The sequence below is a fragment of a genome, unplaced genomic scaffold, assembly GCF_019419815.1.
Source record: "Pyrus x bretschneideri cultivar Hongxiangsu unplaced genomic scaffold, Pyrus_bretschneideri_v1 Contig2, whole genome shotgun sequence".
Taxonomy (NCBI): domain Eukaryota; kingdom Viridiplantae; phylum Streptophyta; class Magnoliopsida; order Rosales; family Rosaceae; genus Pyrus; species Pyrus x bretschneideri.
Window position 1 is genome coordinate 9,170,576 of NW_025999501.1, and position 280,524 is coordinate 9,451,099.

A 280,524-nucleotide genomic window follows, 5' to 3' on the forward strand; every position below is an offset into this window, starting at 1 on the left:
TGAAATTTTCTTTTTCTTTGATGTGGGATTGATATTCTCAACACACATCTTCATGTGTGGAGAATTTTCAAGCCTAGTATATGGACAACACAAATCGGGTGACGTGGATCACGTGTGGCTCAATGGCTTCACAAATGGGAAAACTTAGTTATGATTTTATAAGAAAGTTGAGGGTCTACCGTAAAACCAACTGACATTATGAAGATTATCCCAACTGCTTATAAGCACATGCATAATTACTCATTTATCCGATGTAAGATTGATTCTCAACAATTTCATTAATGCATTTGCTCTAGTTCTTGTATTCGGTTCTCTCCTCCCGTGTCGGATGTATATGTATTAAAATGTTAGGTAATTTATAAATATCGAAGAACTACGAAGTATCTTCTTATTCGGCCATCTAGCTAATGCTTGCGGTTTAATACCTCTATCACCAACCACGAAGATCACATTCACATTCTGACATCAACCACAAAGAATGCATGTATTAACTTTACTTCAAAAGGCATAACCGGTATTAATATACGCATCTACCAAACTTGAACATGTGTTAGCTATAACTGCAAATAGCACATTACTTTCCTACAATGCATAGGGCCTTATCACTCATTATATAAGAGTCCTTGTCAATTTAACATCAATCTCTAACATTTGAATGGACACTGTTTGGACGGAGATTCACCAACAAGAAGAGCATCAACCTACATAACGTTTGAATGGACACTGCTTTTAGTAGTGTTTTGTTTGAATTAATACATGACACATTTACACTAAGAGATAATGGATTTGAACTAACTCACACAATGAGTTAGTCATGTTTATTTGGTACGTATCAAACTCTTATCCACAAGAGTAGAACGCCTAAAACTTTTTGTTTACAAGTGAAGAAGAATTCATTAAACTGTATAAGATATACTAAGTGGCGGTGGAGATTCAAACTTTAGATTGCTTAGTAACTCGTTACAAAGAAGTACATAACCATTAGGGTCACGCCTGATGTTGGAGGTGAGGATTAGACCAAGTTCCATGATAAACTAGTCATAATTAAGTATCGAACTTATCATTCACGTAAATCAAACATAAAATCTTCCACTTAAAAATAGAAAGAAAACACCTATAAATTGTAGTGTGAATAACGTTATATGGTTCCGTCATCCAAATTTGGACCTCGGCCCTCATAACACATATGTTGGGCTCAAATATAAGTAGGCCACAAAACTCAAATAGGCCATAAGATAAGCATGACCTTAAACACAAAGGGATCAACGACCGCAAACAACATGTTACCAAATGAACGTTGACCGTAATCCGCATGAAATCTCGTACGCCATGCTTAAATTGCGGACGTCTTTATATAACATTGTGTTGTTTTAGCGTCTTAGATTTGAAATGGATTCTATGTGTGTGAGTCAGTGACTCGTTTGAGACCGAACACGGTTGAATAATTGTTATATGAAGAAATGAAAGACAGAATAAAGGAAGACGATGACTCTCAATCTTTGCTAGAGAGTGGAAGAATTAACCAAAGGAAAGATAAAGGAGTTATTGGGGAGGGTGCTTTTGGTCGTCCTCCTCCTACAGCTTTTAACCTAGCTTTCCATCAACAAATCCCAGAGAGAAATGCAGCTGCAAACCATGGAATCTCTACACCTGAAAAGAAGGTATTCCTTTTCACTTTGGAAAATTTTCTTTTATTTTGTTTAAAATGTATGGTCTTTTTTGGTGTTGCTATTGACCTTCAACATTGAATCTCATTTAATTTTCGGCAATCTCAATGTACAATCAATTTAAACAGAAGAATTTGTTAGGCTGGATCATTACACAGAAATATCAGTATTTGAATGGTCTAAATTCATGTAATTTAGTATTTATTCAATTTACCAATTGCAAATTCTTGCATCTTTCTTTATTCTCTCGAAAATAATTCCTTACTAAGAATCTTTTTTGTTGGATCGTATTATACTTATAAAAAATTCTATGGACAAAGGATTGGAACAAATTATATAGCATTCGAGGAAACATGAACAAAGGATTGGAACAAATTATATAGCATTCGAAGAGCTCATCTGGCTACTGTCGGCACATAGGTTAACCAAGTTGGTTTTGTACTCCGAGCATTTTTTTCTTTTGGTTTGAAGAAATCTCAAATCATATCTGTGATGTTTTATTTGAAGATCATACTTCTTAATTATCAATAAATCACGATAGTTTTTGTTTCCAAAAAAACTTCTTTGGTGAATTGATGTGGTTTGCCTTAAGCTTGGCTATGTCAATTAGATTGATCCGACTGATGTTTTATAAACTTATAAATACTAAGACTAGAAAAATTAAATTCGACAAGTTCAACATATGGCTAGCACCAAATCTTTTATGTACAGCCTCAAATAGGCAGATTTTTTTCTGCGTTGTTGTTTTTCATGGTTAAAAATTACAATTTTGTTTAGGAGAGGGAGTTTGAACAATGAGTATTATATTTATGTAGGCCAGAGAGCAAAGGTGTCGGTGCATTGTTTGAATCTTCCTATATAATGCCTACTTACCTGAAATTAGTCTTGCACACCCATACATTTGGAACCGCAACAAAGACAAGTTTATGAAAATTTATGACATCAAATTAATTTTTACACACTAATTTTTTTTTTATACATAACTGTTATTTTTTACTTTGAACTGAATAAATAAAAGAAAAATCAAGAGACATAAATAAGTAAAAATGTACAGAAAGAGAAAAAGAAATTGTGAAATCACTTTCCTTTGTGAAAATATATTTTGTACCAACTGTGACCTTTCTTATAATTTTTGGAAACTGTTATTAACACTCTAAAAATCTCATTCTACACTTCTTACTAGTGTATTTTTCTTTTTAATTATATAAAGTTTGATGTGAAAAATAAGATTTTTTAAATGTCAATAACAATTGCCTAATTTTTTTCTTTACAAGTAAGAATGGGAAGGGAAGACTCGAACTATGAATTTCAAGTGCACGATAATATCTTAATCAACAGAATTACAAATTTCGTGACAATTTTTCATATTTAAAAAATAAAGTAAAGTAAGCATTTAAAAAGCAAAGAAAAAGTAGCTAGCTTCAGTAATTATATAAGTACTCACACAGACAAACACACTGAAACACAGATTGAGTGAGATACATAGTGAGAGAAAGAGGCAGACTCTTCAGTAGTGAAGTGTGAAGTGTGAAGTGATTAAAAAATTTAGATTTGTGCATTTTGTACAGGAGGAAGGTATGTCTTGCACTCAGTCACTGGGTCTCACTCTCACGTTCTTCGGCACCGTCCTTCTGATTATTCTCTCAGCCTCCGTCGATGGCCAGCGCAATCCGAGGCCCATCATCTTCAACTTTGGGGACTCCAACTCGGACACCGGTGGACTTGTCGCTGGACTTGGCTTCTCCATCAACCCCCCCTACGGCCGTACTTTCTTCCGCAGATCAACCGGCCGCCTCTCCGACGGCCGCCTCGTCCTCGACCTCCTCTGTAAGTATACCCCCACCCCCAACTTCCAAATTCATACATTTTAAGTAGCGTTTTAGCGACATAAACATAGTTCATTAGGATGATAAGAGTAGGAATGAGTCTCGATAACTTCATCTGATCCTGTTTTGAGTCTCCGTCCCAATCACCGGATTTGATTGATCCGAATTTCACTTCGGATCCATTGTTGTTGTGACGTCTCTATCTACTAATCGACTGAGACATCATGCTATTAATACACGGTCATGTGTAAAAGAGTGACGTGGTGCGCTGTGCGCCACTGTGACAGTGGACCGTTTTGTGTATGTTGTCAAATCTGTGTCGGCGGTTTCGAGGGTATATTTTCGATGTTACCGTTGAGCGACTAAACCACGTCGTGAGTTACGTAAGGTAAACTAGGGTGGAATGTGGGTTAAACCAATTCAAACCCGTCTATGTCCAACTCGACTTTTAACCTGAACATGTGAGTTTGTTTATAGTTATAATCCGTCCGAACTTAACCTAATTTTGACTCGTTCATTAATTGGGTTTAGTTGGGTTGATCATTTGTCCGTCCATCTCCAACCCAACCCAACCCAACCCGACTAACCAAACTCAATCTAACCAAATTGTAGCCCATATCAATTAATGCTCATATTACACCAAGTGAGCCAAGTCCAAAAAACCAATGCCCTTTTTAAAAAAAATTAATAAATTACCCTTTATAATTACTTAAGCTTTTAGGAAATAAGAGGATTTGATTAATCATCTTATATTCGTAGTCTCTAAATTCCAAAACTTTATAGTAGATTGATTTATGAAATTAAAGTTAGCTAGCTTTGATGTTATTTGGCTTAATTTTTTTAGGAATTCTTAGAAACTAAGTTGTTATAAGATTAACTTGAAAAAGTTGGACAATCCGAACACAACCCAAACAAACCCTAACCCAATTAAACCCGATCCCAAATGAACCTGAATGCAACCCAACTAGAACCCGAATCTGAATTGTAAAAGTTAGGTTAGGATTGGGTTGACATTCTAACCCGTCCAACCGACCAGAGTTTCATCCCTAATGTAAACAACGTTGGCTGGTGGGGTCCACCCCTCAATTTCCGAACAGGGACTTGATTGTAATTTCAAGTCCCTAAACAAAATGATGAGGTGGGATCACCTTATTTGTACACGTGCGTTGAACTTGAGACTTGCCCTTTACTTGTCTAGACTAGTTTTATTTCTTCGGCACATGCACATGCAAATTATTAATACAATAATTCAGAATGTATGTAGTCAATTAGGCTTAGCAAATCACGCACAAACATTATGATTATAGCTGTTTGAGCTATTAATTAGTACTCGCAAAGGCCCACACTCATAAGTGAGAAATTTAATTTTTATTTTTCTCAAATATTGTTTTTTAATTTTTTGATGGGAGGAGTTATTTGTTTTTAACGGGATTGTCAAGCATATGAAAAAAAATAATAATAAAAATGACTTGAAAACTTTGAGTTTTAATCAAAATGATAAAAATGTATTGTAAGTAAATAGTACCATTAGTGATTTTTTAGAGTAAAAATGTCATTTTCATTAAAAATGAACAGTACCGAAAGTGTTACATTCGAAACTAGACGTGATCTCCCATATCCTAGGGTATGGGTTCCTATCTTCTTTTATCTTTTATTTTTATCACAAATATGTGACATGTAGATGTGCAGTTTAATTAACCAAGTCCTACGGAGTCTATGTATTTAGGATAGTGCTGTTCACACATCTTTTTTTTTACTTCTCATACACCTTTGTTAATTTTCGACCATTGATAATCTTCAATTCATTCGATACAACGGTAAAAAATTGAAAGGGGTGTATGAGAAATAAAAATGAGTGTGAATAACACTATCTTATATTTATCAATCGTCTTGCTTGTGGTTATGACAAAGTGTCAGTGACTTGAATTATAAAATTGCTATGGATATTAAGATGATGTTCTTTTCTTGTGCAGGCCAAAGCTTGAATGGAAATCTGTTGAGTCCATACCTAGACTCTCTGGCAGGGTCGAGGTTCACAAATGGAGCCAACTTTGCAGTTGTCGGGTCCTCTACCCTTCCGAAACGTGTCCCGTTTTCGTTGAATATTCAGGTCATGCAGTTCATCCATTTCAAGGCTACTGCAGGTATGCATGTATAATGTAACCATCAGTATTTGGAATTTCAATTTCCGTTGAAGCCTTGATTGGATATTGAGCTTGCGGAAGTGTGTAAGTCTACGTTGTTTTTCTTCCAAGCACTAAATGCATAAACCAGTTAGCTGATTGTGCTGCTTAATTTGTTTTTAGGTTCAAAACATTTGATAAGTGATGAAGGTTTCCGGAAAGCACTTTACATGATCGATATTGGACAAAATGATCTTGCTGATTCGTTTGGTAAAAACCTTTCGTACGCTGAAGTGACGAAGAGAATCCCATCAGTTATTGCAGCAATCAAGAGCGCCGTTCAGGTGAGTCTGGTGCCGTATATACAACGATCATACAAAGGCAGGCTGTTAAGAGAATTACAGAAATGGTCATCAAAAGTACTTTGTTAGCAGTTTGTGTCATTTCAGGGATCATATGGAGACTGAAATATTTATCACATGAATTGTAGGCTTTATATGATCACGGTGGGAGGAACTTTTGGATACACAATACCGGGCCATTGGGTTGTCTCCCTCAAAAGCTTTCGCTAGTCCAGAAGAAGGATTTGGATCTATATGGATGTCTTTCAAGTTACAACGCGGCTGCGAGGTTGTTCAACGAAGGATTGCGCCATCTATGCAATGGGATGAGACCTCAATTAAAGGGTGTTACTATAGTTTATGTAGATGTATACGCCATCAAGTATGATCTCATTGCCAACTCCGCGAAATACGGTAAGCCTACTTATATATGCTAATGCAAGTAGATAGCGAGTTTGTTTAATCTAGTTTAAGTACAGTACAATTTAGCTTGAGAAATATTTTACCATGCAGGTTTCTCTAGCCCGCTAATGGCATGCTGCGGCAATGGAGGCCCTCCGTACAACTACAACATCGGTTTGACATGTGGTCATCCTGGTTCTAATGTTTGCGATGAAGGATCCCGATACGTGAGCTGGGATGGAATTCATTTCACCGAAGCTGCAAACACAATAGTAGCCTCGAAAATACTTTCCACAAAATATTCCACGCCAAGCATTCCATTTGATTTCTTTTGTCGCGGTTAGTCAGTTGTAGAAAACTAGTAGTAGTGTAATTGCCTGCGCAAGTCTTGAACTTCTTAGTGGGTTTGTTTCCACTTCTCTTTGTACTTTATTTTCTAAGACTCAAGGGAGTGAAAAGAGTGTTGATGCAAGCGTGCCGGGCTGAAACTACAACGGCTTCACAGATGACCGATACGAAGTTGCCAAATTGACCCAAGATTACAGACTACTTAATGACTTCTAGCTATACTAACAAACCAATAGACCACATGATGCCACAGGTCACTGAATCAAACACATCACATAAGTGACTCGTCACTTAATGCTCCCCCTCAATCATATGCTTGGTACCAAGTATGCTCCATCAAAATTTGATGAATAAGACTGAAACTTCCCATGTGAATTTCAAAGCTTGCCTTCATCTATGCTTCGAGTATATCAACCGCATATACACTTCATTCTCTTAAAATTCTGCCTTTCCACTAGTCTCCCCAGCATCATACAATCGCCCACTCTCAAGTGACGGTGGTGAGAAGAGCAAAAGCATGTTGGAGAGGTTTGAGGAGTGGATGGCAAAACATGCACAAGAGAACGAGAAGCGCTTCAAGATATTCAAGGGAGTTTACTTCGTTCACATGATTTAAATCTAATATGACATGGATTTTGAATTATTTTTCACTCATACACGTTAGGAATAAGAAGGAAAGCAATTAATCCCAACATGTTGAATTCACCCAACCCAATCCGCCTAAGAATGATTTGAGTTGGTCGATCTGCCCATTTCCTTGACTGACAATGGGCTTAAACAATGTCAACTAGAACCTATGATCGGTTGGCCAATGGGTTGAAGTCTAATCCGACCATCCCACCCCTAGTAAAAACACTAACAATTCTTAATTTTCTTGGCGTAGACAAGAATCATATATGAAGGCAAGTAACGCAAGGTGAAGAAAAAAATCCGAAAAAAATTCCAATGTTGTTTTTGTTCAAGAGAAAAAGATTAACAGAAGTTCTAAGTTGCTATAGTCCTCTGCCCAGGGAATCCCATGTTTTGTCCGGAGATAGTAAGCTCCAACCGGACCTCGACCCCCCAACTCGTACAGCTCCGGTGCTATATTTTTCTTGTCTATCTCATTCAAAACTGGAGTTAGAACGTTCCACGCAGCGGCAAGCTCGTTTCTTCTCAGAAAGAGGTGGTTCTCTCCATCAATGGCATCAAGAAGGAGATGCTCATATGAATCAGGCACTTCGACATTATACCTGCCATGACCAACAATAAGCACATGAATTTAAATGATACCAAGTTACCAACTATAATTGTAGTAAAGCATGATTAGAGTAGAATGGAGTAGTTTAGAATATCGCCTTGTCAAACCAAGGTTGAAACTATCTTGACCTCACTCTATCTTCCTCAAAATTCACAGATATGAATGTATGTAGAAATTCACTATAGGTAAATATAATTTGTTGTATGATGTTTACTAATTTTTTCTATTATTATACATTTGTTTGGTATAAACATGGGAAACATTCAACAGACAAACAAGTACTCGTAAAAAATTTGTATTTTTTCCTTTTTTTCTTTAACCATCAATTGTTTTATCCGATAGATCATTGTTAAACCAAACACAATATAAATTATATGGTCATTAGTCTAATCAGTGGCGAATGCATTGAGGGGCAGGGGGAGTCAGCTGACCCTTCGAACTTCGATGAATGTCCATGAATACCTTAGGTGCTAACCTTCTGAAGTTCAGTAAATATTCATGGATACTTTGGGGATTGCACTTTTGAAGATTAGAATTGACTTCATACATGTCTTCCAATTGTTTGATAAAATGTCTGAAAGAAGAGTAAATGAAATGGTGATCTTAGTCAATAACAAAGCATCATATTAATGGGATGTAATGATATCAAACATTGTTAGTATGTTCAAGATAAATGTGTTTATTTGTTAAGCATTCTTATGGAAGCAGTTTTGGAACATGTTAGTTACCTTCGCAAATGAGGCATTAACAGGTATGCAGTATGCCTTTCCAAATGACTTTAGGCCTACCAAGACTCGATGAAATGGCAATATGCATGTTATTTCTGGTAAAAAAAATTTTGTGCGCTGCGCGCGCTATTCTTACTAACCTTCCTAATATTATTTTCTGGATCCAGAGTCCAATATTACACTAAACATCCGACTAATTTAGTCAGTACTATCCAATAATTATTTATCTTATCAGACTAAAATAGTCAGTACAGAGCCTCACTGACTCTATCGAACGTTTGATATTTTTTCACGGGCTGAACCCGGAAATGATTGGCCCGGGTGAGAAAATGGACGAATGTGATGGGAGGGAGACTGTTAGATTTGGTCTGTACTACATTGTTGTCTACTTGTCTCCGGTACGTCATGTTCGCGTACTTCTGATTTGTCGTCTAGTTAAAACCAGGGGCTTTGTCGGTTTGTCCTTATCCAAAAAAATGGAAGGAAAATGAGGTATGAAATTCTGTCCTGTTGTTTGTAGGTCCCTTCAATAATTCCCATGGCCCATTAGCACCCAATTTTCTCTTGGATACTTCTTATTTCCAAAAATAATTTTCGCACTCTTCTCTTCTTCGTGTATTTTTTTTTATCTATTTACTTTATTTAGGATTGAAATTAAAAGGAAGACTAAAAAAAAGAATTATGAATAAAAGTAAATAAAAATGTGTAGAAAGATAGAAAAAATTTTGTGGAAAACATTTCTTTTACTTTCTAAATTGTTGCTGGCTAAGGAGGATAACTTATTTGGTGGTATTTTAAGTTAATTATGCACTTTCATTTGAAAATGGTAAATGTATGATAGTGCATAATTAGCTTGAAATACCGATATCAAAAAAATTTCCAAAGTAGGTGATTCTCGCATGAAGTAAGAGATAAGTAAGAAATTGAAAATCGAATTACCACCAATTATTCATCTTGATTGCTCAATAGTAAAACATTGGACAAACACGTCATACATTTATTTTAGTATACAAATTATCACATGAAACAAGCTCATAGAATACACTCTCACAACCATATTTTCATGTATTGATGACATTACAAGTTAGTATTTTTTACCTGAAACTGGTGTGATCCGTTATTGTGAAGTAGATGCATAATGAGTTTCAATCATTTTCATGAGCTACAAAGAAACATAATACGTAATGGATGAGAATCATGAGATACATTTTCCCCGAAACAAAAGTTCATAATGCAATAATTGTGATATTAATTGGTGTTAGGAAAGAAGAAATCTTTGAGTTTAGCAATTAATTTTTCTATGAAAATTATCACCATCGCAACAATAAACGATAAATCTTTGGATAAAGAAAGAGAAGTAGAACAAAAAAAGAAAAGAAAAAGAAAGTTTCTTACCTAAATGTAACAGTTGCCAAAACCAATCTAGAATTTATGCAAATAATGATAACCCCAATGGCCTTTACCACCAAATATTCTATAATCTCGCATGAAGTAAAATATAAGTAAGAATTTGATAATCGAATTACCACTAATTATTCATCTTGATTGCTCAATAGTAAAACATTGGACAAACACATCATACATTTATTTTAATATATAAATTATCGCATGAAACAAGCTCATAGAATGCACTCTTACAGCCATATTTTCACGTATTGATGACATGACAAGTTAATACTTTTGTACCCAAAATTAATGTGATCCATTATTATGAATTAGATGCTTAATGAGTTTCAATTATTTTCATGAGCTACAAAGAAACATAGTACATAATGGATGAGAATCATGAGATGCATTTTCCCCAAAACAAAAGTTCATAATGCAATAATTGCGATACTAATTGGTGTTAGGAAAGAAGAAATCTTTGAGTTTAGCAATTAATTTTTCTATGAAAATCATCACCATCGCAACAATAAACGACAAATCTTTGTAAAAAGAAAGAGAAGTAGAACAAAAAAAAAAAGAAAAGAAAAAGAAAGTTTCTTACCTAAATGTAACAGTTGGCAAAACCAATCAAGAATTTATGCAAATAATCATAACCCCAATGTCCTTCACTACCAAATATTTTAACCTCCGTTAACCATAATAATTCATCTATAGTTCATGTAGAGTGATGCTATTCACATATGTTTTTTCATTTCTCACACGTTTATTTTAATTTTTAATTGTTGGATCTAATAAAATGAAGAAAATCTAAGAATAAAAATTAACAAAAATTTACGTAGCGTTAAAAATGAGTATCTAGATAGCATCACTGTTCACATATTTAAACCTTGTTTCTTGTTTTTATATAAATGATCCTCCTCACATAATCTCTCCACCCTCTCTGTCTCTATCTCTCCTCCCCCCTCTCTCCTTTAATCAATCTATTTTGAATCTTAGAGGGGTTGGAAATAAATCATCTGTGAGGAGATAAGACAGGTGGGTGAGAGGCTTGTGAAGATTACAGGCAAAAAGAAAAGATCTCAAGTTTTATTTATTTATGTTGTATAATTTTCAGAATATATAATCCTGCATGCTTTTTATTTCAAGGTAGATTTATGGGTTCTTCGATACACATCATCATCCGTTTGATTCCAATTGGGTTTTCCGTGTACAGTTTTGGGTTCTGATTGCTTTCATGATTTCACATTATCTTGTTTTTTAAGTTTGTTGATTGCCTTTGATATGTGATCTTCATCTGCTGTTTAGATACCGGGTTCTCTTGTTTTTCTTGGATTAAAAAATTGTATTGCTTGTCAGCTGGTTTAGTTTCTGGCCATGTTGATTTCCCAATTTTGCATTTCCTGCACCTTTTCGAATCGAAACTTGTTTTGTTTTTAAAATTTTGGATGCAATCTCATCAACTATTGCTGCTGCAACTGATAGACTATTGATCATTGATTGAAATTTAACTGCTTTTGCAGTATCCAGCCGTATAATTGTTTAATTATTACATGATGTTGTTAAATAGTATGATACGAAGCAAAATTCCGAGGAAGAGGGTTGATATAATCCATCTGTTAACAATCAGCTTTCAGATTTTGGAGTGACCAATGAGTTTTATAGATAAAACCGTTACGGGGTGTGAATTGTTTCAATGATACAACATGAAATCCATGTGTTTGTTTAGGAAAGCATGTTGATTGCAGACCTATACTTTTTAAATGTGCTTGTGTTTATACCTCTGCACTTTGTTTGCTCATTTTCGGTTTTTCGATGCAGGAACCTAGATATACTTCTGATTTGATGCTATAACACATACAACGATTACATATTAAAACTGACAAATGGGGTCTGAAGGGCCTTCGCCAGTAACTATTCATGTGACCGGTTTTAAGAAATTCCACGGGGTTTCGGAGAATCCGACTGAGACAATTGTCAGTAATCTCACAGAGTATGTGAAGAAGAAGGGTTCACCAAAAGGTCTGGTTCTTGGAAGTTGCAGCATTCTTGAGACTGCAGGACAAGGAGCACTTGCTGACCTGTGCCAGACATTGCGATCTGCTATTGCCGAGCAGGATACTTCAAATTCCAGCAGAACTATTTGGGTCAGTTACTCTCATCTGGTCCATCGTTTCTTAATTTTGTGTTCAAGAGAAAATGCATGTGTGCAATATATTAATGATTTTTCTAGAACTATAAAATTAACAAAGTTTCCCATAACATCAGTCCGAGAGAATTTCATCGGTTTGATTTTAGTACTTGCATATATGTATTCATCTGGCCCTATACCCTTTCTTAACTTGAACTATTTTTGTGTAGATACACTTTGGTGTTAATAGTGGTGCAACAAAGTTTGTTCTCGAGCGACAAGCCTTCAATGAAGCTACTTTCCGTTACCCTGATGAAATGGGATGGAAGCCTCAGGTTAGATAGACTTCAAATGTTTGTTCTCTAGTTAATTGGGATTTTATTTGAGAGGTCTTCTACATTGTTCAGATTTTTAAACTTTAATCATCTGTTTTGCAGAAAGTTCCGATTATTCCTTCAGATGGTGGAATTGCACATGTGCGAGAGGTAGAATGAGTGGCCATGACTCTTTGTTTAGATGTTTCTTTAAAATTTCTAGTAATTTCTCCTGGACTTTCATATATCGTTTTAGTTTACGATGATTACTTCAAGAATACCTGCTTGGAGAACTGAAGTTGTCTTTAAAAATAGGTCGAATTTATACCTTAAAGCATTTTCTTCCTCGTTGGAAGCCCATAGATTGCAGTATATACAATCATGAGCAATCTTTTTGTGCTGGGATTCTTGTTCCATATAAAACTTGTTTTATGCAGAGGAAATCATAGAATGTATGTTTGTCTCTTTTCTTTTTCCGGATTAGTGTGATGGCATGGAGCCACCCTTTCGGAATAGAGGGATTCCTGTGCATGGTGAATAACGGAAACCGCGAAGTGATGACTACCTGAATGGTAGTACAACTTCAATAGTATTATAGTATAATGATCGGTTGATGCAATGGTTAATTTGCAGGTCTTATTTGGTATTCGTGTATGGCTGATAAACGCATGACTTGAATGACTCATTATTTTCATCAGTCCTGAAGGTATTTCTGTACTTATTCTGTGCAGACTTCTCTTCCCCTCGAGGACGTAACAAAGGCCTTGGCAGAGAAGGGTTATGAGGTGGTGATCTCAGATGATGCAGGCCGGTTTGTGTGCAATTACGTCTACTACCATTCCCTTCGGTTTGCAGAGCAAAACGGGACCAAATCACTTTTTGTTCATGTGCCTCGCTTCTCGACCATAGACGAGGAGACCCAAATGAAGTTTGCTGCTTCCTTGCTAGATGTACTTGCTTCATCATACTAGTACACTCTATAATCCTCCAACCACACCTGAATGCCGAAGAGCTGTAAGCGAGCTAAACGGAATGCTCGAATAATCAGAAAGTGTAATCAGAGGGAAACTGTATTGAAAGAACACTCTTAATTATGATGTATTTTCATGAGTCTTTTCCAGAAAGTTTCCGGTGACTTGCCGGAAATTTTCGAATCCAGTTTGTGAATGACAACCCAGTCTGCTCATAGAGCTTACTACTACTTTTATGAACTCCCATCTCTTGCAGTGTGATATAATTGATGAAAGGTAAAATAAGTGAAGGAACCGAAAACAAATGATGAAGGGCCGGTTTAATAATCATATCAGTTTTCAGTTTTCTTTTTACTGAAACGTAATGGTTATCACACAGCACTAAATTATTGACGGGAATGGAAACAAATTGAAGCACCAAGGCAAAGACTTTTCCATGTAGCAATAATTTAACACCCTCATTGGGAGCTAATTTTTTAGAACAAGGGGCGTTCTATCCACACACCTTTTTTTACTTCATACACACCCTCTTAATTTGGGACCATTGGATCGACTAAATTAAATTAACAAGTGGTGTGTGAGAAGTAAAAAAGGTCAGCACACCCCTAGAACAATTACCATTTACGAGATTTGAATCAGAACTTTCTATAGAAAGTAGAGACTGAGTGTCTTTAGGCCAAAGATCGTATGATGGTCATGTGCTAAATACAACTAGTTAAACAGATGTAGCTGTCACTTATTTTATACTGGGTTTATCGCATCATCCCAATCTACCTCTCAATATAAAGGTGGGAAATGATTTTAGCAAATGGGAGAAAAGCCGTGTGCAGATGGAAAAAAGTGGTGTGTGCAAATCACTTTTTTTTAGTCATTTCTAACTACTTTATGCATTTAGGATACAAAATTTTCAGCATCCCTCCCAAAAAAGTTTGGAGCTCAGCTAGTCAAAAACATTACCCTTGTGTCCGAGGTCTTATGTTCAATGGTGTTTTATTGTGACTAACTGTTTCAAAAGGAAATTTGTAGGCAACATCTTGGAGATGCTCTTGGAATTGGGCTAAACAATGGACTTTTCGTTAGTTGTCCTTTAATTCAAAACCAAAGCAGAAAACTGGTGGAACTATAAGGTTCTGCACTGTTCGATAAGCACTCCAGCAAATCAGGTTCGACACGAATACTCCTTGGGCAGGATATCTTATATCTGAACTGCGGAGGTTTGGTTAGGGCAGTTCTTGGTGAGACAATAGTACTCATCTAACAAAACCCGGTTTCGAACGGTGTCCATGTGAATGCTGTGGAATGTTATTCTTAACACTAACCCCGACCAGTCTTGCCAAATTTTGATCCGAACCCCGTTGTCAGAGTGCTTGATGATCAAGTCCCTGTCTTGCCTCGATTCTAGATACGTCCAAGATCGACACGTGATTCTAAGATGTAGATGTACAAAGAACACATAAAAGATACATAAATAAATACTAGAATAAATACCTCAAAATAAAGCATGCTAGTGGGGTCTCTCCCACATATATACACAGGCGTAACAACAAAATACACATAACCCTCACTAGGGTACCATGCTCGTAGGCTCCCAAAATAAACATTCCGAAATAATACAAGGATATAAGGGTAACATATATAGTCAGTTCAAGCTCCCTATCCTTTGTACTGCTACCCCACCTGCTCATGTACTCAGTCCTGTCACTTGCACGATCGCACTTACAAGTATAATGGTGCATCAGCCAAAGCAAAAACTCAAATAAGTTGCAAAGTTCGTGTAAATAACCATAATCTATGAGATAATAATAAAAACAAGTGCATCGACCTCAGTTTAGAAGCATCAGTTCATAATTCAACCTTCTAAGTTTCGAGTGTAACCACTACCTTAACTTTCTTCAAAAGCAAAGGATTACTAACAAAAAAAAGAATTCTCCATTCGAAACGGGGCAAAGTTTAAAATGGGTATTAGTTTGATCTTCTATGTTATATTGGATCTCATATGTTCTCTAATCCACATTTGCGAAAGTCAAAAATAAAAGAAGAAATGAGTACGAGATCAACTACTCCTCTTAATCAATCTAATCACTCGTTTTCATGTTTGTATTCCGGGATGCAACATGAGAGCCAAATTTTTTTGGGGTCGGTGTTAGTAAACACGAGAAGTCGGGATTCAAACAATTTCGATACCATGTTGGTAAACACAAGTGAAGTCAAGAACAATCGGAATAATTCCAAATAAAACAATACCATTCAACCCTATGGCTGAAAATAATCAGGCATTTTGTCATACTCTTAATTTTGTAAGTGAAAGTTACATAGTTATTTCAATTTTTAGCAAATGTTCATGCTCTTACAATACACACTGATGGTTCTCACAAGCAGCATCAGAGAGAACTCAAAGTCTCAAATGATTGATGCCGTCTAAATTTCGTTATTTTGGGATGCACGATTACTGTAATATGAATAACCACCATCCCGACTTCTCTACGCTATAATCTTATGAAACAATCATGCATTTTAACAGGTCAGACACGATACAGAACTTGAGAAAAAGTGCATGTCCGTCCCAGCATAAACAGACACGAATCAAACGAAACAAGCATTTCTTGAAAAATGAACTTTATAGTACAGTAGAGGATGGAACACATTGTCTTCAGTAATGATATGAGCAGCATTTTTCAGTCAGTACTATAAAACACAAGGTACAAGTCTACAAGCCTTGATGACAATCGATATCTCATCATGAAACTTAACTACTAGTATGTTAAATGGTTCAAACGAAGTTTATTAGGAACTAGGAAGTTATCCCTACCTAAAAAGATAAACTTATCCCCAGTCTACGAAAGGAAGACGCGGATGTCCACCCTCTGGAGGAGGCATTAGGGATGGAGGTAGATTGCTCCATGACGTTCCCGTATGATCTCTCACAACCACATCTGTGAAGCAGAATGAGGAAACGTAAGCACTAGGACTAAAGCATTAACTTCGGAAGCAGGAACTATCTCACATCTGAAGTCGAGTTTATGCAAAACAAAAACGAAGACTCCAACGGTCAACTAGCAACATACAATTTGAAGTTACCTGGCAAAGAGCTGCCTCCAACCGACTGATTCTCTTGAAAACTCGAAGACTGATTATTATCAATCAAAACTGTATCCTGCTGATTGTTCTTGGGATGAAGGTATTTACAAGAATCACCATATGGGCAAGATCCCTAAATTCCATACCAAGGAAAACATATAAATCCACGAACCGAATAATTTTAATTTTTCTGACAACGCGACATTCTAAACTAGTCTAATCTGCGGGAGATTGATTTGAACTTAAGTTCAACGGGGCGGGCACACTATCCTGTCAACTGGTCTAACCAACATATGTTGTTCTAAACAAATAAAAACACAAACTCCGCCTCCAACCCATTACTCCATAACAAGCAAAATTACTTGAGCTAATCAAGGAAAAGTAAAAATCTGCCTCCAACCCATTATTCAATAAGCAATGAAATCAATTGGGCAATCAATGAAAACGCGATTAAATTGACAGAGAGAAATCAACTACCGTATTGACAAAGCGGTTGCAGACCCCTTTTGTCGGGTAAGCATGGTTGGGATCTGCAATCAATGGAAACCAGAGTCGTGATTACACAAAGAAATGGATAGTGGGCGTGTTTGGTAGCTGAGAAAACAAGGGAAAATGAAAGAAAATCTGAAAAATCAAAAGAGAAGGGTTGAATTTTTATGTACCTTTGAAGGAGGCGTACCATTGAGCTCTGGCTCGAAGGTGTTGGCCGCTTTGAAGATGGCGTCTTCTCGAAGGTGGGGTGTCCTGGAATTCCTTCTCGCAGTAATCGCAAAAATACTTCCCCATCGGCATTCCAAGCTTGAAGTTTCTAACTCTCCCTGTATTTTTTCCTATCCAATTCGAGGTTTCCAAATTCCAAGTATTTATAGGTTTGTGGGACTTTTGGTGGCAAATAAATAAAAATTGAAGTTCCTCCGGCTAGTTTTACCCCACAAATAGAAAATAAAACACTGAAACAATATGCAAAATTAGGGACCTAGCTTCTCTGCTTTCCCAGTTCTTATACATTTTTATTTCTTCTTATTTATACGATCACGGTTAAGTCATTATTGTTTTTTGTCTTATTATCTCTATAAAAAAAATTAATATAAAATATTAATGTGATTTAACCATGATCGTACAAAATAAAAAAAGATAAAAATGTATGGAAATAGACAAGCTGAGAAAAAAAAAGAGGTCAAAAAAAAAGGAAGAATTCAGTGAACTTGGTGATTGTACGCGGTTGTGATTTAGGTCAATAGATCAGAGATTCAGAGCAATTTGTTTGTCCTCTTATGCCGACGTTCGTCATACCCACCCTCTTGCGCCAAAGTATATTATATTTGGTTTAAACTAAATTATCGAATTGTCAAAAAGAAAACTTTGTAGTGATTTGCACACAGCGAGTGTTGTAAATGAGATAATTTTGTCTTTTACTTCAATGGTAATATTGGCAGTCAAGTACGCCATCTTAACGTAACACCTATGAAAAATGATTTCCATATAACCTTGTTTTGTTTATGCATAACCTCTCACTTATATTATTTGATTCTCATTTGATTTATTCAGTCTGCAAAAACCCGGAACAATCACGAGCGGGCCGGACATAGAAAGTGTTTGCAAAATTCACTTGCCAACACATCCATCAGTTTGATGAAATCAGGACCACCACCAGTACAACTGGGAAGGTTTAGTTTCGAGACATGCGAATGGAAAATGCTTTAGCTTTCAGAATCTGATGCAACTTTGGAACAAGACAGATTCTTCACACATGAAAAAACCAGACAATTCGAAATCAAACATTTCCGCTTCTAATCTACGGCAAATTTGCTACTTCCTACTACAATGACAGGGAACTTTGCCCTTCAATCAACTCACCTCACAAACAGCCCTCCATTACATCGGAAATACGAAATCACAGAACATCGGTACATTGGTCTGTCTACTACAAATACAGATGCAGATAAACATTTAGATAAAAGCTGGCGCTCGTCTTCTATGCGATGCTACAATCTTCGGGGGTTACAGGGAAGTGGTACTCATAAATACCCTTTGAGGTTCGGACATGTCAAGATTCGATAGAACACATCTAATTTTACAAAATATGGTCATACAATGAGGTACATTGAATAAAAGGGACACAAATGGCAGCCCAGGGAGAAGAGAACACATAGCTTAATATGGGACCACGCTTGCGGTTACTCACATTTCACAAACTAATCGGATGCCAGGAACGGGACTTGCTTTCTCGCGTGCTCTGGAACCAATTTCATCAAAGTTTCCGCAGGCACCCCCTTTAATTCTAATTGATGGTACAAGCAACATCAAAGAGTAAGAAGTTTGAAAAAAGGCTTGGAGAACGAAAAAATTTGGAAGAAAAAAAGCAAATTGTCTGAGAACAATATCATACCATGTGATTTAAAGTTGAATAAAGGCGGAAGGAAACGTCCATTCGGCAGGCGGGTGTTCGGGTCACGAAGATCATCAAAGAAGGAGTGGACCAAGGCATCCAGCTGTATATGGAAACACGATTGAAATTTTTTTTATGCCAAAACCACGATTGAAAAATTAACAAGAATAAAGATTGATGGGATTTTAAAAGGGAATTTGACTGAATTTTCTTTTGGTAGCACATATATTTATTGAGTTATTTCGGAAAAAAAAAATAACTATTTGGACATGAAAATAAAATTAAACACTTGGTACTCACAGCTGTGCACCGCAAGTTAGGAGAGTATTGCAGCAGTCTTGAAACCAGATCAACAGCTTCTGGAGGCATACGCTTGTGGAATATCTAAGGAAATAACAAATATAAATATGCTATCTGGTGAATGAAATACAGAAACATACATAATATCTTCCATCATAATACCTTGTGCCACGGGTGAGCTTTAATTTGCGGGAATTTGAACTCTGTATAGTTAGGATTCATGCATTTGATTTCCTCCCTTGTTGGAGTGCCCAAAACCTACCAAGAGAAAAAGCAAGAAATAAATCACTACCACAATAAAAGAGTTAAGTTCAAGAATCTATGTAAGCACCAAGTAAAAACAGTAATGCATGTCCAATGCTCTAATATAAGCAATCATTTTATACCCATTCATTGAAATCTATGATTATTAGATTAAATAAGATTTAACTACTGCTGAAGCGATAATAAGGATGAATTACCTTGATAATCTCCACAAGCTGGTCAACTCCACTTTCACCAGGAAAGAGAGGCTGATGCAATAGAAAACTCCGTTGTATTAGAATTGCACTAAACATATATTTCACAAAATATAATAGTAAAAGTATGTACCTGTCCGAGCAATAGCTCAGCAAGAACACACCCAACAGACCAAACATCAATGGCCGAAGTATACTCAGTTGCTCCAAATATAAGTTCCGGTGCTCTATAATATCTAGAGCAGATATAAGATATATTTGGCTCTCCTTTTACCTGCTCGACAATAACACAGCATAAGGATATATTTCAATCCAACAGAAGCAAATGCTACGATGAGTATAAATGGAAGAGAAAGGACAGCAAAACTATAAAACATACCAATACTTTAGCACTTCCAAAGTCGCACAACTTTACTTGGTGGGTATGTGGGTTCACCTACACAAAATAAGAACCAAAGTTTAAACCTTTTCCGTTTATTTACTCCATAAACACCGCCACCCATAACAATAGGGTTAACCAGATATTAATAGGCATATAGGTAGGTATACGAGAATCGAATTACATACCAGAAGATTCTGAGGCTTGATGTCCCGATGACACACTCCAATGCAGCGGTGAATGTAGGATAGCGCCCTAAAGATCTGCCAAATATGGATGAAACGAGGCAAATCTCAGCAAAATATAAATAAACCCCCCAGGGTAGGGAACAAACAAAATGCTTTAATGCACAACTCTGAGATTCAATTAGCCTAAGCCTTGGGCTCATGGAGTAAGGTCTTAGTCAAACAGCTCAATTCTTAAATATGGCATAACATACTCCTCCATTTACGTAAAATAATCCACTTCCTAAGAAAGAAAGAAAAAAATTTCCCTTTCCAATATTAAACCTATGCACATGCAACTTACAGAAAAGTAAAAATGGCACACATTCATTGACATCTTACCTGGTATGTGTAGAGTTTAACATATATCAGAGGCATACGTTGGTTCAGCTTGTTGTAGTGTTTAATCACACGATGAACCGTTTCAGGGACATACTCAAGCACCAAGTTAAGATAAAGTTCATCCTTTTCAGTCGTTGAAAAGAAGCAATGCTTCAAAGAAACAACATTTGGGTGGTCAAGAAGACGCATGGTCTGTAGCTCACGATTCTTGTACCTCTTGTCTTGCAGAACCTTCTTTATAGCCACAGTTTCACCAGTCTCTAAGCACTTTGCCTGCACAAATAAGAACTCAGAATTCAAGAACTTGAAACTTGCTATCGATTTGAAGGGCCATAAATTTTCAATAGTGAATTGTAAGGCAAAAGACTAGAGTCTTACTTGGAACACAACTCCAAATGATCCGTGCCCGACAACACGCTCAGCCATGTAACTAATTGTCTATTATGACAAAATATACAACATTCTGTTAGAGGAAATTTGCACTGAAGTAATAAACGAAAAAAAATATCAGTTCCACATAAACTGGAGACTAATGTGCAAATGAGAAATATTATACCTGCTTTGGCTGGCCATTTCTACCACCAATAGTTGTCACAATTATATGACCCGTCTCTGTTCCGTTACCATCAACGACTGCGACTGTGGATTCCATTTCCTACACCAGTGAAGCAGACCATGAGTATTCAATAGCAACTGTACAATAATCCTAAAAATAAAAACAAAAAAGTGCGAGGAGAAAATACTCTGATAAGAAAACACTTAAACCAAAGGCTTACGTACTTTGTCATCCCGAATTTTCATGTCATTCATCTCCTCCGGTAACTTATCCACACCAACCGCATGACCACTGGCACAGGGTTCTCTCACACCTGACGTAGGCGCCACACCTACTGAAGCCATTCCCTATTCTCTTATTGTTTGGCTTTGATAAAACCAACCATCAACCTACTGCAATCAATCAATCAAGCAACGATAATTAAACTTTTGACTACGAAAATGCAACATGGACAATCTGAATAGCATTTTCTTCACCCATCATCCACAATCCACGCTAAGATCTATTTAAAGTTTTATGATTCATAAAGCACAGGGAATTTGTAGCCAATCAACCGAGCTTAAACTGACAATCAAACTCAATACTTACCAGCATATACATACATACATACATACATATATATATATATATATATGAAAAAAGAATAAACAACTTGTAAACCAAAGCCCAGAAATTTTATGAATTACACAACAAAAAAGAACAATAAATGAACCCCACAAATTAGATGAAGCAAGTAAAGGCACCTCTTTGACCTTCTACATATACCCACAACCAAATCAACATTTACACAGAGATCCAACAATTAAAACCCAAAATTCACACAAGAAAGATCAAACAACTACCTGAATATTCAATCATAACAATTATTCCTCACCCACCAACCCTCCATCACCACCGAAAACACCAAAAATTTGAATTTTTTTTTTTTAATGGGCCAATCCCAGATGCCAAAACTAGCCGATCTAAACATCCAAAACGACAAAAACAAAACCCACCAAATATATCACCGAAAAGAAAAGAAAAAATGGTAACCTACAAAACCCACCAAATATATCACAGAAAAGAAAAAAAAAATCAGAAAAAAAAAATGAGAAGAGAGTCAGAGGAAGAAAATTGTACCGACGACGCAGAAATTGGCGAAGATCAAGGGAGGATCATCTGGAAAACGGAGGGCGTGAGGTTGAATCAGAGGCGTAGATCCATGATGAGAGAGAGAGAGGATCTAGGTTTGTTTCTTCTTTTGGATTTGAGTGTTTGTTTGTTTTGTTTATTTTTGCTCTTTTTTTGTGTGGTGGTGGTGGTGGCTGTGATGCGCTGGGAACACAGGACAGTTAAAGTAGTAGAACCCTTTTATATTATTGGCTCCTACTTCTTCTTCTCCTTCTTTTTATTTATTTATTTATTTATTAATAATTCTATAAATTTATAAAAAAGTTTATTTTAAGAGCATATTTAAAAGAGATACTAAAATATACACATGAGTTATAACAGTTAAAAAAAAAAAAAATTCACATTAATATTCCCCAACTGAAGTGCCAAATCCTATGTGGCGATGATATGGATTAACAGTAAAAGAGGTTACTGTCAAATTTGACTGCGGCTTCAAATGTTTTTTTATTAATTATTAAATGTATTTTATTAATTTTTAATTAGTTTAAGCTTTTATTATAATCAATGTTGAGTTAACCGATGCAACTACTGTACTTTTTTTTTTCTTTTCAATCAAGGAAAACGAACAGATTACTGATTAAATTTTAAATGTCTTTTATTAAATTTTAATTAGTTTAATAATTTATTTTATAAAATAATAATTTAATTTGACATATCAATTGAAGAATAAAATTTTAAAATATATCAAAATACTACATAAGCTATCAAAATTTAAATTTTATGTTTAAAATTTAACATATTTTTATGGATGATCTAAAATTCCAAACGAAAAACAAGTTTATTTTAAAAAATAAATAAATAATGAAAACTCTCATGACAAATGAGAAGCCAGTGGCCTTTTCTTTTGACCATTCAAACTTGCTTTTTAATTGTGTTTTTTTTTTTTTCCTTATCTCCATATGCGGAGTTTCAGAACGGAAGGGAAGGGAACCACCAAATTGTGAAAGATATTGATATTTGGTAACTTTTTCCATAAGTACACCCACACTTTCACATGTTAGTTTCCCCAAAAATAATGTTAGAATGGTGATTTCCGCTCGTTTATTTTTATTCTCACACATTTTTTGTTAATTTTTATGATTTAATATACTTCAATTCATTCGATATGAAGAGAATGTGTGAATAATAAAAAAAAATGTGTAAGTATAGGAATGGGCAACGGTTATGGCGGATGGATAACCGCGGTTACTTACCCATAACCGTTTATGTTCATACCCGTATAATCGTTTACCCGTTGGGTAATTGAATAAACAGTTATACCCATACCCATAACCGTTTATAAATGGTTAACTATATCCATCACCGTGTACCCATTTAACCATAACCGTTTACCCATTTAACCATAACTATTTATGTTTACCCATTTTTGAACCCATTTATTATTTTTTTACTCATTTACCATTTTTTCATCCGTTTACTTTTTTTTTTTTTTAACAACTTGAAAATTATAAAATTCGGAGATTTTGAAGGCTCGATAAACGACTAAACATCACAGTCGCACACTGCATTTTGTTTCACAACATATACAACATTAACGAAGACCCATTTTTTAGACAATTTAGCTCATCAACCATAGAAAACATAACACTAAATCCTATAAAATACAAAGTTAGAGGGCTGCCCAGCATAAATTGAACATCTAAAAATCGTATCAAGACCCTTTTTTCTCAATTGACAAAAAAAAAAAAAAAAGAGTATGATTATTCTTTGACACGTAATAAGTTATATAGAAATTCAAGCTTCATCAATTGCTAAAGCACAAAAATTAATGAAACTCAATTCATGAAACGTGAAATAATGAGCAATTAAAATCCAGAATCGAATAAGAGTTAAAAAGAAAAATTAAATTTGATGCCCTGTTTGGTTTATGAGAAAATGCAAGAAAATATGAAAACTGAAATCAAAGAGAAATCGAGAGAGAGGAGGGTGACGTACAGAGACACTTTTCATGGTAAGAATCTTGAGAGAGAGAGAGAGATGAGTAGCGTATATGAGAGAAAGGGCAAGGACGAAGGAGAGATGAGCGGTGACATGGCATTTCAGACTCTGACGGAGAGATTGAAAATTTAAGGTTTTTATTTTTATTTTTTAAAATTTTACTTATATTAAATTAAATGGGTAAATGAATGTCCGTTATAACCACGGATAATATCCATAATTGATGGATACCCGTTATAATCGTGGTAATATTCATAACCGTCCATTTAAATTTTACGGATAAACGGTTATACCTATAACCGTTTGTTCATCTAAACAGTTACCCATAACCATAACCGTGAACTTTAAATAGGTGGGTAACCGCAATTACCCAAACCCATGGGTATTTTGCCCATCCTTATGTAAGTAGCACCGCCTCTTTTTATCTACATTGACAATGGAAATTTTGGACCTGATCACACCATAGTTTGCTATAATAATTATCATAATAGTCATGTAAGTAAGTTGAACATGATATCTCACATTGAAGCGTGTTGAGTCATAAAATTACGCTCGAACGTTTTACCCTTAAGTGATGCTCACATTGGTCTCAAACGTGCAATTTGAACTTTTTTGACAGTACTCATAGTCTCATCTTCTAAATTACTTATAGAGAAACAAACACGACAATATATGGGTTTGCTATTTTAGAACAACGTTATAATAATTTGGTCTAATGATACTCCAAAATACAACCTAAGTTAAAGTTTGATATGAATTGTCTGAAGATCCGCCTATGTTGTTATATGTAAACTTTCTTTTGTTAAAAAAAAAAAAAAAAAAAAAAAAAAAAAAAAACTGTTAATGGCATTCTAAAAAATCTCATTTTGCACTTCTCACATGTATATTTCCAAAAAAAAATGTCAAGGTATAATTGGAATTTAACCCTTTGTATCTTTATTGTGGACCTTGGCTGAAGTACGACATAATAGGTCCAAGTCCCGGATAATGGAAAATGATCTTCTTCGGATTCCTTCCTTCTGATCCTAAGGATCCACCATTCTAAACCCTTAAATTTTGATCTAACGACTATAAATAGAGGCTCACTTTAAAAGTTATACTAATTTTAACCGTTAGATCAAATTTTAATGATCCGGATTGATGAATCTTTAGGATTAGGAAGAAGGGATCCGCAGAGGATCCCTTTCCCCAGATAATATTCCAATTGCTTAATCAGATGATTAGATTAAAACGTTTGATAAAATAAATGTTTAGGAGGGTATTTCTGTCTTTTTGAGGTTAGGCGCCCAGACTAATAGTCCAACATGCGAATATACTTTGCCGGTAAAAGAGAAGGCCGATCAAAGCCCATCATCCTCCTGTGAATTGACTCTTAACAACTTCTTACTTTACCACCTTCAGACCAGCCACGTGTCCAAAACAAAAACACACTTTGATGCCTCTTAGTCAAATTTAATTACGATAATATCAACTCCTTTTCCTGACCCCTTCAATAGTATACTTCAATAACACTTTCTAGAGAGCTGACATGAACAAAGTCAAGTTGACTAAATCGATATTCAAATTTCCGAGTTCAAATCTTCTGCACCCATTTTCTATGTAACCAAACATCTATCATTGATTGATATAACTTAAATTTATGAAAAAAAACACAAAGTTAACACGTGTCTACCAATGATAGAGACCACACACAAAATGAACGCATAAGATTTGAAAAATTGACTAGAACAATATGCTTGTCCCATCTGCACTCGAGTTCAAATCTCCATCTACGTAATTTTGATAAGATTAGAATACAACTCGAAACCAAGGAAAACCGAAAACTCTAGAGACCATCTCTCCATCCTATCCTGGTACGTAGCTTTGCAGGAAGCATTTGTATAGATTACCAAAGGAAGTGAAAAATAGTAAGTCTTAACATTTTCAGTCCGATAAATGTTCCGAAAACATGTACAATGAAGCTTCGGACTTTCAACATCGTTCTTCCAGCGCTGAAAGAGTCGGCGGTGGATGGTTTTTCTCCAATCAGTTTCGAAAACAGGGTTCTCCCAACTGCTACTTTTGCAGGCAACAGCTTTCAAGTCTACGATCAATACAACTACGAGCAGAGAATTTGAAGTCAAACCTTCATTTCCATTAAGCACCACTCTGAGCTGAGAATTCGGGTGCTCGGCCTAGGGGTAATATATGATCCTTCATAAGCTCGTAGTGTTCTGCAGTTATCTGGGAACCATCCAGCACCTATTTGGCCAAAACCAAAACCAAAACCACATGTACAGATTAACGTTTTTGTTTTAAAAAGCTCATACAGTATATACAGTTCGAGAACCAATATTAGTATGTTAATTACTACACAGTCTAAGCATACCTAGATTTAGTTGATAAGAAAAGTGAAACACATTTCTGTCTGAATCTTTTTCTTTACTTCCATTTTTGTTCTCATGTACGTAAAATAAATAAGTTAATAAGCTATAAAGATACACATATTGGGCCTTGCCTTGTCAAACAGTGTCCTTCTATCTGGCATGTGAGGACCGAGTGCAGGAATCCTGCAAACAGAGAGACCTTCAAGGAGAAGAAGAACAACCACTTTCCATTGTTTCATTCTGAAAGCTGGTAGCGCGTCAACAAAAGTCATCGTCTCCAACATGCAGCTCTGTACAGAAACACCTCAGTGACATGTCACATTCACAAACTTAACAATGTTAATGTAATATTTAGCTGCACTGCAGGGTTTCTTATACTGATTAAAGCGCGCAGATAAAGATCATGCCAAACATAACAAAACACATACAAAGTGTCACGGCTCACAATACTCAAGTAGCATAGGAATTCGAAACCTAATACAAGTAAATAAAGATAAATGTAAAATCGACACATGGAAAGTAGCTCCTATGAACTACAAAGGTGAAGATATCTTTTCCTAGTCCTGGTTTATCACATATCATGGTTGAGTTGTAAACTCCACTGAAATCACTTGGATAATGGAAATGCCTGCTGGAAGACCAAAACCCATGGATGTAACGTATCCTCAAAAAATGAATCCTTTACGTGGTTAATGATACATAAACACAAAAGCAAGTGCTTCAACTAAAAGTAGAACAGTGAGCAGAGTTGCATGTATTCCCAAAAAACTTGTGTTCAATATGAAATGTATATAAAGCAGTAAACTTAGGTTTAAATGTCTGACAATGGCACCATGCGGAAACTGCAAAGTCCTAAAGCAGCCAAAAGGCTTGAAGTCTTGTTTTTGTTATGGGCTATAACATATACTTAACCATCACATACAAAGTTTTCAAATCTGGTTATGAGGATGTAACTAGAATTATAAACAAACAGTTAAGCATGAAAAATTATTTGACTATAGGGTACACTAATGCAGGTTCATTCATCAGATTTTCATCAGAATTCAAACAAAACACGCAAAAGATTCAAAATCAATACCATTTCTTGCTCCAAACTAGATATTGGTGTTGCAAGCCTAAGTTGGGAAACAACTCCTGGTAGAGTCCGAGCAAGAGATTCAGCCAGAGTTTTCTTGATTTCAGAAGAGTGGCCACCAGCCAAAACAATCTTACGGGAATACTCTTTCCCATTAATAGAGAGAAATTCTTCATGAAAGCTTTCATCCCTCCCATATATATATGCTAGTGTAGATGATGTTATCCATGTAAAGAGTGAATTCCACATTGTTAAAAAAGGTGATAACTGAAACACATGAAAGGTATCATTAGCACAAAACTTCCAAAGAGAAATAATATGCAATGACCTTAAATTTACAATCTTACAGTTAAGTTGAAACCCTCTGGTGGATCATCAAACCAAGTATTCTCAGAGTCAAACAAATCAAAATTTGGAATTCCAGGATTTCTTCGCGGCAGAGGAGCTTGTTCTGGTTCAAGCATGTCAACATCCTCAGTAGGCTCTTCTTCATCCGCACCATCTGGACGTGGCAATAAAATAATTCCAGCACTCGAAACTGACATTTGAAAAGGACACATGGAAAGAAACGCCATCAAATATCAAACAACCAAGTTCCACCAACATGTAATATGCTACCTACTATATACATTTAAACCAAACAATGACATACCAGCATCATTGACATCAGATTCTCCAGATGCAACAGCTTCTGCTACCTGCCTCAATGCCATGGCACAGAATTCTGCGGATTCCAAACGTTCATTATTTAGCAATTCCAAATTCCGTAATACACCAGAACCCTCTTTTGCACCTTGCACTTCTCTAACCTCGCAAACATTTTTACTCTTAGTGCTATCAATCTTCTCATCAGACCAGGTAACAGAGCAACCGACTTCATTTTCCGCTGAAGGTTTAAGCAAAGGTTTGTGCATACTGCCCAATGTATCATAACCATTCATTCTATGTTCCACCTTCTCGTCAGCCCAAGTAACAGAGCGATTAAGTTTTTTTGCCCCTGAAGGTTTAAGAGAGGATCTTAGCTTTGGCACATTTGATTTCTCCTCATCACCAGGGAATTCCTCTCTTGCTTCTTTAGTACTTCTAATCAAAATAGTTTGAGAAGTCTCTGAAGTTGAAGGCGCCTCTCGAATGCCAAGATCATCTTCCTTGGAAATCTTACTTTTTCCCCCTCTTGATTGTTTGGATTTCTTTTCAGAATCATTCTTAATATGAGCAACTTTTTCTTCTGATTCCTTAAACTTAGTTTCACAACCATTCTCCCCAGAACTTGGTGGAATTTTGGACACACTGTATTCATCACTAGCGATTATACAACTCATGAAATCCATCTCATTAAAGATCATATCTTTCCCGCCACTCGTTTTCGCTTCTTTACCCTTGGACCCTACAATATACAATCCTCACTTAAGAGAACACTAACAGAACACAGTAACAACCAACAAAAAACAAAACAAAACAATCCTAGAAACCTGAGCAGGCATCAGATAGACTCCTCGACTTAAATATAATACAGTTGCGGCAATAACAGATTCATAAACAAAAAACAAAAAAGCAGATACCTTTTTTGTTCTTTTTCGAACCCAATGGCTTGGATATCCGCTGATTGTGTGGAACATAGCCCTCAATAGCATTAGAGGGACCAACCACGCCCACATCCCCTAACTGCACTTCACTCTTTTCTTCAATCTTCAACTTAGAAATCCCCAAATCCCCAATCTCCGCTTCGCTCTTTTCTTCGATCTTCAACTTCGAAATTCCCAAATCCCCAGTCTCCCCCAATCCCACTTCCCCTTTGTCCCAACCCACATCCCCAAAAGCCCTCAAGACCTTCTCAACCTTGCCATAATCCAAGACATCGCACCTCTCCTCGCTCAAACTCTGGGCAAAAGCCTTGCTTTCGATAAGACAGCTCGAGGAGCAGTACATGTAGGTCTCATGAAGGTCGTAGACCTTGTGCTCCTTGAGTGAAATGCGATAGTGGCCCTTGCGGGGGCGGGAGGATTCCGGAGGCAAGGCATGGGGGCATAGAGGGTAACCGCAGTGGTCGGCTATGGTGCGCTCCGTGACGACGTCGCCGTAATCGGAGCGGGAGATTATTGAGCCGGCCAAGTAGAGTTGGTCAAGGGTTTTGACGCCGTCGAGGAGAGCGAGTTGGAGCTTGTACACTGTTTCTTTCACTGACATGGGCTGCTGCTGCTGCGGCGGCGGTTGGCTCTTCTCCATCTTTTTGCTGAGAAAAGGGGGTTTCCGATCGCAATTAGGAATTTGGAATTTGAAGCTCTCTAACACCGACTCTGTCTAGTTCGGTTGATCGGTTGATTCTGTTAAGTCCGCGAGTATATTGTGGGTCAAATCCAAAGAGGCAACCCGAGCACTTATTGTGGGTCAAATCCAGAGACAAATATGATCCAGTTTATTTGACCAGAGCAATTTGTACGACGTGGATATACGGTCACATTGACATCTCGGGTCAATAATTCAAAAATATACAAAGAGGAACTAATACATGTTTTTGTATTATTGGTATATAACGTCAATATGACAGTGTAATTGGAATATAACTTGACTGTTGAAAGAATCAGCAGCCAAATCTCGTTCGTGTAATTGTATTATACAAATCATTCTCCAACTTGGTGTAACTTATTATACAAGTTATTCTCCAACTTGACGCGTATTTTTTAAAATTGATTGTTTGGCTAAGCTGCACACAAATAATTACCCTTGTATGTACGCATTTGAACGGGCTCTCCATAAGCAAAGAAATCTGATATGAATTTCTTCGCTATAACAACTAGACCATAATACCAATACATAATTTTTAAGTTGGAGTAAAAATTAACAAAAAAAAAATAAGCAAAGAGATCTGAGTACTATATTATTCTCAAACAAGAGTACATGCAAAACTATAAAATTGTAGTATAGCATTTTTTTTTTTGAAAACCTCGGCGATACAAGGGGATTTCATGTGACACTAATCAAATATAGCCTAGTTACAAGCAATCAAGGAGGTAATCACATCCTAATAGAATCATTATACACGGTTCCATTGTTCCATGGCTTCCGAAAACAACCACGGGTTGGGGATTAAATTCTCCATCAGTTAAATCCAAAAGGCCATTGAGGCCTAGGTAGTATAAATTCTTCTCCCTTTAGCCTTGATAATCTTGAAGTGCATCTCCTTCTCTTGTGCATCCTTGTAAACTCGTCCCTGGTTTGTCGTCCACTCCTTGAAGATCTCCGACGTGCTTCTCCGCTCACCGAGAGATGATTCCGAGGACGACCACAATACCAAAAGTAGCACAATAAGGCCAGGAAGATCGATTGATCTCATACACATATATATTTATAGAGTGAATTTGAGTATAAGTTGAAGTTTAGGATTCCTTGACGCACAAGGATGCAAAGCCCAAAAAGGCAAGTAATGAAACCCTAATCTTCTAGCTAGGGTAGGAAATAGGAAACAGAGAATCCAGATAGAATCTGGAATGGTTTTATTTCCTTCGTCCTTCAATTTTCTTATACAGTAAATTCAATGGAAAACATTTATTTGGCTCTCAATTGAAGAATGAAAATATACTAATACCCGAAATGTGACATAACGCACGCTTCGATTTAAAGTGTTTGATATAAACAGATTCTTATGCAAAACATAACAATTTCCCTTCTTTTTCCTGTTTACTTTCTTCTTAGTACTTGTTTCTGCAGAAGACAACGTGAGCATTGGAAGTCTTCTCGCTTTTTCTCAACTTGTTGAGAGATGCCTTTGCAAAGCGGGGTGGATGAACTATGACCATTTTCTTCAAGTTGCGAGCATGCTCAAGGATAAACCTTGTAAACTCAACTGGGTTAGAACCATAGGAAAATTGGGAAAGCTCTACAGTTACCTCTTTAAGCTGAGAAACAAAAGGAAGGTTTTGTGACTTCCAGTACTTCGTATTAAAACCTGAACACTGAAAAGGAGACAAGGCAGCAAGTAGATCAATTGCAAGGTTCCTAAAACATACCAAGAAATTCATAATAATTGTCAAACAGAATCTATTACTTACATCATTTTTACGGTATGAAAAGCATGACGGAGAAGACGCCAGGTACAAAATACTCAAATTAGGCATTACCCTAAGAAGAGAAACCAATGGCAACACTAGTTTATCACTAAAGCTCCCAATGTTGATACGGAAATCAGAAACATCATCTAATGGTGGTACTGACACATGACCTTCCTTGAACAAAGCCTGCAGTTAATTGCAAAAATAAAAATTAAACAACAAAAAGAAATAAAATGTTGTATTATTACCAAAATCAAGTAAAAAACCATCACTCTCAATTCTGTTGCAGATAACAATTAGCCTGAAGCGTAATTATTTTACCATGATGGTATTTTGATCTAGCGTTAGAGCTTTAACCCGTTGTATGCTGCAAAGTAAGTCAAATGCCTTCCCCTCCGCTTCATATGCTTGAGGGGCAAAAGAAACCTCAGCCCTTTCTAATATCCCCAGCTGGTCGTTGACGACCATGTTCCCAGGCCATTCCAAATACTTAAGATTTGAAGCAAAGATACTTAATGACCAGCACCACTTTGAACTCCACTCTATGTGTATATCTTCAAGTTTCTCACCACTGATTTTGAGTTGATGAAGTCTATCCTCACTAGTCACAATACTAAAAGATTTCAAAGATGTGCTTTCAATGGTGATATCTCTTTCCCCACAAACACGATCGAGATTTAATTCTTTAATGCACTTGCAGGATGATGAGATCCAATTGAAGAAATCCTGACCTAAAGTTACATATTTCAAATTCAAGCATTCGAGATTAGACAAACAAGCTAAGGATGGCGCCTTGATAGTTCCATGAAGTATGCGCACCAACAAAGTCCTCAAAGATCCACAAAGAAAGATGCAAGATGGAAATTCAAATGGCGTCTTCAAGTCAGGTAGAATCATATGAAGATCAAGCAGTTCCACCTTGCACCTTACAACATTCTTGATCCATGGGATGATTCGACATTCCTTGGCAGCACAAACGCAAGGGGTTTCACAACGGTGATCACGAACCCGCATACCAATACGCAAGTGATGTATGTTGCTATCCCCACGTAGGGTGAAGAACCTATCAACAGAATCTGAAAACCTTGACCACTCATCACACGTGGATACATCAAATTGCCACAAGCTAAAATTCAATCCCGGGGTTGACAGATAGAGCTCCCTGCAGCGTTTCGATAAACTGCCAAAGCGAGTGAGGTCTCTAAATGTGACTAAGGAAAGGATGTTGTGAGCAACTCCTTCTGGAAGATTACTAAGCCTGTCAGCCGTACACTCCATATAAACTCCTAGACCCTCACAAGTCACAACCTGCAGCAGCCGCCCGCTTACTCATTCTGCGCCCTAGTTGCAAGATAACCCATCAAAACATAATTGAAGAGTTACGAGACAGAATTGAAACTGCAACTCAAAACCTGTTACGGCAAGCTCAGCTCCAATCGGAAATCGCTCAAGTCATAACCAATCATCATATGTTTTCATTAGCTATAATAACCACAAGTAACTCGGAGAATCATATGTTTTCACATATATCTATACATATATATAGAGAAACGAGAGAAGGGAGGAACCCTAATTTTGCAAGTTTGGGAATGTCGTGTCAGATTTCAAGGTCTGTGAATAAACTCTTGAGAGAGATTTACTTACCTCTGGAAGCTGGAAAAACTGTTAGAATCGGGCGAATGCAAAGCTTACTTCAGAGCATCTCCAATGGAAATTGTCAAATCCCTAGACTCGCTCGCGCCCTTTTCCTCTTCTATCTTTCGGGCTCCTAATTTTATAATTAAATTAGAATCTTTAATTTACGAAATGAATACTGCTAATCTTTAATCTTTAATATTAGAAATTAGAAGGAGATTTTGTTGTTTGAAAACTTCACAAAAGAAAAAGAAAGAGAAGATAAAAACCCACAACCCCTTTCTTCTCCCTCTATGTCTCTACACACACAACTACTCCCACGTTTTCTTCAACACAACCGCTCTACTTACTTCAAAAAATAGTTTTTTTAATCAAGGACAATTTCATTAAAACAGCCATATATAAACGAATCTTTAATATTAGAAAGCCAAAAAGAGAGTTTGGTGTCTCAAAACTTCATCAAAAATAATTGGATTATAAGGCCCCTCAAACAAAAAAAATCCACAACTAGTTGAAAATAATGGAAACAAAATAGCAGGGATACTTTTGTCAAAAATAAAAAAGAAAAATATGTTAAACAAAAAGAGAATTAAAAAGAAAATAATGGAAACAAAATAGCAGGAATACTTTTCTCAAGATAAAAACCCACGACCCCTTCTTCTCCCTCTTTGTCTCTCTACAGTTTACACACATAACCGCTCCCACGTTTTCCTTAATACAACCGCTCCACTTACTTCAGTTTTTTTTTTCTTTTCCTCTTCTTCCTTCTATTCAGTGCTCTTGGGGATTGGGGTATTCCGATCACCAAATAAATGGTTTCGGTGGCCGGACCTTTTGCAGAAAAACCCATGAATTCTCTTTAATTTATGCTATATACCAAGCTTCATGGATTCTGAGGAGACCTCTGCAAAGGGAATTGGATTATCTCCCCTCTTTTTTTCCTCCCCTTCCCTCCCCTCATATTTGAACGGTCACGATTAAGCTACGTTAACATCTTATATTAATTTTTTATAGAAAGAGGAAAAACAAAATAGAGAATGTGAGAAAGAAGGGGATGGAAAAAGGAGGGGAGAGAATCCTAATCCTTTGCGAAGGGTAGCGTGGCCAATTTAATACTACGGTAGTCTCTAGGTCTCTTTTTCCCTATCCTTGCCTTCTTTTCACTATCGCTTTTGCTACTTTATTTATAAGAATGTGTGCTTGAACTAACTTTTTATTGTATTATTTGTCTAATTAGATGTTGTGAAATCCCGTCCCAAATTATTGTACTTTTTGTCAAATATTTTTGTGTTTCGTCCTTTACATTATTAATTTACGAACCGTGGGACCCACATGGGATTTTTGTCCCTTTATCCCCCTCCTTACTCAGATCCCCCTTTCCCTTCTTGGGATTTTCTTATCCCTCTTTATTATTTTATAACCTTCTTTCTCTCCCTCACTTCTCACTTCCTCTCTTTTCCTCCACCCTCCCCGTGCACTCTTTCTGTCAACCTTCCCTCTATCGTCTGAGTTTTACTCACACAAGCAACAACAACAACCCCAGACCTCATCACTGGACGTAGAGGTCTTAAGAACACCACACCCCATGCCGTGGAACCCCATAGTGATGGTGTCACTGTTCATCCCCGACGTTTTTTGTAATTTTCTGACGTTGGTAAGCTTATAGAAACTCTTGGGATATGTTTTAGGGTTAGATCAAAGCTTGTTTTAAGTTGTGTTTATGTGTGAATCGCATAAAATAGCTCGGAGTAATGGAGAAGTAATAGGTGTTTGAAGTGGTGCCCAGAAACTGGCCAATTCATTGGCCTGAAAATGGGTCAACCTAACCCATATCCTTTGAACCCAGCCCAAAACCTTGCAGCCCAACCCAAATCTTTGGGCCAAGCCTTTAGGCCCAGACCAATTTTCAAACCCATCCACCCCATAAACCTTTTGGACCCAGGCCCTTGGGCCGTACGAACTTAGGCCTCCAGCCTAGTAGCCTTAAGCCCAAAACCTTTTAAGCCCCGGCCCAGCCTATTGAAACAGTCTGACCCAAACCCTAAGCCCGTTAACCAGGTGCCCAACCGAGATTTGTTTGACCCGACCAGGTTGGAATATTCTCTGAAATATTCTTGTGTTAACTTTTGTTGACTTTTTCAAAATTTACTCGGGACCCTTTTTAGCGTAATTCGATGGCCTGAATCTGTTTTTGATGTCCGTTTTCGTAAATTCAATCATTTTACTCGGGACCCTTTATGTGCTTATGTGCGATTATTAGTGGCGATTTCGTCCTTCCTATTTCGCACAGCTCTACAACAACGGAGTATCTATGAGTGGACACTTTCTAAAATGCATATTTTACTATTAGAAATGCATACATGAAACGCATGATTTAATGGTTACGTTTTATGAAACGTTTATGAGTAAATTGGATTTACGCTTTATGATTATTATGCTTTACTGAGAATATTTTGGAATACCATACTTTATCGATTTTCATGTTCTTTGTAGTATATATGATGGATGACTATATACTATGAAGATGTTTTGACATATGATGTTTAAGCTATTGAACTTCAATGAGATATATATATATATATATTATGTTGGAAATATTATGTTCAATGATTTTTGTGCTTTTCTATTGGTTACTGTTCTGCCTACAGGTGATGATACTTATATTGGCTTCGGCTGGGTGTTGGTAGATGGCTTCGGCCAGGAGATACTTATATATAGTTGCGAAGATATTTATATATAGTTGCGAAGGGGCGTTGGTAGATGGCTACAACAGGAAGATATTTATATTGGCTTCGGCTAGGCGTTGGTAGATGGGTTCTGCTGGAAGATATTTACATAAGACACCACTATTTAGCACACTATATGATATATGTTTTATAAAAGGTTTGATGGCATGCTAGGGTTTTCGGAAAGCCTATTACATATTATATTATTGAGTTTTCATAAAACTTTGGGGGTTAGTATGTTGATGAACAACTGTTTTAGTATTATATATATATATATATCAACTTGGTCCACTCATGTTTGTTTTGCGCCCCCTCAGGACATAGGAACGAGGCATACAATCCGAGCTACGAGGCATTCCCCTACCAATGATACCGCGTCATCCCCTCTACTTTGACTCAACTTGTAATAGCACCTTCCGCTTGTATTTTGAATTAGATATATGCTCTGAACATGTCATGTGTAACAACCCGTCCCGGGATTTACGAAAGAAAATGGGTATTTTTGTATTTTTTTCACAAAATTTGGGGGATACCTTCCTTTTTAAAATTGTTTTTGAGCCTTAATTGGTGAGCCCAATGGGCCCACCCCCTGTTTTGTCCCCCCTGCCGTGTCCCTCCTTTCTTCTTTCTTCTTTTTCTTTTTTCTTCTTTTCCTTCTTTTCTTTTGTTGTCTGCACCTTTTTCCTTTCTTTTCGAAAACTCTCATTCCTCTTCTTCTTCTTCTTCTACCCGTGACAACCACACACACACACAGACCCACAGCTACACCTACTCGAGGAAATCATCACCATCATCGCCATTGAACTGCTTCTCTCTCTCTCTTTCTCTCTCCCCTGCTCGCGGTGCCGGAGTACGCCGAGCACCTCCGGCGAGTTTTGGTTGTTTTTCCGGTTGGGTAAGCATGGTTTCTCCCTTTTTAGTCTTGTTAGATGTTGGTTAGATGTGGTTTTTGAACTTGGGTTCTTGATTTCCAAGGTTTTGGAGGGTTTTTGGCACGGGTGAGTGCACACCCAAAATTTCCGGCGAGTTGGGTGAGGTTCGAAGGTATTTCCGGCCACCATAAGCCGTTTCACGGCGAACCCAAGGTATAAAGCTACTCCTTTCGGCTAGTGCTTCATTTTGGTACCTAGATCGGGGTCTAGGTTGTAGTTTTGGCGTCGGCCGGAGCTATGGAAGCTCCGGTGTTCTTCTCCGGGCACCCAGGCCTTCGGGCCATTCTTTTTCCCCACGGGCCTTAGGCCATTTCGGGTTTTAGCCCAAAAGCCCAACCCTTTCAGTTTTTATTTTTAGTTTATTTCTTTTAAAAACCCAAAAGGCCTTAGGGCCTTGGTTGCAGCCCAAAACCCATTTCCCTTTTTCTTATTTAAGGCCTTCGGGCCTGTTAGCCCAAAACCCAAAACCCAAAACCCATTTTCTGTTTTTACCCAACCCAACCCACCTAAAAATCTAACCCAAACCCAATTACCCTAGCCCAAAACCATAACCCAAAACCCATGACCCTGACCCGTGACCGTTGACCCGTGACATGTTGACCGTTGACCCGGTCAACGGTCAGCGTTGACTTTGACCGGTCAACGGTCAACGTTGACTTTGACCTCGGGGGTTGACTTTTTGGGTTTTCGTGCGGGACCCCTCCTAGGCTAATTTCGACGTCCTGAACCCGTTTCCGATGTCCGTTTTCCCAAATTCAACCGTTTGAGTAGAGTTTGACTAAATGTACCGTTTATGTGCTTAGGGGCGATTATCTGCGGCGTTTCCTTCTTCGCTAGATGGCGTGGCTTTTTGACGGCAAAGTACTGTGAGTGGACCCCTTCTAAAAATGCATGTTTGATAGTAGAAATGCATACATGGAAAAGCATGATTTGATGATTATGTTTTATGAAACGTTTTACGAGATAACATGCTTACTGAGGCTAGTTTGAATTATTACTATTTTTCCTATAACCCATGTTCTTATAGAATATCTGATGGATGACGATATGATATTTAGAACATGTTTAGAACACCTCTTTATAGTATAGATGATGGATGACTTTATACTATGAAGTTGATTTTCAATATATGTATGTTCACTGATTTTGTACTTACATAGTGGTCCTTTCCGCTACGGGACGTAGGGATAGATCCGGTCCGTCCCGGGCGACGGTTTGGTGTTGGCATAGGGCCTGGAGTGTGTTTTCCTCTGACTGTCTGCTCAGAGACGGGGAGCCGGCAAGGGGCCTGAAGTGTATTTTCCTTTGACTGTGTGCTCAGAGACGGGGAGCCGGCATAGGGCCTGAAGTGTTATATCGGACATTCACTAGTGTTTATTATTTATGCGAATTATGATTTGAGACATTGCACGACATGCTAGGTTTCGGAAAACCTATGTTTATCATTATATATAAGTGTTTTCAGAAAACCTGGGGGTTAGTATGTTGATAACTGTTTTATTATATTATATATATCAACTTGGTCCACTCATGTTTGTTTTGCGCCCCCTTCAGGACTTAGAATCGAGGCATACAATCCCGACGTCCAGGCACTTCCGCATCGGCATCTTCGAGTCCTCTTGGTGTAGGACCCACTCCTTGGTTTCATTCAATTTTATATTATTTTCTTTTAGTGTTCTAGATTAGTGGTGTGCTCTGAACACGGTCCTTATTTGCATATTCATTATTCTTTTATATTTATAAACCTTATTTATCCCTTGTTTTCAGCATTTGCACTCAATAAATGGCTTTCGTCACCCTCGGGTGTCGGCCAGCACGTGCCTATCCTGGTATTCGGGGAATATCGGGGTCGGGGCGTGTCATCATGCATTATCACTATCATTTTATTGACAGCTGAATACTATTATATTATGTAGTTCGAGTGAAATTTATATGCATGTTTTCTCATGTTCTCGGTATATGCATTCATTAAATGGCTTGCGTAACCCTTGGGTGTTGGTCAGCATGTGCCCATCCCATTGTCCTTCGGACATCGAGATCGGGGCGTGTCAGATGTAGGTTTGCTCTGTCTTCCACTCCGCGGAGCTTTGTCGAAACAGTCATCCTGACAAGTTATACCACTCCACCTAAGAGAATTATCAACAGCAAAGTTCAAGCACACACTTATAAGAGAATTACCAACAAGCCCTGAATTGGCTTCAATCTTCTTATGGCCTGTGATGTCATTTTGTTTTATTTTAAGCAGACTGCTGTTGTTGGTGCAATGCAACTAATCAGGTATGACTCTTAATTATTTTGGGTTGTCATACTTTGATTTATCGAGTTTTTCTTTCATTTGGATTAGTCAATTTATTGCTATATTTTAGTTCGGTTTGTTCTTCATAAAGTTTGGAAATATATTCATACTATTGGATGGTCTAGAAGAAACAAAGGAACAATAGCTTTTTGAAGTGTCCGGAACTTTTGAATACATGTTTTACGTTTATATGCTGCAAAGATCTTGATTGTGGATCACTCAGTCTGCTTCAGAAGACTCCATGTACCAATCACAATAACTCATGTGCAAAGTATTCAAATTAGGCATATTCCCCTAAAAAGAGAGACCAATGCCAACACTAATTTATCAGAAAGGCTTCCAATTTTGATAACCAAATAGAAAACACCATCTAACGTTGGTATTGACGTGGAAATTCCTCGAACAAAGCCTGCGGTTTACAAGGAAAAAATACATAAAATGCCAGGAACGATCATATGAATATATATAAAACTGCAAACTATCTAGGTTTTGTTTCTATGCATAAAAATAGAAAGATAAAAACAATTACAAGATGAGTAGTCACTTTTACCATTATTGTATGTTCGGCAAGAGCAAGAGCTTTAACACTGTATACTGTGAAGTATGCGCGATATCTTGCCAGAATAACCAAATCCATATGTTGCAGGTCTCAGAATAATCTCAGCCATTTCTAAATGCGATAAACTCCCCAGCTGGTTGTTGATTGTTTCCTCACTCCAGGAAAAATGTTTAAGATTTGGAGCAAAGATATTTAATGACGTGCAATAGTTTGAACTTTGAACTAACAGCCCAGCCTATGAAGATATCTTCAAGTTTCCTACCACAGATTTTGAGTTGACGAAGTCTATTACCAGAAGTAAAAAAACTAAAAGATCTCAAAGATGTGCTTTCAATGGTGATATCGCCTACCCCACAAACATGATAAAGTTTCAATTCTTTGATGCACTTGCAGGACGATGAGATCCACTTTAAGAACCCATCGTCTATAGCTACACGTTCCGGTTTCACGAACTCTAGATTAGACAAACAAGCTAAGGAGGGTGTTTTGATAGTTGCATTAATCATGCGCACCGACAAAGTCCTCAAAGATTCACAAGAAAAGATGCAAGATGGACATTCGAATGGAGTGTTCCGATTAGCTCGAGTGATATTAAGATCAAGTAGTTCAACATTGCACCTTACAGCATTTTCAATCCACGGGATGAATCGAAATTCCTTGCCATCACAAATGCATAGGGGTTCAGAACGGTGATCAGGAACCTGCGATCTAATACGTAATTGATGCATGTTGTTATCCCCACGAAGGTTCATGAATCTATCCACAGAATCTGAAAAACTTGACCACTTATCGCACGTAGATACATCAACTTTAATCCATTTTAACTTCAATTTTGGAGTTGACAAATAGAGTTCCGTGCAGCGTTTGGATAAGCTCCCAAAGCGAGCGAGGTCTCTAAATGTGAGCAACGAAAGGATGTTATGAGCAATTCCTTCTGGAAACCCTACACTCTGGACTAACTCCTTGAACTTCTTCACGACTTGCAGTGGCCATTAAGCTATCCCACTTCCTCATCAAAACAGAACAATCCATCAAAACATAATTCAGTAATTTCGAGAGAGAAATCGATACTCGGAACAAGAAACATGTAATGGTGAGCTTCGTTCCAATAGGAAATTGTTTAAGGCATCAGAATCTAGGACTTTCTTACTAAAAACAAAAACAAAACAAAAAATCATCAGCAGCAACTCTAAAAATGTGTATTTCTTTACCTACAGATTTTTGCATCAAGCTACTACAAAGACTCCTAGTAAATTGAACACATACAATTGAAACACGGCAGAGATTGGAGAACCCTAATTTTGTTGATTTGGGAATGGGCAACCAGATTCAAAATTCAGTGTCACTTAATAAATTACAGAGAGTGAGGGATATTTGCCTGACAAAGCTGAAAGGAAATTGGTAGAATCAACCCTTTTATTATTTTTTTGCTGAGAGTGAGGGATCTTCCCTCTGGAAAATCAATACTACAAAAAAGTTGAGCTTGGGCTTCTCTATTTTCTGCTGTAATTTGTATCTCTTCGTTGTTGCCTTCCTATTCTGTTTGCCATTTTTTATCTTCCGTTACAAAGTGCTAGATAAAAGTCGCACGCATAAGGTTGGTGGTGGATAGGAGTAGCTCAATCCGTGTTGCTCTTGTTCTTCAACTGGTACTGCCTATACTTGATAAGTCACACATAGTGTGTCTAAATATATAATAATTTAAAAAATAAACAAAATTGAAAAAGATTAAAAAAAGAAGGAAGTGGGAGAGAGAAAGTGACGGAGTACAACTATGATTAGATGTGGGTGACCGGAAGGAAAAAAACATCTAAAGTTTAGTTTACTGGCATTCGGTCAACCTAGGAATCATAAGTAGAAATTCAACATTCTATCCATTAAGATTTCACCAATGATCTCTGATAAGAGTGGATCACCATTCATGGCTCATATAACAGAATTGACATGCTCAATTGATATAGACTAAACACACAAAATTAGTTCCACAAAAATATATACATGGACATAAAGTGCACACTGCAACTGAGAGTTTTGACACATAAACACCTTCTTCTGCAGAATAAAATAGCTTCTCTTCTTTTTCATGTCCTTTCTTTTCCCAACTACTTTATGCGAAAGACAACTTCAGCATTGGAAATCTCCTTGCTTTTCATCAACTTGTCGAGAGAGGACTTCGCGAACTGGGGTGAATGAATAATGACCATTTTCTTCAAATTTGGAGCATGCTCGAGGATGAACCTTCAAAAGTTAACGGGGTTAGACCCATAGGATTTTCGGGAAAGCTCTACAGTTACCTCATTAAGAAGAGGAATGAAAGGAAGGTTTTGTGACTTCCAGTACTTCATATTATAACCTGAACACTGACAACGAAACAAGAGAAGAAAACAAAGTTGATCAAGTACAAACTTCAAACACATATATATCAAGAGGCCAATAATTTCCAAGCACAACCATTTACTTCAATTTTTCGGTGGAAATCGCAATGCCAAGGAGAATTCATGTACAAGGTGCTCAAATTCGGCATTCTCCTAAGAAGAGACCAATGCCAACACCAAGTCATCAAACAAGCCTCCGATATTGATACACAAATAGGAAGCATCATCAAATGGTGGTACTGAAATGGAACCGTCCTTGAACAAAGCCTGCATTTTTCAAAGTAAAGTAAATAGATAGTAAAATCTGTAATAAAATGTACAAGTAAGAACATATGCAGTTACTAGTAAAATCAAGTAATGCATAAATTAGTCATCACTCAAATCTAATACATTTTTTTTTTTTTGGAAAAACAAAAGAAAAAGTAAAAACAGTTAGGCGAAGAGTGGTTTCTTTACCATGATGGTCTCATAGTGTAGAGTAAGAGCTTTAACCCTGTGTATACTCCGAAGTACGTCAAATACCTTGCCAGAGTCATCGCCCTCATCTACTCCAGGCCACATCCAAATATCAGCCTTTTCTAAATGCAAAAATCTCCCCAGCTGGTTACTGATCGGATATCCAATCATTTCCAAATTTTTCAGATTTGAAGCAAAGGTTTTTAATGACCTGCCGTGGAATGTAGATACATACATGTGTATATCTTCAAGTTTCTCACCAGAAATTTGAAAATGGCGAAGATTAGAATTGCCAGTATCAATATTAAATGATTTCCGGGGTGCACTTTCAATGGTGATATCCATTTCCCCATGAACATTTTGAAGATGTAATACTTTAATGCACTGGCATGACTATGAAATCCATTTGTAGAACCCCTGATCCAAAGTTACATGTGCCAACTTCAAGCATTGCAGATTAGACGAACAAGCTAATGGCGGTGTTTTGGTAGTTAAATAACCCTTGCTCACCGACAGAGTCCTCAAAGATCGACAGAGAAAGATGGAAGTTGGAAATTTAAAAGTCCCCTCGAAATATACTTTACCGATATCAATATAAAGCTCTTCAACTTTGCACCTTAAAGCGTTACTGAGCCACGGGAGGATTCGAATTCTCACATCATCACAAACGCAAGGGTTTGCACAAAAGAGAGGACGATGTGACCAATGAATACGAAAGTGAATTATTTTGTTATAGCCTCGAAGGCTCAAGAATCTGTCCACAGAATTGAAAAACCTTGACCACTCATTGCGCGTTGATGTATGTTCGGCAATATAAAGTTCAGCCTCGGAGTTGACAGATAGAGTGCTCTGCAGGTTTTAGATAAACTGCCGAAACGAGCGAGGTCTTTAAATGTAAGCAAGGAAAGGATTTTATGAGCAACTCCCTCCGGAAGATTACTAATCCTGTCAACCGTACACTCTGTACGAACTTTTTGACATTTAGAACTTCCAGTGGCACGCCGCTTCCTCATTGTGTGTCCTGGTTTGCAGGATAAGCAATTGAAAGAGAAATAGAGGATTATGGCACAGAAATAGAAACTAGATGAGTTCAAAAAACATGTTAGGGGTCAGATCAGCTCCCATCGTAAATTGTTCAAAGCATCCAAACTAGAGACAAGTAGAACGGAGCTAGCATTGTTGTTGCCCGGCGGATGTTGTTGGGCAAACTTTAGGCGACGAAAAGGTATTTGGCCCGATTTCCTCTAGAAAGGGTGTTTTTTGGCAGTGTGCTGTAATAGTACTATTAACATACATTAACAACAATGCATGTACTAGCAATAACACTAGCTACTAGCTAGTAATTAAAAAAAGGGGTTTTTTGAAATAGGTCCAAAGTAGCTAAAAATTGGACTTATTTTAAAAGTCAAAAGTCAATAAAAATTTGACCTATTTCAAAAGGTAGTCCATAAAATTGGACCTATTTCAAATTTTCCCTTAAAAAAATAGAGCAAACTTTTATTTAAATAATTGATATCATCTCATAACAAAAAAATAAATAAATAAATAAAAAACTAATTAATTGATAATGAATGAAACAAATGCAATTAAAAGTTCAAGTGAAAAACAAAAATATAAAATTTCAAACCTAAATCCGCACCAATTGAAGATTCAATAGAAATCAACGAAACAATAGCTAAATGAATGTGGATGAATAAGTGTCAATGTCAAAATCAACGAGCCAAAAAACAAATAGATCTGTCACGTCCCGATCCACAAAGTAAGATTTGTTTGCTTTGAGCCAAGCTAGCACGGATATATTTTTAGGCCTTCAAACTCAAAATCTGTCTTACTATAGAGATGCATTTTTGTACATACAAGACATTTCACCTTTTCCTACCCTGAAGGTGCGAGATCTAGAGCATCTCGTAGTCTACTAGTGTCTTCGCACTTGCCCACACAGAGTCACTACAAGATTTGCCTCGGATCTGATTAGAAAATGTAGGAGAGGAGAAATAGAAGAAAAGGCGTGAAAACTAAGAGAAAATGAAGAGAACACAAGCACTCAGAAAGGAAGGAGAGAGCGGAAGAGGGAGAGATGGATAGGTCAAAACAATACAGGTGAGAGAGAGGACATGTCACAACACTACAGGCGAGAGAGAGGACAAGTGAAAACACTACAAGCGAGAGAGAGAGGACACATCAAAACACTACAAGCGAGAAAGATGACACGTGAAAACACAATAGGCAAGAAAGATGACACGTGAAAATACAATAGGCGAGGGAGGAGACACGTGAAAATGTTACAGTTTCAAGATATCTATCTTTTATTTATATATTTAAAGTGGTGATTTTAACATCTCCGTTTTCTCTTTCTACATTCCATTTTTTCAATTCCTATATATAACATAAAACTTAAAAAAAAACATAAATAGAGGAGTGCATGTAGAGAAAAGTGGAGTGCAAAAATCAGTATCCTAATTAAGCCTCAAATAGAAAACAGTTTCTGCACAATCTTATTTTATTTTAGACAGTCCAACCATTTCTACAGGATTAGATTATAATCAGCCCAAACAAAAGAGAAAGAAGCCACATTCTCTCTCTCTCTCTCTCTCTCTCTCTCTCACAACCTACGAATCAATAAGGAGAAATTTGTTTTTCTTCGTATCATCTGCCTTTCTTTCTTACATCTTTCATATATATCTTCTTCCATGGCTGACTAGTGAATGCTATCTAACCAGAAGGTGGCGGATTTTAAGAAGACAGTGGAAATCTTAAGCAGGAGGTGGATGAGCTAGGGGTGTTGTGGGGGAGTCTATGGCTGTAAGTGGCAGTCCATGGCGGTTTTAGATTGCTCTGTAAGCATTCTATATAGCTGAGTAATCGAAAATTACGAAGCAGGTGGTGGAAATTAAGTCTAATTTTAGATTCCAATCATGACATTTCCCTACAAATAGATGAAGTTTGAGTAGGAATTTCATAGCAAAGTTCATTCGGGTTACTTTAGAAATAGAGAGAAAAACAGCGAGAGCTCTGAAGAGAAGGAAAGAGGGTTGAGTTTGAGAGGAAGGCTTAAGGGTAAGAATTTCAATTTTGGGTGTCTTGATTCATTCTTTTCAATTCGATTTATCATGTTTGCTTCTCTATTTTGATCTGCAAACAAACCTTTTCAGTATCTATTTGATTTTCTTAAGATCCTATTTGCTGCTCCGGAAAATCAAAAGAATTTAAGTTGCCAAGTGTTCATAATTTTGTTGGTGCAGATTTCCGAACTTCAGTTTCGTAGTCCCTTCTTTCATCCATATTTTCTTTCATTACAAGTTTGTTTTCCAAATCTTTTTTAGTAGGATTGAAGAGGGATTCATAAGTTTTTAATCAAGTATTTGTTAAAGTCCTACATCGGTGGTGGGAAAGGAAACAAAGGGGATTAAATATGTTTATCCCACTCTAATTAATATCGAGATTTTTTATGATAAAACTTCACACCTGACAGATTGGGCAAGTGGTTAAGTTGGGAACAGCATCGGTCCCGTTAGAGTGGGGAGGGCCTGGCGATCCAAAAATCCAACATAGTATCAAAGCCCACGGTTGCGGGCCTGTGCAAGCCGACGAGTTTGTGTGCAAGCCAATGAGTTTGTCACCACCGGGAAGGAAATAAGTTTGAGCTTTTAATATAGAGACGACCACTGAGTTCCAATTAAAAACAAATGGGCCCAACGTGACCTCTGAGTTTTAATTACCCGCGGTTGCGGGCATGTGCAAGCCAACGAGCTTGTGTGCAAGCCAACGAGCTTGTGTGCAAGCCAATGAGCTTGTCACCACCGGGAAGGAAACAAGTTTGAGCTCTTAATATAGAGACGACTGTTGAGTTCCAACTAAAAACAAGTGGGCCCAACGTGAGCCGACCTCTGAGTTTCAATTACCGATGTAAGGATGTAGAAAAATTGAAGACAGTGTAAGTATTGTCCGCGATCCAAAAATCCAATAGTATTTATGCGAGATTTTCATCTGGATTTGACGGGTCAAAATCATGTTCAAAAAGGTGCTTTTAACCCGTGTAAAACCCTGGCGCAGTTTTTCTACACGTACTTGCTGTTATGGAATGAAATTATTTTGTGCAGTTTGCAACCGAGAGATGGAAAGTTATATTTTTGAATTGATTATGTTACGAAGGTTAGTACATGAATATAGGAGAAAATAAGTCAACCAATTACAATATACACACCTATAAACTGAAATTTTAGTGAATTAGTAAAAGTATCACCACGACTGTAAGCTTTATACAAAAACACTTGAAACAGAAAGGGAAAATGCTACGAAAACCATATTATTAGTCCGTGAGCTCACTATTAGTGTGCGAAATTCCTTTTCTGAACTTCTCCATTCATAAGTCAGAATTCTCGGACTTCAAAGAAAACTTTGGCATTCGAACTCTTGGCGCTGGTTGTTAACTTATTGAGAGACGACTTTGCACACTGGGGTGAATGAACAATAACCATTCTCTTCAGGTTCTCAGCATCCTCGAGGATAAACGTTAAAAAGTTGATCAAGTTAGACCCGCGGGAGTCCTTGCAGATCTCTACGGTCACCTCTTCAAGCTGAGAAATGAAAGGAAGGTTTCGGGATTCCCAGTATGCCGTACCGAATTTTGAACACTGAAAAGCAATAAGCATATCAATTGCAAATTTCCAAAAGATACGATGAGAGTAATAATTTGCCAAGATCAAGATTCAGGACTTAAAGATAACAATCAGATTCCAAAACTAATGAACTGAAAAATGTACTTCGAGAGGGGGAAAACGCAAACTTTTACTTACAGCAGCCTTCAACAGGTAATATTCTACTTGGTCGGTCTTGATGTACAAAGTACTCAAGTTACGCATACCCCTGAAAAGCAAGACCACTCTAGGTACTAACTCATTGCTAAAGTTGCCAAGATCAAGTTGCAAATGTGAAACATCGTCGAAGGGCGCAGGCAAGAGACCTCCTTCAAACAGATTCTGCAATAATTTTGAGGAACAAGTAAAAAAAAATTATGTGCAGTGTGTGACCAAAATAAAGCAGAATAGACATTAATTGGACAAAGCTAAACGATATGTTGTTCTCAATTTACCTCGATCATCTCTGCGTGTAGTACAAGAGCTTTAACCCTGCGTATATTACAAAGAAACTCATATACTGTGTCAATGTCCTCTTCTTCGAAAAACAGATTAATCCTCGCCTTTTCCAGACACAATAATCCCCCCAGCTGGGGCTTGAGTTCATACATATGCCCAATCCACTCCAAATATTTAAGATTGGGAGCAGTTACATTTAATGATCTGCATCGTCTAGTACTCCACCATATACGTATATCTTCAAGGTTCTTCCCAGAGATTGTAAGATTATGAAGTCCGTGAGCGTCTTCAATAGTAAATGATTTCAAAGACGAGCTTTCAATGGTGATATCTCTAAGTTTCCCTCCGTGATATGACATGCGTAGCTCCTTAATGCATTTGCAGGACGATGAGATCCATTTGAAAAACCCCTCATCTATATTCGCATGACGTAAATCCATATTCAGGTATTCCAAACAAGAGAAAGATGGTATGGGCACTTTGATGATTGCTGAGTACCACATGCTCACCGAAAGTGACCTCAAAGAGCTAGACACAAAGATGGAAGATGGAAGTACAAAGGGTGTCACATCATCGATATCGATCTCAAGATGAAGAACTTCAACTTTGCACCTTAATGCGCACTCGATCCACGATATCATTCTAGCTTTCTCATTATGATCACAAAAGCAAGGTGTTTCACTATGGCGAGAGAGACTCGACCAACATATACGAAATTTGTCTATCTTATTATCCTCGCGAAGATCGAAGAACCTATGCAAAGAATCCAACAACCTTAACCGTTTATCACAAGATCCGGTATTGGTATGCGAAAACTTATCGAAACCTAATGACGGAGTTGACAGAGAAAGTTCTCTACATCTTTTGGACACACAGCTGAAACGAGCAAGGTCGGTTATAGTAACAAAGGAAAGAATGTGATGAGCAACTCCCTCGGTAAGACTACTGAATCTGTCCACCTTCCTTTTACGAGCCATTAAGCTGTCTTCGCTTTTCAGAACTCCAATAAAATTGATAAATACTAGACAGAAACTAGGAACTGCAACTTAAAACATGCTAATATTGGTCATCTCCACAACTGAAATTGTTCCAAAAAATGAAAAACCGTAAATTTAATATGCATTTCTTCCAAAAAACTAAAAGCTAAAACCGAAAACAAAAACAAGTAGAATTCAACCATGGATGATGATAAAGATTAAAGACTTAACATACCATCATCAACTCTACTACTTAACTAAGATTTTTCGTATTCGAAAATTAAAAATTAAATTATTATTGGAGAGAACTCAGAGAAGTATTACCTCCGAAAGAAATTGTGGAACAGGCGGACGCAGAACTGATTTCAGCTTCCTTCCTCGACCGCCCTTTAGCAGTTTCAGTTTCTGGAAATCCATAACAGAGGTTTTCTTTCGCGCTCGAATTGTTTAAGCATGAAGAGCGGTAGCGGTGGTGTGCTAGAGTCAATCAACAGCTCATTTGCTTTTCCACTTGTTTGGTTCCAGATATGACGCGTGGCTTTTATGCAAAAGAAAAACGCATTTCAAGCTTAAACTATTTTTCAGTAACATGGAAGAAGAAAAAGAATACACTAAGAAACAACTAATTTAGCCGTAACAACTCCAGAGCAGTTATCCGAAAGAGTTTGAACTAAACAGGGGAGGCTCCACAAGCTTTTGAAACTCCATCTCACTATTTAAACCCAATTTGGCTAACCCGTCAGTTGCAAAATTACGCTCTCTATAAACATGTTGCGCATTACAACTCCAATTCTCTATGATCAAACTTCTGCACTCCGAGATAAGATCATAGAGCGGATGATTAATAAGGCTAGAAGAACCATGGATGAGAGAGACCACCACAGCAGAATACTAGAAACACAAAACATTACAATTGTGACATCCCACATCGTCCAGGTGAGTGATCCTTATATGTTTATTCTCATCCCTACCTAGCACAAGGCCTTTTGGGAGCTCACTGGCTTCGGGTTGCATGGGAACTCCGGAGTTAAGCGAGTAGTGTGCGAGAGCATTCCCAGGATGGGTGACCCATCGGGAAGTTCTCGTGTGAGTTTCCAGAAACAAAACTGTGAGGGCGTGGTTGGGGCCCAAAGCTGACAATATCGTGCTACGGTGGTGGAGCGGGCGCGAGAAGTGGTCCCCCCCAGGCTGGGATGTGACAATTTGGTATCAGAGCCTAACCCTGGCCGCGTGTGTGCCGACGAGGACGTCGGGCCCCTAAGGGGGGTGGATTGTGACATCCCACATCGTCCAAGGGAGTGATCCTTATATGTTTATTCTCATCCCTACTTAGCACGAGGCCTTTTGGGAGCTCACTGGCTTCGGGTTCCATGGGAACTCCGAAATTAAGCGAGTAGTGCGCGAAAGCATTCCCAGGATGGGTGACCCATCGGGAAGTTCTCGTGTGAGTTTCCAGAAACAAAACCGTGAGGGCGTGGTCGGGGCCCAAAGAGAACAATATTGTGCTATGGTGGTGGAGCGGGCCCGGGAAGTGGTCCCCCCAGGCCGGGATGTGACAACAATCAAGTACAAAATACATACAGTAGTAATACAGTTTAGAAACACAACACATTACAATCAAGTACAAAATACATACAGTAGTAATACAATTTTTCAGTATACTAGAAACACAATGTGTATAATAAATGTCACAATATAAGTGGTTGAATTTTTTTTTTTTTTAAAGTATGCAACAACCAGTAGACCTAAAAAAATAAAAACAATAAATGTACTAGTATGTTTAGTACAAGTGCTCTCATTTGAAAATAAGAAGCTTTTAAGAAAGAGTAAACTTTTTTTTTTTTGTCAAATAAGAAAGAGTAAACTTGATACAAGCAATTTTGTACGTAATTATTAGGTATAGTTTAATTTTACTTGATTATTGGGTTAGGTCCGTTGACTCATTGTTTACATCATCTTATTTTTATTATTGGGAATATCTTACACACTCTTTTCAATTCCGAACGTTAAGAATGACATTTTTGTAGTATTAACAACATATAACTCACAATATATATATATATATATATGTTAATATTTGTGTTTTTTTATTTGTTTTTATATATAAACGCTTTTGGTACCATACAATTCTTATTAAATTGCTTAATCTAAAGGCAAATCTTTAGTTTTTAGGATAATACAATACTTGCATCACCTACGAGAAATGCACATTTCACCCCTTGTGAATAAGGAAAGGTACGTTCATCGTTCAAATTTCATAACAATGTTCATTTTCTTAAACCTTTAGTTAAAGATTATTTCTACAATAACCACTGAATCGGAGATCTTCAATTTCGATCAGCTTAAGAAGATTCATGGTGTATTTAATCCAAGTGAGATGTACACCGGTTCGGTGAATGACGAACCTCAATGCCCAGAAAATAGTGTAGGCTAGGGAACCAAGATCTTTAATTCCAAATTCGCTACCAGGTACTTCAAATCAATAAAGGATGCCATCAGGAGAGGAGAGTGAGTACAATATCATCAACATTTAACTAAGAAAACAGTACAGGTTGCAACGAAATATAAAGGAGAAAGAATTAAGTCTCATGGTTCAGCAACAGATTCAATTGTTTCTATCTTCTTCCCTTCATCCATTGGTGTTGTGTTTGACGTTTCGGTTTTGGTGGTGATCTGATGCTCACTTTCTTCGTTAAATCTATCCACGCTGTGCAGAAAGATTCCTATAAACCATATTAGAGCTGCTGGAAAGAAAATAGACGTTAGAATAAGAGCGGTCGCCCTCCAGTTGTTAATGGCATCCTGGAGAACTCCGACAAGAGGCGCGGAAGGTACATCCCCGAAAAGGTGAATTGCAACTGTAGAAATCGCCATAGATAGTGGCCTCATGCTAGGTTTAACACAATGGAGACAAACGTAGTTTACAGGACCCTGAGTTGCAAAGACGAGTAGTTGGCCGATTGCAAAAAGAGCCAGGAAAGCATACAAATTCTTCATCCAGAAGGCACCTAAGCAAAAGGCACCCCCAATTAACGTTACCGATGAAAGAAGCTTGAAAGCATTAGAGATAGTGCCAGTCATATAATCCAGAAGAAAGCCTCCTCCTAGTGTGCCCAATATCCCGCACGCAATTGTGACACCTCCAAATATCATATCTGCATTACTCATATGATATATGTTATAACCAGCCTTAGGCCCCCAATATGAGTATGCACCTATGACAAAGTTATATGCTATGTAACCTAGAACATTCACAACATAAACCTTATCCCCCAAAAGCACCTTCATATCTTTCATAAACCTTGAAATTGGATTCACCTTTGAATTGGAAGGCTTTTGTATGGTAGAATCTCCGACGTCTTCCTTCATCGAAATACCTGAACCTTGAACTTCTTCAACTGCAGTTTCCACGGCTATCGGTGCTTTTTTTGATTCAGGATGAGAAAAACCTTTCATCTGCAAAGGCTTCATAACAAAAACTAGAATAGCAAATGGAAGCATAAGGATTGCCTCCCCAACAAATGCATAGCGCCACTTGGTGTGACTTCCAACCACCCCACCATAAACATAGCCAAGTGCATATCCACTTGATATGCACATGTAGAATATAGAAAGCCATGCAGTTTTCTGAGTAGCTGGGGCATTGTCGTCGATGAATGGAGCTGCAAGACTAATAAACGAAGCCTCGCCAACACCGACTAGCATGCGGAAAACAGCAATTGACCAGAAGCCGAATGAACAACCGCAGCCAAGTGTAGCAAAGGTCCAAACTGATAATCCAACTCCAATGAGCCTAAATGGATTTACACTCTTTGCTAATGATGCAAATATAGGAGAAGCAATAAGAAGTCCAGCCATAAAAGCTGATGACAGAACCCCATCTTGAAAGTTGTTCAAGTTAAATTCCCCTTGTATCCCGGTACCAGGCGTGCATACACCACTTTCTGTGCAAGTTTTGCGGCTCCCATTGACACCATTGCTTGCTATTGTTCCTCGGTCCACATAGTTTAACAAGTTAATCAAGCAAAAGATAACGAGTAGCCTCTTGGGCGTGAACCATGAAGGAGCTGCCGGAGCCGCCAGAGCTGCGGTTGAAGCAATAATCATGGATGTCTCCGTCGGGGACGGGGGCTTGGCTTCTTCAGAAGCCTTCGCTTCCTTTTGAGCCATAGAAGTAGAGTCAGAATGTACTTTTACTATTGAACTGAACGTGGTAATCCCTTTATATATACATCACTAGCTTTGGACTACAGGGAGGGATTAGGATTCCTAAATTAGGTCAAATTACAATTCTTGTGGAATAAGGAATTCTAACTAGGGTTTACTTCTCTCAAATGATGTCTTCTTGTTAACCGGAAGATATTAAGATCAACCACTTCAACCATTTCTTAGTGGCCAACCAAGAATATGCCTTTGCTTACTGAAAGAATGCTACTGGATTCACATAAGAATTCTCATCGAACCGGGTTAACCAATAATTAATATGCCCTTGATTCATTGTGCCAACAAATTATTCCAAACCTAATTCGTGAAAATTATTATTATTATTTTCATTTCAAACTTTAAACTAAAATAGAAAGTTGTAGTTGAAAATCAGAGTGACGAAGAGAAACCAATAAACCGAAGAACAAATCTAGCACAAATTAATAATAAAAAATGCTACTCTTACAATTTAGTTGTATCATAATTTGTACCATCTTTCTAATAAAAATGAAACTCACATGAGTTGGCGGGTCCTATCTTTATTAGAGAAACAGTACAAATGATAGTACAACTAGGTCGTAAGTGTAGCATTACTCATTAATAGTATACTAACTGAAAGAAATTGTCACGACAACTACATAACCCAAAAGACTACATTGTTAATGACAACGGCAACTTGTACAGCAAAGGTGATAGAAAAAACTCCTAATAACAATCTACAACGAATACATAATCCAAGAGACTACATTGTAAACCACTTATTTTTCAAAATAAATTACAAGATACATTTATAGCGACGTAAACTTAAGAAAACCTAATGTGTAAATACCAAAACTACCCTAATACAAATCAAATCAAATCTCTAATTAATTTCTTGAATAAACTAATAAATTTCAACAGTTGCTGCTCGTCCACTTCAATTTATATTTTATTTTGCACTATTTCACTGTTTGCCTTCCTCACTAGTAAGAAAGTGGAGATTAAGATATGTTGAGAACAAGAATACAAAGGTAGTCAGTGAAAAAAATTTGATGTTTCTTCGTAAAATCATTGATATTATAAGGTAGTCCAACTTCTCATAAGTTTATGCAAAATGTCTTCTCCCATCAATGTAAGATTCATTCTCACCTCACGCGTAGCAAATTTTCAAGTCTAACACGTGAACAACACAAATGAAGTATTATGCAACTATTTCTCAACAAAATTTAACATCTGACCAAGGAAAATTGAAAATACAACAAAATCCAACAAATCTTGGTGGTTACTCATCACACCACTTATGTCCTCTCACTAAACAATCAGATCGAAGGGGGAAAAATATGGAATTATAACAAAGCAGGGAAATTGCTAACAAAGATATCACATACAAAAAATTTACGCGTGTTTCTTCCTAACACGAAGACGACGACGACGACTCGAGATTATATGGCTACAGTACATCTCCTTTGATTATTCCGTCCTATGATGATGAAGTACCGAATCGTCCAAAAATCTGTGCATGGAAACCACCCATTCTTCAACTCGGACATCCACGACTCTAGAGCAAGAGACGCTCCCTTGGCTGAATTCAAAATAATGCTCCATCACTATTTTTTCCAGGTAAATAATGCTCAACCAGTCTACAGATGAGGCATCTAATCGGCTTAGTAAACATCCTGCCAGATTGAAAGTAAAAGAGCGGTGAGCGGTGAAAATCTTAGAGCACAAGCATTTCGAATCTGGCTATTTCAGTGTGAAGCAACATCTAATAAATGCCATAATTTCACAGCAGTCATTACCTCTACATTACGGATTTTGCTGGACTTGCCGGTGTACTTGTATTATCCAATCAACATAACCATTGCTTCCACCCATCTGCTCCTCGACAAGATTGGCGAGTATAAGATGGCCTTCTCGGGGCTGCTCACCTTGTCTTACAAGATGACACAACTGGTAATATGACGGATCACTTTCTCTAAGTTTCTTTAGTATCCTCATTAGCTTCTTTGACATTTCATTATCGTGCTCACGAAGGGTAACCTGATCAGCCAAAACAATAAGAATACAGTAAACGAGAGTACTAAACAATGCCAGTTCAACAAGTTACAAGATAAAAAAAAATCAGAAAAAGAGGGGAAGAAGCAAAGAATTCTTGGGCCAACGTTAGAAACTTCAAGAAAGGTTTGGACTACAAAGATCTCTCCAACAATATCTAAACCAAAGGCTGATCACAGAATAAGAATCCAATACAGTTCTTACGTAAAACCATAGGGCTAGTACTGGGTCATCCAAATGATAAAAGAAAAGAATGTGATATGCTAAAGTCATATAAACTACGGAAGGAAAAGAGGGGCATTCTCAAGGCTGTTTGGGAAACATTTTAGTCAGCGGTGCATAAGCCAGCCATATTGACAATTATATGTTTCTTATAACAGTCTTCTCTAATAGGGAGCTCGGGTGCATTTGAATTCCAGCATAATGCAGCAGGGACGGAGATTAAGAAATTAAACTTCAGATATCTTATATAAAACATGCATTGAAATCACAAAACAAAGAATACACAGAAAGTAATGATGAATGTTTAGACATGATACTTCTTTTGTTCTACTTTGTCTTTATGGGGCTTTATCATACCTTTGATAACTCTGCTGCAAAGTCAGGCCCAAGTAGATTCTTAGCTATATCAGGTGGAAGAACTCTACCAAACCATAGAACATAGCGAAACCCATCATCAAATATATAAAGGCCTCTGAAATCTAAGCTCTCACCAAGTAATGGTAACCTATTCTCTATGATTTTGACGTCATCAGCTTCAGAAGATGCCTACAAATACAAGAAGCAGAAACAAATTTAACGATTGTGAAATGACATCACTCAAGTTTTAACTTTTAAGTGAATGGAATTATATTACCTTCAAAAGATACTCATCGAGCCGTATTAAACTAGGATATAGGAGCTTCAACAATTTTTTAACTGGTAAGGTCATCATTGTGTGCCCTGCCGCACAACGTTCATCAAGTGACACGTCTGCATACCCCCCACGAAGAGGTGCTGATTTACAAAGTGCCAATCCATACAAAGGCAAGAACTTCAGAGACTCTGAGTATATCATCTTCCCTCCTAAGCGGTGTTGTACAGCATAGAGATTTCGAAATTCTTTGAGGGCTTTGACAATTCTTAGCTGCAAAGAGTTCCGAGCATCTTCCAACTTATGGGACAAAGTTTTCTCAATTGCTGCAATTTGATTCAGAAAAATAAGAACCACTGATATTCAAAACATACCACATTACTAACATAGAGTTTCAGTTACCCATACTAACACAGAGTTTCAGTTACCCACCTAGCCTGGAAAGCAAGGTGACAATGGCACCAGTATCAGCCTGCCGATACATCTCAGACAGATCTGTAACCACCGGTACTGCTGCTGTATGTACTCTAATACGCCTCTCTCCGCAGGATGCAGTGTATCTTTAAACGTTAAGGACACTTCACCATCAATAACCTTACAAATATCATTACGAAATTTCCCCCAGCACAACTTAAACTAGAGAGTATGTGTGAATAATCAAAGTATAAAGAATGAAACAACTTTATTATGCAACTGAAAAGAAAACTTAGGAAAAAGAATATCAGAAGGAAATGATTTGTGAATAATCAAAAGAAAAACAAGCACCACAATACCATACGGGATGTCTATCTGTAGATAAAACTTAAAATCGAACATTAAGCGGAAGGATACAGCAAGGCAACTTGGAAATATACTGTCTGAATAGTCAGTAGCGTCTCTTCAAGAGATAACTGCATCGCAAATGCTTTATCACAATCTACAGCAGGAAGTGCTAATAAGTCTGTGGACCTTAGCATAAAGTTCCCATGATAAGACGTAAAGCGCACTCCTAGAAGTACAAACAAAAAAACATTAGCATGTTTCCGAGCACAGGCAAAATAACATATTTATGTGAGCACAATGGGGTTGTTCTGGAGAATCATCAATGGCAGACCTTTTCCACATCTTATGCGCATCACTGCTTCCCAGGCAGTTTCCCTAGTAAGATCTCTTGCTAATTCATGTTTCAACTTATATCCGTGAATGGTAGATTGAAAATTTGGGTAATAATACACCTGACCCCCAGTATATTTTGCCAGAGTACCTACATTTGGAAGACCATAGCAGTTATACACTATACAACTTTTAGCTGTACAATAAATATAGTTCACGGGAGAGTATACAACACAATAACCATCACACCCTGATATGGGTCTATTAATAGCTGCTGGAAACAAGAACTACAAACAAGATAGTAAAAGTTTCAAATATGTCAATTCAGATTCTTTCTTCAAAAATGTTCACTACAGGGAAGAAACACTACAATATTCTAGGAGAACAGTTAATGCAATAAATTGGAGAAAACCATTGCTAAAGCATATTTCCCCACAAGGGCAACAACTACAAAATTGGTGGATAATATAAGAGTTCTCAACATATTAATGTAGAGAAGTATCATCAGAAGATCCTACTATCTGTCAACATCATCTTGATCTTTGGTTCTACGAAAGTGAAACAGAATATGATTAAACTATAAACATGTACCTAATGAAGCTATATCCGTGTACTTGTCACTGAAGGCATATACATCCACCCCTATCTGGAACTTGGTAAATTCTGCAGCCATCTGCTTGTAGAAAGGATCCTCTGGTAGTCTTAGTGGATGCTCTTTATCAGAGCCATAGACACGAAGATCATCTCCACGCAATTTCAAGCGACCAACACCAAGAGATGGCAGTGTATTTTGAAAAATTAACAATTTTCCCCCAAGGTTGCTCTGCAAAAGCACACGTGTGGACATAAGTTAATGCAAAGTAAATGAACGACCAGACTCTTGGAACTGCATAATGAACTACTTAATAGCCAATTACTCAAGGAATAAAAAACTTAACACACTGCTTTTATAATTGGTGATAAATTTGATCCAAATGTAAGATTCAAATTGCTATGTGTGAAAAAAGCTCACACACCATAAGCATAAGCGAGGCCTTAAGAGCTGGACCAAAAGCAGACTCCACATTCACGTTGTCTTGAAACATAGACGGCAAGCTATCTAGGAAGCTCTCCACTACGCTTCTTGATTCAGAGAGATTAACAAGAAGATCATCTGGCAATGGAATAAATACATCATCTAGATCTGAGACCACCATCATTTGAGGCTGAGTCAAAGAAGACTGCACATAAAACTCACAGGATCTCAGCACAAATGTTGGTAGTCGGAAAAAAAGAAAGAAAAGAAAATAACAAATTATGTTAACACTTAACAATGATAACAGAAAACACATACTTTCATGTTATAAAAATGTATTGTGCTGTCAAAAGTTGCAAACCCAATTTGTGTTCTGGGGAAGCCAGGAAGCTCATCCAAGCATGACCGGATAGTTTGGGCCACAACCTGCAAAGAGGTCATCAATAAATTTCAATAATTCCAACAGAGAGGCAAACGGACCTTTGGTAGTAGGTAATCAAAGATGTAATAAAAACAACTCAAATGAAAAGACATCCCAACCATCCATGAGACTAACACTATTAAAAGTCCTTGCATGAACTATTTCATAAACAAGAGAAGTTCATCTCAGAAGAACCCATTCTATCAGTGCCATGTATGAGAAAATTCCCAAAGTTAGGCATCTGAGCCAGCCTACTTTATCTTTTTCACAAAATAAAACCAGACACAGCATACCAGATATGATATTGTTTATTAATAAATCGTCTTTCATCCTAATCTGAATCCAAGAGCCTCTGACACTATACTCTCCAGGGCACCCAAGAACAATATACACTAGCACTACTGGGTGATCAATAAACCATGCAAATACTCCCAAGGGTCTGTAGTTGTATATTAGCAATAAATCATAAACCAACAGGTTTCAGAATACAAGGTTGAGTTTCTGTAAAAGCATTAGAAAAAGTATTTACCTCAATCATACCACTTCTGACAGCAGACATCGAAACGTCAATGAGGAAAAAATACAGTGGCGGCATAGGAGGCCGGACCATATATTCAGTTGGAGCAACAAATTCCACACTACCCTGTGTAAGCTCAGGTCGTTGATCCAAATCAATTCTTCTGCCAATGGCATCCAAATGAGCAAAGTAATCCCCAGGGACTGAACAAGAAAGTAAATACATTTTATCACTCAGTGCTTGACCAGAAATATTAAATAAGGTATATTTTCCCAGAATTAAACAACATCCCACTGCTCTGGTTAATTTTAGTAACCTAAAACAAGTACTATCTAGCAAGAAAACTTGATTGCATTCAGGTAAAACCAGGATTAACAATAAAGCAAAGCTGCTGTATATTCATCATGATATTAGAAACTTCGGTGCACTAGGGGAAATTACTGAGAGTTAGAAAATACAAAAAAAGTACTCTAGCATGACAGGTTGCAATTGTAGAAAATATCTGCGTTATGAAATAAAAAATGAAATAATAACTACATTTTTTTTTTTTTTTTTTTTGGAGAACATAATAACTACATTTTGGACTATAAGGCAAGCAGCAATATTCCATACATATATTGCAGAATATATTACAGAAATCCTATTTGGGGAAGTATAACTAACAAACATGAATAAAATATAAGGCAAACTCAGCTGCTTAATGCTGCCCAACATGAAGAAGCATGAAGTTGAACATAGGGAAATTTTGAGTCAACATTCTGTATCCTTCCATAAATTGGTTTATAATAACAAGTTAAATTTATTCTCTTAGGGGAAAAGAGAAGAGCTGGTCCATTTACCATCATTAAGTAAAGCACAAATGTTGCAACGCCACTTTCTTCCAGCATCTGTAAATGTCACATAGGGGTTCACATACGTCCGACATCTTCTACAGCGAATAATGCCGGCCGAACCAAAATTAACAATTGGAACTTCCTCCTAGATAGAGAACACAGAACAAGATAATTACAGCGAATCCAACTTCAATCAATTTTGATCATTTTGAATGTTTGAGTATAGATGCACTAACCCCATCAGGTGGTTCAGCAAGTGGACAAACAACTGCTCCCAAAGGTAAATGCCACCTTGAAGACAAAGACTGAGAACTTGGTATTGCAACAGTTGTAAGCCGTAGAAATCTAGGATTGCAATTCATGGGGTACATCTGAGCAAGTGATGTTGGCTCCACGTCACCAGCCAAAGGCCTTGGCAAAGCTTTAGGGTCGAGTCCAGGTTCAATTGATCCGGGAACAGATCCAATAGATAGTGCGCTGAAGTCGTCTGTCAAGGCTTGGACGGCACCAACGGGAGGTCCAGAACCATGATGTTGCATGTGGTCCCTTGACATACCCAATGGAGCTGCACCTTGCGTAGGTGGAGCATAACCTCCTTGGTGAGCTGCAAAAGGAGAGGACACTGCTGGTGGAGCAGCTGCATAGCTTCCTTGATGAGTAAGAAATGGAGACTGAGCAGGTGGGGCTAGTGAATCTGCACTAGACTGCTTACGGGGAAATCCAGGAAGAGATGTCTGAGCATTTGGTAGGGAAGCTGGGAATGATGAATCTGATGGAGACTGAAAAGCATTCACACTTGGTGGTGCAGAATTAATGCTTTGAGGTGGAGGTCCCATTGGCACAGAAGGTATCTGCTGTTGTGGTCGTTGAAATGGTGCTTGACCAGGAGGAAGTTGAAACGGCATTTGGCCTACAGGTGGACCACGTGCAGTTGGTGCTTGCGCTGCTGGTGGATATTGTGGTGTTGGGAAACGGGAGTAAGGTCCAACACTCGGCGGGACACTTGAAGTTGGTGGAGGAGGCACAGATGGATCATGAAACCTACTTGGCAGTGTAGGCCTAAAAGGAGAGGCTTGTGGTCCAACTGCAGACCCAGATGATGAGAACGGCACATTAGTCTGTGGAGGAACTGATGGAGTAGGTCTGAAGTTAGAGGCATCTGGTCCAACCACAGGCCCAGACGATGAAAAAGGTGTCTGTTGCGTGACAGGTGGAGGAGGTCTAAAACCATATGCCTCCTGTCCACCCATGGGACCTGAAGATGAAAAAGGCATCATGTTTTGAGGAGGAGCCGCAAAAGGTGCAGTGGCAGGTCTTGCAGTAAAATTCGGACGACTAGGGTTTTCAGTCCCCATAACTTTGGTTACAAACACCTGCTAATTCAGTAGAAACAATGCTCTCATGACCTAGACCTGCTCCTACAGCCAAGAGAAGAGGTTTGAGTTATCATCCAAGAAGGACCAATATGTCACTACATCACAGCTTAGACACTCACAGTATTACAGTATGGAATCATACAAACACAAAGACACACATTTAAATTACTTTTTTTTTTCTGCATCAAACATAACAAAGAAACCGATGGAATAAGCAAATAATGTACTCGAAAATAGATCAAACCCTCTATGTCAACACTAAGCTCATCTAGTCTCACAAAATTAATAGAGCAGCCCGAGCAAGAATGTCAGATTAAATCCTTAATCTAGCATTTTTAATATTTGACTACACCCAAGCACCACTAGCAATTCATTTAAAATTCCAGTAGCAATCCTAAGCTAGACCAGTTAACAAGGTCAAAACTCATAAACCACCCAATCCTAACTCTTAACTCCTAAGGTTTACCTCTCACATGATCGAATCGTATACGGTGCACAATGGAACACGATATACCATTACTAATTAATTTATAACCAATTAAGGAACAAACATGGCTCAACAAGATGTGATTAATTAAGCATAATTTAGCACTAAAATAATAACTTCATGATTGCTGATACTAAAAACCATAATCCCACAACCCAAAAACTAATTACAACAAAGAGAGTGCATAATTTAGCATGCATACAGAAACAGAGTAGCAGATCTTAATCGGAAAAAATCGAAAGAAAAGCACTACCCAAATCGCAAATTTGCAACATCTACATGGATCAAGAAAACCCAGACGAAAATTAGAGCCAAATTCGTGAGCCCGATGGACATCGAATGCAAAACCCAATGAAAAAACAGACCCGACTGAGATTGGGAGTTGAATTTTGGAAAATTTTTTAGACCAAAAGCGGGGAAAAGTGAATTATATTGGACGAACCGAGATGAAGGACTAGTTGTTGGGTTGATTTAATCGCAGAGCGGCAAATCGAGATTCAGAGAGAGAGAGAGAGAGGAGGAAGCTTACCTTTGCTTCCGCCGGAGGAGAGAGAGTCTAGAGAGAGATTGAAATATGAGCAAGATGAGAGAGAGACTATTACCGGGCTAATCATTTTTCATCGACTTCTACGATGTCGTTTTGTTCTTGTATGATTAGGCCCAATAAATGTTCGGATTTAGAACCCAAAACTCGTTGGGTCGGGTCAGTCTATGATTCTATTTTCATTTTTCAATATTTTCAATTCTAAAGTCGTTCGTTTTAAACAAAAAGATCTTAAATGAAAATTTAAAAAGATAAAAATAAATAAAAGTACTAAGGTTTTAATGAAATTCATGAAAAAAATCATTGCAACGGCAGCTGTCAAATACATTTAATAATTCTAATAGATTTGATCCAATGTATCATAAATTTTTTAATTATTCCAAATATTTGATTTGTTGTCTTAATAAATGGGCCACACAAAGAGATTAATTTTTTTTTCATAGAATTACACCATATTTAACATATCGGATGAATAAAAAAAATTTACAAAATGTAAAACTGCGACATAAACAATCAAATATCATTTTAATATTTTAAATTTAACATTTACTTTAGAAATGCTATAATTCAGCTAGGAAAGAGATCGTTTCCGGATCTCTTCCACCAAGACTTCTGGATCAAGTGATCTAGATCCTTAAAATTTGATTCAACGGCTAAAAACAAAGGTTCCTTTTAAAAGTGATAATAATTTTAGCCGTTTGATCAAATTTCAAAGGTCCATATCACTTGATCTGGGAGCCTTGGTAGAACTAAAGTTCGGAAATCATTACTCCAATTACCTCAATAAAAAAATATTAACTTGCTTAGGTGGAAATTATTTTGTCCAGCTCAACTTCTGCAAGACCAAAAATATGAACAGAAAGTGAAAATCAGGTCACCATTCATTAAACCATCGTCATCCCTCTCCCTCTCTCTCTCTCTCTCTGTTTCCATCTCTCAATTATTATTAGTTCTTCTATTGATCCTTTCTAAACCTCTCATTTCGATCCAAATCCATCCTCCATTTCCCCCCAAAACCAGCTTCACTTTTCTGTTTTGGCACCAGTTATAGAGACCCAATTGGCAAACGAGTCCTCCATTGAATCATCCACCCGAAGCTGGTAAAGTTCAAGTTTTCAATCAATTCATGTAACTGGGTCTTGCTTTTTTCCTTCAAATTTTGAGGATTTGATATCCAAGCAGCTGGCTTTAGCTTCCGTCAATCCGATGATTATGTTTAGATTCTGCATCGAAAATTACAAAAAATTGAAATTCTATCAGTAAATGGATGTTGTTTGTTTCTTCAGATTCTGAAACTTTGAGAAGAAAATTTAGCAACTTGGAAATAATTTTGTTAATTACGTATTGGAAATGGTTTTTAGCAGGTCAGGCATTACGAATCAAGCTGGGAGCTTCATTTGGGAGATTGAGAAATTAGCTGGGAACAAGTTTTCGAAATCTTTTCGATCCATCGCTAAGTAAGTACTTAAACAAGTTTTCGATTTCAATGGTTTTGTTGTTAATTTTTTTATGGTTAGAAGTTAACTTGTATTGATATTGTTGACTGCTCCAGATGGGATCCTCTGTTTTTTTTTTTTTTTTTTTTGGTGTGTGATACTCTGTTTCATTCAAACTTTAGGTATGAAAGTGGGACGAAAGATTGAAATTTCACTGTTCTTGAAGGTCGTAGTGAGAATTATCCAAAAGATTAATTTTTTTGAGTTTTAGTGGAAAAGGACGGTTAACAATATACAATTTCGTAGTGCTCTTTGAGCTTAAATCTCAATGTAGGTAATAAATTTTGATGCCAAGTTCTCTAGAGTGAGTGATATTTGGATTTTACATGTGCTGGTGTTAGTATGTTCTACTGGTATACTATATGAAGGAAAGCTAAATCAAGAAAAGTTTTCAGGTCAACTTTTCACTATGTGGATAGCAGGAAGCGAACTGATAAACATTTGTTATTTCTCACAGTTTCTGCTGATCAGCACACTCAGCAGGAGCAGGCTGAATTTCCAAGGTTGTACAATCTATATCTGAAGTGTCGTCAATGGCTGAGCAACGTAAGGGTAATGTCAAACCTGCAAATGGGAAGCCATCAGCAACCGCCACAGCAACCGGCAGTGCATATTCCATTGATCTCAATAACTTCAGCAAGCGGTTAAAGATGATGTATTTGCATTGGAGGGAACATCGTAGTGATCTATGGGGTGAATCTGATGCACTTGCAATAGCAACTCCTCCAACTTCTGAGGATCTGCGGTATCTGAAATCCTCCGCAATGAATATCTGGTTGCTCGGTTATGAGTTCCCAGAAACTATCATGGTTTTCTCAAAGAAGCAGATCCATGTTTTGTGTAGCCAGAAAAAGGCTTCTCTCCTTGATGTTGTGATAAAGCCTGCAAAAGAGGCTGTTGGTGTTGAAGTTGTGATGCATGTAAAACTCAAAGGCCAGGATGGAACTGGACTGATGGATAGCATATTTAGAGCTATAAATGCCCACTCGAGCTCCGATGCTCCTGTTGTTGGACACATAGCAAGAGAGGCTCCTGAAGGGAAGCTTTTGGAGACTTGGAGTGAGAAGTTGAAGAATGCTAATTTTGAGTTGAGTGATGTGACCAATGGGTTCTCTGACTTGTTTGCCGTCAAAGACCTGGTTGAGCTTACATATGTGAAGAAAGCGGCGTACTTGACTTCATCGGTGATGAAGACATTTGTGGTACCTAAGCTTGAGAAGGTCATTGATGAGGAAAAGAAAATTTCCCATTCTTCATTGATGGATGAAACGGAAAAGGTCATATTGGAGCCTGCAAGAATTAAGGTGAAGCTGACAGCAGCAAATGTTGATATTTGCTATCCTCCAATTTTTCAGAGTGGAGGAGAATTTGATCTGAAGCCAAGTGCTTCAAGCAATGATGAGAACCTTTGTTATGACTCTACTAGTGTGATTATATGTGCTGTTGGATCAAGGTATAAAAGCTACTGCTCAAATATTGCTCGAACCTATCTGATTGATGCAAATTCTATGCAGAGCAAGGCATATGAGGTTCTGCTTAAAGCTCAAGAAACTGCAATCGGTAATTTAAAATCTGGGAAGAAGTTAAGTGCTGCATACCAAGCTGCACTCTCAGTAGTTGAAAAGGAGGCTCCAGAGCTGACTGGAAACTTGACCAAAACAGCTGGAACTGGAATTGGCCTTGAATTTCGTGAGTCGGGGCTTAATCTTAATGCTAAGAATGATCGAGTTTTGAGACCAGGCATGGTTTTCAACGTTTCTCTGGGTTTCCAGAACGTGCAGGCAAAGACAAAAGACCCTAAGACCCAGATATTTTCACTGTTAATAGCAGATACAGTTATTGTTGGTAAAGAGACCCCAGAAGTATTGACTAATTCAAGCAAAGCTGTTAAGGATGTGGCATACTCATTCAATGATGACGATGATGAAGAAGAAGAGCGTGCAAAACCTAGATCCAGTAGTAAAGGTGCCAGGAGTGCCATGAGTAAGGCCACACTTAGATCAGACAACCATGAAATGTCTAAAGAAGAGCTACGAAGGCAGCACCAAGCCGAACTTGCCCGCCAAAAGAATGAAGAAACTGCTAGAAGGCTTGCTGGTGGGGGTTCTACAGCTAACGATAATCGTGGTGCTGGGAAGACGGTTGGTGATCTGATTGCATATAAGAATGTCAATGATCTGCCTGCTCCAAAAGAGTTGATGATTCAGGTTGACCAGAGGAATGAAGCTATCCTCTTGCCGGTTTATGGAAACATGATTCCTTTCCACATAGCCACTGTGAAGAGTGTTTCCAGCCAGCAGGACACTAACCGGAATTGCTACATCCGTATAATCTTTAATGTACCTGGTACCCCATTTAGCCCTCATGATGCAAACACCCTGAAGTTTCAAGGGTCAATTTATTTAAAGGAAGTTTCATTCCGTTCCAAGGACCCAAGGCATATAAGTGAAGTAGTACAGCAAATTAAAACTCTTCGCAGACAGGTTGCCTCAAGGGAGTCTGAAAGAGCTGAAAGGGCAACTTTAGTCACACAGGAGAAGCTGCAAATTTCAGGAGCCAAATTCAAGCCAAAAAGATTGCCAGACCTATGGATTCGTCCTGTTTTTGGGGGTCGTGGAAGAAAGCTCACTGGATCACTGGAAGCCCACGCAAATGGGTTCCGGTATTCTACTTCAAGGTCTGAAGAACGTGTCGATGTTATGTTTAGCAATATCAAACATGCATTTTTCCAGCCAGCTGAGAAGGAAATGATTACCCTGCTGCACTTTCATCTGCACGATCATATTATGGTAGGAAACAAAAAGACCAAGGACGTGCAATTTTATGCGGAGGTGATGGATGTAGTGCAGACACTGGGAGGTGGAAGGAGGTCAAACTTTGATCCTGATGAGATCGAGGAAGAGCAACGTGAAAGGGAAAGAAAGAACAAAATTAATATGGAGTTCCAGAACTTTGTGAACCGAGTAAATGATTCGTGGGGGCAACCTCCATTCAAATCACTTGATCTTGAGTTTGATCAGCCCCTTAGGGAGCTTGGCTTCCATGGAGTACCTCATAAAGCCTCAGCTTACATTGTCCCAACTTCAAGCTGTCTGGTTGAGCTGATAGAGACACCTTTTGTGGTAATTACTCTGAGCGAGATTGAAATAGTAAACCTTGAGAGAGTTGGTTTAGGGCAAAAGAACTTTGATTTGACTGTTGTTTTCAAGGACTTCAAGCGAGATGTCTTCCGAATTGATTCCATTCCCTCGACATCACTAGATGGCATTAAGGAGTGGTTAGACACAACTGATCTCAAGTATTATGAGAGTAGGTTGAATCTCAACTGGCGTCCTATTCTCAAAACCATTACTGACGACCCTGAGAAGTTCATAGAGGATGGTGGATGGGAATTTTTGAACATGGACATTAGTGATTCGGATTCTGACAATTCTCAGGAGTCTGACCGTGGGTATGTGCCTTCAGATGTGCAGTCGGATTCAGGTTCAGACGAGGAGGATGATGACAGCGAGTCATTAGTGGAGTCGGAAGATGATGAGGAAGAAGAATCCGGAGAAGACTCAGAAGAGGCCGAAGGAAAGACATGGGAAGAGTTGGAGAGAGAAGCAAGCCACGCAGACAGGGAAAAAGGGAATGCGTCTGACAGTGAAGAGGAGAGGGCCAGAAGGAAGGTCAAGGCTTTTGGAAAGGCTCGAGTACCCGACAAGAGGAACCTTGGTGGCAGCCTTCCCAAGAGGCCAAAATTTAGGTGACATTGTTTTTGTCTTCAGTTTTTTAAGTTTTGCAGCAGCTTAAGCAGCAGCATTAGATTGGATTGTGTGTTTTATTTTTAAGATGTTAAGAACAAGTGAAGAGTTACCAAAAGGGGAAGCGGAAGGTAAAGGGAAAGAATGCATCCGACACAACACCAAAATGAATATCCCTTGACGGATGCATGCAAGGCTTGGTTTAGTTGTATCAGGGTAAGGAATGAATATGCATTTGAACTTGTACTTGAACGAATGGACGGATGAATTTGGATTTGGGTATATGAATTGATGGTTGGATTTTGGTATGAATCGTTAACCATTGCATTTCAAGAACCAGCATTTTACTTGAGTGCTTACTAAGCGACTCTTAAGCTGCTTCTGCATCTCCACAGTTCATGTAACTATTGATCATCGCCCCTTCGTTCCAACGAATAACATCGTTCGATTCTCCTCTGCTTCCTGCAGAACCTCAGAAACTGCATACATTTGAATGCACGTGGATAAGGAATGGTGGACGTCGGAACCACACAAAAATGAGTATCCCTTGAATGTATGCAAAACGATATTCTAATCTCCAAGGAGGGGGACTCGAACTCGGGAAAAACAAACCAGCGTACCGCATTTAACCAACTAGCCTAACTCGCATCAACATGTATGCAAGAACAATACGTTGTTGCGAAAAGTTCATTCGCTTTTTTGGAAGACAAAGTACAGAACGACGATAAAGCTCTCACTTCCAGCAAGGATACTGATAATACTACCAATTTACAACTCTGCATCTGCAACATAAGTCTGTAGTTCAAAAAGACAACGAAACTACTTAAAACCGAAGTAAAATTATAAGTTCCAAGCTACTACCGTCAGAGAACCACTTAAAACATAACGTGTGACTGACATGAAACAATCGCACGATCTATCTCATCTTAGTCCGCTTCGATATGCTACTAGGAGGTGGGGCTCGAGACTTCCCAAAAGCTTTCGTCTTCCTTCTCTTCCTGTCCTCCTCACTGTCATATTCGTTCCCTTTCTCCCTATCTGCATTGCTTGCTTCCCTCTCTAGCTCATCCCACGATAACCCATCCTCATCTGACTCTGCTTCTCCGTCGTCATCCTCAGACTCCACAACCGACTCACTATCAGAATCCTCATCGTCTGATTCTTCCGATTCAGCAGATTCTATATCCGATGGTTCATAACCCTGGTCTGACTCCTCCGACTGTTCAGACTCTGAATCAGACGCTTCCAAATTCAAAAATTCCCAACCTCCATCATCAATGAAGCTCTGCGGGTCATCAGTGATTGTCTTCAGTATCTGTTTCCAGTTCAGATTCAGCCTGCTCTCATAATACTTGAGGTCAGTTGTGTCGAGCCATTCCTTGATACCATCAAGCGCTGTTGAAGGGATTGAATCAATCCGGAGAACGTCCCTTTTGAAGTCCTTGAATACAATTGTCATGTCAAAATTCTTCTGCCCAAGGCCAACTCTTTCCAGATTCACAATCTCAATCTCACTTAGACTGACAACAAGGAAAGGAGTTTCTATCAGTTCAACCAAGCAGGCTGAAGTAGGGACAATAAATGCCGAGGATTTATGAGGCACACCATGGAAACCAAGCTCTCTCAGAGGTTGATCAAACTCAAGGTCCCTAAACTGTGACTGCCCCCAAAGCTCATTAACCCGATTCACAAAGCTCTGAAAATTCATATTGACTTTGTTTTTCCTATCCCTCTCCCGCTGCTCTTCTTCAATCTCATCTGGATCATAGGCAGACCTCCTGCTTCCTCCCAATGTCTGAACTGTGTCCATCACCTCAACATAGAATTGCACGTTTTTCGTTTTCTTGTTGCCCACCATGATGTCATTGTGCAGATGAAAGTGCAGGAGCGTGATCATTTCATTCTCTGCTGGCTGGAAAAAGGCATGCTTAATATTTGCAAACATGACATCCAGGCGCTCCTCTTGCCTGGTGGTAGAATAACGAAACCCATTTGCATGAGCTTCAAGAGTACCAGGAATCTTTCTTCCACGGCCACCAAAAACAGGTCTAATCCAAAGGTCAGACAATCTTATTGGCTTAAATCTGTTACCCGCTATTTGGAGTTTCTCCTGAGTAACCAGTGTCGCCTTCTCAGCTATCAAGGACTCCCTGGATACAACTTGCCTTCGCAGCCCTTTAATCGCCTGTACCACTTCACTTATGTGCCTTGGATCCTTGGAGCGAAATGAAACTTCTTTTAAATATATAGACCCAAGGTTTTTCAGTGAGTTGGCATCATGAGGACTGAAAGGAGTCCCAGGGACATTAAACATGATTCTGATATAACAGTTCCGATTGGTGTCCTGTTGACTGGAAACTGTCCTTATGGTGGCAACATGAAAAGGGATCATACTGCCATAAATAGGCAACAGAACAGCTTCATTCTTCTGGTCAATCTGAATCATCAGTTGATTTAGACCTTTTGGAGGAACAACATCGTTTACATTCTTGTAGGCAACTAAATCCGTTAAAGCCTTTGCTGCAGAACGATTGTCACCCGACCCAGATCCACCACCAGCAAGTCTGCGGGCAGTTTCTTCATTTTTCTGACGGGCAAGTTCTGCCTGATGTTGCCTGCGGAGTTCCTCCTTCGAAATCTCATGATTGTCTGACCTCAGTGTTGTCTTAGACAATAAGGCCTCCTTTCCATTAGCCTCACCTTTTGGTTTTTTTGGCTCTTCAGCTTCCTCTTCATCTCCATCATTAAAGGAGTACGCCACATCCTGAAGATTCTTAGAGCTTCTACTTGTCACCACCTCTGGCTTGTCATTGCCGATAACCACAGTGTCCGCAAGCAACAAAGCATAGTTCTGGTTTTTGGGATTACTGCGACCACTCTGTAAGTTCTGAAACCCAAGCGACACATTAAAGACCATGCCTGCTTTCACCAACCGCTCATTCTTTGCATTTATATTCAACCCAGATTCACGGAACTCAAGGCCAATACCAGTCCCAGCCGATTTTGTCAAATTTGATACAAATTCAGGAGCCTCCTTCTCCACCACAGCAAGGGCAGCTTGATAAGCATCACTGACCTTTTTCCCAGGCTTCAACTCACTAATGGCTGCATTATGGGCCTTGAAGAGAACTTCATATGCCTTACTCTGACTGGAAGTAGCATCAATCAAAAAGGACCTGGCAATATTTGAGCAGTAACTCTTGTAGCGGGACCCAACTGCACATATGATCGCACTAGCAGAATCATAATAAAGCAACTCATCATTGCTAGCAGCACTGGGTCTGAGATCAAACTGTCCTCCACTCTGAAATATTGGGGGGTAACATATATCAACATTATCAGCCCGGAGCTTCACTTTAGCTTTAGAGGGTTCCATTATAGCCTTCTCTGCCTCATCCATCAAAGAAGAATGGGTGACTTTCTTCTCCTCATCAATAACAGTCTCAAGTTTTTTTACAACTACTTCGGTCATGACACTAGCAGACAAGACAGCAGCTCTCTTGATATTCAAAATCTCTTCATTGTCCTTAACAGCAAACAGGTCAGACAACCCATTTGTTACATCGCCCAACTGAAAATTTGCATCCTCAAGTTTCTTGGACCATGATTCCAAGAGGTTTCCCTCAGGGGCCTCCCTTGCAATATGTCCAACAACAGCTGTGTCATGGCCATCAGCCTTCGACTGAGCACGAATGGCACGGAAAATTGCCTCCATCAGACCACTTCCATCATCACTCCTTGTCTTCTCATGCATCACAACATCAACACCCACAGCTTCCTTGGCAGACTTTTTTACAACTTCCAGCAAAGACACCTTCTTCGCACTGCACAGGAAATGAATCTGCTTCTTCATGAAAACCATAATGGTCTCCGGAAACTCATAACCCACCAACCAAATATTCAATGCTGAAGATTTAAGGTACCGCAGATCTTCTGATGCTTTTGGTGTCGCTATTGCAACAACATCAGAAGAGCCCCACAAATCAGATCGATGTTCATTCCAATGAGAATAAAGTAACTTCAACCTCTCACTGAATACTTTCAAATCAATATTATAGGCACTTCCTGCTCCGGCGGCAGTCTTCCCATTAGCGGGCTGGCTATTTCCATGTCGACGATCAGCCATTACAAACAGTTTCTACAATTGACAAACATCAACTAATCACTTTCGGCCAATTAAATATACTTTTTAAATCAAGAACAAAATTTACACTTTCTCAATATTAAAAAATAATTTCTTTTTTGAACAATCAAAACCCTAAAAATCAAAATGGTCAATTAGGGTTTCGCACAAGTTCGTATTATTAGGATTTCGAGACGCCATCTTCACTCATAGAAAGCTAAATTATATCTGGAAAAACCCAGAAAATCATCATCTCCCAACCCCCTCACTTTCCAATCACAAGTCCCCAGCTCGATAACCAAATTAGGGTTCCTATTCCCTCCCCCAAACATACAAAAATCTTCAAAAATTACTAAATTAATCGACCAACAGCGATACAGAAACCGAAACCGTACCTTTCCGAACCTTCAGGGACGGGCTTCTGCAAACTTCTGCGGCTCCGCAATGTCGAATAGGGTTTCGGTTTGGGGCTCTAGGGCCTGGCGGCCACAAGTGCCCGATACATCAACCAAAACACAAATTTATATGGAGAGAGAGAGAGAGAGCGAGAGCGGGAGAGAGAAAACCTAGGGTTTCGAAGCGAGGGATGAGAGAGAAAGAGGGAGAATTCGAAGGGAGAACGAGAGAGAAATGGAAAAATGAAAAATCGCAGAGATGGTTTTCTTCGAATCGGAGAGAGCTCTGGAGTGGAGCGGTTGGTTTAAAGGAGCTGATTTTTCTTTGAGACGAAAAAGGACTGAGGATTGTGACGTATTACTTCCCCGTTTGGGTGGTTTCTGTGGTCATTGTGATTTTTTACGAGGGTATTTTCGGGGATTGAGTCTTGTTCTGTCAGGGTGAGGGATTTTGCATACGACGGCGTCGTTTGGTTGAGAGGGAAAAAGAAGCTGGTGTTGGGCTTGGGCGCTGCGGCGTCGTTTTGAGTTAGTCGTGGCGGGAATGAGCCCGGGCTTTGTTGAAAATAAGGCGGGAAAATCATATGATTTGGTGGGATAATGTTGTTGGATGAGTGGTGAAAGCATCTGATTCTGTGATTTTTGACATTTTAATTTTGTTTTTTACATGCAATTTTATTCATAATTGTAGTAACTACTATCTAATAACCAATTGTGGTGATTGACCAAAAAAAATAAAAATAAAAAAAAAATATTACTATATCATTCTTTTGTTCATAACAAATTAATTCGATTCATATTTCATATTGTTAATGAACCAAATTTGACACTTGCATGTCTCGTTCAAGGTTTTTTGCATTTTTAAGTTTGAAATTCATGGAGCATTTAAAATCTCAATTTAAACATCCAAAATCTATTATTTTCTCCAACTAGGTAAAGAGGAGACACTGCCTCTTGAATTGAGATTCTCTTTGCATCTTTGTGTCTGGAGCCGGCATGGTCAAAGATCTAGCCACTCATTTTAAACTTACGGATACTATTAACCCATCTCATTGGCTCATCTCAGTTAAGGGTCCATATTTTTTTCTTTTTCCCTTGAACAGTCTAGATTTGACTCCAAACTTCGAAATCCAGAGTGAAACTCGATTCCTTCCTCTTAAAACACTATAAATCTCAAAAAGTTACACAAGTGCCACATACATGATGACGCAACTGGAGCAACAAAAAAAAAATGAAGAAAACTAAAGGAGTGAAATTGTCAAAATTGACACCACAAAAACGAGTGTGGAAAATTGCTCAAACTACATGATCCAAAAAAATCAATCACCAAACAGGGTTATTTGATTTATTTCCCCAGTCTCTTACATTTCAACCAATCAGTTCATATTTTATTCATGTGAACGTTACAAACCTATTTCTTGAGTGTGAAGAAATTCTTTTTACCACCGACATTTATGATGGCAAGTTAAACTTACTATCGAAAGCGAGGTATCACCTTACAGGATCCAACTTCTCTGAAGAAAGTTCCCTCCTCTTCTCATCTATGACAGCTGAAAGCTCCATCATTTGGCAACCAACCCCCTTCAAAAATTATCAGATGAGAGAGAGACCCACTTCGTTGTTTGGAAACAAAGTCTGTAACTTTGAGCTTGAATTTTGTGGTGATAGGTCGTCATTTGCATCACAAAATGGTAAAGAGAAAGGCACAAGTTTTTCCCTATATTTTCTCTTTTATTTATGCTCATCTTTTCGATATATATTGTCGAAGAAACATTGTCTGGTGATCGTTAATTTTTCAGTTTTTATACATGCTTCTTTAGTACAATGAGGACCTCAATGATTCCAAGAGATTTCCCTCAAGCACATCCCTTGCGATATGACCAACAACAGCAGTGTCATGGCCATCAGCTTTTGATGGCACGAAAAACTGCCTCCATCGGAGCACTGCCATCATCACTCGTTCCCTTCACATCCATCCCAACATCTACAGCCACAAGGCCACAGCCTCCTTCGCAGGTTTCTTTAAAACTTCTAGCAAAGACGCGTTCTGGCTGCACAAGAAATGAATCTGCTTCATGAAAACCATGATGGTCTCCGGGAACTCATAACCCACCAGCCAAATATTCAATGCTGGAGATTTAAGGTACTGCAGATCTTCTGATGAATTCGGTGTGTTGCTACTGCAAGAAAATCAGACGAACCCCACAAATCATATCGGTGTTTTTTCCCAAGGCTATATCCATTCGATGTTCAGCCGCTGAAAGCAGTTCTAGCATAGAGTCCATGCATGCATCCACAAACCTAAGACAAACACCCAACTAAATTCAAATCAATTTTTCAATAAAAACCCCTCAAATCCTAATTGTGTTATAGTGTTTATGTTTAGTTTTGTATTTTGATTTTACGAATTGGAAGCAAACGAAATCTGCAAGAGCTTAATTCAAATGCGAGCAAGAAGAGGAAGGAAAGAAGTAATGAGACGTTGCTCCAATTCCATTAGATTCGATTACATCTGTTGGAGTTTTGAGCTCCTTTAGTCCCACGTTAGGGAACTCAAGGGAACTTGAGGTCCTTATATTAAGTTAGTCATCTTTATTAGTGATTAGGTGTTGTACCATTTGGAATGAGGTTTGAGGTCTTGGCCATTAATTGTGTGGATTAGGCTTATGATTATACCATAATATTAATATTAATTAATCAAGATAAGGGCCATGGGGCCTAAGAATTAATTTCGAATTAAGTTTTTAATTAAAATTAATTAAAAATGTTTTGATTAGTAGGTGTAGCTTCAGATACATCCAAAAGATATTTGAAGAGGTATGAAAGAGCCTGTATAACTGGAGTCTCAGTTCCATTGTACATCATCTTTTTCTTTTTCCCATCTCTCCCATACAAAACCTTTCAGAGAGTAAACACACAAAACAATTCGCTAAAATTCTATAATCCAGTGCAGGTTGTAGAATTAGGTAGTTGTATCCTGGTCGAGCAGACGTTGTAAAACCACAATCACAAGAGTAGGACGGAAATACTGTTCGAAGGACATAACTTTTGCGCTAGCCTCTACCTTTGATTCATTCAAGTTAGTATCATTTTAATTCTGTATTTATTGTGTAATTTTATTCTGTATTGAAAGTATTTTTAAGGAATAAAGTATAAGTATTTCAAGTTCTATATTTCTGTTATTTTTGTTTCTAAATTGTTCTCCAACGACATCAACACAAGAAATGTGTGAGAGATATAGTGTAGAATTATTAGAGAGACGGGCCAAATGTGTTTCAACAATATCGATATTGTCTCCAACTTGGTAACTACCACCTGCACAATCTGTCAGGTGTGAGGTTTTATCATAAAATGTCTCGATATTAGTTGAATGAGGTTAAAATATTAAAACTCTTCTTTTCTTACAAATACGATCGATGTGAAATAATTTAACATATAGCCATTGCAACTCACACCCCGCACAACTTGGTGATGTGCACAACATACATACCACTTAAGTTACAAATATGCTATGACAGCTGGCACAAATTCAACCATTTAACATGTTCTAATCCTAGCCGTTTGTTACAACTAAGAACACTAAGATTTTTTTTATAGAGTTTTAACGAAACATTTTTGGTACTGTTCACTTTTAATAAAAAACCACATTTTTACTTTTCTCTAGTACTATTCACTACACCTTTATTTGTTTTTTTCATTAAAACCAAAATTTTTTTGAACTTTTCGTTATTGTTATTATTTTTTTTAACGATTCAAGAAAAAAGTTGTAGTCCTTCGTACTTTTTGGTCAATAAAGAAAAGTTGTAATCTATGAACAGAGAAACACTATACGAAAACGTACCTTTCTTGAACCTTCAGAAATGGCCTTCAGTAATCGATTAAGGTTTTGATTATGGACAATCGGGGGCCGATCAAAAAGAACTGGGGGATTAAGACATATGACTTTCACTTGTAGGGTGCTTCCTGTGGTCATTAAGATTTTTCATTGGGGTATTTTTGGGATTGTAATACGCCTGTGGTTTGGGTGAGTGGGGAAAGAGGTTTGGCTTTGTTGAAAGTATGGCGGGAAATCATAAATTGACGGGTTTGGGTCAGGTTGATCACAAATTGTATTTTTAACGAGTCATCCAAACTAAACGGTTAAGATAATAGATAATTTAAACCCGACCCCTTATATTAGCAAATTAACCATTACTCATTAACAAAGAATAAATTTTATCATTTCAATCCATCTTAGGTTCTTAGCCTTGTGGATAAACGTTTTTGGATTAGCCTTGTACAACACTGGAGAATAAAGAGCTAAAACGTTTAATCTCTTGCATTTGTTAACCCGAATCGAACCATATAAGTAAGTGATCATTAACAGGTCCAACTTTTACTAGCACGAATTGGTATGCCTCCACCCAAATACTAATTTTAGCGAATGTGTTGAGTAAGATTAACGAATTGGATACAAATTGTCATCTCTAATCACTTATGCTCATTAAAAAAAATTATTTACTTAATCTAAAGACTAAAAAATAATGACACCATGAGCATGAGAAGACAATAACAAAAACAAGGGATGTATGTCTTTGTCAATACTTGCTTGGTAGTTTGCCAACTTCATTTTGAATAAGTTTTTTGCCGTTGTTAAAAAACTTGGGCTACTTCATCACTAGTGAACTAAAATAGATGGCCTGCAATACTATGACTTTGTCAAACTACAGATATATTTTGTTGTTTTGTCATTTCAATAAGATATCAATTATTTGAAGCAGTTGCCAAATACTAAATCAACTTAAACTTATTATATGCATGTAACTCTAACCAAAGCTTGTTTCCTTTTGCAAATCTTTGTCATACAATGGCAAATTCAAGAATCTTCAATCGGGGATGCAACACGAATGTCACAGTTTCCTTAAAATATTTTGTCAAAGATCTTGCATGCATTGTAATCATCCTCGACGTGAATATCAAATAAACATTATACAGTTTTTTATGACTCATTAGAAGGGTGGAGACAATTGCATACCCTAACTCCTATATGGATCTGCTAGCCACAAAATTGTATTAGTTTATATCTAAAGATTTAAAATATTTGATAACTTAACAAAACAACCAACTTAAAATTCATGAACCATTAGAAAACTTATTTTCTTTTTTTTGCTTTATTAAGTTGTCAAATATTTTAAGCATTTAGACCTAAACTAACATAATCATGTGGCTAATATGCATTTAATCCTCACAGGTCCTCAAATGAGGACCTTGAGAGAGTAGGACTCAAATAAATTTTGCACACCTTCTTTCTCGTTTCTATGCACACTCTTATTTAATTGTTCATTAGATCTCCTTTGCTTTGTTAGATCAAAAGCCAAAATAAACATGGAGTGAATAGCACCCTACCAGATCGGCCATCAAGCTAATCATTTGGCATTATTTTGTGACTTTTTGTAAGTGGTGGTATGGAAGTTTCCCAAACCATCCTCTTCATTGCCAGTTGATATCTTTCAAGAATAAGATAATTAATTAGTGAAAACTTAAAACCATGAAAGTTTGCTAATGGAAATGTTCAAACTAAGACAGCTTCAAATTAGTGTGCTTAGCAGCTAGCTAAAACACGTTTTACCAAATCTACACTTTACCATTTCTCTTAACCTATAAAATGCAATTAACTTCACCTATTTCTTCCATCTCAAATCAACTTAATTTCTAATCTTCTCTATACTTGCTCAAGTCTTTAGCTGTTGAAATGGCTGCTGCCCTAATGTTAAGATTGTGTTTGATATTCTTTTTGGCCATGTCAATGATGGTTTTCGTGTCATCAGCAGCTCCGACAGTTGGGTTTTATCGATCAAGTTGCCCTTCTGCAGAGGCAATTGTGAGAAAAGCCGTGACGAAAGCTGTGGCAAGGAATCCTGGCATAGCTGCTGGCCTCATCAGAATGCATTTCCATGATTGTTTTGTTAGGGTATGCTTACATTTTGAATTTTAATCTACATACAGATTTGTTATTAGCACTAGAAATAACAATTATACATTAGGAAAGTACGGAATGATTATTTTGGAGTGCCGATAACAGCTTTCTAATTATGTTAAAACTAACATTTAAGCACAAATAACATTCGTATGTTGCTTATTTCAGGGTTGTGATGCTTCTGTCCTACTTGATTCAACTCCCGAAAACCCATCCGAAAAAGAGCATCCAGCAAACTTTCCAAGCCTGAGAGGGTTTGAAGTGATTGATGAGGCAAAGGTAGAACTCGAAGCAAAATGTCCAAATACCGTGTCATGTGCTGACATCCTTGCATTTGCAGCACGTGACGGCGCACTTCAAGTTGGTGGAATAAACTATGCAGTGCCATCAGGTCGGCGTGATGGGAGAATCTCCCTCCGAGATGAGCCTAACGACCACCTCCCCCCACCTTCCTTCGGCGCCAACCAACTCGAGGAGAATTTCGCTCGAAAAGGCCTTAGCTTGGACGAAATGGTCACATTGTCCGGGGCACATTCTATTGGTGTGACACGCTGTTCTACCATCTTGGATCGCTTGTATTCCTTCAATGCAACTCACCCTACAGATCCTTCAATGGATCCCATATTTGCTAGAAACTTGAAGAAGAAGTGCCCTAGATCGTCTGATGATCTAAAAACTGTGCCGCTTGATGTTCTTACACCAAATGAGCTTGACAATAAGTACTACACTGATTTGAAGAACCACCAGGGCATGCTTGCATCGGATCAAACGCTTCTCACTAGCCAGTCGACGGCCGGGTTTGTAAGGAACAATGCCAGGTTTGGTGCTGCATGGGCTAATAAGTTTGGAGCAGCCATGGTGAAAATGGGATCTATTGATGTCCTCACGGGAAGACAGGGTGAAATCAGGAAGAACTGCAGGGTTGTCAATTAGAATATCTGGGAATTTTATTGGCTCTAAATTTAATTGTAATTAAATCATTCTAACCATTACAGAATGATGCTCCACTTTCATATACTCATTCATTCCTTACATCACTCATCATCACCATCCAAATATATAAGCCATTGTGATTATGACATATGGCAATTACAAGGCATGTGAGCCATTGAAAATGAAAACTAATCTATGTCCTACACTTGGCATATGAGCTCAAGCTATCTCAACAGAAAACAGTTTCACAAAATGACAAAATAAAAAATCCAAGGTAAATCATTTACTAACAAGAAATTAGTAAGCAATTTACTTTTCAACAACCAAGTATAAATTTGAATGGCACGAGAGGATGCTGAGAACTCATCTACGAGAACAGAAACTTATAAGAAAACATGAAGTTGAATATTAATTCTCATGTGGGAACTACACGAAACTGAATTTAAAAAACTTTATTAGATATGTGAGGGTTGACATATTCCAAACTTAAGGGAAAGCATCTGTTTCCTTTCATTGGAACACTTGCAATCAAATCTTCCATCTGTCTATCTCCATATATATATCAACCATGTAATCACCAAACACAAGCCAATATCCATGCTTTACCATCTGCCCTACACTCAACAAATTCTCATCCAATCCAGGTACAATCATAACCTCTTTAATATATCTAGTCACACCCTTCATTTCTATAACCAAGGTACCTTTGCCTATTGACTGCATTAAATCTCCAGTAACCATTTTAACTCTACACTTCACATTTTTATCAACATCAATAAACAAAGATTCATGAGAGGTCGTATGATTACTACATGCATTGTCTACATACCATATGTTCATATTTCTTCCAATAGTAGCAAAACGACAGGCATAAAACATGGTTGTAGGTTTTGGTACCTGATTGGCAAAATTTACAAGCTTTCCAGCCTTGTTTGGTTTATCACAGTCCTTGATGAAGTGACCAAATCGATTGCAACCATGGCATTTTGGCTTCCCTTTAAACCAACAATCACCATAGTGTAGCTTATCACAATGCTTGCATTTTCCCTTAGCCTGATCAGGTTTTCCTCCTTGGTCATACTTGCCACCTTGATTAACAAGGTTCTAAGGTATAGGGTCCCATTTCTTTCCCTTTGATTTCCAGTTCTTCTTTGGTTTAGAGTTACCAAAAGAGGAATTTGACTGAGTTCCCCTTGGATTCACACTCATACTACTGAAAGCTCTCTTAATGGTACTCTCAGCATGCCTATCAAGGCGCTGTGCAAATCCTCTCAATGCAGCAATAACCTCTTGCACCTCAATACTTTCAATGTCCTTAGTTTGTTCAATCACATAGCAAACAGGATCAAATTCTTTGGTCAAGCTTATGAGCAATTTCTGAACCAATTAAACACTCTTTGGGTAAATCTTCTCCATACATTTTCATTTGATTCACCAGCTCGAGAAGACGAGTGAGATACACAGACAAGGTTTCATCATTTTTCATCCTTGTGTACTTGAAATCTTGGCATAGACCCTGTAGTTTGATAGATCTCACTTGTTTATCACCATGAAATTCATGGTGTAAAATATTCCAAGCGCCCTTTGAGGTCTCCTCATTTTAGATTATGGGAAAAATATCCTCTGAAACAGCTCATTGGATGATACCCAACGCCTTAGCATCCTTCATCAACTTATCAATCAAAGAAGCTTTCTCTGAATTTGATGAGCCTTCATCTTTAACCTTTTTACCCTTCGATTCTGGAATTTCAAGACCTTTTCGACTAAATCCTAGATTCCATGCGATTTGAAAATGGTTCTCATCCGAATCTTCCAAAATTCATAGTTGTCACCATTAAATATTGGAACCCGGAGATCACCACCGCTTGATTCAACCATTTGAGACCTAAATCGATGAACTGAGCTGGAAATTTCACGTTGGATTTCCAAACACAGCCCTAACAGATCTGATGCCCCGATTCCAGATCGAACCTAGGCTTGCAATACCATGTTGAGATTTGAGTAATTTTTCATTGATCTGATCACTTGGATTTCGAAGGGAGCAAGAAGAATAAAAAAAGAAGAAGCTAGAGAAAGAGTCAGAGAAAATATTTCACAGCTACAACATTCTAACCGTTATAGAATGATGCTCCACTTTTATATATTCATTCATTCCTTGCATCACTCATCAGCACCATCCAAATACATAAGCCATTGTGATTATGACACATGGCAATTACAAGGCATGTGAGTCATTGAAAATGAAAACTGATCTAAGTTCTGCACTTGGCATATGAGTTTAAGCTATCTCAACAGAAAACAATTTCACAAAATGACAAAATAAAAAATCTAAGGTAAATCATTTGCTAACAAGAAATTAGTAAGCAGTTTACTTTTCAACAACCAAGTATAAATTTGAATGGCACGAGAGGATGCTGAGAACTCATCTATGAGAACAGAAACTTATAAGAAAACATGAAGTTGAATATTAATTCTCATGTGGGAACTACACGAAACTGAATTTAAAAAACTTTATTAGATTGTCGTGAACCGCTCATAGAGTCCGAAACTTGTTCTTGCTCTGGTTGCTAAGGGATGCATCAATTGATTAAGTTTGATGGTATAAGGCTGTAGAAGAAGATGGAATCTGAAACCAATCCGGATGTGATAGTTGGAATTAAAACTTGGAAGTTCAATGTCTTTTAGAATGATTTTTCCAAGCTTGTTACTTGGATGGCTTTGTTAACTCCCTTATTATACTAATTAAGACTCCTAAATATATTTCTTGTAGATCACCGCAGCTAAGAGCGGTACGAGTAAGGGAAAGGGATGGAAAGCATAGAATTCCAGCATTACACCGAAAAGAATCTCTTTTATTAATGGATGTATATGCAAACTTGTTATATTTGTATTAGGGTAAGGAATGAATGTGTATCTGAATTTGAACTTGGATAAATGTAGTTCGATTTTAATCTGAAATGAATGGACGGATGGATGGATAATTTTTATCCGTGAATACATATGGATTGATATATAGATATAGAATGTCTTCGATATAACAATTGCTAGGCATTAATTCAGAAAAAATGAAGAAGAAGAAAATTGATCACATGATTAACAGGATGATCATGTGTAAAATTTTCATCACAATGTGTAAAATTTGCCATCAGAATGTTTAAAATTGCATGATCAAAAGATTAAGAGTGAATGTTTGATTAAATTTCTGTAACAAGCCATTAAACCAGTTAAAAAGTTTCTGGTCAGAGTCTTTGTTATATATCAAGGAATTTAGCAGGGGTGCAGTGTGGTAGATGTGAATTAAATCAGAACAGTAGTTAAAACTGGAAAGGTAATAAAGTGCAAGGAAAATGTCATGTCCGGCGATTTAAGGCTCTTACCCATCTCAACTGGACCACCATAAATTCCACACCAATACCATAGATCCACTGTAATTACAGTTTGTACTGGAGGGATGGGTGGTGGCCTTGGCATCTCCGTCGCTTGCAAATTATTACTGTTCCAAAATCAACTACTCCATTTACCAAAAGTTAATATGCTGGTTAATTAGTGTCATTTAGCATGGTTAAAAACCACCCTCCGGCCACTTAGTGTTACGGTCTAGTGATATTCCTCTTCACTTGTAAGTGAGAGGTCTTAAGTTCGATACTCACCAAAAGCGAATTTGAACCATATTATTACGCAGATAATTTGGATAATACATACAATTAAAGAAAGAAACTCACTACTCTAGTTGACTGGACTAACCTCAAATCTATACATATCAGTTGAGTTTTTTCTTTGTGATTAACTAATTAAGGGGGAAATTTGCCGCATACGCAAGTGGTTATAAACTTTAACAAAATAAAATAAAAAGAATTGAGGATACTAACTTTCTTTTGTTCAAATTGAGGATACTAATAAAGGGACAAAAATAGAACTTTTTGCTAGGAGCAAAGGGCACTAAACAGTCAGTAAAACACGTTTTAGTATCTTTTTAGTGTCAATTTATTGTCTGTGTTTAGTGTCTCTCTGTATTGTAAGTATACCTATTTCTAATCGAGATTTTTAAAAAGTCTTATCCACGACCACGAGTACTAGCTAGCTAGTTCTAATTTTGATTAAAAGCTTATTACCCGTTATATATATTGGTGTATGTTTCCCTTAATTAATCCCCATAACAGTAACAACTGCATTTAGCAAGGAAACCATGCATCCCTCTATAAATGGCAAGATAAAAGTGTTATTATGATCTTCATCAAATGGAAATCTTTTTCGCTATAAGCAGACTGATGTTACTTCACTTCCCAGTGTGAGTGACGTGTGAGGCTGAAAGAGAGCTTATAAACCCTAGCTTGTTCTTTACTATTCTTGAGAATCCTCTTTTTAAGATCATGGAGAGAGTGAGTAAGCTGGCGCTGCTCCTGACCGCCATCCTGGTGGTGGCTGCAATGCCGGTTGAGGGAGGCAGGATGCTCAAGAGCAACGAAAAGGGGGAGGTTGTTGCTCAGCCTCAGAACATTTACGGCGGTGTAGGCGGTATTTACCCAGGCTCACCAGGCTTTACTGGGATAGGGTTTGGGCCGTCAGGCTTCTGCTCTCTCCCTGGAGGCTGTGTACCTACAGGCGGTACAGGTTTTGGCTCAGTCCCACTCCTGCCGACCAATAACCCTGGTGTTCCTCTTGGCGGCGGTGGTATTCCTTAAGGTGCAGGTGGTGGCTCAGCTCCAGTTGTTCCATGAACTCTCAGAGACGACCAATTTGCTCCAGTGGGGTCCAGTTGGGTTTGGTTTAATGGTCTGGTTTTAAGTCCTTAATTAGAAATAATTTGTGTCTGGTTAGTTTTAATTTGTAGCAATATCGATCTCTCTCGTTGGTGTGTCTGCAGTCTGTTTAGGGTTTCCAGTGTTTGGTGGAGAAGCAAATAGCTGAGTCTATTTTGCTTGCTCTTAAAAGATTTAGCCACGGTTCTAACTTGGCTGTCACGCGTTGTACTACTTCTTCGAGTATGCTATTAAATAATGTTCTTCGTTTTATTTTTAAGCATATTCACTTACGCAAACCTTGCTACGATTTGTTTTTCCTTGATGGTAAATTTCCCCTAAACTAAACATGAGAAACTCCCACTGTCTATATAGGCTCAATTCAATGAAACAAATTTTATCCTCGTGTTAATATGTTGCTCGAGGGTTTTAGCTCAGAGTGTTCAAATTATACCAGTCAAACCAACTGTGGATGCCTTGATCGAGGTTTGAACGACCCATCAGACTGGATGAAGTAAATAATAAAACCCTAATTTTGATGTGTCACTTTCCATACATATAATCAAATTATAGAAGTTGAGCTGGTTTTTAAGGAGCAAGTTTCATCTAGCTAGAGTCCTTCCTTCTACTTGATAAAGGAGAGGATTAATTGCCGTTTCATATTTGCATACCAGTTTCCTTGGCAAAGTGCCACCTTGTAATTCTGTATTGAGATTTTTCCTTAGTTTATATGAAACACGTACACCACAACCGTAGCATTCCGGTTCAATAGTACAACGTCATGTGTAAAGTTTTTTTTTTTTTTTCTTTTTCTTTCACGTGAAGCTGTATTAATTATTGATTTGAAACTACATATAGTGGCGTACCCATTTGATGTAAGTCTCTCTACTTTTGACATTGTTCAAAACTTGAAACTTGAAACATGAAACCACAATGTTGCTATCGATCTTCTCTATTGGATCTTTTCGTTCTAACTCATTGGCATTCTTTCTCATCTTGTTGTGTTGTACGATGACAAAACCGTTTAATTTTTAGTTTACTATTTAAAGATCATCTCTGCAAAAAAATAAAAATAAAATAAAAAAATAATAGTTTGAATAGCGTTGTCAAAATTTCAATATTTAAAAGAACAACATGGTTTATCTATTTATTGGATATCCATTACAATTAGATGACTAAACTATTTCGAATTTAGTTAACTTTTTGAAATTTGACATTATAGAGTGACCTAAAAAATAGACGATTTGTAACATCATGCAAAATTACATAATAAAAGGGAAAATTGAAAAACTAGAATGATAAAGTTTATAAAAGAAGGTTGCTAGCATTCTTTTAAGTAGACATAGACCTGGTTTGGTACTGAGATGATTCTGAAAAAAGCTGGTATCAAAAAAAACTGGGAGCTGCTTTTGTGTTTGGTAAACATTCAGCTACAACTTTTTTTCACAGTTTTGGGTGAAAAAAAGCCAAAAACAAGAAGCTGCAAAACCCAGCTTTGAAAAATCGGCTTTTTTTCACATCTGTTTTACATAAAAGTTTACCAAACACTATAATACTGTTTTTTTTTTTCAAAAGCACTTTTACAAAAAAGTTTACCAAACACTCTGCTGCTTTATTTCACAGCTGCTTATTCTCATAGCACAACAGAATCAACTTTTTTTCAAAGCACAACAATACCAAACCAACCCATAATCATATAAAAAGAATCGGCATTTGGTCATCAACCACCAACTGGGACTATAAATGAAGCATAAAGTTTATGGTTGTAAACAAGTTTGGAGTTTGTAGTTATTAGTCTCATTCAGTGGGACTTCTTCAAGATTTCATAGCAACATAAGTATGCTCAAGTCTCAATCACCCAACAGCCTTATAATTTTGTTACCCAAAAGAAGCAAACCTAGTACTACTGTAGGATTGTGGCATTGTGCTATCAAAGCAAGGTGCATGAAAATCTCAAACCCTTGACTAATAGGTAGGTTACCTTATCTATCCATGCACCTTAACCAAGTCTCAATCAACCTTTGTCTTTAACAATTTAGATTTAAGAAACATAAAACCCCGTTGATGTGGGTTAGGTCGATTAGTTAATTAGAACTGAGTGTTCACCTACGTAGACTCGAGTTTGAATTTTTTTTCTATACAAATTAGAGTAGTTTAGTCTATCGCATTGTCATAAAAACCACATTAAGAAACCGTCTAATTTCTAGTAAGTAGTAAGTACAAAAGTGTTTTTATTATAAACATGTATATGAAGTTGGAATGATTGGGGCTAAGGCCTCATTTGGAACTCATTTGTAGTAAGCACAAAAATGAAAAGGAGAAATTAGAATCCCCTGCATTTTTTCAATACATTTTAGATCAAACATTGGTTCCTTTCTAAGATTAGATCACACATTCATATCTAACAACGAGTTTTGTTACATTCTATTTAATTTACTAAAATAAATATTTTAATAAAAAAAATCTTAAATCATCATAATAAGAGGCATAAAAATAGGAGGAAAAAAAGGGAATGCTAACGTGAATAGACTTCTAATGAAATAAAATTAAGCACCAAAATTGTAGGGAAATTGTTTAATCAAATTTGTAAAAAGAATAGATACTTAGTTTATGACATTTAAAAACGAGGCATATATATCAAAACGTCGCAAATGAAAAAGACGTTACTTTATTCCGACTCTCCTATACGACGTCCCTTTTGGGTGGTCTTCGTCTCTTCGGCATTTGTTCCATCGACCTCTGGAATCATATGGATCTGTTTGTTTGCTGAGAAAATCGAAGGAAGATAGCCAAGAAAGTACTCACTGCGGGAGCTGGTCATAAGCAAGGGAAAAAGACTCCAAAGTTTCTCAGAAACCGCCTTGGTAGCGATGCAACAAAACTCTCTGAACTTGGTGATTGTCCTGACCTGATTTAAGAAAAAAAGGATGGAAACAAGGATCCACCAGAAGGATTGTTGGTACGTGGAGTTTGGCAAAATGGAGGTGGTCGTAAGCTCGTGAAGATGATCGTAGAAGTGAATCAAGTGATTGTCTAGTCCAAGCAAGAACCCATCCGTTTGTAATTGCACGGGTTGCCACCAGATGAACTCTCTTTTTTTGTATGAATGTGTTTCTGTGTCATATGCGGTCTGTATGTTTTCTGTAGTACTAGAAAAAAACTTGTAGCCGTTAAGGGAGTTATGACGAGTGATTATGGTTTAGAAGTAGCCTCGAAGGACCGTTTGACAACCATTTTGTTTAACAACAGAAACTAAAAAACGAAATGGTTATTGAATGGCCCGTTATATTACTTTGAATATCTGAATACTGTAACATTTATATGAAGTTTGCTCGTCGTTTATGTAGCTGTGCATATAAGGGCTGCTTATAGTTCAAAGTCGACAATTATAATTCATATGGATCATTACACCCATTCCAAATTAAGTTTGGTTTCGATTAATTTTAACGAAAATTCTAGTATGCGTTGATGTATTGCACACACTGTCAAAGAAACACTCGATCTGTGTAGTTTAATCATGTCATAAGGCCATCTTTAACCGAAGGGTCCAGAAGGTCAGAGGGTCGAAAATAACCCGAAAACCGTCTCCAACCAAGGGCTAGGCCAAAGGGCTCGTGTCATCTGAGAGGGCCCCATGGAATCTGAAAGGGCCAAAGGGCTAGCCAGAAAAACATTAATCATATTGGTTATAACCGACAGGAATGCTTAAAAAGAAATTTGAATCCAACGGCTAGCTGGTGCGATTTACCGTTGGATTCATTTTTTTTTTTTTTTAATTCTCAAAAATTCTAATTTTTTTTCCTATAAATACCTAAACCATTCATTCACCATTCCTCACAAAATTTTCACCATTCCTACACCCTTTCAATTCTCATATTTTCTTTCCTCTTTCAAAAATCTATCCTTCAATTTTTTCAATAATTTTCAAATGTCCTCGTCTGCAATGAAAGGTAGGGCTTGGGCCCAAAAAGAAGATGAAGTTCTTTGCAAGGCTTATAAATGGGTGTCGGAAGATAGTGTGAGGGGGAATTGTCAAACAAATGACGATGTTTGGACTCGTGTATCAAAAAAATACTTAGAGTTCTATGAAGGCACCATTCCAGTGAATATTCGAAACCATGAGAGTTGTTCTTTAAGATGGAAGAAACATCTTCAGCCAAGTTTGAACAAATGGCATCAAACATTGTTAGCAGCCGCAAGTACACGTGAAAGCAGCATTAATTACTACAACAAAGTAAGTGTTTTCACAATTTATTTTAAATATTTAATTATATTACATTTAATTTCATAAATTAATTTCCTTTAATTTTTTTCTAGGTATGCCAAGCGGAGGAATTGTATATGGATAGCAGCTCGAAACCCTTTCAGTTTCACAGTTGTTGGGAAATTTGTAAAGGATGGGTGTTATTTGAAGATCCACCACATAGAGCTCATATGCCGGTGTTCGGAACTGCATCCTCAACTACAGATATGGATGAAAATGGATCTCCAACCATTCAACAAACAAGGGTAGAAAATCCGTCTTCGGGTGAAGGTTCCATACCTAGGGCTATTGGACAAAACAAGGCTCGAAGGTTGAAGGAAAAGGGCAAGGCAAATGATGATTATGCCTCTCAACATGAAGTGGCGGCCTCATTGCGATTAATGGCGGAGCAAAATGCCCTTGAGGTGGAAGAAAGGAAAAGTAGGCATGAAGAATGGGCCAAACAAATACAAGAAGAGATGGATGATAAGAATATGGAAAGGAACACTTCGAATTACACTCCAATGAGTAAAGCCTATTTTGATAGAAAAAAAAAGAAATTATGACCCAGCGGCCGTTGTTTACTTCTGACTATACTCCTACAATGGCGGATGATAAAGATGATGTTGATTATGGATATTAAATTTAAGTTGTTGTAGTTTTTAAATTCAAGTTAATGTTGTTTTTAAATTTTATTTGTAATTTTTAAATTTAATTCGTCGTTTTTAAATTTAAGTTGTTGTTGGATTTGAATTTAAGTTGTTGTAGTTTTTAAATTTAAATAATAAATTATATTTGGCCCTTTGGCCCTTGGTTAGAGACGGTTTTTTGTGACAGGGCTAAAACGAGCCCTTTGGCCCTCAGTTGGAGACGGAGGCAAATATGGCCTTATACTGTTCATTAAAATATTAATATCTTGGAGGGCCAGATGGCTAAAACGAGCCCTCTGGCCAGCCCTTGGTTGGAGGTGGCCTAATACATTTGTCGAAATCAACTATTGGATCTTATTAAAATAATAATGTATTTAATGTTCAATGCATCAATGTCTAGAATACATTGTCAAAATCAACTAATGGTTCTTATTAAAGTTGTAATGTATCTAACTTTCAATGCTTGATCTTATTAAAATGATAATGTATTTAGTTTTCAACGCATCAATGTCTTGAATACATTGTTTAAATCAACCAATGGATCTTATTAAAATGATAATTGATCAAATTTCCAATGCTCGTAATGTATCTGATCATCGAAGGTGACGAGTTTTCAAGTACGTGACCTTCTAGTTACCTAAAGACTCAGGCATATGAGGGGCTAAGCTACGTTAGTGTGTCTGACTGCTTAAATCCTAGTCTAGATTCTTTTTTCGTAAATTAGAGTAGTTTAAAAAAAAATCTTGTACCAAAAAAAAAAACAAAACAAATATGTCAGTAAAAACTTGGAACAACTGTCTACTATATACAGGCGTGCGGGGATAGCTCAGTTGGGAGAGCGTCAGACTGAAGATCTGAAGGTCAGGTGTTCGATCCACCTTCACCGCAAACCATTTTTTATTTTTAATCCTTTTTACGCCTTTCTTTGGCGATGCGTGGGGCCTAATACGACAATATCCTGTGTCGTTTCCTTCAAAGCTGAGAAACTGGAGAAGGTGAGTGCCATGAAACATGACAAAAATAAAATCACTATTTAACTTTATTTTCTTTTTCTTTTCTTTTTTGAAAAACCAGAAAGCCATTTTCTTTTGTTAAAGCAAATTCCACATCAGCTTTGTGACATCACGCGTGCTAATAATTTTGGTGATTTAAGAAAATTAGCTTAATTATATGTTAATCAGCTGAGATTAGACCAACCATAATCCAACAACCGACTTGACAAATCATCAAACGGAATGGTGGGTTAGGTGAGAAGAGATCTTATCCAGATCTCTTTCACCAAGATCATCAGATTAAGTGATCCGAATCTTTAAAATTTTATCAAACAACCAAAAATTATTATAGCTTTTACGGGGTCAAAACAGGTGGACCGTTGGATGAAATTTCAAAGATCTGGATTACTTGATCCGGTGACCTTGGTGGAAGAGATCCGAAGATGATCTCTTCTTAGGTTAGGGGAACACCATTTGCATGATGTGTGTTCAACGTGGACTTCAATACTTTTACCAATAATGAAAATAAAGCTCAATCATCATAAATTTTATACTTATGCCCTTTGTGTGATTAGATGTTTTTTTCTTAATTTTTTAATATTAAAAAGAGCGAAAAAGATTCAAAGTTATTATAATAATTTCAAAAATTTAGAGTTTCAGATTTGGAATGTACTGATAAAAATCCAACATTAAATTTACTAGAATATTAGATCACATGCCTATGTTTAGTTGATTCGAGTTCAAATGCAAAATCTAATTACCCACCTAAAAGGGTAAAAGCAAAGCAACTTTTTAAATTTGATTAGTCAATTGCTTAGCATGACAAATTATTAGGATGTGGGAGTTTCAGTTGTGCAACAAGGGCGAATCCACTAAGGGACTAGATGCGTTCGAGGGGGAAAAGCTCTTTAGAGACTCTATGATAGTCATGTAGAAAATTCAGTCGTGATCACCAAGTGTTTGATGAATATGATGGGAAAAACATCCACATGTGTCGAAGTTTCAACAAGTTTCAACATCATGGCTCCTCAGATGGTGACAAACACATTATTTCTATTGATTCCACGATATTCCCATTATTTTTGTTAATTCTTTTTTAAAACTTCACATTTAAGTTTCCTAAATTATGATTATTGAATATTTCCTAAATTATGATTATTGAATAGACGATGACGTAACGTAACATTACTTCCAACATGGAAAATGCCTCTTATAATGGACAAGTGTAAACAATAACATATGATCAATCATGCAACATGCAAGGGAGTGTGAACTACTTTATATACTTTTTCAAAGATCAACATGATTATTTTATTTTTATCAAAAAGCATAAATCAATTCATCTCAAATTTCACATCCGGGAGTTGGTGAACCCCCAAATAACCCACCCCCATGCACTTACTCTTTGGATTCTTTTCTTCAAATTCACCAAATTAGGAAATTAGTACTATTGAAATTTAATCTAACGGCTATAAACAGAGACTCACTTTAAAAGTTATAATAACTTCAGCCGTTGGATCAAATTTCAATAGTATAGATCTCCTAATTTGATGGATTAGGAGGAAGAGAACAGGAGAGGATCCCTTTTCCACTTACAAAACACTATTAATTCCAAAAAGTTAAAAAATAATAATTAATCAAAATACCAAAAGTAATAATTTAGAAAAAGAAAAGAAACTGGTGATGAGTTTCTATAAGAGTAATGTTAGGAGGATAAAATTTGTAAACTAAGCACGTTTATCAACACTTAATAATAATCCAATTATTAATTTCTATGTTATTTAGTTTGCACATTTACTTTCCATAGTATTACCCTTTCTATAAAAGCTTTTTATTCAAAATGGTTTCTAAGATTAACATAATTCTTCATTTGGTCGTTGAGATATAAAATCAATAGAAGTGATCCCTCATATTGTCTATCGCCAATCATTTGGTCATGCTGGAAGAAATCTCAGTTAAATTGAGAGTAGTTTTGTCAAATCAACCCTCCCTTTGAACTAGTGGTTTTCTTAATTTAATAAATATTTTTCACAAAATGATTGACGTAGGATATTGATTTTAAATCTCTGAGATCAAATAAGAAATTATGTTAATCTCATAAACTATTTTGAATAAAAAAGGGCTCTAAAAATTAGGTGTAAACAAAAAAGATACTGCAAATACATACTTACACGAACAAAGGATCAAAACCAAATCGGACGGACTGTCGCTTTACTTCACCGACTCCCTCCAATCCCAGCCCTCAATCTACCCTCATCCAACGGCCGTAATCTTCAGCCTCCCACGTCATCACAAAAAACAAATCTTGACCGTCAATTCCCAGAGACTCCAAAAAATATGAACAAAAAAAAGCGGTGAAAATTGAAAAACAAGTGGAATGTAACCTGACTCTGTGTTTAAGCAACCACCACCAGACCCCTCCTCTGTCTATAAATAAAGCCCGGAAGTCTCGGATTCGGTGTGGCAAAGATTCGAGCTTTCAGGCTGCGAGACACTGGGAACAACCTGAACCTCAAGACCCAGGACTCAGATTTCCGCTTTTAGCAAGTAAGCACTTTTGAGAAGCTCAACATTTCATGCAAATGCTTTTTCTTTTCTTGTTTTTGAGTTGTATTTTCTGTTAGGTGCTGTAATCCGTTCCAATCTCGCCCTCTGCAGTTTAAATTAATTTAAAGTAGAATATCGTTTGTATTTATAAGTTTAGCAGTTGGGTTTTGTCTTTTTTAGATTTAGGTTACTGGGTTTTATTTTATGAAAACAATGCTTGACTACTCCAAGATAAGTATGAATTCCTATTTAAAATTCTTAATATTTTAATTACAGAATTTTATGCTTATGATCATATACAAGATCATATCTGAAAAAAATAAATTAAAATTAGGTCGTTTAATTAATCTATTGTAGCAAATACATAGACGGTTTGTAATGCTTTTACCAATATCATTCATTTGCTTTTAAACAATTTGATGATTAAACGATCTTAGTTTTAATTAATTTCTTGCAGAGACGATCTTTATATGGTGATTTATAATATGAACGGTTTTGATTATAAACACGAAGTTCTATAAATAGACAACGAACAATTTTGAGAAATTTTGAGTAGGAGTTCCTACTCATCTTTAATTAGCCATGATTGTTCTTCTTATAATTGCTTTTGTTGGGTGCGTTCAATTTGTGTTTGTAATGATGTCTATGTTTTTAGCTTCTTTAGGCTCATTTGGTGTCTAGGTATTGTTGGATTGGACAACGAACTAGATTTTGTGTATATAAGCACGAAATGGACGTCAACTTCCAAATCTTGTACAAGTTGAAGGTGGAAGATGAATTGGTTATGAAAACAACTTATCCCTTCCGCCTTTGTAGAATTGGGAGGAATAAGTTTTCTTCGTGAATAAATCCATCTTTAAGTCGGACTTGATTTGGAAGTTGACGTCCATTCTCTAGATCCGAGTTCGGATTTTCGATCATTTCTATAAGATGTGGTTAACGGAACATTCTCCGGATGATAGAGTTCAGCTACTGCTGAATTATATGGTGAGGTACTTATTAACTCTGATTCTGTTTTTTGTTGCAGCTTGTAAGAATGGAAGACACCTTCCTGTTTACTTCGGAGTCCGTGAACGAGGGACACCCCGATAAACTCTGTGATCAGATTTCGGATGCAGTGCTCGACGCCTGCCTCGAACAAGACCCCGACAGCAAAGTTGCCTGCGAGACTTGCACCAAGACGAACATGGTCATGGTCTTCGGAGAGATTACAACCAAAGCCAAAGTGGACTACGAGAAGATTGTGCGAGATACCTGCCGTACAATTGGATTTGTTTCAGATGATGTTGGTCTTGATGCTGACAACTGCAAGGTCTTGGTTAACATCGAGCAACAGAGCCCTGATATCGCCCAGGGCGTTCACGGCCACTTGACCAAGCGGCCTGAGGAGATTGGTGCGGGTGACCAGGGTCACATGTTTGGTTATGCCACTGATGAGACCCCTGAGCTTATGCCTCTGAGCCATGTTCTTGCCACCAAGCTTGGTGCCCGTCTCACTGAAGTTCGCAAGAATGGAACCTTGCCGTGGCTGAGACCTGATGGCAAGACGCAAGTCACTGTTGAATACTACAATGACCATGGCGCTATGGTTCCAATCCGTGTCCACACGGTTCTCATTTCAACTCAGCATGACGAAACTGTTACCAACGACGAGATTGCTGCTGACCTCAAAGAGCATGTTATCAAGCCTGTTGTTCCTGAGAAGTACCTAGACGAGAAGACTATTTTCCATCTCAACCCATCAGGTCGATTTGTCATTGGTGGACCGCACGGTGATGCTGGCCTCACTGGCCGCAAAATCATCATTGACACCTACGGTGGTTGGGGAGCTCATGGTGGTGGTGCCTTCTCTGGCAAGGACCCTACCAAGGTAGACAGGAGTGGTGCCTACATTGTTAGGCAGGCTGCTAAGAGCATTGTCGCCAATGGTCTTGCTCGCAGGTGCATAGTGCAGGTCTCGTATGCCATTGGTGTTCCCGAGCCACTATCAGTGTTCGTTGACAGTTATGGCACCGGAAAGATTCCTGACAAGGAGATTCTTAAACTAGTAAAGGAGAACTTTGATTTCAGGCCCGGGATGATTGCGATTAACCTCGATCTCAAGCGGGGCAGGTACTTGAAAACGGCTGCTTACGGACACTTCGGTAGGGATGACCCTGACTTCTCGTGGGAAGTGATGAAGCCATTGAAGTGGGAAAAGCCCCAAGAGTAGAACAAGTGCTTTTCCTCTCTGCTTGCAGTTGATCAATAATCTGCTTCTTCCGAGCAGCCGGTTTTCGAAATCAAGAGTCTTGCTTTTGCTTTTTCTTTTAATTGTCTTTCCCTTATCTTTTTTTCCACTTGAAATATTTCAATTTGGCATGTTTGGATCACATTATACAAGATGTATTGAATTCTGAGTCTTGGTGTATGAAAACATGTAGAAAAAAAGCTGGTTTCTTATTAGCTGCAAGGCAACTTCAATGTGGTGTTGCATTTGTTTGGTAAAAAAAAATCTAAATTATGATACATTATTATTAAGCTAATGAATTAACGGATTTGAATCTTATGCGGATTTTTCATATTCTATTAATTATATCATATTCGAATTTTTGTTACTTCTTGTGGCATTGCTTACGATATTTTTCCTCGGCTTTTTAGCCAAAATGGTTCTTGAGATTTGCATAACATATCACGTTGGTCCTTGAAATCAATAGAAATGGTCCTTGAGATTGTCTACCATCCATTATTTTGGTCATTCTGTTAAGTGTTCCAAAGCTCTTGGCCGAAAGTTTGGGCAATTTTCAAAGCTTCATAACTTAATCGTTTCTTAACCAAATTCGACCCATAATATATTAAAGTGAAGATAGGAAAGTGTAGAACAAGATTATACCATTTGGAAGCCCAATGATTGCCGGAGATAGCCGAAAAATAGCCTGAAACGTGACTGGTTTGCGGGAAAACTGGAAAACTCGCTAACAACTGGGTAAAATTTAAACGTTTATAACTTCTTCTACTCAATGAAATCGAGTGATTAAAAAACGAAAATAATTCTTCTCAATGAGACGAAGAGCATGGTACCTTTTTCGATGGATAAATTGTCGTGGTTTGGCCAGAAAACAGCTTGAAAGTGGCTGTCTTGGTCTCGAGTTAGCCACTTACACTATTTTTTCCTCTTTGTTTGTTCTCTTCCTCGGTGAGGTTTGGTTTTATGTTCTCCTCGTATGTATTTATCTATTATAAAAGAACATAGGTGTTCCTTTGGTCATCTGATGACAAAGAAATATATGATCACTTACCATTGAATTTGACATCAAGGGTGGAGAACACATGGATGTACTTTAATTGTTTTAGTTTTGTTATAGCATCTATAACGGCCTCCAGTTTAGATGGACAGCCCGGCAAATAGACAATCTCAACTCTTGATATCAAATCTAACGGTAGGTGACCCTGTATTGTTCCTTACTCACAAGGCGACCAAGAAAACGAGACGGCGGCAATTTCATCCACCAAATTTGAAGAGCAAATCACTCTGTACATAAACCCCCTACTGTTTTGGGTTTTTCACAAACACCACCACTTACATGCACAAACAATATATTTCTCCATCTACAAAAAAATAACAAAAACAAAGGAAAAAAAAAGGAGGGGAAAAAAATGAATAGATCATCCCTCTTCCCCATCAACCCCTTCTACCACATATGTCCTAATAGCATCAGCTCAGAGTCTCAGACAGACAAACCCAACAATTAAGAGTAGAAAAAAAAAAAATTTAAGAATTAACCTCACTTTCTATATTTCCGAGATCCTTAAACGAATCACTGGGTTATTACGTTCGTTGGTAGCCTTTGCTCTCTGATCTTGAACCCGGATAATCACTGCGATCAGTATCTGAATTTTCGCGCTGGGAATCAATGTCCGCGCTATCTCCTTCAGTTCTTCGGTGCCTTCGATCCTGAACATTGAGAAGAAAACTTATTTTCAGAAGACATGTGATATCATCTCTTTGTATAAAAGTTAACAAAGCCTGGATCTTATGAGGATGAAAACAAAATGGTTAAGACCATGGGAGAACGAAATGTAACATGCGGAGAGAGATTTTGACAGAATATTGAGTGATTAAAACGCGCGAAAAGGTTATGTCTTTTGCATGGGAAAAACATTTTGGTCCTTTGAATCGAAATTCAACTCGGAAGACAGCTTAAAATCCAACAGAAATTGTGTTCTAGAGATAGAATGAAAATCTAACCTCTCTTGGTATAGGATATTCCTCGGACTCAAGCATACGGACAACTTGGCTCATCTTGGGTCTTTTTTCAGAATCTGGATCAACGCACCTCAAAGCAGTCAAGAGGGCTCGTTTCAGGGCTCTTGTTGATGGTCTCACCTCAATGTTTGGGTCTACCACTTCTTCGGATCTTCTGCTTCCAACCATCATTTTTAGCCAATCAACCAGATTCACCTGTGAGCATTAAGACTACATGTCAAACAAAACTCCACAAACAGCAAAATGAAATAGTGATCAAACGATTGACATTGCAACATTAAAGTTCTATTGCCATTTCTGTCTGTTGAGTATCGAAGTCAAATGTAAACCCCTACCAGATCACTCCTCGGGTAAGCTCAGCAGTTTGTCAGAAAAGTACACAAAAGTTTAGGCTTTTACAAATCCAGAACCAGGCCAAGTATATTTAATAGGAAAACACAGAACCAAAGCGATTCAGAAGGGTCAATTTTAGGGAGGACCTATGTTGGGCTAGACAATCTGGACACTCCTAAGCATATTTAGACTGTAAACTGTCTGATAGTAACTGTTGTCATTCACTACATAATATGTATTTTCAAAAGACATTCACTACTTAGTACAAAAAATAAATCCAACTTGCATCAAACACTTATGATTCTATGTTGACAAAAATGTGGTATCTTAGGATGGTTAGAGTGCATACCTCATGAGCAGGGCGACCATAGTCCACAGGGTCCCTTCCAGTAATTGCCTCTAAGAGCAAAACCCCAAAGCTATATACATCGCTCTTTTCATTCAAAAGTCCGGTATTAGCATATTCAGGGGCCACATACCTGAAATTTTTTGGAAGCAGGGACAAGCATTACACTAGAAATAATTAATTATCAGCATCAGTTATCAACTTATTCTGCACATCTAAAACCAAAAGACACAAGATTGCTTAAGGGCCAAAACAAGTCGTGCTCAAGAAAGAATACTAACCCGAAAGTTCCCATAACACGCGTTGTCACATGACTAGTTCCTGCACCCAGCAGCTTGGCCAGCCCAAAATCAGATACCTTGGAATTGAAGTCTTCATCAATCAATATATTGCTTGATTTAATGTCTCGGTGTATAACTTTCGGTTCAATGGCCTCATGTAAATAGGCAAGACTGCAACAAGTATATCTCATTAAGTGAAACTAGAAAACCTGGAAAAAAGAAAGTACTTGTGTAGGTTATTGGACTTACGCTTTTGCGGTCCCAAGGAGAACCTTTATGCGGGCTTCCCAAGTGAGATATCCATGGTGACGCATTGCTCCGTGAAGCCACTGCTCCAAGTTTCCATTGTTGACGTACTCATAGACCAAAATCCTGAAATTTTGAAATGCAAGTGAGAACAGTGATTATATACTCAACACACTTCTCAGATACCAAGGCCACAAAAAACCAATTAAAAGAAAATGGTACCTATGAGTTCCTTCGACGCAGTATCCCAGGAGGCGAACTAAATTCTTGTGGCGCACATGGCCAATTGCTTCAACTTCCACCCTGAATTCTTTCTCTGCTTGGCCTCTAAAGACATTATAACAGTTTAGGTTACAAGTTCATGAAACCAAGAATGGTGAATGGACAAACCACAATGGATTCAAGGTACATTCGTTTTTAAACTCACAGGTTGTTTAGGATCTTTTTAACTGCCACTGGAGTCCCATTGATGAGATGTCCCCTGTAAACAACTCCATATCCACCTTCACCAAGGACATTGTCCTTTGCAAACCGGTTTGTTGCAAGCTCAAGGTCCCTTAATGTAAACCAGTGTCCCCAACCCAAATGCGAGAATTCAGGCAGGCCAACTAGAGGAGACGGGGTGGTTATTGGATAAGATGATGAAGGCTTATGTCCTGTAACGGTGCTGGAACTCCCCTCTTCTCCAGATTGGGACAGGACACCGTCGTTTTCTAAATGATTAAATGAACCTGACTGGCTGCTATTCTCTCCATTCTTCGATTTTCCCATATCCAGATGGACCATGATCTTATCTGATCCTTTGTCACTAGATTTGTCATGAATGGTGAGAAGAATTCCATCACGAGGAGCAAACTCCCTAGCAGATACTTGCTCAACCCGAACTTCCTTAATCTCTTTTGAGACAGTTGGGATTTGACTAAGGGGAATCTTGTCCCTAGCTTTCCTCGATTTCTTACGCCAAGTAAGACACATTGATAGCACAGTGAGGATGACTATGATAAACAGTGCAACAGCAATTCCAATTACTTCCCAGACTTTCAGATTAAAAATGGGAGTTTTCTTGGATAATTCTGATTGGAGATCAGAAGCCATTCTATCAGCTACCAACAAGCCTACACGTACACAGAAGAATCACACATCAAAATTTATTCAGATTCATCATTCATATCACTGTAAAAAAAAAAAAAAATCAAAATCTGTTCTTTCAATCCATTGCAGCATCTAGAGATTGATAAAATACAAAGCTAGTATATTTTTTCACCAATTCCACAAATATATACACACACACATATATAAACGCAATCAAGGAGTCAACCTTGACATGCTACCAGCTTAAATTTCACTACAATCATTTTACCACCAACATAAACAACAGTTCACAAGTAATTGGAATTGTAAACTCACTCCTTACCTCTCTGAGAAAGAGCTCAAAAGAGCAATCTTGAAAAGCCAGATCTTTGAAACCCCTTCAGCATTCTTTATCCTAAAACAAGGCACAATTCCAGATCTATAAACCAGAAAACCCAGAAACACACACCAAGAAAACCTCTCAAGGAACCTAAAAGATCCCACTTTTCAATAAAATTAATTAAAAAAATCAAATATATAACAGTAAAACTCAAATCCCTTTGTGGGTTTTCACTGTGGGCCAAAAGTGTGTCTGAATCTAAGCTGGGAAAGAGCTTTCAGGCACCAAAACTAATCCATCTCAAAAACCCACACCCAAAAGCAACCAGAAAACTCCTGCCTGTGCAAAATTGTAAAGGGTCATGGAAAAACAAAAAGATCTTTGTGAGTGGGTGGGGATATAAGAAGAAAGGGTGGAGTTATCAGCGGTAGGTGGTGAGTTTAGAGTTTTTAAGACTCACTCACTCACTACTCAGAGTTGCCTTCCAAAAACATAATACAAACAGTAAAAGGGATGCATGGAATTCTGCGATGTTAAAAGGTGCTGCGATTTTCCTGATTTGTTTTTGAAACATGACTGATTGGATTTTACCAGTATTTTACTTTATAATTATTTTTCTCTTTTTATCATTATTATGTATTTATTTTTTATAATTTATTGTTGTATCTGTGTAGTTGATTATAAATTTATGATTGTCGAATCTCAACCGTTTACTTGGTCAAGTCAAACATGTCACCTGAGTTCAAAGGTTACAAACTTGGATATGGAACTGTTAGAATTCTTACATGCAAGTCTGGGCAATTACTGAATTTTGGTAAAGTGAACTTTTCAAGATTTTTTTGTCACCTCATGTCTTTAGCATAATATTTTATAATGTTAGCATGAGAATTAACGTTAAATTATTAGGTGACAAAGAGTTATAAGGAGTCGCAGTTCCCCTAACGTTTCTCATTTTGAAATCTTATATAAGGCCGTCTGTCAACAGTTGTCTTCATCCTTATCACATAAAAAGTCTTCATGAGCTAATTAACAAAACCTGGATCAGATATAAAGTGTGGATCATCAGTCCAACTACTTGTTTTGTTTCTAATTTGCCATGGATTGTGATTTTCCTAGGAAAATCACTTATTGTCTATCTTTTTATGTCTGTCTTTCTTCTCACGTGATGCGTCATAGGAGGAGATTGACTAACGTTAAAGATATACAACACATTCCATGTATGTGTTTAATTCAAAATAAGATACTGATGGCTTGGTTCTATTTAGTGACGATTTATATAGGCCAAACCAAACCAAAAAAAAATCCAGTTGATTTGATTTTTTGGCCCATTTGACGTTTTAATGTTCAAAACTAAACCAAATTGTGTACCAATAAATGTGCATTTTAGACGGTTCAACTGGTTTGATGTCCACCCTTAATAACCGCGATGTAATTGATGATTTAATTTAGTCAAAATTTTGAGAAGTTCTTTCCAAGAGATTAAGAAAAAGAAAAGGTGTTCATGGATTTTGAATATAAATCTTGATGATGATTGTTAAAACTGGTTCAATGTGCCAGATCAGGGGTTGGAGCACTAATGCAACCCTAAGAACCAACATCATGTGGGTTTTAGTAAAGTCTTGGTCTTCTATAATTATATCCAACAAAACAAAAGAGAGCAAAGTCTTTTATTTGTTTAAAGCTACTATACGTCATAAATTTTGTAAATCATGTTGCCTTAAAAAAATTATCTAAACAAACTTCCAGTTGCTCAGTTGAGAATGACCGAGATAACGATGTTAGCGATGCGAACGACGACAGTGCAATTGAATATTTAATATTTTGGTAACAATGTTTATAATAGACTAACTTTTTTATTAATATGACTTCGATCTTTACTACTAATGTCAAATTAACGTTGTTAAGATGTCGTTGATATTTGGTTGATATATCTTTGTCCATCCATGTCAATCAACCATATTGCGCATGGAAGAAAAACTTGGGTTGTCTCACCACCTAATCTTTTTATGCATAAGCTATATTTTCTTCCTTTTCGTTGAAGTCATTTTTTTTTGGGTAAAAATTGTAATCACTTTTTCAATGAGTATATATGTCGATCATAGTTGTGTCTCTCTCAAAGAAAAAGAAAAAAAACCTTGTACTAAACATTCACTTTTTGTTTGTTTGTTTGTTTGTGCCAACCAACATTCATTTGTTTAAAGAGTGGTTGAAGAAAATGAAGTATTTATTTTTCACTTACTCTAATCGAATTTAGATTACAAGAAACTATTCATAATCTGATTTTCAGATGAAATAAAAAGGAAAATACCACATGTCATCATATAATTGGAGGAACTATAGAAAAAAAAAATTCCTCCAATTGTGTAATGACACGTGGTGTTTTACCTTACAAGCACATTGAAAAATCTTTCCATGAAAGAGTTGGAAGGCTGTGTATTAATAGAGTGTAGGTCACATGGAAATGAATACCTATTAATACAAGGATAAAGACTGAGGGGGAAATTAGATACAACTCCAACAACCTCAAATAATAAAGAAATTGGATTAAATGCAATTATCCACAAGCAACTAAAACATTTCAGAATATATTACACATATCCAGAAATCCTAGCCATCAAAATAAAAGCAATTCAAATTAAAAATGGCAGACCCAAATTAAGTGTCATCAAATCAAATTCTACCTGCAATCGGAGAAATTTGCAGAGACACAAAAGGCAGACCCGAAAACTGCAGAAAAACAAAAGGCGTTGGTTTTGGTGGGTTTTGGCGGTTAGAACTAAGAAACGCACTGCCAAAAAGAAACATAATCCAGGGAAAACTTGTCGGCTAAGAGTTATTAATTTGTACTAAAAACATATATTGAATTTGTTCACCTCATCTTTCTATATCAACTAACTTCTTTCATATCTTACTTCTTCGAAGAGATCCATCACTCTTGCTGAAGTACATTTACATGCATGGACCCCAAATTAATTTCAACATTGATCTATCAATTTTACAGAAAATTGCTTTCTCTAATTTAGTTTTGTGATATAGAAGCAATATTCTACACTAAAGTTATCTAAAACTGTGAAAATGAGAGTTCGAACTTGAGTGCAGAGAGAAACATTGCTTTAATCAACTTGACTACGTCCAAGTCTACTGTTTCCTTAATTTATTTTAACTGCAATTAAGTAGTCGAGCCCTTCGCATAGCTACCAAAGTTATGACCATGTCCAATCATATAAGCATAGAAGTAGAATATTGGTGCTTTTATTTCGGCATTAGGGTTTCCAACAAATTATATGAAGTTTTATTTCATCGATGCTACCGTAACTTTTCGTTGTCGACACTCTCGACCCTGGTTGAACAATTGTTTGTTCCTAACTTGGCAAAACAAGCCACCTGAAACAATATATTTGGATTATGGCAGTTGTACGTATATGTTCATTTGTTAGGTGGATGCATGGTTACGTCTAAAACGTGCATGCATTGAAATCTTTGTACGTAGATACAGCATTTGCCCTAGCTAATATAACGGTGGATATAAATTTGGATTTATATATTTGGTTTCTTCTCGTGTGGGCATGAACTACATGACATTTACCTAATTAATTAGTTAAAGCTAACCATATATGTGCCAACCTTCCTTTATTTAATAGGTTTTCATCTCTGATCCCTTGATTGACATGCCAAAGTTCTTATGAGCACAATGATCATCATGATTCATCACTATAATTAATAACCACAACATTAAATTTCCATGCATTATGTGGAACGGACTCGAAGCAGTGGCTTTAGTCCTTTGGGTGTGTTATATCCTACCACATTCAAGGAAATTTTTATTTTTAGGTACCCTAGTTGGCCTTATCGAGACATTTTTTTAGTGTGTCAAATTCCTATTTTCACCAATGTGGAATTATTCTCAATAAATACTATGTCGTTGATTAATGAGATATATCATATATGTGAATGTAATTGCTTTCATGCAGTAATGTAAGAAGCGACGTCTCTCTAAATATTTTGCCCTAGACCACACGCAACTTGTGACTCGTATGCTGAAAAAACTTCAATTACAACTTGTTTATCAGTTAATTATGATGATCCGCATGATTAATGTGTAAGTGATTTATTTGTTTTTGTCACATCCCGGTTCAGGGCGGATCACTTTCCGGGCCCGCTCTACTACCGTAGCACGATATTGTCCGCTTTGGGCTTACCATTCCCTCACGGTTTTATTTTTGGGAACTCACGAGCAACTTACCAGTGGGTCACCCATCATGGGATTGCTCTAGCCCCCTTCTCGCTTAACTTCGGAGTTCCTACGGAACCCGAAACTAGTGAGCTCCCAAAAGGCATCGTGCTAGGTAGGGATGGGAATATACATTTAAGGATCACTCCCCTGGGCGATGTGGGATGTCACAATCCACCCCCCTTAGGGGCCTGACGTTCTCGTCGGCACACACGCGACCAGGGTTAGACTCTGATACCAAATTGTCACATCCCGGCCCGGGGGGGACCACTTCCCGGGTCCGCTCCACCACCGTAGCACGATATTGTCCGCTTTGGGCTTACCATTCCCTCACGGTTTTATTTTTGGGAACTCACGAGCAACTTCTCAGTGGGTCACCCATCATGGGATTGCTCTAGCCCTCTTCTCGCTTAACTTCGGAGTTCCTACGGAACCCGAAGCCAGTGAGCTCCCAAAAGGCCTCGTGCTAGGTAGGGATGGAAATATACATTTAAGGATCACTCCCCTAGGCGATGTGGGATGTCACAGTTTTTGTCTGACCTGATAGATTGTGAAATTGCTCAGTACTATTCTATTCTACGTGTGTATATGCATGCATTAATCTCATTGTATATCCAATTTAAATTTTGATTATAAATTGTCTTTTTTCTTATTGTATAATTAAATCAAGTACAAGATGAAAGTAGTACTAAAACTAAAAGTTATAAATAAACCCACATCCAATTATTAAACATTTATTATTGTGTAATCTTTGTTCAAAGTTCTATTATGGCTAAAACCTTAAGGGGGCGTTTGTTGCACCGGACTATCTCGGACTGGATTAGCTTCAAGGACTAAGCTGGACTGGCTTAGACTAGACTAAACTGGACTAACTTAGTGAAGCGTTTGGTGCAGTATTGGACTAAGAAGCTGGATAATAACAAATTCTAATATTATATTATTTAATATATAAATTATTAATATTTTATTATGATCTTATCTTTTTCTTCATCTTTTCCTACCATTTCCGTCCTACTCTTTTCCTCTTCTCTCATTGTCCCAACCTCTCCCTCTTTTTTTCCTCTTAGACCTCTCAATTCATGTCTCTTTCTCATTTCTGGTCAAACTCCTTATTGATTCCAGTCTCTATTTCTCTGTCCTCCCTCTCTCTCTAGCTATACGTTGTTCGAATGGAACCTCACGGCTCCAATTTTCTCGACGAGTTGCAGGTTTCTCGATGTGTTTTCCGGCCAACCCTAGTTAAATTGGATGAAGTTAGCATCGCCAAAAAATTCATCACCATCCCTGGACCGAGATCTTAGCTTTGAATGCTCGAATCTGTCATGGATTTGAAGAAGCCCAAACAGGCCGAGACTTCCAGGCCATTTTCCGACCACATTTTGGCCTCGATTCAGGTAAAATCGTAATCTTGTCACTCCCAGCTTCAATTTGGTATATTTTATATGAAAGTTGGTTGTGAAATGGATCTGAAAGAGAGTCAGAAAGTTAATGATTGATCTAGGTGACCGGAGATGACGAGGAGTCTGTCGGGAGTGGTCTTGAGCATGATGAGGATGAGAAAGAGAGGATAGTCTTAGCTAATCCCATGGTTATTGGGGGGTCTCGCTAAGACCTCTTAGTGAAGGGTTTTGTCCATGCTAGTCCCCTTTAGTCTCATTAATGTTAGTCCCAGCATGGAACAAACACAGTATTGGACTAATAGCTAGTCCAGTCCAGTCCAGTCCAACTTAGTGAGGGCAAACAAACGCCCTAAGTGTTGTCAAAGAGAATAACAAGCTCTGTTTTACGTGTAAATGGTGATTTTAATTAAAGTTTTGAATCTTCCAAATAAGATATCAATCAATTTATGATATTTTTTTTATTCGATTTCATAGTACACCTTCGACAAGAGTATATAAGGTACATCATTTTCTCAAAGATACCCATAGCTTCCTCGACCAGACCATGATCATAGCATTATATACGACTGCATCATCAGATCCAGGTGACTGACTGAAGGCCATCCTTGAACTTTCAATATCCCCACATTTTGCATATGCATCGCACTTAAAATTGCGAAAATTTTGGTTTTGTGAAGATAATTTAGGTATTAAATTTGGGTGTAAAGATAAATTTTACATGAATGTGAGTTTAAAGAGATATTTATAGTTTGATTAAAATTAATGTAGATTTAGAGAGTAAATTGAGCGTAAATGTCACGTGAGTTCAAATAAATGAATCAGGAAATGTAATCAAGGCACGACTTTTGGTCCACCTAAAGGCCCTTTTGTAAATTCTAAAGTTATAATTCTGTGGACAGAGATAGTAAGGATTAAGCAATCCGAATCACTCAAATTGAATTGGACCTTTCCTACTAACTCATTCTGTTGGCCAATCTCGTGCAAACAAAGGACTTCGATCTCTCTTTCATACAAACCAAGAGGCCAAATTTTTTGATCTTTAGACTCCAAATAGTAAAGTCCGAAGAGGATTCAAAATCATAATTTTGTAACCATGCATGCATGTTAACATATTTGACTAAATCATTTATTGTCCGGACAGATCCAAATTCATACTTTTGTAACCATGCATGACTAAATCACTCTACATATCATATGAATTGTTGCATATGCGTCATAGATTGCACAAAAGTATACAGCTTTTCAACCATTTGGTTGGTCCATTGAGTAAGGTGTTGATGAAAATATATAAAATAATCATAAATTCAGGGTTTTTTTTTGTTTGATATACTAACAAATTTGGAATTTACTTTATCTTCAAATTATCCAATGAGGGAGAAATCTTGCGGTATGGTACAGTTACAGTTTCAGAATGTGAGTAGCCCGTTAACTGGTTGTATGTATTGTGTCGATTTACCGACTGGTCACATCCCGTATACCCACAAAATTTCTTACATTGTAGAAAGCCCCTTGTATATTTACGTAGGAGCCTAGGAGGTGAACTTTTCTTTTGTTTGTCGCAAAATAAAAGAAAGAGACATGGCATCCAATATATTAACTTATTAAGGTGCATTAAGATACTGCAAAACGAGCTATTGATGACAATTAATCCTGAGCAACTGAGAAATTATGAGAATTAATATAATATGGGTGGCTAATCAACATAATCCATAAACGTTGAAAAAGAAATCCTAACAAAAAGTGACTTGAAAGATATCGATTGGTACCCTGAAATTACAGGTTCAGCTAATCATAACACTCATCTCAATTAGTATTTTTAAATCAAATAATTAGATACATCTTGTGCCCTACCCACACCATTTTATAATAAAGATAACTTGCAAATTAATAAGTTTGGTATTATTCAATATAATATATAATTGTGTAGGGTTTTGTGATTGACTTAGCATGGGTGGTTAGCTGGTAGCCTGTTACCACATGCTGAAATTCTTGGAACTTTGACATATATCTAGAGCTGGAAAAAATTTCTGATAAACTCAAACCCGAACCGAAAATTACCGAACCCGAAATCGAACTATACTGAAAATGGAAAAATCGAAATTGAAAATAACTGAAAGTTTTGGTGTCATATCTGGTTTCTATTAAGGATTTGTTAGGTAATCCCCAACCTTACCGAAATAGTTTTAAATATAACTTTATATTTAATTAAACTAGTATTAACTGTTGAATTTGGTTGCAATTGAATCTCCGTTTAAACTCAACTCTTCTCTCGACCTTACCTTAGTATCTCACTCCCTCTCTCTCGACCTCCCCTCACTTTCTTCTCCGGCTGTCAAAATGCCAGCCACACCACACCACAACAGACCACAGTGACCACTGACCACACCACACCACACCACACCACTCTCCGCCCTCAATCGCATCGCAATTGCTAAAATCTCGAACCCAATCACCACCACCACTCTGTTGGTTGTCTCTCTCCCTCTCGTTATAAACGACGGCCAGCCACCACCACTTCGTCTCTCTATCTCTCTCTCTCTTCTTCATAGTAAGTACTAGTTACAAACTGTGAATAAGGATTTTGATTTCCAATAGGGAGGAGGATTCTCTCCCCTCCTAATCTCTCTTCCCTTCCCTCCCCTTCTATTTGAATGGTCACGGTTAAGCCTCGTCAACATCTTATATTGATTTTTTTTTTTTTTACAGAGACAATAAGACAAAAAGCAATGTTTGAGAGGAGGGGAGGGAAGGGGATGAGAAAAGAAGAGGAGATAATCCTACTCCTTCTAATAGGGGATGAATTTTAGAATTTAGAGTTTTAACTTGGGATAAATTACTAGGGCATGGGATGAATTTCAGGATTAGAATTTGTACATGGGAATTAGGGTTTTATTTTCAAACTCGCTGTGATGAATTTCAGAATTTAGGGTTTTAATTTAGGGAATGAGTTGAATTTCCGGGTTTAAGAATTTGATGGTTGTTGTTGTTTCTTGTTTACAACTATTGGCTGTTGCTAAAATTTGAATCCTCTCTCAGTTTGAAGCAATTTGAATCCTCCTGCAATTTCTTTTTTTTTACTTTGTTTCCTTCTACTTTTTTGATATGCATTTACCGAACCCTAAATACCAAAATTATTTAGGTTTAATTTACCGAATTTCTGAAAACCGAAAATTACGGTTTAGTATCGGTATAGATTTTCAATTTCCAAACTTGTTCGATTTGGTTTTTGGTTCGGTTATCAAGCCAAAATCAGGACTATATATATCATATATGGTCTAATTTGATACCACTTTTAATGAAATAAAGGCATTAGTAGTTTTGAAAAAAAAAAAATTATATTGTTGAACAACATTATATGTATTTTGAATTGAAAATCAAACAAAGAGGAAAAAACTAAAGGATTAGGCGAGTCAAACTACTCAATACTCATAAGGCTTGGTTGTCGATATACACTTAGCCTTACTCTCTTAACCTCAAAATGGTCAGAAAGAATTAAGACCCCAAAATTTGGTCATCAATTACAAAGTAAACTACTTTCTTTCTGCTTATAGTGAGTTGAAATGACTCCCCGATGCTATATTAAAATAATTACAAGCACATACAATGAATCGAGCCAAATTGAATAAGTATTGGTGAATTAAGTGAATCAAATTACACATCAAGGGGTTAATAGTGATTCATAATACAACATTATCCAAAATCCACATATATATATTGGTTAGGTGGCTATGTTGTGTCTAATTGTCCCTTCCAAGTGATTCGAAATCGAATTGTAAATCTTAATTAATAACAAGTGAACTTAACAAGTGAACAAAAATAAAGATTTGACGCTGATAGTGGGACAGACCGAGTGTAAATGTGTGTAAGTAAAGTTCTTGATTGATTGCTTCATGTGACACCCAAATGATTGAAATTTGAAGGGCTCTAAATTATCTCTCGTTTTTTTAATGAAATATCTGGTTCATTTTTTAGAATCTCGGCTATACGAAAAAAGTTTATTAATATAAAACAAGAAGAAATTACACCTAATCAAGGTGGTGATTAAATATCGATATTAATTATGTACCAAACAATTTTGAGTTTTATTTTGAACCCAGATCTTCTTCGGATTCTCAAAAATTGAGCCTAAGGATCAAATGATCCGGACCGTTGAAATTTGATCCAACAGCTACAATTATTATAACTTTTAGAGAGATCCCCTATTTGTAGCCGTTGAATCAAATTTGAACAATCTGGATCATTTGATCCTTAGGCTTAATTTTTGAGAATCTAGAGAGAATCTGGGTTCTTTTATTTTACTACCATCTATATTTGCAAGATTCCAAGGGAGCAGCAACTGCTAGGAAAACACCCTTGACCTTTTTGACTATTTCATGCCCTCTTGATTGTTTTTACTCTACTCCTTAAAATTTCAACCTCCCTGAGTTATATGATCATGTATATTATATTAAGCACCATACAGTCGAAACTATAAGAAAGTAACCAAACAAGAGTGAAAATGGGTAAAAATCAAAATCAACAAATAAGCGAATGAGTTGTGATGGCTGATGGGAGACAATGTGCTCTAAAACAGGAGGTACATCCTCTTTTATCTGTAACATTTAAGTGACACGTGATAACTGTTGTTGATATAAAAAGATACATTCTAGTGGCACTAGAAATTAATTTATGAAATTCATGAATGATACTAAACGACAAATGCTGTGACGAAAGCACATAAGATGCCCCTTGAGGTAAATGCACAAAATTTAAGAAACAAAAAACAAAACTAAGAAATAAGTGAACAAGTAGTGTGGGAGAAATATGGTGGAGAAGATATATCTTTTTGGAAGAATGTACCCCAATACCAGAGATATATCCTCTTATATTTGCAACACTTATTATGTGACACGTAATGAGTGTTGTAGACACAAAGAGATATATTCCGATGACACGATAGATTATCTCATGAATTGTTAAACAATGTTAAACAACAAATGCCAAGAGAGTAGCTAACATTAACGGGTGATTAGTTTACATGATTAGCAATTTTTTTCCTAACAAAGAAAGTGATTAATTGCTACTACCAAAAGAATATACTCACACACAAGGAAAAGTGATACATGGTTTGTTGGGCTGCTCCAAATCAAAGCCCATTTAAGAGCTAAAAGACAACACCAAATTAAAATATTTATGTTGGGCCTTTTGGAAAATGGATCTCCTTTATGGGTCAACGATAATGACAACAAAACGCGCCGTTTAAACCATCTCTCTCCCATGTCTGTCTCCGTTAAACGCAACATTTCAGCTCTCTCTGTTCCCGCCCGAAATACGTAGCGTTCAAATCTCTCTCTCTCTCTCTCTCTCTCTCTCATGGACTTAGTTACAGGTACTCAAAGAAAACCCTAATTTCCTCCATTTCTCAACTCAATCTCAATTAGTGAAGCAACACATTTCAGGTGATACAGTCACCAGTCGACGGCTACAAGGCGAAGCGATTTACCGGAGAAGAAAGCTCCCAGAACCCACTCAAGATTTAGAACCCCCGTATGTACAAAACCAATCCCTTTTGGTTTTTAGAAATCGAAAAAGTTTCTAAATTTGTGCTCTCAATGCGTTTGTGATAATGTCTGATCATAGAAAGCAACGGTGTTCGACTCGCTATGTTGGAGGAAGGGTGAGTGTGGCGGGCGGCCTTTGATGCTGCTGCTGAAGCTCTCGTCAGGAATACCAGTTGGACTCGCTCCCTTTCAACAAGGTTCGGTTCGAGTCCCCCACCTTGAGCTCTTCGATTCTCCGGTTCGATTCTTCCAGGATTGCTACTGGACTTGTTGTATGTATATGTATTGTCTTTGAATTTTGAGCTCTTGGGTTTGTGTGTATTGTGAATTTATGATTATCTTGTTGACTTTCGGCCTGATTCGAATGTTTCTGTTATTCGAGACTCTTGAGCCATTTTTCACAGAATGTTGATACTAGTTATCTGGTATTGTGGACACAAGAACTATTTGACAGAAAGTGATCAACGGATGTTAATTGGCCACATCACCCAAAGTTTGGTGGGTTGACTTCATCCACTTGTTTTGTGGCTTCTATCACACACTTTCTACTGTTACTCTGGTATATGAGTTTTCGTGCAAGAGGGTAATCTCTCTTCTTTGGTTCGTTGCACAGCAGCTGCACTTTTGGGTTGGTTCTGCTTTTTGGTCCCTTTTGTTTGATGGTAGCTTGTCCTCGTACCTCCTCGGGGTAGCTATTTCCTATATGTGAAACAACTATACTAATTAATTAAGACATAGACTAAAAAGCTAGGAAAATCCCTTATAGTTTGCTCAAACGAAGGGTTTAAATATACGAAAACATTCTACACGACGTCACGGATCCATGCACGTCAACCATGTGCCGCTCGGAGGTCGGACGCGCCTTCACGCGCTGCCAGGTCGTGGCCACACGAGCGCCGACGCGTAGGCTACGCGCTTGCACGCTATAGTAGAATCCTCAGAGAATATTCCGTCAGATTTGACATAATATTCCGTTATATCTAATGGCGTCAGAATATTCCGTTAGCCTAATAGAATATTCCTCCTTCTTCTCCGGTAGAGTTCTGCCGCTGTCGCGTTTGCCGGATTTTGGAAAAGAGAAGGAAGAGAGAGTCTCGGCGTGAAGGAGAAACGAAGAAGAGAGAGAGGGGTTTTCTGATTGGACAAAAGAGAGAGATGGAAGCTGTCTGATTGGGTGAGAGAAATGAGGAGATTGATTGGTTGGTGAGGAGAGCAGGTCACGGGACAAATTTAAAGAGAGAAGTGATAAGATTTGGTGCACTTTAAAATTACACAATCCGGCTCACCTTATCAAAAACAGTAATTCTAACACTAAATAATTAACACACACGTGTACAATTCTACCCGTTGTTAACGCACTTTAACTAAGAGTAACTTTTTCGTTACAAATTCGATTCGGGCCTAACTCGCGCTCACACATTCGTAATAATGAGTACTATTTAATTACGATAATAGGAAAAATAAATTAAAAGCCGAATAACTACGTCCATGTCAGGTTCCACTTTGCTAATAAGGGCATAATCGTCGTTTTAGACACTCAGGAAGAAAATTACATAAAAAATTAAGAACGGGTCGTCACAGATAATCTTTTCCTTATTTTCTCATGATAGCCTAGTAGGAAAAAAGAAGATAAACGTCTTTTTATTTTTATTGTTCTTTAAATGTTATATTATTTTTTTCTTAAAAGAAACATTATATTATCTTTATTTCTCTTTTTTGAGACTACCTATCCCACTCATATATTACTCAAAACTCTCGTAAACATATTATTAGGCACTTACTTAAGAATCTAGATGTCTGACTCTATTTGTTTGATTGTTGATTAATTTGATTGCTTGGTTAAACTTGTTTTTGATGCGAGTTAAATGCACTTTTGGATGATAATGAATATTATTTTACAAAGTATTATATATATTAATAAATTTAGGGCCTCACGTCTCAAGGCTTCTGCCTTGATGAGGCTATTCATGAAATACCTCGTCCACGCCCTTGCTTACTAAAACTTTGTGTTGCTGGTACTGCAATGCCTCAATTGTATTTACTCTATCAGTGCATTTTAACGTTGATTTGTTTATGTTGTTTTTAATATTCCGAATGTCTAGGGAAAGTACAAATTCGAAGAAGCGAAGGTATACTTTCAAGAGGTTGATGCCTTTGATTTGTTGGTGGAAAGCCCCTCTCCCAAACCTACTACATGGGTTGCCGGCAACCCGGCGGATGCTGCTGCATTACCCAAATTGTGCTCACCATTAGATAAATGGTTATTCAAGAAGTTCAATTTCACTTTTGTCCCTTCTAGCACATTGTCTAAGATACTACAAACTTCAGCCATTCGACCTTTGTCTTTGGAACCCGTTGGTGGTAGGAATTTCACATCTTCCAGTTTGAAAACCCCGCAAAACTATTCTAAATTTAGTTCTCGCTTGCCCCATACAGAATGCATATTGGACTTCAGTTCGGCTGGATTAATTTTGTGTTCGTGAGCATGGAACCATAGAATCAATGGCCGATGCGCGCAATGATGGTTGTGAAGATATAAAAGCTTCTGTAAAGAAACTCTCTCTGGCATCATCTTCATCCGATAGTAAACAGTTGGATCCATTTGGTGCACTATTAAGATTATGTGTGTTGATTATTGGCTCAAACAATAAACAATTGATAAATATCTGGTTTCTGCTACTTTTGCAGTGGCATGGGTTGGCATGGGTTGGCATACAGCATGTGGGAGAGTAACAAAAGCAGATGTTCTTTTGTGGTGGCATGCGTTGCCATCTGCTGCATGTGGTAGACAAACAAAAGCAGATGCTCAATGCGTTGGCATCTGAAGACCTTTGGCCTTTGGTTCTCTTGAGAAGTCATCTTATTCGGTTCTATAAGAAGAAGCTGGAGCAGCCCAGATAGAGACACAGAAGAGAAACAGCAAGAAACCATTCGGTAGAGAGAAAGAAAAAATCCTCTCAAATTGTTTTGCTTTGTATTCGATATTTTCTCTTCCTATTGTAAGTGTGTGAGCTTGGGTTATTCGGGTCTTTGGGAAATTGAGTGAAACACCATTGTATGTTCTCATTGATTATAGTAGAATACTCCGTCGTCTCCAAACTGGATGTAGGCATTGCCGAACCAGTATAAATCTTGGTGTTCTTGTTGATATTGTTTCATTTATCTGTTATCAGTTTCTAGGGTTTATTATTTTTCACTCACACTTGTTGAAGCTTCCGCACAACAAGTGGTATCAAAGCCCAGTTTTTCGACTAGGGCTTTGTTTTTTTTCGTGGGAGTGAAGAAAAAAAAAGGGGAAAATTTCTTGGCGCTGCATTCCCGTGAATAGTGCCGAAGAAGATGGCTGGAGATGAAGGTGAACCTGTGAAGAAGAAGGAGTCGGCACCTACATCCAACAGACACCAAATTGCTACTACAAGGTTAGAGGTTGATAAATTCAATGGCTCTAATAATTTTGGTATGTGGCAATGTGAAGTTATGGATGTCTTGTATCAACAAGAGTTGGATATGGTTTTGGAAGAGAAACCAGAAGATATTGAGGACAAGCAGTGGACGCGAATTAATCTTCATGCTTGTGCTGCTATTCGATCATTTCTTGACAAGGAGTTGAAATACCCGTATATGAAGGAAACTTCTGCCAAGGAGTTATGGACAAAATTGGAGGAAAAGTATATGACCAAGAGCGCAGAAAATCGGCTCTTCCTGAAGAAAGGACTCTTCCGTTTTTAGTATAGTCCAGGTATTTCTATGCATGAACACCTCAATGATTATAATAAAATACTTGCTGATTTAGCAAACCTTGATGTGAAAATTCCTGACGAGGACAATGCATTATGTTTGTTAAATTCATTGCCTGATGATTATGATCATTTGACAACTACTTTGTTGTATGGAAAAACCGAGGTGAAACTTGATGAGGTGTCTGCGGCATTGGTGAATCATGAGTGTCGAAAGAAGGAACTAAAGACTCACAATTCATAAACCGAGGCACTTGTTGCAAGGGGTCGAACAGTGGAAAGAAAATATGTGAAACGGGGAAAATCTCGTTCAAAGTCACGGGGGAAGTTTCCTGCTAAAGATGAATGTGCCTTTTGCCGCCAAAATGGTCATTGGAAGAAAGACTGCCCCAAATTGAAGAATAAAGAGAAGGAGAAAGCGGGTCCTAAAGCAAATATTGTAAACCAAGGAGATAATGATCTCGAGTTTGCTTTGGCTAGTTCATCTACTAATGGTCACTCCAAGGAGTGAATTTTGGATTCAGGTTGCACTTATCATATATGTCCAATTCGAGAATGGTTTTCTAGCTTCGAGGAGCTGGATGATGGAGTTGTTTTGATGGGTAATGATAATGCCTGCAAAACACAAGGGATAGGCAAAATCTGTTTGAAGATGCATGATGGAACAGTCAGAGAATTAAGTGATGTTCGGTATATACCGGATATGAAGAAAAACCTTATCTCTCTGGGAGCTTTGGAATCCAAGGGTCTTAAGATCACCATGAAGAGTGGAGTTCTTAAAGCTGTGTACGGGGCACTGGTGGTGATGAAAGGTATAAGACGAAATAACTTGTATTTCTTGCAGGGAAGTACAATTATTGGTGGAGCAGCCATAACCGAAGCTATTGACGATAGCACAGACACCACAAGGTTATGGCATATGCGTCTAGGGCATGCTGGTGAAAAAGCGTTGCAAGGATTGGTGAAGCAAGGCTTGTTGAAAGGTGCAAAGGCATGCAAATTGGAATTCTGTGAGCATTGTGTGTTTGGTAAACAAACTAGGGTAAAATTTGGCACTGCTATTCACCACACTAAAAACATTCTTGATTATGTTCACACTGATGTTTGGGGACCTTCCAAGAATGCATCTTGGGGAGGTAGCCATTATTTTGTCTCCTTTGTTGATGACTTCTCTAGAAGAATATGGGTGTACACCGTGAAGCGTAAAGATGAAGTCTTGAAAATATTCCTGAAGTGGAAAAAGATGATTGAAACTCAAAGCAATCGAAAGATCAAGACTCTCAGATCAGACAATGGGGGTGAATATAAGTCTGATCATTTCTTAAAAGTCTGTCAAGATGAGGGTTTCGTGAGGCACTTTACGGTTAAGGAGACACCACAACAAAATGAAGTGGCGGAGCGCATGAACCGTACGTTGCTTGAGAAAGTCTGGTGCATGTTATCTAATGCTGGTTTAAGCAAGGCATTTTGGGCTGAGGCAATCACTTATGCAAGCCATATCATTAATCGATTGCCAGCTGCTGCAAACGAGGGCAAAACGCCCATGGAGGTATGGTTTAATAAACCTTGTACTGATTACAAGTTCTTACACATATTTGGTTGTCCTGCTTACTATCATGTCAGAGAAAGCAAGTTGGATCCAAGAGCAAAGAAAGCTCTATTTATGGGCTTTAGCACTTGCGTGAAGGGATATCGACTCTGGTGTCCAGATATGAAGAAATTTGTTGTAAGCAGAGATATGACTTTTGATGAGGCTGGTATGGTTAATCGGAACAAGCATGAAGGTGAAACTAAAGCAACCAAGATCATGAGCAACACAAAGCAGGTGGAGTTACTGAAGACTCCAGTTGTCCCAGTAAGGTCCGATGTTACAAACCCTAGCCCTACAGTTAATTCTGATGATGAAGACGTGGATGATGAAGTAGAGGCACCTACACAAGAGCCTCTATAGCAACAAGACTATATTGCAACCAGAAGATCGAGAAGGGAAATTTGAAAGCCTGCTCGATTTACTAATATTGTGGTGTATGCACTTCCCGTTATTGAAGATGACATTCCATCCGCATACAAAGAAGTTGTCATAAGTCCAGAGTGCGAGGAGTGGAAGAAATCTATGGATGAGGAGATGAAATCTCTTCATAAAAATGAGACTTGGAAACTGGTGCAGTTACCGAAGGGGAAGAAAGAAATTGGTTGTAAATGGGTGTATGCCAAGAAGATGGAATCTTTGGGAAAAGATAATGTAAGATTTAAAGCCAGATTGGTGGCTAAAGGTTACTCTCAGAAAGAAGGCATTGACTACAATGAGGTATTTTCTCCTGTAGTAAAACATTCTTCTATTCGTATTCTGTTGGCTTTGGTTATGCAGTTTGACCTTGAGTTAGCCCAACTTGATGTCAAGACTGCGTTCTTACATGGTGATTTGGAGGAAGAGATTTACATGTCCCAGCCAGAAGGTTTTAAAGTTGCTGGAAAGGAAAATTGGGTTTGCAAATTAAGAAAAACATTGTACGGCTTGAAGCAGTCTCCAAGGCAATGGTACAAGCGATTTGATCGGTTTATGATTGGGCAAAAGTACACAAGAAGTCACTATGACCATTGTGTATACTTTCGCAAACTACAAGATGGAACCTTCATTTATCTACTTTTATATGTTGATGATATGCTTATAGCATGTAAGAGCAAAGTGGAGATTGAAAGGTTGAAGACTCAACTGAGCAATGAATTTGAAATGAAGGACTTGGGAGAAGCTCGGAAGATACTAGGTATGGAAATTGAAAGAGATAGAGCAAAGGGCAAGATTAGTTTGTGTCAAAAGCAATACTTGAAGAAGGTACTACATCGTTTCAGGATGAATGAAAATTCAAAACCGGTTAGTATACCTCTTGCCCTTCATTTCAAACTTAGTGCTTCTATGTCTCCTAAAACTGTTGAGGAGAGACAGTACATGGCTCAAATTCCTTATGCAAATGCTGTTGGTAGTTTGATGTATGCTATGGTGTGTACTAGGCCTGATATTTCATAAGCTGTTAGTATTGTCAGTAGATATATGCATAATCCAGGAAAAAGGCATTGGCAAGTTGTGAAATGGATTCTACGGTATATTCTAGGTACTGTGGATGTTGGTTTATTATTCCAGCAGGATAAAATTACTGGTAAATGTGTTGTTGGATATGTGGATTCTAATTACGCAAGTGATTTAGACAAGCGTAGGTCTACTACTGGTTTTGTATTCACTATTGCTGGAGGTCCGGTAAGTTAGAGGTCGAGTCTGCAATCTACAGTTGCATTGTCGACTACTGAGGCGGAGTACATGGCTGTAACAGAAGCTATAAAGGAAGCCATCTGGCTTCAAGGGTTGCTTGATGACTTGGGGGTTCAACAAGACCATGTGGATGTCCATTGCGACAGTCAGAGTGCTATTCATTTAGCAAAGAATCAAGTTCATCATGCACGTACAAAACACATTGACGTGAGGTTCCATTTTGTTCGTGAGATCATAGACGAGGGAGATATTCTTCTTCAGAAGATTGGGACCGCTAACAATCCTGCGGATATGTTAACAAAGCCAATTTCGTTGCTCAAGTTTAAGCACTGCTTAGACTTGGTTGGCATTTGTAAAATTTGTTGATTGCCCCATGGGGGAGTGGGAGACGACTAATTTGGAGTTCTACTTAGAGGGTATGAGCCAAGGTGGAGATTGTTGATTATTGGCTCAAACAATAAACAATTGATAAATATCTGGTTTCTGCTACTTTTGCAGTGGCATGGGTTGGCATGGGTTGGCATACAGCATGTGGGAGAGTAACAAAAACAGATGTTCTTTTGTGGTGGCATGCGTTGCCATCTGCTGCATGTGGTAGACAAACAAAAGCAGATGCTCAATGCATTGGCATCTGAAGACCTTTGGCCTTTGGTTCTCTTGAGAAGTCATCTTATTCGGTTCTATAAGAAGAAGCTGGAGCAGCCCAGATAGAGACACAGAAGAGAAACAGCAAGAAACCATTCGGTAGAGAGAAAGAAAAAATCCTCTCAAATTGTTTTGCTTTGTATTCGATATTTTCTCTTCCTATTGTAAGTGTGTGAGTTTGGGTTATTCGGGTCTTTGGGGAATTGAGTGAAACACCATTGTATGTTCTCATTGATTATAGTAGAATACTCCGTCGTCTCCAAACTGGATGTAGGCATTGCCGAACCAGTATAAATCTTGGTGTTCTTGTTGGTATTGTTTCATTTATCTGTTGTCAGTTTCTAGTGTTTATTATTTTTCACTCACACTTGTTGAAGCTTCCGCACAACAATGTGGCCAGTCAGCTCCCTTATAATTTGGGGATGTGTTCTCTACGTACTGGTAAGTTCCTTATTTGGAATGTGTATGCATTTACAATTTGATTTTTTGTTAATAATGTTTAGTTTGATCCTGCTTTCATAAGCTGACAAAAGATGATCATTTCTTGAAACAGTGACCTAGAAAAGATTAACAAAATTGGTGAAGGAACATTTAGAGAAGCTTTCATGGCTGGTAGGGGAGGTGCAAAAGGTACTTAGTTCAATAATATGGTTTCTAGTGAAGGGATCTGTCGCTTTGTTGAATGATACCGTAATGTGGTTACCGTGCTCCGAGATCTAAAGAAATGCTAGAAGAGGTTATCCTTTCCTGCACTCTTAACTGCATAAGAGGACATCATAGTGATGCTCCAAATGCTTGCACTACATTTATCGAAACAATAGAGTACGTATTTACTCTAAATTCTTCTTTTTACAACTGCTTAAGACTATTAAATTTGTATTATGCAGTAAGCTCTATAGACTTTCTTTTGAAACGACTAACATTTGAACACATTGAACAATGCGATTTGGTTTGAAAAATGAAATTATTATTAGTTTACTTGAATGATCTTTCAGTTGCAAGGTTTTTATTTTGTTGCCTTTCTGTCATCTGATTCTGAAACTCCCACAGGGCGAGAGTGTGCCAAGGTTCTTACGATGCTGCCTTGATCAAAGAATGGGAGTACTGGGATGAAAAGTGTGGTTCGGAAAACGATCACCCCAAGGCATTTCCAGATAACCAGGTTTTTCCTTCTCTACTTTGATTCGTCGGAGTAATTTTTCATAAGATTTGGTGATCTTCTAGAGTAAAAATATGAGGTTAATGTTACTTTCGTAGGTTTATATTGCAACTCACAATTTGGCATCCAGTGCTATGTCGTGTTTGTTTTAGAAAATGGTGGCGAACATCTTGAAAGCTTTGTACTTCTGAACATTGATGAAGCACGGAGTTGATTGGTCCAGGTAAATTATATATTAAAACAGGATTCTAGAGGTGATTCCTGAAGCTTTGATTTGTTATTAAATGATTGCATAATCGTTCCAGGTTACAGCTTCCCTTGCCGTGGCTGAAGCTGCATATGAGTTGAGCACCGTGATCTTCACTGGTATGGTTATTTTTGTGTCTATGCTCTGTCATAGTGACACTGGAATTGCTGACTTGGGAATATGCATTTGTGCAGGGGAAACATCCTTTTAAGTCGAAATGATTCTGTTACAATGCAGTTCACTCTTGAGGGAAAACAGATGTTTATTCAATCATTTGGATTGGTGGTATCAATAATCGATTCCAGTCTTTCAAGTGTTGGAGTATGTGGCCAAGTGGACAAGTGTCCAAAAGACCTTTCGGCTAAACAAACCTAAAAAAAGAAGGTGGACAACACCTTTCCTTGTTTTGGGGAGGAAAAAAGGGAAAAAGTTTTTTGTTCTCTTCAACACCCGTGGGTGTTGGTTCAATAGAAAAAGAGTTGCCTTTGAAGCAAAAAGAAAAGTGAGAGCTTATTTCGGTTTGAAGAAAACAAGAGAGAAGAAAGAGCTCCTTTTTGCAGAGAGCAAGGGAGAGTTGCAGAGAGCCTAAAACAGAAGAAGAAGTTGTTGCTTCATTTGATTGGTAATCATCAACCAAAGTAATTGTTGTTGTAATAGCTTTGAGCTATATGTATAGAGAAGAAATTATTCTTTATATTTCTTTCTCTATTTGTTTCTTTGGTGTGTGAGAGCTATTGGGTGTATTGGGCTTTTGGGTTGTGAGATTGTCAACACTTTGTAAACTCCCATTTGGTTGATAGTGGATTATTGGGTGAGCTCTTACTGCTCCGAGGACGTACTCCAGTTACACTGACTGTTGAGGAACCTCGTTAAAATCTTGGTGTCTTTTATATTTTGTTCTTGCATTTTCATTTGATAAATTTCTTGTGGGTTAGCTTGAGTTGGTTCCATTTAGTTTGGTGTTATCCTAGCACAACAATTGGTATCAAAGCACTGGTTGCTCTTGGGTACTGTCTAATTGCCAAAAATGTTAGACGGGCAAGATGAGAATCCTTTTGGAAGCAGCTCCGGATTTGCAAGAACTACGGTGCAAAATGCAAAGTTCGAAGTTGAAAAGTTTGATGGCACAAACAACTTTGGGATGTGGCAATGTGAGGTCAAAGATGTGTTGGCTCAACAAGATCTACTTGCCGCTTTGGGAGAGAAGCCGGAAGCTATGTCGAAGCCGGAATGGGAGAAATTAAATTTGTGGGCTTGCTCTTCAATTCGGTTGTGCCTTGCAAAAACTCAGAAGTATTTTGTGATGCGGGAGACATTGGCCAGTGTGTTGTGGCAAAAATTGGAAGACAAGTATATGACGAAGAGTGCAGAGAACCGGCTACACTTGAAGAAAAAGCTCTACCGCTTCCAATACAAAGAAGGTACAAAAATGATTGGACACCTTGATGCTTTTAATAAGTTGATTGCCGACTTGTTAAATTTAGATGAGGATATTAAGGATGAAGATAAGGCCTTAATATTGTTGAATTCCTTGCCGGACTCTTATGAGCATTTTGTTACCACTATTATGCATGGTAAAGAAACTGTGAAATTTGAAGATGTGTCAAATGCCTTGATGAATTATGAAATGAGGCATAGAGATAAAAATCATGATAGCACCTCGGAAGCTTTATTTGTTAGAGGTAGATCATCAGAGAGAAGATCATCTTCTAGTAGGAAAAAATCACAGTCTCGACCTAGAAGAAACTCTAAAGGTAGAAAACCTTTGGAAAGGGATTTATGTGCCTTTTGTCGTAATAAGGGCCATTGGAAGAAAGATTGTCCTAAATTGAAGACCAAAGGTAAAGAAAGTTCTGAAGCTAATGTTGCTGAAGTTGGAACAGATTTTTCTGATTTTGCTTTAACCATTTCCTCATCATTTGATTGTGCTACTAAGTGGGTGTTGGATACGGGTTGTACTCATCATATGACTCCTCACAAGGATTGGTTTTCAAGCTTGAAAGAGTTTGATGACGGTGTTGTGTTCATGGGAGATGACAATCCTTGCACAACAAAAGGGATTGGTACAGTTCGTTTGAAGTTGCATGATGACATGGTTAAAGAGTTGACAGGTGTTCGGTATGTACCGAATTTGAAGAAAAATCTTATTTCTTTGGAAACTTTGGAAGCCAAGGGCTTCAGGTTTCATTCAGATGGGCAGACATTGAAGGTGACTTATGGTGCACTTGTTGTGATGAAAGCTCCTCGATGTGGCCATTTGTATTTATTGCAAGGAAGCACTGTGACAGGTGAAGCATCTGTAGTCTCAGAAAATATGGGCACATCCGATTCTGATACTACTAGATTGTGGCATATGAGATTAGGCTATGCCGGTGAGAAAGTTCTACAAGGGCTTGTGAAACAAGGTCTTCTAGAAGGTGCCACGACTTGTAAGCTTGATTTCTGTGAGCATTGTGTCTTGGGGAAGCAAACTAGAGTGAAGTTTGGTACTGCTGTACATCAGACGAAGGGCATTCTTGATTATGTGCATTCGGATGTTTGGGGTCTTACAAAGACTCCCTCTTTGAGTGGTAGACATTGGTTCGTGACCTTTGTTGATGATTATTCAAGAAGGTCTTGGGTCTACACTATGAAGCACAAGAGTGAGGTGTTGAGCATTTTCTTGGGTTGGAAGAAAATGGTTGAGAACCAGACTGGGAGAAAGATTAAGATTTTGAGATCGGATAATGGTGGTGAATACACATCTGACCCTTTCTTTAAAGTTTGCAAAGAGGAAGGGATTGTGAGACATTTTAGTGTCCGGGGAACTCCACAACAAAATGGAGTTGCAGAAAGATTGAATCGAACCTTGCTTAAGAAGGTTAGATGCATGTTGTCTCAGTCGGGTTTGAGCAAGTCGTTTTGGGCAGAGGCAGTTACTTATGCATGTCACATCATCAACCGATTACCCTCAGCTGCTGTTCAGGGTAAGACGCCAATGGAGGTATGGACTGGAAAACCTTCTACTGATTATGACTATATTCGTATTTTTGGTTCACCTGCTTATTTTCATGTAACTGAAAATAAACTTAATCCTAGAGCCAAAAAGGCTATCTTTCTTGGTTTTAGTAGTGGTGTCAAAGGTTACAGGTTATGGTGCCCGGAGATGAAGAAACTTGTAATCAGCAGAGATATGACATTTGATGAAGAAAATATGTTCAGAGACTCTGAAAAGAATGTGAAAGATGTCCAACAGGTGGAGCTTGAGAAAGTTGCCTCTAGTACTTCAAATCCTATTTCCGCTGACGTCGAAGCCACTACAAGTGAAGAAGTGGGAGACTATGAGGATGTTGAAGAAGTTGAACTTGAAGATTCTATTCAAGTTGAAGAGCAAGTTTCACCTCAAGAGTCTATTGCCAAGAACAGAGGAAAAAGACAAATTACCAAGCCAGCTCGGTATAGTGACTATGTTGCTTTTGCTCTTCTTATTATCACTGATGAGATTCCATCCAATTTTGAGGAAGCCATTGAGAGTGAGGAAAAGGAGAAGTGGTGCAATGTCATGGGTGATGAGATGAATTCTCTCTTGAAGAACAAGACTTGAGAGTTAGCTAAATTGCCTAAGGGTAAGAAAGCTATTGGTTGTAAATGGGTGTATACCAAGAAGGAAAATGCTGATGAGAAAAGCAATGTAAGATTCAAAGCAAGATTAGTTGCTAAAGGGTATGCACAAAAGGAAGGCATTGACTACAATGAAATTTTTTCTCCAGTTGTGAAGCACTCCTCAATTTGCATTATGTTAGCTCTTGTTGCACAATATGATCTTGAGCTTGTGCAACTCGATGTAAAGACGGCTTTCCTACATGGTGATTTGAATGAAGAGATCTATATGTGTCAACCGGATGGGTATAAAGTGAAAGGGAAAGAGAATTTGTTTTGCAAGTTGAAGAAATCACTTTATGGCTTGAAGCAATCTTCAAGACAATGGTATTTGAGGTTTGATAAATTTATGAGAGGCCAAAATTATTCTAGAAGTCAATATGATCATTGTGTGTACTTCAAGAAGTTGCAAGATGGGTCTTTCATTTATTTGTTGATATATGTTGATGATATGTTGATTGCCTCAAAGAATGTTGAAGAGATTGAGAAATTGAAGAATCAAATGAAGAATGAGTTCGAGATGAAGGATCTTGGTGAAGCAAAGAAGATCCTTGGCATGGAGATCACTAGAGACAGAGAGAAGGGTTTGGTTTGTTTGAATCAAAGACAATACCTTGAGAAGTTGATTCGGAAGTTTGGAGTTCATGATTCAACTAAATCGGTTAGTACCCCTTTGGCTCCTTATTTTAAATTGAGTTATCTACAATGTCCTAAAGCTGATAAGGAGAAGCTGCAAATGAAAAATATACCATATGCAAATTTGGTTGGTAGTTTGATGTATGCAATGGTATGCTCTAGACCAGATATTGCTCATGCAGTTGGCATGGTGAGTCGATATATGCATAATTCTGGTAAAGAGCACTGGCAAGCAGCTAAGTGGATATTGAGGTATCTCCATGGTACTCAAGATGTTGGTTTATGCTTTGAGAGGGATGACTCTGGTATTAGTCATTTTGCTGTTGGTTATGTTGATTCAGATTATGCAGGTGATCTGGATGGAAGGAAGTCTACTACAGGCTATGTGTTTACTATGGCTAAAGGGCCAGTTTGTTGGAGGTCCATTTTGCAGTCATCTGTTGCCTTGTCTACTACAGAGGCTGAATATATGGCAGTTGCTGAAGCTATAAAGGAGGCCATTTGGATACATGGACTGATTAGAGATTTGGGGGTTGATCAGAAGCAGGTGGAGGTGCATTGTGATAGTCAGAGTGCCATTTATTTGGCTAAGTATCAGGTTCATCATGCGAGGACCAAACACATAGATGTGCGTTATCACTTTGTTCGTGAAGTAGTTGGTGAAGGGGAGATCATTCTCCAGAAGATTCCAACTAAAGACAACCCCGCTGATATGTTGACTAAGGTTGTTGGTGTAGCCAAGTTTATTCATTGCTTGAACTTGGCTCACATTTTGCCTATATAAAGAAGGCGTTGAGCAGTAGGAGTTTTTTGAAGCATTTTTGCTTATCATGGCGTCTTTCGGAACTTGGCCAAGGTGAAGATTGTTGGAGTATGTGGCCAAGTGGACAAGTGTCCAAAAGACCTTTCGGCTAAACAAACCTAAAAAAAGAAGGTGGACAACACCTTTCCTTGTTTTGGGGAGGAAAAAAGGGAAAAGGTTTTTTGTTCTCTTCAACACCCGTGGGTGTTGGTTCAATAGAAAAAGAGTTGCCTTTGAAGCAAAAAGAAAAGTGAGAGCTTATTTCGGTTTGAAGAAAACAAGAGAGAAGAAAGAGCTCATTTTTGCAGAGAGCAAGGGAGAGTTGCAGAGAGCCTAAAACAGAAGAAGAAGTTGTTGCTTCATTTGATTGGTAATCATCAACCAAAGTAATTGTTGTTGTAATAGCTTTGAGCTATATGTATAGAGAAGAAATTATTCTTTATATTTCTTTCTCTATTTGTTTCTTTGGTGTGTGTGAGCTATTGGGTGTATTGGGCTTTTGAGTTGTGAGATTGTCAACACTTTGTAAACTCCCATTTGGTTGATAGTGGATTATTGGGTGAGCTCCTACTGCTCCGAGGACGTACTCCAGTTACACTGACTGTTGAGGAACCTCGTTAAAATCTTGGTGTCTTTTATATTTTGTTCTTGCATTTTCATTTGATAAATTTCCTATGGGTTAGCTTGAGTTGGTTCCATTTAGTTTGGTGCTATCCTAGCACAACATCAAGAACCAGTACCGGTAAATTATTTGATTGAACTTTGTAATGTGTTCGATATGGTAGAGGATACATTTACGGTTGATGTAGCATGCTTAACAAACATCAAATATGCGTAGGGGATGACGTACTCTTTGTAGACCTATCTTCGTATCCTGAACTCTTTAAGGGTCAAAAGGGAGATATACGAGTAAGGAATTGAATCTAGAGTTGTGTCAGCAAATGTATGTTTTCTTGTACAAAATAATAGATCGTTAATCATTTGCAGTCAGAAACATACCGGAAGATGAAGAAGGTAACAGAGGACTGCTGGGAGATATCGAATATAATATCATGTGGAGCATCTGAGAGAACATGGTGAAAATTGAAAAGCGAAGTGGAATACTTTGATACCCGCTTGAATATCTTCTTGTGAAGATTGAACTTTGATCGTCCATTTTTTTCTGTAATTTTGACAGACCGATTGCTGTGGTAAGAAAACTTGTTTGCTTAAGCTTTTTATTAGTGCTGAATCATTATTAATTGTTTTTTTTTTTTTGACAGTTTCCCCAGAACAAATGTACTATGGTTGACATACCTGGTGGATATACTACTGCTAAAGAAATCATTTGTAAGTTTTTCTCAATCACTTTAAGGAAACTTCTTACTGCTGTAGTTAACGTTTGCGATAATGACAACTCCAATGGGGTAAAATTGCTAACAGTGATCGATTTTAGTTCGAATCCTTATCAAAACAATGCATCCTGAAAAGAAATGACTTTGGTTATGATTCATCCTGTTATAGGAACGTAGTTCAAAGGACGAGAGGGATTTGCGCTCGTTGAAGAAGCGTCTTGGCAAGTATCAGTCAGCCAGAGAAGCACTTGTTTGTTGATCCCTCTTTCAGTCACTTGTTTGTTGATCCTCCTGGCATTTAAGTTACAACTAGGAATGACAAGATGCTATAGTGTAGGTTAGAAACTGAATATTTATGCTTCTAGTGAGTAGAAATGTTGTAAATATGTAGTGAAGCTGTAGGGTTCAGATAACATCAACGCAATAGTTTTTGCAGGTGTGGGCGTAGCCACATTGATTAGAGAGGATGTGCTCCGTTTTGCACCCGAGTTCGAACCCCTAACTACGTATTTTAGATCGAATTAAATGTAGAATATCTTCCTTTCAAATTGCAATAGTTTTTTTAGCATACTTTATGAGCAACCAGACAAATCCACAAAGAAAATATTCTGTCTAAACTCCTTTTCTCCCTGAAATTAATAAAGGGGTGATTGTATGACTCCCTCCCTCTCTCTGCTTTCCGCTGATGACCTAGTCAGAGAAGCTGCTTTTTGATTCATTACTTTTGAAAATTTAAGTACTGCTAAGAAAAGCACTACAGATTATTCCACATGGGAGCTTGCCCCCACTCACATTGCAATTCTATCCCGCGGAAAGGTGGTGGCTCTAATGGTATTTGTTGAATTCAAAACCCTAATTAGTAGCAGCAGATAATCATATCATAAAGCTTGTGGCTACTTTTTTACACTGTTCCTATTTCGTTTGTGATCTTTGGTTAGGTGAAAGGTCACAAATGATGTGTAAAAGTCACAAATCACTCGTGTAATTTGCCATAATTTCTCACGTTAGGCATTTTTCATCGATTTTATTGATGTGTGTTACTTTTGTAACTAATTTTAGAACGCAAATATTCGAAGTTCCGTCATTTTGTACAGCTTGACGTCCATGTGCGTGCCGCATAGGGGCAGATCCGCATTAGGGCTAGTGAAGGCTATTGCCTTTGCCCGCCCTTTTTGCTACTTTTGTTATTCCTAAGCTTTTATGAACGCAATATAACTGCTACGAGTGCAAGATGTTTAATAAAAGTCTACTAAAATGGTTATCGGTAGGGGATCAGGATCCTCTCCTAAGTAAATGATGAGGATCCTCCTGATTAGGCTCATCGTGCTGTTCAAATTTTATCTAACGGTTACAATTATTATAACTTTTAGAGTAGCTCTCTGTTTGTAGCCGTTGAATAAAATTTGAACGAGTCTGGTCAAGAGAATCCTCACCATTTGCTTAGGAGAGGATTCTGATCCATCGGTAGGGGAAGAAGGGGAAAAGCAGTGTGTGGTTGGACTACATCTTGCCCTTGATAGGAAAATTTCTTGAATCCGCCACGTGGAAGGTAAATATACATAATGACAAGGCCATTTGTGATTTTTACCTAGTGAATCTATGCAAGGCAGTGGAATCTTGTGTCGATATCATGGATTTGAGAATATGATACCCTGCATCTTTTTTGGTAACTTTCACTCATCCTTAACAGGCTGTTACAGGCACAAAATTGTGGTTCTGTTGCATCAAAGTGTACACTTTTTTTGACGTCCTAATGTGGAATGCTTAGTTCGCAGTTAAGAAGAATTCTACCGTCTAGTCGGTGATTTATCATTTGATTCTTACACGATGCAAGAGATAGAGAGGCTTAAAAACACCAACTCCACTCGAGATTTTGCTCCACGTCATGCTCACTAACCAAATACAAGATCACATGCAAGAAAGCCAGAAACAATTATCCAAGAAGAAAAGGCCGACACCTAGACGTGGGATTCTAGGCCTAATCTCCGGAATACTTTCCTCTCCAATAGCTTTTCTTCACCCTTTACTGATATTTATCCATTAATTTTTTATTTGGTTTTTTAGCAAAAATAGTCTACAAGATTGACATAACTCTTTATTTTGATCTCTGATAAGGTTTTTGAGTTTGTCCATCGCAAATCATTTTGGTCATTTCATAAAAATTTGTCAATATCCTCGTTAGGGATTGGTTTGACAAAAATACCCTGAAAAAGGGTGGTCACATGCAGTGGCGGATCCAGGATTTTAACATAGGGTGGTCCCAATCAGTGTTCTAAAAATCAACCTAGGCAGCACCTAGGCCCTAGGCGGTGAAGACCCGCCCTAATTTTGGGTCGTTTCGAAAAATTGGTCTGGAGCTAGGGGCGCCTAGGCGGGCTAGGCGGAAGGCTAGGCAGCACTTAGGAGTTCCTAGGTGGTTTTTTGGAATATTTTTTGAATGTGAATGGAAAATCATGATCTTTAGCTCTAAAAGGCTCCATCAATATATATGCTCTTCGGACCTCATCTCGAATATTTCGAGGATAATCCCTTTTATTTGTCTACCAAAATAAAAAATGAGGACAACTACATAATGTATAATTCTTGTCGTGAATGCAAAACTATCAAAACTCTTGAGATTTACATAGATAAACACTATGTTGATCACTTGAGTGACAAGTTCTCACAACATGAACTAATAAATAAACCAGGCTTCCCAAGAAAAACTTGCATAACCCTAATTAGGGTTTTGGCATCAAAACGAAGAATGGAAGACGTTTGCAAACCAAGAGGCTAATCCGTAATGCCAAGAAAGATACAAGCCCAATAGGCAGTAGTAAACAAGAAGGACAACGATGAGGAGGGTAAGTTAAAAGTTTTTTTTTTTTTGTTTTTTTCAAAAGTTAAAAGTTTATTAAATTGTTTTGTACTTTGGAATGATACAAAAGCCCATCACGTGGAGTCTAGAGGATGTCCAATCACAATGAAATGCAGGACAATGCTTTTAAATTTTTTTTTATTGGCTTGGCTCAAAACGGTGCGTTTTGGCCAAGTCATTTCAAGTCATTTTAAAACCCATAAAGTCATCTTCTTTCTCCTCCTGCAACAGAACGAGCAGTGCATCGACAACCATGGCAGCTGTTTTCCACCACCACAGCCCAGACTTGGGTGGTCCTTGGAGGTTTCAATAGTCCTTTTTGTGAGCTTCTGGGTGGTCCCCCTTAGTAGATCCGTCCCTGATCACATGGTTGCTCACATAATAATTTAACGAGGATATTGATAAATTTTTTAAGAAATGATCACAAACTTAGGGACTGTTTGTATCAATTTTCATTATCAAAGATTAAAATAAAGAGTTATGCTTTGAGAGATGATCTTAACTAATATTCGATAGTTTTTTATTTAAAAAAACTAATAAAAGGTACTTGAAAATTTTAAGTTTTAATGATAAGGATAAAATAAAGGATAAAATAAATAGTACCATTATTAATTTTTTAATGTAAAAATATAATTTTTCATTAAGATGAACAGTACCGTAAATTTTTCCTTAAAACTTCCTTTTTATTTTTGGGTTTCACTTATCTAAGCAAAATTGACTTTTGTGCATCTCTACCTTTAACATGGTCCAACCAAAACAAATCTGAAATCTTTTACAATCCTTTAGTACAGGCTAGCTGTTGGATGCTGATCTAGTACTAGCATTTTTTAATTCATCAAATCACATCGTTGGAATTTTGGGATAGCTTTCAAATAACAATAGTAAAGATAGTTATGTTCTCAAATAACACTACTAATGTAGTGAATCCACAATATCAAAAGTATTAGCAACATACTGATACTGGTTTTTTATGCGGTTCAATATTCTAATAGATAGGATGTTGAGTTTTCATTCATGTTCTTTAAAGTTCGAAATTTACCTTCTTTTAATTACTGCAATAGTTTTTCGCTCTCATCTTCCCTTAATAATAATAAATAAAAACATTGATATTGTTTTTAGGTCATATAAAGACAATTTCGAGTCATTTGTTGTTGATATAACGGGACAATATTGACACAAAAGGGAATGACGATTTTCACACACCTATTCTCTCTTATTGCAACCATGTTATTCAATTCAAAGCTATATATATAAACGTCACTTAGTAATAGAGTCTAGTCTAGTAATATTCATTTTCACTTGCAAGTGAGAGGTTTTAAGTTCGAATTTCAGAAATACCACTTAGTACTACAGTAATAGTGCTATTTCGAGAGCATTTCCATTAAAGTTTCTTATTATTGCGAACAACATTAATCATCATGGTGATCTTAATTAATCTTAATCTTAATTTCATCCCCCTAGATAAAAAGAAAGATTGAATTCCTAGTGGGAATGTTATGTCATAATCTATAGGTATAGTATTCTATGCTTAGGATGTGTGTGTGTATTTTACATTAATGACATGGAGGAAATTTTCATTCTAACGGAAACACGAGTGGTATACTACGTGTTTTTATGTAAGTAGTGAGAAATTTTATTTTTTATGTTATTAATTTTTTAACATACATATCCTACTATTTGTATAGCAACACGCGGTGTACCACCTCTTATGCTGGTCACACTGAAAAATTTCTCCATGGCATGTGCGTAGTGCATATGTTTTTGCTACTTGTTAATGGAGGTGGATTGTCTACCCTCTCATTTCCATACTCTCTCCATGCCATTTTGTTTGTGTGATCACAGTTAAGTCACGTCAATATTTTATATTAATTTTTTATAGAAATAATAAAACAAAAAGTAATAAGAATATAGAAATAATAAAACAAAAATAATAGGAATATAAAATATTAACGTGGTTTAATCGTGACCACACATCTTAGAAGAGCATGTGAAAAGTATGAAAATGAAAGGGCAGAAATCCACCTCCCTTGTTAATACCGACTTTATATCCAGATCTCCTCACGTCCCATATCTTCTCTTTGGGAAAAGAAAAAGAAGCACAAAGCATCACCATTTGATTCTTTCTACTGTTTTTGTAGACAATGTTTTCCAACCCCACCATATCATTCTCCTCATCTCACAGCAATTGGTCACAAAGCAAACTTATTTTCTTTACCGTTACAACTCACTCCTCACCCTTTCTTTTTCCCCACTTTCTTATTTTTGCCACTTTCTCTCCTCACTCCCTTATCTTCAAACACTTTCCTCTCTCCAAGTAGTTTAAATTCACTACAATTTTACGTGCAATGTTTTTAAAAGCAACCGCATCTTCTCTAACTTATTAGCGCATATGTTTTCTCGCTCGTTAGCGTTTTCAGTAAAGACGTTTATGAATCACGTTAAAAATCTGATTTGCTCTTTCGCTTGATTCCCATAAACACCTTGCAAAACCATGGCAATTGCAGCTTCTAAGTGCTTCTTCCTTTTCTTCCTGTCTCTCCTCTCTTGTTGTTCATCAGGTAAGTAATACATTTTTACTTTTTGACTCGTTGTTTCGATATATCATTTCTTCGGACGGAAGAAGATTGTGCACAGACTTACTCGAAATATCACTTATCAGATTCCGTTTCGACGAACTTCATAGTAACATATTTGAATTTTGGAATTGCATTTCATCTTCTGATTAGTTCTTGAGTAGTTAAAACTGGGTTTCAACCCGTTACAGCTAAAACTATCAGTTACAAGTAGTTTGAAGTTTGTCATTTTTTTTCCCCTCACAAAATACAGGAACTCTGGTGGGGTTTTCATATCATGCAAGTGGAAACACTACAACTTCATCACCAGGCAGAACAATATCATTCCTGAAGCAGAACAAGATCAAGCCGTCTCAGATTCGAGTCTTTGTCGAAGATCCTAGGGTTTTAAGCACTCTGTCCAAAACCGGCGTAGCTGTTGATCTCTACTTGAATGAGAGGCAGGTTGAAAATCTGATGAGCTCCAAATCTTCCTCAAAACCATGGCTGAAAACCCACATAATGCCCTTCTTCTCAAAAGCAGACATCAAAAGCATCATAGCAATTGGTGGCAGTGATCATACAAGAAAATCTAGGCTACCTAGGGTTTTATCCAACCTCAAAGCCCTACACAAGGTCCTCACTAGTCTTCCTTTCGACCGAAGAATTAAGGTCTCGGTAGCATTTTCTCTGCCATTTCTTGAGAATTTGAGAAGAGGAAATGGAAAAGACCTGCACAGGATCTGTAGTTTTTTTAATGAAGAGAGATCTTCTGTCATTGTAGAAGCCAATATCGGCGGAGAATTGAACATGGGAGATAGGTTTGTTCAGTCAATGATCGAAAAAGCCAGCCTTGCTCATTCTGTTCTTCCTTGTAAAGCCGTCCCCATGGTTTTGACAATCAAGAGTCCAGCAGCTCCCAGCGCAACTGAAGTGGCTGAGTTCACAGATAAGGTTTCAAAAGCTTTAGAAAGCGAGACTCGGATTACAAGTAGGCTAGTAGGGTTATACGCAGAAGTGGATTCCATGGAAGATTTTGCACAAAAAGAGCTCAAGAGGGAAGAGGAACAGATCCTTCCTTCTTCTAGAAGAGAAATCCTAAGCGATCCCCACCCGAAAACAACGTCACATGATGCATATGGCTCACCAACAATCTTCCCTACAAATCCAACAACACCAGCAGTACCTACAACTTCTCCATACACCTCTTCCCCAACCATTGTCACTGTCCCGGCTACAAACCCGGTAACAGTAACTCCGGTTAACCCCGCTGCGCCTGTGGAAGTTCCCTCCACCACACCCATCATTCTTCCACCTTCAAACCCTGTGAGTTCATCAGTGCCAGTTACCAATCCAGCCACAACTCCACCAATAACTAACCCTGCGACAACTTACCCGCCGCCAACTGGAGGTGTTCCCTCCACAACAACACCTGTCACGAATCCGGTCACACCTCCTGCAACAACTAACGCTCCTGCAGTTCCAGGGCAGAATTGGTGTGTGGCAAAGAGTGGAGCACCACAAGCAGCACTTCAGGCAGCTTTGGATTATGCATGTGGAATGGGAGGCGCAGATTGCTCACAGATCCAGCAGAGTGGGAGCTGCTACAATCCAATTTCTCTGCAAAATCATGCCTCCTTTGCCTTCAACAGCTACTATCAGAAGAATCCTGTGTCAACTAGCTGTGACTTTGGAGGGGCTGCCACAATAGTTAGTGCTAATCCAAGTAAGAAAGTATTTCATTCATTAGTACTTTTGTTTCTTCCATGTGATTTTATATATGCTAGACATACACTTAGGCTCGTTAGGAAGTGCTTATGTAGGAAGCACTTTTAATATTTTTATTATAAGTATGCATAAGTTTTTATTAAAAAATAAAAGTACTTGGAAGTGTTTCCTAGAAACGTACTTGGCGATGCTTCCTAAAGGAGCACATGCAAGTGCTTGTTCAGAATGCGGTTCCACGACTGAAATTCGCTTTTAAGTTTTTTGTGCCAAACGTAGTAAGATTCAGTTTGGTTATCCAAAGCAATCTCAAAGAGGCCTTAGACTTTGCAGATATTGGTTAAACCAGTTGATTAAGGCAGTGTGTCCGACCTCTTATGCCCTAGTTCGAATTCCCTCTCCATAAATTATAGTAGTTTAGAATATCTACATGTGAGACTAATGAATTTTTGAACAGGCACTGGTTCCTGCATTTATGCATCATCATCCTCAACACCAACTCCGAATCCGGCATCAACAAATCCACCACCAACATCAACAATTCCACCACCAACGTCAACAATTCCACCACCAACATCAACAACTCCACCGCCAGCAATCACAACATTTCCACCACCTGGGGAAGGTGTTTTAGGGTATGTATAATGTTCTATCTCACGACTCCATATACTACATTTCCAAGTCCATTACTAATCTCACCTCTACTTGCAGCTCTGGTACTCCGCCTTCGGTTTTGAACTCAAGCAACCCGGCTAATTCAGGAACCATGCCAGAACTTGGGCCCTACACCCCTCCCGGTTTCAACACAACAACAACATCCGCTTCAGCTAGCTTGCAACCGTCTTTTGGTTGCATCTTTTTCGTAGCAACCTTAGTTACAAGAAATTTTTTTCTTAACATGTGAAAATGGAACTTCTCCATGAACTTAATGGGTGGTCAGATTCCACATAAACTTGTTTTCTCATCACTAATCGCGGTTGTACATAACTACGTATGCAAGCTTAGAAGCTAGAGGAAACATGATAGGTACTGTCTTGCATTAGGTGGGGGATGCAGAGTTGCTCTGGGTGAAGTGGAGGTAAGCTTTTCGACATGTAAACCCGGGCTGTTAGAAACAACAATTTTACTCTGAGTCTGAGGTGGAGTGTGCCGTAGAGATTTGTGATTCTGTATACCTTATAGTTGGGTATTGTAGTTCTGCGTACTGAGCTCTTCCTAGTAGAATTAAACTTCAGATTGCTTCAGATATTGATAAAGTTGCATGAACAGAAAATTCTGCTATTTATCGGAGTAAAATTCACTAATCTGTGTTATACATTTCATTACATTATCATTTACCTGAATCTTGATTGTAACATCACAGAAAGCTCTCAAGTTTTCGCCTCAAAGACGGAAAGCTATGAACATCAGAGCACCTGTTGGACTTGCACCACATTAGATTTTAAAATAGCACAGTTGTGACTTACAAGAGGAGTAAAATTTATGGTATTCAAATTCACAGAACCTTCCTGCAAATTTTGACATGACTGAACCATCAAATTAAGGCGTTCAAATTTTGATATGACTGAACCATCAAATTTGCGGGTGAAGGTTAAACTCCGTAGAGTTGAGAGAACAAGGATACAACAAATCCAATACAACACCGGCAGGTATGGTAGCCACAATGTCATACATAGATTCAAATTCGATATTCATAAAGTAATGTGGTTTTAACGAGAACAACAAAATTGCATTCTCTGCTATGCTACATAACGATAACCTCTACAACTGTGGCCTATGCAGCTATTCCTAATTCCTTGACTAAAACTAAAGTTTCGTTCATGTTCTTTATACATAACAGCAGGACTTGATACTGCAACTATTTATCTATTCGCGAACGCCACCAAGACTAACATGGACATAGACATCATGATTTTGAAACCGGAGGTTTCCCAAAAATTGTGTCTTTCAGCAGCTGCAGCTCCACCGCCACCCCGTTGTAACTGATCTCTGAGCTCTTTCAGAGCCTTGTCTCTTCGTTCACCCATCTGCCACAACGAATATATTTCAAAGGTCAAGCTAGTCCCAAATATAATGGCAAGAGCAATTAACCACCAATTGAGAATTTTATTTGAAGTTGACAGAGTAGCAAGAAAAAACTAATGATTACCCTTTGAAGCTTTCGTGTTTGAGCACGAGCTTCCTGGAGACAAAACTCTAATTTCAATACCCTCTTTTTCAGTTCCTGATCAACTCGCCGTTGTTTCTCCAACTGTTCCAGAAAAAAGGATGAACTTCATTAGAAATCTACTAACGAGGACTTTATACAAAAAACAGAGAAAAAGAAGGATATGATGAATGTACCTGTGATTCAAACTCCTTAGTTTTGAGCTTCCAATGAGCTGACATTACCCTGATTTCATCTTTCAGTTTTGCTATTTCTTCATCCTTAACAACTAAAAGCTTATTAATCTTTTCAATATTCTTCGGAGAAACCTCATCTAATATTTTCCTCAGCTCGCAATCCTTGTTCACCCCTGCTTTCGCAACAGCTTGCATAATGTCATTCTCAACTCTCAAAACTTCATCTTTCAGTTGCTTCTGGGAAAACTCTCTTGCCTTAAGATCCTTCTGCAGATTATCTAATTGCTCTCCTAGTCTAATTACACGATCATCTTGCTCTTTTAATGAGCAGTTCTTTTCATCTATTTCCTTCAAAAGCGCTAAACACTGAAGCTGTGCCGATTGAGCTGATGCAGCACTAATATCGGCAGTTGCTTGAGTGGCTGAAAGCTGCAATCTCAGACCATCCACTTCCGTAAGGTACTGCACTCCGTTAATAACATTATAGTCAGGGAAATGTATCCAACAATTAAGTTCACATCCCTAACTACCAAAAACTATGAAATGCAAGTAGTTATCTTGATAGCTAATAAATTGATGCGGTGTTCAAAGACAATAGCCAACGGATATGTTCCAAGATACAAATATATGACTCAGCTATCGGTCACAGAATCATCAAGGTAAACTTATAAATTTTCATACTGCAACTATTTTCCAAATCTGTTTGACGAAGCTCTTTATAGCTAATAAACAATGGTGACAAGCCAACTCAAAACTTCACAAAACAAAGATAGTAAGATGCAAATAAGCTTCGAACATCTTAGGTTGGTACTCTCTACTTCTTAATGTCTAGTTAAATTAAATACATAAAAATATATTGTACGTCAGTCAGACATTAAATAAAAAATTGAGATTGGATTTCTGCTTTCAGAACAACAGTTACATGTTATGTCGATGTGTTCTGTTTATAAATGCAACCATTATGCGCCTGCCTACACGTATATATGCAGAGGCTCGAGAAAGAAATTAGCCGATTTACTAAGTACTGAATGAAATTCTATCGTTTTACGCAGGCTGAATTATTCAATGTGTTGGCATGGAAACTGAAGACTTCTATTGGAAAAACAGTAAGGAAATCAGCTAAAGAAGACTAAAAACGAAACGGTCACCAAACTAAGGTGACCTTTTCTCCTATGGGCTCCGCCAAAAACAAAGAGGCAAAGCCAAAAGGCATCCTCAATGATAACATGTCCGGCTTTTTTGACGACTTCAAAACAACAAGATGCAGTAGAAACGAAATAATCAACTCAGGAAAGACAATCATAATTAGTCAATCATGTCCTTAATTAGCCAAACAATTAAAAGCTAATCCAAAATTATGCATGATCAAGAACTAGGAAGTGAGTGGGACCTTCTCGGCCGTAGATGCTGAGGCCTCAAGCTGCTGATTTCTCTGTTGCAATCTCTTCTGCATTACGCTAATCTCCTCTTCCAAGTTTTTAGCCCTTGTCTCTGCTTCCTGTAATTAGTACAAACAAACCCGAATGACCCAACAATTCGAAAACACCGAAACAAAAAGGGAAATGATTTCCGCACTCTTTTTCATTTTCTGCGAGTCCTGTTTATTTCCGACTCTTTTATTTTCGAGAATTGATTCTTGTTTGATTTATTCAATCTAAAGGCCAAAACGGAGGTCTATTCAATCGGGATTTTGAGGGATTTTAATTCTTTTAATGAATCTAGGGGTATTCAATTAGGATTTGAAGTGATTCTTTAAAATTCAATGTGTATTCAATCAGGATTTTAAGATAATTTATTAAAATCTTTAGAAATCCGGATGTATTCAATTAGAATTTTAAAGAAGTTTATAACATTCCAGATGTATTCAATTAAAATTTGAATTTAAAGAACTTGGAAAAGTTGAAGAATTTGAGAGAATTTATAGTGTATTTTAAACATCCATAAATTTCACATCTTCCCATGAAATTTCGAGGGAATTGAATCAAATCAAAATTTTACATAGAATCCCTACAAATCAGTTAAACTCTATAAAAATCTATAGATTTATAAATCCATTAAAATCTCTCAAATTCCTAATTAAATACACCTCCTAAACAAGGGCGTTTAGAAAAGAGAAAAATGTGAGTGCATAATCACTTCCCAAGAAAATATGACTTATTTCAAGACTGAAAACATGTCATATAAAACACAAAAAGAAGCTTAAAATCAACAAAAACAACAACATGCCTGTCTTGTGAGGGTTTCTTTAACAAATGATCGCTCATGAGAAGCTAACCGACTCCGGACATCCTTTAACTCCGATGCCAACGACACCACATTCCGGCGAAAACTCTGCTTCCTCTCATCCAAATCTTTTAGCAACGGATCAAATTCGTGGACCGACATCGATGACAGTGATGAGGAAGACGAGGAAGGTGACAAAGGCAGTGATTTCTCCGAAATCGACGCCATAAATCCGAAAAAACAATCTCACCCAAGTGAGATTGACGGTGAAGATGTAGATTGCGTGAAGGGCAGAAGATCAGAGGTCTAAAGTCCTTGCAGTGAAAGAAGTTATCTTCTTCTTCAAAGCTGCACGTGAAAGAAGCAGATGTGCATTAAATTTTTATGGCCTCCAAGAAATTTAGAATTTTAAAAACTGATTAAATTAAAAAAATTGTAGCTTTAAAAGCACCATAAATGGTTTCACGTATTTAGCTTCAAAAAATGAAAGTTGAATTAAAATAAGAAAGTTCAACCAGCATCATTTTCTTAAGCTAATCAAGTCCAAGAAAACTGCACATATACTTTTCTAAATAAAAGATTTAACCATGCAAATAATACACCTCCTCTCACCATCAACCAAATTAATCATGCAAAATATGGTCAACTTCAACTAATAAATAATATTGAATTTAAGAGAGAGAAATATTATTGAGATTAAGAGAGAGAAAGAGAGGAGAGAGAGGGCTAACAATTGGGTCTACTGAATTTGAAGAAATCTGAACTCAGAGTCTCCAACTTGAATACCTTCATCTCTAAATTTATTCAGAAAAAATTAATTAATTAATTAATAAACAATTAACCCGAAATTCAAAAGGTTGAAGCAAATTTGAGTTCGTGACTGACCCACAAATCCAATTTCCAAAAAAAAAAATCAACTTTAAATCAAAACCGTGAAAAAGTTCTAATCTTTTTGATAATTAACAAATAATTTAACCACTTCCTATCCTCTGCATGCAAATGGGTCTCCAAAACACACCCTGAAAATCCCCAAAACAGATCCAACAATCTCAGCAAACATCAACAACATAAGAGTTCACAAAGAACGTGTTTTTCTAGAGAGAGAGAGAGGAGAGAGAGAGAGAGGAGAGAGGGATACCAGGTGGCCGAGTCAGACCAAGTGTGAGTGAGCAAAAACCCACTTGAGAATCTCTCTGTCTTCTTCCCAAACAAATGACAGAGACAGACAGAGAGACGAGACCCGAGTACTCTGTTTCATCCAATGAACGGAGAAGGAATCCTACGAACGGTCACGATCCATCTTCTGAGAACCATCCGACGGCTGGATATGGAAGCCAAATGAAGCACCAATAATCCCGCAAAATTAGGGTTGCTTAGTTATAAATTTTTTGTCTTTATTAAGCGGGAGTTGCTGCGCTTTGAGCGATATGTCGACGCCCGGACAGAGGCTGGTTTGGTTCGGATCTTCCGAGCCTCTGGTTCGGAGTATCCAAGCCTCGGGTTCATAAATATGACGATTCCCGAACCTATCGCTTGGTCCTCGCGGGTTTTGAGTTTTGACTCACAGCGCGGCAAATCAAAATTTTGGCCACGGCGAATGGGTTCTCGCCACGTGGGGGATCTAGGGACCCTTTGGATCTTGCTATTTTGTATTGAATAATGATGGGCTGGATTCGGATACTAACGTCGCATGATCTTTTGGGCTCTATCTACTTTTCTTTCACGGTTGACTAGTAGGTTTTACTGATTTTTTGATCAATACGGATGCTTTTCTGCCCTCTCAGTTTCTATACACTTCCATCCCCTCTTATTTTGTACGGTCAAGGTTAAGTCACGTTAATTTTATATTAATTTTTTTATAGAGATAATAAGACAAAAAGCAATAGTGATATAAAATATTAACGTGGTTTAACCGTGACCACACAAATAGGAGGAGATGGAGTGTATGGGAATTGGGAGGCCAAAGAAGCCAAGTCCATACGGATCACCAACATTTGATTAATTTAACAGAAAAGGATCCGGATTTTAGGAATTCCGTGATCGTGACTGTTTATCGTACATCGTGCGGTCATAAATCATTAGGTACTATTTATATTTAATTTTAAATTTTGAAATGATTTCTAACCGCATGATGTACGATGAACGATCACGAACATGGGATTCCTAGGAAAAGGATCCAGGGAAGATCCTTTTCCTAATTTAACGAAGGACAAGGATAAAGGGGCATGGTAAAGTTATGGATTACTCTAATGGTTGGGGTATTTAAAAAAAAAAAAAAAAAAAAAACCGAAAGTATAGTCTTATTTTTATGATTTGTTTAAAAGTGATTTTTAAAATGACTAAAAGAGTTTGTAGAAAAAATATTTTTTCTAAAAGCACTTGAAATGATTCTTGCAAGAAGTACCAATGTTTTCTATAAGAAGCACAAGTTATGTGCTTCTTACAAGAAACACTTCAAGTGTTTTTACATGATCTAATTGCATTTTGACTAAAGATTTGTTTAAAAAAACATTCTCACCAAAAGCTTTTCCAGTCATTTTAAAAACACTTCCAAATAAGTCCTTATACTAGTGAGTTCAGTTTTGCAATTAGGTTTAATTTCTATTTTTATAGTAAAGATTAGATATTTTTTTAATATAAAAAAATTGCTTTTGACAAATCTTATTTGTTTAGATAAATTGATCCACATAACATGTATACTTTGGTTAGAATTCTTGCTCTAGTAAATTAAATTATCTTGGTTAGTGATAACCAAATTGATGGCAACTAATAAGCTTAGGTGTTCATAAATACCAACTTTGACCATGGGGAGAGAGGAAATCATGAAAATGAAACATACGTGTATTAGGTCAGCCGGTTTTTTATTTTATTGCACTCAAGTTTCATATTTTCTTTTTATATTAGAGTTCTTTGAGGGTTTGATTTTTATATTAGAGTTATTAGAGTTCTTTACGTGTTAAAAAAATACTGCTTCTAATAGAAACGTTGGCAGAGGCGATTTCCAAACATGCCCGAAGGTAGCGAATTCTTCGAAGGGAAAAATCATGAAATAATAGGCCGATTTAGGCCCGAACCGGTTCGAGATGTTGATTTGACCCGACTCAGAGTCGGGTCCATCTTTCGTTTTAGTTTCAGTCTAATCTCGACCGTTCAATAGAATCCAACGGTCAACAAGTGAGCACAAAGACAGAAGCAAACACCTCTCTGCGTTTTTTCTTCACGGCAGAACACAGACACTCACATTCGACACAATCTCTTGTTCCTAGTCTTCTCCTAAATCCTATAATGTCAAGCTGCTTCATGTGCTCTTTCTCCTCAGGTCAGTGATCAATCTTTCCTGAATTCTCGTTTACCCATTTGAACAATTTTTGTTTTTACCGCTGTAAATAGCAAAATCTGTTGCATGAACTCTTGCAATGCTCATAAAGCTCCGGTCTTTAACATTTTCCAAGAGATTCCCCTTCCGGGTCTGTTCGAAAGCATGCTTTTCTGCACTTTCCTGCACTCAAACCATTGAAATTTTCTCGGGAAACAATCAGGACCCAGAAAATTCATCCGACTTTGAACAAAATATCCAGTCTTTGAGGAATCAGCTTGTACCGGATAACTTAATCCGGGTTCTGGATAACACTGATGATTTGAGCTCAGCAGTGAAGGTGTTCAAATGGGCTTCCCTGCAAAAACGGTTTAATCACACCGCGGATACGTATTTTCGGATTGTTTTGAAACTGGGTTTGGCTGGAAATGTTGAGGAGATGGAGGGATTTTGTCAAAATATGGTGAAAGATCGGTGTCCCAGTGTCGAAGAGGCGCTTTTGGCACTGATTGATGTGTTTGTTAGGCATTGCAGATTAAGTGAGGCAATGAGGGTGCTTGTGAATTTCAAAGCAGGTGGCTTTAGGCCTTCAATTGAGACATTTAATGGTGTATTGGGTGCCCTTGTGAAGGATAAGAGAGATTTTCGAGATGTTTTGTTCGTCTATAAGGAGATTGTGACGGCAGGAATCGTGCCAAGTATTGATACTTTGAATTATTTGTTAGAGGCATTGTTGGAGAGCGGCCGCATTGAGTCTGCTATTGATCAGTATAGAAGAATGAAGAAGAAAGGGTGTAGTCCTAACAGTAGGACTTTTGAGATTCTCATAAGATCCTTTATTGTTAAGGACCGAGTTGATGAAGCTGTTATTGTTTTCAATGAAATGCTTGATCTTGGTTGTCAGCCTGATTTGAGTTTTTATTCCTGCATAATACCTTTGTTTTGTCAGGAAAATAAACTGGAGGAGGGAATTAGATTGTTCGAAATGATGAGAACTTCTAATTTTACGGCGGATTCATTGGTTTATGAGGTTCTGTTGCAGTCTTTATGCAAGAACCTTGGATTGGATGATGCAATAAAGGTTTTAGAAGAGATGATGGAAACTGGGTTGATGCCGCCAAATAATGTCTTTGCAGTTGTAGTATATGTGTTTTGTAAATTAGGGAAGGTAGATGACGCGATGAAGTTCTTGGAAGATAAGCAAATCATGGAAACTTCTGCCTGCAATGTACTGCTTGAAGGTTGCTGCAGTACTGGAAAATTTCTTATGGCGGAAGATTTACTTGTGAAAATGTCTGAAAGAAATGTGGCTGATTGTAATTCTTGGAATATTGTTATCAGATGGCTCTCCGAGCATGCAAGGATTAGGGAAGTGCGTGAACTTCTTGGTAGAATGGTGGTTTCTTGTTCTCTTCCTGACTGTGACACATACTCGGCTCTAGTTGTTTGCCACTGCAAAATGAGCAACTACAGAAATGCTATGGATATATTTGATCATATTTGTGCCAAAAGCTGGGTTTTGGATCATACATCTTACTCTGAGCTTGTCAAAGGCCTTTGCCTAGGGGAAATGATTCATGAGGCTACTGAAGTGTTCTGTTACATGTCTAGTAATAGATGTTCGATCGAGCCTTCCTCGTTCAATATGCTGATCAAGGATTTGTGTGAGACAGGAAAGGTTGACGAAGCAATAAGGGTACAACAATTGGCCTATTATTCCGGTACTTCTTCTACCAGTTCAACTTACTCAACTATTATGCTTGGATTGTCAAAATTAGACAAGGTAAAAGATCTGTTGATAATCCTCTCAAAAATGCTGTTGGAGGGTTGCAGTCTTGATTTGGATGCATACTGCGTGCTCATACAAAGCATGAGTGTGCAGAATCGAATGAAACAATGCTTATTGCTTTTCAATATGATGGTCGATGAGGGTCTTGTACCTGATTCCAAGAGACTATTTAATCTACTCTCTTGTATAGCCAACCATTCTCAGTTGCACATGATTTCGTGTTCAATAAATAAACTAACTTCCGATGGTAAAGTTCTAAATTCAGCAATCTACAACTTGCTGATTAATGGCTTCTGGAAAGAGGGTTATAAATGTGAGGCGTGTCGATTTTTGGATACAATGTTAGAAAAGGGTTGGGTCCCAGATGCTAAGACTCATGGATTGCTGATTGGGTCTGGTGTTAGCGAAGAAGTAGATAGGAACAGGCTGGACTATGACAATTCTACTGTAGATACTGTTAGCAACATCCTTGCAGAGGGCTTAGATGCAACACGATGGAAACTTCCATCGCGGTAATCAGGTTATGACCTGTTGGTCGCTCAACTTCTTTTGGTGAAGTGTGATCTGGTCTCAGATGTTCACTGTTGAAGATTTTGTCTCCATAATCAGTCACACCTGAGCCGTTTGCAGCTATGGTTCATATTTTGTGCAATGGATCCGGGAGCTGTTGCCTGCCATGTATGATAGTTTTCTTCACCTTCACCTCTGAGGTTCATGGATCTCTTCTACATATTCAAACCCTAACCTACGCCAAGAAAGGTGCTTTGTTACACCAATATGTTTCTATAGCTTCAAATGAAATTGTTTTATTGTGAAAATTCTACGACGGTTATTTCTAAACAGTTAGAATGTCTCAGAATTAACTTTATAAGTGATGTGTTTCAGCCAAATCGTTCGAGCAAGAGGAAAGGCAGAAGGCAGAGCAGTGCTGTCCTATTTGAACTAGCTCATGGGGAAGCTCTGTGTAATCATAAGTTGAAGCCAGTTTAAATAGAGAAGAATCCCAAGTCAGAACCAGACACCGGTGCTGAAGTTTTTCCCCGAGACATCTTCGGACCTCACTTATGCAGTACTTTTCTTGAAGGAAAAGGGTACAAGGATGTAATGAGAGGCAGAGAGGAGTGAAGGTTCGGATCGAAGTGGTTATAGGTACTTTTCCTCCTTGTTGAGGTGACTAGTGCGGCTGAACTGCAGCTAGTAGCCGCTCTTCGCTATTCCGACCCTCTTGTGACAGGTTACGTCATCTACTAAGATTCGGACAGTTCTGTCACAATAGATTAGGTATCCTTTTACGAGAGGGTCGGAATCGCGAAGAGTCAGCCAACTGCATTCGTAAGTATTAACATGACAGGCGAGTTTTCAACATAATCAAAAGCTCAGCACTATAATCTTAGGGGATCCGTGTGGCAAGTCATAAATCCGACTGAATTTGCGTATTTAAAGGCTAGACCTCACTCGAGGCCCCCCCACCAACCACACCACCACGGCAACCACCATCAATGCCGTTCACCCCCAAGGGTTGGCATGTTTACCATACAAAGACAGTCTTTGGGACCAACGCTCAGCTTCGACCCGTGACAATCACGGCTTTGGACATGGAAGGAGGCGGCGGTATTGGCCGCTCAACGACAAGTAAAGGGGAATATCTTCAAGCTAAACGCTCAATTTATTTGTATAAATGAATTAAACATTGGCCAGCTGACCAAAAGGATAATTTACAAGAGAAAAGGACGAAACCTACAGATCTCAAATTCCAAATCCAACTTCCATGGACCTTCAACTTCAAGTGACTCTAACAACATCTGCCTCCTATTACCGTAGTAACTTGAGGTAATTACACTCATTTACCAAGTCAAACTACCAAATATCCAGGTTAGCGATACAACTACGAAAACAAAGAATAATTTACATACGCACTTCTACAACATACATTCGGGAACACATCCCCCGCTGTCTATTTGAGCTTCTACTAGTACAGATGATGCCCTTGCCCTCGCCCTTGCCCTTGCTCTTGCCCTATCGGATGCAATCCTATTCACAGAACCAATAAAAATGGCACATCAATTGTTAAGGTATGATCAAGAAAACAATGCAACACGTCTGCCAAAAATACATTGACAAAACAAATAAAAGGATGCAAGGGGAGAGATGTTGAATGTAATCCTTAAAATTTCATCGGCATCCAGGGAACTATCAAAACCAAACGTGGTGCTAGGCAAGTTCATACAGATGACAAGACTATACAATGAAACCATACCTAACTTACAATGCACTTAAACTTAAATATCGATCCACAGGTATACTCATCAATAAACGAGTGAAAACACGGATGCAGTGAAACAAAGTGGGTTTCTACTAGCACCTATCAAATTGAGGCACAAAATGGGTAAAACACTGATCGTTATGCACAAAAAATGGATGATACTTACATAATGTCTAATGCTTTACAACAACTCTTTGCAAGTGGACTTGTTGTGCCCAAGACCCTTGCATCTGCTGCACTGGAGTTGACGCTTAGCCATATCTTGTGATCCATATTTCTTAGTAGTAGGCCTGCCTGGTGGACGTCGGGTGGGAGGAGGGGTTACGGTCACTAGTACTTGAGAAGAAGCCTTCATCACAGGTATGTCTACATTTGGAACAGGAAGTATTGGTTCTGAGTATGTCAATCTATAGCTCTCGGTGGTAAAGTATCTTGAACAATAATCATATGGGCTCCTGCCCATGCAACGAATGACAGCAATTGCATGACAGCACGGTAAACCAGTTATCTGCCACCCTCTACAACTACAGTCCCAGCGATCAACATCTACAACTTCAGTGGTGTCACCATGAACCTCAAATCTGCTACCACCAGCCGACAGTAGAACTTGGAGGTTTCCGATTTTCTGAATTTCCTTTTCTAGCTTTTCCTCCATGGATGGAGTAAGCCTCGTCAACCATTCATTAGATCCTTCCCTTCTTGTGTAGATCAACTCCATAATCTTACCCCTGATCACATCAACCATCTGTGTTATTGGTAACTCATGTGCATCCGATGCCCAACTATAGAACAGCTCTCCAAAGTTCGATGTCATGTGGTTATATCTAGCCCCTTGAAAGAATGAATTCGCCCACTTCTGGGGCTCAGTTTGTACGATCCAATTGTAAGCCTCCAGTGAGATGCTTTTTATGCTTTCAAGACAACTTTGAAAGTTTTCGGGCCTAGGCGCATAAGCAGCACCATAAAAATCCTCAATCATGAGCCGTTTGACCTCATGAGAAAACTGCCCTTTCAAGTCCCTGATAAGTTGCTCGGTCAAATATCGCAGGCAATAGCCATGATATGAGTCTTTAAATATTTCCGCAATTGATTCCTTCAATCCCTTCTGTCTGTCTGCCACAAATGTCACGGGACAAGAAATTGAGAATGCAGATTTCAATTGTAGTAAAAACCAATGCCAGTTATCATCAGTTTCTGCATCCACCACTGTGAACGCAACAGGGAAAACCTCATCATCCCCGTCCGCAGCTGTTGCAGCCAACAATGTGCCTTGATATTTTGATTTTAAGGGAATGCTATCCAGGAAAAGGAGAGGCCTGCAACTTTGCTGGAACCCATACAATGAGGCATGGAAAGAGACAAAGAGACGATGGAAACTGGAGTCTTCCTTGGTGGTAAAAGTAGCAAGACTACCAGGGTTTGTCTCCATTATCCTGTCACAGAAAAATGGTAACTGATTATATGCCTCCTTGTACGAACCCTGAAGCTGCTCCTTTGCTATTTCTTTCCCACGCCAGGCCTGGAAGTAGTTTAGCTGTATTCCAAATTCCTGCTTGATATCGTTCACAATATCCTTGGGCTTATAGTTGGGCATATATTTTAACTTCTCCTTAATTATACTAGCCACCCAACTCCTTGTCGCCTGATGCCCTGTAGTTGCAACAGCGCCTTCACAGGAATGCGTTGGATTCATCTTCTTAATACATATTAACTGTGTTGTCGACAACCTTGATGCATGAATTCTCCAAGGGCAGCCTTCAGCCTTACACTTGACAGTCACACGATGACTATCATTCTTCTTATACCTAAAGGCGAACTGACGCGCAATGGCATATTTGCGCAACGATTCACGAAATTCATGAACACTGCTGAATCTTTGGCCCACACCAGTAATTGCATTCTGCCACTGCTGTGCACCTTTAGCATGCTTCTCATCATTGGGGTCAACAAGAGGGAAAACGGGTGATATTTCAGTGGGTATATCAATATGTGCATCAATAGGGCTGGCATCATCAATAACATCAAGCGAGGCATTGAGTGGGATATCATGCTGGGTGGTATCACCCACAAAGTCCACAACATCGAGAGATGCATCAACTGGAACCACAGTTTCTGACAGAGTTGTTCTGCTTGACCTAAAAAATCCATGAAATTCATAAATTTCACAAAAAAGGAAATTTTTCAAAGTGGTATTTAAACTTACTAGCTTACATATTAAGAGAGCTACCTACTGGCAGGCATGTTCGAGACATCAGGAGGAGCTACTTCCTCCATGATATAAACATCAATGGTTGCAAAATCACCATGGAACTTGATCATGCGATGGAGATCCTTGTCATTGGAAACAGTAATCAGGGTCTTCTTGTTGCCAGGGAGGAAGTACTTGAAGACCATGTTATTGTTGCAACCAAACATTTCTGTCACCTCCAATTTAAACTCATCAAACTCCATCTGGTCATCAATGTCAATAGCATGAGCGTCGACACCCCTATATGACAATGTACCATCTTTCTCTGTAAGGAATTCACCCCCCGACTGACATATTGCTATGACTCTCTTCACCTCCATGATCTGCCTCAGTCAAACAGAGCAAAACACATCCGTTTCAAATCATCATAGCAAATACAGTAAGCGGCATATGTCATATACCGTACAATTTATCTGTCAACTGTACACTTAAACAGCAAAGACCCTCTCACCAGACCTCAATTCACTTCACAATACAACAATAGGGGAGAATTACCAGATTAAATTTAAGCTTAAACTAATTGCGTACTAAACACAACCTCGCGGAGTTAACGTCTAGCTACGGTAGGGTTTCTGGTTACTGACAAATGCGCAAAGTAAAATTGTCAGCCCCAATTGCTCCAAATGCAAGTATTTTTCAGCTGGAGTGCACATAAATCAAAAGAGAAGCACACACATGACATATATACACACAAAAATTGTTGACTCTAATATTTGAGGTCCTAACCACGCAAAGGATTAAACTTTGTTGCATATGCAAACTAAGCAAGTCAGCGACTTTCAGACACCCTCAAAGGGTTCAACAATAAACGAAAAAAGTAAGCAAATGGGTAACAAAATTTCGATCAAAACAATAGCATAAAACACCAAAAATTCAGACTTTAAGCCAAAAAATCTTTCAATTCCCCAGAAAGGGGACCCTAAAAACCCTAATTTCCCCAATACCGACACATCAAATCGCGGTAAAACAAACGGAAATTGAGAAAATTACCTCTGAGAACTGAGATTGTCGTCTCAGTCTCCAATGCCCAATTCAAATTTGGGATTTTGACAGTGATTGGCTCGCAGCTCTGAAATTTGGGGATGTTCACGCATACGTCTGAAACTAAACAATCCAACCCCAGGAGAGGGAGAGAGACAAAGAGACAAGAGAGAGTGGTGGTTAATACGGTTAAGGATATGGGAGAATTTTGGAAGGTAGAGTTTGTGTTGGAGTAGTGCTTACGTTACAGGTAGGTGGGGAAGTGAGAAGGGCAGAGGGGTATGTGGCTTTCCCACCATACCTCTCTTTTCTTTCACAATCCCAAGTTCCCAACCCAGTTTTTTTATTTTATTTCCATCTTTTTTAAATAAAAATTAGAAATTTTCATTTTGTGAAGAAACTTTCAACTTTGCTTATCTATCTACGAGGGATCATGATCCTCTCTTAATCAAAGGGTGAGGATCTTCCTGACCAAGGTCATCAGGTCGTTAAAATTTTATTCAACGGTTACAAACAAAGGGCCCTTCTAAAAACTATAATAATTGTAGCCATTCGATAAAATTTTAACGACCCGATGAGCTTGGTCAGGAGGATCCTCATCCTTTGCTCAGGAGAGGATCCTGATCCTACTACAAGGTTTGGATTTTATACTCTTACTAGCCTTCACGTGCTCACGCCCGTGCAGAAGATATTTTTTGAATCACAACGTGCTACACGCGACTTACACGTTTTAAATGTATTTATATGTGTAAATTGACAAAAGGAAAGTCAAATATTTGAAGGAAATAAATAATCTTAGATCATGCTAGAAGAAACCCCTAATAAACCAATTAAAGCAGCTGAATTCACATAATAAAATCTATTTATATAGAATTTACTTTAAGAATAGAGAAAATAATATTTAATAAACAATTGATTGAATCACATTATTGCAAGTCTATTGTAAAGCTAAGCTCACCCCCTTCCCCTTAGTGTAGATAATATCGTTTAAAAAAAATGATCATTCGACAACTAATTTAATCATATTATTATCCGCGTGTGAAAGACTTTTTTTATAACCTGCATTACACACCTCTTAAGATGTTTTGAACGTGTTTAAAAATAGAGAAAATAATATTTAATAAACAATTGATTGAATCACACTATTACTAGCTCACTGTGAAGTTAAGCCCACTCCCTCCCCTTTAGTGTAGATAATATCGTTTGTTAAAAAAAAAAAAATTCATTTGACAACCAATTTAATCACATTATTATCTGCGTGCGAAAGATTTTTTTTATAACTGGCATTACACACTTCTTAAGATGTCTTAAACGTATTTAAAAATAGAGAAATTAAATCACATTATTGCTAGCCTATTGTGAGGTACTAATTAAAAAAAAAGCATAAAAATTAATTATTAAAAAATATTGTTAAAATGATGAAAATGCCCCTACTTTATTTGATGCATTATTTTGGGATGCCTTTGAAGTTTTTAGTCTTGGGGGCATTTTTGTCCAATTAATTTTGTTGAAACTTGGTGACACCAAAATCACTATTCAATTTTCCATTGGCTTTATATATACTAGCCTTCATGCACGTGCAGAAGACATTTTTTGAATCACGGTGTGCTACACACAACTTACATGTTTTAAATATATTTATATGCGTAAATTGACAAAATGAAAGTTAAATATTTGAAGTAAATGAATCATTTTAGATCATGCTAGAAGTAACATCTCATAAACCAATTAAAGTAGTTGAATTCACATAATAAAATCGGTCTCTATAGAATTTACATTAAGAATAGAGAAAATAATATTTAATAAACAATTGATTGAATCACATTATTGTTAGTCATTGTGAGGCCAAGTTCACTTCCTCCCTTTTAGTGTAGATAATATCGTTTGTTTTTTTTTTTTTTTTAAATAATCATTTGACAATTAATTTAATTACATTATTATTCACGTGCGAAAGACCTTTTTTATAACTGGCATTACACGCTTCTTAGGATGTTTTGAACGTTTTTTAAAATAGAGAAAATAATATTTAATAAACAACTATTAGATCACATTATTGCTAACACATTGTGAGGTTAAGCCCACCCCTCTCCTTAGTATAGATAATATCATTTGTTACAAAAAAAAAAAAAAAAATCAAGTATTTGACAACTTATTTAATCACATTATTATCCGCGTGTGAAAGATTTTTTTATAAGCGGCATTACACGCCCCTTAAGATGCTTTGAACGTGTTTAAAAATAGAGAAATTGAATCACATTATTGCTAGCCTATTGTGATGTACTAATAAAAAAAATAAAAAAACAACACCAAAAAATTATTAAAAAAATACTGTTAAAATGACGAAAATGCCTATGCCTTATTTGATGCATTATTTTGGGATGCCTTTGAATTTTTTTGTCTTGGGGGCATTTTTGTCCAAATCTTTTTGTTGAAGCTTGGTGACACCAACGTGACTTACATGTTTTAAATGTAAGAAGTAACCTCTCATAAACCAATTAAAGCAACTGAATTCACATAATAAAATCGGTCTCTATAAAATTTACATTAAGAATAGAGAAAATAATATTTAATGAACAATTGATTGAATCACATTATTGCTAGCCATTGTGAGGCCAAGCTCACCCCCTCATCCTTAGTGTAGATAATATCGTTTGTTTAAAAAAAAAAGAAAATCATTTGACAATTAATTCAATCACATTATTATCCACGTGAGAAAGACTTTTTTTATAACCAGCATTACACGCTTCTTACAATGTTTTGACTGTGTTTAAAAATAGAGAAAATAATATTTAATAAACAAATGAGCGAATCACATTATTGCTAGCTCATTGTGAGGCTAAACCCACCCCCTCCCCTTAGTGTACATAATATAGTTTGTTACATAAAAACAACAATCATTTGACAACTTATTCAATCACATTATTATCTGCGTGTGAAAGACCTTTTTTATATCATGTGAGCACCATCAACTTTGTCATTTGTTTATTATTTTCTCTCTTCCCTTTCATTTTTTTATTCTTTACACATAAGACAAAAATTTTGGTGTCACCCACTTTGACAAAAATAATTGGACCAAAATGCCCCTCAGCCAAAAAAATTCAAAACCTGCCCAAAATCATATTTCAAATTATGCAAAGGTAAATTGGTAATTTGGCTATCAAAAATCTGATCTCCACTGTGCTGCACTGTTCATCACACCTCCAGCTTTATATATAATAGATAGATTCCAACCTAACCTCAACACTTGTTTAGAGCCAACATCTGTAAACGACATTTTTTTTTAAGTACAAAGATTATTGTACTGTCTTTTCTCGTATCGCCAATATCGTCGAACTTTTCTCAAAAAGAAAATTTATTGATTTAAACTAAGTATAATATAAATAGGGAACTGTTATTAGCACTCCAAAAATCTCATTCTACACGCCTCACAAGTGTATTTTTCTTTCTAATTATGGAAAGTTTGGAGTGCCAAATGAGATTTTTGAAGTACAAATAACAATTCCCTATAAATATGTAAAATATAAGTGGAGGAGGATTATTTTGGGGAATTTTAAAGCTTGTTTAGAAGTACTTTTAAAATGACTGAAAGCTTTTTGGGGAAAATATTTTTAAAATCAATCCTTAGTAAAAATGCAAGTAAATCTTGAAAAAGCACAATGTACTTTCTTGAAGCAACACATAACTGATGGTTCTTACAGAAAGCATTTCAAGTGCTTTTTTGAAACCCAAAATTTGTTTATCTAAAAACGCTTTCAGTCATTTTAAAAATTAACCCTTAGTAAAAATGGAAGTAAATCTAAAAAAGAAAAAAAAAAAGCACTTAAAATGCTTTAAAAAAAAAACACTTAAAATGCTTCCTAGAAAAAACACATAACTGATGTTTCTTGTAGCAAGCACTTCAAGTGCTTTTTTGAAACCCAAAATTTGTTTCTCTACAAATGTTTTTAGTCATTTTAAAAGCACTTCTAAACAAGATTTTAGTTATGTGATAAGCTTCGTGCATGTATACCATAAATAGAAAGCGAGAGAATTAGCCTTTGTGTCAGAAGTTAATTTCATTTCTAACTCATGTTTTTGTAACAAGATAGTATTTTATAATAAACCATTCAAATATGTAGAGAAAAATTCAAGGGAACTGGTATTAGCACTCCAAAAATCTCATTCTACACTCCTCACAAATGTATTTTTCTTTCTAATTATAGAAACTTTGGAGTGCCAAATGAGATTTTTGGAGTGCTAATAACAATTCCAAATTCAAACTCAAGTGTACAAAGGCTAACAAATTACTTTGCCAACTGCCCTAACCAACATTTTCATATTTTAATTAAAATCAAGCATGGATATTCAACATATTTAAATGTACCTAAATGCAAACCCCAAAATTAAACTTTACTATTTAAAAAAATAAATAATTAAAAATCACAATCCCAAAAGTCACCCCAAAACTTTTCTTCAGCAGCAGTGAGAGTTGGTGAGGCCCAACAACCATTCTTATGTTATCCGACAAAGAAAGAAATGAACAAAATCTCAGGCGCTAAAAAATCTGATTGTTGTCAACTGAGCCGGAATCTTGAAGATTTCGGTCACCTTAAAGAATATTGTGACCCGAATTGGAAATAAGTTGGGTGGAGAGATCGAGTGGGAAAAAGGTAGTCAGGTCCGAATCAGGTAGTTAGGTCGAAAACGAAAGTCGGGTCGGAACAGATTTGGATACCCTAAACCCCTAATACTACACCCTATAGCTTAAACCTAAACCCTAAACGCTAAAATCTAAACCCTAAACCCTAAAACCTAATACCTAAACCCTAAATCCTACACCTTACACCTTAAACCCTAACCCTAAACCCTAAACCCTATACCCTAAACCCCAATCCTAAACCCTAAACCCTAACCCTAAACCCTATAACCTAAACACTAAACTTTACACCCTAACCATATACCCTAAATCATCAACCATAAACCCTAAACCCTAAACCCTATAACCTATACGCTACACCTTACACTATAAACCTTACCCTGAACCTAAACCTTATAACCTATACCCTAACCCGATATCTTTTACCCTAAACCCTATACCCTAACCCTATATCTTATACCCTATACCCTATGCCCTAACCTTTAACCCAAATTATTTTTTAAATAACATACCACAACTCAAATTCAAAGAGTCTTCTACCTCTCTTAACCCAAACTCAACATCACTACCCACCAGCACCAAATTCACCACCTACCAGCCATATCCAATATTACCTCCACCACCATCCAATCAATTTACCACAGTCAACTAATTGAATCAATCATATCCCCTGAACTTACCAATGGCTGCTGCTCGTTGCTCCCAACTCCCTCATAGACTTAAACCTAACTCTCTGATTCTCCAACGCCTCTTATTACACCAGAGCAACCCTAAGCAAGCTGCTCATATCCCTGTTATCCTTCGTCCAGCTCACCTACGCTACCATCGAAGCCGCCAGCTCTATCACCACCGCAGTCTCCTCCAAACCGCCCCCATTCTGGGTTGAATTTCATTTCCAAACATGTCCCTTCAAAGATCTAATAAGAAGAAAATGAAGAAAAAAAGCCCAAATATGTACTCTGCTTTTCCGTTCGCGTTCTGCTGTATCTTGTGAAAAGATGGCAGCAATTCACAATGAAATTTTGTGCCCCATCTAGCTATCTAGAATTGTTAAAAAAACTCAAACCTCATCAGACCACAAAAATGAGTCAGCAGATTAGAGATTTCAATTCCTTCTTCATAGCCTCTATTTGAGTTAATATTTGAATATTTGGCTTGAATGAAGGAATGCCCAAGGATGCCAAATTATATGAGGACTTGCCCGAAGCCCAACATCAAGCCCAGAGACAAACTAAAGCCCTCTCAGCCAAGGCATAGGTCATGTGCCTTTGATTGAAGTAACAACTGATAGAGACCAGCTCATTACCAGCCAAAAAGCACTTTCTAATGGCATAAAGGTGTAAATACATGATGACTCACTGCCCCTGAGAGTCCTCGGCCAAGAACAAAGCTCTAACAGTCGGGCCAAATAGCTTATAAAAGGAAAAAGAGACAACAGAGACAAAGACACTCAAACAACATACAAACTCTATTCTCAAGCCAGATTTGCATCCAAAAAAACTAAAACCAACCTAGATTCAGTCTTTTTATTCATAGTCTCCTTAAAAAAGCTATATTTTGTCTAGTTTAAAAGCTCTGCTATCTTCCCCAGTGTTGCAGTATCAATTCCCTGATGTAAAACCTGTTTACCATCCATCCCTTTTAGCATACAACCCCTGTAAACTCGAAGAGAAGTGGCTGCAAGATGTTCAACCTTACCCGACAATGTGAAATCTTGCCTGAATCTCTTTGTTTGTCCCCTAAATTAGTAGATATGTCACTTAATGTACCTTTCAACATGTATTCAAGTTATTTCCATTTGTTTTCTATTTAAGAGTCTCATTTGCATCTGGATCTGGTTAACTTAATAGATATGTTTTATTAAGAACAACCCGGAATCAAGGAAATGGTCTAAAAGGGCTCCTGACTCCCTTCATTCAAACATACAAGATTATGAATTAAAAGTCCTTGTTTACAAGGCAAGAAAAAGAACTTAATGCAAACTTAACTCATCTGTGACAATCCATTGATAACAAGAAGTTTGAGTAACTTGGAGTGCAAGTAACCACACAAAACATATCTATTTCAACATCTGTTATATTGAGATAACAGTGGCATGCCTAACACTTTGTTAGTTTTGATTGTGAGCCTCAAGGCCTACACCTAAGGCCCCACAAAGGCACCTTTCAAACTAACTTCAAACTCATCTTGCAGCATACCAAGCAGCAAGAGATCACCCGACAACCAACACTAACCAAAAGTGCCATTCACCCTTGGGGAGCTGTACGAGGGCCATCCACTTTTTGCCTCGAACTGCCCCACCAATTTGAAAATTTGGGGCTTCACTGCATATGGCTTTGAGCCTAGGAAGACGGGGCAAGGCGGAGTAGGCGGCAGCGGAAGCTTCATCGAAGAGCTGCTGCTTCCAATCCCTTAAAAAAATGTAACTAACATAGTGGGGCGCCTTTAAGCTTTTCAATATCCAAGAGAATGAGAGAGAGAGATGGGGTCTAGCAGATGAGGAGAGAGAGAGAGACCATATGAGCAAGTCAAAAGGTATAGCACTGGATCAAATTTATGAAAATGGTGCGACAAGAAAGACATTATCCTTGTTCTACAAGTAAATTAAGAAAAAATAGGATCCTAAAACTCTACCTCAAAGCTTGGGAAAAACAGAACCCTACACTGCCAATAAAAATTGTCAAAAAAATATACATGGGTTGAAAGCTCAAACACCCAAATATAGCAATGTTCCTAAAACAATGTTATCCGGCGAATCCCTATACATTAAGATACTTTGGGGATTTCTATTCCAATCCATTGGAAGCCTTTTGTAGGATTATAGCAACTCTATTTAGGATCCCCATTGAAGATAAGTCATGTGCCATTTATGCTATCAAGTATCAACGGACACACAACCTAACCTTGTCAAATTACTAATGTCTTCATGCACAAGCAAATAATAGTCACATCGTTACACAGTGTTATAACTCTAATGTTAATATTAATGGACATTATAGTTGATAGAAATGTGTGTTATAACATGGATTGATAACAACACTTGACGAAGCGGTGGTTACAACGAAACGGCACAATCTGGAACCTTCATGTGTCCACAAACCTTGTTCAATGAACCATAACCATCCATTGCAACAAGGTAAGTGTGCAGGAGACATGGAATCATATCACCTGTCATTCGTCGGACCGACTTCTTTAGGCCTCATGATCTGCAGATTAACATAAAATCCCATGTTAGTGGCAAGTAAACAAAACTAAGATTAATAAATAATTGCACAGGGTTTTCACTACTTGGATCAAAATCTATAAAAATTCAATATACACTACCCTTCCGGAACTCGATTTTAATCTCACTTTGTCTCATGTAACTCAAAAGTCTTCACTCTACTATTTGAAACTCAAAATTCGTTCCATTTTGCCCCCCTTGAACACGATTTGGATCCCATTTTTCCCCCTGAAACTGAATAAAAGTCATCATTTTACTCTATAAAAATGAAAACTCCCTCCACATTGGCTTGATTCTATTAATTCCGTTATGTGGATTTGATTTAGGTGCACCATGCTAATCAATTTCTTTTTTATTTTTTTCCACCTCTGCAACTCAAGCACATAAACCCAAAAAAATTTCCAATGCTTAATATCTTCTTTTAAACTTAATATTTTCTAATTATTGAAAGTTGAATGTTAACACGTAATGAAGATTTATAATTAAATTCATTGACACATGTAGACAGTCTTATTAGCTAGTGGGTCCCACATATATTTTAGGAGGCAGTTTTTGAGTTTCAATGAAAAGATAGAGAGGAGACTACAAGTTAAAGTTGAACAAATTTTGAGTTTCAAGTTGGGAAGTAATGATTTTTGACTTACAGAAAACAAAGTGAAATCAAAATCGAGTTCTAGGAAAGAAGCCAAAAATAAACGGTAGCCTGCAAACCAAGAAAGTGGATGAAGGCAAGAACATACATACCTCAAGATTACCGCAATTGAAGCCATCGCGAACGAGTTGGTTGATTGCGTCTCTGAGCCTGCAATAGTCCTCAAATTTGTTGTAAATTTGGTGGCAGATTCGAACGTACCCAGTTATAGGTGCAAGCTCTCCATCTTTCGGGTTTTGATAATGTATTTTCACTTCCACACTAAATTTCTTGCACAGAAGTTCCCACAACTTCATAGCATCTTCATCACTCAGAACCCCCAAACAGGCCGGCAATCCAACCATCACCATGCTCGAACACATTTCCGGCGGACACCCTAGATTGGTTCCCCAAGCTTCTGCAAGCATCTTCCCCATCTCAACAACAGCATCATGATTCCGGTTCCTGATTCCCTCTGCACCACCTTCGAATCTGTTGACAAACTCCATAACTGAAGGAAGAACGAGATAGGGACTATAATCCCTCGTCCCAACCCAACCGGTTTCTTTGACCAATCCGTTTCCATAGTCATGAGACACAACAGGATGATGCAAATCTAAATGTGTCATAACTGATTTCCTGCAGTACAAGAATGCAACCGCAGGCGGGCAGAAAAACCACTTGTACAAATTACCTGTGTAAAAATCCGCTCTGATTTCGTTCATGTCCACATCTACACACCCAACAGCATGAGCTGCATCAACTAAAACTTGCTCAACACCTTCTTCCTTGCAAATTTTAACCAATTCCTTAACCGGCATCACAAAGCTTGGCATGCAGGTAACGTGATCAATCACCGCCAGTCTCACTCTCCTCCCAATACCCTTTTCTCTCCTCAAAGCTGTCTTGAATTCACTCACGATTTCCTCGTTTGAAGTCACCGGAAAATTAAATGGAACTTCGATCGCATACCCACCAGCGCGCAAAAAATAGGCCTTGATTGAGTTCTTCACCGCCCCATAAGTGCAGCGAAACATTATGACAGCATCTCCTTTGTCGAATTTCCCTTCCACGAAAGACCATGCCGTCTGCTTCAGGACTATAGCAACAGCAGTGCTGACATTATCCACAATGGAGACTTCCTCCACATCATCTGCATTGATGAGGTCTTTGATTACTGTTCTCGATTCAAGTATCCCATTTGGAAGCTCGTTCAAGTAGAAGTCGTCGGGCTGGCGGAGCAATTTGAGCTGCCATTGGTGCAAGGAAGAGATGACGGAGGCAGGGCAGCAACCAAAGCTGCCATTGTTGATCCTGGCAATGCCCGGAGCGTGGTGGGAGAATTCAGATTGGATTTCGGTGTCTGTGATGAAGGAAGAGGGTTTCTGCTTAACGGAGACTTGGGTTTGGGTGTCATTATGATTAAGGTTATGGTAATGGCGATTAGAGGGTCTCGAAATTCGGAAGGAAAGATTGGGGCAGAGGAATCGAGGAACATAGTAACGGAAAAACATGATAATCTTCTCCGCCATGACCTCCAGGAGTAAACTCTCTTAACCACTAAAAAAACGCTAGCAAATGTTCAGGCAAGAAACTAAACAGATTAAGGCTCCTTAAACTGCTATCGAAAGTGTTTTTTTTTCTTTTTCTTTTTTTTTTGGGTCGACGATCTCTCACTCTGTCATTTTCCTACTTAATAATTTGTAATATCCTTGGGACGCTTGATGTCTTATTGCTTGTCTTGACTACTGACTATACGTGTGACGAGCTACAACCAAATCATCAGTTGTTTTATGTATGACATCGAAGGGATTTTAAATTTCAGGGCTCGTTGAACACTACTTTGGAAAATGGTTTTTCTCGTTTTTTGATAATCAAAAGCACTTCTGACGAGTCACAACGTTGAGGAAAAAAACTGGAACGTGGTTAAAGTACTTCCTAATGTTCTCAGAAGAAGTTCAGCTTGAAGCACTCAGAAAACACTAGACTTTTAGCAGAACTTAGGCTTTTACCAAGAGCACTTTCAACACAAACGCTTATCAGCAGAAGTACTTAACTAGTTCCTACTCGGTCATCTTATTCTCAACGTAGTTAGATACGTGTAGATTCCTGCGGCTGTGCTCATGCTGTCTCAATGGTTGTCATGACTCTCTTGACAGTGACCAACGACCAAACTCACTTGTTTTATTAGCATGTGTACCAAACTTGTGTGTTTTGCTTGAAATTTTGGACCTTGGTAGGTTTAAAAAAGATAGAAACTAACATATTATTACATTGACTTTTGACAAGGTGATGTTCTAAACTTCTTTTAATCTACAAAGAAGAAGATTCAAACTTCAAAATAGAAGGTTGCACACGTTGTTCTAACTAACACATCTGCCACTTAGTACTACGGTGTAATGGTGTTCATCTTCACTTGTACGTGAGAGGTCTTAGGTTCGATTCTCGCCAAAGGCGAATTTGAACCACATTATTGCTAACTCATTGTAAGGATAAGCCCATCCCCTCTCTCGTAGTGTAGATAATATCGTTTGTTAAAAAAAAATGTAGATAATATCGTTTGTTAAAAATAAAAAAAAATAAAAAAAATAAAACTCACACATCTAACCCACAATAACATACTATATGAATAATTTGGACATGAGGTTTACAAGGCCAAAACGTCCACACTATATGAATAATTTGGACATGAGGTTTAATAGGCCAAAACGTCCACCAAATTAAGAACAAACTCAAAGAGTCGAATGAAACTAACGACTGCGGACGTAGGCCAAGTCGGTTCTAACCCCGTTGACCGAAAATTGGCATAACATGTTAGATTTTATTCAAAGAATAAATGTACATTTGTAGATATTATGCCGATAGATACAACATTTTCTGATATTTTTGTTTTATTGACAAACGATAGAATATCTACATTAAACTACGAGGATAGATTCAAACACAAAACCTTGGATGCAAAGGTCGACGTTTTCTGATATTTGTGGTGCTTGTTTTGATAGATACAACGTTTCCATTTGCTTTAGGTATTGCCAATAATATTTCAAGCTTACACCTATTCTTATTCCACTTTGACCTCCCATCACTCTCAACTTTTTCTTTTCTAAACATGATATGCAAAATGACTCACCTGAGAATCATCTTGATCGTACCTAATAATGATCCTATATTTCAAATCCATATCGGAACAAGTATACACTTTTAACCACTTGAGTCATAGGTCGAGGACCACACAACTCTACTATTCTAAACTACATCGAAGAGAATTCAAACTTGCAGAGGAGAGCACACAACTCTAGCCAACTTGACTACGCCCGGCTTTGCGACAAAGGTTTCTACAAAGAATTCGTACTTCAAATGTAAGAACAGAGTGCAAACTATTGAGAAAACATAGGCATAACTGCGCCAGCCGCCAATTGGTGTAGGGAGAAAACAAAATGTGGGGGAATAAGAATAAAATTTCAAGCTCAAAACCCCTTGAAGAGAACGGGAATACGAAGAAGTGGAATCCAGAGGAATACGAATAATATGATCGGACCAAAAACGAACACAAAATCGGAACAAAATCAGCATAACCGAATAACAGAAGTGGAGACATTGGAGACCAATCTTTCTTTGCCTTACCTTCTAATATTTCAACATTCTAAGACAAGTTACTTTTCGGATCCACAGCATATTGTGGTCCATGAGGAAACCCTCCATCCAAGACTTCTTTCTCAAGCTGCAAAAATTTCACTACATACAGCATGCCCTAACTAAGTCATGGTCAGGCTCAACCGTTTCTAAAGAGTCTTATTTCGATTCAAGCTTTATGTTTTAAATTTTAGGAGATAATTAAGCATGCAAATATCGATACAGTCATTAAACATTTACAACAGCAACAATTCCGACAGCATTCAACAGACAGCTAACATGTCCAGGAAACCAAAAACACCAAAAACCATGAAGAAATTTGTTTCTGCTTCGACACATGCACTTAGCAGTTTATTTTTCTACTAGTTTAGGGATTAATGGTACCGAAACCATTTGCTTCTACTGAGGCATGCAGGCGATGCAGATATAGCCATGGATGTTATTCATCAAAAGAGCTTCTTCGGTGCTTCATTGGACTACAATATGCAGAAAGTTACATGTCAAAAAACAATTTATCAATAATTAAAACATCGTACCAAATAATAGAAATAAGGCCCCCTCCTTGCATATCATAAACTGCATATACATCGGGCAAGAATTTTATACACAACAGAACTGTTAATCTACAAGATTCATACTACATTGAGTTTTTCCATGGATGTAAACATTTTCTACCTATATCACCACATTCTAAAGGGGGCAGGTGGGCGGAGTAACCTACTTCCACGGCCACGGCAAGTTGAAACAAATATCTCGACCACCGAATCAAGAAACGCCAGCTAACCATAATAAAACTTCTGGAAATGGTTGTAAGAGCACTTGGATTCATCACAAGATTTAACTGAGCATTTCAATCACAAAATGGGAGGACAAGAAATCCTGATTACCATACATTTCTAACTTAAAAACCATTAGAATGGATGAAAGCAGAGCATACCTCATCAGCTAGAAAGTTGAGCACAAGTGAACCCCTCAGAAACAAGTTGATTAATTGCGTCTCTGAACTTGTAATAGTCGTCAACTTTGTTGTACACTTGATGAGAAATTCGACAATACCCACTTATTGACTCAACCTCCCCATTCTTGGGTGGTCGGAAATATATGGGAACTTCAACACCAAACTTCTCCCTCAAATGTGTCCTTAACTTGTGAGTATCCTTCTCACTCAAGATCCCCAAACAAGCAGGTAACCCAATCATGATCATGCTGGCGCACATCTCCGGAGGGCACCCGAGATGCGTTCCCCATGCCTTGGCCAACATCTGCCCCATCTCAACAACGGTCTCATGATTCCTCTTCTTGATGCCCTCAATACCGCCTTCAAACCTATTGATGAATTCCAAAACCGAAGGCACTACCAACTGAGGGCTATAATCCCGAGTCCCAATCCAAGCGCTTTCTATAGCCAACCCATTACCATACTCATGAGAAACAACAGGATGGTGCAACTCTGGACACTTGGGGGACTTCCTACAGTGCAAAAACGCAATAGACGGCGGGCAAAAGTACCACTTATGCAAATTACTAGTATAATAATCCGCCCCAATTCGCTTCATATCGACATCAGTACACCCGATACTATGAGCAGCATCTACGAAAATCTGGTCAACATCCTCTTCCCTACAAATCTTAACTAGTTCTTCAACAGGTATAACCACACATGGCATTGAAGTAATATGATCAATCACAGCTAGCCTAACCCTCCTACCATTAGCCTTCCCTCTCTCCAAAGCTTTCTTAAATTCAGCGATAATTTCATCATTTGATTTCAAAGGAAAAGGCAAAGGGACTTCAATCACATACCCGCCGGCACGCGTCACGTACGCCTCAATCGACTTCTTCACGGCGCCATAAGCGTAATGAAGCATCACCACAGCATCCCCTTTGTCGAATTTGCTCTCAGAAAACCCCCAGGCCGTCTGCTGAAGCACGATGGCGGCGGCGGTGGTGGCATTGTCGACGATTGAGACCTCGTCGACGTGGTCTGCATTGATGAGCTCCTTGATTATGGTTCTGGATTGGTGGATGCCCTTCTTGAGCTCGTTGAAGTAGAAATGGTCGGGCTGGGCGAGGTATTTGAGCTGCCACCGCTGCTGGGCTTCGATGACGGAGGCGGGGCAGGAGCCGAAACTGCCGTTGTTGATCCGGGCGACGTTCGGGTCATGGTGGGAAAATTCAGCGGCGATTTCGGCCGCGGTGATGAAATTGGGGGAAAGTTTGGGTTTTTTAGAGATGTGGGTTTTGGGGTCTCCGTTGAGATGGTGGTCCGGCGAGGAGGCCATTTGGGGATTAAGGTTTGGGCAAGTTGATGATGGAGCCGAGGAAGAGCATGCAACGTTTGAAAGAGCGAGAGAGGAGTGGTTACCTTGAAGGCTTTGGGAGAGCCAAAGGGGCAAAAGAGAAATTAAATAAAACTTGAGTGGGTAAATTGTAATTTACTTTGGCGTGAAATTTAAAAAATGGGACAAGTGGGGGTGCATTAGATGTGCCATTAACCGAATTAACGAATCAGGTGGCGCCAAACAAGACGCACTTCGCTCGCTCGATGACTCGACTGACCATTTCCAGTTTGTTTGTTTTCACTCACGTGACACGCACGTGATTTATATACCTTTTAGTCGTACAATAAAACTCTTGGGTAAAGGAGAGGACACCTTTTCAAAAACTCGGTGAAGAAAGGGACACTTACAATCATACACTAATGGGTTATTATATAAAATAGTACTGAGATTTGCATGATCAATAGAAATGATTCTTAAAATTGAAAATTAATAGAAATGGTCTCTGAGATTGTCTACCATCCATGATTTTGGTCCTCCCGTTAAAAACTCTTTTGGCAATTTTCAAAACTTCGTAACTCAATCGATTTTTAACCAAATTCGACACATAGTATATCAAAATAAAGATAAGAAAGTATAGAACAAGATTATATCTATTTGGAAGCCCGATGATTGCCGGAGATGGCCGGAAATAGCCTGAAAGGTGACTGGTCCGCGAGAAAACTGGAAAACTCGCCAGAAACTGAGTAAACTTTAAATGCTCATAACTTCTTCAATACTCAACGAAATTGAGTGATTTAAAAAAAAAAATCATACTTCTCGACGACAAAGAGAATGGTATCTTTCTTTACTGCTAATTCGCCGTGATTTTGCTGGAAAATTGCTCGAAAGTGGCTAACTCGAAAATGGTTAGCCACTTTCGAGCCGTTGTCCAACCAAACCATGGCAAGTTAGCCTTGGAAAAAGGTATCATTCTCTTCGTATCATTAAGAAGTATTATTTTGTTTTTGAATCACTCAATTTGGTTGAGTATTGATGAAGTTATGAATGTTTAAAGTTTACCCAGTTTCCGGCGAGTTTTCCAGTTTTCCCACGGACCAGTCACCTTTCATATTTTCCTGCCATCTCCGGCAACTATTGGGCTTCAAAATAGTTATAATCTTATTCTACACTTTCCTATCTTCATTTTGATATATTATGGGTCGAATTTGGTTAAGAAACGATTGAGTTACAAAGCTTTGAAAATTGCCTAAAATCATTTTTAACGAGAGGATCAAAATCATGGATGGTGGACAATTTCAGGGACCATTTCTATTGATTTTCAATCTCTGGGACTATTTCTATTGATCATGCAAATCTCAGGGATCATTTTGTATAATAACCCTACACTAATTATGAATTAACTAATCTGCATATAACTTATAAATATATAAAGGAAGGCCAAACACAGCAAAAAAAATCCTAATCTCAAACACCAAAACACCAGCCGCCGCTTCCTCGACGAAGGAAAAGGTCACTTCGAACTGAAAAGAGCACCCGAACCAAAAACTAGATTTAAGAATGTTGCGCATAATCAATGCACCAAGAACCGCAGCATCCACAACCACACCTGCAAGGGAGGTCACAAAACGTAATAGTAGGAGAGGGAGGGCAAAGGGGGTGTGTAAAACACCCTTATTTCAATGTGAATCGTTCCACACTTCATCCAATTTTTTCGGCAAGTTAGTTCGGCAATGCACTGTAAGTGTTTTGTCTAGTGTCAAGATAAGGCCCAACACTCCGAGATCTAATTCATGATTATGGGTTGAAAAAGATAAGGGGGAGCAAAGAAGAGGTAGGAAAGCAAGGTGCGATGGGGCGAGGAAATGGGACTGCCGTTGAGTGGGCAATTGAGTGAGGAGAAGGGAGAAAGTTGAGACCAAAGCTCAGATGGTTGAGACGAGACTCAAATGTAGAGACAAAGCTCAGAAGGAGGCATAGATAAAAGAAATAAGGAGGAAGAGAAAAAGAAAGCAGAGAAATCAGAAGGATGCCACTGACCCTAAAATCAAAGGTTAGGACCGGCGGGTGTGGAAGGCTAGGGTTGCTTTCTTACCTAGAGAGCACCAGCAAGGGATAAGTAAAAAAATTGGTTACATTATTTCAACTAATAGTTCTCATGAATTTTACTGCGTAAAGTCGGATTATACCAAATTACATGAAATCTCTTTTTTTTTTTTTAATGCAACCGAAATACATTAGAAAAGAGATGCATATCTCGAACACTCCTACTTAAGTGTTTCTCATATATTCGAATGTAGATACAAGGTGGGACAAGTAAGAGAGACATGAAACGAGAATGTCCTTATTCGGTTTTACATTATAGTGGGGGATCTGCATCTCAAAGTGGAGAAATTTTTTATTTTGACCGAAACACGTATGATACATTATATGTTTTTATATAAGTGATGGAAAATTATATTTTTAAGTTATTAACTTTCTACCACACATATCTTATAATTTGTATAATAACATATGATGTATCATCCCGTATTCCGATCACATTAAAATATCTCTCCACAAAGTGGGACAAGTAAATTGGGTTGCATTCCGTTCGAGTTGCGTCCCAGATCTCTTTCAAAACTGTCAGTTTATTTATGGGGTGGTGGAACCAACAACAGCGATGTGTGCCACGTGGCAAATTATTACCATCTGACTTACTATAGGCTACTGACCCAAAGTAAAAATTATGTGGGCTTAAATTTATGCCCGCGTGCAGTCCGTACAAGTGTCGAGGTCTCTTATTTCTACTTGAGTTGAGTTCTTTTGGTATATTGTGCTCCGAATACATGTGTTATAATACATATTATTATATAAATAGGGAAAGTTTTTTTTTTACGTTATTAATTTTTTAATTCAAGTATCTTATCACGAGGAGACTATGATATCATTTGGTATAAATGATAGGTTCGAAATGAAAAAAATTAAGATTAAATTTGAAGATAGAAGATCTAATACTCTAGAATATATTACAATTCTCTTTGGAATGGTAGGATTAGAAGGAGAAGTTTTTTCACTTATAATTCTCTTCTAATCCTATCAAAATAAAAAATAATTCTCTATAAAAAATAATATACCTTCATCCTTCAAACATGCTTTGAATTTAGAGGGATATCAATTTCAATCAATTCTCTATACGAAACAAAGTCTCAGTACTTGCTTCATGATGCTGTTGAATTTCTAACAAAAAAAATCATTCTTCTAACAAAAGTGCTAATAAGCAGAAGTGGTTCTTGTAGAACGACTAAGGACTTTAAGAATCAAACTCCAATGTCTACTCCTATAGAAGATGAAAACAGAAGAGTTTCATTTCCGTGTTTAGAAACGCTAGTGGGGATTTTCTATGTTGCTCGTATCCGATATTCCAGAGAGTTTTTTCACCGTCAGATCTTTAGTCAAAAACATAAAAGTCAAGATCTAACTGTTACAAAGTTTAAAAGTATAGCATCATAGAATTTAAATGAAACTTGCATCGTGTTTCAATCGAATTACGGTTTCAAATCAATTATTTTACAGTGTGAAGAAGATTCCAACTATTTATTTCTGAATGCATATTAAGCTAAGAGTAGTGTTAGTAACAATTCATATGGACTTCTAACTCCTTGCTTTAAACCTGTCCCTTTGATGCCAACTTTTGTGCAAGCTTCCTTCATTATTTTCTATCGTAGCCTCGCAGCCTCCCTTCACCACACAAAGAATCCATTCAGAAAAGAAACCAAATATACCGACGCATTACTAAACAGAAATCGAAATGGTTATCAAACGGGACCAAGCACAAGAGAAGTTCTAAGCCTCACCTTGGTACACTTCTCCATCTTGCAGATGGCGCGGACTTATTTTCTTAACCGGTGTTGGTAGAATCTGATCCGTTAAAAGATGGAACTCTTGTGTTACAGGGACAGAATCAGACTGAGAAGCTGGGGTGGGCTGGGACTTGGGGATGGGGATGTTTGCAGCAGTTTTAGGGAAATCCTGAGGTTCTGCGTCAACAAATATCAAATTCAAAGAAGTTTGATGAAATGCAACCACAAAAATTGAATTTGGAATCATTAAAAAAAGGAAACTTTAACAAAAAAACTCCCGGTGCTGTTCACTTTAACGAAAAACCACATTTTTACACTAAAAAGTCAATCTTGGTACTATTCAGTATACCCTTTAATTTGTCCTTATCGTTAAAACTCAAAGTTTTCAAGCCTTTTTCATTAGTTTTGCTTTAAAATAAGGTTATGAACTTCTTGGGGACAAATGATTTGTATATGCTTACTCTTGTCATGTATTGCTTGATCTTCAAGCAAGATGCCGAGACCAACTGCTTCATCAGATCCCGAGCCTATCTTCTGCTTCACTCGCCTTGTGCTATACACATTCCGCACAGAAACTTTCTCCTCTTCAAGTTTTCCAACCTGACACATTAATTTGCAAGATCATTGTGTGAGATTACGCTCTTCTTTTCGGAAACTTTTGATGAAACCAAATGGATTGCTGCAACGATGAATTATAAAATGGATATTGTAGAAAAGATGATAAAAGTAGTACTTTGACAGAACCGGCACTGGCAATGTAGGTGGCGTTAACAGGAATTTTGTTCTCCTCCCAGAGCGTATCGAGCTGCTTTCTTTTGCAACTGTAGAACGATATAAACAAACTAAGTAGTACATATGGAAGTGCAAGGATCCAGCTGTTTTGTACTAGGGCTTGTAGGCCTGTTTTGTTCTTTGGCAGACCTGCATTTTTCATTTTCTTCGTTGGCGATGCATTTAAACTTTTAACCGAGCAGGCGTTAACCAAAAGGACTCTCAATGATAACATCCTAGATTCACATTTATGGATATAATATACACACACACCTAACTAATAAACATCTCAGGCGACTGAAATTGAACTAGTATTACATACAAACTGCAGTTTATACAATATTTTTTCACATGATTGGGTTGCATTTGTTAATCGATCGTAAATGAAACTGAGAGAGGGAAAGAGATCAGACCCTGAAAGATATGTCTGAGGAGCAGGCTCAGTTCTGATGCTCGTCTCACAGCGACTCTCACTTATTTCTGAACTGCACAAGAAAAACGCCGCGAAAAAAAAACCCACACTAAGCAACACGGCCCAATTTGTACGCATAATTTTGTGTCATGGTAACAAAAAGAATCCACAAAAACTTCACAAACATAACCAAATGCAATTGCAACCCAAGAAACCTGATTTACCTCAAAGGGTGCAAAGAGTCGAGAATTTTCACCAGCATCTCCATATTCTTGAACTGTCTAGAGTAATTTCCGCCACCAGTTTCCTCTACATAATTCCCAACGCTGCAAATGAACAAAATTCAACACCCAAACGCCATTAACAAGCAAGAATTGATGACAGATAATAACCCAGTTGCACAAAAACTTACTCTAGTTCGACATGCTTAGAAGACCCATCAGCCAGAGCTCAAAACACATGCAGTTTATCCTCCATCACAAGGCACTTGACCCGGACCTTCTTCGAACCCTCTTCCAGGTTCACGTACACGAATGCGTACTGGTCTTCGAGCTCGTTCCATCCCTCAATACCCACTTCATCTACAAACCCAACACAACAAATCCAAGAATCAATTTTTTTTTTTTTAATCCATTAATTTTTGGGAAGAAGAGAACTTTGATGGGGTTGAGTATGTATGTACGCACCCGTGGAAGAAGAGTTGAGGGCGGCAGGGGAAAAGGCGTGGGGACCAGTGGCGGTGAGGTCGTAGCCGGAGGCCAAGAAGTAGGCGTGGATGGCGAGGGCGACCTTGTCGTTGTCGTTGCTGGAGCGGAATGCCGGCTTCAGGGCCTTGATCAGCGCCACCACTGACTTGCCGCTTGCCATTTCTACGATTCTGAGAGCATGATTGAAGCTTGAAAGGTGGGATTTTGTGGATTCTTTGGTTTTGTTTGCATGTTATTACAACGCAGAGAGCGTGAGCGACACTGTACGGCTAGTTTCTATCTTGGGATGGAAGCAATCCTAATCTGCTGCGTGCGCTTTGGGCTAGAAGTTTTGGACACTCAAAAGGCCCAATTGCTGAACCCTGGCTTAGTCTTCTCGGTCCCGGAATGAGTGAATAACCGTGACTTGCAACCAGTTGTTTATTTTTTTACCAAAAAAAAAAAAAAAACAAAAACCCTGGCTTAATTTTGTGTTTAGCTAAAAACAAAAATCAATTTGGAGCAATTTAGTACTACAGAATCTAGGGATGGTTTCAGTTCGGTAATTGAACTAAAAAATGATTCCTGAAAATTGAACTAAAATATTGGAATAAGAAAAGTTAAACCAATCTCGAACCGAAAATTTTGGTTTACCAAAATCCCTTGGTTTACCAAAAATCGGTAATCCAAAAAAGCAGATTTTAGGTTTGGAAAACCAAAATCGCTTAGGCCAAATTCGAAAATCATTCCTCAATTCTGAAATTCATCCCCACCAAAAATAAAAAAAAACCCTAAAATTTTCCCCAGATTGAAAATAAAAAATCCTAAATCATGAAAGAGAGTGAGTGAGTTGCAAATAGATATGGAGAGCAGAGAGAGACAGACATTAACGGTCGAATCGAGAGAATTGGTTAAGAACTGACGGAACTGTACGTCGACGGCTAAAACGAAGAGAGAGAGGTGGTCGACGACTAACTGATAAAGGAATGGGTGGTGGAGGGTCGAGAGGGAGAGAGAGTTTGTGCAAGCCGGAAATGGAAGATGAATTTGGTGGGGCTGGGCAATGAATTTTACGGTCTGTGTTGCTAGAGAAGTTGAATTGGAGGTGTGGTCTATGGTATGCATTTAAGTATTAATAATTTTTTTGCGATATACCATTTCGCTGACATAGCACAAAACCGAGTGCAGTGGCATTTTAAGATTTATATAGCTGACCCTACCTAGTAGAATAAGGCTTTGTCGTTGTTATTGTATATGTCTCATAAAAGTTGGCCAGGCATAATGTACAGGATGAAATGACAAAAATTGTGAAAGACTTGACCATTGGCGGAATATTTGCATAAATTGAAAGTTTAGGATGCTCAAAATCAAATTGAAAGTTCAGAGCAAAATGGAACAAGGTCCGAAATTCAGGAGATTCAAGGGCTCCTGCTAAGAGAAATTGCTCCTTAGACGCATCGTGCAAGAAAGACAATAAACTCTTATGCAACAAAAGCAGGATTTTTAGTCCTGTTACTTCGATACTCGAAATGTTACGTCCATTTCAAGGCATATCTTACATCAATCGAAATATCCATCATAAAATCACTCCTCTGTAACGATTAACAAAACCGACATAACTTACTTAGAACGACGATACAACCTTCACGAATCTAGTGCTACTTTCCCTTGTCATAAGTAGCTATGTTTTGGGGCTCGCACTCTGGACTAAACAACCGAACCAGCAAAGCAGTGGATGAGCTCACAGATACCGCTCCACAAGCTGCCCACCGAAGACTCCTCGGAACTGTAATTCTCGGACCTGCAAATCACAGAAACAACAACATACAAGCCCTGACTTTGTGTAAATACAATAGAATGGATAGTATTTACAGCTACAACGAGGTATTCAACATGGAAAAACAAAACCATCCGAAAAAGCAAGTTTGTCTAAGGCCTAAACTTAGCATCGGATTATTATGATAAGCACATAACATTGCGTTGAACAGAGAAAGCATGTTGATAGAACAAACCGTAATGCAATCTGCAAAGGATCCAGAATCCCAATGATCCGCCAACAGTGAAAATACCGGCAGTCTGTCTCATCAATCTGGAACAAGGTTTGCAATCCGACCTCATCAACTCGCCATCCGAGAACCCTAAAACCTGCCTCAACGCCATCGGTTCCACAACTTTCTGCTACAATTCAGAGCTTCTTTCTCACACCTAGTAATGCTATTGGGCTTAACCCACTGAAAATTGTAACAGCCTAATTCGAAAACAAATTAAGGTAAGCTAAAGGGCCAAATCAAATACAACCATAACAAATACCATCTTGCTTCGACCACTTGTATATTGCACAAAGCTTCTAACTTTATACATACCCATTAGTCACAAGCACAAAAGGGTTTAACCCAATTAAGTATAATCTGAAAATTTAAATCTATATAACAAATGTACGCTTTAATTGAAAAATTATCTCATTGCGGCAATTTGTCGAACACCTTCTGTGCGTATTTCCCCACCGGGCAGTTTGAGAAAAAGCTTGTATAACACTAACACAACACAAATCCGATGGCATTACAGCGAAGGTGGTGTAGGGAATTACCTTTGTGGACCTTTGGGAGGAAGACAAGGGTGAAGATTGATCGACAAAGTGGGGGACTGGGGACTCTCAGTCCGGTACTCGATGTGAGAGACGAAAAACCCAAAAAAAAGGAAGTACTGAAGAGGAGGGCTGCGTGCTGGGAAATGGGCTCAGCTTGAAGTGGCTTAGGCCGGGGGGGTGAGTGTTCTTTTCTTTTTCCTTTTTTAACGGGGATATTATGATTCAATTTCGGAAAGAAAAAAAGTTTGAACTTGAGTGCAAATAACAGAGTACGATGTTTTAGACAATTTCGTTACGTTTAGATACATGGTCTAAGTATACCGCTTATGTTATAAGATATAGTTTAGAAATGATTAAATATTATTTGATACGTCAATTTCATAGTTCATCATTTCTGAAGAGCAACTAAGATGTACTGCGTACACTACCACGAGTGTTCTGATCTAATAATACAATATCATGCATTAGCTTCACTCCACATAACATTTTGTTATTAAACCAAGACACCCACTGTGACAGTGTACTTAATCCATCTACGTCCTCCCATTTTTGTGTCAATTTTAACAGCTCTGTCAGAGCCTCCCTAGTCCAGCAGGAGAATCGATAGTCAACTGCAATAGCCTTTCGAGCATGCCAAACGTTACCTTCACCATCGGAGATAAACCTTTCTTTCTCACTCCGGACCAGGTTAGATTTTGACAATCCTACAGATTTTCCTCTTGTAGTTGATGCTTTCTTGCATCAGTAACATAATCACGAACCGGGGCTGTTTTCCAAGAACAAATTATTGGTTTAACTCTACAACATAACTCCGGACTAGGTGTCACTCAATATTATGGTCTGATGGTATTTATCTTCACTTGTAAGTGAAGTCTTAGGTTCGAATTCTGTAGATGACGAATTCAATACCAAATTAGGTTGTTCATTGTGTGGCTTAACCGAACTCTTAATTTCCTTAATGTAAAAATATATGGTGCCACACGGTGTTCGACTTTGTGCCTGCAGGATTCTCGGAGACGTACTCATGGGACCGTACCACACGGTGTTCGACTTTGGTAACATTCGAGTTATGTTTGCCGAAGCTGCTTAACAGCCGTACCATTCTGATTCTGTGCATCTTACCATGTATTCCGACTCCGATGCTTTATTAACTTATGTATGTATTGTATCATGAATTGCTTTTTTTCACTTTGATTCGATATATTTGCGCTTTGATTTGATATATTTGCCTCTGCATAATTTTAAAAGAAAACTAATGAAAAGTTCAAAAAAACTTTAATTTTAATGAAAGAAAACAAATAAAGGTGTAATAAATAGTACCAGAAAAAAGATAAAATATGGTTTTTCGTTAAAAAATGAACAGTACCAAAAGTGCTTCGTTAAAACTCCCTAATTTTAAACAAGAGGAGCCAACTTATGTCTTCACAAACAATAGTTCGTTACAAAACCAATTGTTCATGTGCATCGATGTTTATAACTCCGATTGGTAAAACTATAAAAATGATCTTACATCTCATGCAACACAAATGCGTATAACTGGTGTCGTAGGTCACATAAAACTACATAAGGAGGCAATGTAAGCTTGATAAGGTACAGAGCTGATGGCCAGTACTGTCGCACTACTCTTCATCGCTATCATTGCCGAATACTGAGGCCACACCGACTTTTGGCTTCTTTGCAGCACTACCAAACGAGATCTGTAAAATGGGAGAATAGTACCAATACGTTAAGAGGACATAATTTTTATCAACTAGAGCTGATTGCCTTGATAACAAAGGCTAGAATCAAATTGCCATCAGATAAAATGGGGACAATGTAATTATTTTGTCAAAGTTCAGAGTGCAACATGCAGAGTTCCCGGTCTAAAAGATTAGACAGAAAAGTGTTGATGGCGGCGGTAAAAGTTTTAAGTTTTGGAGCCAAGCAATGAAAGCAAACAAAAGATATGTCAAGCATAATATTATACATATTTGAAATAATTAAGTAAGAAAAGGTATCAGGTAGAGAAACCAGATATACTTCGACAGAGAGAACAAAGATAATCAGCATGTCATTAGAGAACACGAAACACAAGATTTCTCAGTCTACACATCCATGCTTCATAGATAAATATTTGCACACGTAAAAAAGTTGTATGCCATATGCACCACCATAAATCACCTTCCGCTTTAATTAAACTCATCTTTAACATGACATTAGAATCAATGCGCGTACCTTAGACTTAGAGGTTGCACCTTTAGAAGAAAACCCAAATTTCAAAGCCTTCCGTTGATCCTGATCTGCAAGTGTAGTAGCACTTTTCAGTTCAGTGGAAACTGGGGCAGGCCCAGATTCTTCTTGTTGCTGTTGTAACTGCTGCTGCTGCTGCTGCTTACGAGCATCCGCACTGCATGGAATTGAAGAAGACAGAGAAAGACATGTTACAAAAGTAAGGTTATAAGGATACAGATAGCAAATGAATAATGTATGAATCAGGGAAGGGAAAATAAGTGTATACATCTGAACAAACTTTGCCATTTCCTTCTCCTGACGCTGTTGCTCTCGTTTTTGGCGGTCATCCCGACTACTGGAACCATGCATTTCTTTCATTTCTTTAAAACGCTGCAACACTCATTTAAGGGTTTTCACGAATTCAGACCATATTGGAAAACACCCCCCACAAACACAATTAAGTCAAAGAAATGTAGATTAACAGTCATTTACCTTTCTGTGATTGTGATCATATGAGCTTAAGTGAGCTTCAAATTCCACGGCCAACTTGTATTGTTTGCTGCAGAGTTCACAGTAGAACACCTTGCGTATTTCTTTCACCTCGATTTGGATTTTCTGCTCACGTTCTGCTAATACCTGGATTTTCATAATGGGCACGAAGCAGGCAGTAGAAGCCACCAGGTAATAAAAACTGCAGGAAATTCTCAAGACCTTCGAAAGTTGATGGTCCTATTCCCGTCAAAAGACACGCATATATGCTATATGCTGCCTTCTGCTATTAAGTTTAGGTTTCAGAAAAAGTAAAGCATCAACCTCAATACTATCTATAACTTAACACTTATAGCAACTAAGATCAAAGACATACCTCCCGCTTCTTTGCAATTTCCTCGGTCTCTTCTAATTCCACATCGAGTTTTCTTCTCTGGATATTTTCTTCTGCTGTATAATAATCATCTTCCTCTTGTTTTCCAACTCCTAATTTTGGGTCTCTAATCCCAGATTTTATTGGCTCAGTAATTCCTGCACATGGAACGCACCAACAAAGAATAAATAACGTAAAAATAAATGAAAATAAATTTAAAAAATGTAGTGTCATATAACTTGAAGGCACTGAAACAAGTTGTCAAAGAATTTATTGATTAAAATTAAAAGAGGTGGCCACTTACTCTACAGATAATTAATAGCTACCACAGAACATGAGTATTAAACAATCATAAATATTTCACTAGTAACAAACCTTGCTCATCCTTCCCAAGCCCCTTCCCTTTCCACCCCATCTTTTGGAGAAGCCTAAAACCAACATTAGATGATGCTATGTGTGTGTCCAATGATGCTTGTTCCACATTCTCCAGATCAACATTTTCTGTGGGCCTTTGATTAATCGGCAATCGAAATTCGTCTGCTAGATCATCAACTAGTGAACCCTGATATGCCTGTACCATAAAGGTCTAATCATACACCATAATAAAGTGGAAATTACAAACATACAGACTCATTGGCAAACAAATGATAATATCAATGCAAAATTGGCATGTAGCATTAAAGTAAACTAAAATTAATACAATGACATTTATGAGGAACCGCATATAACTATCAAGAACCTTAAAACTCAGAAACCACTTTAGAGTTCCAAAGTAAAGGAGCTAGGATCCAACATATATACAAATAAAGATCCTAGAATAATTAGTTACCTGCTCTTTCTGATGTTGCGGGTTGCCTCGGGTGCCTATTTCCTGTCTACCATTATACCGGTAGGCCATGATGTTACCTAAGCAATCATGAACCAACAAAAATGTTAACATACAATTTCAAGGCGCTGGGTGAACTTATTTGAAAGATTCTAACATCAAAACTGCATAACGAAAGAAAGCACAAAACACCAATTCAGCGTGTTGACCTACAATTGTAACCAAAAAGATCTCTTAACAATAGCCGTTTGTCTATATATATAAACATTAAAAGGTAAAGCTCTTTCTTCTTACTTAAAGTTGGATTGCAACACTTAGATTGAACCGGTAAGAGCAGAAACTAAAATTTATCTCAATAAGTTCAGGCAATGAAGATTTTTAAGATTCTATTCTATACAAATCGAACTTTCTGATCTGATCTTGCCTTTCCCTAGCAACAAACATAACTCTAACAAATACAAAATTACCAACAAAATTCAAACATTACCCATATTTTCAATATACCATAAGCTCACAAAGCATTACCAACTACACTAAAACAAAAACAACAGATAATTGGGTAATTTCAGTAAATCCCATAAGTTTCTGACCAATTCGGGGAAATAAATTTCAGAAAAATCAAATTCCAATAAAGCAAAAGAGAGAGTGCTTTCTACAAATTGGTCGAAAACCCAATTCAAAAATCAGGTAAAGGTAAATAATTTCGAATAGTTCAAATCAAAATAAAAGAAGAAACTCCAAATTATATATACATATAATAGCCGGATGAACGAGCAAAGTAGGCAATTAGTTAACAAATCAAGTAAATTTCGACAAAAGAAAAACAAATCAAATAATTAGCAGATATGAACAATTCAATTAGGCATATAGTACCTGGATTGACGCAGCCAAAATTTCTGGCGAATGGAAGAACCAAAGATGCTCTCCGGATCTTGAACCGGCTCTGTTTTCTGACCCTCTTCGATTTGGTTTAACAAAAAAGTAATAATAATTAGTGAGATTGGGGTTCGATAGCCCAACTATAGTTGGGTCAACCCAATGGGCTGAACTGTCTGTTGATTTGGTGGTTGGGTTTTAGTAAGAGCCCACGCAGCCCAAATGACTTTTGTGACTTAGGGTTTTTTTTTATTATTATTATTATTTTTATATGATAGTGCTATCCACATACTTATTTTTACTTCTTACACACCCTTCTCAATTTTCGAATGCCGAATCGAATAAATTGAAGAAAATCAATAGCAAAAAATTAATAAGAGTGTGTGCAAGATGAAAACTAGTGTATGAATAACACTTTCCTTTAAGGATAAGTTCTGGCATCCTCATGCGCGGACCACCTCACTCTTACAATCTTATACAAAATCATTTCACCCAAACCTAACCTTTTATTTCGGGACCAAAGACTTTTTTTTTCATTTGATTGCTCCAACTTAATCTATCAACAAAGCTCCATAGGATTGAACTGAAATGGATAATCCATTAATTTAGAGGACATATTGAAGGTAGATGGATGATTTTTCATTTCAAAGGGTATTGGATGAGAATTAGAATGAATTTTTTTCTTTCATAATTCATCTTCAACTTTCAAATTAGATATATATTTTTTCGTTTCTTTCTTTAACATGCGCTCACTATAATAAGTTATCCCTTTCAATCTAATAGTGGAGATGAAATGAGGCATGAGATCAAATTAATTCCACTTATTCAAAATACCAATAAACAAGTCACTTAGTACTACGGTCTAGTGGTATTCCTCTTCACTAGTAAGTGAGAGGCTTCAGGTTCGATTCTCGACAAAAGTGAATTTGAACCAAATTATTGCTAGTCCATTGAGGCTTAGTCAACTCCCCACCTCCTAGTGTAGATCATATTGTTTATCAAAAATAAGATACTAATAAACAAAACTGACTACTTACAAGATTTTGTCAAACTAAGAAACCCCACTATTTATATCAAAAAAGGGCTATGGCTGTGATGAACGAGAAAAGTTGTCACTTAACCAAGAAAAGTTGTAACAAAGCAAATCATTAGCACATTAGCTGGTGTTAGCCCTAGGGGCTTCTCCTTGTAATTTATCTTTACATATATATACACAGAGCTTTTGACACATATTTTATAGTCTTGTAGAGTTCGCTTCGTAACATATTTCAACCATCTGAACCATTTATATTTTAGTACATCATTCATAGACTATCGACATTCATTCGTAGTAGAAAAAAATAGACGAACACAGTTCTGCAAATAAACAATAAATATAACACAATGGTCATATGGCTTCGGTTTCGGTGATTTTTGGTAGACGTAATCTTTGACGTAAGATATAAAAGATAGACTTGGATTGTTGAAATTAATTGTAATACCCTGAAAATTTAAATATATGAATTAGATGTTCATAATTATTAATATGTGGACGAAAACCGTTTGTGAAATAGAGTTATAACGAAAAAGTTATTAACGTTTAAAGTTAGAGATATTTTTGTAATTTTGCACTTAACTAGAATCCTTCAGAAAATCTGGAGTCTGAGGTGTGCCACCTGTGTGGCTTAAGGTGAAAAGAAAATAAGAAAAAAAAATGGGATGGATGACGGGGATGAAAAGGAAAGGTTAGAAAGGAGGAAAAGGGGAAAGGGGAAGAGGAGGCTGGGAGGAAAAAGGAGGGGAGGAGGGTGCACAAGATCACGGATCTTGGCCCAAAACCCGTGCGACTCGTCTCCTCAACCGACGGCTCCTTGCCGTTTCTCGTCCAATTTTTTGACAAATTGGACCTATAAACCGCTCCCAATCATCACCTTGGCCCTCTCTATCCTAGTTCCACCAAAAATTAGAGGGAATTTGATGGTATTTTGGTACAAAAATAGTGATGGGTGCAGCGGGAGACCTTGCCCAAAATCCATCAATTGTGAAATGATTTCTTACAATTACCTCCACCAAAACCCTTCCCTAGATGGCTGCAACAAAGCCCAAACAATGGTAGGGGTGGCGGGGCACCGGAGGTGACAATTCGAGGCCACCCATTTATAGGGTTCCGACGGTTTCGAGGCAAATTGGAGCCTTTCCAGGCCAAATTGGACTTGGCCACAGGTATAAAGTTTGCTCTACTCTTCGAGATCTCCATTTCTATAATTTTTGAGAATTGTTAGAAATAATTAAATTTTCCGGCGAGTCGGGGCGGCCGACCGCCACCCATGGCGGCGCGTGCGGCGGGGCACGGCCAGGGAGCCGACATTGTGTTTTTATGCGAATTTCGCTATTCTAATTATGCTTTGGAGATCTAACTGTTGTGGTTTGAATATTAATACGATTGTGGTATATGTGGGACTAAATGAATATTTTTGGATTTGGTTTGAATTTTGGAAATGTGAACTACGAAAGGCTTGATCCCGCTCAAGGGTACGTAGGCAGTCTAACAGTGTTAGATGCAACCTTAAATAACTTGAGAAATAATTTTTAGAACGGGAAGTGTTTTATAAAAGGAAATAGTGACAAAGTAGAATAAATTTGTACATTTGGTGCTTAAATTTTTAATTATGAATCATGCATGGTTGTAAACAAGACAGATAATTAAAGAATTACGATAGGTGGTAGTTAAATCATTGAGATAAATCCTTTGTTGAAAATTGGTACTAAGAAAAGGAATTTGGTAAATAATTTGAGTATTAACCTTAAGGATTGAAAATTAAAAGTTGGTCATGAATTTAATGTGAGGGATAGGAAAGTGAAGTAGAGAATCGGGTTTAATGATAGTTAACTAACCAAGAGTTTAGTTTGGACCTATCACCAATAATATTCCCCGAAAATAAAAATTTTGGGGCAGGAGCGTTACATTAACTACGAAGTAGGTCCCACAAAATGTGTGTCAAAATAATGTATCACTGGATCCTAATCCTATATATAATGCACAAATTCCTTTGTTTGGATTTATAAACATATAAATTTAGAATTTCCGCGTGGAAAAAAAACCTTAGAATTTGAGATCTCCAATTCCATGTAAATAGGTGTCATTTCCCAATTTCTATGATTGAGAGTTTAAAATAACAAATTATGTATTCAATTTCATTGTTCTATTAGGTTAACCTCTATTGTTCTATTAGGTTAACCAAACAAGAAAATTCAAAAATTCTAGAAAATAAAATCTCGTCATTTCAATTTCCGTCATTTTAAAATTCCTTAATAATCTTAAATTTCTTCATCCAAACATAGTGTAAAAATACTCGACTGAAACAAAAATTGTTGAAGCGAATGAAAGAATCAAGATACTCAGAAAATATAAGAGAACTCTGTTCTATTTCTACTCTCTAGGGTTAGTCTAACAAACAAGTAGTCGTAAATTTCTAGCGTATCCTGCCTAACTTGTGTGCTGCGCATTCATATATTTGCCAAATCCACTATTTTGTTTGCTTAATTAATCAAGAATTAACCAACGTGTCGACAATGTAATAACTTAACAATCAACATCGATAATCAAACAATTTGGCACTTTGAAAATCAAGCATCATTCTCTCTATATAAAGAGTTAAGATTGTGTCAACTTCATCAACCAAAGTGATTACAGCTTGCAAAGAAGCCATTACCATTTTAATGACCTGAGATGCAGCTGCATGGAATAAAGGGCTCCTGTGCTTAATAATATAGTATAAGTCGGTGGAGGACGCCAAACTCTGGCTTTTCTAAGTAAGAATCTTGGATACCAAAATGCTAGACAGCTTGCATACTCTGCTACAAAAATAGAAACTTCTGTGCACTGTGCAAACTATTTGATTGCTATGATCACAAGATTGTTGTCATTCATCTTTATCTGCAACTCACATACTCTCACAGATACTAAAGGGATTTATAAAACCAGCCAAAAAAAAAAGACGGAAACAAACCTTTGATTATTAAAACTAAATTAAATTTGCGACCCACCACTTCTTGTGCGTTGTCTTTGTTAAAATTGGCAACCCACGTTCCCCTGCTGCTACCCACGCAAACAAGACCCATGGTCTCGTCCACAAACACGTAATCGACTTTAGCTTAGTTTTTATGTTTCGCCCTTGTACCACTAGTTCGGGTTTGCCTCGGTTAGGCAATCTGTGGTGAACACGCTATTTGTGATGAATTAGGATTCTCTTCCTTCTTTTTTTCATCCATTTCATCCTCTCTTTTCATATTCTTTATTTTGTCTTTCTCTTTTTATAAAAAATTAATATAAGATGTTGACGTGACTTAATCATGACCGTTCAAATATGAGAGGAGGGAAGGAAAGGAAAAAAAAGATGAGAGAATCTTACTCCCTTTGCGATGGTCTTTGTGAGGGTCTTGTCAGTAGGTTTGTCGTGTTTATTGCCTTTTGGGACAAATTTGCTCCGAGACTCTCTTAGTTCTAGTGGTTTCTTGTGGTAAACGTGTAGGGGTTTAAAATCATTGGTGATCTGTGCGAATCATCTTAGATCATGAAATTGCTTACTAGAGTATATGTACCCATTTAACACCTCTTGTATTTGTTGTTTTTGGTAACGAAACACTTTAACGCTTTTACAAAATAAAAAAGTGACAGGGGGGAACAGAGGGGAACTTTTTTATTGTTATACCCTGTGCATTCTTCTATATCTTTATGAAGTTTCCTGTAGTTATTATTCCTTAAAGGTGAAGGCCAAATAATAACTTTCTTCTTAAACAAAACCCCATTAACATGCCAATTTTATTGTTAAGTACAAGCTTAATCATATTCTAAACAAGTTTTAGATCACGAGGGTATACTTGTTCTGGTGACAGGATCATATGCTTGTAGTATCTGTTAATTAAATACGCCGTGAAATGTACAGTCCATAGCTAATCAAATAAAAATATTAGAAAACTAGATTTTAATCCTTAAATAAGATGAAGTTTAGAAAAATATCATATACAAGATTAAAAATTGATTTTAGTCCCTAGACTCTATTTAATGCTAGCATATTAAATGTCTTTTTTTTATTTATAATTTTATGGTGTTCATAAATTAAATCTTATGAAAATATTATAAATTTTAATTCTCATTATGGTAAGTATCTTATATAAGAAAATATTTTCGTAAAGATTCGGTATACATGTTTTTGCATATTTTCTTATGTGCCACTAATTCATTTCAATATATTTAGGTACGAACGTTTCGGTATAGGTTAGTATAATATGTTTAGGTACGAATATTTCAGTACACTAGTTTATTATAATATATTTAGATACCGACATTTCGGTACACTAGTCTAGTATCATATATTTAGGTATGGAATTTTTTCGATACGCTTATGTTTTTGTATATTTTCTTATGTGCTACTAATTCACTATAATATATTTAGGTACGGACATTTCGGTACACTAATTTAGTAAAATATATTATGATACGAACGTTTAGGTACACTAATTAGAGGAAGTAAAATAAATATAATGAATTAAAATGTGTATAATAATAAATAATTTTAATTTTAATGTAATGACATTAAATAAGATATCTATTAAATATTAAAACAAAAATGTAATATAAATTTGAATTAAGTACACATTAGAGGACTAAAATCAATATCTAATTTAACATCAGGTTTTTATTGAATTTTAATATTCTTCACGGATTAAAGTTCAAAAACCCCTAAAAATATACATCTCGGAGGCAAAGAAGCTAGGCCACTTCCCCAAAACGGGTAAGATTTGGCTGCTTATAATTGGTAATAAATGATTTGGACGATGAAAAATGTGGAAAAAAGACAGTAATGTTAGGAGACTAAATTTGGGGACTAAATTTTGGAAACTAAAGGACATGTAAGTTGATGATTGGTTTATTACTTAAGTGTTGATAGACGTGCTCATTTCTATTGGTGACATATCATTTAGTTTACAATTTTAGCCTCTAAATTTATTTTCTCTAGCATTACTTGAAAAAATAACCATGAAATTTAGGTGCAATATCATTATTCAAAATATTTATTTGTAAATTTTAATGCAAATTTCAATGATGGTATTTCTTTTTCTTTTAATGAAAAGGAGGATTTGAACACAAGCGCATAGGCGAGCCATATATGGAGTTTGCGTAGCAGTTCTTAGAAGAAGAAGGCGACAATAATTCTGAGTCTGTTTTGGTCAATTGATAAAGTAGAGGACCATAGAAAATATGCTTTTTTCCTTTTTTCTTTTTCCTTTCTTTCTCTGGTCTTATTTATGATCTCCACCATCCAATATTACTTAGCTAGAGTTTGAATCCTCCAAGATTCTCCATGCACTAGGATCACCTACAACTATAAATACACAACAACTTCCTAATAGTCGCTACAAACCAAAGAGAGTACAAATTCTTATTTGAACTATCTTCATCTCACTTAAGCCTTTGTATTTTGTTCTTTTTTCGTGTCGAAAAAGAGTTATGGCAGGCAACAGGCAGAAGAAATCCGCCTTCTCATTCTTCAGTATGTTCAAATCGAGGAGGCCACGCAATCGCAGCGGGGACGACATAATGGAGGATTCCTACATGAGTGCAAGGAGGGTTTGGCCGAGCGAGGAGGACAGAGGTCGGTCGGTGGCTGAGCCCGGGATTGACAACAAAGCTGCTGCTTTCATAGACAGAATCCACAAGAACATTGTCTCAGAATATGATTGCCAACCTTAACAGTAAACCCAGCTGGAAAGGCCTAAATAGAAAAGAAAGAAAAAAAGAACTATATGCACGCCTGCATTACTTAGTATACTATATACTATGTAAGTTAATTTATTCAAATTAACGAGTTGTATTTGGTTTGCGAATCACAATAATACATGTAGTAGTATTTGCTTCTGTTATGCATTTTGTGTAATATATCGCAAGTACATAGTTTATACAATTATTATTGTGCCTATTTGTTTTATTCTTCTATCTTGGTTTAAAAAAAATTAAGTAGAATACTAATGGCTATTGATCAGTTTCCTAGAAAATTTAATATAAGTGAAAACTTTACAATACTTTTCATATGGTACGATTCTTCATAACTCCAGTAGTATATTGCTATAAACTTAATTATAAGCAACATGAGCTAGCTGAAGTTGTTACTGAGAGGTAAAATCAGTGTCGAAGTTTTCTGGTGTATATATTTTTAAAAACATAGTAGAAGAGAGACGAAATAATCAGAAGTTTCAGCATGACTGTTTCTACAAGAAGCACTTATGCTCATAAGCATTTTTGCCGAAAGGTATTTTAGTAGACATCCAAGAGCTTCCTAGAAAAGCACATTTTTACTACAAAACAATTTTTATGTTTTTTGCCAAATAATGTAAGTATTTTTGGTTGCCATAAAATGCTTTTAGCACTTCCAGAAACAGTCAGATATTCCCTAGAATTTTGTAAAATTTCGTATCACCAAACACTGAATTATACAATTATTCGTACCACCAGACACTGAATTATGTTGCTTTCATCATTTCTTTTCCATGTCTGCGATCAATCATTCGTGGTTTAAAAAAAAATTCAGGTTGCTTTTGATTTGCATTATATATGCAACAACTCAATAACCAGTCTTTCTGTGGCTTCATACAGCAACTTTGTTCTTGAGCTTGATGTTCATGATTTAATTGTATAATTGCAAATTTGCAAGATTAAGAAAATTTAACGAGCACATTGAGTTCCTTAGATTTTAACCTTCAACGTGATTCACATGATATTCTTAACCAAATTTCAGATATATTATAAAGCAGCTGTCTCCTTAAGGCCTATTGATTTAAAAAATTATTGGGTACAACGGGCGCATGCATGAAAAGTTCTCTAAATTTTCTAAATATCTTAGGGCGGTTAGGAAAGACGAGAACCGGACTCTAGCTTCGTAATGCAAGAAATTTACTCAGTTACCTTTCTGACAATATATACTGATTCAAAGTTAAGTGCCTATAACTATTTGGAATCTAACATGTACAGTTCCACGAATAGGGGTTGTGGCTTCCTCCACACAAATTATTGTACATCATTTTACTTTTGTAGCTAATTCATGCTTTAATTTTGTTCTCAAATCTTTAGGTTTTAAAAGATAGTAGGCGTTAGTCGGGTGGCTGGATGGGGTCTAGCGCCTAGGTGGTTGGGAGCCTAAGCGGACTAAATAGATTTAAGCAAATATATTATATATCTTATAAATAAGTGTTTGTTTATAGTTAAAAAATACATAATTGTATGGGGATACATATATTGCAAAATAGAATGACATATAGATTATAAAGTATTAGAACATATAGAAAACATGGGACCAAGTATATAATGAATATTCATCCAAATATTCAACAAGTCTCTTAAAATATATTGAAAAAAAATAAAATGCAAATCATAAGTTATCTACTTTTTGTTTAAGTGAGACTCGCGATCTAGGTGGGTACTTAGGCGGGTCTAGGCGAGCGCCTAAGTAGGTCTAAGCGCATTTCCTTAATTGTCAAACGCCTAAAGATTAATCAGGGCAGTGACCGATTTAGGTGGTGCTAGGCGGAGATTTTTTAAAAACGGTGAGCATTTTACTTTAGATTGCTCAGACTGCCTTTTCTTAATTGTCAAATGCCTAAGAATTAATTGGGACGGTGACGAGCCTAGGCCTTTCCAGACGAAGATTTTTATAACAATGAGCCTTTTACTTTAGATGCTTGTTTTTAAAGGCTACTGCAACATGCAATTGTAGCTAGGCATAGGATTTTTTTTTTCCACAGACAGTATGTACAGCTAGCAGAAACAAAAGAATGGTGGAGAAAAAAACACCAGACCAACCCTCCAAAATAGTAGGAGACACATAATTAACATCAATTTGAACCAGAATCAATTTAAAGCATGTTATGAATGTTGTGTGTCACATAACAAAATCTTCACCCCATGGCATTGAATCGAAACTCAAATCACGCCAAGTCGAGCAACTTGTTTCTAAAACTTTCTTCACTAATGCTATTAGTTGTTTCGGTGTCTACAATCATGAAATTACACGTTCGGTGAACTAATCTACGGTCTCGTGTTAAAGTGAGTGGAGAATGTACTAATTTTCGTTCATCCGGCTAGCTGTTGTTTTGGTGTCTACAACTATGCATCTTGTGTCACGTAATAACATCTTTACCCAAAACCCTAAATCTTTACCCTGTCGCAGAGAATCATAACTCAAATCAGCTAATCAAACAACCGGAGCAAGTTGTTTTTCAGCATTCTCCACTAATATGGCTGCTAATTAAATATTATCGAGTTGGTTACAGGCTTGGTGAAGTAATATAAGGTCTCATATTAAACTAGGTGCAGATTGTACTAATTATTGTTCATTAATTTGCTGTTGGCTCGGATTACTAACATTTCGTTCATTCGCCGTTGGTTTGGGATTGTACTATATTTTAGCAATATTCGAAGGGATTAATTTTTTTTTTTAGCAAAAAGAAAAAACCATTGGCAACTTTGCTGATCACAACTTTTATTCGAAGGGATTATTATTTGACTTATTTTTAGCTATATGCCTCCTGGAACTTGATTTTAATTTCACTTTACTTCTTGCAACTCAAAAGTTGTCACTTTATTTTCTAAAACTCATATATAGTTCGCTCCACTTTGCCTCTTGGAACTCGATTTTGATCTTATTTTACCTCCTAAAACTTGAAAGTCGTCTCTATAAAACTCAAAATTTGCTCCACATTACCTAAAATCTGTTAATTTCTTATGTGATTTTAATTTGGGTAAGCCACACTAATCAATTTTTTTTTTTTTCATTTCTTCAATTTATTTTAAACTTAATATTCTCTAATTGTTAATATTAATGCATAATAGAGATTTATTATCAAATTATTGCACACGTATTATAATCTTATTAGGTGTTGGACCTACATATGTTTTAGGAGGGAACCTATAAGTTTCAAAGAGAAAAGAGAGTCCACAATTTAAAGTGAAATAAATTTTGAGTTTCAAGGAGTAAATGACGCCTTTTAAGTTACAAGAGGTAAAGTGAGATCAAAATGAAGTTCCACGAGGAGTAGCTAAAAATCGGCCTGCTTATTTCCCTTGTCTGCCAACTTTCTTTCGATCCTGAATGGCTCCACCTCCGTTAACGTCCACATTCGAGACATAATTAAAAACACAAAGTGTGACAAGTAACTAGTGATTCCAGCCTAAAGTTCTTGGTGTAGTGGTGTAGTGACAAGTAACTAGTGATTCCAGCCTAAAGTTATAGCTGTATGAAATTGTGATCTTTTCTAATTCTGTTATAACTTTATAAAGTTTCACTTTTAATTCTAAGATCCCTTGTGAGTACCTTTTGTTGTTTTATTTCCATGAATAATTTATTGTTTAGGATTAACCCTTCAAAGTCCCACATAGAATTTTATTAGTAGAGCGTTCTTTACATTTTGCAAAGTACGTTCTAGAGAGAATAATTTCAGATTCTAATAACACTTCAAAGTACATCTACAAAGTGGAAAAAAAAATTCTACTTTCCATTAGAGTAATTTTTGTTTAGCCCTTCCTTTAACAAAAGATGATACGTGGACAATTTCTAGTTTACAAGATGAATGAAAAAAAAGTGATATCTTGCTTAACTATTTCACTGTTATTCTGTTCTTGGAAGCTGATGGGGGAGGAGGTGTAGAGGCAGCTGCTACAAAATATTTTGCAGTTTCTGCCTCTGTGGTTGAGCAATTTGATTATAAACACGAAACATTTGTGCGATAAAGGTTTCGTGGCACGAAACATATATTGTCGCAAATTTCCACGACGAATGTAACATTAGTCCCACTAATGCTCTTTGCGCGACATAACTTCGTGGGATGAATTGACTTTCATCACAAAATTTTTTTGTCGCCTTAATAATTGCGCGACGAAGGACTTTGAATTTAAGTATTTGTTTGGAATTTTGAAGTTTATGTAATCAGAGAGTATTCTACAATTGTTCTTCCGTCAAAGTTTATTCCAGATTTCATTAGACCTTGATAGAAGAACAATTAGAGAATACTCTCTGTTTACATAAACTTCAAAATTCCAAACAAATACTTAAATTAATATTTATTAAAATAATAAAACTTGTTAAATTATAGTAACCAAATAACTACTAAAAATCAAAATTTAATCAAAATACAAATTAAAGAAATATTTAAAAATACAGGTCCACAAATACATACTAAAAAAAGAATATTATTCGTCCATAACAATTAAATAACACTTCTACTGCGCTGGTCCTGAAGGATTTCACTATCATATCGCTCGACGTCATACTTCCACTTCCGCAAACCCCTCGAAGATGTTATCGATGAACTTCATCAAGTTTGGGTTCGTTTTAATAATATAATTATCCTGTTATGTAAAAAATAATTAATTATTAAACATTATAATATACTATTTAAATTTTTTTTTTATTAATTTACTAATTCACACTTACTGATAAGTCATCCAACATAAACTTCTTTAGCTCTTCCAGCACCTTTTTCCAAGATGCCCACTTTGTAGAACAATTGTTCTGCACTAGTACCCCAACGTTGTGCCCAAGCATGGCATGCGCCTTCGTCTTAGATCCTCTGAAATCATCATAGATGATTCGTTTAAGTCGGCCATCAATCACCATTTGGGCCCACCGATATTCTCTTGGTTTTTTTGTCTACGAAAAAAATATAAATTTCATAATCAAACTAAGTAATTCATCCAATAATTTTTTTTAAAAAATAAAAATAAAACTATTAAATCCATATAAAATTAAGTATTATCTTTCCGAGATCCTTCTCCCTCACAACCTTTAGTTGGAGGAGCAACGGAATCAAACATTGTACAGAAAATTAAAACAAAAATTGGATATGAGAGGTTTAGGGAAGAAGAAAACGGGGGGAACTTTAGAGTTTCGGAAAAAGTATGTGAGGAAAAGGGAGAGTCAATATGTGGTTTTAAATAAATCGTGGACCTTTGCGTGATGAATTTTTCGTCGAGCAAAGTCCCTACTCAATACTTTGCCTTAAGTGGGTCACCGACCACTTCAAAATTACTTAGGGCTGGACGGTGGCCGACCATCGTGATTAACTCTTAGTCGGTGGTAAAATCAGAAAACACATTAGGCCGATGCCTGGGCGAGATTAGGCGGGACTGGACGACATTATGCAGAACTAGGTAGAGCTAGATGAAGGTTAGGCAAGCCTAAGTGGCTGTATTTAAAGACATCGGAGTCTGAAATTTTTTATGAATATGGGAAAAACTGATGGTATATAGTCAGGAGGAAGAAGATGGACTGATGGGGACCACCATCTTCTTATCAATTTGAATGGAATGGACGATTTGTTTATGGTCCCACCATCCCTATTTTGGTTGCACGTTTCCTCGTTCCACTTATTAGGAGTGGGTTTGAAAATCGAAAACCAAAAAATATCAAACCGAATATCGAACCAAACCGAATTAAGGAAACTAAATCAAAAGTTTTTGGTTTGGTTTCGGTTTCGGTGATTCAAAAACGGAATCAGACCGAACCAAATTAAATATAATTAATTTTATTTGTTTATTTACTATTGGGTTATATTCCAAGCCCAATTTTAAATTTAAACTCAAGTTTTAAGCTTTTATTTTAGGTCAGTCATTAACCTATAATCCAAGTCCTTTTTTTTTTCCCCAACCCTACCCTCTTCTTTCTTCCTTTTTTTTTCTCCCATGCGTCTTCTTTCTCTTTGTGTCTTCATGCATCTTCTTTCTCTTTCTCTTCTTTAATTTCTTCCTTTACTTTCTTGGAAATGAAAAACTGGAAGCAAAGTTAGAGCTTAGAACACTTTTCAGATTAAAAAAAAAAAAAGGTTTTATAAGGTTTTATAAAAAAATCGAACAAACCCAAATTAAACCAAACTGAATAAAAATTGAAAAAAAAAGAAACCAAACAAAACCGAACTGATTGGAATCGAACCCACCCCTGCCACTTATATTATTATGTATTAACTCTAACATTACATATATGTTATTTTAAATAAAAAACATATTAGGTATATATTACATATATTTAAATCTAACATAATGAAATCCGTTTAGGCCCCACCTAAGCGTCTAGGCGCTAAGCCCCAACTCACCGTCCAACTAGCGCTTAGTGTCTTTTATTATCTTGCATTTAGACAGATAACACACATTTTTGTGGGTCCCATTCCGAAACCTTTTAAAAAAAATCAAAACCGTATATATTTCAATTCATCATTCATAGATCATCCTTACAAAAATTGAGATAAATTCAAAATCATTAAGGCATTTTGTAATGAAGAAAATGAACAAATACGGTTCTATAAAAAAAAACACTAAATTTAATCCAACAATCATATGCTTTGGATTTGGGTGATTTGTGGTAGACATGATCTTTGAGAGATAACGTAAAAGATAGATCATTGAAATACATCATAGAGTAAGCCCTACAAACTGTGTGTCACAAAATGTGTCCTCGGATTCTAACCCCCTACATGTATACCAGAAAATAAGAGGAAATAAATTGGTCTCAAACTCGCCATCTATAGAATTCGGACTTTAAGATTTCTCATTATGAAAAAAAATATACTAAGTAGCCTAAATAAAGTAAAGCACAAACAAAAGTTACCAAGCAAGCAGCTCTTATATAATTAATTTTTAGTACATAAAACTCAAGAAATTAAGAGACAAACCCTGCGGTTTTAATGTAAAGGTAAACAAGCATCAAAATAGAAATAACTTAAAACACCCCTGAAGCAAAATAACAAAAATTACTTGAACAATTCAAGCTAAATTAAAGGGGTTCTTAGACCACCTAACACGGTGGTCCTAACACTTAAGCGGTAGGGCCTGATCATCCACATCACCAAATTGTGGGGTCAGCACGTCCCCAATGGACCTTGGAACCCTCTAAATGGTGTCATGAAAGTTCTCATCAGTTACTGATGCACGCATCGGTGGTTGTGCAACTGAGGGTTGATCCATCTCTACCAGCTCTTCCTCCTTTCGGCTCTTGATCTTCACGACAATGTCCTTCAATGTCTCGTTGATCATTGACCCCATATCCTCTAAATCATTGAAGTCCAAGCCGGTCAGGGGCTTCCCAGTGAGGCACTGGTTCATGAGCATCCGAATTTGTTTCTCCCGGTTCTCTTTCTTCAGCTTGTTGAGCTTCTCCTGCTCTTTGTTTATCCTCTGCTTCAAAAGCATCTCATGGGTTACCATTTTCTTATTTTGCTCCCCCTCGGGCAAGTTTCTGAACTGCTCGATAAGGCGTTGCACTCCTGAAGAATCAGGCCAGAAATCAGGTTGAGACTCATCTGGACTGTACATTATAGCACATGTTGGAACTTCGCAAAGCTTATTGATCTCATACATCTTCTTCATGAAGCCCCTCCTCATTTTCTTTAATGTCGCTTTTCGCGATGAGTTGTTAATGATGAAGGCTAGTTTCACCTTTCTTCTAGTCATGGTTTCTCAAAAGAAAGAGAAATGGAAACTAGGGGAAAATAGGAAAAGGACGGCTCTAGGGTTTCAGATTTTTAATCGGTGTGTTTTAACCCAAACCAGCATATGCTATTTATAGTATTTTGCAAGGGCCTATTCTGATTAATTATGAAAGATTTTTTCCTCAATAGAAATTTTATACTTTTACAATGATAAACACTCTTTTTAACCTCTGTTTAATCATATTCATTGTTTTTGTTTAATTTATTTAATATGATGATAAAAAATAAATAAGAATGTGCAAAAATCACATTCTCAATATTTATGCGACTATCATATTTACAATATGAAATCTAGGACGGATATTTATTACCATATATAAGTTTATACACATTAGTTGTTGGATTTGTTTGATATTATCCACTATTTGGTTTTATATGGAAGTTTATCTTGAAACTTTCATCAGATGCATGCACTAAGACACAGATTTTTTTTTTTGGTATGGTTCATTCATTTATTAAAGAAATATTAATATTATATATAATTGTCTTTACAAGTTATCACTTATTAGGAAATTTTTGTTTCTTTCTTTTCTAGCATACACATGTTACATACTATATATCAAGACAGTTTACATTTCTAATTTTATCTTCCCGCATTTAAGAAAGAAAAAACTAACTCTTTAGCGGGCGTTACCCAACAACATCCATCCCTTTTTGGAATGCTCACCTACTACTCTTATTCAATAGAGAACTTACAGTTCGACGCCTCACTATACATGTGGATGTACTCTATACGATGACAATTTAAAATTTTTAATTTTACCAATTTAAGGAATAAAAACATCTTAAGAAAAAAAAACTCGAGTAAGCCGGACCCGCTATCCATCAATCCCTCTTTTGAATTCTCACCTGCCACTCCGATAAGATAATAACTTTACAGTTTATAATAATTAAAAGTAATACAAAATTAGATGAATACTATCACGTACATGTTAGTATGATGCCTCATCGAAACATTGTCCTTGTACTATTGGGCTCACGTGCAAAAGGTAAAGTAAAACAATAGAATAATGCTTGACTACTTAAGAATGAGTATGAATTTCTACTCAAAATTCTTTGTATTTGAATCACAAAGCTTTCTAGGTAATAATGTAAGATGAATGAAACAAGTGATTATATCATATTATTGAGTAACAAGATATATGATAGGTACTCTCTCCGCATCGGATAATTAATACTTGAATGATGTGCCTATGAGTGGGTTATATGACAAACAATTAGTTAAATACCTACCGTACAACTATGACTTAGATCAAAATAAATGGTATTTTTAAAACCTCAATTTTACTAAAAAAAAATTAATTAATAAAAACTAAAAACCACATGAACAACGTTTCTTCTTTTCTTACTCTTCTTGCAAATCACCCTCTGAAGCATGTAGAAACTTAAGAAACAGCTTTATAAAGTATTAAAGTTACCAGAAGAAATATATTTGTTTACATTTGTCAAATGTGGTTAGCATCCAAGCATAAATGTTATCTTCTTCGGCTATTAAATTGAAAGATTTGTCTAACTATTAAGGTATTATTGTTTGGGTTTATATTTGACATCGGGCTTTGTGGTAATAAAGGTCCAAATGCACAAAAGCAAATGAAGACTTACCCAAGCCTAGTCTATAGGCTTGAGGTAAATTGAAAGCCATTTCAGCCAAAGCATAGGCCACATGCCTATGACTAAAGTGATGGGTGACAGAGAATAACTCACCATCAGCCAAAAAGCATTTTTCAAGGGCATGACAAGCAAATAAGTGATGACTCACTGCCCTTTGAAAGTTATCAGCTAAAGCAGAGTTGAGACAGTCGGGCCAAATTGTTTATAAAAGCTGAGAGGGGCACTAGAGATAAGAGCACTCAACCAACATATCAAACTCTGCTCTCAAGCTAGTTTGTACCCCAGAAAGCTGAATTTTGTCCACATCCAGTCCTTTTTAGCTATAGTTCCCTCATAGAAAGTCATCTTTTGTCGAGATTAGAAGCTCTGCTACCTTCCCTTACTGTTGTAGTATCGATTCCCTCTAGTGAAACATATTTACTTTTCATCCCTCATTGCATACAAACCCTTGTAAACATAAAGAGAAGTGGTTGCAAAAAGTTAAACCTCGCCCGACTAGGTTAGATCTTGCCCAAGTCTCTTTTGTTTGTATTTACATTTAGTATATCTGTCATTTAATGTACATTCCTTCTTGTTTTTAAATCATTTTCAACTGTTTTCTACTTAAGAGTTTCATTTGCATTCGGATCTGGTTAAGTTATTAAGCCTGTTTTCATTAAAGTAAACTTTGATCGAGGAAATGGTTGGAAGGACCTTGAACCCCCTTCATTTTGGACATATAAAACTATGAATTAAAAGTCCTTGTTTACAAGGCAAGAAAATAACTTATTGCAAACTTAACCCATTTGTCGCAATCTTTTGATAAACAAGAAGTCTAAGTAACTTAGGATGCAAGTAACCAACTTAATTCACTTCCATTCAACAATCTATTATACAAAGATAACAGTGGTACCTTAGATCCTTGTTTTTTTTTTTTTTACTGTGAGCCTCAAGGCCTACACCAAAGGCCCCACAAAGGCACCTTTCAAACTAACTATAAACTCGCCTTACAGTACACCAAGTAGCAAGATCTTGCCCAATGGGCAAGAAAGAGCCATTTCCCCGAGAAGCTGTGCGAGGGACCAGACCCAGAAATCCAGCTTGAACAATTATACATACGTAAAACCAATTGACATACATAATTTTACAAATGTACCTACGTGAATTAGTCTTCGATAAAATTCTTTCATATAAAACACCTTCTTCTTCTTTTCTTCTTCAATATATGCATATAACGAAAAGGAAAAATTTATCACTTGCGTTTTGAATGTTTTCTTACAATGTTTTATTACTCCAGATAACTAGAGTTAACTAAAGGGGCGGAAGTTTGCCCTTTAATGTTATAAACATTATTATTCAATAAAAAATGGTATAAACATACATAAAGAATTGCTCTTCAAGTCTTAAGTTATTCATCCCACTGGTTGATAGGTCCCATAATTTTGTTTGCTTGTTGATTGGTCGTTATTTCTTTGATTTTCTCATTGATCTTCCCCCTTCCATACATGTTTATATATATGAATCTTTGAAACCTATCAAGTATATATTAAAAATGTTAGAGGATAACACCTAATTAAAAAAAAATATATGAATGCAAAAAAAAATTCTTATATAATTAAATTTTTACTACATAAAATTCAAGAAATTAAAAGACATAATAACACTGTGGTTTTGATGTCAAGGTAAACATGCATCAAATTGGAAACAACTTAAAACACTATTGAAACAGAAAAACAAATTACAAAAACTACTCAATAAATAGTTGGAGGGAAATCAAAGGGGTGGGATCTGATCATCAGCAAAACCGAATTGTTGGTTTGGCACGTCCCCAAGGAACCATGGAACCGTCTGCTTGGTGTATATGTTGCTTTGATCAAACACCTGCGTTTCCATTGCTGCATGCATGTTCTGATCAGTTGTGGCTGCAAGCACTTGTGGTGGTGCGACTTGGGGTTGGTTCATCAACGCCACCTCCTTCTCCTTCCGGCTCTTGATCTGTGTGACAATCTCTGTCAAGCTCCCCTTGATCATACAGTCCATATCATTCAAAGCGTCTAAGTTCAAATCAGTAAGGGGCCTCCCAGCGAGGCACTGGTTCATGAGCATCCGGATTTGCTTCTCCCGGTTCTCTTTCTTCAGCTTGTTCAGCTTCTCTTGCTCCTTTTCGATCCTCTGCTTCAGAAACATCTCATGGTTCACCATTTTTTTATTCCGCTCCTCCTCAGGCATGTTCCTGAACTGCGTGATGAGGCGTTGCACTTCTAAAGGATTGGGCCAGACAATAGGTTGAGACTCATATTGACTGTACAGAATACCACATACTGGAACATCACAAAGAATACTAATTTCCTTCATCTTCTTCACGAAGCCCTTCTTCCTTTTATTGTATGATGCTTTTCGACACGCGTCGTTGATGATGTAGGCTAGTTTCACCTTCTTCCTCCCAGCCATGATATTCCCAAAATAGAGAAAATTTTGAGAGAAATGGAAACTAGGGAAAAAGAAGAGAAGAGAGGCTTAGTGACTTTAGGGTTATAGTGTGTGCTTTAACCCTATACTACATATGCTATTTATAGTATTTTGCAAGGGCTAACCTTAATCAATCATGAAAGATTTTGACCTCAAAAGAAATTTATTACTTTTACAATGAGATATACAATAATTAATGTAGACTATTTTGGCATATATGTACATTGGGTTTAATATTTATGCCACTAACAAATTCACAATATGAAATCTAGGCTGGGGATTTTTTTTAGCAAAATAGAAGTTTATTTACATGATTTTGATGAATTTTTGTTTGATATTATCCAACCTTTGGTTTTTATGGAAGTTTGTCTGGAATTTTGAATACATAGATGCATGTATGAAAACACAGATTTTCCTGTATGATTTATTCATTAGTTAAAATAGAGTTATTATATCGCTATATCTTTGGTAATTACTTACTAATAAGGTAATTAATCCATTCTTCTTTCAGAAATTTTTGTTTGTCACTCTTTTCTGGCATATATTATGAATATACCATATATATCAAGACAACTTAAATTTCTAATTTTACTTTTTCCGTATTTAAAGATAAAAAATCAAAACATCTTAATAAAAAGAAAAAAAAAAACTCTTGAGCGGCCGGACATATAGGCCATCGATCTCTCCTCCGAATGCTCAACCACCACTCCGAATGCAATGGCCTAGCTACTTGAGTTTTCGCTGTGGCTAAAAAAAATATTAGGAGTAAGTTTTGCTTGCTTTGGATTTTGAAGAACCTAAGCGGTACGAGAGGGAAATTGTTAATGATCTAAAAATCTTCCGAAGGCGGCGGAAGCCTGACATCAACTACAATAATTATCTAACATGGTGTCCAATTAAATTAGAGCGCACCTCGATCATGCCAAAAGAAAAAAAAGATAACGCTCATTTAAGAAAATTTGGCAAGTCGATGAGTTACCGTTTGCTTCACAACAAATTTAGGGTTCTAACGAAGTCACAAAAACATTACTTGTCCCTATATTAGAAACAGAAACTATATGATAGTAAATCGTTTTATAGAAACCTAGGCAAAGTTTTTAATAATTAAAACATGTCATAACATAAGTGACTAAGTAACACCATGTAATAGTATTACCTGCAAAAATATTTCGTCCATAAATATTATTGAGTACATTATTCAAATTGCTTACAGCCATTGGGGGTGTTTTGAGCCTGCGCTCACTTGCAAAATTTAAACTAATGAATTTGAAACTGGCCCAATTTGAGTATTGTGATTTGCAACACTTCCTTTTCACAATTAGGGTTGCTCTTCCATTTCACAATTAGGGCTCGTCTCTAGATCAACTGGAATTGGAAACGGGATCGGACCTTTGCGGTGATTAGCCACACCTTTGAGTCTTGAAAGGGTTAAGGCTTCCGATCCCTCTCAAAACGAGGTGTTCATCTCGGTAAGTAGATTTAGGGTTTTAGAATCACCTAATCGCAATTTCGAAATTGAATTCCTGTTTTTGGGCACATTTTGAGTTGGAGTAAGGTGCCAAGGTCCAGGAAGAGTTTATTCTAATTCACTGCTACGAAATGTAGGGTTCTGGGTTTTGCAGGACAAAGAGGATGAAAGTTAACATTCTTTATTTTTGTTAGGGTTTCGAACTTTTGACCTAACCTACTCCTACCCACCATCTCCACTTCACAAACTCCAGTGGCTGGAAAACTAATTTCTTGCGTGACCTTTAACTGTGTTATTCTGTTCTTTGTTTCGAGTGCACTAATTAATTTATAACAATTATATATATATGGAGCTTTTGTTCCTTTCCTCATTTCTTCAATGGCGTTAATCTTTCTGGATTTAATCACGGAGACGGAGACCCCTGACAGAAACACTACGGCGGCTTCATGATCTGAATATGAAATGGACAGGGAAACAACAATGAAGCCACTCAAGTTGGTGATGACGTTGACGACTGCGCGAGTGGTGGGTTTCATTTTTTATTTTCTGATTTTTAATTCTTGGATTTTGTTGTTGGAGGATGGGTGCCGTGGTTCTCCATAAAGTGTGATTTACCAACGTCAAAAATTAAACTCAAGACATGTCGTGTAAAATACAGGTTTAGAATTCGTTCTTAACTTTCCTTATTATTTTTAGACAGCGTAAGTGCAAATTGTGCACTCAACTTTCTATGTAATTAGTATTATGGTCTAGTGATATTCTTCTTCACTTGTAAGTGAGAGGTCTTAGGTTCGATTCTCGGTAAAGACAAATTTGAATCATATTATCGCTAGCCCGTTGTGAGGCGTAGCCCACTTCCCCACACCCGTAGTATAGATAATATTGTTTGTTCAAAAAATAAGAAAAATATAAACTTTCTCTAGAGTATCAATAACAACTCCCTAATTATAATTTTAATTATATTTTGTACCCATATAATATTATCTGGCATATGCATAACATGTAGTTATCACATCATCACTTGACATTTAATGTGACCAATTAACTAATGAAGGTCTAACATGAGAACCAAAACACAACGGTATGCTTGACATTACAATATTTTAAAGATAAGGTATGAGAACATAATCCTGACAAAATGTAATTTATTGAAATCTATGTTATACATACATTTTGACACACTTTTTTTAAGCCACTTCATAGTGAATTTCAATCTTTTGAGTCTTTCGTCAAAAATCACTTCCACAAAAAATCACACAAATTCAAAATCATATAACTAGTCGATTAAAAAGTAATAAATTTAGTATTTATTTCCAACCATTTTCAACGACCCAAACCGTCAATATTTAATTTAGGGTAATGCTAGGGAGATTAAAATTTTAAACCAAATTTTGTAAACCAAACGATGTGGTTGTTAATGATTGAATAGGTACTAACATGTTGATTGACGCATTTATTTTATATTGGTGACACATCATTTTGGTTTGCAAATTTGATTTAAAATTTGGTCTCTCTAGCATTATCCTTTAATTTGTCATTCATAAATTATTCTTGCGAAAAATTAGAAACTCTAAAACATCTAAGACAACTAATTGTAGTGAATAAAATCGACGAATACAGCTTTTCAAAGAATAAAAAAAATGACTACCATTTAATCCAACCGTCATATGGTTTCAGATTTGGGTGATTTTTAGTAGCTTTGAGGGAACAAAGATTTTACATTCAAGGTTCAAACTCGTTAACTATGATATTCGAATCTAAGATTTTTCATTTACTCGAGATGAGAAATAACACTAAATCATATAATGCAAACCAAAGTTACCAAGCTACTCTCATATATAAAATATTAATTTTTAGTACATAAAATCAAGAAATTAAGAGACATACAAACCCTGTGGTTTTGATACCAAGGTAAACAAGCATCAAACTAGAAATAACTTAAAACAACGCTGAAGCAAAACAACAGAAATAACAAACAACAAAAACTACTTAAATAGCTTAAGAGAAATTAAAAGGGTTCTTAGACCACCTAGCACCACCGAACATGGTAGTCCTAATAATCCCCAAGCGGCATTATCTGATCATCCACTTCACCAAATTTTGAGCTCCGCACGCCCCCCACAGACCATGGAGCCAGTTGTATGGCGTCTTGAGTGTTCTCATCGGCTGATGTTGCATGCGCTGGTGGTTGTCCAACTAAGGGTTGATTTATCTTTGCCAGCTCGTTCTCCTTTCGGCTCTTTGTCACGGCAATGTCCTTCAACTTCTCGTCGATCATCCACCCCATTTCCTGTAAATTGGTGAAGTCCAAGCCATTTAAGGGTTTCCCCGCGAGGCATTGGCTCATGGCCATCCGAAGTTCTTTCTCTCGGTTTTCTTTCTTCAACTTGTTCAGCTTCTCCTGCTCCTTTTCGATCCTCTGCTTCAGAAACATCCCATGGGTCACCATCTTTTTGTTTCGCTCCTTCTCAGGCACGTTCTTAAACAGCTCGATGAGGCGTCGCACCTCCGAAGGATCAGGCCAGACATCAGGTTGAGGCTGATCTGGACTATACATGATAGCACATGTTGGGACATCACAAAGTTTATTGATTTCATACATCTTCTTCATGAAGCCCGTCCTCCTTTTCCTGAATGTCGCTTTTCGTGACGAGTCGTTCTCGATGAAGGCTAGTTTTAGCTTCCTTTTAGTCATAGTTTCTCAAAAGAAAGAGAAATGGAAACTAGGGAAATGAAAGGAAGAGGGCGGCTCTAGGTTTCAGATCGGTGTGCTTTACCCTTAATCGAAACCTATGCTATTTATAGTATTTTGCAAGGGCCTACTCTAAAGCAATTACGAAAGATTTTGTCCTCAATAGAAATTTTAATACTTTTAAAACGGCAAATACACAATCTTTTACGACTGACACATACTTCTGTTTAATCATGATCGTTGTTTTCATTTGATTTATTTATTTGAGAGTCATAAATAAAAAAAAAGTGCAAAAATCACCTACTTTGATATTTCTGTGACTAACAAATTTACAGTATGAAAATCTAGGCCGGGGATTTATTAGCATAATAGAAGTTTATTTACATGGGTTTCTTGGATTTTTATTTGATATTATCCACCTTTTGGTTTAATATGGAAGTTTATCCTGAAATTTCATAAAAAGATGCATGTATGTAACGCAAAATTTTCTGTACAGTTCATTCATTCATTAAAAGACAATTATTACATATATGGTAAAATTCTTTCTTCTTTAAGAAATTTTTGTTTCTCTCTTTTCTGGCATACATATACATATATATATGTATATATATCTATCTATCTATCAGGAAGTTTCAATTTCTAATTTTACCTTTCCACATTTCAAAATGAAAAAAAAACATCTTAAGCAAAAAAAAAAAAAAAAAAAAAAAATCTCTCGAGCAGAAATTTTGGGCGCTAGCCATTCATCCCTCCTTCGAATGTTCACCTATCACTCTGATGCGATAATGAATTTTCAATTTCTACTTTCTAATAATCGAACATATTATAAAGTTGGACAAATAATATTACGTGTCAGTATAACGTATTCTCGAAAAACTTCCCTTTCTACTATTGGGCTCACTTGCAAAATGTTAAACATTATGAATTCAAATTTAGCCCAATTGAGCGGTGGTCTCTCAACCCGCCCAAAACTGGACCGCGGCTTTCCCTTTTCCAATTAGGGTTTTGCAGACAGGGAGATATCGAGAGGGGTACCGGAACCGGAACTGGAATCGGAATTAGAGTCCGATTTCTGCAGTAATTAGCCACATATTTCAGTCTCGAGAGGGTTCAGGCTTGCGATCTCCATTGAGCTTGAATCGAGGAGTTTGTTCGGTGAGTACATTTTGGAATATGAAATTCCTGAAATTCTGGGAACATTTGGGATTTATTCTAATTCACTGCTCTGAAATATAGGGTTTTGGGGTTTTGCAGTTGCAGGAGAAGAAGATGAAAGTCAACATTTTGCGTATCCTTCTCACTGTGTTATTCTGTTCGTTCTTTCAAAAGACTACTTTATACCATTTGTAACTGGATTTTTCATTCTCCTCTTCTTTTTATTTTAACTTTGTTGCATTAATCATATGGTAGATTAAATTTCAGCTTGATAGTGTCGAATTGCTACGATTTCGATTCTGTTGTTTCTTTCAAATCTACTAGTTTATATATTTTAGAAATAGCTTGTGTAGTGTTCTGTTCTTTCACTTCTATGGTGTTAAAATTTTGCATTTAATCATGGTGGAACGAATATCCACTTGACAGTGTTGAATTTCTATTATTTGTCTTCTTGTCATGAATTACGAATAGTTAATGAGCTCTAGAGTTTTACTACCTTGATTGTAGTCTAATGTTACAAATGTCGATCACTAGATCAGTATCTTATAAGTTAGCCATGAATCTCTAGCATATGTTCCCCCTTTAATTATTCGGTGCGAGTATTTTGATAACAATAATCGTAATAACTTGAGAATCCCATTTGCTCGTGTGGTCTTGTTATAACTTGAAACATCTATGTTGTGAAATGGTTGGACGCATTCAAACAGTTTTCTCTTGACCCGACTCTCTTTGCAAATATCTGCTTTGGGTTTTAAACAGAGTATGTCCTCTTTACCTCTTCTCTATCTGATCTGTTCATTAATCAATTCCTGCATATGTGAATCTGTCTTTAACATTGATGTGCCCTTTTTTCTGGGATATGTTTTATTTCGTCTACTTTGGAGCTCTAATTCTTATCCTTTTGGACCTTCAGATGGCATGCTGTTGCTTCATGGACATGGGATGCACAAGACGAAACATGTGGGATTTGTAGGATGGCATTTGATGGTTGTTGTCCCGATTGTAAACTCCCTGGGGATGATTGCCCACTAAGTAAGTCACTAACATTACCGTCTTTATGCCCTGCACCATGTTTTATGTTTCACCAAATTCTTACATTTCTTCTATTATTAAGGTCCATGTCCAGAAATTGATTTTCATATTGACCTATAAACGTGCTCTGGTGGAAAAGTGAAGCTCATGTTGCCTGTGTCCACATGGTTGTGCCTTTTTTCACTTTCCTATCATGATTTATGCGGGTCTTGCTATTCTTCCATATATAATAGCATCGATTCATAGCAATGCTTTGTTGCAAAATATTATGGAATATACAGTTCATTGATAATTTACAGGCATCGACATTCGGATATTATTTCTTTTTCTACTGTGAACTTCCCAAATATGATTCAAATGCCTAACATCAGATCTTGTGCCGACACCTTAGAACATCATTAACACATGGTTTCATAGAACATCATCTTACACATGGTTTGCAATGCACACAACTACCATGATATGCTCCGAAGCTAATGGTCAACCCCTGTATTCCTGATTATAGTATCAAGCTGGCCCAACTGAATTGTTATTTTTTGCATTGAACCAACCAGATTGCGACATTTCACATTTTGCGTTAGTAGTGTGATTTCTATTGATACAATTTGACGACAAATTATCTTCTATTCGCAGTTTGGGGTGCATGCAACCATGCGTTCCATCTTCATTGCATCTTAAAATGGGTAAATTCACAGACGTCTCAGGCACATTGCCCCATGTGCCGTAGGGAGTGGCAATTCAAAGGATGATAGAAAGATTGGAATCACTTTTAAGGAATTCTTGCGTACTCTCTCCCTCTTCAACCGCAGGTTTGCAAATGTTTGATTGTATACTGGTTGATGTAAATTGAGACCACCTTATATCTGCTGTGTCTTGGCCTATGTGAGCGGAAGTAACTCCCTCTTGAGGCGTTACTTCTCAATCATTCATTGTATTCCCTCCATAAACCCGCTCTATTAATCTCTAGATCCTAAAAGTGAACTTGAACCATGTTTTATATGTTTGTTTATCAATTAAGATTCGGGAAGCAGAGGCAGCGTGAAAAAAAAATTCCATCTTTAGCGGTTTTCAGGATCGCTGCTGAAACATGAACCGAGGAATTTTCCAGTGTTAGCGGCCTTATAGAACCGCTGACTTTGTTTTGCTGCTCGTAATCTTCTTATCTTGATGAATTTAATAAACTAGATAATGCCTTGTCAATCTTAATTTCGAATTGGATTCTCACAAAGGGTACTTGTCAATTTGGAAAAGATAAAGAGTTGGGTTGAAGTTTTGATGGATTCTCACTGCTTTAGTTATTTACTTGGTGCGCAACCTCCTGGATTAGACACCACCTGTGCCTTGCTCTTACCATATATGTCTTTCTTAATACGGTTTCAGACAAAGTATTATTTGACCGAGGATTAAAAACACAACTCAGAAAGTGACATATAAAGTAGCTTTAGTAGGATAGATTCTTAGTTATCCATCATGGTTTGTTTCCTTGCCTCTATTTAATTCAATGGATCATGTGATGAGATAGATAGACACAAAAAGAAAATACAAATGGTTAAATCCCTTCGCTTGTAATCAATTTTGGAGAAACTGAGATTAAAGTTAATTGAACACTTGGGTTGCAGTGCGCTTGTAGTTCAGTTTGTTAAAACTGTTTACTTGCATCTTAGTTTCATTGTCCCTCCGCTATTAGTATAGAGTTTTTATGACACGAATGCATTGTCACGGTGGCGTCTGTGTACAAATGAAAACAGAGGGGTCGGACCTTCACTGTCGTGATGCAATTGGTTGGATGCTAGGTAGCTTCCTTCACGCTCCTCTTGAACAGAACCACTGAGGCCAAAATGTTTTTGTTTTTAAAGTCATATTTTTATAAATTATACTAGTATTTGCCTACATATTTTGTGTATATGAACACATATTTTTTAGAAAATGAGAAGGAGAGAGGGAGAGAGAGGGAGAGAGAACGTGGGGAAGTGAAAGGTTTTTTATTTTATTTTATTTTATTTTTAATATTGAAGGTATTTTAACATTATTTATAGGTGAGGTTTCAATAAAAAATCGTAAAATTTGGACTTGTGAAATTACATTATTTCCCATCATTTTTTTGTGTGATAGAAGGTTAATTTGTCTTTTCATCTTCTTTTGATTGGCAAAGAGTGTTTCATTAATTAGGAGAGATTATCTATTTTTTTGGTTGAAATTTATAAATATATTTGAGAGACAAATTTCACGGAAAAGGATCTTCTTCGGATCCACTTTGTGAAAATCTTAAGGATCTCCACATTTTATATGTTCATCGTACATCGTGCGATCAGTTTTTGTCATGTACTATTTGTGTTTAATTTTGAATAAAAAAATCAAATGATTTTTTACTGTACAATGTACGACGAATAATTAAGATATGAGAATTCCTAAGATACTCACAATTTGAATCTGACAAATCTAGATGGGATCCAAATCCAAATTTCACATCCTAAAAGAATATGTCGCCTGACTGATGGGTAGGGGTTCTTTCCTTTTTGCTTAACAACAACGCTACAAACAATACATACGAACCACTAATGCAACTAATACTGCAAAAGTGAATTACGTCAGTTGGCGAGAGTATCGTGCCCAGTGAAATTCCACTTTGAATTTCGCTCTCATAAATTAGAGAAATTTAAGTATATTTTATACGGAAAGCTAAGATACCCTGTAACCCAATTGGATGAAATGAAAAACCAAATTACATTACTATCGAAAAAAAAAAAAATTGCATTGAAAAATAAATAATGGATAAGACTAAGTGTGTGAATAGAATCAGTCCACTTTTACAATAGACAGATAATAGGTGGAAGGAAAATTAAATTAAAATAAAAAACAAAAAAGGAACAATCACTACATGTAAACATCAACCATCCACTTGGCTGCACCAGATAATCAGACGGCTGAAAACAATCCAATACTGCAAACACAAAATGACATATGTGTCCTTCGCATCTCTGATACCTGTCCAGCGAAGGAAAACAAACGTGGCATAAATAAGTTGGTACAGGTCATGTCACGTGGACCCATTCCCAAAGTTATAGTTGGGCCGGTGGTCCACTGAAAGGAACTTTTGCCTAATCAGGTCCTTTAAACTTTTATCCTCTTTTTTATTTAACAAAAAATAAAAGAAAATTTTGTTGTTTTGAAATTCAAACGGTTGAATGAAATGTCAGGGATTACAACGTTCCTTCTCTAATCTCATGGATTTTGAGTGAGAACCTCGCTGTCTCTTTATAAGGATCTTGAGGATCTTTAAATCACATTTATTTATCGTACATCGTGTGGTCAAAAATTATATTAAATTTTTTATATAAAATTAAATACAAACAATACCTAACAAAAACTAACCGCACATATATGATGAATGAATGTGATTGAAGGATCCTGAAATCCTCACAAAGAGAATCCGACGAAGATCCTCTGTCATGGATTTTTCATGTGAATACAGAGAAAATAATAAGATATTCAATTTAGAATGCAGATGGCTAAAAACGTAGCGCTGGAATAGTTACTGAAACAAGATATATTATCAGCGAATTAAGAGAAGTGAGTGCTTACAGAAATTGGACATCACTTGGTGATGGCATAAATGGCATAAATAATCCCAGGGATGTAACCAAATAAGGTCAGCAACAAACAGATCCAGAATTCCACCTGAAAAAACATCACATCCACCGTATATTAGAACCATGAACCCGTAAATATCACTGTCGAACCGTTGCATCCGTAGAATTCTACTGGTCTAACGATTCAAACAGCGTTACCATGTGCGTGTTCGTGTGACGTATAATCTCTACAAACTAAACGGACACAGAAGAAAGAACACTAACATGGCAGCCAAACTTGAGGAAGACGCCAAGAGGAGGCAAGAGGATGGCGAGGAGGATGTCGACGCAGTTTAATGTTCCTTCGCTCGGCATATTTGCTGACAATTTTTTTGCAGGAAAATTGAGAGAGGTTTGGTAGAAGAAGAAGAAGAAGTAGGGCAACTGGTGGAGGCGTGTGGTGCTAAGACAGAAACCGTGAGTGGTTTATATATACAGCTCCTCCGTGTGCTGATGGGACACGTGGAGATTTGGTGGAAACAAAGCGATACAATTTGGTATTTACCACCACGCGGTTCCCTAACCACGTGAACTTTCTAGAGAAGTAAATCTTACTTTTGGGGGTTCCATCAGAATCATACAGCGTGGTAGGGCGGCTGTAGAATCCGTATCCGAATAAAGAAGCAAGAATCATACAGCTCAGCTTATTCATGGAATGGGTGTACATGGCACGTGCGAATCTCCCATGTGCGTCTTGTATATTATAGTTAGGGCGTAAGATTTTCTTCCCTGGAAATTCCTTCATCTAGTCCTCTCCTCTCATCACTTACTTTTTTTCTTTTTCTCTTTCTAAAAAGAACAACACAAGATGTTGACGTGATTTAGTCGTGACATTTCAAATAAGAGTGAACTGAGGAAGGGATTTAGAGAGTAGAGAATCCTAGCTACTCTGTTAGTTAGAGCTAACAGCACGTTTGAGGTAAGAAGGTGTAAAACGTAGTTAACCCTTACAGTTAAGTTTAAACTCATATTTTGTTTCAATAGTGCTAGATTTGGCAAATTTAATTATGTATTTGTTGACATGTTACTAGGGGTTTGTTTAAGATCGAATTATGAATGTAATTTGCCTTTGGGAAAGGATAAAAAAAAGAGGTCCAAATGCGGCCGTATTTAAATAAAGGGTAAATTGCATTTTACCCCCTTAGATTTGGGGTCAATTTCATTCCTAACAACATCTTTAAAACATTTTAATTTCATACATTTACTTATCATTTTATTTCAATTTCATATATCCATTAGAAAATCTGTTTAGTAAACTGCTAAGTGATGACGTGGCTGCCAAATTTGTGCCACGTGGCAAAAAAGATTTTTTTTTTTATGCATTTAAAATATTATAATAATTTATCCTATTAATAAAAAATAAAAAAAACCCATCTTCTTCCCCGAGCACACCCCTCCCCACATGCAACCCCCTCCCCCACCCCACAAACCACCTATATAATATTTTAAATGCATAAAAATTTATTTTTTTTGCCACGTGGCACAAATTTGGTAACCACATCATCACTTAACGGATTTTCTAACAGATGTATGAAATTGAAATGTTTTAAAGGTGTTGTAAGAAATTGAAATTGACCTCAAACCTGAGAGGGTAAAATGTAATTTACCCTTGAATAAACGACAAAAAAACACGTTATTGAACTACTAAAAATTGGTGTGGGGTGCAAGTAGCATGTAGTTTAGTAAGTTAAAATAGTTCTCTCTTTTATTGGAGGCCCGGAGGCCCCGAAATAGAAGTCCACCTCCCAAAATATTGCTTGTTTCAAGGAAAATATAAATTGGTTCACGTAATTGAAGATTTATCACTATGTTGCAATTTAATTTAAAATAATTTGTTGCAAGACTCTAATTTTTTTTCAAGTCTAATTGAATTTGGAGGAAGACAATTTCAACACAATCTTTCACTTTGATTGCCACCCAAGACCACGAGCATTGGGATGAAGCGTCTCGACCAGCCTCCAGGCTGCAAGGAAAATCTAACGGCTTGTAGGTTGCCGCGGCATGCTGAAACAACGGCGGTGGTGAAGGCTTCAAGTGTGTAGCGATCAATAGGGACTTATCCGAATGCACACACTATGCACGTGATGTAGCCGTCCTCTGAATTTTCAATCCTAAAGTCCAAACTAATAACTATAATCTTCATGCAGAGGACTTGACCCTCTCTTCTTCCCACATGCTTTAACGCATGGGAGCTTGTTTATGGGGTAATGAGTTTGAAGTAGAAACATGCCCCAATTGAAAACAAAAATAAAGCACATTTTTATTAGACCAGTTGATTGATATAGTATGATATCTTGTGTCCTTTTAAGTATTATTCTCACTAGTCTCTTGCAACACACTTACAAAGTTACGCGTGTAGAGATTGGCCTTTTGTTTATCACGGTGCGTTTCGTGCGAGAGAATTACATTGATTGAAATCCATTTAGAGATAACACCTCTGCCAACATTAAGGAGAAATGCTAAGAGGACTCTCTTATAGTGGGACTATCTATAAACTCTCTTGTCACCTCACAGTTTAAAGTCAATTTCCGTGCCAACATTATAAAATATTGTGTAAAAAACATGAGGTATCAGAGAATCCATAGAGAGTCCCTCTTTAGCATCTAATTAATTAAGAAAAACAAATGAAAAAGAATACACCCTGTAAACTTTACCATCATCATGAACACCATGGATATTTTCATCAAAGTTGCAAACATGCAATGTCAAAGTTGTCATTGTAACATGGGTTTCAATACAGGAAACCGACGTTTTTGTTGGCTTGCATTGATTGATATGATATGTGCATGCAAAATATCTCATTTTCAAACATGGTGTTGAAAATATCTCATTTTCAATGATGGCGCTAAATAAAGGACAGTGATTTTTACATTCATTTTCTCTCCTTCAACGCTTTTGTCATTGTTTTGTTCTTTGTTTTTGGTTTGATAAATTCTGTTGTACTACTACCGAGGGATGGATGAATGGAGAAAAGGGAAGAGCGAAGATGATTTTCCTCAATTAAAATCCACGGAGCCAAATTATGGTGTTTCGTACTTCGTCGGAAGAATGTGACCAGTCCTATTGAAGTGAACCTTTTGAGGTCTTAGTTTGCAACAAGCATTGGCTTCGTAATGCTAATGGTTTGCAACGAATTTGATAGTGCTTGCAATTTACTTTGAACAAAGGCAATGCATTGTGTAAGTGCTGGAAATAGTCAAATATGAGGCATTTATTCAAATCAAAAGGAAAGGAAAAAAAAAGGAAAAAAACAATGAACAACGACAGTAGATACACACTACATAATGGAGTATCAACCATCCATCTGGCTACACCAGATAAGTACAATCCATCAAACGGTTGAAAATAAACCCTTGATATCTAAACAAAAAGACACAGCCGCCCTTCGAACACATCCTTTACCACCTGCTCAATACGAAAAATAAAAAAGATCAAAAAGTAATACGAGTCATTAATCCTTCTTTGTTAAGCATACAACAAATTACTAATAGATGGCATATTTAAAATTATTGCAGGTCATTTTCAAGTGGACCCACATCTTTTTCTTTGTCGAACTGAATCATAGTGGGGTTGATAAACCAATTAGAAAGGCACATTTGCTTAATCACAAATCAGGCAGTTTTATTCCTTTAAAAAGATTAAAGAAACTTTATTTTATGAAATATTTAAATTCAAAACAAATCTGGTTGAAATCTCTAACAAGATTATTATCGATGCTCTATTTTAAAGCACTTTATCCTCTTTCTGCGTATTCTTTCATTTTCATATACAAATTCAAGACAGAGCCGGTTGAAATTTCTAACAAGAATATTATCGAGGCTCCAATTCAAAGCACTCTATCCTATTTCTACTATATCACACTTTTACAACAAAAAAATAAACGAAAAATATTTGAGCGATAGAGAAAAGTTGGAGCTTACATAAATTGAAAGGATCACTTGGTGAGGATATAGATGGCATATATAATACCAGGAAGGTAACCAAACAGTGTCAGCACCAAACAGATCCAAAATTCCGCCTGAAAATCACCAATCCACCACATATAAACATCCAAATTCCTCATAAAAAATAACTGCATGAAAATTCGGTTCCAAAACACACATAAACACAGACCATATACAAATTAGGGCAACAATGTTCTATGAGTACTGTATGACTGTTACATCTATAGAATTTCGCTGACATGATGATTCGAGCAGTGTTAGTACGTAATACATATGTGTATGACAGATTATCAACAATCAAGCAGTTTTAGTATGTAGTACGTGTTTGAATGACAGACAACATCTATAAAGTACGGACTCGAGAGAGAAATTAACACTCACACGACACTCATACTTGAGGAAGACACCAAGAGGTGGCAAGAGGATGGCGAGGATGATCTCGAGGAAGGTTGCTCTACCCATACTTACCAAGTTTGATAGGAGAAAGCAAACTACAAGGGGCAGAGAGAGAGCTTATACAACAAGAACTAAGAAGTATCCGATTGCTTTGACAGAAACTGCAAAGGGTATATATAGAGTTGCAACTTCTACTGCTGAAGGAACCACGTGGAGGCTAACCATTGGGTCGACTACAATATAATTATTTTTGTTTCCGAATAAAGGAAAATGGATTATACAGCTACGTTTTAAAAATGGGTAAGATGACACGTGTTGGTCTCATATGCGCGTCTGATGCGTTGTATGTGCCGACATGTTTTTAAACTTTGTTCTTAACAAGGATCCTCCACGATGCATAATAAAATATCTAAGACCATCTCCAATCGAAAAGTTCAGAAGATCAGAGGACTAAAAATAGTCTGAAAATCATCTGAAATCAAGGATTAGGCCAAAAGGTTCATGGGCCCCACTAGACAAAAAAAGGCCAACCGGCTGGCCATTGCCAGCCAGCCCGTCGACTAGCTCATTTTTTTTTTTTTTTGGAAACTAACAAAAAGCTCTTGGTACTATTTACTTTAACAAAAAAATCATATTTTTACACTAAAAAGTCAATCATGATACTATTTACTTTAACTTTTATTTTGTTCTTATCATTAAAACTCAAAGTTTTCAAGCCCTTTTTATTTATTTATTTTGTTCTTTTCCATGTGCCCAGCCCACTTTTTTTTTTTCTTTTTTTTTTTTTTTTTTTAACAAGGATCCTCCACGATGCATAATAAAATATCTAAGATCATCTTCAATCAAAAGGTTCAGAAGATCAGATGGCTGAAAAAATCCTGAAAATCGTCTCCAATCAAAGATTAGGCCAAAAGATTCGTGGGCCCTACTGGATAAAAAAAGGCCAACCGGCTGGCCATTTTCAGCCAGCCAGCCAACCCGCCGGCTAGCTCATTTTTTTTTTTTTTTTTTTTTTGGGAAACTAACGAAAAGCTTCTGGTACTGTTCACTTTAACGAAAAATCATATTTTTACACTAAAAAGTCAATTCTAATACTATTTACTTTAACCTTTATTTTGTCTTTATCATTAAAACTCAAAGTTTTCAAGTCCTTTTCATTAGTTTTTTTTTTTTTTTTTTAATTTCTAATTTTTTTCTTACACCATTTCTCACAAATTTTTCATCATTCCATACTATCTTACCTTATTTTATTTCAATTCTTTACATTTCATACTATAGCCCTTTGGTTATCAGTTGGAGATGGTTTTTTGTGACAAGACTAAAACGAGCCATTTGGACCTCGATTGGAGATGGTAAGAAATATGATCATGCACTGTTCATTAAAATATTAATTTCTTGGAGGGCCGGAGGGCTAAGACGAGCCATGGCCAGCCTTTGGTTGAAGATAGCCTTAGTATTGAGTCCTCCAAAATGAGGATAAATATTTCAACCAGACTGTCGATCTTTATGTATTTATATCGCGAAAAAAATTGAAGTTTAAATTTGCAACATAAAACATAATTTAAATGTTTATAAGTTATTGCAAAGCTTTTTAATTTTTCAACTTGAAAATTCTTTGAATTGTAATTTTATGTTTGTTTCGTTTTTTAATTTTCACATTTGAATTACGGATGCATTTTTAGTTTGAAAAAGTAAGTACTTTATAAAAGGATAAAACAGGAAACTTTTGACTAGCTCTGCTATGGAATTGCGACTATCGGTTGATATTTTGCGCGATTCTCAAAATAATTCATAGCTGTTATAATGTTACAGGATCAAATTTTGGTTTCTCTAGCATTATTTCAAAACTTATATTAGTGGCCTAGAAAGCCATATTGAGTAAGTGACAGCAAACTCGTTGCACCTAACCTTACTTATAATGGTATGATACATATATGATGGTGTATCCACACATTCTTTTTTACCTTTTCTACACCCTTTCTAATTTTCGGACGTTAAATTGAATGAATCGACAGTATCAAAGAACAACGATTAACAAAGAGTGTATGAGAGATAAAAATGAGAAATTTTTTAATGTGCCGTGGAGCATGTCCCGATATATCAAGTGTCACAATACAAGACTAAAAGTGATTAGATACTTGAAAAAATAAAATGCAACCATTTATATTATGACGCTTAATATATCAAATTGTAATCTTGATGTATTAAAATTTTCTCGTAAATAGGGATGTGTTGATAACATCATCCTATATTATAATATAGGAAGCTCACATCATCACATGTGTTGCAATAAGAGCATCCCCAACGGAGGCTTTATCCTCCATGAGGCTACCACATTTCTAGCCTTAGCGATAAATTTCATCCCCAATGAGCTAGAAAATAGGGCTAGATCCACCACTAGAGCTAGCAACTTCCTTTCTTGGGTAGCATAAAATTAGGCTACATCTAGCCCCAAAAATAGTGGGTCCCACAAAAAAGTAGCAACTCATGTGAGCAAAATTCTATCACTTTCCCTCCACTTGCAAATACATTTATACTCTCCTTTTATTATTTTTTGAATTCTTTTTTCTTACTTATTTTTCTTGCAATTTGGCTAATTAATGATTGTTTTAAATTCCATAAGAATTAAAATTTCAAATTGATTTAACGTTCATGGGCATTGATGGGTGAAATTTTCAAATATTTTTTTTTTCAAAAATTGTATGAAACTAATTTACCAATTGGTGATAGGTAAATTGTTGTGTTATACGTGAAAATCAAATTATTTCAAAGGACGAAGTGGAGATTTGTTTTTTTTCAACAGATGAGATTAAGATAAGGGAATCTAATCCAACGAACAATTCATAAATGATGAAATCTAACTTTGTCACAATAGCTTGAAGGGTTCACAAAAAAAATTTAAGATAGCACGTCCAAAAATCAACTTAAGAAAAGCTAACACAAAAAAAAAAAAAACAAAAAAAAAAATCATCGCTTAATCAAATTAAAACATAAATAAATATATATAGCCCCATATGGAGCCCGAAAGATATAGCGCCTCATTGTGAGAGATTCTTTTATAAAGGTCCAAAGATTCCTCGGAACTCTAAAATGGGCTATATCCACCACTTTTTCAGCCCTATATAAAGTCTCTCACTGGGGATGCTCTAATAACATGCATCCACTTGATTGGGTGGGGGGCCTTGTTTCCCATAAGCATGAAATGGCAGGTAAAGGTTAATTAAGAGCAACAAGTTGTCAGGAAAATCTAACTGTTTGTAAGTTGCCACTGCACTACATGTGCTGAAGCAATGACGGCAATGGTGGCTTGAAGTATATAGCCCACAAATTACAAGGAGTTATCCAAATGCACGTGCTAGGCACGTGAGACAGCCGTCCTTAATTTCGAAGTCGAAACTCCGAACCATACATGCGGAAGACTTGACCGTCTTCCCATATGCGACAAATAATGATGGCTTATGAGTTTGAGTAAAAGGCAATCCCAATCCCAAGACAATCGATTGGTATTAGATTATGGTTTTAGACATTTGATTCACATTTTACCCAATGAGGAAATCCCATTTGTTCGTTTGATTAGATGGCCAAATTAGGGGTGGGCAAACTGGTCCTAAACCCTCAGGTTTGAGCAGGTTTATGCAGTTCGGGCCGAGTGCGGGACGGGTCCAAAAAATCAAAACTTAAAATGGACTGGGGTGGGGCGGGTCCATATAATTACCGAGGCAAGGTAGGTAATAGATTTTGAGGAACCCAGACCGTTTCCTAAGTCCCAACTTGTTTCTTTTAATTCCATCCTGAACAAGGAGGCGGATTGTCTGCCCCTCCTATTTGGGTGCCCTTCCCATTCTCTTCTATTTGTGCGGTCACGATTAAGTCATGTCAACATTTTATATTCCTATTGTTTTTTGTCTTATTATCTCTATAAAAAAAATTAATATAAAATGTTTGATGTGGCTTAACTGTGACCACACAAAATAGTAAGGGATGGGAATGGCACAACAAGAGGGCATATAATCTGCCTCCCTTGAACAATGCACAACTCTTGCACATTGAAAAGTGTAGCTAAGATTGTAAAGTTATAATATTAATATAATATAAAATCATCAAGATAGATGCTTGGTGTATAAAAGTAGGGAGATTATATTTACACCCCAAATTACTTTCCCCACATTCTGTTAATTTTTTTAATACTTTTCTATCAAGTGTTAGTGGTATGTAGAAAAAATAAAAATAAAAAAATTAAAAGGGTGTGAGAGAAGTAAATTGGGGTGTGTGAATATAATCTCTTTAAAAGTATCTCCAGAGGATATGTCAAATATAATATGTCAAATTTTATTTGATAGTTGATGCCGCAAATTGAATACAAGTGCTAAATCTTCTTCTCTTCTAATGGACGTGTCAAATATTTATTTTATTATTTTATTGGGTTTAGATTTACATTAACTATTAAAAAATAATCAAAATTAATTTTAGTTTGTATTCTATTGGTTGTTAATGAGACTCACACATTAAAAAATTAAATAAAATATATTTGACTTATTTTTTGTTTGCTATCAAAAAACGCAAATAGAAAGTAAGAATTCAAATGACTCACATGCCACATCATATATGATATATTTATTGAAGAACACTTGAATGACTTTTAATCCTATTTAACATCTTCTTTGAAAATGGTCGAAGAAGCCACATCTGCTATTTTTGGTTGGAAAGTGAAAGAGTTGATGTCCTTTCACATTTGCTAGCTTGAGTTGGGAGAAGAGAAAGTTAATCTCCCCATAAGAGCCATTGGTTGAAGAGAAGTGCTTGATAACTTGATAATATCTTCAACCTCAAGAAGAGACATGGTCATTGGCACTTGTGGCAGAGGTTCCGGAATTAGCGAGCCACCAGAAATTGGCGCCTTGGACCTTGGTGTCGCAGTTCCAGCATGACATCACTCGGTCCGATTCGCAGAATATCCTAGTGGAAAATCGGCAGAGCTCGCAGATCTTTCTCTCTCTTGATTGCAAATGGCGGAGAGTTGGCCTTCAAATGATGTGGAAGACGACCTCAACTAGGTCATCCCATGGCTCCCATCTGTGCTTGCTGACCCAAAAAAAAATAAATTGTACTTGGACCCGTGGAACCGGCTTGAATCGAACCGTTTGAACAGGCAGGGCTATGTCCGGTTCTAAATTTAGAAATCTCAAAATCCGGCTCGGCTCGCCCTGTTTCATTTTTAACCGGTTTCAGTCTGGTTCCTTCAAATTTGGGCCCGGGCTGAGAGGCCAAATGTGTTTTTGGTTTAAAGGATGGACCCATATAAAAACGTAGAAGCAAAAGGGTTGCCCCTTTTTAGGACACGAAATTGGAGAAGTTAAAATTTTAATAGCGTTGTTTGCATATGGTAGTATCATATTCAAGATTCCAAAACACGCTAGGCGCTAGTCGGGCGGCGAGTTAGGGCCTAGCACCTAGGCGGCTAGGTGGGGTCTAGGCAGGTGTCTAGATGGACTAGGCAGATTTAACTAAATCCATTATATTTCATGTAAATAAATGTATGTTTATACTTAAAATATATATAATTTCATCATAAACTACAAAATAGAACGACACATATATTATGAAGTATTGGAACATAATGAAAACATGGGGAACAAGCATATAATGTGTGCTCATTTAAGTATTCGACAAGTCTCTTACAATTTATTGAAAAAAAATAAAATACAAAATGAAAGTTATCTATTTTCTGCCTAAGTGAGTCGATGCCTAGGCGGGTCTGGATAGGTGCCTAAACAGTCTAGGCGGGTGCCTTAGTAGGTTTATGGGCCCTTTCTTAATTTTCAAACGTCTAGGAATTAATCAAAACGGTGACCAACCACCTAGCGCCTAGACGGAGCCTAGACAGTGCTAGGCGGGAATTTTTAGAACAGTGATCATGTTAAGTGTATTGTAGTGTGGAGGCGAGTAGGACAAAATTTTAGTCGTGGTTGTAGAATTGTGACCTCAGGATAACGTGGTCGTCTCCTTTTAAGTGCTACTCCAAATTAGAAAATATAGCATAACATTGATTGTAAATAACTTTAGAGCCTTGCAAATGCTACAAGCACGAGTTCTATGCACAATCAATATCACGTAATTTTTACTCCACTATAGTTTATAATTTATTCATTAAGTTAATTGTTTGAAAGATGTCACATGTAATAGTAGCGGAGATACACCGAGGGCAATGTATACGCACCACCCCAATAACCCAGTGCTGCCAGTGCTCCTCGTTGTATTTTGCTGGCAATAGTCAAATATGAGGCATTTATTCAAATCAAAATGAAAGGAAAAAAAAAAAAAAAAAAAAAAAAAAAAAGGTAAAAAACAATCAACAATGACAGTAGATACGCACTACATAAATGAAGTGTCAACCATCCATTTGGCTACACCAGATAAGTACAATCCATCAAACGGTTGAAAACAAACCCTTGATACCTAAACAAAGAGACATAGCTGCCCTTCGAACACATCCTTCATCACCTGCTCAATAAGAAAGATAAAAAGGATCAGAAAGTAAAATGAGTCATTAATCACCAATCAGGCAGTTTTATTCCTTTAAAAAGATTAGAATATTTTATTTCATGAAATCTTTAACAATATTATTATCGATGCTCTATTTTAAAGCATTTTATCCTCTTTCTACGTATTCTTTCATTTTCATATTCAAATTTAAAACAGAGCCAGTTGAAATTTCTAACGAGGTTATTATTGAGGCTCCAATTCAAGGCACTCTATCCTATTTCTACTATATCACCCTTTTACAACAAAAAAATAAACAAGAAATATTTGAGCGATAGAGAAGTTGGAGCTTACATAAATTGAAAGGATCACTTGGTGAGGATATAGATGGCATATATAATACCAGGGAGGTAACCAAACAGTGTCAGCACCAAACAGATCCAAAATTCCGCCTGAAAATCGCAACGATGTTAAACAAATTCGGTTCCAAAACACACATCAACACAGATCATATACAAATTAGAGCAACGATGTTATACGAGTACTGTATGACTGTTACATCTATAGAATTTCGCTGACATGATGATTCAAGCAGTGTTAGTAAGTAATACGTGTTTATATGACAGATTATCAACAATCAAGCAGTTTTAGTATGTAATACGTGTTTGTATGACAGACAACATCTATAAAGTACGGACTCGAAAAAGAAATTAACACTTACACGACACTCATACTTGAGGAAGACACCAAGAGGTGGCAAGAGGATGGCGATGATTATGTCGATGAAGGTTGCTGTACCCATACTTATCAAGTTTGATAAGAGACAGAAAACTACAAGGGGTAGAGAGAGGTTATACAACAAGAACTAGGAAGTATCCGACTGCTTTTACAGGAAACTGCAAAGGGTACATATATATAGAGTCGCAACTTCTGCTGCTGAAGGAACCACGTGGAGGTTAACCATTGGGTGCACATACAACATAATTATTTTTGCTTCCGAATAAAGGAAAGAGGATTATACAGCTGCGTTTTAAAAATGGGTAAGATGACACGTGTTGGTTTCGTATGTGCGTCTGGTGCGTTGTATGTGCCGACGTGTTTTTAAACTTTGTTCTTAACAAGGACCCTCCACGATGCATAATAAAATATCCAAGTTTTGAGTCCTTCAAAATGAAGATAGATATTTCAGCCAGATTGTCAATTTCTACGTATTTATGCTGTGAAAAAAATTGAGGTTTAAGTTTGCAACAGAAAGAGTGATCTAAATGTTTACAATTTATTGCAATGTTTCTTAAGTTTTCAACTTGGAAATTCTTTGAATTGTCAAAATTTTATGGTTGTTTCCGTTTTTAATTTTCACATTTGAATTACAGATGCGTTTTTAGTTTGAAAAAGTATAGTAAATTGTAGAAGGATAAAACGGGAAACTTATACTAGCTCTGCTGTGGTATTGTGACCATGGTTTCATATTTTGCACGACTCTCGAACTCATGTCATGGCTGTTATTATGTTAGGTATACCAAATTTTGAAAACTAAAGTTACAATTTAAATTATGTATCACAAATAACCAATAAGTATGTTAATCAACACGTAAATAATAATCTAATTATCAACAACCACATCATTTAGTTTATAAATTTGGTTTAAAATTTTAGTCTCTCTATCATTATTTTAAAATTTATATTAGTGGTCTAGAAAGCCATAGTGAGTAAGTGACAACAAACCCGTTGCACCTAACTTTAACTATAATGGTATGATGCATATATGCTGGTGTATCCACATACTTTTTTTTACCTTTCTGACAACCTTCTCAATTTTCAGCCCTTGGAACGAATAAATTGGAGAGTATCAAAAAACAACAATTAACAAAAGATGCGTAGAAGGTAAAAAGGGAGAGATTAGATACTTGGAAAAAAAAAAAAATCAAATGTTTATATTATGACACTTGCTATACCAAAGTATAATCCTGATACATTAAATTTTTTTACGTAAATAAGAATGTGTAGATAGCATCACCCTTAAGGGAAGCTAACATCATCACATGTGTTGCAATAATAACATTCATCAACTTGATTGGGTGGGGGGTCTTGTTTCCCACGAGCATGCATGAAATGGCGGGTAAAAGTTAAGAGCAACATGCGGTCAGGAAAATCTAACCGCTCGTAAGTTGCCACTGCACTACATAAAGCTGAAGCAACGGCAGCGATGGGGCCTTGAAGTATACAGCCCACAAATTATAAGGATTTATCCAAATGCACGTACTAGGCACGTCAGGCAACCGTCCCTCTCAATTTTGAAGTCGGAACTCCAAACCATACATGCGGAATATGCGACAGATAATGTGGGTGGGTTTGAGTAAAAGCCAATCGCAAGACAATAAATTAGTATTAGATTATGGCTTTGGACTTTTGATTCACATTTTACCCATTGAGATAATGCCATTTGTTCATTTGATTAGCCGACCAAATGTGTTTTGGTTTAAGGGATGGACTCGAAAGAAGAATATATAAAAACATAGAAACAAAGGGGTTGCCCCTTTTTAGGACATAGAATTGGAGAAGTTAAATTTTAGTAGCGTTGTCCCATTATGGTAGTATCATATTAAGTGTGTTACAGTGTAGAGGCGAGTAGGACAAAATTTTAGAGTCATGGTTATTGAATTGGTCCAAGTACAACGTGATCGTCCCCCCTCTTTTTTAAGTTTTCCTTCAAAATAGAAAATATAGCATAACGTTGATTGTAAGTAACTTTATAGCCCTGCAAATGCTACAAAGCACGAGTTTTATGTGCAATAAAAGGCATGCAAGTTCTACTCCATTATAGTTGATAATTTATTCATTAAGTAAATTGTTTGAAAGATGTCGCATGTTATGCATGTGTAAAAGTTAAATTGTATCAGGATAAATGAATTGATTTGAAACAAAAAATATAAGTGGACCAATTAGAAAGATAAATTTTATAAAATCACCATGCTACATACCTAGGTTGATAGTAAGAGTTCTCCTAATAATAGTACAAGTTATTAGCATAAAAAACAAGTACAAGTTACAATTAAATTAATTGGGAAATAAACAATGTTTGAATTGCAATTGTTACAATTTGATTGGCCTCAATCCAATGGTGCACCAAATATGGGCCCGTTGGTAAAATGGGTTCCAAAAAAACGTAGTTTTTGTGGGCCGTGTATTGGTTGATTTGGAAAACATATCTTCTATTGCTGGAAAATATAGTTTTTGTGGGCCTTCTATTTGGAAAACATAGTTTTTGTGGGCCGTGTATGGGTTCCTAAAATATATCTTCTTGCTTAGAATTATACACTGGTACCTAGGGTTTTGCAAAACATTTTCCATTTATCATTATGTGTTAAGAAGAATGTGAAGAACTCATAAGCAGGTGATTAAAAGGTATATATGATACACCTTATTACTCTTGTTTTCTTGATACATGTTCATGCTAGTCTTGCAGAATCAGCTCCGATTATTCCATGATCAGGTAATTAGAGACGTATATGTGGAGATATTTAGTGTCGATTTGATAATCATTTTGTTTTTGTTTTTTGGTTTGAGATACGAGAAAATATATACCGGAAGGGAGTGATGAAGAAGTTGGTGAGAGAGATGTAGAAAAAATAGGGAAAACAAAAAATTCGAAAATGAAATAGTTATAAAACGGACACTTAATGTGTCATAAGTTCATTTGCTTACAGTGGATCTAAATGTGGAGCATGATTGATATTAGCAGGTTGCTTTATTCTCAATCTCAACTTAGAATTGGGTTTAGTGCCTGGAACATTCCAACCTATATGTCTAACTTTTGTTTTCCCGTCTAACTTTTGTTTTCCGAATGTTTCCAAGCTAAACACACACACACACACGCGCATATTCCAAGCTACACACACGCATATATTTTAGAGCTTAGTAGATGTTGAAAGATTATAAATAAATTTGAAAGGACGTGTGTATTTTTTATGCAGGAAGCTTGAATCTCAACACGTTCCTACAAACACGAACAACTGCTTTGACCCTCCGTGCACATCTAGAACCTCGCAGGTTGTCGGATTGGCTACAGTATGTCAAGTTGCCCCTTGGTTTTTGCCTCCCAAGACCTAGCCGAAAGTGATAGCTCTAAAGACTTAACTAGAATATTTGAACTATGGAAAAACTTGTGTTTCTTATGTTTCCTCTCTTCCCCAAAGCCTCCTTATATAGTGGTTGAGAAGAGTATACAAAGACTGAAAAGCCCATGAAAATCCCAAGTATATTATAGTATGAATATCTCTTAATTTTCATCTAATTATCACATAGATAATTAGGAGGTTAATATCCTTATATGCATGGAATATCCTTTGATATTTATTTATCCCATAAAATAAATCCTACAGTAAACTTTTCTCCTGTTTTTGCATCATGTTCTTCTTCTCTGGTGGACGATTTAGTTTCCAGCTAACTTCTGCAGAACTATTATATATGATGGTGGAATATTCGGATATATTTCAGATCAGAACTACTAATCTGAGTGACGTTGTGCCAGCTTTCAGAATACAGACAAATACAATGCAGCATGGGTTTCGTCACTATTATGTAATAAGCTTTCATTGGAATTTGATGATTTCTTGGTAAAGGCATATCTTTTTATAGAAAGTTAAGAACTACTGCTGAAATTTTTTATTACCAGAAAAAGCACTGATAATCTGCAATACCTAATTCCTTATTAATATTAAGGTAGCCAATTGTTTATCGTTTATTCACATTCTAAAAAATGCAATGATATGACCATAAAACTCTCCTAGTCTCCTTGTACTTTTTACAATAATATTACTGTGATATCTCAAGACAATATTCATGCGATACAAAAACGTAATTTAACTTTTTCACATGCAATGCACAATTAGTTTGAAATACTGCAGTGTGGTATATTCCATAGGGTTTATGTAATGATGGGACAGGCTTAAGTTTGGAGTCTTGGACCTAGGTACCTGGGGCTATATGCACAGATGAAATCTTCCATGCCAGTACCAAATTTGCAATGTCCTATGCTGAATTGCTGATTGTTGTGGAATCTTCACCAAGCTGTCTCACTGAATTCCATTTTGTCCTGTCACTTCCTCATGGGCCAATTGTGCCAGAATGCTAAAGAATCTAGGAAACCGTCTCTCCAGTCAAAGACAAGATGCACAAATTAGGAGGTAAATTTTGTTGACAATCACCTACTGTAAATTTTATTTTATTTTACAGTATTTTAGAACTTATTTTATCTTTACTATTAAGCGTACATTTATATGCATTCTGCATGCCATACAGTGAGAAGCCACCTAAAGGCCAACATAGGCCCGGGTCCAACCCGCATTTCCACCGTTTAATTTTGTATTTCCACCGTTTAATTATGTATTACCCGATACACCTGTAATCTCATAAAACCAACCTATATTAGCTAGTCAATTAACCAAGTGACCCTTAGCACGCCATGGTTTTTGAGACTTAATGGTATGGCCTTATCATTCAGTTTTTTTCAAACAAAAAAAAATTATCTGTTTCAAGGGGTTTATTTTTTGGTAGTTCATATAAAACAAGGCCTATACAATTTAGAGGAAAATTCAATTAGTTGTAGAATAATTTTATAGTAACAATTTTGAGCCATGACTCTAAATTTTTGTTTGAATGTAATGTTTTAATCCTTTTTCCATTAAAGATTTGATACTCTAATATCTTTTATCTGTATAGGATCTGCCATTAGATCATTTGATGGTCAAGTTGCATTTGCATACCAACTATTCTAGCATATATCTAAGATTGAAACGCTATTTACTCTATCATATAAAAGCAGCAAACATGTCACATCCCGGCCCGGGACGGATCACTTCCCGGGCTCGACTCCACCACCGTAGCACGATATTGTCCGCTTTGGGCTTATCATTCCCTCACGGTTTTGTTTTTGGGAACTCACGAGCAACTTCCCAGTGGGTCACCCATCATGGGATTGCTCTAGCCCCCTTCTCGCTTAACTTCGGAGTTCCTACGGAACCCGAAGCCAGTGAGCTCCCAAAAGGCCTCGTGCTAGGTAGGGATGAGAATATACATATAAGGATCACCCCTGAGCGATGTGGGATGTCACAAAACAGCCTACCAACAAATGTCAATATTTATTTGATCGTTAGATCTCTATCACCGACTAAAGTTTTATCGTTTGCTTTTGGATGAAAATCTTATATATCATTCGTTGTATCTATTTGTATGAACTATTTCTTTCTTCACGTGTAGTTACATTGATATATACACTCAGTCGATCGGTGAAGGGGAAGAATGTCTCATGCATTAGCCGACTGTACGGTAATAAGCAATTCCTCCCCACACGCTCATGGGCGGAAGAGCAGCTTGGGCTCAGCTAGATATATTATAATAAAAGAGGTAGCTAGGCCCTAGGCAAACCTGAAAAATGATTGCTCTCATTACACTAAAAGGAAAGAAAAAGAAGGGCTGCCCTCCACGACTCTCTTTATTTATGCTTGTTTCCCACTCTAAGTGTTTTGAACATATATGTGCCTTGTGTGTGCAACTAAAAAGTTAAATAAGAGGATATATATAATTAGATATGGTTTTGTTCCCATTTGCTAAACCTTATTAATTTTGTCAGGCTAATCCTTATTGATTAATTTGATTAAACTATATTACTAAGTAATTACTAACAATAATCTTATCCACTTGCATAGTTGGAACAATGCATGAATGCTATTTTAGTATTTCTTTGGTTGTGCGCTCTATGAAGGCTTATTTAAGAAGAAATACTTACATATGATGATAATATATATATTTTCTCTTTTTCTCGAATAACGAGTCAAAAATAGAGAAATGATATGTCTTCGTTACATGAGATTATCAAGTGAGTGAGAAGGAGAGAGGCAATATATTTTTGTTGCATGTGTGTTTTTCTTATTTTCTAGGAGTAGCATAAGCAATTTGCATAAATTTTAGGGCATGTTTGATAACTATTTTATTGTTTGTTTTTAGTGTTTACCTTTTGTGTTAGGTGTAAAGAGAAAGTCAATAGACAAAATGAGGAATATGAAAAATTGAAAATGACCGGATGAAGTTTGATGGGAGAGATGTAAACTAAAGTTCTATCAGCACCAAGGAGAGATAAATATAAGCAAAAATGCACAAAAAATGAAGAAAAAAAATCGAAAACTAAAAGCTATATATGTACTAGCTATTCTGACTTTTGAGATTTTGTTGAGGTTTTATCATGAAAAAAATTGAGGTTATACTATACAGTCGACAATTTGAGAAGTAACCAACTTACTTATCATACAAGGTCCCCTCCTCGTATAAATATGTGATTCATTCTCAACATTCGTTATTCTTTATTTCTTTCAAATCTCTTTCCCAACCTTCTTCATCCTTCTTTTTCTTTATACACTTCCTCTTATATCAAGTATAAAAGTAAAAATAAAAAACAAAATACGAAATCACGGACCTTAAATAAACTAAAATCCTAAAACAGAGGAGAAAAAAAATAAAAGCATGCAGGTGGTGATTGTTGTTTGCAACGTTACAGTACCCTGCAGAAGCACAGTGCCTCTGCATTTCTTTCAGTCATAAATATTTATAGAAATCAAATATTTTTCAGTCATATAATATATAATAAATACATAAATGATATATCTGCAGAAATGGTTATTAGATCGGTCTGGCAGTCATGTGCAGATTGCAGAGAGAAGGCAGAGAGACAAAGGCCAGCAGAAACTGCTAGTGTTGATAAACCACGATCCATGTTTTGGGTCCATTTTAATTAAACAAAAATGGCTACGCAGCCAAGAACGCATGCATTAAAAGGTAATTGACTCAGTACTCCAATCTCTTCCTCTATCATCCCAGTCCCATGAAGGGTCATTATTTTCAATTATTATATTATCCTTCTGTTCTTCCCACATCTTTGCACTCTTGTATCACGCTGTATTTTCCTTACAATCTTAGTATCTGCGTCTTTTTTTCTTAAATTTACTTGGGATCTTCATGCCATTTCCAACATGTTTAGCCAACACAAATTTGTCATTTTCTCTCCCACAAATCATTGTCTGCATGAGTCTAATTACGGTATTAGTTTGTTTAATCCCTGCTTTAAATTAATAGTAATAGCTCCATTCAGTGTTCGAAGGTTGTTCACTGTGATGCAAAATAGTTTCTGGATATGCATGTCACTTTGCTAACACTAGGGCTTGAATAATACATCCTTGTATGTGGGACACGTAGAGGAAATTAGAGAGCAAGACACGCACCTAGTCGGCTTATGCAATGCAAACGCACACACTAGATGTTGTCGGATGCCAAATTCCATGGACATGGAAACAGTAGTCACGTGAAGTTCATACGTGCACGTGAATTCCCACACCCTCCAAATCTTTTTGTGGATATAAATCCCGCAACTTAAATCTCTTTGCTGATCCGTCAATTTGGAGGGCCTAAAAATCTTTCGTATCTGGAAAGTAAAAAACGCTAGCTTGCTATCACAGGAGCTCTGTTTCTGCCTGATAATAATGGTTTGTACCAACCAGAAGATGAGAAAAAGATGCTCCATCAAATTCGGGTCCACCCACGGTGGCGCTAAATCCAATTGTTGGTTCAGGAAGGGTCCACGTGGCCTTAACCTATTACGTGTCCATGCTTGAGGCCACTGTGGTGGTCCCCGACTCCACATGCAATCCAAACCCTAATTTTGTGAATTTGATTTGGCATTTGGCTTTTCACATTTCAATTCATGTAGTCATATGTAATTGGTGGCACATGTTTGATGAACGATTTCATGTCATCTACGGAAAAAAGAAGCATAAATGAAAGGACAAATCGTCCTCTTCATTGAAGACATACAAACACATCCAATCAATTGGCCCTTCTGATTATCTCATTGACCGTGAGTTCACTAAGTTATTCATTTGCTTTACCTTGCATGTTACATCATATCTTATCACTATTGAATTTCTCATTGAACAATAAAATACTAGCAACTTTCTTATTCAACAGTCTTTTATAAAGTATACATGCATTTCATTTCAAAATGTGAGCAAGTGAGTTCTTTTTTATAAGAAACGATAGAATGTTATTATACTAATCATTATAAACAAACATAAGGATCTTCAATGTTCAATAAATTCAGCTGAATGAATTTGCACAATTAAACAAACAAGAGTAAGCCCCTAAAATCTCCCACAAGCACAAACACACAATCGCCAAGTGCAGAATTACCACCAGTACTAATCCATAACAATAAATGACAGATGCAACAAAGTTATACTGACAACCACATTGGTCATCATTGAATAACAAGACCGTGTAAATTCATCGTAGCGGAGTAAGACCACATCAAGTCATCATTGACATACGTGACCACATAACTCATCACTAAAAAGTGAAGACTAATCTAGCCATCACAAGAGCACAACCACTACACTCACAAGGCAAGGCAAATACAGAACTACATTACTATGAAAAGGGAACCAGCAACTTCACCATTCTAATGAGATTCTGGCTTCCACACATTAAGGCCATCTCCAACCGATTTGGCTAGAGGCCTATAGGGTTAAAAATAGCCTAAAATGACACGAAAATCGTCACCAATTGAGGGCTAAGCCAAAGGGCTCGTGGGCCCCATCGGGTCAGAAATACCAAATTAGGCCAACCGACTAGCCTAATCCAGCCAGCCAGCCAGGGCCGTCCTAAACAATTCAAATCCAACAGCTACCTGGTGTTAGCTAGCATGCCACGTAGCCGTTGGATTTTATTTTATTTTAATTTTTTTGGGACAAAATTTAAAAAAAAAAAAAATTTCTAATTTTTTTTTCCTATAACTACCTAAACCATTAAACAACATTAAAGAGCACAATCTCCACCATAGTACTACTTGGGGAAGTTATTCAAACTTAAACAACATTAAAAAAAAAACATTTAATAATATAAAACTTAAACGCCTACTTCATGCGTCTTTTGGCCTAAAGATGTGCAACAAGATCCTGATGTAGGTACTTGTTTGTGGCATGCGAATGTATCATCCTATGACACCTCATGTACTCATTTAAAGAGATATTACCAGTTCTTGGATCCAAAGGCAAATTAGGCCCATCATATATTTTTGCACGAGCCCTCCTTGACCTATTTGTATCATTTTGATTGTCATCAAACTCTCCATCAATATAGTCATCTCGCTCATCCTCCAAAATCATGTTGTGTAATATGATGCACGACATCATGATTGAGTTTAATTTATCTCGACTCCACCCTCTTGCTGGTTCCTTAATGACCTTCCACCGTGCTTGTAGAATACCGAAAGCTCTCTCAACATTTTTACAGTATGCCTTTTGGTGTAAGGTAAACCACATTTGGGCGTCATCCACAGGGTTTGCAATTACTTGGACAAGTGTCGCCCACTTTGGGTAGATGCCATCTGCTAAGTAATACCCCATATTGTACTGACGCATGTTGATGTAGTAATCAAGTTGAGGTGATTTACCCTCCGTCAGGTTATTGTAAAGAGGTGAACGCCCAAGAACTGTAATGTCATTTTGGGATCCTGAGACTCTAATGAGAGCATGCCAAATCCATGTGTCAAACGAGTCAACCGCCTCTAACACAATACTTAACTTTCTTGATCTTCTGCTAAAGCCTCATTGCCATCAGGTGAGACAATTCTTCCACTGCCAATGCATGCAATCTAGTGATTCTATCATGCCCGAAAAGCCACAATCTTCAGCTTTGCGAAGGAGCTAATCTATATCTACTTGATTTGGTTCACGGAGGTACTCCTCTTTGTAAAGCTGAACAATTGTGTGATAGAATTCAACAAGATTATCAAGGCATGCAGACTCAGACATACCAAATGTATCATCCATCACATCAGCTGGGGAGGCATAGACCAGCATTCAGATTGCAATAGTAACCTTTTGATGAGGTGACAATCCAGGGCGCCCTCTCTGTCCAGTTTCTGTTGAAAGTATGGATTGACATGTTGGACATCATGAAGTAAACGCTTGAAGACATGATGCTTCATCTGGAAGCGACTTCTGAAATCTTCTTCGATGTACACCGAGTTGGGGTTGAAGTAGTTGTTCATCAGAGTGTCATGCGCTATCTCTCTATTTCATGGCTTGTAACCGCGACCAATAACAGAGCCACCCCATTGAGGTTGTTCTTCAGTTGCCTCACACGCCATGACTTTAGCCATGGCTGCCATATATGATGTGTTGTGCCATGCTTCATCTTCTTCATCGTACTCGTTAACTTCTTGTCTCATCTGCACCTATTTATCTTCCAATTTGGAATTGGATGAAGACCCCCAGTTGGAATCTGAAAAGGATCCAAAGTTAGAATTCATTGTAAACTTGAATTGAAAGAGATATTGGAGAGGGTAAAGCTGAAGGTGTGTGAATTATAGCCCAATATCCACCCTATTTGTGGACATTGGAAGCTGAAGATAAGGAGTGCCACACAGATAAAAACCCTATCTAAAATTCCCACAACCAATTACATCTCGACACTTTGCACTCGAAATCCTATTTGAAAAATTTTTGAGATTACATATCAACAAGAAATATGGAAAGTTACTCATATATTGACACGTGGCACTCGAAATTCGAGACATAAAATTATTGAGATTCCATATCGACAAGAAATCTGCAAAGTTACTCACATATTGACACGTGACACTCGAAATCCGAGACATAAAATTTTTGAGATTCCATATCAACAAGAAATATGCAAAGTTACTCATATATCGACATGTGACACTCGAAATCTGAGATGAAAAATTATTGAGATTCTATCTAGAAAAATTATTGACATTCCATCTCGAAAATTTTTTGAGGTAGTTTAATTTAAGTAACCATATTAATTCAATTAAAATAATAAATTATGTTTGGTCTATGGCCATTTGGCCCCCTCAGTTGGACATGGTTTTTTGTCATAGGGCTATGTTTGGCTTATGGCCCTTTAGCCCCTTGGTTGGATATGGTAAGAAATATGGCCTGACACTATTCATTAAAATATTAATTTCTTGGAGGGAATAGGGCTAAAAGGAGCCATCTAGCCCTCATTCGGTTGGGGATGGCCTAAGTACCCTAAGATCTGGTTGCATAAGGCAGCAGAGCTACCAAATCTGATATCATCAAGCAGCAGAGCTGACTAGATTTGAAATGCACAAGGCGACGGAGCCACCAAAATAGAACGCACAACGTAGCGAAGCCGCATAGATCTGCACACTAGTCGGCACAACCACAAATTAGTCGAGGAAAATGTCATCACCATGGAAAAACGAGCTAATGACAATGGATCCGACCCACTTGCAACCACGAATCCAACCCCACACTATGAAATTAAGTGCCAACTCAAAAAAGAAACTATTTGGGTATGAGACCTAAATCCATGGAAAAATCGCTCACAATTTGGTGGGAGAGAAATACGGAAGGGAAAATAAGGTACGTGAAGGTTGAGAAAGGGTGGGCGAAATGGGTTCAGGGTGCAAAGTCACACATGGGAAGGGAGGGAAGAGAAGGCTGGGATGAGGGAGAGAGGGAAGAGAGGAAGGGAAGAATGGCTAGAAAGACAAAAGGAGAAGCTACCACAGGCCCCATCCATAGCTAAAGACCGACAACAATGGAGGTAGCAAGCTAGGGTTTTCTTGGAAAGGGAGAGAAAGATGGCTCGGGAGAGGGAAAATTGTTCTTCTTCGTTGTTTCCTAAACTTTTAATTTTCAAGTTTTCTTTTTTGTGGAGGAAGTGAGTTGATTATTACTTTCATGTTGCTTGTGAAATCCATAAAGTGAACAATATATGCGATTGTTTCTAACACTCCTTTTAAAATGGAGTAGACTCACTAATTTCATAGATTTTAGTAACTTTACTTCTAGATTGTCCATCATTTTGTTAAACTTCTATTATATGTTTTTAACTTTGCAACTTGGCCAGGTCCTACCAATATCCAAAAGAGTATAAAGTTTAAGATTTGGATGTCCCCTAATTGCTGGCTATCACACACCATGCATCAGCATAAAATGGCTATCATGTCCTTGGTATAAATCCTCATGCTTCAATAAATTACAGGGCAGCTTCGCCATTTTGTTTGCCTTAATCAAGGGAAGCACAATAAAATTGTATCTTTCGATTGTGATAGATCTACTCGATGGGACTGCAAGGTGATTTTTTCAATTCGACTCTTTGCTTTGGATATTGCGCTCTAAAGCTCAACCCTGTTTGTTTTTTCTTTTTCCCTAGTAACTTTTTTATATCATAGATCGATGTTTTGGCTTTTTTTTTTTTTTTTAACCTGCACAGTACAAATTTTTCAATATTCTTGAAACACAAAGTTGTATATCATATGTTATTATATAATTAGAAGAAGTTTAATATAGATAAAAAAATTACATGTCATTATAGAATTAAAGAGAAAAAACTTTCATCTAATTATATAATAAATTATAATTTACAACTCTGTATTTCAAGTATACTAAAAAATCTCTCCCTAAACATAATGACTCACACGATGATGAATGTAAACTGTAAATTACTTTTTGCGTAGTTCCCAAGCCCCATTCTCCTCTTTCATAATATCATCAAATCTTACACAATAGTATGAGGATTGAAACAAACAAAAAGTCTAAAATATCTTATTCAAGTAAACTTTAATTAATCATCTAAAAGGCTGCTTATTTATGTAATTAATAAAGCTTGTAAATTAAAGGAATAAAAGTCTCTCCAAAAATGAAGGGGTAGAAGATTTTTATAAGCTCGTTAATCGCAGGGAAGTCAATGGATTATTTGTGCCTTAATCTATAACTTTCAAATCTAATGTGATTATTTAAGTTGAAATTTGAAAAAGGGACACCAGCCAACAAAATCTAATGATGAAATACCAAGGAGTTGGTTAAGTGGTTAGGAATGAATTTCAGATTCGTATTCTACACGACATGTCCTAAGTTCAATTGTTGGTATTAGTGAATTACATGATAGTTGTCAGGAAAAAGCTGATATACTTACGTGAGTTTTCGCGATCCTCAAAAACATGTAGTGACGAAATCACCCGCTAATCTCATTTTGCCAAAAAGAAAAGAAAACCAAAATACAATGATCGATGTATATTAGTGTATATATATGATAATGATGTTGTCGTTTTGCATTATAAAATCCAAACATAAAGTCCACAACTACAACCCAAATCCAAATCCACATCCAAATTTATAAGATAAGGTATACAAATACCAAAGGATAATATGCTCTATTCGAATACAGAGAATAATGACATCAAATGCATCTATCTTATTAGAGAAAACAACCTACCAACTGTGGCCCTAGTTTTATGATCAAAGCACATCAACAAATGGATTCAATGCATAGGGAAAGGGCTTACCAAGTAGATACAAATCATATACTAAGTGGGTGGGGTGTTTTTAGTATGCTTTTAAAATGATTAAAAAATAACTAAAAGAGCTTTTAGAAAAATTTTGGGTTTCAAAAACACTTAACGTGCTTTCTGCAAGAAACACATAACTTGAAAGCACTTCAGTGTTTTTTTTTTTAGAGTCACTTGCATTCTTACTAAAGATTGATTTTAAAACTATTTTCATTAAAAACGTTTTGAATCATTTTAAAAACTACTTTCAAACAGGTACTTCTAATTCAAGTGATGGAATACTAAAAGTGAGTCAAAGAGTTTGATTTAACTAAAGTATGGGCACAATAAGATCGTTTGATGTACGACTCTCTAGTTTACCTCTTTGTCTTCCCATCTCTAAAACCTTATGTTTCCTTAAAACAAAAAAATCAATAAATGCATACCAAGTACAAACAACACTAGAGTCACTAACCATAGAGTTATCATGATGTTTCATCTTTTTATTAACACCTTGTTTTACCTCACCTTGTCGAGAATTTTTTTTTCTTTACCTGCAACATTAGACAAGTGTATCACATTCATAATCATGTATTGCTTACCTGCCATAGCAAATGCGAGACACATAATTTATATAACGGGTGCGTGAAAATTTTTCTTTGCCAAATCACCCGCACCTTCTATAATTCTATTAATAATATAGTTTATAGTGACAAATTTTAAGCATCCCCTCTAATTAATTACATTGTGTCATGGACCATAAAATAAAATGTTTAGGTTCATGCGTTTTTGTAGTAAGTGTGTCTATGTTTATGTAAACAAGACATTATAAAAACTAAATACTTGGTTTTGATCATCTAAGTTAAAGCAGCACAATGTTTTGGTTGCAACTATTGAGATCATGATCAGATTTGGTAAAAGCAAGTTGAAAACAAGAGTATGGCTTAGTGGTGGCAGCTATCATCATCATCAACTGTGACTAAAAAAATAAAGATATTTAAGGCTAGGATGAGAGTTTGGTGAATTGATTTATAAGGAAATTACAGACTACTTCATGCACAAGTCTCTTCTGTTAAACATCACATTGAATAAGTTTAATGGATACAATGAACATGCTTAAATAAGGGTGTGTGTGAAAATCATTTTTTATGTGTGAATCTGCAATTTACAAGTAAAGATGAATAACGTAGACTGAAAAGAGCCAAACAATGTTCATTTTTTCATTAAGAGCATTTCCAACATTTTTGTTAAATTTTTGCTAGTTTAAAAGGTGAACAATGTTGCAAAATTGCTTTAACTAGTCTCTTTAACTTTTCATCTCAACACCTAATTCAGCAAACTTCGAGCATTTCATTATCAATCATTATAAAAAGAAAAACTCACCCATTCATTTCCAAAAATGGAAAATAATCCTCTCCCGATCCTCTTTGTGGATATCTGGAGAATCAATCAATCATGTTCGTTTATCGTACATCGTGCGGTCAGAAATCATTTAAAATTTAAAATTTAAATTGAATATAAATAATACTAAATGAAAACTAACCGCATGATGTACGATGTACGATGAACGAACATGATTGATTGATCATTTGGATCCCCACAAAAGGATCCGGAGAGGATCCTTTTCTTCCAAAAACCACTCTCTCTTCCTTTTTTCCATGGCTTACATGCTCGAGTTTTTTTTATTTTTTAATGTTTAACTTCTGAGCAGTTGATCTATAAATTTAAAAATTTATTTTGTTATAATAGAGACTTTTATAGAGTTTGTTGGAGATATTCTAAGTATTATGTTATGACTCTTCTGAGTGAGGATTCTTGCCGGATCCTCTTTGTGAAATTTCTTGGAATTTTCAAATCACATCTGTTCATCGTACATCGTGTGGTAAAAAATTATTGTAAATTTTTTTATTTAAAATTGAATTTAAATAGTACTGACGAAAACTGACTGTAAAATATACGATGAAACATATATGATTAGAAGATACCTGAGATCCTCATAAAGATGATCCGACGATGATACTTCTTTTATGTTCTAAATAGTATCATCGTGATATATTAAAAATACAAAAAAAACATTCACACCTCTTTTTATATTTGACTTTTATTTGAATTAATAAGAAAAAAAAATTAAGAAACAGAACTGACGCGTGTAAGAAAATCTGTAAATGAGTGTACAATAGTCGTTTTATAAAATTCAAAGGTAAATAGTTTAAGCTTTTTAAGGCATGAAAAGAAGATTTTTTTTTTTGTTAAAAAGCATGATAAGAAGATTGACAATGTGCATTTTAAGGGTAATAAATTCTAAGGGGACATGGCTTCAAGCTTTAACATTTGGTAGTTGAAAGCTGGAACTTTTACCCCTCTCTCTCTCTCTCCGTCTCACTCACTCTGCATTGGTCCCCCTGCAACTCTGCTGGCCTTTCGCCGTCTTCTACGTCCACTTGGATTCTCTCTCCCTCTCTGTGAAATCATGGGTTCTCTTCGTTCGAGCTCAGTTACTAATTCTTGAGGCTTTATCTGATTTACCATCTGGATTGGTGTAATTTGACTAATCCAAGATACTTTGGTTTCCCCAAAACCACGTTTCTTGCTTTCCTTTTGGGAATGCTCTGTCCATGATTGTTTCTATCTGGGTATTGGGTAGGTGAGGATTTTGCAAAGATTGCTGATTTGTTTAAGGAAATTTAAACTGTTTTCTGGGTTCTTCGTTGAATGATAAAAAATTGAAAAGAATCAATCTTTTAACCCAAAGCAGCTTAATTTAGAGAGTTTTTAGGGATCTTTGGAACCCATTAAAGAATTACTTTGACTGCTCACGTTTTATGTTTTTTTTTAAATCTAAAGTTCGCATATTTTATTTTACTTGTTGATTGAGACTTCAGTATTTAAAGTAAGATTTTATTCTGTAAAATATCTAACTCTGAGGAATATATAAATTTATTTATTTTTCACTATAAGTTGAACTGGGCTTGTTTTATAGTGGGGTTTTTGATTGGGAGTTGACGTCTTCAGTCACTCCTGTCTCTGGCATTCTATATATACACCTATGTATCCATTTCTGGTGCTTTGAACTCAGCACTAATGACTCATTGACTAATCCGTTGTCGAAATCTTTAAGATCAATATGTTTGTGTTCATGAAGCTTTGTGCCATTTCAGAATAACAGTGATTTTCCAGCTCTTCACAATGCCTTTGTCCGAGCTTTATCGGATGGCCGGAAGGGTTGATTCAAGTCAAGATTTTGAGTAAGTTTCTGTTCCTAAATTTTACATCTTTGCAGTTTTGCTCCTTTTGATTCATGCCATTGACTTGTGTTGTGTTTTGAGTGTTTTCCCATTTAACATTTGAACATTTTGTGGATTTGTTGTGGGATTTTAATGCAGAAATGATTTTCTTGAGTTAGTATGGGAAAATGGTCAGGTTATGATGCAGGGTCAGTCCAGTAGAACTAGGAAGAATCCGTCTTTTAATAGCTTACCGTCTTTTAGCAACCCAAAAAATCGAGATAGAGATGTAGGAAATGGCAATATTGGGAAGACAGGAAAATTTGGGTCTGTGGTGGATTCTGGATTGGATGAAATTCCGTTGTCAGTGCCATCTTCTGAGATGGGTTTGAGTGAGGATGATGACATGTTGCCTTGGTTGAATTATTCCATTGATGAGCCTTTACATCATGAGTACTGCCATGATTTTTTGCCTGAATTTTCTAGTGCAACTGCAAATGAGGCTTCCACCAATCACAATCTTGCCTCGATCGATAAGAGGAGTAGTTCTAGTCAGGTGTTTAGGGATTCCAATTCCAATTCTGCACATGAAGGTGCTTGTTTGCAACAAAGGAATGTGGGAAAGGTTCCTTTGAACGGTGGTGCTGATGTTAGCAGACCTAGATCTGGTGCTACTCAGTTGTATTCGTTATCATCGCAGCGATCCCAAGCGTCGTTTCCATCTTTTAGATCAAGGGTTTCGGATACTGCTGGTGATAATACAAGTAGTGCCACTCATCGTGGTGTTGGCAAGAATTCAACTCATATTTCATCTGCAGGCGGGTCTCCTGGAATGAAGATACCGAGGCCAGATCCAGTAACGCCTAGCAATAATAATCCATCCATAGTGAACTTTTCCCATTTTTCACGACCAGCTGCTCTTGCGAAAGCTAATGTTCAGACCAACGGTGTGATGGCTGGCTCAGGTTCATCAAGCATGATAAGGATTGCAAATAAGGACAAGTTTTCATCTGCAACTAGTAACAGTCTGCCCGAGTCAATGCTAATTGATTCCAGCAGTAGTGCACCAAAGGAGTCAAATTCACAATGCCAACAGATTCTAGTGAGATCCAGTGTTGAATTGAAACCAACAGAAGCTAAGCATCTTGAGGAACCATGTACTGCTAAGCGGTCTGAGGGAACATGCCAAGAGGAAACCTCTAAGAATGACATAAATTCCAATCATATTCCTTGTGAAAGTGCAGTTAGGGTATCTCCAAATGGTGAAAAAACTGTGGAGCCAGTTGTTGCTTCTTCTGTTTGCTCAGGCAATAGTGTGGAGAGAGGTTCAGATGACCCAACACAAGCTTTGAAGAGAAAATTTCGTGAGACTGATGAGTCTGAATGCCATAGTGATGTAAGTTGAAACCTTGGTATTCAATATTTCTTAGAGTTCCCTTTCCTGCATAAATTAAGGACTCCTCCTCCTGTGCAGGATGTAGAGGAAGAATACATGGGTGTGAAGAAAGGAGCTCATGCTCGAGGCATGGGTTCCAAGAGAAGCAGAGCAGCAGAAGTGCATAATTTATCAGAGAGGGTGAGCAAAACCAATCATTGATAGTATTTATAACAAGGAATGTGTTAGTTCCTTTGCAATATGCTGTTTGTAAACTCTTAAGATCATTAAACTGTGCTCATTCTGGATTTCTCTGAACAGAAGCGAAGGGACAGAATCAATGAGAAGATGCGTGCGCTACAGGAACTCATACCCAATTGCAATAAGGTTGGTTTTTATTCTTTTAAATGTTAACTTTTTTCGTCTTTCTGGACAGTTGCTTGTGATGTTTGGTGGACTTCAGAAGTTTTACAATTTAGTGTTAAATCAAAGATCTAAAGTAAATACTTCTGGAGTGAAAGCAATTTCGTAAAACAGTATTCATGTCTAGGGAAGTCTATTGATTAAATCTGAAATGTATCTCCACAATCTTTCGAACTTAACTTTTGTTTGAAACTTGGTTGCTTATTATAATAGATGTATCTGATAGTTATGGAAGTTTAAACATGACCTACCATTGGTTGATATCTTCTGTAATTTGGCTATCCTGACATTTTCGTTATGACATATAAGGTGGACAAAGCTTCAATGCTGGATGAGGCTATTGAGTATTTGAAGACGCTTCAACTCCAATTACAGGTAAACATAATCTTTATCACTCCTTAACTCAGTCAACTTTCGATGTAATGTCCAACAAACTGAATGTTCTAGTATAACACAGTATTATTTCAATACCTATGCAGATGATGTCAATGGGGGCTGGTATGTATATGCCACCAATGATGTTACCACCAGGAATGCAACACATGCATGGACCCTGTATGGCTCATTTCTCGCCCATGGGTGTTGGAATGGGAATGGGAATGGGATTAGGCATGGGTTTTGGGATGGGTATGCCCGACATGATTGGTGCATCTTCTAGTTACCCTATGCTTCAGGTGCCCCCCATGCAAGGAGCACATTTCCCTGGTTCACATATGGCAGGGCACACCGCCTTCAATGGGATGATGGGATCTAACCTTCAGATGTTTGGGCTTCCTAGTCAAGGAGTTCCAGTGCCGATGCAACGTGCTCCCTTAGCTCCCTCATCGGCAGGTCCCTTTGTGAAGTCATCTGGAGGACTAAATGCAAGCAGTTCAGGAGGACCTGTGGAAAATGTGGAATCAGCTCCAGTTTCTGGTTCAAAGGATTCAGTTCAGAACATGAACTCACAAGCGATGCAAAACAGCAATGCCAATAGCTCTATGAATCAAACATCTAGTCAGGTTTGTGTATTTACTTTGAAGTTGATTTTTGTTGAAAGAATAAATGAATATTAGTTGTGGAGTTTGGTTGTTTAATTGATGCTTTATATCCTGGGGTTCTTTGTTAGTGTTTACATTAGAGCATCCAACCCAAACCAATTAACAGTGGGTGAAAAACCCCAGGATTTTGCGTTAAGTGTGTGCATCTCAACAGCTAAACAATTACGATATTGCAAGATGATATGATAATTCTCTAGAACCTTGGATTGTTGCGTTATCTTTGTGCCTAAATCAAGTGTTGTTGTTCTTTGGTGTCACCAGGGCCAAGCAACTAATGAGGGATTTGCACAGTCTGCATTGGTGCGAAATAATGTTCAAGCGACTGATGTTAACAACAACAGAGCTGACGGATAGCAGAAACGACGTTGTGTTTAGCCGAGCAGCTAGTGAGTGTATAAAGGCATTCTCCACAAATTTATATGTTCACATACACAACAAAGTAATATTTCAATTTTGAAAGAAATTTGAACTTTATCTCCGCTTGTATGTTCAGGTTTCGGTTAACAAGCAGTTCTATCCGTCGTTGGAGGAGAGAAATCCATGTTGCAGCATCCTGAGATTGGACCTTTTTTGCTTGCTTCTGATCTGGGTAGATGCATTTTACAAGTACACAAAAAAGTATGACCGAGTCGAAGAGTTTGATTGAACCATGGTAATAACCATCTGAATTCTAATTTCAGGAGAGTGCAATTACATGTTGCACAGAATTAGGTACCTTGAGAAGACTTTGAAGTCCCTTCTAGCATTTGTACATTCACTTTGTAGTCGGTGAGGTAGCGCGATGCAAACGAGTTGAGAATATACCGGGCTATGTATTAAATGTGTGTTTTGGACATATTATAACAATTCTTTGAATTAATGAAATGATAGTAATGTCTGAATACATCTGTTGTACTCTCCTTCTTCTCTGAAGCAATGCGTTAAAAGCGTGGGCGTGGGCGTGGGCGAGGCGTCCGATAGATAGCCCAGGCTAGACGTGAGGTGAAGCCTTAAGGGACCTAAATTTTTTAATATATACATTGAGCGTACACATATGTTATATTAAAAAGAAAAGATTATTAATCAATAATCATCCTGAGCGTACACATGTTATAAATATATATACATATATTATATTATATATATGTATATATAATAGAGGATGAAAAGCACAATGAGCACACATATAATAATGCAAGCAGACAACACACACATCCATTATATAAAAAAATAAAAATCAGAAAAAAAAAAAAAAAAGGTAGAGAGACGATAGTTAAAACCTACCCAAAATTTAGGTTTGGGAGTATTAAAAACAAAAAAAAAAAAAAAAAAAAAAAAAAAACCCCTGAGGCGTGCCTAGACGGCTCTGACAACGCCTTCCACCCACTTCCTCAAAACAGAGACGGCAACCCTCATGCCCAGCCTCAGGGATGCCTAGGCGAGCCTTTTGAAACATTGCTCTGAAGCCATTTTGATGAAATATGGTACGATCGGTTTCTTTTATGTCCTGAATTTCCTTATTAATGAGAAATGTAAATACTGCGAAAGATAACATGAAGAATGTTTGTCGAAAATCTCGAGTTTCAAGTTTCCATGTTCAGTTATCTTGTTCCCAGTGGTTATTTGCAAACCTGCTGTTTTGCTGTTTTCAGCTCTCAAGCAATTCTTCATAAAACTTGATCTCTTGGTATGCAATCCTACTTTCCCTTCAACCGAAATGCACAACGATCGGAAAAATTAAGTGGTCTGATGAAAAAACTGATGCTTGCAACCTTAACATAAATCTGCATTTCATATTCACACTAAAATAACGTCTTTTCCGACGAAAACTGACAACAATCAAGCCCCAAAACACAAACAGTAATTACTAATTACAAATGAAATCACCAGCATAAGAAGGGCAATAAAACTAACAATATACACACCACATCACGCTATTGAGTATGACAGAGCTTATAAATCTTCTATATGCACACATCCTTTTAACATCAAACACATGCCAAGATTGCAAACTAATAATCCATCTCGTTATTTAACTTTGATATCCTCCTTGGTTCCGATAGCAGGATTTTTCGAGCTTGGAGATTTCCCACCAATGATAGCCTTCTTCGCCTTCACCAGCGAATGTTTTACCTTTGACAGAAGGTTGTTCGACTGTTTCTGAGAGGACTTAGCTGGAACTTCCTTTGGCAGGTCCTCGGGGGGTTTTGCTTGATCACCATCCTTGGTGGGAGGAGGCTCTACGTTCTGGTCAGGTTTCGCAACTTCGTCCATAATTTTCTCCAATCTATCAGCATCTGTTTTAACAGTTTCCTCTCCTTTCACTTCTGATTCATCAACTTCAACAGCTGTACTGACTTCGTCCGGCTTCTCCTCCGCACTCTTACCTGTCTTGGTTTCAACATCAGATGGAGTCGCATTTTGTATCTTTTCTGCAGCTTCAGTTTCCACCGCAGGTTCAGCATCCTTTGCAGCTCCCTCAAATGATTTTTCTATAAATTCAGTGGGAAAAGTAATAGAGTTTTTGACATCCTCTTCAAGTACAGTTTTGTTTTTGTCGTCTTCAAATTTCACATTCTTTGTTTCATTCTCTTCTGCAGGCTTTTCTGTTTCCACCACTGCCTCTTCTGTTACCTTCTCAACCACATCGATCGGTTGAGTTGAATCCTCAATTTTTTCATTTATCTTTTCATTCTCTTCAATTCTGCCATTCTTTGCCACCATCTCTTCTCCTCCACTTTCCACCTTCACTACCGCCTCCTCTGCTAGCTTCTCAGCCACATCAGAGCCACTTAATTCTTTCTTTTTACTCTCCTCAATTGGCAGAGTTGGATCCTCAGATATCACATTCCTCTCTTCATTATCTTCAGTTATGACATCCTTTGCCACATTCTCTTCTCCAAAATTTTCCAACTTCACTACATCCTCGTCTACTAGCTTCTCAATCAAATCACCTCCATTTAATTCTTTCCTTTGTTCCTCTATGATTGGTTGAATTGAATCCTCAGTTACCAAATCTCTCTTTCCATCCGCTGCAGTCTCCACCTTCTTTTCTCCAACCTTTTCCAGTTCCACACCTTCCTCGTCCCCTAGCTTCTCAACCACATCAACCCCACTTGATTCCTTATTTTTGTCTTCTTTAATTATTTGAGTTGAATCCAAAGGAATCACATTGCTCTTCTCATTCTCTTTGGTTTCCACACTCTCTTCCCCGACCTTTTCAGTCTCCACAGCTGGCTCTTCTGCTAGCTTCTCAACCACATCAACTGCACTTATTTCTTTCTTTTCGTCCTCGGTAGCTAACTTTTCTGTGACATCAGGTAGAGAAGCATCCCCTTCCTCTTGTACTTCAATTTGAGCTTCTCGACTAAGTGAAGCCTCCTCAAGATTTTCAATTAGACTAGGCTTGTTATCTTCATCATTTTTCGCTTCTTCCACGACCGTTGAATCTTCAACCTTATCAACTGAAGATCCTTCATCTTTCACCTTTTCAACCTCCACACTTTCCTCAGGCCCAACTTCATCATGTTTCTTTTCTTGTTCCACAAGTTTGGGCTGTTCTGTTTTTTCCTCCACAGCTAGACTAGGTGCGTCCTTTGTTTCAGTTTTCCCTTCCTTCAAGACTCTGGTAGGCTCAGCCTTTACAGTTATCGAGCCCTCATCTTTCACCGTCTCATCCTGCACAATCTCTTCAGGCTCTACTTGCTCAGGTTCTTCTAGTTTGTCCTTTACTTCAAAAAACTCCGGTTCTGAGTCTTTAATCTTTTCTAGGACTGGTGCTATGGATCCTTCATCAGAAGTGACCTCCACTGGCTCCTCTGGTTTCTCAATGGCTTCAACTGATGATGGAGAAGCATCAACTGTCTTCTGTTCTTCTAGTTTGTCCTTCACGTCAAAAAACTCCGGTTTTGAGTCTTTAATCTTTTCTACGACTGGTGCTATGGATCCTTCGTCTGAAGTGACCTCCAATGGCTCCTCTGGTTTCTCAATGGCTTCAACTGATGATAGAGGAGCATCAACTATATTTGGTTCCTCTAGTTTGTCCTTCACTTCAAAAAACTCTGGTTTTGAGTCTTTAATCTTTTCTAGGACTGGTGCTATGGATCCTTCGTCCGAAGTGACCTCCAATGGCTCCTCTGGTTTCTCAATGGCTTCAACTGATGATAGAGGAGCATCAACTATCTTCGGTTCCTCCACTTGCCCTACTTCAATGCTATCTATGGATGGTTCTTTCGGTGCTTCTCTCACTACAGACTCAACTACACTTTGAACCTCTGCCGGGATCTCAACAGCATCAGCCACTTGCTTTGGAATATTGAGTGTTTCTGAATCAGGAATGGATTCATTTTCCGCCTTTGTTTCTTCTACGAGCGGAACATCTTGCACAGGAGCACCAACAATCTTTGGTTGCTCCACCTGACCTATTTCAGTGCTATCTGTGGCCACTTCTTTGGGCAGTTCTCTTTCTACAGACTCAATTGCACTCTGAACCTCTATCGGGCTCTCAACAGCATCAACCACATGCTTTGGGATATCGAGTGCTTGTGAATCAGGAATGGCTTCACTTTCCGATTTTGTTTCTTCTACAAGCGGAACATCTTGCGCGGGAGCATCAGCAGCCTTCTCAGCCTCAATTGCCGGAGGCTTGGATGGTGTTGATAGACTCTCTAAATCCTCAGTTTTGTGCACTTCTCCTCCATTTTGTTTGGTTAAAGAAACACCATCTTGTTCGATAGCCTTTTCTCCTTCAATGGTCTTCTTCTCAACTTGCTGCAATGGTTAAGAATGATCAGAGGGAAAATAAATACACAGAGAAATAAACTAGCTTTCAATCTCTTTAATTTTAAAAATTATGTAACTGACATGTAAATTCATTATTGCATTAATGCTAGGGACCTTGATCAAAATCTAAAAATTAATAAGGTTTCAATCAAAGAACATTAGTAACTAAGGACCGGATACTAATTTTTCCCTTAAAATATCTTAGATCCCTTGATGTCCAATTCAAATCAGAAAACACCAGATATGTGTACAACTTCAAAACAACCAATATTTAATATATATATATATATATATATATATATATATATGTGTGTGTGTGTGTGTGTGTGTGTGTGTCTATATCACTTGTTGAAGATCGTACACAGACACCACCCTTCATCTGCATCATCAGATTATTCATGATACGGATATATTTTCAAAACCCTATATCGAAAGTTACATACAGTACATCTGATACCCTATATATTCTTACTATATTATCTGATAATTAAGTTTTTGATTAATTAAACAGAAAAAAGAATTACAATCAATTTAAGCATAATATCACAAGTTAAAACAACACGTAAACTTTGGACCATCTGAATAAACTAAACTAATCAATTAATTATCACAGTAAAAAACTGAAGAAACTAACCTCATCAGTGGTAGGAATTTGAAGTGAGGCAACAGTTTCAGCAGCCATGAGAGTGATCAGATTCAGCAGCAAAAGCTAACACTTGTTCTTAGCAGTAGTAAGCGAAGATTTGGTCAAGTTCAAGTAAAAAAAGCAGAAGCAGAAGAAAAAGAAGAAAAGGAAGAAGGGGTTGGAAAGAACCCCAAAAAGAAAGCAGAAACACGCTTTAGGGAAGCAGAAGAAGATGATGAACAGCTACCACAAACTGATGAAAAACAGGTTGTCAAATGGCAGGCCACACCACATGGTCTCCCACAGCAGCAATGATTAGGTTAGAAAACCACTTTGGTAATTTTTTATTTATCCACACAAATATTGTTAGATAAATGGTGAGTGTGACAACAACTATAGGTTTTTTTTCTTCTTTTGTATAATGATATTGGGGAAAGTAAATCAGATTGAAAATCTCGACTTCAAAATAAATATTTTAAACGAACTAGAGCTGTAAATTCTTTGCGTGTGATAGGGGTCATGAGATGTGAAAGGCACCAAAGCCTTTTGATATTTAACGGTCTAAAAATTATTGAGTTAATGTCGTTGGGGTCATGCCGACCATGCACAGTACAAATTAAAAAAAATCCCAAGATCCACTTGGTGTACTTGTTTATATATATTTTCTGTGAAAAATATTATATATTTTTATTATTAATATTTTAGTAATTAAGACGTAATTTATGTTTAAACGTTTTTGTAATCATGGAAAAGGACATAGAGAGATGTTCGGCTATGTATTAAGTTAAGTTCTACATGTTTTATACAAAATCTAACCGTTGTAAAAATCATGGCAATTTTTATATGCAAAGTTTAACCGTTGATTTTTGGATCACTTTGTAGTACATACTTGAAAAAAAAATTATTTAGACAGACAAGGATTGAAAAGCCATAGAATTTTGAACGAAAGTGATTGCAAAGTCATGAAATTTGTACCCTTGGTCACATATGAATGGTCTGAAGATTAAGGTCTCTTGGTTTGCTCCTGGACATTGAGTTTTTAGGTTCAGAATCAAGTGTCGAGATTCTAGATTTAGACACCAGTTTAAGGTCCAAGTTGCGAAAATCAAATTGCCAAGCGTTACTTCGACTCTATGACACATCTAAGTCCCATGTAAACCTCAAATCCCATCTCGAATTCCCTCACCCGAAGTTCCGAACACACCTTTAGAAATGTGTGATTACTATGTGGATGGATGTGGTGGAAATTAACTGAACATGTTATCATTACTTGTTGGTAAAGTTTCATACCCTAAAGAAAAGGGTAAGTGTAGCATGTGATGTGACTGACAATTTGAGCCCACCAAATTGACCAAACGCAAAAAGAAAAAGCCCAAAAGCTACTTGAGGGCATCAAATCATATGGCTAAGCTTTATGTAGATGAGTCATTTTTTTATTTTAAAAAAACTATGGGCCTTGTTGAATAAAAGCCCATGATGGTTACAGTTGGGTTTGGGCCTTCTTGTTTTCATCTTGGCTTCTGGGTTTGAGAAGCCTTATATCCAGTATTACCAAGTACCCGCAAAGCCCAACCAGCGAAGAAAACAAAATTGTAGACCCAGGCATTCTAGTCACTAAAAGAACGTGTATTTATATTAAGGTTCTAAAAAGCGCTATACGCTAATTGATTCTCGTCAAAGACGAGTTTGAAACATATTATTATTAGCTCATTGTGAGGTTAAGTCTACCCCCTCCAGTTAGTATAGATAATACTGTTTGTTCAAAAAAAAAAAAAAAAAAAAAAACGCTAGACGCTAGTTGGGTAGTTGCCTAAATAGAGGCATAGGCGATTTTTTTTTTTTTTTTTTAAATTTTGATTAACTTTATTATATAACAATAAAAACATATAAATACGTGACTATATAAGTAGTTATATTTATAAAAAAAAAATTATATGTTTACAATTGTATTTGGACACATAAATGCAAAATGGAAGGATAATTAAATTATTAAGCACTACAATTGATTGAATACATAAAATGAAATGTGCATTTAGAGTTATTTTACAAGAATGAAAGTTTAGAGTTCTTTTACATGAAAATTATCTTCAAACTCTTAACTAAAAAAAAATAAAAAATTGAACCGCCTGCCCAAATCGCTTAAGCGGCCGCCTAATTGCCGCCTAGAGGCTTCATTGTTTTTCTAAATGCCTAGTCCCTAATCAGAATGCCTGCTTTAAGCTTCGGCTGCTTTTTCGAATAGTGATTTATATTACCAATAACTGAGATCTTATCTGTAATGTATATGATAAGAATTGTTCTGTGTTACTTAAATACCGTCAGGTTGTAATGTTTCAATGTTCAAACAATCAATTAATTATAGGATCGCCAGTTTGAAAGTGTCATCTTGTAACCCATTGAATCTTGACTGAATGTGTATGTTGGATAACTAGATTCAATCTCGAGGCTCAAACTAGGAAGATTTAGGTACGACGGTCACATTTCATGTAATTTTATTGATCTACGTCTAAGTGTTATGATTTGAGTGACCAACATAACTAATATTTTTTTATGAATTATGTATAACATAAATGAATTAGTAACACCACGTAACAGTTCGATTGTTGCATTAAAAAGTTTCTCATTAATATACTTTACAATGGTTTCCACCTATAAGAAGTTTCCAGTAAAGTTGCATTTACAAAAATGCTGATGCTGTTCAAAATTCTAAGTTTAAACCACCCAGAAAAGCATGATGTGATGTACAAACTCTAATCAAGTGTCAAGTTCTAAGTAGTCTTTGCTGAGAAAGGATCCTCGCCAGATCCTCTTTGGGAGGATTCCGAAGATTCTCTAATCACATTCGTTCATCGTACATCATGCGGTCAATTTTTATCAGGTACTATTTATATTCAATTTTAAATAAAAAATTTTGCAATGATTTATGATCACACGTTATACGATAAACAGATGTAATTGAAGGATCCTAAAAATCCTCGCAAAGAAAATTCGGAAAAGATCCTCGTGGGTCTTTGCTTATATCAGTATCTGACAATTGTAGTTCACAATTATTGATATATGAACGTGTCCATTTCACAATAAAATTTGCACATTAACGGCTAGAAGTTCAAATACGTGTGGTGGTGGTCGCAATCGGATTTGAGGAAGGGATGGATTTAAATTCGGCCTAATTATACTGGAATGGATTAGAGATTGGAGTGTCTGCCATGTACCTCCTATTTCTTTTTTATAAATTTGATTAGACACCTCTGAAAGAGAGTCTTGGCTAGGGATGAGCAACGGTTATGATGGACGAGTAATCGTGATTATTTATCCATAACCGTTTATATTCATACCCGCATAACCCATTAGGTAATTGCATAAACGGTTATATACATATCCATAATCGTTTATAAATGGTTAATCATACTCATAACCGTGTACCCATTTAACAATAACTGTTTACCCATTTAACCACAACCATTATCCGTTTACCCGTTTATTCTTTTTTTTACCCATTTTTCTAGACTTGGCAATTTCTTACACGATCCGTTAACACGACACGTAAACGATACAAAAATAACTGGTTTCGGGTCAACACGATAACTAATTGGGTCATTATTAAGTCACACGATAATAACCCGTTAATAACAGGTCCTTAATAAGTTTACACGAAAATGACATGCGGGTAACCTGTTTCGACGGGATAAGAAAAAAGTTATTTTGATGATTTTAATTTTTTATACCACAAAACAAACTTACTATAAAATGCAACAGATATAATGAATATGAATATATTGTTTATTAATTATTATTCTATTATTATTTTAAAATTTAAGTTTTATTTATTTATTTATTTATTTTTATAGTATATTATAGGCAAAGATTGAGATTAAAAATCATAAAACACATTAAAAATAAAATATCAAGTAATTTAAAAATACCAAACACATAAAAAAAATTATAATAATTAATTTACATGTGCTAAAAATATGAAAAAAATATACAAACGCTCGTAGTCGCATCCTCTACGCTTTGAGAATGGGTATATGATCGTTTGAATTTTTTAAACCATACAAACTCTCATGAAAAGTATTTTTAAGGGAGTTCAAAATAAACAAAATTCATAATCATTAATGTATAAGTCTGAAAGATGTGAAAGTATAATAAACGTTCATAATTGCATCCTCAAACGTTTAGACGATGGTTACACGGTCGTTTAGATTTTTAAAACCCTCCAAATCTCATGAACAATGTTATTTATTTGAGTGCAAAATTAATAATAATTATTGTAGAAGTGTGAAAAATATAATCACTCGTAATGAAAAACTTTACAATTTTCATGAAGGGGTCAACTCCAAAATTTAGTATGACACACCCCGAACGAGATCAGGGCGTGCTGGCCGCCACGTGGAAGTGACGTAGCCATGTGCACAGTGCGAAAGCTAATAGAATAGTAAAGTAAAAGTACGAATAATTAAAAACTAGCATACACAAGTTAAAAGTAATAAGTGCTAGCGTAAGTGAAACACAAGTTCAGAGCAAAAAGCCTAAAGCAATCCAAACTAAAATGACGCTACAACAGTACACCCGAAGGTGGCCCTACGCTGGTGATCGTCTGTCAGAAATGCCGGGAAAGCCCTCTGGGAAACCACCAAACTTGCTAGCTAGCTAGAACCTGGAGGGGCGCAAAACAAAAGCGTGAGTGGGCAAAAACAAAGCTTTTCGAAAACCATTTCAAAAACAAGATTCTAATCCCTCGCCGTAAAACCTGTATACTTCCCAGAAAATAAACATATGTACATAGATACAAAAATGCCAATCATGCTCAAATATATGCCATGCCGGAACCCCTGAATGAAATGCAAGTGCTCAGGTGTAAATCACATCAATAACATATAAACTAGCAGCCGGAGTCACCTAACGTGACCTGTACGGCTGCATCTAGAGCTCAGATCTCAGTCACAATAACTAAACCTGCCCACGAGTCGGAACCACCTAAAGTGGTCTGTACGACAGGCCTGGGTGTAATACATATAAACGCTCTAGTGCTACGATCACGTGAAAGCTGTGCGAATAATCGCGGGTCACCTACGAGTCGGAACCACCTAAAGTGGTCTGTACGACAAGACTGTGCACCTAACTTGGATCTAAGCTGAACGTGTGGTGCGGGAGGTGAACATCACGTGAAGGACTGTGCCCTACTCTGGGCGGGAGCACTAACACCGGGGGTGCAGGTTATGAGCTCTCTAAGCATCTCTAATCACTATTGAATGCAAATATTAAATAATGCTTACCTGGCACTTACCTGTGCATCCACAGCACCAATTACGCATACATATATGTATAAACGACTAATAAGCAACTAATGATGCATAAGTAACGATAATATAATGCATGGCATATAACTAATAAACATTTAATTCAATTTCTGGGAAAATATAAGTATATAGGTATATACGGAAAACCAAAAGCCCACTCACTGGTATGTGGAAGGGTCGTAGCCCCCCTACCTCGAGTGACCACGCTCGTCCTCGGGATACGTCTCACCTATATGCGAAAATACTATAAAAACGTTAATTTTAAAGCACATAACCTTCCTTTCGTAATAACTTCTCATACATTGCTCAAATTGGACAATTGAATCTACCAACGTGCTCTACACAACCTCAGGATCACACCCAAATTTTTAGAAAAATTTTCCACCGCCGCACGCGCCCCCACGCGCCGGCCACGCGCAGGCACGTGCCTGGCACGTTGACGACGTCAACTGACGCCGTTAGGAATATTCCGTTAGTTCTAACGGATTCCGTTAACAGCGTCAGGAATATTCCGTCAGACTTGACGGAATATTCCGTTTCCTTCCCCGGCGAAACTCCGGCGACGTCGCCGGCGCCGAAAAACTGGAAAATCTTTAAAACGTCCTAACTTCTTCATTTTTCATCCAATTTTCACGATTTTTATACCAAAATGAAGCCTAGAACCAGGAGAACACAACCATACAACTTTTAAGGGCTAAAACCCATGGAATCTCACCTGCAAAATCGATCCAAGTCCGGCCAATTTCGAACCCAACGATCCCGACGTCCAAAACCTTCAAACGAGCTACTCCAAGATTCCTTGGGACCTCACCAAGCTACCTACAAGCTTCATTTCCCTTAAAACGTGAGAAATTACGTTCGCATGAATAGTACCCAAATCGGACCTACGCCGAATCGACGTGAAAACGTTGATATTCTTACCTGAAACTGGTACAGTTGGGTTCCTACAAGCTCCACGAGTTCGAATATGGGTTTAGTTTCTTCGATCTGTGGGTGGTTGGTGTGCTGGTGTGTGTGTCCGTACGTTTATGGTGAATGGGAAGGGAGAGAGAGACTCGGGACAGAGAGCAGGGAAAGGGACAGAGGGATAGGGAGAGTGAGGGTGTGAGTGTGTGGCCCAAAACATGCCAACACACACAAAAACAACCAATAAACGCAACGAAATCGAACTAGGGGCAAAACTGTCTTTTCACACGTACGTTTTTGATATTTTCGGGACAGGCTGTCACATAGTATGTATATACTAATTTAGTATTATGTTTTACATTTTTTTTGGGTCAAATTATGTTTTTCATTTTCATTTTTATTGATTTAAAATATATTTTTCTTAACGGGTAACGGATTGGGTCATATTATCTGATAATATTAACGGGTTGATTTCGGGTCGGGTCATACTACCCGTTTACTTTAATAGGTATTACACGATACGACCCGTTAAGCTATCAGATATGACACAAAAACGACACGAACACGAGAAACACGACACGAATGTCAGGTGTAATTTTTTCACTCGTCTACATGTTTTTTTTTTTTTTTTTAACAACTTGAAAATTACAAAAGAAAAATTTGTCATAATTTTCAGTTTTCTGACAATTAAACATGTACATTTTAGCAATAAGATCACACACACACACCTCTCTAATGAATTCATCTGCATAGAGGCAAAAACCAAGGAAACTATCTTATAACCATTCATAAACAAATAAATCAATAATTAATCAGATAAGTATGAAATCAGAAAGGTAAAATGCACCTTAAGGGGTGAGGAGAGAAAGATGAGCGGCATATATGAGAGAGAGATGATCAGCGAGGAGAGAGAGATGAGCAGCGTAGATGAGAGAGAGGGTGGCGAGGAGAGATAGATGAGAGAGAGGGCAACGTTGAGGGAGAGATGAGTGGGGGACGGGGCGTTTGAAACTCTGAATTTAGAGGAGAGATTGAAAATTTAGGGTTTTTAATTTTAATTTTATTTTTAATTTTACACATTAAATTAAATGGGTAAATGGATACCCGTTATAACCGCGGGTAATACTCATAACCAATGGATACCCGTTATAACCACGGGTAATATCCATAACCGCCCATTTAAATTTCACGGATAAACGGTTATACCCATAACCGTTTGTTTGTCTAAACGGTTACTCATAACCGTAACTGTGAATTTTAAATGGGTAGCTAACTGCGGTTACCCAAATCCATGGGTATTTTGCCCATCCCTAGTCTTGGTGCATTGAAAATGTTGTTTTTTTTTTTTTTTTTTGTGATCAAAAGGTCACAAATTTGAGTTGTGAGAACAACCTCTTTACAAAGTAAGAGTAAGCCTGTATATGGTAGACATTTCTCCCCAAACCCTCGTAAAGCAGAAAACCTTGTTGGCTTGGGGTCGCCATTTTTTATTAGACACCTCTAATCAAAATCTATTAAGGAAAGCCCCATTGAGAATTTGACACCACAAATGAGAATCTTCTTCGGATCCTCAAATCGTATCCGTTCATCGTACATCGTACGACAAAAAATCATTTTAAATACTTTTATTTAAAATTAAATATGAATAGTACCTGATAAAAACTGACTACACGATGTACAATAAATGGATGCGATTTGAAGATCTCCAAGATCTTCGTAAAGAGAATTCGAAGAGAATCCTTATTCTGACACCAATTCTTAAAAGCACACTGATTGAGAAGGCAATTTCTGAGATTATTCCCATTAGAATCTCAAATTAGGGGTAGAGGCATTCCCCCAAAATTATAAGTAATCATGTAAATGAGGCAAGAAAGTTGACTATCATTTCCCACTATAAAACAAAAGCAATTATGTAATTATTCACAGATGGGGTACAGAGGGAGCATTTCAACCAGACAAAGCTTTCTATAATTGATGGGATTAATTAATTTAAATGACAACCCTCAAACCCTTCTTATTAGTAGTCTTTGCCTTCTTACTAAAGTTATTTATTTCCAAGATAATTTTCACATGATCAGTTGGTCTAGCAATATTCGATCTTTATTTAATTAGAGGAGGTGTTGGTTCTAGCATACATAAATGCGAAAACATTTTATATAAAAAAAATTTGATAATAAGTTATGATAAATCGTTATTCGTTGTAGGAGAGTTAACTGTGGAATGAATAGTGGCATGTTTCACTTGCCACTGTAATTTGCACCTCCCCTCTCTCTTTTCAACTTGATTACATGTTGCTAAACCTTATTAAAATAACTAGTACATGGGGATCACTGTGGAATGGATAGTGGCATATAATACCTAATGATGGTTAATGAGATCTTAAGCTTCCACATATGGTACTTAGTGAACGTCACGATTCATGATGCTGATGTTCTCGTGTTTTTCCTGTCATCATCACTCTCTTTCGGACAAGATAATTAAGTTTTAGTTGTGGTTTAACTTAAATCTCATGAGAAAGCCATGTGCTTGTGTTTCCAACTGGCGCTAATGGGCCAATTGAGTAGATCACAATAAGGTCATCTCAAATGTAACCTTTCTGTCTCCATTCGATCCATCTCTCCAGCAACACAATGTGGAGTGTTTCCCGCAAATTTTCTTTTTCTTTCCCTACATTCCACACCTGTATTTTGCAGCACTTTCTAGCCATAAAATTTGGGTAGTTTGTGAAAAGGTTATCTATCTCATTCACAATCCTAATGCACAAACATGCATAATCACATAAAACCCAACCAAAATCCTAAAAAATCAGGGATATTATTGTTTGACTGCTATGATGGTTTGCAAACTTGGGGGTTTAATTAGATTATGGGCAACTCAAGAGTAGCTGTACTCTTGGAAAGAAAATGCAGGCAGAAGATCCAGGGAGAGACTACATGCATGCGTGCTCACATTGAGAAAGACTTTGATAGCTGTCACAATGTTCATGTAACCCTGATCATATAAGTTATCAGGTCACCCGATGAGTGCTACAGGTCACATGATGTGTGCTATAGGAACACAAGGACATATTTCGATTGTTTGTGAATCTCCCCTCTCATATGTGAGGGATTTTAATATATAACCGGTTGTATCGCGTGATGAGATGAATTTTTCCTGCTTTTTGTCTTAATTTCAGTGGATTGAAATAACTGTTTGCAATTTAAAGGAATTTTAGTTAGCAAAAGAAGTGTCATTTCTTTGATTTTGGAGTAATAGTTGTTTTTTCTGTCAACTAGTTGTCTCTTTTTTTTGAATTAGCTTATGAGGCTTTAAGGATAATGCAAATGAGGCATCTTTCAAGGGGCATATGGAGTGTGTCTCCCTCTATTTCAATGACTTTTTTTAATTACTATGACCTTCTACAACTCTCCTTTCGCTTCATGAATTTCATTTACAAATTTCTCGTCAACTAAGGCCTTTAGCATCGTGCCTTTTCCTTAGTAATTAGATGTTGTAATTTTACACTTGCTTAAATGATGAGTTTTTTAAAAGTAGTACTAATAGTTATCTGAACCTGCCGCTTGATGACTCACACTTTGCCTAAAATCTGATAAGACTGCCTTGTTTCCACAGAATACGTAAACCTGAGTGGAAGATTTCTGTAAAGTGAACTCACACAATTATCTTTTGTAGACGAAGGAATGAACGGAAGAAGATAACCAAGTTCTGCATGCAATACATGTATGATTTGTTCATGTGATTGGTCGTGGGTAGTTTGGCTAGATCACAATACTCGATCCATCGGAGTGCTACCAGATTAGGGTTTATCCTCCTCTTACACCTTCTGTCACAAGCCGGACGCTTGCTGATACTTATCTCCGACGCAGTTGTAACCCTAGCTAAGATCAGACCCATTAATTCTTATCTGCTGCAAAACATGCTGTGTGACACGATATGCTGATGTATAATAAACTCTTCATAGATCTTTTTACTTGGTCGACATTTTGACTGGAATGCTAATGACTTCAAATCAATGGCGAAACCATGACACAGTTAAAGAGGTAGTTTAATTATATAGAAGCAGAAACATGCAAAAAGAAGAAAAAGGAAAAGGAAAAATGCACGGCCTTGATTTTAAGGGAAAGCCCCCAGCACAATGATGATGTTGTGATGACTGTTTGAATTGAAAATTTCAGTCTCCCTTTAAAGAAAAATTTACACTATTTTACATGGGAAGTAATTTTCACACAACCTTTTTTTAGTTTCTCACATACTTTCTTTATTTCTAATTGTTGGATTGAATAAATCAAACGTTATCAAGGGTCATGATTAAACATAATTGTGTAAGAAGCTAAAACAAGTGCTTATCATTTCCCTTTTACATAGCTGAGACTCGACTGCAAAAGAAACAAGTCATTCAAAGTAGTAGAAATGTATTTATCTGGCATGGGTTCAAATTATCGTGATGTCTCGTAGACTCTCTCTCTCTATGACCTTTTATTGGTGACCAAGGACACTATGGTGACGGTAAACTCTTTCAATAAAAGTTTCCCTCCCATATATTTTTTTTTGAACAAACGATATTACTTACATTAAAGGAGAGCGGGTGGACTTAGCCTCACAATGGGCTAGCAATGATGTTGTTCAAATTCGCATTTGGCGAGAATTAAACCTAAGACCTTTCACTTACAAGTGAAGAAGAATACCACTAGACCATAGTATTAAATGATAGTTTCTCTCTCATATTTGGTCTTTTTCATTCCAAAATTAGTTATGTTATCATAAAATAGATGTATGATTGTTTACAACTAGTAGCGCAAATAGTAAATGTTATCCTACTCCTATTCAAACGGTTATAATCTCTCCATTATGTCAACGAACATTGTGGACCATTATAATTAGCTAAGTTAATAATTAAGGCAATATATGGGCCTAAATATTTTGCTAATTGGTGATTAACAAAACCCCACAAACCCTTTTTTTATGCAATTTCAATTCGAAGTGTTCTTCCTTGAAGCTGATAAACTTGGGGGACCAATATTTTCGCCTTCATATATTGTATGTTCTCGAGTATGGAATTGGATCCTCTCCGAGGCAAAGCCTCGAGATCCTCCTGACCCACTAACACGAGCCGTTGGATTTTGATCCAACAGCTACAATTATTATAACTTTAGAGGGACCATCCTGTTTGTAGCCGTTGAATTTTAATCCAACAGCCTGTGTTATTGGGTTAGGAGGATCCCGATGATTTGCCTCGGAGAGGATCCAATTCCCTCGAGTATATAGTCATTCATTCAATTCAACCTTTTTCTGTAGCTAAAGTCCAGCTCAGCAATTCGTACTATACAAATACACATTAATTTCAAGAAGTGATTATGGATTAGATCTGTCCCAAGCTTTGTCTGGCCATGATTACTCAAGTGTTTAAGAACTACGACCTTATGCTTTTGTCCTTGTGACGGTTGTACAGTAATCTGAACATTATCTTCACTAATATCAGCTTGGCCTGTTTATGTGTTTCTTGAGGCATAATTTAGACTAAATGCATGCACCAAGAATCTGCAGGTAATTGCAGTTACTAATTTACCATGCCTAAGGTAAATGAACATTGAGTGAAGAATACTAGCTACCTTCTCTTATCTCGTTTTCATCTGCCAATAGTTTAATGATCAAAATGGTCTACCTTCAAGGCCATCCTTCAAAGATCTTCTAAGTAAAATCCAACCAGAATGTAAAACTAAATAGAAGAACCCCATGTCTTGATTAAGTACTGAATATCACACTAGTATTAATCAAACATTTAATACATTTATAATGGATTTTCCATTGTTGATTAAGCAATGAATATCAAACTATTAATCAAACAACTAACAAATTTCAATTTAATTAATTTGATTGATTTTTTTCATGAATTATCTAAATGTAATAGTCTTGAGAATGAACGATTTCAATCTTCATGAAACATTAGACAACATACATATGAATGGAGAAGATAAAAGAGAAGATAGATAGTATTTCTTCGAAAATAAGAGTAATGCTAGGTTACATTTTCATATCAAATTTTTACAAATTATGTGGTGTGTCATAAAATTAGAATAAGCACGTTAATCAACACTTAAGTAATAATTCAGTCATCAACCACTACATCACATAGTTTACAAACTTTAATCTAAATAGTTGATTTCCTTAACAATATCCGAAAATAATTGAAATTACATGTGATGAACTATGATTTTTTTTTAAACCTTTCAATCATTTGATGGCGGAAGACAGAGATTCATTCCCTCGAATGGCGGGTCAAAAAAGATAAAACAAACCGACCACAATATTATATTATATAAACATAGAAGTAAACATAGTTAAAAACGGATTTGAACTCCATCCGGATTCAAATTGTGGGAATTTTAAAGATTCTTACGTCTTAGTCATTCATCATGCATCGTACGGTTAAAAATTATTTAACTTTTTTTTAGTTAAAATTAAACAAAAATAATATTTAATGAAAACTGACCGTACAATGTACGATAAATAGTTAAAATGTTGGAATTCCTAATATCCCTACAAAGTGGATTCGAAAAGAATCCTCTTCTGTTAAAAACCAGTTTCAATACGCAGAAATATTGATTAAACAAAAGTGAAAATACAAAAATGACAGCAAAGCCGACAGATTATTATTATTAAAACATATGATTTTATCAAGCAAAAAAGAACAAGAGAATAAGCATGCAGCAATAGTTGACTTCATAAGAACGGCTCATCTGGTTCATATATATGATTGAGTCATGGAGATTTCAAGCATCTTCTCCAAGGGTTTTAATATTCAATTTCCCAGCAGGATGTTCTGAATTCAGACATTGGTAAGGTCAAGGGAAGCTTCATAATACAAGAACAAGTTGACAGGATCACACAAAAAAAAAAAGGATCATTATTATAAATTTTAAAATGTGATTAATTAAGGAAATTATTTATTTATTTGTTTGGTAAACCATAAACATTCACCAGTTTTGGATGTTTGTATGCCATGCATGGACTCTGTAATGTAGAATAACAGAGTGTTCTCCCATCCATATCTATAGGAGATGATATATTATGTTTGAAACTGTTTTTCAAATGACTGCAAGCCCTTTTAGGAAAATGATTTTGGAACCAATTCATAGTAAAAATACAAGTAAATCTTAGAAAAGTACTCCAAATGTTTTATGCAAGAAGCACATAATTAGTGTTTATTTCAAAAAACACTTCAAGTGCTTTTAAAACCTAAAACCATTTTCACCAAAAATGTTTTTAGTCATTTTAAAATCACTTTCCTAATTTTTACATTATTTAGCTTATCTACTTACTATTATAAATAAGAACATTAATTTATTCATACCATATATTAAGGCCTTTGCTTATAACATTTGCCACTGCATATTTTGATAAACAGCCATTAGGACTCCATTAATGATAAAATAACGAGTTAGAAAAGTTTTGAGTATAATTGGCCTATTTAAAATCTTGCTCAGAAGAAAAAAAGTACCACCCGAACATTACATATTACCAAGAAGAGTACCATGATTAAATCCGATCGTTCCTAAAGCAAGTAACCGGCCCTCTATACCAATATCCAATAAAAATTGCGCAAAGTGTTGATCAGCACAGTTAGCTTGACAACAAAGATGGGTTCGCAACCACTAATTACCTCTTTGCGTCCTCAATCACTAATAACCCTTTTAGAGAGGTGTGTCTAAGACTTGGACGAAGAATAACTGAAACGATCTGGAGGGATTCACTCTCAAACCTCCATAACCTCAACCTGTAGAGCTGTGATGGCCCCTTTAAAACCGTTAACCATGGCAGCCAAATGCCCTTGTATATGGACTCGTTTGGAACTGCTTTTAAAATGACTGAAAGTAACAGATATGTGCTTCTCGCAATAAGCACTTCCAGTACTTTTCCAAGATCGACTTGGATTTTTACTAAGGATCATTTCCAAACTAGCCATATTTTGCTTCAATTCAATAATTAAACTTTATCATGATATCAATACTGTCCAATTAGTAGACGCTTCTGCCAACAAAAGTTTAGGGTCTTTTCCTTAATTATGTTTTTTCCATATAGACAAACTAATACAGAATGGTGAAAACACATTGTCTTTATTGAACTCATCTTGCAATTAATTTCAATAATTCATTTCATTTGTCCTCATTAAGCTTTCAAAATACATAATCAACCAAGAAAAGGATAGCTATGCTAATTGTCAAATTTATATTAAAGAAATTGTCCTTTAATTACTGATTACTTCTTTCATTTTTCATACCTTTAATTAGCATTTCATACAGTAATACAACTTGCTGCATGCAGCAAGAAGATCAAATGAAATGGGAAAAATATTAAGGCAGACCTTAGCCATGAGCAGCGTGCTATGCCATATGCACCCGAGTTCGAATCTTTCTCCACATAGTTTAGATAAATTTTTAGTGTGGAATAATATTGAAGACAAAATGGGGAAAAAGGAGGCATGACAGAGGAGTTGGCAGAATTTGAGTTATTTTTCTTTGAAATTTCTCAGCTATCTTGGAAATATTTCATTCTTTTGCAATCAATTATGAAACTTTTCAAAGTAATCATGATTTGGGAAAAGAGAAATGTTAAGGAGATTTTTTTAAAGTGAGATTCTTTATGAACTCTTTGTCATCTTACATTTTAACGCTAATTCTCGTGCCAACATTATAAAATATTATGCAAAAAATATGAAATGACAGAGAGTTCTACTTTTGAGAGAATCTCCTTGACATTTCTCAGAAAGAAAGATTACCCAAAAAGCAAATGGAAAATAAAGGGGGTTCCCCAATATAATACCAGAAGTATGTGACAGAAAAGTCAGTCAATAAAGGAGTGTATCAAAAGAGTATTCAGTATTTAAACATTTATATAATTAGAAAAAAATTAATCAACATAATTATTTCGATAAATATTAATTTAGTAATTCACTCGCAATTTAAACAATATATTTTATCGAGAACTTGATTAATTTTTTGATAAACGGTGTGATTACATAATATATCAGACTGTAAAAATTAGAACAATTTGAACTAACGTATACGTAAAGCTTATTTATCAATAATTTATTACAAAATCCTATATGAGCAAACATTACTAGTCCTAGGGATTTCTTTTCATCAGAAAATTTCCCCCTTCCAATACACATGGCTGCCTCAGGGTTTAGAATCTTAGGATAAGAGTTTGATGAAATAGGGTATTACTTAAAATTCAATACAAACTTCAAAGTTGTCATTTTTCATTTTCACAAATGTGTTTATGGGCTGATATTCATTTACATCACCTAAATCCTTAATTAGCACGCGTTTCTTTTTTTTTATTGAAAACGATAGCGGTCAAATATATCTGAACTTGGATGTAGAGTACATTTTTTTTACTCTCAAATTTTACAAGTAACATGCGCTTTCTGAAACTGAATTTTCTCCGGAAAATGGTTATATTTCTTGAGAAATGCTGAGGAAGTAGTGCTGCCAAATTCTGATACACTCTCAACATTGATGAGCATATCAAAGTCAAGTAATTGGAGCTCCATCTCCCCGAGCTTGTAGTACTCCTCCTATGATCCAATCCATTGACCAGGGTTTATCCGAACGTATCTGGACCGTCGGATAGCGTCGGACCCCCGTATGAAGGGTCAAGAGGCTGAGTTGAACCCTGCAGTGGAAAGTAGAGGAACCAAACTCAGGAAAATTAAATACTAATTCAGAAGAACAATCTCCAATCACCCTCAAGAATGTGACTTTTCTCTTTAAACCTCCTATTAATTTGATTCCCTACCAGGCTGCCATTTCATTTTCTTAACCCCCTTATCTCTCTTTCTCTCTCTCTCCCGTCAAATTCCACCACTTCCTCACTTCCTAGAAAGAATACATAGGAGAGGCTTCCTCTCTTCCTGTTGCTGACAATTCACATCAAAACAGCCACTTTTTTTTTTTTTTTTTTTTGTTGTAAAGTTTTGTGCCAGCATTGCAGGTGTAGTGTTGAACTCAACATGGGGAGGCACTCTTGTTGCTACAAGCAGAAGCTAAGGAAAGGCCTCTGGTCTCCTGAAGAGGATGAGAAGCTTCTCAACTACATCACCAAGCATGGCCATGGCTGCTGGAGCTCAGTCCCTAAATTAGCAGGTATTTCCCTAATTCTCCAATCAAATTGTTCATCACTTTCCAAAAGAGGGAGAGAAAAACACAGGACTAAAGTATTGTCGGTCGGCCATCTCAGAGAGTAGTTTGGAATATTGTCCTGTTCAGAAAGAGTTGTGTCTTTCTTCATGTGACATATAGTGTGATGTATTGGCAGGTCTGCAGAGGTGTGGGAAGAGCTGCAGGTTAAGGTGGATAAATTACCTGAGGCCTGATTTGAAGAGAGGACCATTCTCACCGCAAGAAGAGAATTTGATAGTAGAACTCCATGCAGTTCTTGGCAACAGGTAATATATATATTTATAGTTTTTATAACTTGGGCTTTTATTTCCTTAAAAATTAAGATTATAATTTCTTATGGGCATTAATTAATAAAAATCATATCTTTTTGCTGCTGCAATATCAGATGGTCTCAGATTGCAGCCCAGTTACCAGGAAGAACAGACAACGAGATTAAAAATCTATGGAATTCCTGCATAAAGAAGAAGCTGAGGCAAAGAGGCATTGACCCCAACACTCACAAACTACTCTCAGAAGTGCTTGATCAAAATATTGACACAGAAACTAACAACAATAATAATATTAAGCTCTCCCCAACTTACAAGAGTAATGAGAAGGCCTCTGAGGGATCCAATGAGCTGAGCTTGGTTGAGGCAGTGAGTTCAAAGCACCCATCTTCAGCGTCCGAAAACCGGTTCAACCCTGTTGAAGTTTCCTCCACCTCGAAACTCATCAGCAGCAATGGCGGCAGCAGCAAAAGTTTGACACATGAAGGCTCCATCAGTAGTTGCAGGCCTTGTGATTTTGTGGGGTACTTTTCTTTTCCTCATCACAATAACCAGAACAATTATGGGTCGTCGTCAGATATGCGGCTGCAGGCAGTAAATCAAAACACCACTTTCAGCTTCCTCAATCAAAATCCAGAGTTCCTGCAACCGTCCATGTCATCAAGCTCCGCCATTTTCACCGCCTCTCCTCCTACTCCTCCCACATTTGTGAAGCCTTCGATCAGCCTCCCATCTGATAACTCCTCCACCTGGGACTCCAATGCCAACAACAGCAACAGCAGCAGCGGCGGCTATTTCGACAACTCTGCAGCCTTTTCTTGGTGGCCTCCGGAGGCGCTAAAATCCAACGACCCAGAAGAGATCAAATGGTCTGAATATCTCCACAACACCTCATTTCTGATGGGAACCCACCAAGCCTCTCAGCCTGCTACTTACTCAGAAATGAAACCAGAATCCCAGTCACACATTTTATCAAACAGTTTGAGTGCAACATCTTGGCACCCCCAAAACCACCAACACCACCACCAGCACCAGCACCAGCAAGCTTTACAAGCTTCAGAGATGTACACAAAGGATCTTCAGAGACTTGCCGTAGCTTTTGGACAAACCCTGTAGAACCAAAAACAAAAATACAAAAAAATCAGGTGCAGGACAACCCACTCTAAGCTAACTTTTCAGAAAAGCATTTCAAACTTTTATCAGAAGAATTGTTAGTTTGTGACAGAGAAGGGTTTGCAAGTTGAAAGAGTTCTTCTGCGTCTTACAATTTACTGGTGTGTGTTATAGGGTTTTTTCTTCTTCTGATTTTTCATTTTTATTTTTATTTTTTGTAAATTTCCAATACCAAATTTTAATTTTTCAGCCTTTTTTTTCTTCTAATTACTGTTGTAGTAATATATTTGTGCATGAATTAATACGGTTTAAGAATTACAGAAATAAGGGCCTTTGTTACATTTTAATTCTCTAGCTTATGTATCATGTTGTTCTTGATTCAATTATTGTAGATTTAATTGCAAAATATCAAAATACATCATTGATTCGCCTGTGTACGCGAGTTGTGTGGCTGGTTCGTGTGGTTGGATTCGCCTGTGTATGCGAGTTGTGTGGCTGGTTCGTGTGGTTGGATTCGCTTCCTTCCCCTCTAGTGTATATTATTCTCGGAATTTCTCGAGAGAACAGAGTAACAAGGATGATTTATTCTCGATAATAAAATAAAACAAAATTATGGTGTTTTTATAAATTTTTAGAAAAATGTTCTAGTGACGTGGAATCACATGTGACTCTTGCCGCACCAAGATACGTCATATGGTAAAAAAACGATACACATATACATGTATATATATTTGTGTGTGTTTAAATATGATCAAGTTTTCATAAATACGAACTATTTAGAACTGATTTTAAAATGACTGTAAACGTTTTCTGAGAAAATGTTTCAAGTCCAAAAGCACTTAAACTTTCATTTTTACTAAGAATTGATTTTAAAAATATTTTTACTAAAAACGTTTTTAACCATTTTAAAAATACCTCCAAACGAGCAACAAGATCATCACTTTGTTTAGCCGTCACCTTTTTCAAATCTGGAGTCGAGAGTGATTGTGTGACTCCATCTGCAAGATATCCAAAAATATATTTGATTTCATGGGATCCATTTTTATTTTTAAATTTGATATACATCACTTTCTGTCTTGATCCTTTTCACGTTGAAAAAAAAAACAGAAAATTATATTTTTTTTAAAGTTCAAAAATTCTAGAGGCCATTTTTCCCAAATGAGTGTCTGTCACTGTCTCCTACAGATGGAGAAGTTTTCACCTTTAAGTTTTTAACAGTCTCTATGTCCCTTCCTCTCCTTTCCAAACTCATAACAAAACTTAGGTAAGGAAGGATGTCCAACAATTCGTCTTTTTGACACTTCTCACAAAAGTTTATAATTTTTGTATTACAAATATCAATGCGTTTTTATGTGGGTCATATTCAATATGAGAGTTGATCTAATCAGACAGCCTTATCAAAATTTTCCTGTCAAGGGTCTTTTTTTTGTTTTTTTTTTGTTGAAAGACTAAATGGTTGAAGACATGAAATGAAATTACGGTCTTTCTTTTATGCTGATCATACTCATAGCGAGAGTTGCTCTAATCAAACAGTCCTAATGAAGTTTCCCTCCTCTTCTAAGAGTCGATGTTTGAAAACATGAATTTCCGGTCTTTCTTTTACTACATCAATATCATATAGAAAACAACAAAAAGATAAGAAATAATTAGACGAATTAAAATGAAAAATAGATAAGAAGGGAGGCAGGATTCCAACACTATATTGATGAGAATCCAGCTGCTAGCTAGAACAAGTCAGAAAATAAGAAATGACTTGTAATACAATTAAAGCTATAAGTTCTTGTTTTCTTGGTGGCAATAGGCAAAAGACTACGTAGCGTAGAGAGGAAGGTGATGTTATGAGAAATCTATCTAATTTCGTATCATATATATTATAAGCTTTTTAGTCACAATAATATGTAAGATTGACATAATTTATTATTTTGGTCATTGAAGATGAAAATCGATAGAAGTAGTTTATGAGTTTGTCCACCGTAAATTATTTTGATTATTCTAAAAAAAATCTATTAATATTTTTGTTAAGTGGAGGAGTTAAATTGACAAAAAGTCCCTTAAAAATGTGGTCATGTGATTGTTCACGTAACAATTTAACGAAGATATTGACATATTTTCATGAAAAAATCAAAATGATTTAAGAGAACAAACTCAATAGTCACTTCTATTGATTTTTCTTATCAAAATCAAAAGAAAGGGTTATATCAATTTCAAAAATTATTTTAAATAAAAACCTGATATTATCTTCCAAAAACTAGCACGCCGTGTCCCAAGGGTGGGGCCTAAACCTTTTCCTACTTCTGTGAGGAATCGAGAATTGGGTCCCTGCAAGATGCTGAAACTTCATGAAAAAAGGAAAGACTTTACATGACATACTATAACGTGATATCTTGTGTTAATAAAATAAAAATATATGAACAAAATTTACGCATTTTATTTTATTGACATGTGTAGAAGAGTAGAATTGACCTTGCAGAGTCATAGAGAAAAATTCTGTGGGAGTATAATTTTCTTCCCTTCAAATCTTCTGCCGTCCTATCCCTACCTTCATTTTAGGCCGTTGAAAACATTTTGCATGTCAAGATTATGCCACGGAAGCATGAGATGAATTGCTTGCAAGCATCTTTACCTTACGCAGCAAGACATAGGGTAAATCTTTGCTATAGGAAATGAAAAGCAATAAAGTAAATATAGTACAATTATATGTGCATCAATATAACCTTTTTACATGGCTAAAACTAGGAGTAGGATTCTATGTGGGTTAACCTCATTTCTGTTATTGCTAACGTGGCATAATTGTGAGCGTGCAAAATGTTTTCAACGATTTAAAATAAAGTAGGGTATAGGAGGGTAGAGAGATTTAGAAGGAAGAAAATCATACTTCCTAAATCCAGCATGAAACCGAGATATATTTAATCTGTGATTTGTCTCTCTCCTCACGTGATGTGTTTGGTAAGGAGAGAGATAGATACATAAGGTTATAGACAACTAAAACGCAAAAAAAAAAGAAGATGTCAATTGTCATTGATATATTATTACGACTCTTTATCACACATTACGTGACATTTAATTATGTACAATCCATGACATAAAAAAATCTCTCATGTAGAAAATAAAAGAACTGACTCTGCCAGTCTGCCCTATGCAAACTCATAAAACGAAAATTCACAAGAGGCGTGGGTATATTTCAAGTGCAAAACGCCACGTCTTTCCTCCTCTCAAATACACGAAAGACTCCATTTTGTTTGTCCATGCACACAGACATCGTTGTATGGTTTCCCTCGTCGAATCTGCCAGAGTTTTCTTTATATCGTTTGCAGATTAATATATAAATATATATTAATATATATATATATATATATGTGCTTAAAGGTTTGATAATTTTTTGAACGATTTGTTAACTCAATACGAAACAACATGAAAATAAATAACAGGTTTCGGATTAATATGTTAACAAGTTGTGTCGTATCGGATCACTCATTAATGAGTCAGGTCATTATCAGGTCACCAGTTAAAAATCTGATAAGATATGTCAGATCTAGACATTAGGCATGACAATTTGTTGCATGACCTGTTAACCCGACACGAAATGACACGACCCGTTAATGAATCAGGTCGTTATTGAGTCACTTACCCATTAAGATAACAAGTTTCACATGACACGACCCATTAAAATAAAGAGTATGACACGAAAACAACACGAGCACACCAAACACAACCCGTTTGCCAGATTTATTTGTTTATATAATATATGGAGATGCATGTGAACCAAATTATTGGGTCTTCCCTGTTGGGGACCTACAATTTAAAGGGTGCTGGTGAAGAACAAAAAGCATTGCAATATTGGCCGGACTGAGAGAGGAGAAGATGGGATTACAGTAATGCAGTTGCCAATTTTGATTTCTTTGGTATTTTATAATCTTGTGCTTTAGAGAAACTCAAACGGTGTAATTTAATTAGTTGGAATCTTTACTTCTTTTTTTCTTCTAATACATTATATTAATATTTCTATCAACCGCTGAGATGAATGGAATCTGATTAAATGATTAACCTAATCATGATCGTCTATGTAAAATATTTCTATCAGGAAATATCAAGATGGTCAAGAATTTAGATAGAATGAGAAGTTTTTAGTGTGTTTGAAAAATATTACATTAATTGTACGCGATTGTATCTCCAACACACTAAAAAATCCGTGAGATAAAAGGAAATTAATTGTTCAATTTCCAGGTTGACAAAAACAGTTACCTTTCTAGATAGCCACGTTTAGACAGAGTATAATTAAAATAATGTTAATGTTTCTTGTATTAGAATCAATATTCGTAGAATGTTCTTTTTCACCTAAACACTTTGAGGTTCAGAGGAGATTTTAAAAAAATTGAGACTTTGGATGCGGTTTCTAACTATTCATGTTTTATGATTGAAATCTAGTTAGTTTTCAGTTTTTTTATCGAAGTCTTTAACATTAATATAATAATGTATTTTTATGTAGGTTATCATATTTTTTTTTAAATTAAAAAAAAAGAAATTTGTAGTTGTTTATATTAATGAGATTTAAAATAAAACCCATAATTGTTGGAATAAAAAATATTAAATGATAAATTATATTCTCCAATATATTGTATGAATAAATAAACTTGCATTCATCAAAATTAACCAAAAAAATTATTGTACATTTTCCAAAACCACAAAAAAAAAAAAAAAAAAAAATTAAGCTTGATAACATTATTAAATTTCTTCAATTAAACTTGACATGGTACATTCTCAAATCAACAAAATAGAATGTACCTATATAAATTTAAAAAATAGATTAAAAAAATTGAATGGATTTATATAAAAAAAAAGGGGTACACTTTTATTAAAATGATACATATTACATATAACAAATTTATATATATATTTAAGAATGGGTACATTTAAAATTTAAAAAAATTATATGAATGGGTACATTTTTTTTAATCAAAATATGAACATTTAAGATTTAAAAATTAAAGTCCTTTTATTAAAAAAAAAAAATTAATGGGTGCAAACTTATTATATTTATTTTTTTATTATAGAAATATTTTGAATTGAAAATTAATTAGGAGTTTAATAAGGATGTGAGTATTAAAATGCTAAATCAATTACTAATTTTTATTTTGAAATTATGTAACTAACATATAAATTTATTAACACATTAATACTAGGAACTTTGATCAAAATATAAAAACTAATAAAGTCTCAATCAATGAATATTAATAACTAGGGACCGGGTACTAATTTTTCCTTAAAAAAATTGATCGGAGTATTAGTTGTTCTTTGTTGGCAGAGACTCCATCAATGAATCTGCAGCACAGAAAAACCAGCAATCTCTCATTTGTGATAATGTAAGTGCATGGCCGTCATGCACAATTAGAATTACCCGATGACGTCATTTATAGGGCTTCACTTATGAAAATATTTAATCTCTCTTTCATTTTGTCATACCATCCTTACACGATACCATCAAAATGTGAGAAACTATCACAATCAAGGAACACAAGTCTTTCCAAATAATTCGAGAGCAAGTCTCATATCTTGCCACAATCATTGAAAGATTGGTAATTTCAACTCTCCAAAATGTGAACTGAGAGGGAGAGAGAGAGAGAGAGGAAAGTTGATTCCTGCACACAAACACAAGACCTTTCTGTAGCAAATATTAAAATATGTTGCAAATTATGAAGAGTAACATGGGGGTAGGATCATTAATGGCACATAATACACAAATTAAACTCAACTCTCTTTGTCTGGTTTCGAACTTTGGAGCTTATTTTAATCGGAACAGAGACGCAAGTAAAGCAACTAGCAATTAATTAATTAACAAAGCAGAAAAGGGTTTATATATAAAAAAAGATTTAGAGATAGAGGAGAATAAAAAGATACAAACAAAGGATACATACAAAGAGAAGTCTCGAAGAACTTGGTTGTTCAGGGAAGACGCCAATCTGTACCTACTTTGTCAACGTATGGAATTAAGATTAAAACTATCATATCGTGATAGTTTACTTCATAGGAATGGATAGGTTTTGCAGGGTTCTACGTGCGATGCTAATGGCAGTAAATTTTTTGTGTGCTTCATTTCTGATGGCGAAAGGGGAAGAATGTTTTAATCTGTGATTGATTATCCAAAAAAAAAAAAAAAAAAAAAGAGATCTGATTGGTGAAGTGATGGTATTTTTATTTTAAGGAAAAACAATTGAGATTGAGTTTGAGTTCTACAGGTATAGGTAGGGATGGTCATTTTGAACTTGTTTAATTTTGTGTTGTTTTCGTTGATTTATTCAATCTAACGGTAAAAAATAAAAACAAATATGGAAGAAACTAAAAAAGATGTGTTGAAATCATTTTCGTTTCGCATAATATCAAGCTTTAGCATTTTGACAAATGTCTTGTAAATGGCCACACTGATTTTCCCAATTCCGTTTTCGGTATTGTAAGCATCTCCAACAAATTTCACAAAACTTAATTTCATTTGGTTTAATTTTAATTCAAATGACACAAAAGGTTACTTGTAAGTTGTAACTAGCTATTTTAATTATGATACTCCAGCATTGTTCTCTAGCTTTGATTAACATTGAATATTTATTTATCTTTTAATGAGATTAAATCATTTAAGGGAAAAAAAGGAACTAGATTTGGCTCATGGCTTGTACTCCTTGGAGAATTTTAGTCAAAGACTTCAGGCTATGTTTGGGTAAGGGATTTGCAATAATGCTCACGCTGTCTTAACACAGCCACCCTTCTCAATAGCCATATATTTTACTGTCTTCTTACAATTCTTTCTTTTGTATTTTGGTGTTTGATAGTATAATTCTATTGATTTCAACTGCATTACGAAGTTATTTCATTAAGCTCAAGGGATATTAGTCGCAGTATTATGGTGCAGAACCAATTGATCAAACAGTAATGCTCATTTGAGAGCCAGACGGTGGCAAGATTCTTTGACAACCTTAACTTCCGCCCGATCGAAATACCAATCTCCAACCGCTTCTGCGATTGTCTGCGATAGTCCACACGAGATAACATTAAACATGATCTTGAAACTCTTTCTCTGTATGTATAAATGTTTGTGTGTTAATAGAGATTTTATCACACACGCAAACGGGTTAAAAACTCCTATATTACTTGCAAAAATGACAAGGTTGTTGTAGTATAAACGGTTTTAGCAAGGTCGTTCTCCACATGGATTATTAAATAATTCAAAACAAACCAAATTTCAATTAATTATTGTAAAGTAGAAAGTTGAGATGATTGGTTTTATACCCTACTTAAATTAAAACGAATTTAATTAATAAAAATAAACTAATCTGCAATATTAAAGATGAAGGGGAAACAAAATTGTTTTGGAAAAATCAAATTAAGAAAGCACTAGGGTTCCACCATCACCTAGCAATCTTATGTATTTTTACCAATTACTTATGATCTACACATGCCACTTTGAAGGTTAGGTTTTCCTAATTTATATTCTACTTGGAACCTCCAACATAGAACGTATATTTAACATGCAACCCATTCGGACTTTCGGATCAAATTTGAACATGAAAGACTCATTATGCTTCATGAAAACCCTTTGAAAACCCATGCAACCCTTAAGACGTGGTGTTCATCTTAAGTGAAATTACAATTATTAATCACAAGAAGGCAGCGTCAATTTCAGGGAACCTTCCAACCAAACTGCATTAAATTACTTTTCTAAAGATCCTAATGGTGATAATGTTTAAGACAATTAGATAGTTTTAATCACGGTGATCAATAATTCAAAGTATGCATGCAATCAATCACAAGCAATTAAATAAAAATTACATATTCATGCTAAGGTTTAAGGCTTCACCCTAGTAAAAGGAATTAGTTACGCATATTCATAATTAAAATCATTGAAAATATTATTAAAAATAAAAGGAATGAAAACACCTTAAAAATAGAAAATTTCCAAGAACCCTAGCAAAGTTCTCTATCTCCAAAGTTTCATAAAAGCAAAACATCCCCCAAAACTAGAACCCGCCAAAGCCTTTTAATATCTCCCTAAAGCCAGCGCACAAACCCTAACAATCAAGTATTTTATTCCCACTAAGAAACTAAATAATAATAAAATAAAATAGAAAATAAAGTCCTAATTAAACTAGGAAAAACTGCATAGAAACTGTTCAGCCACGTTTTAGCCTCAAATCTCCTCCAAATCCGGCCCAAGATAGCTTGTTTTAAAGATAAGAACGTTCTGAACACATCTTCAGAAGGCCACGAACCCATCCGAGGTCATCTTGGGCTCCAAAAACGCAAGTTAAGTCCAAAATGTCACTATTCCAGCACTGTGCATTGCTCATTTATTTTATTGCCAGAAAATCGTTGCTTAGTAGAAAAATCTGATATTTTGATATGATCAAGCTAAGTGACTCACGAACGTCCTCCAATTGGAATTACTCCAAAATTCATCAATTTGACCATGTTTTGCTCCAGAAGAAGTTGAAAGTCCTATATTAAAAATACAATACAATTCAAAGCATCAAAATTCTTCTAAAATATTAACCAAAGTATACTAAGAATAGGGTAAAATATATAATATGAAATTGACTCATCATGTGTTTCTGTGTTGGAACATGCTCTCACCTTGTTTCCAACAGCTGGAGAATTACGAGCAAACCATGTGCCTTGCAACGTTAGCAAGTGCGTGAAACACGAATTTATGAACATCCCCTTTTTTTTAGACACCGAGATTTGTTTTACTGCATTCAGAAATTGATTCCTAAACCCTGTTCCAAAAAAGTTAAGATAATGTCATAATATTTTCATGTTAATTTAGTTGCTTTGTTTCTGAAGCAGCTACAAGATTTAACAATTCATCTGATATGTGGGATTTCACCTTGCAGAATTTCCATGTGTGATGCAGAACAACTTGAAAGGTTTAATCTGCAAGTCTTCCATTCGCCACAGGGATCTGCTGATGGTGGAACTAAACTGTATGGGATCTGATTTTAAGTGGGAAAATACAGCTAAATGCATTCTTTCATTTAACTCCATTTAGTAATTGTGAAATTAGACATTAAAAATAATGAACAATTACCTGCCATGAATCATATGCTGAATTGAGTATAAATAGCGGGGTTGTAACGTTCGCAATGAAGTTTTCAGGGAAGAAGCACTGTAAAGCAAGAAGTAGTGCACAACTTAGTTTATGCTATCACTATTTTTAGATCAATTACTGCAAGAGAAAAAAAAAAAAATTGATTACCGAAGTAGGATCAAGGTGACTAGTACAGAATCGCGGCAGATTTACTTGCAAACCCTGCAAGCCTACAACACCACTATAGTGATCCCTGAGTGCGCGTCCACCGGAAACATCAACCCTAAAATTTCAAACAGGATATCTTCAATAAATTTTGAAGTATTAATGATTATCTAGGAACATTGACAGGAAAAGGAAAAAAAAAACCTAGCTAGGAACATGCCTGCATATTAATAATGCTGCTAAGAGAAAGGGCATAACGGAGAGTAGTACTCACGCGTCGAGAAAAAATCCACCATCACTCAGGCACTTCACTCTTGTAGCTGTGGGAAATAAGCTCCGAAACTCATCACAGTGCAAGATGGATCACAGACCGCCGGCAGAGACACCAGAAAGAAGAGCCTAATGTATGATGAAGGAAGATGTTGCAAGAAGTATCATAACATGGGAACAAGAAATGATCTACGATCAAGAAGAAATTTTATACCTCATTTGCATCGCGCATGCCCTTGGACATCAAATCTTCCATTGCAGACAACAATATTCGCTGTCCTCTAAATTGCAGTTTTCTTTCCTACAAGCAGAATCGTTATATTTTAGCTTCACATTTACGTATATAAACATATACGTAACGTACCTTCCTATACAAGCAAGTCAATTTTGATTCCGGTAGCTGGATGTGAGATCCTAGAATACCCACCTGATTTTCGCTGTCCCCAAGAAAAGAAGCGCCATCACAATAGCGAAGCAATACTCTATTCCAGTTGAAAAAATCTGCAATCCCATTCCTAAGCATGATAAGGATCAAGACAGAAAAAAGGAGATGCAAGCATCGATTAAACAACTGAGTATTATGTTTGAGGAGAAAACCTGGATTCTTTTCTTCTGCGTTGCTTAGTATTCCCGTAAATGCTATCTCTGTTTCCATGCGTGTTGATGATCCATACGCTGAATACATACGGTTAGTGCAACTTCTGATGTCGTTACACCACGCTCCTCCCTGCCACAAAAAAAAATTGAGATGCTTGCTTGGTGATCAATCAACTAAAAGGACTATGCAGTAGAGAGAGAGAGAGAGAATATAACTAAAGGGAAAGATGAACTTGTTATCTGATCATTTCAGTCACAAGATGCTCTGAAGTGTAAGTTTCTTCTCACAAACCTGAAGGTGAATGAGCCAACTATTCGCCCCCGATCCATATCCAGATGCAAATGATAAGCAGGTACTGTTCCATCCAAGCAGCTCCTTCGATGAGGGTTAGCCCTACCATCAGTATGCCATTTGCAGCCTTGGAGGTTCCTCCATAGGTCTTCAACAAAGGCGGTACCGCCTCATTGAGACTCTTCTCCGCACACCCATTGGCCCAAATTATGAAAACGAGTACTGTCACAATGCCTACACACAAGAACTTCACCATGGCTCTCCTCTGCCTCAATCTCTCCGCCACTCAAACCTTCGTAATCATAGCTATAAAAACGAAGCTCAAATCCTAAACCGGAAAGGATTAGAATGTACGTTAATCCTTGATTGAATCTTACACATCTTTTAATAGGAATCAGTTTTTTTCACTCAGCACCAGACGCCCCAACAACAAAATTATACCAAATCAGAGTTTTTTCAAATTGTTACTCCATTCTACTTATCATAACATGGAAATAAACTTCAAAACAGGAAATGAATTGTTGTGAGAGTAAATCAACTAAAGCTACCCATAAATGGGAAAAGTAAGATGCAATGGCAGCATGGATTGATTTCTTAAATCTAACAAAAGCTTGGAGTTTTCGGAACGAACAATTCAAGGCCTTTCCAATCCACACAACTACGGGTTTTAGTAGTTTATAAGGGACACAGTGTTTGCCAAGTCATGTATGTAACAATCACACTGATTTTGATAAACAAGACAATCAAATTCCTATCAATCTTCAGATGTTTTTCAGGGTTAATTTTCTCTATGGCGGGATCCCGCTGAATTGTAGCTGGATTGGTATCAACATGGACAACATATCGTCAACGATAAGCATAGTAATACAGTAGTTGCACAGATGTTATCGACATGGATCCCGTTTAATTAGGAAGAGACACTTAACTGGGATAATGGAGATTTGATTTGTGCCTACTTTACTGGGGTACGTCTCTAGATGTTGCGAGAGCGGATCCTGCTAGAGCTACAGATGAACGGATTCTGCTCAAGAATTGGCCCAATTTTCTCTATACATTTGGTATATAAAATACATACATACATACATATATATATATATTATGATTATGTCAAAATACAAATTACCCCCGAAACATGTACATGAATTAGATGACAAAGGCCATGTATACGCATCCAACAATAAATATCATCGTACTTCCAAGTACACTGCTTGAATTTGTGTCTGGAGGGTAGAGGGAAATCAGGTCCAGAGTCCAGACCATGACCAGAGGTTGACTGTGTTGGAGACAAGGACCCAGTTCATCGTCCAGGCAAGGAATCCGGCATCACCAAACTACTCACCATTGTCACCATGGAAGAAAGAGAATATTCTTCAGTCATCTGCAGGCATATTCTTCAATCGTCTGCAGGCACTCGTTGTACAATGCGTTGGCATTCTCATTAGCCATATGTTTTACCGTTTTCTCCAATTCTTTCGTTTGTTTTTTTGTTCTTTGTAGAATTCTATTGACTCCAATTATTACAAAGTTATTTCATTAACCAGAAGGGCTAGCATTATAGTACCTACAACTCAATACAATGACCATGTAAATAATCGATCAAACAATGCTCACTCGATAGCCAGATGGCGGCAGGTTTCATCAACAACCTTAACCTCTGCTCTATCAAAATACCAATCTCCGACAGCTTCTGCAATTGTCTGCAATAATCCGTCACATTATTAACTTTAGATATCTTCAAACTCTTATTCCTTCATATAATGCATGTGTTTCTGATTCTGTTTTTGTGTGTTGGTAGTTAAAACAGGCTCACCTTGTTTCCAACAGCTGGAGAATCACGAGCAGACCATGCACTTTGCCCCGTTTGACAGTGCGCGAAACACGAATTTATGAACATCCCAGTTTGATTAGACACCGAGAATTGTTTTACTGCATTCAGCATTTGATTCCTGAATCCTGTTCCATTCCAGAAAAATAATGTCACAATAGTTACACAGTTTGTTTCTGAAATTCTGCAGCTTCTGCAAGATTTAAGAGTCGAAAAAAATTCCTTGTTTGTGGGATTTCACCTTGCAGAATTTGCATCTGTGATGCCGAACAACTTGCAAGGTTTAATCTGCAACTGTTCCACTCACCGCCGGGATCTGCTGATGGTGGAGCTAAACTGTTATAGATCTGATTTCAAGTGGGAAAATACAATGCAATGAATTTTTTTCAGTGAAAGTCCTTTCAGTAACTCTCAATTAAGACATTAAAATGAATAATGAACAATTACCTGCCATGAGTCATATGCTGAATTGAGTATAAAAAGCGGGGTTGTAATGTTCGCGATTAAGTTCTCAGGAAAGAAGCACTGCAAAGCAAGAAGTAGTGTACAACTTATTATGCTATCACCTATTTTCAAATTGAAAAGTGCAAAGGAAAAAAAAATTGATTACCGAAGTAGGGTCGAGGTGACTAGTACAGAATCGCGGCAGATTTTCTTGCACCCCCTGCAAGCTTACAACACCACTATAATAATCCCTGAGTGTGCGTCCACCAGATATATCAACCCTACAATTCCATACAGGATCACCAATAAAATTTCAAGTGTTGATAATTAGATAGGAATATTGACAAAGGAAAAGGACGTTAAGGATATAGTACTCACGCGTCGAGAAAAAATCCAGCATCACTCAGGCACTTCACTTTTGTAGTTGTGGGAAACAAGCTCCGAAACTCATCACAGTGCAAAATGGATGACAGACCGCCGGCAGAGCAACCAGAAAGAAGAGCCTAATGTACGATGGATTAATATTCTTTGAGAAGTGGCTTAACACGGGAACAGGATTATATCTTTGGCATGAATAAATGTTGCACCTGATTTGCGTTGCGCATTCCCTTTGACATCAAATCGTCCATTGCAGATAACCATATACGCTGTCCTCGAAATTGCAGTTGTGCTTCCTAACAGAAGAATCACTATATTTTAGCTTCTGATTTGCACTTACGGATAGAAATACATGAGGTACCTTCCGATACAAGGAAGTCAATTTTTTATTCCAAAAGCTGCAGCTCTACTACTAATCACTATCATAATTTTGTGGAAAAAAGGTAAATGGCAAGAACATTCCACCAACCTGATTTTCACTGTCCCCAGAAAATGAAGCGCCATCACAATAGCGAAGTTCTACTCTATTCCAGTTGAAAAACTCTGCAGTCCCTTACATGATAATGGTTAAGACGGCTGAACCAAAAAACAGAAAAAGAAAAAAGCAGATGTAGGTATCTGCCTTAAACAATGGAGCATTAAGTATGAGGAGAAAACCGGGATTTTCTTCAGATTTATTGCTTAGTATTCCAGAAAATGCTCTCTCCTTTTCCATGTGTGCTGATGATCCATATGCTGACAATTTGCGGTTAGAACAACTTTTGGTGTCATTACACCATGCTCCTCCCTGCATCAAAAAGGACTTGAGAGGGTTGCTTGGCAATCAATCAAGTAAAAGGAATCAAGCAGTCCATAAGACAATAACTAAATGAAAACATTAACTTTTTGATTTTCCTCAAACTATCTCACCAACCTGAAGGTGAATGAGCCAACTGTTCACCCCCGATCCATATCCACGATGCAAATGATAAGCGGGTACTGTTCCATCCAGGCAGACTGCAAAGTAGGTGAATTAAAACAAATAAAGGAATAATTAAGAACTGTAAATTTTGGAGTACGTCAATGTATGTCATACCTGCTCCTTTGGCAGCAGCTCCTTCGACAAGTGTTATCTCTACCATGAGTATGTCGTTTGCAGAATTGGAGCTCCCATAGGTCTCCAACAAAGAAGGCACCGTCGCATCAAGACTCTTCTCTTCCACAAACCCATCAACCCAAGTTCTGAAAACAAGTGCTGTTCCAATGCCAACCCAAAAGAAGTTCACCATGGCTCTGCTCTCCTTCAATCTATCCGCCACCCAAGTCCTCGAAAACTTAGCTATACCAAAACGAAACTCGAATCCTAATGAAACGGATAGGATTCAAATGTATGTACGTTACTCCTTACTTAAATCTGATACATATTTTCCTAGGAATCAATTTTTCACAGCTCCAGACGTGCATGAACATTAGTTTACCAAAATGAGATTTTTTAAATTCTTACTCCATTCTACCCAACTTATCATATCATAAAAAGGAAATAGATTGAAAAAAGAGGAAGTAAATTCTTGTGGGAATAACTCAACTAAATATATGACTTCATATTTTCCTAAATTTAACAGAAGTATGGAGTGTTTGATTTCGAAAGGAAAAATCTAATTCCATTCTCCAGCACCATGGTAAACCAGCAGACTCCTGGACTGGAGACTTCGATCTTCTTTTTTTTTATTGCTGCAAAAAACAACACTGTTAGGGGATGTGAATAATGCTTCAAAGCAAAGATTACTTCCAAAAAACGTCCCCTCTTTCTTTGGCCTCAAAGTTTACGCAACTTACTCCGCAAGTCCAATATATAGATCAGTGCTTCCCAAGTCAGTAGGCAGTCTTTTTGGTGAACACAAAAACCATCTGAACAATCAAATTATCTTGAAAAATATCAATCAAAAGTTCAACAAGGAAGATTGTTTGTAATTTGATTGTGGTTGGAAATCCGACATCGGGAATTTGACAAAACAATTTACAACTTAATATTACATACATGGTTCTATTCCTAATTACACTGATACGTACCTTTTAGAATAAAATCTTATTCCTACTGGGCTAGCAGTTAAGTTGGGAACAACATATATCAGTGTTGGACGATTGACCTTATCTCTGAAACTTTGATAATTAGTAAACTCTGATGCCAAAATCACTACAAGAAAAAGCGGCAACAACCACGGTTTGCTTGGTCGGTAAAGTCTCTGAATTGTATATCATCGGTCTTCATCCTTAGTGGCAATCTAAGAGCGCTCTGAGACATCTTTATGAAATGCTTTTCTTCCATGGGAATTTGACATTTCAATTTTAGCTTTCTGAAACTGGCAAGAAAATCCTCTGCAGCTTTGCACCCTTGTAGTTTAAGGCGTCTCACAATTTGATTTAAAAATTTGCAAGAACTGTTGCACCATTTTTTATCCCCGGCGGTCAAACTATCAAGCTTATCAATTCATGTTTTTATTAATAGGGCACTCATTGGGCCTATGTTTTTTGTTTTCATGGGTGCCAAATCGATACCACCTAGTCCATTTTTTATATATAAACACGAGAGTTTCTTTCTTTACATGAACACGAGAGTTGTGTTCTTAATATAAGCATGAGAGTTTCATTTCTAACATGAACACGAGAGTTGCGTTCCTAACATAAACATGAAAATTTCATTCCTAACATAAGTAGGAGAGTCTCGTTCTTCGAACCAAACAAAACCTTTCATTTACTTGTCCTATAATTAAATACAATTTATTCTACATGATGTTATATTAAATATATTGTGGAAAAAGTTGTGGGGGGGGGGGGGAGTGCATTTGTAACATAAACACGAGAATTTCATTCTTAACATAAGTAGGGGAGTCTCGTTCTTCGAACCAAACAAAACCTATCATTTACTTATCCTATAATTAAATACAATTTATTCTACATGATGTTATATTAAATATATTGTGGAAAAAGTTGGGGGGGGGGGGGAAGGGGGGCCAGTGCATTTGTAACATAAACACGAGAATTTCATTCCTAACATAAGTAGGAGAGTCTCGTTCTTCAAACCAAACAAAACCTATCATTTACTTGTCCTATAAATACAGTTTATTCTACATGATGTTATATTAAATATGCTGTGGAAAAAGTGGGGTTTTGGGGGGGGGGGGGGGAACTCTTAGTTAACCTACGCAATGAAGCTAATTTTAACTTGTTCAATTGTAGAGAGGTCACATTAATACTGGTGGGTAGCTAGTAGCAGTCATCACAAAAATAGTAACAAATTATGTGCAATAATTAGTAACAATTGAATCATATAATTAAGTAGAAAGATGACTCCAATTATTGCCACCCTTTGTTGTTCTGTTTTGTTTTTCTTTCTGTCATTTGCAGGTCTTTATTTTACCTTAAAACAAAGTATAAATCCCAAGCTAAGTTCGGCCCAATTAATTAAAAAAAAGAATAGTAGTGACTTGAAGTAGGGAAAGTGACAAGAAGTAAGGTGAAGGAACAAGACAATTTGAAAACCCACTCGCTCAATTGCAAAGAAAAAGAATCTAGACGGTGGGAAGGTAGAGTTGAATTAATTAAAAAGAAATATAATATAATTAAATAAATAACCCAATGTAACTGTGTGACAGTTATAAAAAAAGTTGCAGGTACCTTGAAAAGTTTGAACAATAAAAATGTTATACATTGAATATTGCCATTTGTAGCATATTTATTGACGATCTCTCTAGACCATACCCATATAAGTGAGACTTATATGAATTGTGGATCATTATTAATACATGTATCTAATATAATTATCATCTCGACAGTTAGATGGTGATTTAAGGCATGTTTGAATTTGATTTAAAATTTTGCAAAAATTGTTACACTATGTAAGCAAAAAAAAAAGCCAATTGAGTGCTAGGTTTGAAAAATATATGTATACCTAGCAACAGACTAGCCGGACGGACCAACGGTTAAAAAATATGTAATAAGATTTCTTTTTGGCAATTTTTAAACGACATGGATTAATATGTTTTTTTCTTTTATACAAGCGATATGTCTGAAGAAGACTCAAACATGGAACCTCATGCAAAAATGAATGCTCTTAACCATCTGAGTTAAAAACTTTTTAAGCATAGATCAACATTTCAGGTGCCCTAAACTACACATCGTGTAATTAACCATTTTTCAACGAATAAAATTTATTGTTAATTAAGCAAATATTTTTCTTGCATATTGTGTTAGATGGATTTAACATAACACCAAATCTTCCCTTCTCATTAGCCATATGTTTTACTGTCTTCTATCCAATTTTGTTCTTCACAGTTCTATTGAGATATCAATTGCACTACAAATTATTTCATTAAGCAGTAGTAGGGTTAGCAGTGGTGGAGCCAATGCAGGGGCATTAGGCTCCCTTGACCCCAATAGATTTATAATTTATCCCTTTAAAAAAATATTTGACCCCTTTAATAAAAAAATATTTGACCATTTTAATAAACTTTCAATTTTCCAGTCCTGCCCTCTTCTGTAAAAAAAAGTGACTTTTCCCATGCTATCAGAAAAGTGACTTTTCCCAGAACCCAGTCCACACCAGAACCTAGCGCACACCAGAACCCAGCCATCTTTCTTGTTATCCAGGTGCGTTCTTCTGGCCCAGTGATCTCTCTTGTTCTCCAGGTTGCATTCTTCCGGCTCGACGTCCTTCCTCTAGTAAGTTTCTCTAATCTGAAATTTCATTATTTATTTGTTTGAGTTTTTAAATTTGGAGAGGGGAGAATCTGAGTGAAAGAGGGGTGAGAAATTTAAAACCATCATGAGAAAAATTGAACCAATTCACTACATGTTAATTAATTCCTGTATTGTAATACTAAACCAAAATGAATGATAACAATATAAGATTTTAACATACGATGATGAAGTTGGAGCAGGAAAAAAATAAGGCAATCAAATGGAAAATAAAGGAATAAGACAAATTCAATCACATGTAAAATGAAATCTGAATTGCATAATAGAGTGGATTGGGGAAGGAGGAGGTCTGGGTATTAGACTTAATATATTTCATAAACAACTAAAAACACTAACCTGAAAGAATCCATAAATTATGCTCAATTGATATAATACTTGAAGTCAACATGGCATGTAGGAAATTGATTATGCAGAATGATGCTGCAAACTGATTCTGCAGAGTGATGCAGCAAACTGATTCTACAGAGTGATGCTGCAGATTGATACTGCAAACTGATTCTGCAGATTAATTGTGGGGTTTATCTTAAGGTTTGTGGGGTTTGTATTGGTCTGTGATTATGTGAACTCTGCTTCTGTTAATTTGATCAAATTTATATTATTTTGTTGACTCTTTTTGGTATTTTTTAAAACAGTTATGGAGAGGTATTTAAAGAGAAAATCAACCGAAGATAACCTCTCACCCTCTACAATAGAAAGTATACTAGCAAATCTTCTAGGAGATCCTGGGCTTCGACTCCAGGCTATTAGAATATGATCCAAATATTAAAGATCAAGTCCGAAGAGTCTATTTACAAAGGGAATTGGTTCAACCTCGAACCCATCAATTTCCATATACGTCATTTGCAGGAGTACAACGCTGTTTTAATCCGAAATGGTTTGATGACTTTCCTACTTGGTTGGGGTATAACATATCCAAAAATGCAGTTTTTTGTCGAAACGGTTATCTCTTCAAGTTAGAGATTCTGGAGTAAGCAGGTAATGACAATTTTACTAGCAAATGGTTTCATAATTGGAAGAAAAAATGTCGACTTTGAGTTCATGTTGGAGGTCCTAATAGTGCTCACAACCAAGCTTTACTTCATTGTGAAGCTTTAATGAATCAGAATCAACATATTAAAACAATTGTCCACAAGTAGTCGGATCAAGCACGTATTGATTATCGCACTCGTTTGAATGCATCACTTGATGGCATTCGCTTTTTATTGCGATAAGGTCTTGTTTTTCGCTGTCATGATGAAAGTGAAGATTCAACTTGCTCTTATAGCCGTGGCAAAAAATCATATTCAAATCTTTTTTCTGCTTGGTTAATAATGTTGTTACTATTGTTGGAGCATCGTGTAAATGTCAAGACATGGTTAGAGAAAGACAACAAGCCAAAGTTATGGAAGCTATTCAAAATTATGAGCTTCCAAGTGGGCAAGGCTTGAACCAAGAAACTAGTCTTAAATGTGCAACTGATGCACATTGGAGCTCGCACTATGGTACCTTGGTAAGCTTGATTAATATGTTCTTTTCTGTAATTGAGGTGCTTGAGATGATTGTAGATGATGGTGTAAGTCTTGTTCAAAGAGGTGAAGCGGATATTTTATTAAATGTTTTGCAATCCTTTGATTTTGTCTCTAGTCTTTTTCTGATGAAAGAAATATTGGGAATCACAAATGTGTTGTCACATGCATTGCAAAAGAAAGATCTCGATATAGTGAGTGCTATGGCTTTAGTCAAAGCATGTAAGCAACAACTACAAGCAATGGGGGATAATGGATGAGATGCTTGGCTTGATAAAGTTTCTTCTTTTTGTGGCAAGCATGATATTGATATTCCTGATATGAATGATATCTTTATAGCTCGAGGGAGGTCACGGCGTAGGACAAACCTTTATCACTAACATGTTGATCTCTTTATTGATGTTATTGATAAGCAACTTTAAGAGTTGAACAGTCGTTTTAATGAGACAAGTACAGAGTTGCTTCTTTGTGTAGCATGCTTAAGCCCTTATGACTTATTCTTAGCTTTTGACATTGAAAAGTTAGTTCAACTTGCTCAATTTTATTCAAAAGATTTTTCTGATATAGAGCTCATACTTCTTGAAGATGAACTGAAGAATTATATTTTTGATATGCGTTTGCATTATGAATTTTTTGCATTGAAAGGAATTAATAGCCTTGCACAAAAGTTGGTGGAGACAAAAAGGGATAAACAGTATCCCTTGGTGTACTTGTTAGTAAAATTAGCATTGATTTTACCTGTTGCGACTACTTCAGTTGAAAGAGCTTTTTCGGTGATGAAAACTATGACGAATCCACATCGTAATAGGATGGGTGATCAATGGTTGAATTATAATTTGGTTGTGTACATTGAGAAAGAGGTATATGATTCTATTAATAATGATGTTGTAATACGACGTTTCCAAAATATGAGAACACGTCGTGGACAATTGTAAATGAAAGTATATCCATTTTTGAAAGCTATTTTTTGACCTCATTGTCTTAAATTCCTGGCTCGACCATTGAAGGGTAGTACTATAGTATAAATTATGCTCATTCGAGGGCCAGATGGCGGCAAGTTTTATCAACAACCCTAAACTCTGCTTGGTCGAAAAACTAATCTCCAACAGCTTCTGCTATTATCTGCGATAATCCAGCACACAAAATAACATTGGATTCATACTATGTGTGTGTCTCTCTTCTGTGCTGGAACATGCTCACCTTGTTTCCAACAGCTGAAGAGTCACAAGATTTAAGAGTTCATCTGATATGTGGGATTTCACCTTTCAGAATTTCCATCTGCGATGCAGAACAACTTGAAAGGTTTAATCTACAACTCTTCCATTCACAATGGGGATCTACTAATGGTGGAGCTAAACTGTATGTGATCTGGTTTTAAGTGGGAAAATACAGCTCAATGAATTATTTCATTAAACTTTATCTAGTAATTGTGAAGCTAGACCTTATTAAAAACAATGAACAATTACGTGCCGTGAATCATATGCTGAATTGAGTATAAATAGCAAGGTTGTAATGTTCGCGATAAAATTTTCAGGGAAGAAGCACTATCAAGCAAGAAGTAGTGCACAACTTATTTTATGCTACCACTATTTTCAAATCAATTACTGCAAGAGGGAAAAAATCTTGATTATCGAAGTAGGATCGAGGTGACTAGCTACAGAATTGTGGAGCCAAAAATAATCAAGAAGAATACAGACGTGACATGTGGGTTCTAGAGTAAAAAGATAAAATTACCCTCTAGGAACACCGGAATTCCTACGTGCTCAGTGGACAATCATCATACAATCAAGTCAAAAGTGCCTAAAATAGGTATTTATTCAAAACTTATTTCATCCATCCTTATCAAATCTTCTCCACAAGGTAACCCCCAAAACATTCCTTTCAAATTATATTAATTAGCTAATTAATTGATTTATTACCTAATTAATCTATTAATTGGCTAATTAACTACCAATTACACCCAAAAATGCGCAAAGGGCCGGTTACCATCTCTCCAAAGGGGGCCGGCCATGCCCTATATATATTACCCTATTTTCTCTAAAAACCTAAGTTTTACACTTTTATTAAATTTTCCAAACACTTTTCCCTCAAAATTTTAACTTTGACATCGGAGGTTCTTCGGCCAAAGCCCTCCTATTCATCATGGGCGTGTGAGGCTCTTGGCCTTGACCAAAGATGTTATTTGTTTTGTAGGTGCAATTTTGTCCAAGAATAAGGAGGAAGAAATTTGCATCCACAAATTAGTGCTTTTATTGAGAGTTGAGTCGCATGCTTGTAGAAGACTCTTGCATCTAAGGGTTTTTGTTTCTTTGCTTATTTGTAGATTTTTCGTACGTTTTTATTTTTGGAATCTTTATTTCTAAAAATTCTTTGATAAAATGTAAAAGAAAAGTACAATAACAAAAGATTCAGAAACCTCAACAAATGGAAATTCCAACGTTCAAGGATTAAGACCGCGTTGATCTACAAGGCTCAACGTAGCGGTAAGCGGAGTGGCACCCCCACGAGGCACCATCGTGGCAACCACATTTCGCAAAACCCATGGCTCCAAGGTCACGGCCCAAGCTGTGTTACTTCAACCTTCAAGGGCCTAAGCCATAGCCGAGCATGCCCATGCCGTCCAAACCTAACGCGTTGTCAAGCCGAGCCCAAGCCTTGCACTCGTGTGTGCCACACGTCAAGCAGCCCACTCCCGTGGCCCAAACTGATCCGCGGCCCAGCCTGCTCTCACCGAGCAACCCACATCTGTGGCCCAGCCCACTCATGTGGCCTAGCCTGCTCTGCGGCCTAGCTTTCTCCCGTGGTCTTCCAAGCAGCCCAAATTGGTCCAAGATTGGTTTAACTGTCCTGGCTTCAAATTTCTGAGCTACGATCAAACTAGGGGCATTTTTACCACATTTCTTCGTGGATTTGACATTTTCCAACTCAAATTTTGCACCCCAGAGTCTGCCACACTTCCATTGCTCAAGGAGACGCATTCT

General features: G+C 36.9%; 33 protein-coding genes, 2 long non-coding RNA genes, 1 other non-coding gene and 5 pseudogenes across 57 annotated transcripts; 13 read left to right on the top strand and 28 right to left on the bottom strand.

The window, feature by feature from the left end:
• Window positions 1-3,142: 3,142 nt before the first annotated feature.
• LOC103928233 (GDSL esterase/lipase At1g09390) lies at window positions 3,143-6,896 on the top strand. The gene is made up of 5 exons (XM_009337236.3): window positions 3,143-3,494; window positions 5,467-5,637; window positions 5,800-5,960; window positions 6,107-6,371; window positions 6,471-6,896. The coding sequence occupies exons 1-5, from the start codon at window positions 3,245-3,247 to the stop codon at window positions 6,701-6,703; spliced, it is 1,080 nt and encodes a 359-aa protein (XP_009335511.2). The 5' UTR covers window positions 3,143-3,244; the 3' UTR covers window positions 6,704-6,896.
• Window positions 6,897-10,949: 4,053 nt separating this feature from the next.
• LOC103928234 (pyrrolidone-carboxylate peptidase) lies at window positions 10,950-13,714 on the top strand. Of its 3 annotated transcripts, none has more exons than XM_009337238.3 (5): window positions 10,950-11,096; window positions 11,880-12,205; window positions 12,420-12,524; window positions 12,627-12,674; window positions 13,235-13,714. In XM_009337238.3, exons 2-5 carry the CDS (start codon window positions 11,945-11,947, stop codon window positions 13,472-13,474), a joined length of 654 nt encoding a protein of 217 aa, XP_009335513.2. In that variant the 5' UTR covers window positions 10,950-11,096; window positions 11,880-11,944; the 3' UTR covers window positions 13,475-13,714. The 3 variants fall into 3 exon arrangements, with proteins under 3 accessions (XP_009335513.2, XP_009335514.2, XP_009335512.2); XM_009337239.2 differs by having other exon boundaries at window positions 10,990-11,207; XM_009337237.3 differs by having other exon boundaries at window positions 11,001-11,124.
• A 903-nt stretch (window positions 13,715-14,617) lies between these two features.
• LOC103928268 (zinc finger CCCH domain-containing protein 3) lies at window positions 14,618-17,614 on the bottom strand. Of its 3 annotated transcripts, none has more exons than XM_048583452.1 (5): window positions 17,215-17,614; window positions 17,030-17,082; window positions 16,553-16,685; window positions 16,284-16,407; window positions 14,618-14,901 (listed from the first exon to the last, which is right to left on the bottom strand). In XM_048583452.1, the coding sequence occupies exons 1-4, from the start codon at window positions 17,342-17,344 to the stop codon at window positions 16,298-16,300; spliced, it is 426 nt and encodes a 141-aa protein (XP_048439409.1). In that variant the 5' UTR covers window positions 17,345-17,614; the 3' UTR covers window positions 14,618-14,901; window positions 16,284-16,297. The 3 variants fall into 3 exon arrangements, with proteins under 3 accessions (XP_048439409.1, XP_048439407.1, XP_018498314.2); XM_048583450.1 differs by lacking the exon at window positions 14,618-14,901 and adding an exon at window positions 14,936-15,189 and having other exon boundaries at window positions 17,215-17,612; XM_018642798.2 differs by lacking the exon at window positions 14,618-14,901 and having other exon boundaries at window positions 16,058-16,407; window positions 17,215-17,610.
• Window positions 17,615-18,405: 791 nt separating this feature from the next.
• On the bottom strand, window positions 18,406-22,477 carry LOC103928239 (shaggy-related protein kinase alpha). Of its 3 annotated transcripts, none has more exons than XM_009337246.2 (13): window positions 22,320-22,477; window positions 21,425-21,592; window positions 21,201-21,299; window positions 21,023-21,082; window positions 20,645-20,917; window positions 20,267-20,341; window positions 20,079-20,135; window positions 19,833-19,973; window positions 19,703-19,753; window positions 19,404-19,499; window positions 19,242-19,325; window positions 18,942-19,044; window positions 18,406-18,833 (listed from the first exon to the last, which is right to left on the bottom strand). In XM_009337246.2, the coding sequence occupies exons 2-13, from the start codon at window positions 21,542-21,544 to the stop codon at window positions 18,748-18,750; spliced, it is 1,245 nt and encodes a 414-aa protein (XP_009335521.1). In that variant the 5' UTR covers window positions 21,545-21,592; window positions 22,320-22,477; the 3' UTR covers window positions 18,406-18,747. The 3 variants fall into 3 exon arrangements, with proteins under 3 accessions (XP_009335521.1, XP_009335522.1, XP_009335523.1); XM_009337247.3 differs by having other exon boundaries at window positions 21,425-21,589; window positions 22,320-22,467; XM_009337248.2 differs by lacking the exon at window positions 22,320-22,477 and adding an exon at window positions 22,043-22,166.
• Window positions 22,478-26,004: 3,527 nt separating this feature from the next.
• On the bottom strand, window positions 26,005-30,114 carry LOC103928237 (putative RNA polymerase II subunit B1 CTD phosphatase RPAP2 homolog). Its single transcript, XM_048583453.1, has 6 exons — window positions 29,312-30,114; window positions 28,402-29,136; window positions 28,097-28,287; window positions 27,753-28,016; window positions 26,806-26,964; window positions 26,005-26,549 (listed from the first exon to the last, which is right to left on the bottom strand). The coding sequence occupies exons 1-6, from the start codon at window positions 29,973-29,975 to the stop codon at window positions 26,445-26,447; spliced, it is 2,118 nt and encodes a 705-aa protein (XP_048439410.1). The 5' UTR covers window positions 29,976-30,114; the 3' UTR covers window positions 26,005-26,444.
• Window positions 30,115-31,487: 1,373 nt separating this feature from the next.
• On the bottom strand, window positions 31,488-34,138 carry LOC103928236 (F-box/LRR-repeat protein At4g14103). Its single transcript, XM_009337241.3, is given in 5 exon segments — window positions 31,488-31,702; window positions 31,799-31,845; window positions 31,847-31,984; window positions 32,120-33,100; window positions 33,102-34,138. Coding segments are annotated over 5 exon segments (1,266 nt in total). The 5' UTR covers window positions 33,132-34,138; the 3' UTR covers window positions 31,488-31,632.
• A 2,661-nt stretch (window positions 34,139-36,799) lies between these two features.
• On the top strand, window positions 36,800-37,970 carry LOC125476966. Its single transcript, XR_007258250.1, has 3 exons — window positions 36,800-37,054; window positions 37,135-37,244; window positions 37,895-37,970. It is a non-coding gene; the product is annotated as an uncharacterized LOC125476966 (long non-coding RNA).
• Window positions 37,971-39,968: 1,998 nt separating this feature from the next.
• On the bottom strand, window positions 39,969-42,031 carry LOC125476827 (annotated as a pseudogene).
• Window positions 42,032-42,048: 17 nt separating this feature from the next.
• Window positions 42,049-43,904, bottom strand: LOC108865625 (annotated as a pseudogene).
• Window positions 43,905-51,260: 7,356 nt separating this feature from the next.
• LOC103928240 (probable sphingolipid transporter spinster homolog 2) lies at window positions 51,261-53,169 on the bottom strand. Its single transcript, XM_009337249.3, has one exon. The coding sequence runs from the start codon at window positions 53,018-53,020 to the stop codon at window positions 51,437-51,439; it is 1,584 nt and encodes a 527-aa protein (XP_009335524.2). The 5' UTR covers window positions 53,021-53,169; the 3' UTR covers window positions 51,261-51,436.
• Window positions 53,170-54,213: 1,044 nt separating this feature from the next.
• On the bottom strand, window positions 54,214-62,331 carry LOC103955325 (protein transport protein Sec24-like At3g07100). 3 transcript variants are annotated; one of them, XM_048583454.1, is made up of 14 exons: window positions 62,211-62,331; window positions 60,055-61,236; window positions 59,825-59,963; window positions 58,998-59,188; window positions 58,366-58,473; window positions 58,049-58,252; window positions 57,624-57,855; window positions 57,034-57,183; window positions 56,772-56,928; window positions 56,373-56,500; window positions 55,944-56,266; window positions 55,667-55,855; window positions 54,832-55,072; window positions 54,214-54,708 (listed from the first exon to the last, which is right to left on the bottom strand). In XM_048583454.1, exons 2-13 carry the CDS (start codon window positions 61,171-61,173, stop codon window positions 54,839-54,841), a joined length of 3,174 nt encoding a protein of 1,057 aa, XP_048439411.1. In that variant the 5' UTR covers window positions 61,174-61,236; window positions 62,211-62,331; the 3' UTR covers window positions 54,214-54,708; window positions 54,832-54,838. The 3 variants fall into 3 exon arrangements, with proteins under 3 accessions (XP_048439411.1, XP_048439413.1, XP_048439412.1); XM_048583456.1 differs by having other exon boundaries at window positions 60,055-61,230; window positions 62,211-62,304; XM_048583455.1 differs by lacking the exon at window positions 62,211-62,331 and adding an exon at window positions 61,935-62,073.
• An 851-nt stretch (window positions 62,332-63,182) lies between these two features.
• On the top strand, window positions 63,183-67,779 carry LOC103955324 (FACT complex subunit SPT16-like). Of its 4 annotated transcripts, none has more exons than XM_048583457.1 (3): window positions 63,183-63,325; window positions 63,587-63,682; window positions 64,179-67,779. In XM_048583457.1, exon 3 carries the CDS (start codon window positions 64,255-64,257, stop codon window positions 67,471-67,473), a length of 3,219 nt encoding a protein of 1,072 aa, XP_048439414.1. In that variant the 5' UTR covers window positions 63,183-63,325; window positions 63,587-63,682; window positions 64,179-64,254; the 3' UTR covers window positions 67,474-67,779. The 4 variants fall into 4 exon arrangements, with proteins under 4 accessions (XP_048439414.1, XP_009365471.1, XP_009365472.1 ...); XM_009367196.3 differs by having other exon boundaries at window positions 63,590-63,682; XM_009367197.3 differs by having other exon boundaries at window positions 63,195-63,325; window positions 63,595-63,682.
• A 400-nt stretch (window positions 67,780-68,179) lies between these two features.
• LOC103928243 (FACT complex subunit SPT16-like) lies at window positions 68,180-72,263 on the bottom strand. The gene is made up of 2 exons (XM_009337256.3): window positions 71,986-72,263; window positions 68,180-71,605 (listed from the first exon to the last, which is right to left on the bottom strand). Exon 2 carries the CDS (start codon window positions 71,591-71,593, stop codon window positions 68,384-68,386), a length of 3,210 nt encoding a protein of 1,069 aa, XP_009335531.2. The 5' UTR covers window positions 71,594-71,605; window positions 71,986-72,263; the 3' UTR covers window positions 68,180-68,383.
• A 5,405-nt stretch (window positions 72,264-77,668) lies between these two features.
• LOC103928244 (peroxidase 5-like) lies at window positions 77,669-78,973 on the top strand. Its single transcript, XM_009337257.3, has 2 exons — window positions 77,669-77,935; window positions 78,110-78,973. The coding sequence occupies exons 1-2, from the start codon at window positions 77,717-77,719 to the stop codon at window positions 78,872-78,874; spliced, it is 984 nt and encodes a 327-aa protein (XP_009335532.2). The 5' UTR covers window positions 77,669-77,716; the 3' UTR covers window positions 78,875-78,973.
• A 429-nt stretch (window positions 78,974-79,402) lies between these two features.
• LOC108865628 lies at window positions 79,403-82,345 on the bottom strand. Its single transcript, XM_048583387.1, has 6 exons — window positions 82,252-82,345; window positions 80,529-80,683; window positions 80,310-80,390; window positions 80,041-80,251; window positions 79,772-79,962; window positions 79,403-79,627 (listed from the first exon to the last, which is right to left on the bottom strand). Exons 1-6 carry the CDS (start codon window positions 82,343-82,345, stop codon window positions 79,403-79,405), a joined length of 957 nt encoding a protein of 318 aa, XP_048439344.1.
• A 6,976-nt stretch (window positions 82,346-89,321) lies between these two features.
• Window positions 89,322-89,394, top strand: TRNAF-GAA. The gene has a single exon. It is a non-coding gene; the product is annotated as a tRNA-Phe (tRNA).
• A 2,482-nt stretch (window positions 89,395-91,876) lies between these two features.
• Window positions 91,877-94,508, top strand: LOC103928245 (S-adenosylmethionine synthase 2). Its single transcript, XM_009337258.3, has 2 exons — window positions 91,877-92,045; window positions 93,073-94,508. Exon 2 carries the CDS (start codon window positions 93,082-93,084, stop codon window positions 94,255-94,257), a length of 1,176 nt encoding a protein of 391 aa, XP_009335533.2. The 5' UTR covers window positions 91,877-92,045; window positions 93,073-93,081; the 3' UTR covers window positions 94,258-94,508.
• Window positions 94,509-95,519: 1,011 nt separating this feature from the next.
• On the bottom strand, window positions 95,520-99,467 carry LOC103928247 (probable receptor-like protein kinase At5g18500). The gene is made up of 8 exons (XM_009337259.3): window positions 98,912-99,467; window positions 97,925-98,612; window positions 97,720-97,824; window positions 97,501-97,623; window positions 97,252-97,422; window positions 96,974-97,103; window positions 96,274-96,486; window positions 95,520-95,979 (listed from the first exon to the last, which is right to left on the bottom strand). The coding sequence occupies exons 2-8, from the start codon at window positions 98,590-98,592 to the stop codon at window positions 95,854-95,856; spliced, it is 1,536 nt and encodes a 511-aa protein (XP_009335534.1). The 5' UTR covers window positions 98,593-98,612; window positions 98,912-99,467; the 3' UTR covers window positions 95,520-95,853.
• An 11,595-nt stretch (window positions 99,468-111,062) lies between these two features.
• LOC103955319 lies at window positions 111,063-126,097 on the top strand (annotated as a pseudogene).
• Window positions 126,098-130,537: 4,440 nt separating this feature from the next.
• Window positions 130,538-133,981, top strand: LOC103955318 (uncharacterized protein PB18E9.04c-like). The gene is made up of 4 exons (XM_009367192.3): window positions 130,538-130,958; window positions 131,227-132,678; window positions 133,135-133,312; window positions 133,389-133,981. The coding sequence occupies exons 1-4, from the start codon at window positions 130,892-130,894 to the stop codon at window positions 133,579-133,581; spliced, it is 1,890 nt and encodes a 629-aa protein (XP_009365467.2). The 5' UTR covers window positions 130,538-130,891; the 3' UTR covers window positions 133,582-133,981.
• Window positions 133,982-134,298: 317 nt separating this feature from the next.
• LOC103955317 (nuclear envelope-associated protein 2) lies at window positions 134,299-138,370 on the bottom strand. Its single transcript, XM_048583458.1, has 6 exons — window positions 137,975-138,370; window positions 137,247-137,591; window positions 136,411-136,518; window positions 135,021-135,482; window positions 134,827-134,928; window positions 134,299-134,704 (listed from the first exon to the last, which is right to left on the bottom strand). The coding sequence occupies exons 2-6, from the start codon at window positions 137,469-137,471 to the stop codon at window positions 134,540-134,542; spliced, it is 1,062 nt and encodes a 353-aa protein (XP_048439415.1). The 5' UTR covers window positions 137,472-137,591; window positions 137,975-138,370; the 3' UTR covers window positions 134,299-134,539.
• Window positions 138,371-140,292: 1,922 nt separating this feature from the next.
• Window positions 140,293-144,111, top strand: LOC103955316 (pentatricopeptide repeat-containing protein At1g09900). The gene is made up of 2 exons (XM_009367188.3): window positions 140,293-143,107; window positions 143,234-144,111. Exon 1 carries the CDS (start codon window positions 140,660-140,662, stop codon window positions 142,862-142,864), a length of 2,205 nt encoding a protein of 734 aa, XP_009365463.2. The 5' UTR covers window positions 140,293-140,659; the 3' UTR covers window positions 142,865-143,107; window positions 143,234-144,111.
• Window positions 143,996-148,181, bottom strand: LOC103955315. 2 transcript variants are annotated; one of them, XM_009367187.3, is made up of 4 exons: window positions 147,850-148,181; window positions 146,839-147,182; window positions 144,778-146,746; window positions 143,996-144,379 (listed from the first exon to the last, which is right to left on the bottom strand). In XM_009367187.3, exons 2-3 carry the CDS (start codon window positions 147,177-147,179, stop codon window positions 144,793-144,795), a joined length of 2,295 nt encoding a protein of 764 aa, XP_009365462.2. In that variant the 5' UTR covers window positions 147,180-147,182; window positions 147,850-148,181; the 3' UTR covers window positions 143,996-144,379; window positions 144,778-144,792. The 2 variants fall into 2 exon arrangements, with proteins under 2 accessions (XP_009365462.2, XP_048439416.1); XM_048583459.1 differs by lacking the exon at window positions 147,850-148,181 and having other exon boundaries at window positions 146,823-146,997.
• Window positions 148,182-155,434: 7,253 nt separating this feature from the next.
• Window positions 155,435-158,452, bottom strand: LOC103955314 (probable L-cysteine desulfhydrase, chloroplastic). Its single transcript, XM_009367186.3, has 2 exons — window positions 156,444-158,452; window positions 155,435-155,682 (listed from the first exon to the last, which is right to left on the bottom strand). Exons 1-2 carry the CDS (start codon window positions 157,860-157,862, stop codon window positions 155,641-155,643), a joined length of 1,461 nt encoding a protein of 486 aa, XP_009365461.3. The 5' UTR covers window positions 157,863-158,452; the 3' UTR covers window positions 155,435-155,640.
• Window positions 158,453-160,177: 1,725 nt separating this feature from the next.
• On the bottom strand, window positions 160,178-162,330 carry LOC103928254 (probable L-cysteine desulfhydrase, chloroplastic). 5 transcript variants are annotated; one of them, XR_007258096.1, is made up of 3 exons: window positions 160,901-162,330; window positions 160,639-160,760; window positions 160,178-160,439 (listed from the first exon to the last, which is right to left on the bottom strand). XR_007258096.1 is itself a non-coding variant. In XM_009337265.3 (2 exons), the coding sequence occupies exon 1, from the start codon at window positions 162,243-162,245 to the stop codon at window positions 160,905-160,907; it is 1,341 nt and encodes a 446-aa protein (XP_009335540.2). In that variant the 5' UTR covers window positions 162,246-162,329; the 3' UTR covers window positions 160,178-160,439; window positions 160,901-160,904. The 5 variants fall into 5 exon arrangements, 3 of the variants coding, with proteins under 3 accessions (XP_009335540.2, XP_048439417.1, XP_009335541.2); XR_007258095.1 differs by having other exon boundaries at window positions 160,639-160,804; window positions 160,901-162,329; XM_009337265.3 differs by lacking the exon at window positions 160,639-160,760 and having other exon boundaries at window positions 160,901-162,329.
• Window positions 162,331-165,756: 3,426 nt separating this feature from the next.
• On the bottom strand, window positions 165,757-169,211 carry LOC103955346 (annotated as a pseudogene).
• A 223-nt stretch (window positions 169,212-169,434) lies between these two features.
• On the bottom strand, window positions 169,435-170,772 carry LOC103955311. Its single transcript, XM_048582965.1, has 3 exons — window positions 170,541-170,772; window positions 169,966-170,201; window positions 169,435-169,754 (listed from the first exon to the last, which is right to left on the bottom strand). Exons 2-3 carry the CDS (start codon window positions 170,111-170,113, stop codon window positions 169,612-169,614), a joined length of 291 nt encoding a protein of 96 aa, XP_048438922.1. The 5' UTR covers window positions 170,114-170,201; window positions 170,541-170,772; the 3' UTR covers window positions 169,435-169,611.
• A 1,161-nt stretch (window positions 170,773-171,933) lies between these two features.
• LOC103955310 (G patch domain-containing protein 8) lies at window positions 171,934-175,403 on the bottom strand. 2 transcript variants are annotated; one of them, XM_048583688.1, is made up of 8 exons: window positions 175,313-175,403; window positions 174,443-174,519; window positions 173,989-174,184; window positions 173,617-173,771; window positions 173,244-173,387; window positions 173,038-173,141; window positions 172,755-172,926; window positions 171,934-172,237 (listed from the first exon to the last, which is right to left on the bottom strand). In XM_048583688.1, the coding sequence occupies exons 2-8, from the start codon at window positions 174,509-174,511 to the stop codon at window positions 172,160-172,162; spliced, it is 918 nt and encodes a 305-aa protein (XP_048439645.1). In that variant the 5' UTR covers window positions 174,512-174,519; window positions 175,313-175,403; the 3' UTR covers window positions 171,934-172,159. The 2 variants fall into 2 exon arrangements, with proteins under 2 accessions (XP_048439645.1, XP_048439644.1); XM_048583687.1 differs by having other exon boundaries at window positions 174,443-174,517; window positions 175,310-175,394.
• Window positions 175,404-186,551: 11,148 nt separating this feature from the next.
• Window positions 186,552-187,229, bottom strand: LOC125476644. Its single transcript, XR_007257967.1, has 2 exons — window positions 186,781-187,229; window positions 186,552-186,695 (listed from the first exon to the last, which is right to left on the bottom strand). It is a non-coding gene; the product is annotated as an uncharacterized LOC125476644 (long non-coding RNA).
• A 1,812-nt stretch (window positions 187,230-189,041) lies between these two features.
• LOC103928273 (agamous-like MADS-box protein AGL80) lies at window positions 189,042-189,788 on the bottom strand. Its single transcript, XM_009337285.3, has one exon. The coding sequence runs from the start codon at window positions 189,786-189,788 to the stop codon at window positions 189,228-189,230; it is 561 nt and encodes a 186-aa protein (XP_009335560.3). The 3' UTR covers window positions 189,042-189,227.
• Window positions 189,789-193,189: 3,401 nt separating this feature from the next.
• LOC103928274 (agamous-like MADS-box protein AGL80) lies at window positions 193,190-193,867 on the bottom strand. Its single transcript, XM_009337286.2, has one exon. The coding sequence runs from the start codon at window positions 193,865-193,867 to the stop codon at window positions 193,190-193,192; it is 678 nt and encodes a 225-aa protein (XP_009335561.2).
• A 3,332-nt stretch (window positions 193,868-197,199) lies between these two features.
• Window positions 197,200-198,114, bottom strand: LOC103928275 (agamous-like MADS-box protein AGL80). The gene has a single exon (XM_009337287.3). The coding sequence runs from the start codon at window positions 198,046-198,048 to the stop codon at window positions 197,407-197,409; it is 642 nt and encodes a 213-aa protein (XP_009335562.2). The 5' UTR covers window positions 198,049-198,114; the 3' UTR covers window positions 197,200-197,406.
• Window positions 198,115-198,508: 394 nt separating this feature from the next.
• On the top strand, window positions 198,509-201,262 carry LOC103928276 (anaphase-promoting complex subunit 11). The gene is made up of 5 exons (XM_048583388.1): window positions 198,509-198,514; window positions 199,047-199,122; window positions 199,282-199,333; window positions 200,114-200,232; window positions 200,866-201,262. The coding sequence occupies exons 1-5, from the start codon at window positions 198,509-198,511 to the stop codon at window positions 200,979-200,981; spliced, it is 369 nt and encodes a 122-aa protein (XP_048439345.1). The 3' UTR covers window positions 200,982-201,262.
• A 1,655-nt stretch (window positions 201,263-202,917) lies between these two features.
• On the bottom strand, window positions 202,918-204,257 carry LOC103928258 (hydrophobic protein LTI6B-like). Its single transcript, XM_009337269.3, has 3 exons — window positions 204,087-204,257; window positions 203,815-203,910; window positions 202,918-203,217 (listed from the first exon to the last, which is right to left on the bottom strand). The coding sequence occupies exons 1-2, from the start codon at window positions 204,174-204,176 to the stop codon at window positions 203,827-203,829; spliced, it is 174 nt and encodes a 57-aa protein (XP_009335544.1). The 5' UTR covers window positions 204,177-204,257; the 3' UTR covers window positions 202,918-203,217; window positions 203,815-203,826.
• A 2,797-nt stretch (window positions 204,258-207,054) lies between these two features.
• On the bottom strand, window positions 207,055-208,361 carry LOC103928259 (hydrophobic protein RCI2B). The gene is made up of 3 exons (XM_009337270.3): window positions 208,187-208,361; window positions 207,782-207,879; window positions 207,055-207,266 (listed from the first exon to the last, which is right to left on the bottom strand). Exons 1-2 carry the CDS (start codon window positions 208,265-208,267, stop codon window positions 207,796-207,798), a joined length of 165 nt encoding a protein of 54 aa, XP_009335545.1. The 5' UTR covers window positions 208,268-208,361; the 3' UTR covers window positions 207,055-207,266; window positions 207,782-207,795.
• On the bottom strand, window positions 207,055-215,576 carry LOC103928261 (hydrophobic protein RCI2B-like). 3 transcript variants are annotated; one of them, XR_007258097.1, is made up of 4 exons: window positions 215,403-215,573; window positions 215,036-215,133; window positions 214,575-214,702; window positions 214,309-214,462 (listed from the first exon to the last, which is right to left on the bottom strand). XR_007258097.1 is itself a non-coding variant. In XM_048583461.1 (3 exons), the coding sequence occupies exons 1-2, from the start codon at window positions 215,481-215,483 to the stop codon at window positions 215,050-215,052; spliced, it is 165 nt and encodes a 54-aa protein (XP_048439418.1). In that variant the 5' UTR covers window positions 215,484-215,576; the 3' UTR covers window positions 207,055-207,265; window positions 215,036-215,049. The 3 variants fall into 3 exon arrangements, 2 of the variants coding, with proteins under 2 accessions (XP_048439418.1, XP_009335547.1); XM_048583461.1 differs by lacking the exons at window positions 214,309-214,462; window positions 214,575-214,702 and adding an exon at window positions 207,055-207,265 and having other exon boundaries at window positions 215,403-215,576; XM_009337272.3 differs by lacking the exon at window positions 214,309-214,462 and having other exon boundaries at window positions 214,558-214,702.
• A 15,779-nt stretch (window positions 215,577-231,355) lies between these two features.
• Window positions 231,356-235,994, top strand: LOC103955304 (transcription factor PIF3-like). 3 transcript variants are annotated; one of them, XR_007258099.1, is made up of 10 exons: window positions 231,356-231,693; window positions 232,208-232,294; window positions 232,433-233,669; window positions 233,748-233,849; window positions 233,970-234,035; window positions 234,381-234,446; window positions 234,551-235,072; window positions 235,373-235,497; window positions 235,605-235,700; window positions 235,792-235,994. XR_007258099.1 is itself a non-coding variant. In XM_048583463.1 (9 exons), exons 1-8 carry the CDS (start codon window positions 231,665-231,667, stop codon window positions 235,463-235,465), a joined length of 2,202 nt encoding a protein of 733 aa, XP_048439420.1. In that variant the 5' UTR covers window positions 231,356-231,664; the 3' UTR covers window positions 235,466-235,497; window positions 235,605-235,994. The 3 variants fall into 3 exon arrangements, 2 of the variants coding, with proteins under 2 accessions (XP_048439420.1, XP_048439421.1); XM_048583463.1 differs by having other exon boundaries at window positions 235,605-235,994; XM_048583464.1 differs by having other exon boundaries at window positions 231,357-231,689; window positions 235,605-235,994.
• A 1,124-nt stretch (window positions 235,995-237,118) lies between these two features.
• Window positions 237,119-240,669, bottom strand: LOC103928263 (flagellar attachment zone protein 1-like). Its single transcript, XM_048583389.1, has 3 exons — window positions 240,507-240,669; window positions 238,970-239,860; window positions 237,119-238,810 (listed from the first exon to the last, which is right to left on the bottom strand). The coding sequence occupies exons 1-3, from the start codon at window positions 240,552-240,554 to the stop codon at window positions 237,119-237,121; spliced, it is 2,631 nt and encodes an 876-aa protein (XP_048439346.1). The 5' UTR covers window positions 240,555-240,669.
• Window positions 240,670-256,410: 15,741 nt separating this feature from the next.
• LOC103928264 (transcription factor MYB61-like) lies at window positions 256,411-258,610 on the top strand. Its single transcript, XM_009337276.3, has 3 exons — window positions 256,411-256,848; window positions 257,021-257,150; window positions 257,270-258,610. Exons 1-3 carry the CDS (start codon window positions 256,716-256,718, stop codon window positions 258,264-258,266), a joined length of 1,260 nt encoding a protein of 419 aa, XP_009335551.2. The 5' UTR covers window positions 256,411-256,715; the 3' UTR covers window positions 258,267-258,610.
• An 8,074-nt stretch (window positions 258,611-266,684) lies between these two features.
• On the bottom strand, window positions 266,685-268,516 carry LOC103928278 (annotated as a pseudogene).
• A 917-nt stretch (window positions 268,517-269,433) lies between these two features.
• Window positions 269,434-273,710, bottom strand: LOC125476656 (pectin acetylesterase 12-like). Its single transcript, XM_048582987.1, has 11 exons — window positions 272,380-273,710; window positions 272,218-272,300; window positions 271,962-272,091; window positions 271,774-271,847; window positions 271,514-271,600; window positions 271,305-271,429; window positions 271,093-271,207; window positions 270,930-271,007; window positions 270,724-270,829; window positions 270,468-270,610; window positions 269,434-270,354 (listed from the first exon to the last, which is right to left on the bottom strand). Exons 1-11 carry the CDS (start codon window positions 272,570-272,572, stop codon window positions 270,265-270,267), a joined length of 1,224 nt encoding a protein of 407 aa, XP_048438944.1. The 5' UTR covers window positions 272,573-273,710; the 3' UTR covers window positions 269,434-270,264.
• Window positions 273,711-280,524: the final 6,814 nt, after the last annotated feature.

Excerpts from the sequence above, each read along its gene's own strand:
- LOC103928239 (XM_009337246.2), bottom strand. The coding sequence starts at position 21,544 with ATGGCTTCAGTAGGTGTGGCGCCTACGTCAGGTGTGAGAGAACCCTGT. Across the intron at positions 20,918-21,022 it reads CATTTGGAGTTGTGTTCCAA|GCAAAGTGCTTAGAGACTGG; the intron begins GTAAGACTCTAG and ends TTATTTGTGCAG. Across the intron at positions 19,500-19,702 it reads AGCTTGTGGAGATTATCAAG|GTTTTGGGCACTCCAACAAG; the intron begins GTAATTCATCCT and ends TTCTCTTGGTAG.
- LOC103928263 (XM_048583389.1), bottom strand. The coding sequence starts at position 240,554 with ATGGCTGCTGAAACTGTTGCCTCACTTCAAATTCCTACCACTGATGAG. Across the intron at positions 239,861-240,506 it reads AAATTCCTACCACTGATGAG|CAAGTTGAGAAGAAGACCAT; the intron begins GTTAGTTTCTTC and ends TAACCATTGCAG. Across the intron at positions 238,811-238,969 it reads TTTTTGACGTGAAGGACAAA|CTAGAAGAACCTGAGCAAGT; the intron begins CTAGAAGAACAG and ends GTAAAGGACAAA.
- LOC103928276 (XM_048583388.1), top strand. Across the intron at positions 199,123-199,281 it reads ATTAGAGTCCGATTTCTGCA|GGTTTTGGGGTTTTGCAGTT; the intron begins GTAATTAGCCAC and ends TCTGAAATATAG. Across the intron at positions 199,334-200,113 it reads GATGAAAGTCAACATTTTGC|ATGGCATGCTGTTGCTTCAT; the intron begins GTATCCTTCTCA and ends TTGGACCTTCAG.
- LOC103955318 (XM_009367192.3), top strand. The coding sequence starts at position 130,892 with ATGGCAATTGCAGCTTCTAAGTGCTTCTTCCTTTTCTTCCTGTCTCTC. Across the intron at positions 132,679-133,134 it reads AATAGTTAGTGCTAATCCAA|GCACTGGTTCCTGCATTTAT; the intron begins GTAAGAAAGTAT and ends ATTTTTGAACAG. Across the intron at positions 133,313-133,388 it reads CCTGGGGAAGGTGTTTTAGG|CTCTGGTACTCCGCCTTCGG; the intron begins GTATGTATAATG and ends CTCTACTTGCAG.
- LOC103928247 (XM_009337259.3), bottom strand. The coding sequence starts at position 98,592 with ATGGCTTCTGATCTCCAATCAGAATTATCCAAGAAAACTCCCATTTTT. Across the intron at positions 96,487-96,973 it reads ATGGTCGCCCTGCTCATGAG|GTGAATCTGGTTGATTGGCT; the intron begins GTATGCACTCTA and ends TAATGCTCACAG. Across the intron at positions 95,980-96,273 it reads AATATCCTATACCAAGAGAG|GATCGAAGGCACCGAAGAAC; the intron begins GTTAGATTTTCA and ends CTCAATGTTCAG.
- LOC103928274 (XM_009337286.2), bottom strand. The coding sequence starts at position 193,867 with ATGGCTGGGAGGAAGAAGGTGAAACTAGCCTACATCATCAACGACGCG.
- LOC103928245 (XM_009337258.3), top strand. The coding sequence starts at position 93,082 with ATGGAAGACACCTTCCTGTTTACTTCGGAGTCCGTGAACGAGGGACAC.
- LOC103955311 (XM_048582965.1), bottom strand. The coding sequence starts at position 170,113 with ATGGCGTTGAGGCAGGTTTTAGGGTTCTCGGATGGCGAGTTGATGAGG. Across the intron at positions 169,755-169,965 it reads CCTTTGCAGATTGCATTACG|GTCCGAGAATTACAGTTCCG; the intron begins GTTTGTTCTATC and ends TGTGATTTGCAG.
- LOC103928244 (XM_009337257.3), top strand. The coding sequence starts at position 77,717 with ATGGCTGCTGCCCTAATGTTAAGATTGTGTTTGATATTCTTTTTGGCC. Across the intron at positions 77,936-78,109 it reads TCCATGATTGTTTTGTTAGG|GGTTGTGATGCTTCTGTCCT; the intron begins GTATGCTTACAT and ends TGCTTATTTCAG.
- LOC103928233 (XM_009337236.3), top strand. The coding sequence starts at position 3,245 with ATGTCTTGCACTCAGTCACTGGGTCTCACTCTCACGTTCTTCGGCACC. Across the intron at positions 5,961-6,106 it reads CAATCAAGAGCGCCGTTCAG|GCTTTATATGATCACGGTGG; the intron begins GTGAGTCTGGTG and ends CATGAATTGTAG. Across the intron at positions 6,372-6,470 it reads TGCCAACTCCGCGAAATACG|GTTTCTCTAGCCCGCTAATG; the intron begins GTAAGCCTACTT and ends TTTACCATGCAG.
- LOC103955325 (XM_048583454.1), bottom strand. The coding sequence starts at position 61,173 with ATGGGGACTGAAAACCCTAGTCGTCCGAATTTTACTGCAAGACCTGCC. Across the intron at positions 57,856-58,048 it reads AGGCCTCGCTTATGCTTATG|AGCAACCTTGGGGGAAAATT; the intron begins GTGTGTGAGCTT and ends GTGCTTTTGCAG. Across the intron at positions 56,267-56,372 it reads CACCTTGCTTTCCAGGCTAG|CAATTGAGAAAACTTTGTCC; the intron begins GTGGGTAACTGA and ends ATCAAATTGCAG.
- LOC108865628 (XM_048583387.1), bottom strand. The coding sequence starts at position 82,345 with ATGCCAAGGCCACCACCCATCCCTCCAGTACAAACTGTAATTACAGTG. Across the intron at positions 79,963-80,040 it reads TCAGTCAAATTCCTCTTTTG|GTGGCAAGTATGACCAAGGA; the intron begins GTAACTCTAAAC and ends TTGTTAATCAAG. Across the intron at positions 79,628-79,771 it reads TTGTAAATTTTGCCAATCAG|TGTAGAGTTAAAATGGTTAC; the intron begins GTACCAAAACCT and ends AAAAATGTGAAG.
- LOC103928254 (XM_009337265.3), bottom strand. The coding sequence starts at position 162,245 with ATGGCCTCCTCGCCGGACCACCATCTCAACGGAGACCCCAAAACCCAC.
- LOC103955310 (XM_048583688.1), bottom strand. The coding sequence starts at position 174,511 with ATGGCCTACCGGTATAATGGTAGACAGGAAATAGGCACCCGAGGCAAC. Across the intron at positions 174,185-174,442 it reads CGCAACATCAGAAAGAGCAG|GCATATCAGGGTTCACTAGT; the intron begins GTAACTAATTAT and ends TTTATGGTACAG. Across the intron at positions 173,142-173,243 it reads ATGATCACAATCACAGAAAG|CGTTTTAAAGAAATGAAAGA; the intron begins GTAAATGACTGT and ends TGAGTGTTGCAG.
- LOC103928237 (XM_048583453.1), bottom strand. The coding sequence starts at position 29,975 with ATGGAGAAGAGCCAACCGCCGCCGCAGCAGCAGCAGCCCATGTCAGTG. Across the intron at positions 28,288-28,401 it reads ATCTGATGTCAATGATGCTG|TTTCGAGTGCTGGAATTATT; the intron begins GTATGTCATTGT and ends TTCAAATGTCAG. Across the intron at positions 26,550-26,805 it reads GAAGGACACTGTTTGACAAG|GTGCTGGATGGTTCCCAGAT; the intron begins GCAAGGCCCAAT and ends TTGGCCAAATAG.
- LOC103928234 (XM_009337238.3), top strand. The coding sequence starts at position 11,945 with ATGGGGTCTGAAGGGCCTTCGCCAGTAACTATTCATGTGACCGGTTTT. Across the intron at positions 12,206-12,419 it reads ATTCCAGCAGAACTATTTGG|ATACACTTTGGTGTTAATAG; the intron begins GTCAGTTACTCT and ends ATTTTTGTGTAG. Across the intron at positions 12,525-12,626 it reads AAATGGGATGGAAGCCTCAG|AAAGTTCCGATTATTCCTTC; the intron begins GTTAGATAGACT and ends TCTGTTTTGCAG.
- LOC103955316 (XM_009367188.3), top strand. The coding sequence starts at position 140,660 with ATGCTCATAAAGCTCCGGTCTTTAACATTTTCCAAGAGATTCCCCTTC.
- LOC103955315 (XM_009367187.3), bottom strand. The coding sequence starts at position 147,179 with ATGGAGGTGAAGAGAGTCATAGCAATATGTCAGTCGGGGGGTGAATTC. Across the intron at positions 146,747-146,838 it reads TCGAACATGCCTGCCAGTAG|GTCAAGCAGAACAACTCTGT; the intron begins GTAGCTCTCTTA and ends TGGATTTTTTAG.
- LOC103955304 (XM_048583463.1), top strand. The coding sequence starts at position 231,665 with ATGATTGTTTCTATCTGGGTATTGGGTAG. Across the intron at positions 231,694-232,207 it reads TCTATCTGGGTATTGGGTAG|AATAACAGTGATTTTCCAGC; the intron begins GTGAGGATTTTG and ends GTGCCATTTCAG. Across the intron at positions 233,670-233,747 it reads AGTCTGAATGCCATAGTGAT|GATGTAGAGGAAGAATACAT; the intron begins GTAAGTTGAAAC and ends CCTCCTGTGCAG.
- LOC103955314 (XM_009367186.3), bottom strand. The coding sequence starts at position 157,862 with ATGGCGGAGAAGATTATCATGTTTTTCCGTTACTATGTTCCTCGATTC. Across the intron at positions 155,683-156,443 it reads TCAATTGCGGTAATCTTGAG|ATCATGAGGCCTAAAGAAGT; the intron begins GTATGTATGTTC and ends GTTAATCTGCAG.
- LOC103928268 (XM_048583452.1), bottom strand. The coding sequence starts at position 17,344 with ATGCCGATGGGGAAGTATTTTTGCGATTACTGCGAGAAGGAATTCCAG. Across the intron at positions 16,686-17,029 it reads GCAACCGCTTTGTCAATACG|GGATCTTGCCCATATGGTGA; the intron begins GTAGTTGATTTC and ends TATGGAATTTAG. Across the intron at positions 16,408-16,552 it reads TGGAGGCAGCTCTTTGCCAG|ATGTGGTTGTGAGAGATCAT; the intron begins GTAACTTCAAAT and ends TCTGCTTCACAG.
- LOC103928261 (XM_048583461.1), bottom strand. The coding sequence starts at position 215,483 with ATGGGTACAGCAACCTTCATCGACATAATCATCGCCATCCTCTTGCCA. Across the intron at positions 215,134-215,402 it reads TCCTCAAGTATGAGTGTCGT|GCGGAATTTTGGATCTGTTT; the intron begins GTAAGTGTTAAT and ends TGCGATTTTCAG.
- LOC103955317 (XM_048583458.1), bottom strand. The coding sequence starts at position 137,471 with ATGGCGTCGATTTCGGAGAAATCACTGCCTTTGTCACCTTCCTCGTCT. Across the intron at positions 136,519-137,246 it reads AAGAAACCCTCACAAGACAG|GAAGCAGAGACAAGGGCTAA; the intron begins GCATGTTGTTGT and ends TACTAATTACAG. Across the intron at positions 135,483-136,410 it reads CAGCATCTACGGCCGAGAAG|TACCTTACGGAAGTGGATGG; the intron begins GTCCCACTCACT and ends AACGGAGTGCAG.
- LOC103928259 (XM_009337270.3), bottom strand. The coding sequence starts at position 208,267 with ATGGGTAGAGCAACCTTCCTCGAGATCATCCTCGCCATCCTCTTGCCA. Across the intron at positions 207,880-208,186 it reads TCCTCAAGTATGAGTGTCGT|GCGGAATTTTGGATCTGTTT; the intron begins GTGAGTGTTAAT and ends GGTGATTTTCAG.
- LOC103928240 (XM_009337249.3), bottom strand. The coding sequence starts at position 53,020 with ATGGCTCAAAAGGAAGCGAAGGCTTCTGAAGAAGCCAAGCCCCCGTCC.
- LOC103955324 (XM_048583457.1), top strand. The coding sequence starts at position 64,255 with ATGGCTGAGCAACGTAAGGGTAATGTCAAACCTGCAAATGGGAAGCCA.
- LOC125476656 (XM_048582987.1), bottom strand. The coding sequence starts at position 272,572 with ATGGTGAACTTCTTTTGGGTTGGCATTGGAACAGCACTTGTTTTCAGA. Across the intron at positions 270,830-270,929 it reads CAGCATATGACTCATGGCAG|ATCTATAACAGTTTAGCTCC; the intron begins GTAATTGTTCAT and ends ACTTGAAATCAG. Across the intron at positions 270,355-270,467 it reads CTCCAGCTGTTGGAAACAAG|ACAATTGCAGAAGCTGTCGG; the intron begins GTGAGCCTGTTT and ends GGATTATTGCAG.
- LOC103928243 (XM_009337256.3), bottom strand. The coding sequence starts at position 71,593 with ATGGCTGATCGTCGACATGGAAATAGCCAGCCCGCTAATGGGAAGACT.
- LOC103928264 (XM_009337276.3), top strand. The coding sequence starts at position 256,716 with ATGGGGAGGCACTCTTGTTGCTACAAGCAGAAGCTAAGGAAAGGCCTC. Across the intron at positions 256,849-257,020 it reads CTCAGTCCCTAAATTAGCAG|GTCTGCAGAGGTGTGGGAAG; the intron begins GTATTTCCCTAA and ends ATGTATTGGCAG. Across the intron at positions 257,151-257,269 it reads CATGCAGTTCTTGGCAACAG|ATGGTCTCAGATTGCAGCCC; the intron begins GTAATATATATA and ends CTGCAATATCAG.
- LOC103928275 (XM_009337287.3), bottom strand. The coding sequence starts at position 198,048 with ATGACTAAAAGGAAGCTAAAACTAGCCTTCATCGAGAACGACTCGTCA.
- LOC103928258 (XM_009337269.3), bottom strand. The coding sequence starts at position 204,176 with ATGCCGAGCGAAGGAACATTAAACTGCGTCGACATCCTCCTCGCCATC. Across the intron at positions 203,911-204,086 it reads TCCTCAAGTTTGGCTGCCAT|GTGGAATTCTGGATCTGTTT; the intron begins GTTAGTGTTCTT and ends ATGTTTTTTCAG.
- LOC103928273 (XM_009337285.3), bottom strand. The coding sequence starts at position 189,788 with ATGACTAGAAGAAAGGTGAAACTAGCCTTCATCATTAACAACTCATCG.